Below are 240,282 nucleotides of genomic sequence, written 5' to 3'. Positions count from 1 at the left end.
GGCAGTGGCGGCCATCTTAACTGAATAGAGAAATTGCAGTTTTATGCAGACTGGTTGCTAAGGGCTGAATCTTATTAAATATGGAGTAAGTCAGTCTAATAGTAACTGATTCTGGAATATCATGTTATTAGTAACTACATATATGAAAATTGAAATTAGGGTCTAAATGTGACAGTTATCCTTTAAACATTGTGGCAACTAAGTTTTACGACGAGGACTGCATCTGCACCTGAAATGCATAAGCATACGTGTTCAAAGATTGAATAAAGACTTTACAGCGTTTTCCATTTATCGCCTTAATCCCGGGGAGCCAGCCCTGTTGTATCGTGCACTGCGTCCTATAGTAGTTTGGATGGGTGAGCTGATCCAACCACTTCTGTATTTTTCACAGTTTATTCAGACCTAGCATTTTCCTGTAGCTGACAAAACTGTAATCTAATTAAAGAAATTAGACCACAGACAGTGGATCGGAGAGGTCTTGAGGTTTGTCACCGCTGCAGGGGAAATGTATGGCCTGACTCGACTTCCACCAGCCAGAACTACTGACCGCTTCTATTTAAATACAGCTTGTAAGATAACTCTCCATTCATGAGAGGGTCTGGTTCTTAAAGGGGCACGAGTCCCACAGGAGACACATTCTATTGAACATTTATAACCTATCAATACGCTATAAATGTCCATAAGGGACAACCCCTTTAAGCTTGCCTGCCATTGAAATCTTTGAATGAAACATTCCTGCATATTATATGTTGGAAAGCCATTAAGTAAATCCCATTAAACTTTGCATCCAACACACTGGGCCTGCAGCCCCCTCTCTGGCTGGAGGTATCCTTCCACAGAGCACCTGTATAAGGAACGGTGTGCTGTACTATTCAGTATACGGAAGAATAAAAGCTCAAGCACAACATTAAAGTTACTTTATTTTAAAAAAACAAAAACACTATTCATATTAGCTCCCTACAGAAAAGGGAAATGTTGAAGCTCCGGCAACGTTACAGCAGAGGAAACCTTCTCCAGATTTATTCAATTCCCTCTTGTTTATCCTTAATGGCAACCTGAAGAAAGGAAGACATGGAAAAATGTAAGTAATAACAGATTATTATTTTTTATTAATAGTCAGTGTAAACCTGTATTCATAAAACCACATTACTACAGCAGTGAATTTCAACAAGTTGTAAAAAAAAAACACAAAAAACAAAAAAAATAAAACACATCTTTAGAACGCAACTGAATGAACAGAAGTTATTAAAGGGGTTATCCAAGACTATAAAATGCTCCCCCATATGCCGGGCCCATCACAACGAATATACTTACCCGGCTCCCCGAGCCGCTCCTTGTCCTCCTCGTGCGCGGATGAAAAGGCAAGTATATTCATTGTGAGGGGCCCGGCGTATGGGGGAGCATTTTATAGTCTTGGATAACCCCTCTAATACAAAATGACTTACATAGACATCTATTATATACAGGACCAAGCTCACATGTTTTATTGTAGTGAATCAAACTGGAAAAAAGGTAAATCCTGTTAGAAGCCCCAGCGATCCGATGTGTTGTGTGAGAATTACCAGCAGCAAGTGCACAATACCTCTGCAGGGGAATTCCGCATTACACAGTTTCCATTGAAATCAATGGTCTGTCTGTGTATTGCACAGACATATCACATCCCCCCAGAACAAGAGACATGCTTTGTAGCTGCTATGGGCAGGGGACCCACTCTGTTAACTTACAAATCCCCAGCAGGGTATTTACCTTTTATTAACCAGACACTCCTTTAAAGAGGACCTTTCATGTGTTTTTTTTTTTTTTAGTTTACTTGAGGTGTGCACTCTGCTGCTGCCATCATTGCTGTTTATTTCAAATACCTGTCACTTGCCCTGCTGTGCCCCCTGCAGCTTTAGCACCCAGTATGTTAATACTGAGCATCAGTACAGGGAGGAGACGCCAGGGCTTCTCCCTGGCTGTGCCGCGATCCAATTGCAGCGGAGAGAGTCACAGCCAGGGAGTAGGTGAGCTTTTTTCTACCTAGCTAGCTGTGACTGGATAACGGCACAGCCAGGGAGAAGGAGACGCCCGCTGAGAAACCCTGGCGTCTCCTACCGATGCTCAGTATTAGCATACTGGGTGCAAAAAGTGCATTGGGGCACAGAGGGGCAAGCAAAGGGTATTAATTTTTCTTTTTTTTAATGTTTGCTATGAGTATGACCACTTTTTAACACTTTTGGTAAAAAAAAAAAAAAAAAAAAAACACCTCCAGATGTTATCGGTACACACAAGTTATTTTAGTTTTTTAATTGGTTCATTTTTTTTGTTTATAGCATTTAAAATCTTTGGATGCCCTGACTATTTGCATTTATTTTTTTTATTATTTTTTTTTTAAGTCTATTGGAACAACAACATTTTATACAGTGCTAGCTACTGAGCATAAACGGGATGTAAAACTGGTAGGAAAGATGAACAAACATATAGCTAAATACTGACAACGATTACTGGAAAAAAAGACCATTCCTTTAGTCCAGTACTCACCCTAAATCTTTCTTCCAACAGGGATAGCTCACTGATCAAATCTGTGATGGCATTGGTAAATGCCTCCTGAGGACTGTATTCTGGTGTCGTCTGAACTCTTATAACAATTTTATGTTCCAGGGGATGTGGTACTTTGTATCCAGCAAAGAGCACCTGAGGGTCCTTCAACAGCTGCCTGCAAAAAAAGAATACAGCATACACTTATACATTATACAGTACACAAGCAGGGCAAGAACATTATGTAATAAAACCTCTCCGAGATGACCACCCTAAATATCTTCTAGGGAGTGGTCTTCTTGAAACAATCGGATCTAAAGGAAAGCTGATCTATATCTGGGTCATGGTGGTCTTTTAAAAAAAGAGGTGATCTTTTGGAGAGGTTTCACAGCATGTGACATTACCGCTTCCTCTAATACAGGTCACTACATATGATACAACTGATCAAATAGGAGCACTTAGCATATAACACCAAACAGTCTGAATGGTGTCCAGCAGTAACTGATAGTTAAAGGGAACCTGTCACCAGGATTTTTTGCATAGAGCTGAGGACATGGGCTGCTAGCACATCTGCAGTACCCAGTCCCCATAGCTCTGTGTGCTTTTATTGTGTTAAATGACCTGATATGAGTCCTGTATCCGGAGAGGAGTCAAGCGGAAAGGAGCCCAGCACCGCCCCGCGTCCTCCGAATCTCCTCCTTGCTGGCTGATGTCACAGAGCTGGAGCGCCGAAATCTCGCGATGCGCGAGCTAGCGCATGCGTAGTTCGTTCCCTGTGCTGATGCCAGTACAGGGAATGAACATGATGTCGACACTGCGCATGCGCTAGCTCGCGCATCGCGAGATTTCGGCGCTCCAGCTCTGTGACATCAGCCAGCAAGGAGGAGATTCGGAGGACGCGGGGCGGTGCTGGGCTCCTTTCCGCTTGACTCATCTCCGGTCATTTGCATATGGATCAAAACAGTTTTTTAAACACAATAAAAGCACACAGAGATATGGGACCTGGGTACTGCAGATGTGCTAGCGGCCATCTAGCAGCCCATGTCCCCAGCTCTATGCGCAAAATCCTGGTGACAGGATCCCTTTAAGAGCAGTGTGTCCTACTAGAAGCCGAGATCCTTGGCTTGTTCATAAGTACCTTTATTTCCGAGGGAATGGGAATCAACACAAGTAACAACTGCACACCATAAAAAGCACATGCCAGGGATCGGGTAGTCAAAAAATGATTGTCCTGGGTAGAAGTCAAGCATGTATTACAGGTATACATGATCCTGGGCAGCTGCAAGTCTTTACATGTAGCTGCTCCTGCTGCCATCAGAACACATCCAGGTAACGCAACCTACTAGACTCCAGAAGTGTTTAAAGCGAACCTTTCACCTCAATTTCACTTAATAAACTAGCAACAGTACCTTATAGATCATCTTCAGTGTGTTCGTATACATCCTTGTGCCGCTTTTATGCCTGAAAAAAAAGTCTTATAAAGTAATAATTTCCTGCTCCAACAGTCACGCTAGAAGTCAAGGAGGTAGCCCTTCCCTCACTTCAGGCTGTACCTCCCCTGCCCTAACCCCGCCTCTCTGTAGTGTAACTGACACCTGGCTCAGTCGCAGGGACTGCGCTTGTACAGGCTGCGCATGCGCCGCCCTCCTCATTCGCCGCGCGGACACAAGCGCGATCAATTACAGGATCGCGCTTGAGTCCGCGCAATAGAAGGGATCGTGCGGCGCATTCGCAGCCTGTACAAGCACGGTCCTGGCCACTGAGCCGGGTGTCCATTACAGTGCATAGAGGCAGGGTTAGGGCAGGGGAGGTACAGCCTGAAGTGAGGGAAGGGCTACCCCCTTGACTTCTAGCGTGACTGTTGGAGCAGGAAATGATTACTTTATAAGACTTTTTCAGGCATATACAGCGCATGAAAGCGGCACAAGGATGTATAAGAACACACTGAAGATGATCTATAAGGTACTGTTGCTAGTTTATTAAGTGAAATTGAGGTGAAAGGTTCGCTTTAAACAGATTTAGGTTGGCCGAGCACAGTTAAAAATGGATAAAACACGTAGATTTTGTCAAGATGGCCCAATGGCCTTGTGTGTACGCGACAGCTTGACAGGGAGAAGGATCCACGACTCAACCCTTGCTACCTTGGCCACTCACTGAAATCTTTCTTCAAAATGTACAGGTTTATCGGGTAAAGGAAGAGATTGCCACGTTCACACATAAATTAAGGAGAGAGCTAGAGAGCGAGCTAGAGATATCCGGCTAGGCTGTGCATCATGGATCTACACAAGCTTTCTATGACAATTTAGTGCCTCAGTTTTCGGGCCTGTAACTTGAAAAATTGCTGATAGTATTGATGGTGAAGTCAGACTCAGGACTTGTGCTTGCATCATCACTTGCGTATTATACAGCTGGTTCCCTGCTCTCACTGTCAGATTATGTTTTTTTTTTTAAAGCAGAGATTTGGGGGGGGGGGGGGGGGGGGGGAGAGATCAAAAAAATACATTACTTAGGCTCCTTTCACACTAGCGTTCGCTGGTCCGCTCGTGAGCTCCGTTTGAAGGAGCTCACGAGCGGACCCGAACGCCTCCGTCCAGCCCTGATGCAGTCTGAATGGAGCGGATCCGCTCAGACTGCATCAGTCTGGCGGCGTTCAGCCTCCGCTCCGCTCGCCTCCGCACGGACAGGCGGACAGCTGAACGCTGCTTGCAGCGTTCGGGTGTCCGCCTGGCCGTGCGGATCCGTCCAGACTTACAATGTAAGTCAATGGGGACGGATCCGTTTGAAGATGCCACAATATGGCTCAATCTTCAGGCGGATCCGTCCCCCATTGACTTTACATTGAAAGTCTGGACGGATCCGTACGAGGCTATTTTCACACTTAGCTGTTATATGCTAAAATAATGCAGACGGATCCGTTCTGAACGGAGCCTCCGTCTGCATTATTATGATCGGATCCGTTCAGAACGGATCCGATCGAACGCTAGTGTGAAAGTAGCCTTACTTTCCTTTTCACGAATCCTCCATGACAGCATACCCTGAGAGAGGACCCGCCTCCAACCAGGTAGGGACAGGAAGAAGAAATTTGACCCTCCCCCGGCTTCTCCTCAGTGTCTTTCTGAACCGACAGCCTAGAGTCTTTTTTTCCATACCAATACATACCTTCACCTAGGAAGTCCTAAACAGAAAACTAAGATCCTGCTCAATCTCGCAAAGGTTCAACGGTACTTTATTTGTGCAGTTAAAAGTTATACATCCAGTGCAACCAGTCTTAGTCTATGCGTTTCGGGCTTTCCGGTATATAAGCCCTTACTCATGACATGCTAAAGACATAACTAAACGCAGCATATAAAGTGGGTCAACACCTGTGCCCCTGGTTGGGCTGTCATGTGACCCAAATGAGATGCTGCCATTCACATGCATCAACTCTTCAATTTAAAAGTGATACAATCCATCTGCTAAAAATACATCAATGTTCGACACAAAAGAACATCTAGAGTGGGGAAATATACATCACTATCGCATCCCATTATTGCTGTAGTATCAAATCCAATCTTTTGAGTCCCTCAGGCTGACGGCTGTCCAACTGAAAAATCCAGAAGGATTCCCTGTTAAGAAGTTTCCTCTTGTAGTCACCTCCTCTGGTGCTTTAACCCTCTCAATGCCCTGCACTTGCATACTGGACGCGTCTCCACCATGGGTTACCGCAAATGGTAAGCCGGCCACAGACACACTATTTGGCACAAATCCAGAAAAACCATACCGCCTTTCACCCAATACCTCAATTACTGTTTGGAAACTATTTCCTTTAGTATCCACCATGAACCACGTCCAGTGTTTTTTCTGGATTTGCACCTAAGGGGGGACCCCGCCACCGCTGCTATATGTACATCTACCGTCAGAAAACCTTTAGCAGGTAACACCATATTACACGGATCCTCTTGTCACCCATCACATACCTTACATAATATGCCCAAGGGTGAGATGATCCGTGCCAGATGGAACTGCACAGATGTGGACTCTTGTATTAGAAGCAGGGGATAGTGCAAGCAGGTTGGTACAGAGGGCTTGTATAAAACTTTTAAATTGAAGAGTTGATGCATGTGAATGGCAGCATCTCATTTGGGTCACATGACAGCCCAACCAGGGGCACAGGTGTTGACCCACTTTATATGCTGCGTTTAGTTATGTCTTTAGCCTGTCATGAATAAGGGCTTATATACCGGAAAGCCCAAAACGCGTAGACTAAGACTGGTTGCACAGGATGTATAATTTTTAACCGCACAAATAAAGTACCGTTGAACCTTTGAGAGATTGAGCTGGATCTTCATTTTCTGTTTTGGACTTTAAGTTACCCGAATCCAAGTGCGGTTTATCTTCCTTGCTCATAGCAGAAAAGGACCAGATGACAGCCCTGTTATTTACTTGTTTCTCTATACCTTCACCTATACACAATCCTATACCAATATATAGAACTTTATTATTATTTTTTTAGGGGGGGGGGGGGCATGCAGTCATGGAGGATTCATGAAAAGGAAAATTACTAGTAAGTAACATTGTTTTTCCCTTTCATCATCCATAACGGCATACCATGAAATAACAGATTAATTCTTATTTAGGGAGGGACTATGGCTGCATCATCTTCCTACCAAAGGGAAGCTCCTGAATAGCCCTAGTATCTACCCTGCAATGTTTAGTAAACGTGTGAGGGCTTGACCACGTCACTGCCCTACAGATCTGCTCCAACGAAGCGCTTACTCTTTTGGTCCAGGATGTTGAGACAGATCTTGTAGAGTGGGCTATGAAAGACTTAGGTGGAGATACCCCTAAGGACCTATAGGATTCCAATATGGCCATATTTATCCTTCTGGACAAGGAATTCTTTGTGGCCTTATGACCTTTATGTGCCCCACTAATTCGTACAAACAAGTAATCAGTTTTTCTGAAAGGATTTGTGGTGATAGAACAAGATAGCCCTACGCACATCCAGTTTGTGAAACTTCTCTTCCCCTTCTGATTTTGGATCCGAACAAAAAGATGGAATAATTTTCTCCTGTCTGTGGAAATTAGATACGACTTTAGGAAGAAAGAATTATCTAATCTAAAAACAATCCTGTCTGGGAAAACTATGCAAAATGGTTCCACTATTTTTAGAACTTTGATCTCGCTTACGCTACGTGCCGATTAGGGCTGCACGATATATCGGAAAAATAATCGAATCGCGATAATCGCTAAATGCGATATGGCAATTTGGCCGACCCGAAAATGCTGCGATTATATATGAGGGGGGCCCCGCGCACATAACTGGCTTTGTGTGTAAAGTATTTTACTACTGTGTGAAACGAGCTCTCTCCTATTGATAAAATGGCCAGCCTCTGTACTCACTGTCACTATGAATGACAGCGCCTGCGCACTCCATTACCCACTAGGGCAGAGGCAGCAGAGCGTTTAATGTGCATGCACCGGCCCGTACATCCCGATATTTTGGCAGTTTACTTCCGCCGGCTAGATCGGGATGTACGGGCCGGCGCATGCGCATTAAACGCTCTGCTGCCTCTGCCCTAGTGGGTAATGGAGTGCGCAGGCGCAGGATTTGTCATTGACTGGAGGATGGTATCTGAAGAACCGAGGGCGGGCCAGAGGGGTGAAAGGGCAGGGGTTTGATTTGAACAGCGCCATGGAGCCTGGGCACCGGCCGCATAAACGCCGCCCCTGGGCACCTTCAGAACCTGATTAGCATATGGAATAAAAGTGTTTTTAAGAGAGAATAGGCGACGGACAGCAATATGAAAAGGTAAGATTATAATATGGGGAATGTAATGGATATCATCATGTTTGTGGTGTATAATGGTCATTTTAGGTGAAAGACTCTAATCTATCTGCCCCTTTCAAAACCCAGATAACCCATGAGTGGTCCGCAATTTTTTCATCAAACACCGAACTTAATGCTGATATATGTACTCTTAAGTTATTTGGACGCAACTCTCTCTCAAAACCTGTTTGTAAGAATCCCAAAATTGCCTGGATGGAAAATCTCTGAGAAGAGTTCCCCGATTGAGTACACCAACTACAAAACCTTCTCCAGATCTTAGAATAAATCTTGGAAGTAACTTCTTTCCTGCTAGCCGCCATGGTGTCAATTATGGCGTTCGATAAACCCTTTGACCTCAATGTTACCCTCTCAGGTTCCAAGCTGCTAGATCTAACCTTTCCACTTTGGGGTGATGGACCCTGCGACAACAGATTTTGTCTCCAGGGAAGAATCCAAGGCCTCTGAATTTATAGGAGCTTCAGAAGAGGGAACCACTTCTTTTTCAGCCACAAAGGGGCTATTAAAATCACATGGGCCTTGTCTAGGCTGATCTTTTATAGCACCCTGGGAACTAACTGAAGAGGAAGTATGCCAGCTGAAAGTCCCACTTTTGTGACAGCGCGTCTACTCCTATGTTTCCGTCGAAGGGGTTTAGGAAAAAGAATCTTTTTAGTTTTGCGTTTTCTGCTGAGGCAAACAAATCCACTAGGGGAGTACCCATAATTCTGTAAACTGGAGAAAAACTTCCTTTTCTAGGCTCCATTCCGTTGACCTCAGTTAATTTCTGCTTAAGAAGTCCGCCTTTTTATTTAGGGATCATTTTTGGTGTATCGCCGGTAGGGATCTTGAGTAAACTTTTGAATGTCTTTCCCTTCGTTGTAATGGGACAATGCCTTTATAACTGTCCAGACTGCAGACAATTGTAACATCCTGAAGTATGTCACTAAAACTACTGTCATCCAGCTACATGATGTTAAGTGTATATGTGTTATCATCCTGTGTAATCTTACATTGCATTTTCCATTATATGGATTTCCTATGACAGTTTTATGTAAATTGCTGTAATTCTTCATGTACACCAGTAGGTGGTGGCAATGTGTAGGCAGTCTATAGACAGTTTAGTATTTCTAGCCTGGAATAGTCCATTCCAGTCTAGGCTCCCCTGTATGAGCAGAAGTGGGACAGTCCCATGTCCTGTATCATGAGGAGGAGAAGGAAGTCTTGCGAGTGTACCAGCCACCCCCTGTCGGGGTAGGTTGTGTTGATAGGAGCTCCCAGAACCAGGGATCCCAACCCTGGATACAACCTCGGCTGAGGCCAGGATCCATCTTCCCAGCCTAAGTCCTCTACCTCAGCTGGTCGACCAGCGAAGCAGCCATCTCCAGCATTCAGGAAGAAGCATACCATGTGAGCCAAGCTGTGAGTACATTTCCCAAGTCCAGGATAAGCCAAATTCCTCCCCAGCTAGTCAGGCCCATACCAAGTAGAAGACAGAGCGGAAGATAAATACCTGCCAGACTCTTTAGGCATATGATCAGAAGCAGAATAGATATAAATTCCTGCCACATATTGCCAATACCTGCTGGGACCTAAGGACTAAAGCTGTAACTTGTACGGATTTAAAGCTGCCAATAAGTAAAGACGAGTTGGATTATATCTCCTGTCTGGATCTCAATTATTCCATCCAAACTCCTATTAACAACACTCAAATTTTATTGCAAGTGAGCCAGGATTCAGGAGTCCAGCCGTACCAAAGGTAGGACACATCGTTGACACTACACAGAGACATTATCCCCCTCTGGCATATGAGCTATACCATCTTAAAGGGCCCTGCTACAGTACCTGGGCAAGCTGCAATTGGCGTCACGAACTACTACATATATATTCTGACCCACTGCATAGCAACTCCACTGACCCAGTGTCCTGCTCATTGCACAATTCCCTCTGATTTAAAGAGAGACCTCTGACCCTCGGACTATTGTCCTTGGAAAGAGATGAGAGCAATGCGCTCCCCATCCCCAAAGGCTCAGTCTGTAGTAATAACCTGCAGATGTTTAGGATTCAAAGAAACCCCCCTTTGTAATTTTGAGACTTTTTTGCTTATCCCTATCACTTTCTGGGTTGGAAGAAAAAGTCTTCTGAATTAGTTCAGTCTAGACGGACCCCTAAAAATGTTAAACTCTAAGATGGAGAGGGGTTTGATTTTTTCCAGTTTATTATCCATCCTGTCTGATATAGTGTCTGACAGGTCATGGACAAATTGTTTTCTAAGATTCTTTTTGAGCTTCCTACGATTAACAGATCGTCCAAGTAGGGAATTAACACGTTCCTCCTTAAGTGAGAGACTACCTCTAGCATTACTTTGGTAAATACCCTCGGAGCGGAGGTGATCCCAAAGGGGAGTACTTGAAACTGGAAATGAAGTATTTCATTTCTCAGAAAGACTGCTATGGGGAGGAATTTCTGAGCTTTTTACATACCGGAATATGGCAATACGCATATTTTAAATCTATTGATGTCAAGAAATCTCCTTTTAATAGAGTTATGGTGGATCTTATAGTTTCCATTTAGAATTTGTCATATTTTATCAATCTGTTCAGGTTCTTCAAGTTTATTATCAGATGGTACCCCCCCCCCCCTCCCCCGTAGTAACCTAATTTAGGTTCCCTATGTTTTGACGCAGATGTACTAGGGGTAGGCATAGGATTTTCAAAGGGCTGCTTGCATCTCCCCTGATTACATCTCTTTATTCTTCTCCAATAGAAGGAACCAGATCCTTTTCCATTTTTGCAGTTTTTTAGTATATGAATCAGGTAATTTTACTGAACATAACACATTTCTTAGCTTTTGGACGAGGTTTATCTCTCTGAGCCCCATCCTCATCACTCTACATGCATACAGGAAGACAGAGGTACAAGGGGGTTAGCATAAGTAAAATTATACAGCATTTCCCCAAGAGACTTTCAGTAACTTACAATAGTCGGCCCCTGGGAGGTCTCCATTTGGACTGTACCGGGCTCATACATGTTTGGCCACTTTACTTCTGACCCCTTTAAATACTCTTACCTGCAGACCTCAGATCAGCGGACGACATCCGCCTTGATCCTGCGCGCAAATTTTAGTTACTCCCCTTAGCGTGCGTTCCAAAGACCGGAAGTACCTCCTGGAACGCACCCGACTTCCAGTGACGTCATCGCAAGCGCCGAAAGGTATAGGGCTGCGATGAGGAGCTTAAACACGACCGGGGGAACTCCCGAGTGTCCGGTCTGCACATGGACCTTCACGCCCGACGCACAGAGAGGGAGGTAAGGAGCAGGGATCCCAACACCTACCAGCACCTCAAATACCCAACTAGGGCACTGGTGCTGCCCGCTTCCCTCATGTGGAAAGGCATTACATCTTCTTATCCCAGCTCTGCCTGCCTTACACAGAAGCGGCCTCACAGCAAGTGCCATGAGGATAATCCATCTCCACCTGGAGGGACAGGAAGACACTGAGGAGGAGCTGGAGGAGGGTCAAATTTATACTTCCTGTCCCTACCTGGTTGGAGGCGGGTCATCTCTCATGGTATGCCGTCATGGAGGATGAAAGGGAAAATAAATAAAATGCCTGAAGTACCAAAATAGGCTGAGTCCTTAAAGGGGTTATACGATATCTAAAATACACCCCCCCCCCCACCCCCAATGCCCGGGCCCCTTGTATGGATTATACTTACCTGCTCCCCGGCACCCGCTGCATCTACCCGTCGTTCAGATCAAAACATCCGGCGCTGGTGGTATCAGCCAATAGCAGGCCACGACAGGGACAAGGGTTCAAAAGGGGGCTATATTTTAGATATCAGACAACCCTTTTAAAGGGGTTGTCCAGCCTTGTATTGCTGATAGCCAGGGTTCAGACACCCTGCACCCTCACGATCAGCTGTTCTGTTGTCGGAAGTCAGAGCCACAACATTGTAGTGGACAGCGCCCATAACTGCTGCGCTACCCTCATTCACTTCAATTTGCTTAAACGTGCATAGAACCTCCACCATGGTTCACTGTTGCCTGCAGACACTCATCATTGTACCGCTCCGTTGCAAATTGCCTTCTGTTACAGCCAAATATTGAGAATTTTGACACATCAGTCCAGAGCACCTGCTGCCATTTCTCTACACACCAGGCCCTACGTTTTTGTGCATGCTTCAGTCATTTAGCCGTGTTTCCACATCTAAGGTGTTGCTTTTTGAACTCCACTTCTGGCCAGACATCTGAGCAATAGATGGGTGGACCTAGGACCCACTGGTTTCGACCAGTTGAGTTGATGACACTACTGAACCTCTTCAGATAAAGGGAAGTAATCATAATGTACTTATCTACTGCACAAGCTTTAGTCAGAATTAATGCTGAGAAATACAGGCAGATACTTATCAACCATGCAATACCATCAGGAGGAGTCTGACTGACCCCAACAACCCCAAACAAGGAGTCTTAGAAAGGATGATATGGCCCACAGAGCCCTGATCTGAACATCATTGAGCCCTGTCTGGGATCATATGAAGAGACTGAAGGATTTGAGCAAGTCTACATACTCAGAAGATCTGTGGATGGTTCTCTAAGATGTTTGGAACAACCTCCCTGCCGAGTTTCTTCAAAAACTGTGTGCAAGTATACCTCGAAGAACTGATGAGGTTTTGAAGGCAAAGGGTGGTCACACCAAATATTGATCTGCTTTAGATTTCTCGTTTCTTCATTCACTTTACATTTTGTTAATTGACATGAATAAACTATTGAAACTTCTATTTTTTTTTAAAGCATTCTTAAGGTGGGTTCTCACAGATTTTCAGCCAAAGCCAGAACTGGATCTACTCTAGAACTTTTGCACAGTACCATACTTCGGCAAAGTCTCCTGACATGTACCTCCAACTCTGAATAGACCTTGGGCTGTCCCATGACAAACACTTATCCCCTAACGGTATCCCTGCCTCCAAAGTTCACAAGAACAGAGGCCTTGTGTTCCCCTATTTGAATGGAGTGTCGATCAAGCACATACACTGTTGATCCATTCAGCCCTCTCCTGCTGTCCCATAGACTTAAATAAACCGCCAGCATAAATGTACGATCACCACTCCATTTAAACAGGAGAACATGGGGCTTCTGTTGTCATGATAAGCAGGGATCCCAAGTGATCAGACACCAGCAGGTTAGACACTTGGATAAGTGTGTTTGTCATGGGACAACCCCTTGTACAAGCAACCTTCCTCATGTAGCAGAATGAAGCAACACTTACGATTTAATGATATTTCCAATTGTGTGGTCCTCCTTATTGATAGTGAACAGACAGGCATTTGGCACCTTCGTATCCTTAGTAATTGTTATCCTGCAGAGGAGGGAATAGAATATATATCATGACAATAGTCAGTTTGTATTATAGCCAATAAAAGACACCTGAGAAAAGTATCCACTGTGTTACAGAAGGACTTTTATTAGCCCAAAATAGGAAATAATTATTGTGTACTGAGGTGAAAGCCAAGATAAAAAGGTCTTATAACAGGTTACGTGGTCCTCTGGCCCCAGATAGCTTATAACTTCATGAGGAGGAGATTCATAAATTAAAAGGGGTTGTCCATGTTTTGCTTTTTTTCACCCCAGCCTGGAATACCTGTGGAGAATCCATACACCCTGTTCCCCGCAGCTCCATGGCTCTCTTCAATGGTCTTCTGGTTCCTGTCTGTCAAGTTCTACATGGACGGGGTCACATGGGCCACTGCAGCCAATGACTGGCCTCAGTGGTGACATGTCCCCAAGTAACATGACATAGCAGTGATTTGCTTGGGGTTACATCACCACTGCAGCCAATGAATGGTCTCAGTGGTGATGTGACCCAAGCACTTCACTGCTGGGTCATGTGTCGCTTGGGGACATGTCGCCACTGAGGCCAGTCATTGCCCGCAGTGCCAGATGTGACCCTGTCCGTGTGGAAGTTGAACAAACAGAGACTGAAAAACCATTGAAGACAGCTAGGAAGAAAGCAAGTATGGATTTCTCCAGACAGAAATAAATTCCTAGAAACCTTTAAAGATGTGCAATTTACGACTTCCAACTAAAACTTATGCCTCATTCACATATCAGTGTTTGGTCAGCGATTTTCATCAGTAAGGGTCCATTCAAACGTCCGTAACTTGGGTCCGCATTCGTTCCGCAATTTGCGGACCCATTTACTTTCAATGGGGCTGGAACGGATGCGAATCAGCATTTCTGGTATCCGCACCCGTTTTTTCAGGAACCACAATTCCGTTCCTGAAAAAAAAAAAAAAATAGAACATGTCCTATTCTTGTCCGCAATTGCAGACCATAAAATGCATTTTCTATTATAGTGTCTGATGTGCGGTCCGCAAATAGCGGATCACACATTGCAGGTGTCCGTGTTTTGCGGATCCGCAAAACACATGTGGACGTGTGAACAGACCATAATTGTGAGCCAAAACCAGGATTGGATCCTCCACAGACATAAGATCTGCACCTGGTTTTGGGTCAAAATCACTGACGTGCGAATGAGGCTTTATAATTAGTGGAAATATTAAAGTTTATGTCCATTTGCCATGACCAGAACAGTGTCAGGATTTGACCGAGTCTGTCATTAGTATCAACTCTAGGCAATAGGAGGGTTGTCTAGAAAGGAGTCCAGTGGAGAAAACTCTTAGATGTGATAATTATTGAGCCTGGAAATATTATATATATATATATATATATATATTTTTAGTAAAGGCAAATTTGGAGGGAGCACCTATGTAGATATGAAATAGCCGGGTGCACACTCTGGGGGCTGAAGCTTACCCAAATATAATGTGCAAAAAAAGAGCAGCACTCCAACGCAGGATAAAATAAAAATCCAAGAAAATGTATTCACCCATGGTGTGGCGACGTTTCGCCTCTACAACTGAGCCTCTCTCAAGCCTTGAGAGAGGCTCAATTGTAGAGGCGAAACATCGCCACACCATGGGTGAATACATTTTCTTGGATTTTTATTTTATCCTGCGTTGGAGTGCTGCTCTTTTTTTGATATATAGATATGTTATGTATTTATAAAGTCAAGGTACTTTTCATGTGGACTGTACCCGTTTGTTAATTGTAAGGGCAGTTGTGACTCCAGAGGGGAGATTTATCAAAACTGGTGTAACGTAGAACTGGCTTAGTTACCCATAGCAACCAATCAGATTCCACCTTTCATTTTTCACAGCTCCTTTTTTCACAGATCCGTGTCGGATCCGTCCTGGTGAACAGCCTGTCAGATCCGTCCTGCCACAAGTGTGAAAGTAGCCTTCTCCAGCATTGAGTTCCGTCACAGGGGCTCATTACTGGAAAAAAAACTGATCAGTTTTATCCTAATGCATTCTGAATGGAGAGCATTTCATTCAGGATGCATCAGTTGGGTCTGTCCTACGTTTTTTGGCTGGAAAAAATGCAGCATGCTGCAGTTTTCTCTCCGGCCAAAAATCCTGAACATGTATTAGTGCCGGGTCCAGCATTAAGTGTTCCGGTGGCTTTTCAGTCTTTAAAAATGCAAAAAATAAAATAAAAAATGTAATTACGGATCCGTTTTTTCCAGGTGACAACCAGAGAGACGGATCCGGTATTGCAATGCATTTGTCAGACGGATCCGCATCCGGATCCGTTTGACAAATGCCATCAGTTTGTGTCAGGATTGCCGGAATCCTCTGTCGCAAGTGTGAAAGTAGCCTTCGTTTTCCTTTACACCAGTTTGGCAGATTCTACAACTTGAGCTATAAAATCATGGACATGCATCCTGGTCCTAGGAAAGTAAGCCAATATGTGGCTAATGATGGGCGGCTAGTCACGTCTCTATACTGAAGCGCCTGCAGAAAACAAACAGAACACCCGGCGAGGCAGGCGCAGAATGGCACAGCTCCGTTTGGTCTCCGGTAACTCACTTTTTTTCGCCTTCAAACAGTAAGAAGGACTCAAAGGCCGGCGGCGCGTTCATCCTGGTGCCGAGCGACTACTCCCCTCCGGGCAGCAGCGTCCACAACACAGGAACCGCTGGTGCAGGACTGCAGACAGTGCAGAGACTCCTGGCGTGCGTGTCTACGGCGCCGTGACGTCATTTCCTGCCCAGCAAGAGGGGGATGCAGCCATTTTTATGAAGCCCATCCACAATGTAAAGACTTATCCAAAATGGCCGAATTCCAGAGACTGATGTAATACGACGTTCTGGAGTTTCTTTGCCAAATTAAAAAGAAACGCTTGTTTCTCGTTCTGGTCTGAAAGCAAATCAACATAGATGTCATTATTATATAGTAATAAGAAATAAATCCGTACTACATAAAGATATACACATGAACCCGCGGCGTAAGCTGTAGAATCCGAACAAGCGCAGTTTGCCTGACTCAAAGATGGCCTCCAAAGTGCTTCCGCCTTCCTGCCCGGGCGGTCACGTGAGCAGAGGCTGCAGCGCTCTGTTGTGTTGCCCTTGGTCTGATTGGCTGCTGGCTCTCTGGGTTCGGAGTGAGAGCGCTGCGCAAGGGACTTGTCTGGTGTCGATAGCGCGGCACTTCCAAGACTGCGTCACACCATGTCGTGCCAGGTGGAGGCGGCAAGTGACGGAGCGGAGGGTTCGGGACGGCTGGACGGCTCCGAGCAGGTACGGTCCAGGTGGGGAGGACCCGGTGTTCCTGCTCTGCACACGAGGGCGCTCAGCGTACACACACCTGTCACGTCTTCCCTCCATATACTTCTCCGGGTGTGCTGGGACAGGCATGGCTTCCATCTACTTTCCTGCAGGGCAGGGACCCACAGCCTCTGCTAACAGTACCCTTTCCCCCCTCCATAGAGTGATGGTTTATGGGTGATGCAACCAGTGAGTGTGAGTGCTGAGCCCTGGTACTGGAACCCTCAGTCCAGATCCTTTTGAGAAGGAACATGGTGGGAAGTCTGAACTTATGTTTGATGTCCCATGGTGGTAATGGGTGGACTGTCCCCCAGCTAGGTGGGCCTGCACGGGGCTGGTCATATGGGATTTTATATTGTATGTGTAGGATCTTGTAATCAAAGGGGTACAAGTCCGACGTACAGAGCCTAGGACACGGAGGGGACTCCGCTTGGTAGTGACAGCTGGTCAAAAAATAAAAGCAACCCTACAGAGCTAGTCGCCACAGGGCCCCCTTCACAGACGAGCGTTGGAAAGGGGTTGTCCACTTTTTACTATTGATGAACTATCCTCAGGTTAGGTCATGATTATCAGATTGGTGAGGGTTGTACTCCCTGCACCCCCTCCCATCATCTGTTTAAAGAGAAGACACCGCTCGTACAAGCACAGCCTTCTCTGCTCTGGTGTCATTACAAGTATGGCGGCCCCATTTACGTCTATAGGACGGCTCTTTCCTGTTCAAGTGAATACTACAGAGCCGTCCCATAGACGTGAATGAGGGCACCATACTTGTAATTACACTGCTCGCCACGCCAGTTGCTGTGGCAGGCAGATAAGGCCACGTTCACACTTGTGCTTTCCACTATTTGAGATCAGTCATAGGATCTCAATTAGTGTTGAGCGAACTTGTTTTTTTCAGTTCTGCGTCCAAAGTTCGGGTTATCGAAGAATCCCGTTATGGATTCCACTACCACGGGCCATAACGGAATTTGGAATCCTTAACAGGATTCTTTGATAACCCGAACTTTGGACGCAGAACTTAAAACACAAGTTTGCTCAACAACAGGGGAAAAATCTTCCAATATGTTCCAATTCATTGTCAATGGGGACAAACTAAACGAAACGGAGTGCACCAGAGACAGAATAACATTGCAAGCAGCGGTTTTCTGTCCATGATGTGGTGCGGCCACAGACAGATCCGTCCTGACACACAATGTAAGTCAATGGGGACGGATCCGTTTTCTCTGACACCAGAAAACGGATCCGTCCCCTTTGACTTTCAGTGGAGTTCATGACTGATCCGTCTTGGCTATGTTAAAGATAATACAACCGGATCTGTTCAGAACGGATACAGACGGTTGTATTATCAGTAACGGAAGCGTTTTTAACTAGTGTGAAAGTTGCCTAAAGTGTGCAGAAAAAGCAGCACTCGTACAAGCAGTGTCTTCTCTTCAACCAGCTTATCGATGGGGGTGCCAGGGGTCGCCCCCCCACCGATTTGACGATAAATCATCAGTAGTAAAAAGCGGACAACCCCTTTAAGGTCCAAAATTCCAGAACACTTGCCGGCATTATTTTACATTGAAATGTAATCCGGTGTTTCAATGCATTTGTTAGACAGATCTGGATCCATCTACAATTTCTATCCGTTTGCGCACGGATTTCCGGATCCAGTAGGCAGTTCCAAGTGTGAAAGTACCCTAAGAGCAGTCTGAGCCCGAGGAGCCGTCCATGGGATTTTTTTTTTCTGATTAATCCCACCAGCCACAGATCAGACAGGATGACCAGTAAGAATGGGCTGTCCTGTGACCTAGGCTTGTTCCTTTTTGAGGGTGCCTTCAGACATGGTGGAAAAATGTGCCAGAAAATCCGCCACATACACTTCCCATGTTCTCCTATGGGGTTGAAAAGTGTAAATCCCTACCCTGTGTTTTGCTGTGGAATCAACATTCTGCAGCATAATTGATGACGTGAATAAGGTCCAGCATGTCAAGAAGGATCCAAATAAAATCAACCAAGCCATGATGTATAGTCTTTAATATGAAATGCGTAAGACTGCTCTGTAAGGGCTCTTTCACACCTGCGTTCTTTTCTTCCGGCATAGAGTTCCGTCGTCGGGGCTCTATGAAGGAAGAATCCTGATCAGGATTATCCTAATGCATTCTGAATGGAGTGAAATCCGTTCAGGATGTCTTCAGTTCCAGAACAGAACGTTTTTTGGCCGGAGAAAATACCGCAGCATGCTGCGCTTTTTGCTCCGGCCAAAAAAGACTGAAGACTTGCCGCAAGGCAGGATCCGGAATGAATGCCCATTGAAAGGCATTGATCCGGATCCGGCCTTAAGCTAAACGTCGTTTCGGCGCATTGCCTGGTATGACGTTTAGCTTTTTTAGAGTGGTTACCATGGCTGCCGGGACGCTAAAGTCCTGGCAGCCATGGTAAAGTGGAGCGGGGGAGCATGCGCATGGGGCGCTCTGACGTCACTCTGGAGCGCCCCGGGAGCCGCACGGATGGTAAGTATACCGCTCCCCCGCTCCTACTATGGCAACCAGGACTTTAATAGCGTCCTGGGTGCCATAGTAACACTGAAAGCATTTTGAAGACGGGTCAGTCTTCAAATGCTTTCAGTACACTTGCGTTTTTCCGGATCTGGCGTGTAATTCCGGCAAGTGGAGTACACGCTGGATCCGGACAACGCAAGTGTGAAAGAGGCCTAACTCAAGCTGGAGTTTGATATTTTAATTGGGTCCATCTTGACGTGCAGGACCTCATTCACATTGGTCTTCAGTCACTTTTCTCCAGGCCTTTTGTGCACCGCGAGGATCTGTTTCCATGTGAAGGTGAGCTGGGACTTGTACGAAACTGAGCCAAATGGATCCGTTCTTACACACAATGTAAGTCAGTGGGGACGGATCCGTTTTCTATGACACAAGTCTTGGCAATGTTAAAGGGGTTCTGCACTTTCATTTAACTGATGATGTATCCTCTGGATAGATCATCAGCTTCTGATCGGCGGGGGTCCAACACCCGGGACCCCCGACGATCAGCTGTTTGAGAAGGCCTTCTCGCTGTTTACCGCCGGCCCAGTGATGTCACGACTTGTATCAACTGGCCTGGGCGGGGCTAAGGTCCATTCAAGTGAACAGAGCTTAGTGCCGCCCACGCTAGTTGATACTAGTCGTGACGTCAGTGGGCCGGCAGTAAACAGTGAGAAGGCCGCGGTGCCGCTAGAGCGCCGCTGCCTTCTCGAACAGCTGGTCGGCGGGGGTCCCAGGTGTCGGACCCCCGCCGATCAGAAGCTGATGATCTATCCAGAGGATATATCATCAGTTAAATGAAAGTGCAGAACCCCTTTAACATTGCCAAGACTTGTGTCATAGAAAACGGATCCGTCCCCACTGACTTACATTGTGTGTAAGAACGGATCCATTTGGCTCCAGAGGATAGATAATCAGTTAAATGAAAGTGCAGAACCCCTTTAAAGTTAATACAAACGGATCCGTTCTGAACGGATGCAGATGGTTGTATTATCTGAACGGATCAGTCTGTGCAGATCCATGACGGATCCGCACAAAACTCAAGTGTTGAAGTAGCCTAATAACCAGTGCCCACTTTACAAAACTGGAGTGTGAGTGGTGTAAAATTGCAAAAAGTTGATAAAATTTTGCGCCAATGACACCAAAAAGTAGCAAAAGTACACAATTGCGACTTTTTGAAGACAGAAGTGTCATCAGAGTCCAGTCTGCCGAGGTCCAGCAGCTGTGGCCACCCGTTGTCTCCTGTTGAGTCCGCTTTCCTTTCTCCGTAGGTTACATGTTCATCCCGGTGTTCTTAATGGCTAGACATGCGGCCTCCCGGGAAAACTTCCACGTGAATTTAGCGGTAGTGCGGTAGAAGCTGTATGGGGCCTTCCGCGGCCATGTGTATTGCTGGGAAGTGCTAGTTGTAGTTTCTCCTGACGAATCCTAGAAAGGCTATACAAGGTGTTATAATCGTAATGCTATTTGCCTTTATTACTTCCTTCATGGGTTTTATTCCGCCCATTGCTGTCTTTTCCTTTATACCCCACCGTCTGCTATCTAATGTGCTGCTTGTTTTCTCTGCTCTTTATGGGAACAGTGGATGACCTATCTAAAGTCCTCCGCTAGTTGGATTCCCTTAGATAATCCTAATTTGCTGCACCATCTGGCTCTCGCAGATTACGTGGTATTACTGCCCGCCCCGATCTGTTGGGACTTGAAGGACAAAATTCTTCTGCTTTATAACACAAATGTCAATGTCTCTGTATATCCACGCTGGATACAGCTGAGGCTTTATATCCATGCCTATATTAAAGGGGTTGGCCCGTCTGGGACATTGGCATATCGCTTCCCATTCCTTGCTATGGGGGTACGGAAAATAGTCGAGTGAGTGAACGCAGAGCGCACCACGCAAGGGGGCGGCCACCTCTCCGTTCTCTGATATGGGGCTGCCGGAAATAGCGGTTTTCTGGACTCTCCTACCGTGAGCCAAGGGGGGCTGCTCTCTGTTCACTTTGGGGGTCCCGTTTTGGAAACAGGAGTGGGACCCACACCTATCTGAAACTGGTTGCATATTTTAGAGATAAGTCCCAGATGGGAATACCCATTTACCCTGGTTTCACACCTAGGCGTTTCTCAAACGCACGTTTTTGTCGTGCGTTTTTATGCGCGTTTTTTTTAATAGTGAACGCGCGTTTGGGTGATTGACAGAAGTGTTGTCCAAAGAGTCTATGGCCCAAACGCGCGTCAAACGCGCCAAAAAAAGCTCCTGTACTTGTTTGAGCGTCGGGCGTTTTACAGCGCGATCGTACGCGCTGTAAAACGCCCAGGTGAGAACCATTCCCATAGGGAATCATTGGTTTCTCTGTGTTGAGCGTTTTACAGCGCGTAGGAACGCGCTGTAAGACGCTCAGGTCTGAACTTAGGGTTAAAGAGGCATGGTAACATTATGACAGGGGCAAAGGTTACTGCAATTTATATTGACCTCTGTTAACAGAGAGGTTTGTTCAATGTGTTTTTTTTTTTTTTTTTTTTTAAATAACCTTGTAAAGAGACGTTAAGCAAACTCTTCTCTGTCCTGTCTAGAGCCTGGCATATACGTACCCAGGAGGCTGGCAATATGGAAAGCGCCATACTCGCAGCATGCCGTGCTTTAAAGGGTTTCTGTCATCAGAACAATGGTTATGTAGCTGACATGAGCGATGCGCTAATGTCAGCAGAACACAACTGTATGACTTATATCTGCCTGCTGCCGCTGATTGCGCTAAATGATGACTTTTATAATAGGCTAATGAGCCTCTAGGTGCTAGTGGGGCGCTGCTGCAGCACCTAGAGGCCCCGTCCTCTCACCACTGACCCAAATGCATTCTAGACTTTTATGTGACCTCTGTCAGCAAAAGCTACCATAAAATCGCTCACCCGCCATATACTGGTGTGTACTAGGGTTGTTGCGATAGAAACATTTTGATTCTATTTCGATACCATAAAAAAGTATTACGATATTCAATGCCACACGAAAAGAAATTTAACAAAAAAAAAGCTGCGTGCATTCCGCATTTAAAAAAATGGTGAATCGCGCAGTTTTAATTACTTTATTTTTATTTTCGGTTCCGACGTTCGCCACATAGGAGATTTTTTTTTTTTTTGTAAATATTTTAATAGTTTGGACTTTTTTGATATGGCGATAGTGATTTATGTTTATTTATTGGTTTATTTGTTTTATATGTAAAATATGTAAACTATTAGCCTATTAGGCAAGAACCTGGGATCTTTTCATCCCTTGTCCTATTCACCCTTAGGCTACTTTCACACTAGCGTTCGGGCGGATCCGTTCTGAACGGATCCGCTCATAATAATGCAGACGGAGGCTCCGTTCAGTACGGATCCGTCTGCATTATTTTTAGCATAGAACAGCAAGTGTGAAAATAGCCTAGTACGGATCCGTCCAGACTTTCAATGTAAAGTCAATGGGGGACGGATCCGCTTGAAGATTGAGCCACATTGTGGCATCTTCAAACGGATCCGTCCCCATTGACTTACATTGAAAGTCTGGACGGATCCGCACGGCCAGGCGGACACCCGAACGCTGCAAGCAGCGTTCAGCTGTCCGCCTGTCCGTGCGGAGGCGAGCGGAGCGGAGGCTGAACGCCGCCAGACTGATGCAGTCTGAGCGGATCCGCCTCCATTCAGACTGCATCAGGGCTGGACGGCTGCGTTCGGGTCCGCTCGTGAGCTCCTTCAAACGGAGCTCACGAGCGGACCAGCGAACGCTAGTGTGAAAGCAGCCTAATAGAGCTCTATTAGAGTAAACAGGATCTCACACTGTCCCTGCTGCCCTGTGCATAGTACACACAGCAGCAGGAAGATGACCATGGCAGCCAGGGCTTCAGTAGCGTCCTGGCTGCCATGGTAACTGACCGGAGCCCCAGGATTACACTGCTGGGGCTCCAATCTGAAGCTGACACTGCCACCAATGTGGAGGGAACCCTTTAGGCACTGCCACCAATGATTTTAATACTGGGGGGTTGAGGAGGGGGCGCACTCTGGTGGATACCGCCTTCCTGCACCTATCTTATTTGTATGCATTTTTTATTTTTTTTTAAAGGATATAATAAATATTTTAATAGTTTATATGCAGTCTGGTAATATTTTATCGGATTGTAATTGATAGATTACCATAGGCATAGCGTTTACATTTACTATGAGTGTGTATCCATGGCACCTCATGGGCTACTAATGTTTATATTGCATACTTAAGACACGGAGCCTTCACTTCTTTCTGCTGCAGAGAGGCTCTTAGACTTTCTATTCAGCCTGTCTCCAGCATTAGGGCTCATGCACATGACCATATGTATTTTGTGGTCCGCAAAACACGGATCCGCAAAAAATATGGATGATGTCCATGTACATTCTTTATTTTGTATAACAGAACAGCTGGCCCCTGCTAGAACGGTCTTATAATTTTCCGTAATGTAGACAGCAATAGGACATGTTCTATTTCTTTTTGCGGAATGGGCATACAGAAATGGAATGCACGGGAGTAACGTATTTTTATTTATTTTATTTTTTTATATATTTTTTTTATTTGCGGACCCATTGAAATGAATGGTTCCGTATACGGTCCGCAAAAAAATAAAATAAACAGTACAGACACTGAAAGAAAATACGTTCGTTTGCATGAGCCCTTAAGGAGAGACCACACTTTTTCCTTGAAGTAAATTTGTTTTTGTTTTCTTTTTTTTGTACATTTAATATAAAATCACCAATACAGCCCAGTCTATGAAAAGCTATATGTACAAAATGCAGCATGGGTGACGTATCATCGGACACCAAGCTCATCCACTCAGTCCCCGGTTCTTTTACGTAGTCACATAACTGTTATGTAAGTTCCTGAAAACCCTTTAATACTTCTAAATGCCACTCCTCAGAGTAAAGGCAGCATTACAGCAGTGAAAGAAGTACTTTGCATCATCAAAACGGCTGAAAACACAAAATATAACAGTGGTATTAACAGTGGTATGGTTCAGGTATGCTACCACGTCGCTGGTGATTGGAAAACAGGTTCTTTATACCCATGTTGTGAGCAAGGCGGTTGAAATAGGGTGCCCATAGACACCCACACCAGAAGAGCTGGTGCTCAGAAGTCATCATATATCCACTGGATAAAACCGTGGAAGTAATTTAGTGTAGAGGGAGGATTACCTAACCGGTTTACAGGCTTATTCTGTCCTTAGTTTCCACCCATTTAGTATCGGGCAGGATTGTAATAATTGTGTTAGTCTACTTTCACACTGGCGTTTTGGCTTTCAGTTTGAGAACCGTTCGGGGCTATCAGGAGCGGTCCAAAACGGATCAGTTTTGTCTTAATGCATTCTAAATGGAAAAGGATCCGCTCTGAATGCATCAGTTTGCCTCCATTCCGCTTTGGAGGCGGACACCAAAATGCTGCTTGTAGCAAAACTCAGCCAAACGGATCCGTCCTGACACAGAATGTAAGTCAATGGGGACGGATCCGTTTTCCCTGACGCAATCTGGCACAATAGAAAATGGATCCGTCCTCCATTGACTTTCAATGGTGTTCAAGACGGATCCGTTTTGGCTATGTTAAAGATAATCCAAACGGATCCGTTCTGAACGGGTGTAGACATTTGTATTATCTGAACTGATCAGTCTGTGCAGCTCCATGACGGGTCCGCACCAAACGCGAGTGTGAAAATAGCCTTCATTATATACCATTGACACTTGTATTTCTTCATACACATTATTGTAAAGGCAAGGTTAGCTTTGTAGTTGAGAAAATAAAAGTATGGGTATTCACACACATACAGGACTGCTATACATATAAATGGCAGTGCAATTTTATCCGGCCCATAGAGATCTACATACATACCTTCCAGATGTTGTTTGTAGTGCACCCAATATTAAGTTGGTCCTCAGTATGATGGAAGCCTAGGATCCCACCAGTCACTAGGACCCTTAGTAGAGCAGACCCCGCAAGTCCTGATGGGGTAAAAATAGTCCGCTCGGCCCACTTTGTGTACAGGAATGTTCTAGTGGGGTACCTGTAACAAAAGCTCATAGCTGCTACCTGAGCTAAAGATGTGCCTGCACTAGTTTCCACAGTATGCTGCTCTACGCGTTTCAGCATGCATGCCATATATAGTCAGTTAGCAGTTAGGAGGTTTTGTTACTAGTACAGCTGTGATCCACATGCAGTGCTAGCCTGAAAAATGGATTTCTACAGCAGCACCTACCAGTGACGCAACACAGAGCCATTGATGTGTTTGGTACGCAACATGGACCAAAGCAATGCATGTCTGTTGTTTCATCACTGTCCCACTGTGGGAAAGCAAACATGTGCGAATAAACACATTCAAATCAATGGATTGGTGTGCTGGCGAGGAGAACACGTACAGCACTCCCCCATGATTCACTGACCTGTATATGAGGCCTAAGAAGCTTATAGTCTTCATGTAACACCATGCTATGTAGTCCCTGATTTTTATCTGTGTATCTTGGATCAAACGGCGGATGAATATTCATTAAGGGTACCTCCTTTTTTAGAATACATAAATTAGCAGCTGATTGACTTGTTGTGCACTTCTGTGCCCCAAATCAAAGGGTCATAGACAAAAAAAATTAAAGCCCTTCAGTCTCCAGCACCGCCAAAGGCAGACCGTGCTGCGTCTTATAGAAAGTGCAAGCATATGGCAGTGCTCTCGAAGCCACATACAAGTCCAGCCACTTGTCCTTAATTATATTACCACCCACATGTCCCAGTGCATCACGCAGGTTTATGGGGTTCTTAGTGGGAGGAAGCTGGAGATATAGATGAACTGAAGCCAAAAACATGTAGAGCCTTGTTCATACATCTTCCCATGCCAAGTTTTGTCCAGAAGGAGTACATCTTAAATTTATTATCTTAAAGGGTTTCTGTCACCTGATTTAACCCTATTAACTTAGCTGACATTAGCGATGTGCTAATGTCAGCTACACCTAACTAGCCTATTCCTACTTTTATATATGCCCCTGTTACGCCAGAAATCTAACTTGTATAATATGCTAATTAGCCTTTAGGAGCAGGGGGGGGGGCGTTGTTCCTGCTCATAGAGGCTCCGTTCTCCCACCTTTGTCGCCTCCCTCCAAGTCCTGATAGACAGGGCCAAGCAGCTCTTGCTTCTGTCTGCCAGCCCTGTGCTCTGGTGAAATCTCGCGCTGTTCAGTATTCGGCGCAGGCGCGGTGAGGAAGCTGGCAGCCTGAGAGCGTCTTTCCTTCACTGCGCCGAATACTGAACGGCGCGAGATTTCACCAGAGCACAGGGCTGGCAGACAGATGCGAGCGCTGCCTGGCCCTGTCTATCAGGACTTGGAGGGAGGCGACAAAGGTGGGAGAACAGAGCCTCTAGGAGCAGGAACTCCTAAAGGCTAATAAGCATATTATACAAGTTAGATTTCTGGCGTAACGGGGGCATAGATAAAAGTAGGAATAGGCTAGTTAGGCGATGTGCTAATGTCAGCTAGCTTAATAGGGTTATATCTCGTGACAAATCCCTTTTTAAAGGGGTTATCCAAGACTATTATATGCCCGGGCCCCTCATGATTAATATACTTACCTGGCTCCCCGTACCGCAGCTTCTCCCCATTCCCAGATGAAAACATTCGGGGAAGGGGGAGGGAAGCAGCCAATGGCAGGCTTGGACGAGCCTCCCTAGCATCTCGGGTGACGCTAGGGAGGCTCGTCCCCGTCTGCCATTGACTGCTCCCCTTCCTCTTCCCCGACATCGGATGTTTTCATCCGCGCATGGGGAGAAGCTGCAGTGGCAGTGCAAGGACCAGGAGTGACGAGGGGAGGCAGGTAAGTAGAATCAATGTAGTAGAATCATTTTATAGTCTTGGATAACCCATTTAAGAAAATAAAATGACTAAAAATACTTAAATATTACTAATACATTCCCAAATACATTTAATTACTTATAATAGCTTGTTTTGTCTAGAGCAGGCATGCTCAACCTGCGGCCCTCCAGCTATTGCAAAACTACAACTCCCAGCTTGCCTGAACAGCCTATAGCTATCCGCCTACAGCAGGGCATTGTGAGAGTTATAGTTTTTTGCAACATCTGGGGGACTGCAGGTTGAGCATGTCTGGTCTAAAGAGCAATCATTAGGAGAAATAAAATGGCCGCCGTCCTATTAGTACATACAAAACCTGTCCTAATCTCACAGGAGGACAAGTTACTTCACAACTCTGAGCCGAGGAGCTCCCTCAGCCTCCTTCCAGGAGAAGCTCTTTAAATACATTGTATAAAACCCAACCAAGGGTGGTAGATTTATTTTACTTGATAGCGCCAACATATTCCACAGTGCTTTACAGATTACACATTTTTATTACTTGCTGTCCCCAGTGGAGGTGGCAGGAAACGCACAAGTAGCGTAAACACATCAGCACAGTTTGGATGCATAGTCAACGTGATTTACATTGAAGAATATCAGCAGATGTTCAGAATATGCTACCCAGGGTAGCGTAAAACCCACCATTATCTGACCTGTGACCACCTCGTCCATACAAGCGTGTAGCACTCAGAATTTGGCTTTGTTCCAGCAGTATATGCAGCGTTAAATGGAAATGACTTGGAAAATAAACCCTGGTTTAAAGATGTTTGAGGTCAGATCTGGTAATTGCACTGTGCAGTGTGTGTGACTCAGTCCTGTGTTATTCCCTGCTCGTCATACGCGTGTGTCCTAATGAAATGTGAAAGCCCCAGCAGCGAATGTATGACAGTGCAGCTTTCTTATCCCTGTCTTCATCGCTGGAGATCACTAGCGCTGAACTCATACCTGCCTGTCAAATTTAGCGGACGGCCTAGCATGCCCTTTTCTGGTGGCATCATGGAGCAACTACTTGTCTCTGAGAATAATTTTACCAGGAGCAATGCCGCATATGGCTTATTTTTAACCTGTGTCTGGGCTCCTCAGGGGTATTTGCACAGTATATTTAAATAGTTAAAGAGGTATTCCAGTAATTAGATGTTATCCCATATCCTATCCCTATTGCTGAGACCCTCCCCTACTGGTAGTAGTAAACAGGTGAATAGTGTATGGAGGAGCAGAACATAGAGTATGCACAGTATTACGACCTACCCTATTTCTGTCAGTGTATGAACAGTTCTGTTTTTTGTTTTTACACTAAACTTTATGAACAACAGGACAGCATCACCTAAAGACGGGCAGGCATTTAGCAACATCACCTGCAGACAGGCAACCATGGTAGTTATTGTACAAAATCATGATCTCACCACTATATAATTATTTCATGTATGTGTCCTGTGTGCTGACCCAAGCACATGTATGTCATGTAACACCTACTGACTATCCTAAATTACACCGGTAGATCTCAGGCCAACATGTAAACGGGATGCAAATGTATGCACACGTACACAAACATGCTGCCTGCCGGATATGTATTACATCTAGGAAATCTGTCTGTACACATATAGGGGGAGAATAATTATTGTTTCATGTGGAATCCGAGTAGTTACTAAAACAGACATGTCAAATGTGGTGACAAGCCCTGTTTAAAAGAGAGAATGCCAATGTCTTCTAGACGCTACAGTTTATATCCATTTTGCACAGAGTGTTCCTTTTTTAAAGGATTTTTTTCCCATTCCAACAACTATAGGGCATAGATGTCTGGTTGTCTGAGGTCCGACTTGTGGGCATGTTCTCCCGTTTGAATGGAGATGCAGACACGTATGCACACTCCTGCTCCATTCAACTGTATGGGTCCATTGTAGATAGCTAAGCTCTTGTACTCTGCCATCTCCAGCAGTCCCATGGAGCGTTGGACATGTGTGTCCTGCTGCCTCATTCAAGTGGGGAAACACTGCTCCTGTTCTTTCCTGACCAGCAGCGGCCCCCAAGGTCAGGCCGCTGACAATCGGACGCTTATCCTGTGGATAGGGTATAGGTGGTTGTAATAGGACAACCCCTTTAACTATAAAGCGGGCTATATACATAATCAATTAGCGGAGTCTGTCGATGTTAGGACTATCTATTTGTTTTAGGATTATGTTTGCCACCTGCTGAGTGATAGATGGTATTTAATAAAAAAAAATAAAAAAAAGTTGGACATGTTGGATAGTACATCATTCCTGCAGTACATTAGTCAAAATAAATTAGTTTAAATAAACACTTATGGCAATTATGTCACGTGTGACCCGATTAAAATCCTGAGCAGATTTAGCCATTGACACATTTTACATTTGTGCAAAAATTCCGGCAAATGCTGTCTTTCCAGATTAATGTATCGTCTCCAAAAGGCTGGAGTCCATATTCAGGAGACCATGTCGTCTTGAGATCGTCTCCACTACTTAATAAAGTAGAAGAGACCCATAAGCTGAAGTGACTCTTTACATATCCACTGCTTTCTCTACTTGGGCTCTTGACACTGTTTTTTGAAGGACGTTTCGGTTGTAATTCTGCATCGTGTAAACTGAGCATGTGGTTAACATTATTTCTTTGGACTTAGGACTCGCACGCCCCTCCCAGTACAGAGATTTGGCCGTGGGCTGCTGTCTTTCACTCTGTTGTTGGGGGCCGTTGTTTTTGCTTGTAGCTTGTTTATTGCACATTAATTCTGTGCCTGAATCTTTGTTAGAATATTTTTTACATTAATACATTTAATAATAAGTAAAAAACAAAATCCCATCAGTCGTCCTTATCAGAATATTGGGGGCTTGTAAACTTAGGTCTATGTAAAAAAAATAATAATAATCTGTTATGCCGGGGTGCAGGGATGGCACTGGATCTGGGTAATAAAAGTCCCATCTGGCTCCTGTGCCTCTCTGGAGTATCACAGCACCCTCATATTGGCATTGGAGGTGTGTGTGGGATGGGGGGGGGGGGGGGGGGGGAGGGGGGAGAGATACAGGTAGAGCTGTAGTCTGTATTTAGTGTACTTACTGCTGCCCAGATATTTTGTATTACCTGAGAACATGGCATCTGTGTTTATATGTAGCTACCCTGTGTATATGTTTTATAGTATTGCTGGTATCCAATTGTGGGACTTTTCAATCATAACAGTACCTTACCTGACCTTCACTTCAGAAGATTTAAAAAAAAATTTACACGTTCAGTTTTTCTATGTGCGCCTGTATGTCTCACGATGCAGTCATATCATCTACAGGTGTTCTAACATCAGCCCCACTGAAAGTTAGTACTTCGTATATATCGATGACATGAAGTCCTGAGCACGATGTCAGTTTTTGATGTGGTCTAAATGTCAAACTACAGTAAATGACTTTTGCAGGAGTTCAATATTGATGACCTGTCAGGATAGGGCATCAATATCTGATTGTTGGGGGGTCTGATTCCCAGCACTCCTGCTGACCATCTGTTTGAAGAACCCATGGTGCTCCGTTGACCACCGCTGCTTCTTCCTAGACCAGTGACGTCACGTTCATTGGTAACATGGCTTAGTGAGTGAGTGGGCCTGGGCCACTACAATGTTACGCCCCTGTGTCTGGTAAGCTGTGAGAAGGCTAGCCTCTTAAAACAGCTGCTTGGCATGGGTGCCGGGTGTCAGACCACCACCGATCCGATATTGATAACCTATCCTGAAGATGGGTTATCAATATCAAACTCGAGGAAAATCTCTGTGATGTCCCCTTTATTTATTCTGTATGAAGCCCTGTTGTCTTTGTTTTGTGTCCTCTCTTAGATTTTGATGAGAGAAAGTGAACTAAAGCCGGCTGAGAGTAACGCTGAACCATTGGTAAGCCCCAGGCAGTCTTTATCTGTGAAGAATGGCAAAGGACTGTCCAGTTCCCGGTGTCTAGAGAGAGTACAAACCACCAACATTGAACACAACATGATGTCAGACTTCTTGGTGAAAGCATCTCGAGAGAAACCCCCAGGAAGAGAAGACACCAGACTGGGGCCTCCCGATGGCCAGCAAGACCCGGGAAGTGAGAACAATAAAGAGAAAACGCTAGGTAAGTTGTATAGCAGAGTAACCTAAATCTGCAACCAAGTCCACTCCCCAACATGTGATAGGGGCTGAGAACCTCATTCACATGCACCAGAGGAAAGGCTCTGGAATGGAGCATGTGCTGCGGACTTTAAAATCCTGAATATTTGCCGATTTTTTTTTAACTCCACACTTCAACTTCAAGGTCTGAAAACCCACATTTTACATTTGTATTTAGATCAGGAATTTACCACTGTGTTTTATATTCAAAATGTGAGTTTAGCCTTAACGGTGGCCCCTTTGGGCAACCCTTTTTCTGTAGAGTCCCCTGATCACTGGGCCCCCTGCAATCCTCTGTAATAAATGACATTGATTGATTCACAGCGCCACCACAGGGGAATTAAACCATTACATACTGCCTGCTGATAACAGTCCCATAAAATTTTACTTGATGTCCCTTGTATGTACGGAAATGCCCTCTCCAATAAAACATGACTTCATTTTTATTAAACTAGAGCACTGATTGATCGCTCCCTGTAAAGAATAATCCATATCTGCAGAGTGAAATTGGGAATTCTTCATATTACAAGTTCGATTTTTCTGGTTTTATAGTGTTGCTACACCTCTCATGCTGGTAAACATATATTTGTACCGTGTTGGCCAGTAAATAGAAGATAAAAAATGAGATTCCACACTGGTTGATGCTTCTAATGGCTAACTGAAAAGATGAGGACACAGTTGCAGGCTTTCGAGGCTACTTGGGCCTCATCCTCAGCATCTTTTAGCGGGCACAACTGGACAGCGACATTTTCTTTGTGTATACAACAGTTTTTTCTCCACTCACATTGATCTACATCACTTGTCTCATTTACCTCATTATTCCTATGTACTTTGTTTTATAAATATGTGAATCTTCAGCTATTGTCTTAAGAGGCCTAAGTAGTCTCAAAAGTATGCAATTGTCATCATCTCTTCAGTTAGCCATTAAAAGGTATCAACCACAGTCTAATTTTTTTTATTATCTTATATTATGCTGTGTAATTTTTTGGACTGTTAACCACAAGCAACCCTCTTTCCATAGGATTTTTGTGGAGATATCTTTTATATTATTATTTATATTGCTTAGATGCATTTGTCTTGTTTTTTGTGTGCTGGCACCTATGTTGGTATACGTTCAGAGGTACCATCTAGGGCTGAAACGATTATTCGAATAACTCGATTAAATCAAGTCAAAAAATTCATCGATGCAGTTTCCCTGCATCGAGGAATCGTTCAGATCACGTGATCACGGAGCGGGAGTGAAATTAAGCGTCTCACTCACCGCTTCCGTGTCCTCCGGAGCCAGAGAGGCAGGACTGAGCGGCCGGCACAGCGGAGGAAGGAGGAGGAGGGAGTCTCTCCCTCCCCACTGTGCGCGGCTGCCGCTGAAGACCAAGTAGGAGGGGAGGGGAGGGACTGTGGCCACTGCGCCACCAATGAATGTGCCGGCCATATCCCACAGGGTCCCCCTCCTCCCCCCCATCATTGGTGGCAGTGTCAGTTCCGATCGGAGCCCCAGCAGTGTAATGCTGGGGCTCCGATCGGTTACCATGGGAGCCAGGACGCTGCTTAAGTCCTGGCTGCCATGGTATGTTAGTAGTGAGCAGAGAGCAGCGCATTATACTCACGTGCGCTGTGGCCGGCGGTCGCTCCTTCTTCTGTCTGTGCGGCGGATTGCTAATGCTTACAGCATTAGCAATGCGCCGCACAGACCTATGAGGCGTCCTGGCTCCCATGGTAACCGATCGGAGCCCCAGCATTACACTGCTGGGGCTCCGATCGGAACTGACACTGCCACCAATGATGGGGGGAGGAGGGGGACCCTGTGGCCACTGCCACCAATGATTAATACTGGGGAGGGAGGGAGGGAGGGGGGGGGGGTTGCGTTACCAGAGGGGGCATATCAGAGGCTGGGGGAGGCAGATCAGAGGCTGGGGGAGGCAGATCAGAGGCTGGGGGGAGGGAGGGGAGGCAGATCAGAGGCTGGGGGAGGCAGATCAGAGGCTGGGGGGAGGGAGGGGAGGCAGATCAGAGGCTGGGGGGAGGCAGATCAGAGGCTGGGGGAGGCAGATCAGAGGCTGGGGGGAGGGGGGGGAGGCAGATCAGAAGCTGGGGGGGGCCAGATCAGAGGCTGGGGGGGGGGCCAGATCAGAGGCTGGGGGGGGGGCCAGATCAGAGGCTGGGGGGGGGGGGCCAGATCAGAGGCTGGGGGGGGGGGGGGGGCCAGATCAGAGGCTGGGGGGGGGGGGGGGCCAGATCAGAGGCTGGGGGGGGGGGGCCAGATCAGAGGCTGGGGGGGGGGGGCCAGATCAGAGGCTGGGGGGGGGGGGGCCAGATCAGAGGCTGGGGGGGGGGGGGCCAGATCAGAGGCGGGGGGGGGGGGGCCAGATCAGAGGGGGGGGGAGCCAGATCAGAGGCTGGGGGGGGGGGGAGCCAGATCAGAGGCTGGGGGGGGGGGAGCCAGATCAGAGGCTGGGGGGGGGGGGGGAGCCAGATCAGAGGCGGGGGCAAGCAGATCAGAGGCGGGGGCAAGCAGATCAGAGGCGGGGGCAAGCAGATCAGAGGCTGGGGGGAGGCAGATGGAGAGAGAGTGGTTAATGGAGGCTGCAAGCACCACCTTGGCATGTATAAAGTTATTGGTTTAGAGAGGGGTTAATGAAGGCACCTCCAAGGTGCTTTCATTAACCTCTTCAGACCAATAACTTTATACATGCCTAATGCCAACGTGCTTCCATTAACCCCTCCAAACCCAATGGGCATGTATAAAGTTATTGGTTTGGAGGGGTTAATGGAAGCACCTTGGCATTAGGCATGTATAAAGTTATTAACCCCTTCAAACCAATAACTTTATACATACCTAATTACGTACGTTATTTTAAGTAGCTTTTTCTTATTAGATTACTCGATGAATCGAGAAATATAATCGATAGAATACTCGATTACAAAAATATTCGTTTACTGCAGCCCTAGTACCATCTTTACTTACATTTTCTTGTTTGGTCTGGTTAAAATAAATGGCTACTAATTCTCTTCTTCCCGTCCTCGGTTTTATTAGACATCTCGGCTATCGGACCTTCTGTGTGTCTAGGCCTTTTACTAGAAGTGTGATCAATGCTGGAAAAATGTAGTAATCAAGCTGTTGGTTTCTCAGAGACTGATTCCTATTTGCTTGGCCTGCAGGTAAAGAAGTGCTACTTTTGATGCAGGCTTTGAACACTCTGAGGTCTCCAGAAGAAAAACTGGCAGCACTCTGCAAGAAATATGCTGATCTTGTATGTACTGTGTAGAATGAGTTAACAGGCTTATGTTCCATATTGACTTTTATCCAATGTCTGGTTGACCACAGTAAGACGGAAGTATGTGAACTCGCCTTTTAAGATTTCCCCCTATTAATAATTCTATACTGATCTGCTCCCCTATGCTCTATTCTAGCTACATGGCTCCTGGGCTGTCCTAACTGGACTTTCAGTCCCTGATTGTCAACTTCCCACATATGAGGTCATGTGCGCAGCTGCAGCCAATGACTGGCCTCAGCAGTAATGTATCTGCAAGTAGCATGATGCTGCTGGTTCATGTGCTGCTTGATAACACCACCACTGAAGCCAGTCACTGGTTGCAGATTCTATCACAGACGGGGACTGGACGTCCAGTGAAGACAGCCCAGAAGTCACTGTGCCAGAATGGAGCAGTGGCGAGAATGGATTATAGATTTCTTCACATGTACCGCTGGGCGTATGGGGATTAAAAATAAATAAATACCTGGACAACCCCTTTATGTTTTTGCCTATTTTAGCCACACAGATGCCTACAACCGACAAACATCAGCAGTAAAGTGGGTTGTACCATTTGGCTTATTGACTGTTAAATTGGTTTTATTATAAGATGCACCTTTACAGTAAATCACATTGTCCTATTAAAGCTGCTCTATATTAACTATATTGGGTTCCCACTGAAATGATGAACCCCATCAAACATCTCTGAGATTTCCTTTAATTACTGACTATAATCCAGGCCTTATTTCCCTAATGATGTGGAACTGAATATACTTTTTCATTCATTTCATTATGTACTGTTATAGCAGCATGTATGTAACAGAAGCATCTCTGTAAAAAGCCCCTAACCTTCTTTTCTTCTGATTTCAGCTGGAAGAAAGCCGGAATTTCCAGAAACAGATGAAGATTTTGCAGAAGAAACAGTCACAAGTGCTAAAGGAGAAGGTTCACCTTCAGGGCGAGCACAGCAAAGCCATTCTGGCACGTAGCAAGCTTGAGTCCCTGTGCCGGGAGCTCCAGAGACACAACAAGACATTAAAGGTTAGATCCATGCTAGATCAAAAGATGCTACGCCTCACACGGTCTTGGAAGTAATATCCACTTTCAGAGTTGGTTATTAAATGGGTTGTTCCACGAAAAATATTTTGCAGTTTTCAGTCCAATATCCATATCTGAATCCGTAGCAATTGCATGTAATCAAGAATGTAGTGTAGCCACTGAGTTATTGTATAGCGCCACCTGCTGTTCTTTTGCTTATTTTTCCGTCCACCTCACTGAGGTGGTTGCACATGCTCAGTTACATCCATAACCTGCCAACATCTGCAGCAGACAGGGCACTCCCCCAGAGCTGTCGGCTTGAAATGAATCCAGCAGAGCAGTAAGCAATGAATTTGGTAGATCTCTGGACCCATGTGAGGTACAGGGCTGATTCTAGCTTTGTTAGAAAGAGAGTGTCATGTACTATATGTTTTTTTATTTTTACATTTATCTTGGGATAACACCTTTAAGATATGACCCAGTAACTTTTCCTGCTGTCAGTCAATCCTTGGATTAGAACATGTGGCCTTCCTCATCTTAAATGTTTCCAGAGTTTGATTTGTGTATTGGACGTGCATGTCCATGAATGTAAAATGTTTCTGAAACGCAGGAAGACAATCTGCATCAAGCACGTGCGTATGAGGAAGAGCGCAAAGAAGCCACTGCCCATTTCCAGCTGACCCTGAATGAAATCCAAGCACAGATGGAACAACATGATGTCTACCATGCCAAGCTCCGCCAGGAGAATGTAGACCTGGGAAATAAGTTAAAGAAACTTATTGAACAGTATGCTCTACGTGAAGAGGTACTATTTATTCACATTTAAGCACAAAGCCATATATGTGAAATATTTTTGCGTGCAGTATTGGATGTATTCACAAGCGGCAGATTTGTTGCAGAAATTTCTGTGACTGAAAATCCGTTCCTGGTTGGCAGTAAGCACATGGATTTCGACAAGCCCTATGCAGATGAATGGGATAATCTATGCAGCAAATCTGTGTGAAGATCTCCTTATAGTAATTTGTGCTGTTGTGCACGTTTTCTCTTTTTGTCTTGACATTGATTTCAGATGTAGTATAATGATCAGTGGGTCACCCCTTTCTGTTTTTAGGATTTAAAATATAAAAAAAATCTGTAATCATCCTGCACCTTTATGGATTCTGATCCAGGTAATTTTTCAATTTTCGATGGATTATAGGCTATAGTAGGAAGTAAGTTACCCACCTGATCCCCTTTGGGGCGCTCATCTATGAGGAGCACAAAAGATGTTCTCTGGATTTTTGTTTACCAGTGATGGCCTAGGGACTATCCAGACACCCACAGGCCTAAGGTTGTTTGTGCATTCTGTTTAAATTGCCAAGATGCTCTTGAATCTATACACAGCTTAAAGGGGGTTCTCCAATTTAGAAAACCTATTTGTATATTCACTATTGGGGAATTCTGAGTTAATGTGGGGGTTTGGTCATCCGTTCTGAATTTCCATCTCTTGGTCAGAGTTTAAAGAAGTTGTAATTGGTCTCTTGCATTTTACGATCTCTCCAGTCCTTATTGACGCAGAGAACCCTTTGGGTACTGTGTAATGCTGCTTTCCCCTGTGGTGGCTCTGCAGGGAGATTTATCATACTTTCTGTATAGGAAAACTGTCTTAGTTGCCCATAGCAACTCAGATTCCACCTTTCATTTTTCAGAGCTCCTTTGGAAAATGAAAGGTGTTGCTGTGGGCAACTAAGCAAGTTCTACTTTACACCAGTTTTGATAAATTTCCCCCTTTACTGCCAGGTTTCCACACAGATTGCAGCTGATCTCAGGGGTCAGAATCACAGAAATATATAGTGACAAATATGGGGGAACTGCTCAGACCGCAGCAAACAACCATCCCCAGCAAAAAATGTGTACAATGGAGGATGCCGGCGCGGTCCACATGCACCACAAAGGCATCCTACACAAAACGGAGCATTGTGCGGATGAAAATATAATGATATAAATCGCAGAAAAAAATGCACCAAACGGATATGCCACTGACTATACTAGCTAGTCATACAAGCAGATATTAAAAGCTGAGACTTTTGCCAATATATTCCTGTCAGGAACACATCGGAGCGCCTCATGATCTCAGGGGTCCCAGCAGGAGAGCACTTTGTGCTTGAACAAATGGGGATTGTCCAAAAGAGAGAATCCCTTTAAGCTAGGCATGTATGAGAAAACTGTAGGCTGATCCATGTTATATACCAAAAAAGTACATTTCCATTGTTTTAATGGAAGTAAATCTACTAGTTTTTATCTTCTGCAGCACATTGATAAAGTATTCAAACATAAGGAGCTACAGCAGCAACTAATCGATGCAAAACTTCAGCAGACAACTCAGCTTATGAAAGAAGCGGAGGAACGGCACCAGCATGAAAGAGAATTTGTAAGTGCAAGCAGAGCAAATACCAGTGCAATTCAGGTAGAGTAGCTGTGCAAGCCTTGTGTGTTGTACTGGTGATCTGTGGCCTGAGAGTTTATAGGGGAGCTGGGGGAGTAAAGCCTGTATTAAGCCTCATGCAGACATCCGTGAGATACCGGACTGGCATTGCAGGAGCGCACGGCGTCATAGCAACCAATGACTCCGTGCGCTCCTGCAATGCCTTTCCGGTATCTCATGGACTGTGTTCACGGGCGTCTGCATGAGGCTTTACACCTGCAGGTTTTTCGGCAGATAATCTCTAATAAGCGTTCATCGAGAAATCCAAATCTTTTGACATGTTAAAATAATTATCGTTTGCAGGCGGCAGATCGTGGTGTCTAATATCGATTGCCTCCGGCAAACCACTCTATAGCATGGGGACGAGCAATTTCATAGTGATCACTCCTCCCTGTGCTGTGGAGGAGAATGCTGCATGTAATAGCAGTGGTCTCCTGCGCTAGTGAGCATGCGATTGCTGGGAGGGAATGTTTCCTTCCCAACAATTGTCTGCCACATCAGGCTGTCTAATACAGCCTTAAAGGGGGTGGCCACTTTCTGGTTACTGTTGACCAATGTGTTTGTGAGATGATTATACATCACTTACTAATATAGTCTTTGTTGAAATTCTGCACCATTTTCTATATTTTATAAGGTATTCCCTATTGTTTGCCATACCTTTTGTGCTGTGTTACAGGTCTGTGCTCCTCTATGATCTACTGTGAGTTCCTCTAAAATACAAGGTGTTTTAGTATTATTGCTGTGTTTCAGTAGTAGGCAGACTTATTCAGCTTATTAGTTTTCCTCTCAAAGTAAATACCCCAAATGATTTTTAGGAAAGGGGGACGTGGTGTCCCCCTTTCCTAAAAACCATTTGGGGTATTTACTTTGAGTGGAAAACTAATATTCTTAGGAGAATTGGGCATAATAAAAAAAATATATTCAATATTTTACTTTTTAGTTGCTGAATGAAGCCACAGAAACCAGGCAAAAATTTGAGGAGCTGAAGCAGCAAGAGAGTCAGTTAAAGCAGCAGGTAATGACTATGACCTGTTCTCCTTCTTACATGTGTTTTACACTTTTATACACATTTCTCTACTTACAGCACATACAATATGCCACACACCTTGTGTGGGGATTCTTTTTTTTTTTTTCTTTCTTTTTTTTTACAAAAAAAAAAAATCAGCATAGAGATCTTTTTCTAAAAGAGGTCCTGTCATCTCTTTTGACAGTTCTTTTTTATTAAAACTTGCATTCCCCATGTAATAATTCTTGCACATCTTTTCATATAACTGTATGTTGTGCCGTTCCTATATTGTCCCTGCCGGATTTTTATCAATAAAGGTACAGCTGGGTGTTACCAGTTGGGGAGAGGGGGTGTCCCTGCACAGTCTGACACTGGCAGCACTGATTGGAGAGGGTCAGACTGTGTAGGGACACACCCCCAACTGTTTACACCCACCTTTATTCATAAACATCACAAAGAGTCTAGATGCTCCAGAATTGGCATTTCATCCAGACTAACATCCAGACTAAAATGATTTACTACATGTCAAGAGTTGCTACAGATCCTCTTTTTAAAGGGACGGAACACCTAGAAAGAAAGCAGGAATCTTCATGAGGATCTTCTGCAACAAGACAGTCTTTCATTTTCAGATGGCAGATGAGTGGGCGTGTTATCCTACAAATTATCTGGAATAATGAAACACTATTATTTTCACTATATGCATGCAAAAAAGCAATCCAGCACCTTAATTTCCCAGAGTGCGTTGCAGTCAGCTCTTTAACTCCTTAACCCCTCCTCCCCTGTATAGAATATAGTCCTGCACACACAGCACCAGCGGTTCCACCCATAAAAAACACTGTATGCATGGAATTATATACAACAAAAAAGTGTGAAACAACTGAAAATATGTCATATTCTAGGTTCTTCAAAGTAGCCACCTTTTGCTTTAATTACTGCTTTGCACACTCTTGGCATTCTCTAGATGAGCTTCAAGAGGTAGTCACCTGAAATGGTCTTCCAACAGTCTTAAAGGAGTTCCCAGAGATGCTTAGCACTTGTTGGCCCTTTTGCCTTCACTCTGCGGTCCAGCTCACCCCAAACCATCTCGATTGGATTCAGGCCCGGTGACTGTGTAGGCCAGGTCATCTGGCGCAGCACCCCATCACTCTCCTTCATGGTTAAATAGCTCTTACACAGCCTGGAGGTGTGTTTGGGGTCATTGTCCTGTTGAAAAATAAATGATGGTCCAACTAAACGCAAACCGGATGGAATAGCATGCCGCTGCAAATGCTGTGGTAGCCATGCTGGTTCAGTATGCCTTCAATTTTGAATAAATCCCCAACAGTGTCACCTGCAAAGCACCCCCACACCATCACACCTCCTCCTCCATGCTTCACGGTGGGAACCAGGCATGTAGAGTCCATCTGTTCCCCTTTTCTGCGTCGCACAAAGACACGATGGTTGGAACCAAAGATCTCAAATTTGGACTCATCAGACCAAAGCACAGATTTCCACTGGTCTAATGTCCATTCCTTGTGTTCTTTAGCCCAAACTCTTCTGCTTGTTGCCTGTCCTTAGCAGTGGTTTCCTAGCAGATATTCTACCATGAAGGCCTGATTCACACAGTCTCCTCTTAACAGTTGTTCTAGAGATGTCTCTGCTGCTAGAACTCTGTGTGGCATTGACCTGGTCTCTAATCTGAGCTGCTGTATACCTGCTATTTCTGAGGCTGGTGACTCGGATGAACTTATCCTCCGCAGCAGAGGTGACTCTTGGTCTTCCTTTCCTAGGGCGGTCCGCATGTGAGCCAGTTTTTGTGACTGCACTTGGGAACACTTTCAAAGTTTTCCCAATTTTTCAGACTGACTGACCTTCATTTCTTAAAGTAATGATGGCCACTCGTTTTTCTTTACTTAGCTGCTTTTTTTCTTGCTATAATACAAATTCTAACAGTCTATTCAGTAGGACTATCAGCTGTGTATCCACCTGACTTCTCCACAACGCAACTGATGGTCCCAACCCCATTTATAGGGCAAGAAATCCCACTTATTAAACCTGATGGCACACCTGTGAAGTGAAAACCATTTCAGGTGACTACCTCTTGAAGCTCATCAAGAGAATGCCAAGAGTGTGCAAAGCAGTAATCAAAGCAAAAGGTGGCTACTTTTGAAGAACCTAGAATATGACATAATTTCAGTTGTTTCACACTTTTTTGTTGTATATAATTCCACATGTGTTAATTCATAGTTTTGATGCCTTCAGTGTGAATCTACAATTTTCATAGTCATAAAAATAAAGAAAACTCTTTGAATGAGAAGGTGTCCAAACTTTTTTGGTCTGTACTGTATATATATTTTTTTTATATTTATTATATGCTGGTGAGAACACGGTATCATCTCCAAGGAACTAAGTTCAGTTCTAGGCCGGTATGGTTGATAATGTCTGTGTGTGTGTGTCTATCTATCTAGATAAAAGATGAAATATGGTATAAACCAGATTTGGATTTAGTATGATATCTGTCGGCTGAGAGAAATCAGGTATCAAATTGCTTTAAATATAATTGGAGGTATTGTCATAATAAGGTATTGTAGTGGATATATAATTAATTTTCTCCCTGGATTGGAGCAAGGTTTAGAATGATACTGCAGTTACACCCCAGCCTTATTCCAAAACAGATACTATACACAAAGTATGGTTAATTGAATATACAGTGGAAATAAAAAGTCTACACACCTCTGTTAAAATGTCAGGTTTCTGTGATGTAAAAAAATGAGACAAAGATAAATCATTTCAGAACTTTTTCCACATTTTTAATGTGACCTATAAACTGTACCACTCAATTGAAAAACAAACTGAAATCTTTTAGGTAGAGGAAGAAAAAATATAAAAATAAAATATGATTGCAGAAGTGTGCACACCTTTAAACTAATGCTTTGTTGAAGCACCTTTTTGATTTTATTACAGCACTCAGTCTTTTTGGGTATGGTCTATCAGCATGGCACATTTTGACTTGGCAACATTTGCCCCCACTCTTCTTGGCAAAAACACTCCAAATCTGTCAGATTGCGAGGGCATCTCCTGTGCACAGCCCTCTTCAGATCACTCCACAGATTTTCAATGATCTACTAGTTGAGGAAATGGCTAAAATGACATTGAAGGGGGAAGTTATCATTATGGGAGACTTAAATCTTCCTGATGTAAACTGGAAAACCAAAATAGCTAGTTCAGCCAGGAGTACAGATATTCTAAATTCCCTACTGGGATTATCTCTACAGCAAGTAGTGGAGGAGCCAACCCGGAAGGAGGCCATTTTAGATTTAGTATTCACAAATGGGGGGGGGGGGGCAAAAATGAGGATGACAGGCAAATTTATAAGATTAGGCAGAGAGGCCAAACAAGTTATGAGAGCTTCTAAAGCACAGGTAGAAGAGAAATTAGCTCAGTCAGGGAAAAAAGGCGATAAGACATTTTTCAGATACATAAATGAAAAAAGGAAACTAAAACCAAGGAATTACCAAATTAAAAACAAGATGGAAAGGTATATGGAAGAGGATAAAGAACTAGCTGACTGCCTCAATTAATACTTCTGTTCAGTTTTTATGAAGGAAAGGGACCTCAGGAAGGAAGACTAATGAATCTTTTGATGCATGTGTCTTTACAGAGGAAGAGGTTCTAAGTCAGCTGTCTAAAATTAATACAAATAAGTCACAGGGGCCTGATGAGATACACCCAAAGCTATTAAAAGAGCTTAGCGGTGAACTAGCACAACCATTAACAGATTTATTTAACCAAATAATGGTAACAGGAGTTGTCCCAGAAGATTGGAAATTAGCAAATATTGTGCCCATTCACAAGAAAGGTAGCAGGGAGGAATGGGGCAACTAAAGGCCAGTAAGCCTGATATCAATAGTGGGGAAATTAATGGAAACCATACTTAACGAGAGGATTGTGGAACATCTAAAATCCCATGGATTGAAAGATGAAAAACAGCATGTCAAACTAATCTTAGATTTTTTTTTGATTGGGTGACTAAAATAATAGATGGCGGAGGTGCAGTAGACATCGCTTATCTGGACTTTAGTAAGGCTTTTGATACTGTCCCACATAGAAGGCTTATCAATAAATTAGTCTTTGGGCTTGGACTACCATATTGTTGAATGGATTAGGCAGTGGCTAAGGGACAGGCAACAGAGGGTTGTAGTCAATGGAGTATATTCAGACCATGGTCTTGTTACCAGTGGGGTACCTCAGGAATCTGTTCTGGGACCCATATTGTTTAATATCTTTATCAGCAAAATCGCAGAAGGCCTCGATGGTAAGGTGTCTTTTTGCTGATGACACAAAGATTTGTAACAGGATTGATGTTCCTGGAGGGATACACCAATGTAAAAGGATTTAGGAAAACTAGAGGAATGGTCAAAAATCTGGCAACTAAAATGTAATGTTAAGTGCAAGATAATGCGCCTAGGGCGTAAAAACCCAAGAGCAGAATATAAAATCAGTGATACAGTTCTAACCTCAGTATCTGAGGAAAGGGATTTAGAGGTCATTATTTCAGAAGACTTAAAGGTAGGCCGATAATGTCATAGAGCAGCAGGAAATGCTAGCAGAATGCTTGGGTGTATAGGGAGAGGCATTACCAGTAGAAAGAGGGAGCTGCTCATGCCGCTCTACAGAGCACTAGTGAGACCTTATTTGGAGTATTGTGCGCAGTACTGGAGACCATATCTCCAGAAGGATATTAATACTTTGGAGAGAGTTCAGAGAAGAGCTACTAAACTAGTGCATGGATTGCAGGATAAAACTTACCAGGAAAGATTAAAGGACCTTAACATGTATAACTTGGAAGAAAGACTAGACAGAGGGGTTATGATAGAAACTTTTAAATACATAAAGGGAATCAACAAGGTAAAAGAGGAGAGAATATTTAAAAGAAAAACTGCTACAAGAGGACATAGTTTTAAATTAGAGGGGCAAAGGTTTAAAAGTAATACCAGGAAGTATTACTTTACTGCATGGAATAGCCTTCCTGCAGAAGTGGTAGTTGCAAATGCAGTGGAGTTTAAGCATGCATGGGATAGGCATAAGGCCATCCTCTAAGATAGGGCCAGGGTCTATTCATAGTATTCAGTATATTGGGCAGACTAGATGGGCCAAATGGTTCCTATGCGCCGACACATTCTATGTTTCTATTCAGGTCTGGGCTATGGATGGGCCAGTCCAAAACTTTAATCTTCTTCTGGTGGAGCCATTCCTTTGTTGATTTGGATGTATGCTTTGGGTCGTTGTCATGCTGAAAGATGAAGTTCCTCTTCATGTTCAGCTTTCTAGCAGAAGCTTGAAGGTTTTGTGCCAATATTGACTGGTATTTGGAACTGTTCATAATTCCCTCTAACTTAACTAAGGCCCCAGTTCCAGATGAAGAAAAACAGTCCCAAGTCATGATGCTGCCACCACCATGCTTCACTGTGGGTATGGTGTTCTTTTGGTGATGCGCAGTGGTGTTTTTGCGCCAAACATATCTTTTGGAATTATAGCCAAAAAGTTCAACCTTGTGTGTTTTTTTTTTTTATCAGACCATATGCTTTTGGGAGACTTCAGATGTGTTTTGGCTTGGATGTTTTTCTTCGTAAGAAAAGGCTTTCGTCTCGCCACTCTACCCCATAGCCCAGACATATGAAAAATACGGAAGCTTGTTGTCGCATGTACCACACAGCCAGTACTTGCCAGATATTCCTACATCTTCTTTAATGTTGCTGTTGGCCTCTTGGTAGCCTCCCAGACCAGTTTTCTTCTAGTCTTTTAATCAATTTTGGAGGGACGTCCAGTTCTTGGTAATGTCACTGTTGTGCCATATTTTCTCCACTTGATGATGACTGTCTTCACAATGTTCCATGGTATATCGAATGCCTTGGAAATTCTTTTGTACCCTTCTCCTGATTGATACCTTTTAACAATGGGATCCCTCTGATGCTTTGGAAGCTCTCTGTGGACCATTGCTTTTGCTGTGGGATGAGACTAAGAGAATTTCAGGAAAGACCAACTAGAGCAGCTGAACTTTATTTGGAGTTAATCAGAGGCAGTTTAAATGATGGCAGGTGTATGCTGACTCTTAGTTAACGTGATTTTGAATAAGATTGCTTAATTTTGAACACAGCTACATCCCCAGTTATAAGAGGGTGTGCACACTTATGCATACACATTATTATCATTATTATTTATTTTATTTTTATTTTTTCCTCCACCTAAATGATTTCAGTTTGTTTTTCAATTCAGTGGTACAGTTTATAGGTCACATTAAAGGTGGAAAAAGTTCTGAAATGATTTATCTTTGTCTAATTTTTTTTTTTTTTACAGCACAGAAACCTGACATTTTAACAGGGGGGTGTAGAATTTTTATATCCACTGTATATATAGATATATATTCTATTAAATCTCCTACAAACTATAGGCAAATTAATACTATACCAGTGTATCGGCTAGTAGAAATCAGTTTCAAGGTTCAGGACTAAAATTCCACAAGTCCTATCTTCTATCACGGTGTGGTTTCAAGATGGCTGCCACCAATAGCTGAATAGGTAGTCAATCGGATGGCTGGCTGGATGATCCACTCAGGTAAGGGGATCAGATGGAGATCAGGAAGATTATTCTTAGAGAACTTCCCCCTCAAAGAGCTGATGCCCCTTCTGTCAGTTCACCTAACCTTTTTATCTCATTCAAAAATGGGATTGGTCTAGTTTTATCATTAACTATTGATAGCATCTTATCACTAAAAGGACCTCCCCCAGTGATTTCGCAATCTGTCTTAATTTTACTTATTTTTTTATTTTTTTATTTTTTATTATAAACTTTGATTTTTTTTATTGTCATACAAAAAATACATACCAATATTCCATTTACAGTACTATAAAATCCAAAAGTCCGTCAGTTCTAGTTTTTTTAACCATGGTTAAATATAATTTCATGCAGGTACCCATAATTATATACATATTAACTAAATCAAATAGAGATCTCACTACCTGGGAAGAAAGCAGGGCCCACCCGGCATCAAGAGCTTTAACAACGCAGATAGAGAAAGACATCTTATTTAATATTATTATCTCTGTACGGGGAGGGAACAGAGGCCCGCGGCCCGCCAAGCAGCGAACACACACCTCATACGGCCTCCCTCAAACATAAGTAAGCACCACCGACAGGATCAACACTCGTGTGGCGAATCATCTGGTGCTCACATACACCGTGCGGGGCAGGCTCACAGCGATCTTTGATCGCACACTTCCGTAGAACCGAAGGAAAACCGAGGGGGGTCCAGCAGTCTTCCATCGCAGTGGTATAAAGCCCACTCCCGGGTTTTACTGCCTCATCCCCGTATAGTTAAGTTAAATGTTGATGCCCTGTTTAAGCATAACTCGCATGGGTTTACCACGATGTCTCGTGGAAAGAGGACTCGAGTCAAATGTCGCTCAGCAATCTCCGGCAATTAAGGAGAAAAACAGAGCCAACCAGCACTGTCTCATTAAGAGAACAGAGCCCAACACCGACTCCAGTTCATTAAGAAAAGACAGATGGTAGAACCCAAACCACACCTGTGTCAGATCACTGCCCGTAGTTGGAACTCATGTCCAACAGGAAAAGCCGCATCCCGGGTCGCACCCGATGCCCGGACCCCCCAAGATCCCGAGCCCTGAACCCTCACCCAAGTATTACTCAATATTTTAGATAGGTCAAAAATTAACCGATATCTGATGCCGGTGAGTCCTGCCAACCCCCAACATTTCTAGAGATACTCCAACGCTCCATTATGACTTCACGTTCTGCACTAATACATTACGTACAAAAGAAGCCGGGCTAATTGGATCTTCACCAAAGGCCCCCCACCATCCCCCCTCCCCCCCCCACCTTGAAGACCAAAAAAAAAAAAAAAACCCTAATTAGTTAATCGTGTCCCAATCTTTCCACAATTTATTCCACTTTAAGTAGGATCCCCGTTGTTTGTACAAGATCTTCTCGTAGCATTTCACCTTCTCAACCAAACCCAGCCAATTATTACAGTCTGGAGCGGAGGAGCAAAACCATGCTCTAGAGATGAGAAGCCTAGCCAGAAACATCACCTTAATCAACAATCGACCGTTTGTAGGTTGGTAATTGACCTCCGATAAGTCTCCCAGGACCCATATCCTGGGAGTAAAAGGAACCACAATGTTGAGTTTACGAGCCAGATTGGTTTGAACCGATCTCCAGTACCTGCTCACCATTGGGCAGTCCCAGAACAGATGTAAATGATCTGCCTCGGATTCGCCACAGCGTGGGCAGTCAGAGGAGGTTCTAAGTCCTCTCCTATATAACCATATAGGTGTCACACATATATTTTGTGCAAAATATTAAATTGTACAACAGTGTGGTTAAAATTATGCGAAACCAATTTTAAACTTTCCCCTATATTCTCCCAGTTTGGAGAGCCCGTCTCTGAAAGCGAAGATGACCAGGCTCTCTGTCCTGGTGAAAAAACATCCGAAAAAAACTTTTTCATTAAGTGTCTATAGCAGTGAGATACTTTAATTCTCGTGACAATTTTCTTGCAAATTAAATCATGTAAGAATTCAGGAGTATCTATAGTAAGAAGATAGCGATTCGCAGTGCTAGAAAGTGCTGACCTTAGTTGAAAATATGCATACCAAGCCACCTCACCTAAATTTGCCCCTTGCTTTAATTCCGCAAGGGGCAAAATGTGTCCACCAATGACCACTTGATGCAGGTACTGAACATTCTTGGTCCTCCAATACTGGCTGCAACTCAGGTCGTTTAAGTTCAAAAGCTTTGGATTATGCTATAGTGGAGTGCAAATAAGTGATGCCCCAGCTCCACACCAGTTCCTTATATTTCGCCAAGACTTTGTAGCCATTCTGCAGAAAAGTGTATACCCATTTAGTGCATTTGATAAATAGTCAGACTCAAGTACTGTAAAAAAAATCTGCAAAGCCTGAATCCTTCACCACCTTACTGCAGAACTGCAGAGTTGAGAGGCCACAAAATAGCCCCTAAAATAGGGGAGGTTAAGACCTCCCCGATTATAGGGCATAGAAAAATAGAGTACCTTCAATCTCACACGCTTCCTCCCCCATATTAGATCATTAAGCATCCGCTCTATCAATCTGAAGTACTTATCTACAATCCATACAGGCGAGTTGCGCAAGATATAAAGAACCTGGGGCAGCACTACCATTTTTATTAATGAGATTCTGTCCGCTCTCGCTGACAGGATTTTTTGCCATATCTTAATTTTAGCCCTCAGCTTTATCAACAGAGGAAGCAGATTGAGTTGTAGATATTCCTGTGGTTTGGCAGAAACTGTTATCCCCAGGTACTTTATTGAATCTGAGATCGTTAGCTGGTTACACCGTTCGCCCCGCAGTTCGTCTATAGGGAGAAGGACGGTCTTCTCCCAGTTGATCTCCAGACCGGAAGGACCGGAAAAGAGACCAACCAGGTCCATTATACGAGGAAGAGTAGTGTCTGTTTGATGCATAAAAATCAAAATGTCGTCTGCATAAAGTGATACTCGATCATAATTCCCCATTGTGCCAAAACCAGCCACCCCCGGATCCTGCCTAATACTAGCTGCTAAGGGTTCAATGTAAATATTGAATAGCAGGGGGGAGAGAGGACAGCCCTGACGGGTACCTCTTCCTAATATAAAGCTCTCTGTTGTCATATCATTAATCCTTATCCTAGCAACTGGGGAGTTATATAGGAGCTGTACCATCGCCAAGAATCTTGGGCCAAAGCCCATTTTTTTCATCACCTCCCAGAGAAAGGTCCACTCCACCCTGTCGAAGGCTTTAGTAGCATCCAACGACAGGATGGAGCGGGCACCGCTCCCCGGGGACTGAATATTCATAAATAGCCTATGTAGGTTATGGTGGGTGCCCCTTCTTGGCATAAAACCATTTTGATCTGAGTGAATAATAGTGGATATAACCCGCGAGAGCCTCCTAGCCAAAATTTTTGATAATAACTTAACATCAGTATTTAATAAAGAGATTGGTCTATAGGAGCTCAGTTCTGCCGGGTCTTTATCCTTTTTCGGAATTAAAACAATAAGAGCCTCCATCATGGAGCATGGTAAACCCCCTCCCTGTATTGCTTGGGAAAACACCTCAAGTAGCTGGGGGAGGAGCGTCTCACCATACTTACGATAAACTTCATATGGAAGGCCATCCAGTCCTGGCGATGAGCTCCCCGAGAGACCCCAGAGCCTCCTTCAGCTCAGAGAGAGACAACTCCTCTTCCAAAAATTCTATTTGAGCTTCATTCAAAGTAGAAAGTGGAATCCTTTCCAAGAACCGCATCGCCAGTTCGGATGTCATACCGAGAGGGGGTCTGTATATCTGAGCAAAATATTGTAGAAAGGTATCCCTGATCCCCTCTGGATTTGTTATAGTTTCCCCCTCTAAGTTACGGATTGAAGTGATAGATTGATTTTTCCTATCTTGTTGTGTGATTATTCTTGCTAAGAGCTTACCAGGGCGTCCGGACTCTGAAAAATATTTAAGCCCCTTAAAGAATACTCTGATTTGCTTTCTCTGCTAGATACTTCTCCAAGCAGCAGCTAGCCTTCTGCATCTCTTCCCTGTTGTGTTCCGTGGGTTGGCTGGTAAAACGTTCAGTTGTAGATACAGCGATCTTAACCAGTTCCTCCTCTCTTCCCCTAAATGTTCTCCTTGCTGCAGCAATCTCACTCACAAAGACCCCTCTTATATATGCTTTCAGGGCATCCCATACTATGTTAATTTTACTCTTAACACGAGATGGCACTAAGGCTCCATGTAAAAAAATCTCGCCAATTATAGCTATTTTCTGTATATTTCCCTATTAATTTAAAGAAGGGATAAACTTTAACTAAGATTCCAGACAGAACTTTGAAGAGATCTGAAAGAGACAATGAAGTTTTATCTTTTGTCAAACATCTATTCTCTTTCAAAATCTCTGACTAAACCTAATTAATTCCATACACACACTACGACACTCTTGGTCATTGTTTGGTAAAAATACAAGGTTTGTTTATAATCACCTGTATCCACAATTCTCCTTCAAGAAATCTTCTTGAAGAAAGAGATCATTAGCTTACACTATTCTATGACATAGTACTTTTAAACTACCTAGGAACTTCCACCTCAATTGTAACATTAAATGAATGGAAATTCGGGAAGGAATTTTTATTCCCCTAAAGTGAGGAAAATTGGCTTCTACCTCACAGTTTTTTTTGCCTTCCTCTGGATCAACTTGCAGGATGACAGGCCGAACTGGATGGACAGATGTATTTTCTCGCCCATTTTCCTTGGGGGACACAGACCTTGGGTATAGCTCAGCTCCCTAGGAGGCGTGACACTAAGTAAAACTGTTAAGCCCCTCCTCCATCAGCTATACCCTCAGCCTGGAGATGGAGGCTACCAGTTTTAGCTTAGTGTCCAAGGAGGCAAGACACTCCCTGCTACTGCAGGGCTGTTTTCTCCTTGTTATTTTTACTTTTTCTTCTAATTTTGTTATTTTATTTTTTCCTAGGGATACCAGAGACGCATTAGACCTCTCTGCTCTCCCGGGGTTGAGCTGCGCCAGTGCCAACTTATCTGCACTGCTGCCTCCCCCACAGAAGCAATAGGAGGATCTGGGCAGCAATGGCTCCCCTACATCCCGCCAGCTAGGGGGTCGCCCGCACGCCAAGCCCCTCTTCCAGCTTCCTGCCACTGCGGTGCCAGTGGCTGAAGGGGCGACCCTGCTGGAAAGGACTGAGGGTGAAGACGTCGGACGGTGAGATGGCTATTCCAGCCCATACCCCGTCCCTATCTGCAGCATCTACCCCTCTGGGTAAGGGGGGCACCCGTGGTCGCTCATTCTGAGCGCTCATCTGCAGGACAATGCAGCACAGCAGCATCCTCAGCACCCCCACGCCGCTATCTTTCTCCCCCCCCCCCTCCCCCTCATTCGGGGCTGACTCCATTTTTCTCTTCTCTCTCTCCCCCTTCCCGCCGAGAACGGGGGGCGGGGCTTAGCGGTCCCGGCAGGGGGCGGGGCTTACGCGCGCGTCATTTTGGGGGCGGAGCTACGTTCTCCTTCACAGGAGACATTTCAAGCGCTGGAGGGGGCAGAGCTTGTTCCCCGTGCTTTCTGCTGAGGTTTCCCGCGCTTCCTCACTCCTGACAGGAAGCTGGGACACGGTGGGGGACTCTAACCTCCTGTGTACATCGCTCGGCTTCTGTGGGCGCTCTCTGCTGCTCTCTGCTGCTCACTGCTGTTCACTGCTTCTCTGCTGCTGCTGATCTGGGCCATCTCCTGACGTTCTTCTGAGGCACTGGTAGGACAGTTAACCCTCTCCTAACCCTCCTGGTCATAGCTGCTATAACCCTTTGTGGTCTCTATATTAGAGTACAACCACACTTCAGCATGTCAGATCCCACAGGTGCCCCCAAACCCTGGTACCATGCCTGTACCGCCTGTAAGGAACTTTTTCCGCGTGGGCAATCTGAGCCGCATTGCCTTGCATGTCAGGCCCCGGTGCAGGGCCCGCTTCCCGCTGCGCCCCCCGGTGCCTCTGAACCCCCTGACTGGGCTAGGTCTCTGTCTCAGGCGGTGGAAAGCCTTACACACGTAGTGGGCCGTCTCGTGGATAGACCGCCTCTCCCGCAGGCTGCCACAATCCCTGTCGCACCCGCTGGGACTACCGTTTCTGCCGCCCCCACTGGTTCCCTGCCTCCCAGCGAATCTTCCAGGGCCCGGCATACTCAGAAACGTTCAAGGGTTGAGCGCACATCTTCTCCAGATGCTTCGCTCTCTCCGCCATGCGTGCGAGCTCAGTCAAGTCTATCCTCTCAAAGGGATACGCTTTCTGAGGGAGAACTGGCGGATTCGGACGTGGACATGGACTCAGAGCTTCCGTCCAAATTGGCGTCCGCGGTGGGGCATCTTGTCACTAGCATCCGTGATACCTTTCAGCTACACGATGACCCCCCCAGCTCTGAACAGGCCGGCGTGTCCTTTCTCCGCCCCAAACAGGCCTCCAAGGTTTTTCCCATACACGCTGATTTTTCTTCTGTGGTATCCAAGGCTTGGACTCGGCCTAACGTCCGCTTTATTACACCCAGAAAGCTGGACATTTGTTATCCCTTTCCAGCGGATTCTGTGACCACGTGGACATCCCCGCCTAAGGTTGATCCTCCCGTGGCTCGCCTGTCCAAAAGCACTACTATTCCTGTACAGGACGGATCTTCCCTCCAGTCTGTTGAGGACCGTCGTACGGAATCCCTCTCCAAGGCCATATTTACTGCCTCTGGTTCGGCCCTTAGACCGGTCTTTGCCTCCGCCTGGGTTGGCAAAGCGGTCTCTGAATGGGGTTTGCAACTGGAACGGGAGTTAGGGTCGGACGTCCCTGTTCAGGACCTCCGTTCCTTAGCCCAACTAATTGTTCAGGCCGGAAAATTCGTCTGAGGCCTCCCTTGATGCGGGTGCCCTCATTGCCCGTTCCTCTGCCCTGGCAGTTTCTGTCAGGAGGGAACTCTGGCTGAAGGTTTGGGCGGCGGACGCCGCTTCCAAACGCTCTTTGGCCGGCCTACCATTCACGGGTTCCCGCCTGTTCGGAACCCGTCTGGACGAACTTATATCAGAGGCCACGGGTGGGAAGAGTACTCACCTCCCCCAGTCCAGGCCAATGGGCGCCCCCCGTGGTCGCGCTGGTTCGTCCCATTTTCGGTCCTTTCGCCACCCCACCGGGTCTAGACCCGCGGCCAGTTCTTCTTCCTCTGGCCCAGCCCAGGATAGACGCAAGAAGCCGTTTTTTCGGACGTAACCTACCTGGCGCAAGTCCCAGCCTGCACGGGCTCCCACAGGCCAGCAGCCCTCTGCCTGAAGGTGCGCCCCCACCCACCCGGGTGGGGGGCCGCCTTCTCCTATTCAGGAACGTATGGCGGGCCCACATCTCAGACGCATGGGCGCTCGAGATTGTATCTTGCGGATACAAAATCGAATTTGCGTCCATTCCGCCAGACCGTTTCTTCCGATCCCGTCCTCCGCGAGATCCCGTACGAGTGGCCGCCTTCTTCGCGGCCATTCACTCTCTAATGGACAAGGGTGTCGTCGCCCCCGTGCCTCCGACGGAAAGGTTCAGGGGGTTCTACTCGAACCTCTTTGTGGTTCCCAAGAAGGAAGGCTCAGTGCGTCCGATCTTGGACCTAAAACGCCTGAACCGTTTTCTCCGACTGCAGAGATTCCGGATGGAGTCTCTCAGGTCCGCAGTGGCCTCCCTGGAAAGAGGGGATTTCATGGCCTCAATCGACATTCAGGATGCATACCTCCACGTTCCGGTTGCTCCATGTCATCACCGCTTCCTGCGCTTCGCGGTGGGGGACGATCACTTCCAATTCGTCGCCCTTCCCTTTGGTCTGGCGACGGCTCCTCGAGTGTTCACCAAGGTCCTGGCCCCTGTCTTGGCCCTTCTACGTTCAAGAAGTGTTTTTCTTCTCCCATACTTGGACGACATCCTGGTCAAGGCACCCTCCTTCTCTCAGACATCCCGCAGTGTGGAACTCACTCTGGAGACCCTGACGCGGTTCGGTTGGATTATCAACCACCCCAAATCTTCCCTTACCCCCTCCAGACGGCTGATCTTCCTGGGGATGCTCCTGGATACAGAGTTGGCGGAGGTCCGCCTTCCGTCGGACAAGCGTCTGGCCCTTCGCGGGTCGGTTCGCAGTCTCCTCCGCCATCACCGCCCTTCCCTCAGATCCAGCATGCGGTTGTTGGGAAAGATGGTTGCCTGTTTCGAAGCGGTGCCGTTCGCACAATTCCGATCCCGCACCTTTCAGAGGGCAATTCTGTCGGCCTGGGACAAATCACCGAGGAGTCTGGACAGGACCTTTCTTCTGCCTCCCCTGGCTCGGGCTTCCCTCGGCTGGTGGTTGCATATCCCTCTAAGGGGGAAGTCCTTCCTTCCACTGAACTGGCTGGTGATTACCACAGATGCCAGCTTACGGGGGTGGGGGGGGTTTTCCCTCCCCGGTCCGTCCAGGGCGTTTGGTCTCTATCGGAGTCCAGACTTCCAATCAATATTCTGGAACTGAGGGCGATTCTTCTGTCCCTCAGACACTGGACCCATCTGCTGAGGGGCCACCCTGTTCGGATCCAATCGGACAATGCCACGGCTGTGGCATACATAAACCATCAGGGAGGCACTCGCAGCGATGCAAGAGGTGACCCTCATTCTCCTCTGGGCGGAGACGCACGTGCCGGCCTTCTCTGCGATTTACATCCCGGGGGTGGACAACTGGGCGGCGGATTTCCTCAGCCGGTCCACCATCGACCCGGGAGAATGGTCCCTGCACCCAGAGGTGTTCGAAGCCCTTTGTCTTCGCTGGGGTCGCCCCGACGTGGACCTCATGGCCTCCAAATTCAACCACAAGGTCCCCCTATACCTGGCCAGGGCACGGGACCCGAAGGCATACGGCGCCGACGCGCTCGTCCTTCCGTGGCGCGAATTCTCCCTTCTGTACGTCTTTCCTCCTTTTCCCCTCCTGCCACGGGTTCTTCGGAGGATCGCGGCAGAGGGCGTCCCCGCGATTCTAATCGCCCCGGATTGGCCCCGCCGGTCTTGGTACGCCGACCTAATGTTGCTGTTGGCAGACGCACCGTGGCCACTGCCCTCCAGGGAAGACCTTCTCTCTCAGGGACCGATCTTCCACGAGCATTTAGGCTCGCTACGTTTGACGGCGTGGCTATTGAGACCGCCGTCTTAACGCGACGGGGTTTCTCCGCGGACGTAGTCCGCACCATGATCCGGGCTCGTAAGCCCGTATCCTCTAGGATCTACTATCGGGTTTGGAGGTCCTATCTGGGGTTCTGTGAGTCCCGGAGCATCCCACCTCTCCGTTTTTCTCTTCCCACAATCCTGTCCTTCCTCCAGTCGGGTCTGGACCTGGGGCTGTGCCTCAGTTCTCTGAAGGGTCAGATTTCGGCGCTGTCTATTCTTCTCCAGCGTCCCCTGGCCCCTCTAGGGCCAATTAAGACCTTTTTACAAGGGGTGGCTCACTCTGTTCCGCCGTACCGCCCTCCAGTTCCTTCCTGGGACCTGAATGTGGTGCTCTCGTCGCTCCAATCAGCCCCCTTCGAGCCTTTACGGGAGGTCTCCCTTCGCCTTCTGTCCTGCAAGGTCATCTTTCTTGTGGCCGTCACGTCTCTCCGACGGGTGTCGGAGTTAGCGGCTCTTTCTTGCTCCGAACCTTTCCTGATCTTCCACCAGGATAAGGTTGTGCTTCGGCCTGTCCCGACTTTCCTGCCAAAGGTGGTCTCCGCCTTTCACATCAATGAGGACATCGTCCTTCCGTCGCTCTGTCCCTCTCCTTCCCACCCCAGAGAACGGGAACTGCACCGTCTGGATGTGGTCAGGGCGTTGAGGATTTACTTGGAGGTCACCGGGTCCTTTCGGCGCACGGACTCCCTGTTTGTGGTTCCGGAGGGTTCGCGCAAAGGGTTGGCGGTCTCCAAGGTGGCTATTGCCCGTTTCATTAAACTGGCGGTGTCTGAGGCTTATCGAGCCAAGGGCAGGCCTCCGCCTTTTGGCGTCACTGCTCATTCCACCAGAGCAGTCGGAGCTTCCTGGGCGCAGAGGCATCGGGCCTCGGCTGAACAGTTGTGCAAAGCAGCCACTTGGTCCTCTCTGCACACTTTCACAAAGTTCTATAGGGTGCATACGCATGCATCAGCGGATGCTGCGTTGGGCCGCCTGGTTTTGCAGGCAGCGGTTTCCTGATGCTCTGGTGGTGTTCCGCCTTGGGTTTGTGGTCCCTCCCTTCTTGGACTGCTCTTGAACGTCCCAAGGTCTGTGTCCCCCAAGGAAAATGGGCGAGAAAAGGAGATTTTTGTATAACTTACCAGTTAAATCTCTTTCTCGCTCTTCCTTGGGGGACACAGCACCCACCCTTCTGTGTTTGGTTACAGGGTTATGGTCTGGCGCCCCGTTGGGTTGCTGGCTGGTTGTTTCCGTTATTGGTTGTTATCCTTTCACTACTTGGACACGCAACTGGTAGCCTCCATCTCCAGGCTGAGGGTATAGCTGATGGAGGAGGGGCTTAACAGTTTTACTTAGTGTCACGCCTCCTAGGGAGCTGAGCTATACCCAAGGTCTGTGTCCCCCAAGGAAGAGCGAGAAAGAGATTTAACTGGTAAGTTATACAAAAATCTCCTTTTTTCGGCCTTATGTACTATGTTACTACTATGTTACTATCTGTAATTGAGAAATAGAGGTGGTGTAGAAAGGAAAAAGGAGAGAACCCTTTGAAAAGGAAAACACGTAATAGGCGCCAAATCCCTTGGTCACTGGACGTGATGAGGAGTTGAGTTTGTTCTTAATTGAAATAAGTCTAAAAAGACCTTCACCTGGGTCTATTAAAAGAGCCAAGAGTTTAGGGGTAGCAACACAACCTTGTATTGGTGATGTCGAAAGATGATGATATAAAATAAGAATAATAATAAAATGAAATGCACTCACTTCACGGGGGGGGGGGGCAGTCGCCAGGATCAGTTCAAAAACACCTGGGACTACTTTTACCCCCCCGGCCAGGATCACATGCAAAATTATAAATAATTGAACACCGCCTACACAAGTGGCTTCTGGTCAATCATTTTAATAATGTGTCAACGCGTTTCGAGGGTCTAAAGCCCTCTTCTTCAGGAGAAAATAAAAGAAAATAAGAATTTGATTAAATTACAACAAGAAAATAAATAGATAGATGCAGAAAAACAAAAAACATATGTCTATATAGTAGTCCCAGGTGTTTTTGAACTGATCCTGGCGACTGCCCCTTCTAAGCCCCCCCTGTGAAGTGAGTGCTTTTGATTTTCTTATTTTATATCATCATCTTTCGACATCACCAATACAAGGTTGTGTTGCTACCCCTAAACTCTTGGCTCTTTTAATAGACCCAGGTGAAGGTCTTTTTAGACTTATTTCAATTAAGAACAAACTCAACTCCTCATCACGTCCAGTGACCAAGGGATTTGGTGCCTATTACGTGTTTTCCTTTTCTTTTTAACGGGTGTGAAGGGTTCTCTCCTTTTTCCTTTCTACACCACCTCTATTTCTCCACAGTGGACAAGGGCATCCTTGACCCACCGAAACACTTGTGCGGCCTACCCTATCCTATAGTTGGAGACGAGCATAACTCCTATATACACCACTTGTCAGAAATCTCCTCTCCACCCCTTGGCGCCTCTGCTAACCTCTACCTCAGGTACTTTTTTCGTGTTACCTGGTCCGCCCTTAAGACCAGAGAACTCTAACTGTACCTTAATCCTCTCTTTTTTTATTCCCCTATTTACTATCTGTAATTACCATATGATATAGAAACCAAAATTCCCTTTACGTGATTATTCAAATAAACTTTACAATATGTGGTAAAATTATATTCTTTTTACTCACTGGGAATAAATCAAAACTCAGCATATTCCCTTATCTTTTATTGAATCTGTCTAAATCTTCTTACAAGACTAGACTGTGTAACCACTTCTGTACAGATCGTTAATCTGAAGTTAGGGATTCTAAGTCCAAAGGATACTAGACTCCCCTTGCCCTTTCAAATAGGACAAGGAAAGAATTATATTTAAAAGTTGATGAGGTAAAGGGCAAATAAGCAACTAAGCTTGTCTGGGCTACCAGTCAATGCAGGTGGTGGACCAAAATTTCAGCTACAAGAGAAGCGGTACTGGGCACCAGAGAGAATTTAATGAAGCCTAAAGAGGACCTGTCACCGCTCCTGACATGCCTGTTTTAATAGCTTCATGCATTCCCCATGTAATAACAATTCTGGAACATCTATTCCTATGATTCTGTTGTCATTCCTTTATTATTTCTACTAGAGGTTATGAATGAATTGCTAGCAGTCTGCAGTAAGGGTACAGAGGGGAGGTAATTACCACCCCTCTGTACCCTTACTGTAGACTGCTAGCAATTAATTCATAACTTCTAATAGAAATAATAAAGGAACGGCACAACATACAGACCTAAGAATTGAATAGTTATTACATGGGGAATGCATGGAGCTATTAAAACAGGCATGTCAGGAGAGGTGACATGTCCTCTTTAAATTCAAACACTAGGCTTATTCAAGCTCTCTAAGAAAGAGATAAAGATCTGTTTGAATTTTTTTCTTTCCCAAAAATGTTTCAGGTATTCCAGTTTTAATGTAGAAAAAAGGGTGTTGGACAGAGAAAAAAGGGTGTTGAACAATTTTTCTGATATAAATATATTTTACATTTTGCTTGCATACCTTTTGTTATATCCATACACTAGCGTCTCCCTAAAGAAAAAAAATGGTGCAGCCCATTTTAGCCCTGTAAAATGCATCCACAGAAGAGGTGGGCAAAGCTAAACATGGTCTGTCATGTGACCTGGCTTTCAATTAACTGCCCAGGTGCCTAACAGGTTAATTGTAGTGTATTGAGGAGCAGAACATACAGTATTACTACCTGCAGCAGCATATAATCATGTCTGTCTTTTTTTTTTCTTTTTTTCTTAACTCTAAAATTTACTAACAGCATGACATCACCTAGAGACAGGCAGCCATGTAAATACACACAGTAATGTAGTTACAGTAAGCACTAAAATAAAATCATGATTCCACCACTGGTCCTATTTTCTCTCTGAATGTGTGCTGATTCAGCACATGTATGTCATGTAACACTGCTGCTTACTGAATGTCAGACAGATGCCATGTTTCAGTTAGGCCATTCTACTGCATAGACCTTTAATTCAATGAAGAACGGATGTAGACTATTGGTAATGCGGCCGGACTAATGTGGTAACCATATTCATCCGTTACCCCATGAGATCATCTTGATCATCTATTCCGGGGCACGCAAGTACCATTGACAGATTAATATGGTGCAATATCATTTATTCACCACATTTTTCTGAATCTTATTTACCAATACTGTTGTGGAGGGCATGTCTTGGTCCATATGTCGGACTGGATATATGGTTTATTGTTAGAATTGTTTGCTGAAAATGACAAATTTATCATTGTCATCAGTGAGATAATTGATTTTTATATGATGCCTATTGGGACCCTGGATTAGGTGTCCCCTGAAGATCCCAAATTATTGTGGGCGAAACGCGTTAGAATTTAGGGGCCTAAAGCGTGGTGTTGCAACTGTAATGGCCTAGGTACCTATATCCTTGTATTTAAACTGGCGAACAGTGTACTTGGCATCCACTGGATGATAGCTATATTTTCTATTGTATACTTGAGAATGATACTATGTACTCAGCATTTACTTGATATCTATAATAACCGTGTGTATGGAGCGTCCTTATTTTTGTATCTATAAGGACGACATTGTGTACTCAGCATCTATTTAATATCTACTATAACAACTATGTGTACTGAGCACTTATTTTTTTTGTACTTAGAATAGGCCACAATATATTAATATTGGGCATACCATATGGTTTTGCGTGTGTCACCTGTTTTTAGGTCCATATCAGGGCATATAGGAGGTTCCTGAATACGGGATCGCCCCTATCAGGGCGGCCATTCCGTTCTTTAGGCAGGGACTACTAAGAAAAGGGTGAGCATTAGGGACAGCTCCCATATCGAATGCCATAACCTTACCTAAAGAACAGTCTCCTCCAGTATCTCGGAGGACTCGGGACCACCTGATCCTATCTTCCCTCTGACCGGCAATTGTCTTAGCTGTGAATTCATTCTACTGCATAAAAAGATCAACTGCCAGATATGAAAAGGGTATACAGGTCCTTCAAAAAAAAATTAACATATTGTGATTAAAGTTCATTATTTTCTGTAATGTACTGATAAACATTAGACTTTCATATATTTTAGAGTCATTACACACAACACAAGCCTTTTATTGTTTTAATATTGATTATTTTGGCATACAGCTCATGAAAACCCCAAATTCCTATCTAAAAAAATTAGCATATCATGAAAAGGTTCTCTAAACGAGCTATTAACCTAATCATCTGAATCAACTAATTAACTCTAAACACCTGCAAAAGATTCCTGAGGCTTTTAAAAACTCCCAGCCTGGTTCATTACTCAAAACCGCAATCATGGGTAAGACTGCCGACCTGACTGCTGTCCAGAAGGCCATCATTGACACCCTCAAGCAAGAGGGTAAGACACAAAGAAATTTCTGAACGAATAGGCTGTTCTCAGAGTGCTGTATCAAGGCACCTCAGTGGGAAGTCTGTGGGAAGGAAAGTGTGGCAGAAAACGCTGCACAACGAGAAGAGGTGACCGGACCCTGAGGAAGATTGTGGAGAAGGACCGATTCCAGACCTTGGGGGACCTGCGGAAGCAGTGGACTGAGTCTGGAGTAGAAACATCCAGAGCCACCGTGTACAGGTGTGTGCAGGAAATGGGCTACAGGTGCCGCATTCCCCAGGTCAAGCCACCTTTGAACCAGAAACAGCAGCAGAAGCGCCTGACCTGGGCTACAGAGAAGCAGCACTGGACTGTTGCATGTCATTCGGAAATCAAGGTGCCAGAGTCTTTAGGAAGACTGGGGAGAGGGAAATGCCAAAATGCCTGAAGTCCAGTGTCAAGTACCCACAGTCAGTGATGGTCTGGGGTGCCATGTCAGCTGCTGGTGTTGGTCCACTGTGTTTTATCAAGGGCAGGGTCAATGCAGCTAGCTATCAGGAGATTTTGGAGCACTTCATGCTTCCATCTGCTGAAAAGCTTTATGGAGATGAAGATTTCATTTTTCAGCACGACCTGGCACCTGCTCACAGTGCCAAAACCACTGGTAAATGGTTTACTGACCATGGTATTACTGTGCTCAATTGGCCTGCCAACTCTCCTGACCTGAACCCCATAGAGAATCTGTGGGATATTGGGAAGAGAAAGTTGAGAGACGCAAGACCCAACACTCTGGATGAGCTTAAGGCCGCTATCGAAGCATCCTGGGCCTCCATAACACCTCAGCAGTGCCAGAGGCTGATTGCCTCCATGCCACGCCGCATTGAAGCAGTCATTTCTGCAAAAGGATTCCCGACCAAGTATTGAGTGCATAACTGAACATAATTATTTGAAGGTTGACTTTTTTTGTATTAAAAACACTTTTATTTTATTGGTCGGATGAAATATGCTAATTTTTTTAGATTTGGGGTTTTCATGAGCTGTATGCCAAAATCATCAATATTAAAACAATAAAAGGCTTGAACTACTTCAGTTGTGTGTAATGAATCTAAAATATATGAAAGTCTAATGTTTATCAGTACATTACAGAAAATAATGAACTTGATCACAATATGCAAATTTTTTTTAGAAGGACCTGTATATGCAGAACTGTAAATACATGTATGTTAAAAAAAAAATTGTATGATTGTTATATCTTACATTTTAACTAAACTAAGCCTGGTTATACACAACATAAACCATTTTACGGGAACTCCAAAAAACAAATAGATACGACTAGCGACTCAGCTTTTTCTGCAAACTTTTGTTTCAGCTGTCTCTTTACATGGACAAGTTTGAGGAATTTCAGACCACAATGGCGAAGAGTAATGAACTTTTCACAACGTTTCGTCAAGAGATGGAAAAGGTTTGTTTAGTTTCTTATCTTTCCGTATATTAAGATTTGGTGTTATTACCTGATAAGTTTCGTAAGTAAATTGTGTAACACTAACACCATGTTGGGGTTTAGGTTTCTGTTCAGCAGGTGACCTGATTTTCTGCCACCATTCACCTTCTGATGCAGTATGAACATACAATACAGCATCCATCAGGGCAACCTGACGATAGAGTGAAATGTTGGACTCCAGGGAAATAATGTTTTCTGTTGTGCTTAAACTACTTACGATGACCATAAAAGTGAGATTTTAGTTTTGGTTGGCATTAAAGGGGTTTTCTGGGCTTTTTATCTAGATGGTTGTTCAGTGGTGCCAGCGCTGCAGTAACCGATTCTGTCCACTGCACACTGTGTGGAGCTTTGTAGTTTGGCTGCTGAAGTTATTCCCAAACAGCTGATCGGTGGGTTGATCTGCTCAGCCGATCTGATATTGATGGCCTATCCGATGGATCGGCGATCAAGCTAACAATCCCAGAAACCCCCTGTAGCTATTTAAGTTTAAGACGCATGTTTCATGTAGTTCTCCTTCCTTAGATGACCAAAAAAATAAAAAAGCTGGAAAAAGAAACAGTTGTCTGGCGTACCAAGTGGGAGAACAACAATAAAGCTTTACTACAGATGGCTGAAGAGGTGAGTTGAGTCTTTACAAATGTCTTGTTAGTGATTAATTTCTGTTGCTTTCTTATTGTCTCCATGTTTCTGGTCTTGTTCACATTCCACATCTCTGATGTGCAGCTTTTCATCAGCATATTCATGTGATATTAGATTTTCAGCATTTAAAAGACCTTCCATCAGATGTATATGTTGGCAGCATCACCAATGTATACCTCTGCTCCACTGTATCAGTGCTCCAGACAAAAAAAAATACCTAGTAGACATTGGCTCCTGAACTGAAAAATTTAGGAGCCAAATTCAATTTTTAGTCGCCAAATCGAAACCGAATCTTGATTCTCTTTCTTCACCATAAAAAAGTATTGCGATACTCTAATACCGTGCAAAAAAAAAGGAGATATTTTTTAATAATTTAATAGTTTGGACTTTTCGGATGCAGCGCTATGTAATATGTTTATTTATTTATTGTTTATATATTTTATATGTAAAATTGGGAAAGGGGGGATTTAAACTTAATATTTTAGGGTACTTTCACACTAGCGTTTTTAATTTCCGGCATAGAGTTCTGTCCTAGGGTCTCTATACCAGAAAAGAACTGATCAGGTATATCCCCATGCATTCTGAATGGAGAGCAATCCGTTCAGGATGCATCAGGATATCTTCAGTTCAGTTATTTTGACTGATCAGGCAAAAGATAAAACCGCAGCATGCTACGGTTTTATCTCCGGCGAAAAAAAAACTAAGACTTTCCTGAATGCCGTATCCGGCATTTTTCCACATAGAAATGTATTAGTGCCAGATCCGGCATTCAAAATACCGAAATGCAGGATCCGTCCAGACCGGTAACAATGTGTAAAAAGATAAAAGACTTATCAGTCTGTCCGCATGACAAGCAGAGAGATGGATTCGTTCTTGCAATGCATTTGTGAGACGGATCCGCATCCGGATGCGTCTCACAAATGCTTTCAGTCACATCCAGATCGGCGGATCCGGCAGGCAGTTCCGACGACTGAACTGCTTGCCGGATCACACTGCCGCAAGTGTGAAAGTAGCCTTAGTGGTTTTTTTTTTACACTTACTATTAGCCCCCTTAGGGGTTGGAACCCTTGTCCTATTCACCCTTAGGCCCCTTTCACATGGGCGAGATTTCTGCGCGGGTGCAATGCGTGAGGTGAATGCATTGCACCCGCACGGAATCCGGACCCATTCCCTTCTATGGGGCTGTGCACATGAGCAGTGATTTTCACGCATCACTTGTGCGTTGCGTGAAAATCGCAGCATGCTCTATGTTGTGCGTTTTTCACGCAACGCAGGCCCCATAGAAGTTAATCAGGCTCTGTGAGAATCGCAGGCATCCGCAAGCAAGTGCGACTGCGGTGTGATTTTCATGCATGGTTGCTAGGATGAAAGTCTATTCACTGTATTATTTTTCCTTATAACAACATGGTTATAAGGGAAAATAATAGCATTCTTAATACAGAATGCTTAGTAGAAGGTCAATATAATAAACATTATATACACCCCAGTATAATAAACATTGGTGGCACAGTGTGCCCCCGCAACACCCCGGTATAATAAACATTGGTGGCACAGTGTAAACATTGGTGGCACAGTGCCAATGAGGGTTAAAAAAAATATGAACTCACCACCTCCAATTGATCGTTTAGCAGCCGGTCTCCTGTTCTTTCTTCAGGACCTGTCACTCTGCTTATCACATGGTACATCACATGATCCATCGCCATGGTAATGGACCATGTGATGAGCTCAGTGACGTCACCACAGGTCCTCAAGAAAGAACAGGAGACCGGCAGCCACGCGATCAATTGGAGGAGGTGAGTTAATGTTTTTTTCAATTTTTTTAACCCTCATTGGCACTGCGCCACCAATGTTGATTATACTGGGTTGTTTGGGGAAGGGGGGGGGGCGCACTGCACCACCAATGAAGATAACTGACCTGTTAATACAAATACAGGAGGCGGGTGTCGGAATCAAATAGCCGGCACCCAACCTCTGACGGAGCTGCGATCAGCGGCAGTTAACCCCTCAGGTGCCGCACCTGAGGGGTTAACTGCAGCGGATCGCAGCTCCCTGTCATAGAGGTCGGGTGCCGGCTATTTGATTCCGGCACCCGCCTCCTGTATTTGTATTAACAGGTCAGTTATCTTCATCGGTGGCGCAGTGGCCACAGCCCCTCCCCTCCTCCTCCCTCTCTCTTCTTATTGGCGGCGGCAGCGGCAGCACAGGGGTGCGCTGCTAAGAAGAACATTGGCGACAGGGCAGAGAACTATCGGCTCCTGTGCCCCGCCGCTGTATTCAGAGCTGCGGCGGCGGGTCTAGTCGCAAATGGCGACAAGACTAAAAAGTATTGTCACCATTTGTAAATTTTATGTAGCATTGGCGACCATTTTGGTCGCTATCTGGAGCCCTATGTATGCTTCTCTATAGGCATGCAAAGACCTACAACAAAACACTGAGACTCAATAGCTATAATTAAGATACAATTTTATTAGAGAATATTAAAAAAAGATGACAAACCTAAAAATACTGAGTGCGGTACACCACTGTGAGATGTATATCATGGGTATGACCAAATAGAGGAGTAAGAGGAGGGAACACTACAAGTAACCTACTAAATGGGCATCTGTACATGTTAAAGTGCAAAGTGCCATACTAGTAATGTGCAAATAAAGCCCTATTTAAAAGTCAGAGGCAGTATCCCTGTCCTACCAATAAATAGAGTAATACATAATAAATGAAGGTGTTCCTCCGAAACGTGCGTCGGGGTGTGCGGTCTTTCTGAGGAGATGCCATCTGTGTAAGGGTATGTTACAACCTGAATATATTATGTGTTACTCTGTATTTATTGGTAGGGTAGGGATACTGCCTCTGACTTGTAAATAGGGCATTTATTTTTATTTTTTGCACATTACTAGTCTGGCACTTTGCACTTTTAACATGTATGGGTGCCCATTCAGTAGGTTACTTGTAGTGTTCCCTCATCTTACTCTTCTTTTTGGTCATACCCATGATATACATCTCCCGTTGGTGTACCGCACTCAGTATTTTTATGTTTGTCATCCTTTTTGTATATTTTTTTTTTTAATATACTTTAATAAAACTGTATCTTAATAATAGGTATTGAGTCTGTGTTTTGTTGTAGGTCTTTTTATGTTGCTGAGCTAGCCTTTTTTCACTTCTATGTGGTGGTGGTGTAACCTATCTTTGGTTTAAATGCTATAGGCATGCATCAGCATATGTTCCCCATTGACTCTCCTGTAAAAAAAATATATATATTTCTGCACAAATTGGTCATAAAACGTGATCTGGTTGCATCTAAGTCACAACAATAGACAATCACAGTCTGCTTAAACTAATAACGCACAAAGAATTAAATGTTACCATGTTTTTATTGAACACACCATGTAAACATTCACAGTGCAGGTGGAAAAAGTATGTGAACCCTTGGATTTAATAACTGGTTCAACCTCCTTTGGCAGCAATAACTTCAACCAAACGTTTCCTGTAGTTGCAGATCAGATGTGCACAACGGTCAGTAGTAATTCTTGACCATTCCTCTTTATAAAACTGTTTCAGTTCAGCAATATTCTTGGGATGTCTGGTGTGAATCGCTTTCTTGAGGTCATGCCACAGCATCTCAATTGGGTTGAGGTCAGGACTCTAACTAGGTCACTCCAGAAGGCGTATTTCTTCTGTTTAAGCCATTCTGTTGTTGATTTACTTCTATGCTTTGGGTCGTTGTCCTGTTGCAACACCCATCTTCTGTTGAGCTTCAGCTGGTGGACAGATGGCCTTAAGTTCTCCTGCAATCTGTCCAGGCCCTGACGCAGCAAAGCAGCCCCAAACCATGATGCCCCCACCACCACACTTCACAGTTGGGATGAGGTTTTGATGTTAGTGTGCTGTGCCTCTTTTTCTCCACACATAGTGTTTGTGTGTTTCTTCCAAACAACTCAACTTTGGTTTCATCTGTCCACAGAATATTTTGCCAGTACTGCTGTGGAACATCCAGGTGCTCTTGTGCAAACTGTAAATGTGCAGCTATGTTATTTTTGGACAGCAGTGGCTTCCTCTGTGGTATCCTCCCATGACATCCATTATTGTTTAGTGTTTTACGTATCGTAGATTCGCTAACAGGGATGTTAGCATATGCCAGAGACTTTTGTAAGTCTTTAGCTGACACTCTCTAGGATTCTTCTTCACCTCATTGAGCAGTCTGCACTGTGCTCTTACAGTCATCTTTACAGGATGGCCACCCACTCCTAGGGAGAGTAGCAGCAGTGCTGAACTTTCTCCATTTATAGACAATTTGTCTTACCTTGGACTGATGAACAGCAAGGCTTTTGGAGATACTTTTAGAACCCTTTCCAGCTTTATGCAAGTCAACAATTCTTAATCGTAAGTCTTCTGAGAGCTCTTTTGTGCGAGGCATTATTCACATCAGGCAATGATGCTTGTGAAAAGCAAACCCAGAACGTGTGTGTGTGTGTGTGTGTGTTTGTTTTTATAGGGCAGGGCAGCTGTAACCAACACCTCCAATCTCATCTCATTGATTTGGACTCCAGTTGGCTGACACCTCACTCCAATTAGCTCTTGGAGATGTCATTAGTCTAGGGGTTCACATACTTTTTCCACCTGCACTGTGAATGTTTACATAGTGTGTTCAATAAAAATATAGTAGCATTTAATTATTTGTGTGTTAGTTTAAGCAGACTGTGATTGTCTATTGTTGTGACTTAGATGATTTTATGACCAATTTGTGCAGAAATTCATATCATTCCAAAGGGTTCACATACTTTTTCTTGCATTTGTATGATATACTTATTTCAAGCAGAGTCTATATAGAAACACATTGTCAACTACACTTCCTATATATTACAAAAGTGTACACTATGTACCTCTACTGGGTGTATCCGACAGACTTTAAAAGGACGCTCTTTTGGCCTCTGAGTGAATAATATTAATAATCTTTATATAGCACCACCATATTCCGCAGCGCTTTACAGTTCAGGGGTTCATGTACAAACCGTCATAAAAAATAACATAGCAACAGACAATTCAATAATTAAGAGGAATGAGGACCCTGCTCACAAGAGCTTACAATCTATGAGGAGATGGGGTGACAAAAAAGGTAAGTGTTTGTTTTGTACAATGGTCCAGCCATCTTGGGAGAATAGGGGAGTGAAAGGAGACGAGGTAGATCCATTTGACATATTTGCCAGGAGCTTTTAGTGACATGTCAATAGTTTTGACTGGTGAGGGCCGAGACCCCCACCAGTCACTGAAACAAAGGTGCAGATGCGCTCAGCTGAACACTGTGCTTGGCTTTCCTTTGAGTTGTGAGCATAGTGGCATGCAGTCTCTTCTCACTTTGCAGACCGCTAAGCCGGCCCTTTGAAGCAGGCAACAGCCAAAAAGGCACTGCACAAATTTTAGATTTGTCACTATGATGTCAGATGTTTCTGAAACTGGGGATGCATTTTGTGTATTATACAGGGTGATACAGTTGCAGTAGTTCAAACTTCATGTAACTTGTTTTTTCCTCAGAAAACTATTAGGGATAAGGAGCAGAAAGCACTGCAATTCAAGCTTGAGCGTCTGGAGAAGCTTTGTCGGGCCCTCCAGACTGAGCGCAATGAGCTAAACGAGAAAATTGAGGTTCTTCAAGATCAGGTTACGGTACTAGATGATGTCGGTAATGCAGCGAATGGAGACTCATTAGAGACAAACCCAGCAGAGGATTCCTCAGCAGAAATGAATGTAATCACAGAAAGTAAAGAATCTGGAATGCAGACCATTACTCAACCCCCATTGTCAGAGGAACAGATTCCTGTGCAAAAGACTCTTTCAACAGGACCACCTTCTGGCATCGACGCTGTTGACTAACACACAGGCATTTCACTGTTAAATGCAGATACACAAACATATGTATATATGGAAAATATACATATATATATTTTGTGTATAACGTTGTTGGTGGTAATTTGTTTTGTGGTGACAAATTTCTTACTTTTTTCTACCATATCTGTATTTTCTTAGGACTACTGGAGTACACACGGTACATAAAGCTTCCGAGCAATTTCACACAGTCTAATAGATTTTTTTGTTGCATTCAAGTTTGACATCTGTCTCCATTCCATTTCATGGTCTATTCTCTAAGTGGTTTGCATGTTCCAGGCTCTGGCAATACAGGGTTTGTCCGGTTTCAGGAGGAAATAAAGAACAGGTAAGTAGCTACCTGGCAGTTCTAATGCCGCTGCTCTGGTTCTCCTGGCAGAGCTCTGTTTCCTGGCTTTACTGGTGACAAGGCATTTGGACAAGATGTTACTGCTGCAGCTGGGTAATGTAGTCTGTCTGGAAGAACCGGAGTGGTGGAGTGGGGATCTGTCGGGTAAGTACTTGCCTGTTCTTTTTCAGGTACATCCTGGAGGTTGTCCTGAAACTGGACAGCCCGTTTAAGAGTAGCATGCTGGGTAGGTGACATAGAGTAATCCATTTTTATTCAGGATAGCAGTATTAGGTTAAATATCTTGCTTTTTCAATTTATATCATTGTATCAACATAACTTTTTAAATTTAAAAAGAAATTATGAATTTAGACCCATCTGCTGGCATCTCATGTCTTCATCTGTTGAATTATCATTTCAGTACTTGGATATATTCCTAAATACACAAGACATGTCCCGGGTCCACTTCATTAGTTTTTTTTTTTTTTTTTTTTTGCATGCCTCTGCCATTTATTTCACTTTAGATGGTTACGAGTGGTTACCCAAGAGATGGATCCATAAACTATCTGCTTACAGTTGTAATCAGGGCTGTATATGTACCCATCACATATGGATGCCTGCACAATGGTTTAAACACCATTGAAAGTCAATGGGGGGACGGATCCGTTTTCTATTGTGTCAGATAAAACGGATCCGTCGCCATTGACTTATGTTGGCGACGCTGCAGGCAGCGTTTTGGTGTCCGCCTCCAGAGTGGAATGGAGACTGAACAGAGGCAAACTGATGCATTCTGATCCTTTTCCATTCAGAATGCATTAGGGCAAAACTGATCAGTTTGGGACCGCTTCTGAGAGCCCTAAACAGATCTCACAGACAGCCAAAACGCCAGTGTGAAAGTAGCCTTATAGCAGTAAGCTCATGTTGCTGTTCTGATAGTTATGTATAGGTCTTTTCTCTGAACTCCTGACAGCAGCTAAACGCTCATTATAGCTAGATTCTTATCAAACTGATAAGAATATGACAATACTGAGTGTATATGAGCCATCAGGAATTCAGAGATAAGGGCTATACTGAGAAAAGAAACATGACTGCTCACTGTGAAACAAACGGATACGCTGCAGGCCAGGCTGAAATTTTATCCTGTAGGAGAAAACCTACTAAGAACTGTTAATAGAGACCAATTGAAAAAAAATGCTATCCTAAAACAAATTCTCCATAGCTTTTAAATACATATGGGGTCATTTATCAACTGGTGTAAAGTAGAACGGGTTTAGTTGCCCAAAGCAACCAATCATATTCCACCTTTAATTTTTGGTAGCGCCTTTGGAAAATGAAAGGTGGAATCTAATTGGTTGCTATGGGCAATTAAGCCAGTTCTACTTTACACCAGTTTGATAAATGTCCCCAATAGTTTGTGCAGGACTGCCACTAGGTGAAGAAAGCTGAAAGTAGAGTTGCATGGCTAGTATTGAGTTCAGTGGGCATCATAGAAAGCTAGTTACACTTTTATTACTTTTAAATATGCAAAAGGGTATAAAGAGCTTAATATTCCACTTGATGTTACCAGTCATTCATGTCCAATTTGCTATAATTCTCCTGCTTATGTTCGGTAACAGGGGTACAATTCAACTTTTTTTTTATTTGCTTAATATATTTTCTAGTGTATTTCAGAATATACAGCAAATAATTGAGTGAGCTGAGGAAAATACAGTGTGTTTTTTTTTTCCTGTCATTAGAAAATGAACTCCATGGCCAGTACTGAATTATGATGTTTGCAAAAGGAAAGACCCAAATCATGTGTCAATCCTGAGACTTGAGTAGAAGTGAATGGGGGAAATGTTTCCTTGTCCTGGTTGCCATTCACTTCATGCACTGAAACTAGTGAAATGCATGGCTGAATATATTCCTAGTAGCACAGCTGCTGCATAACCGTAGAGAAATGGAGCCCACCTTCATTATTCATCAGGTGTCCCCCACATTCTGAAAAATGGTTAATGTTGGTTTTCTGTTAATATGTCCCAAGCATGATGTCTGCAAATATTGCCCACATTTACTAATGTAACCACACCTACCCATTGTCGTAAACTGTACTTGGTTTATTTTGGCTTAGAGAAATCGTCTGCACCTAGCTTGCCGGAGGGGAAGGGAGTGCTTAAAGGGGTTGTTTTTATTGACTACCTATCCATAGAATCTATCATCAATATCAGAATGGTGGCGGTCTTACACCCGGCACCCCCGCTGATCAGCTGTTTTGAAGGTGTGGGCCGTTCCAGCGCGACACCCCCTTCATTGTTTACCTACTCAACAACGAACAGGTAAACAATGAAGAAGGGGCAGCGCTGGCATGGTGCTTGCCTTCTCTTTAAACAGCTGATCGGTGGGGGCGTCTGACCCCTGCTGATCTGATATTGATGACCTATCCTGAGGATAGGTCATCAGTAAAAATTAATTGGACAAACCCCTTTAAAGGGAATGGGTCAACCACCAAAATTGCATCATAAATGAAGTCAACCAATAGTTGGTATAAAGTTAGACAAAAGTGTCTAGTCAGATTTATCATCCACATCTGTAATTAATTTGGTTCATGTCTAGTACAGCCTGTCTAGGTTTACAGCATCTAGATTCTAGGGTAGGGATCAGCAACCTTTTGGTCCAGCTGCTGGTGAAACTAAGACTCCCAGCATGCACACCTCCTTGGCTGTTCTCAGAACTCCCAAAGGAGTGAATGGAGCTGGGAGTCGTAGTTTCACAACAGCTGGAGGGCCGGAGGTTGCTGATCCTTGTTCTAGGGCATTAGTAAATTAAGATATCTTGCTTTTTAACAATGTCCTGCAGTGTAAGGTACTATATGCAGGAGTTAAGTATTTGTGGTGAGAAATCTCTGCTACTGCCTTACTTATGGAAGGAAAGCAGGGTCCAGTGAATGACCACACTCGGAAAGGTAGGTTTATGTTATGTATAAATTTACGACTGCCATACTATCTACGCACTTGTCATATAAAACTGCTTTATACCGCAGAATAGGGTGAACATCTCGTTCTATTCGTGTTGAAAGGTCAGTAAATCTGGCCATAGACTTCAGAGAAACTGCCAACTACCATCACTACCTCCAAGGATTGCCATGTTGTTTCATGAAAGTGATTGCCCATAGACAAATAATCTGTTGCAATTTAGATCTTTCATGTTACATTTTGACAAGATCGTTGTAACGTGAGTCTTGCCCCAAACATTGCTCATGGGCTGAATCTTAGGCAATCTTCCTTGTGAAGGCACATGACATCTGTGGTTAATGTTAAAGCTTGTTAGATCTTGTGCTTGGGTCATAAACCATCCTCTGTACCAAGGTTTGTGGTGTATGAGAATACTGCCACACAATACTGTGTCTATGAGAGCATTAGTAGCATAATGAATTATTCAAAATCGTACAAAGAAGAATGTTCTTGAAAAACCTCAAAAGGAAAGGTATGTTTATTAGGATTAAAAAATGATTAAGACAAAATCCATAACCAGTAGTGAAATCTAAGTATTGTAAAGCAATATAGGAATCGCATAGGAATAACGTTTTGAACATTCAGTGTTGTCAGCTCTTATCCATACCTTCTACCAACTAAAAGTAATCCACATGTAAAGAGTATTAACCTCTAGTATTCAGAGCACTTGGACCCTTTCTAAGGGTACTTTCACACTTGCGTTTTTCTTTTCCGGCATAGCGTTCCGTCACAGGGGCTCTATAGCGGAAAAGAACTGAGCAGGCATATCCCCATGCGTTCTGAATGGAGAGTAATCCGCTCAGGATGTCTTCAGTTCAGTCGTTTTGACTGATCAGGCAAAAGAGAAAACCGTAGCATGCTACGGTTTTACCTCCGGCGAGAAAAACTGAAGACTTGCCTGAATGCCGGATCCGGCATTGTTTCCCTATAGGAATGTATAAGTGCCGGATCCGTCCTTCCGGTCTGCGCATGCCGGATCCGTTTTAACGGATGACACCGGAAAGACTGATCCAGCATTTCAATGCATTTTTTCGACTGATCAGGCTTTTTAAAGGGAAGCTGTCACCTGGATTTTGGGTATAGAGTTGAGGACATGGGTTGCTAGATGACCGCTAGCACATCCGCAATACCCAGTCCCTATAGCTCTGTGTGCTTTTATTGTGTAAAACAAATTAGTTGATACATATGCAAATTAACATAAGAGGCATATCTTACTTGTGTGACCAAAGAAGAGTCATATTTTCAAGCTCTGACTCATCTCAGGTTAATTTGCATATGTATCAAATCTGTTTTTATACACAATAAAAGCACACAGAGCTATGGGGACTGGGTATTGCGGATGTGCTAGCGGCCATCTAGCATCCCATATCCTCGGCTCTATACCCAAAATCCCGGTGACAGGTTCCCTTTAAGACTGATCAGGATCCTGACTAATGCCATCAGTTTGCATACGTTTTGCCTGATCCGGAACTGCTTGCCGGATCTCTGCCGCAAGTGTGAAAGTACCCTAAGCTAAAAGTTATCACATATCGAGTTGGTGTGATGCGTTTTTGTCCAAAATAGTTTTCCATGCAGATTTTTTAGCTAAAGCCAGGAATGGATATGGAACGAGACTATTCATCAGTCTTTACTATTTTTGTCCTTCCTTTCATAACAATTCCTGGCTATGACTCTAAAAAGTGCATCAAAATGCTTGTGTGACTTCAGCCAAAGTGTGTTTTGTTTTTTTCCCCCTGCTTGGCATGCTGGTATATATATATATATGTAAAAAAGTTTTTTGAATGAACTGGTTGTAAACCCCACTGCACAGGTGCTTTACAGAAAAACTACCTCCCGTCTGTGCAAGAAAGAACTATGAAAAGTCTGCTTTATTTTTACATAGGATGCTTTGTTTCCATGCAGCAATCGGGCATTGGGTTTTACTCTTTATTACTTTGTAGAATATTTTCTCAAATGTAAATCTGCCATTTTCATAAATATATAGCTTAAGTAAATCTGAATACTTCATAGAGCAGTCTGTCTCTTTATTCCACATCGTAGTACAAAGTCAATCATACCTACTCTACATGTTGTATCACAGAAATGGTTCAGTAGAGGGGTTATCCCATCAGGACATTTATGCGGTATCCACAGGATATGACAAATGTCCTATAGGTGCAGGTCCCACCTATTGGACCAGCTCCTATCTGTCCATTCGTGGATTGCTCTTCATTTATTGCAGCAAGCGACAGGGTGCCATTCTTGAGATAGGGCAGGCAACATAGGTAGGACCTGCCCTATCAGACATTTGTCACATCCTCAAAAGAAAAAGTTTATATACAGTAAGATTTGCCGCTTTCTAATATTTTGTCTGTAGCTGACAACCATGCTACTGGTTGATGAGGGCAAATGGTCCAAAATGAAAACTGACACTGAGTAAGGGTTCATTGGGCCTTTGCATAGATGGCTGCTGGGGAACTTGAGGAACATGCATCAAAGTTTCCCCTATGAGGTCATCACCCTTGGAATACTGCAAGTGCTACACCTGTTGTGTTCAGAAGTAGCGTTGATCCCATAGAAGTGAGTGGAATCGGCGCAGCAGTCGCTGGATTTTTTTGGGACTGCCGCAGTGATCCCATTCATTTCTATGGGATCACCACTACTCGCTGATCCTGGCCGTGACCAGTCTCACCGTGTAGTCCTAGCCTTACACAGTTAAAGAACTCCTGCAAAAATTTTGTATTCTCTGAGCTATAGAAAGGTACATGTAATTTTTTTTACCAGTGGCTGTATTTGTGAGTTATACCTCCCTTATGCTTCTCACTAGGGATGAGCGAATCGACTTCACAAGAAACATCCAAAGTCGATTCGCGTAAAACTTTGTTCCAATACTGTACAGAGCAGTAGTTCTGTACAGTATTAGAATGTATTGGCTGCGATGAGCCAACATTATTGCTTCATGAAGTCTTGTGAGAATTTGGGTAATTTTCATAAATTAACTTGTACTGTAAAAAAAACATTTCCCAAACTCTGGTTTGGTTCCAAGGTACCACTTGGAGTTCTACTTAGTCAGTGACATATACTGCCATGCATTACAGATAAGTCATCACAAGATATTGGGGGCAGATTAATCATTTTGTTTTGGCACTTCTGTAGTGTATAAAAAAAAATAATCAAACCTCTTTTCTACCAGTTTTCTGGTGTAAAACAACACTGAAATCTATGCCAGCCAGGGGTTGGCTTAGTTATCAGTATAGGTGCACAGACTGCCGGATGCTGCGCATATTTATGACGAGGCGTATGTTCCTGGTTTTCATAGACCGGTGTACGCAGCCGGTCTATAAGTTTGCCCTATGGTGTACACCATCTTAAGCATGGAAATGGATTTCAATGCCTGACATTACCTCCTTCTTCAAGGTAATAAGCCGTACCCGAGCAGCTAAGGGTGCTGCCACATGTCATGTCTGGGCTTTGGATGCAACAAAAAACGCATGTAGTTTTTGCAACAACATGCATGCATTTATGGTATTTTTTTTTTATTTTTATTTCACCACGTATGCTGATGCAAAAGACAGGTTTAGTTTTTTTTGCTGCACCAAAAATACAGTACAGTCATGACGTGTGGCAGCATGTAAAAAAAATTAGAGGTAAATTAACTGTAGCTACACCAGGATGTGGCATGCATACTTGGACACGTAGCATACCATGGGAAATGCTTCTGTGTGCTTAAAGGGACACTGACAGGCCCAATTAGCATATTGAGTTATATATATCACAGTACAGGTCATATAAAGTGTATTAGAATCATGTAAGTATCCCCCATGCCCACCTTATAAATACGGAAATATAAAGTTTTATAACTTGCCTGTCTCCTCACCAATCTGCCCAAGGGGTGGCGTTTCATCTGAAAATGCGCCCAGCCAGCCGCTCCTAACTGCTGTTCTGAAGCCCCTGCCCTGCTCATCAATATTCACGTGGCTGGGCGGCGGCTACAACTCTCCAGGTCTCGATCCTGCGCATGGGCAATCGAATCCTCCTGGCATCGTTCGTGTGTAATCTTCGGCGCCTGTGCCCCGCCGTGGTTAGATCGCGCCTGCGTACACACCCTGCCTGCGTCCCCGAGCCTCTGCCTCATGCGCCTGAAGCGCTGCTGCTATGAACAGATGTGGATGCTGCTGATCCAGTAGTAGGGGTCCTGGATATGAATCAAAAAAGTCCCCAACTAGCATAGAACAAGGTCTGTATGGTTGGTTAGCTTAATCAGGATGTGGTTGTACCGAGGGGTCATGGTAACCAGTCAGAGCTCTGTGGGGGCTCCAATCAGAAAGCAGAGGGAGCCACATCCCTCTTCCTTACCTTACTGATGCCATGATTGGTGTTGATTGTGGCCTCTGTGGGTTTAAATTACAAGGTTTGGCTCATACACTATTCTCCATCATTGCAGCTGGCACCAGGTATGGAGCAGGCCCACGCAATACAATTGTAGGCACATAATGCCATACATGCACAGTATTATGCCATAAGGGGTTAATGCCAAGACAACATTGGCAAAGTGACAGCAACATGTATGGTTATGAATAAAAGGATTGTAGCCAGTGGTAACAGCCTGTTTAAAAACACTGCATGGGATTTTATTTTATACTTTTTAAATTAAAACTATTATACACTTCTGTCTGATGGTGTGTATGTACACATGGTGGTACTGGACAAAGCAATGGCTTATTTTTACAATCAGTCCAAAGGTTTGGCATTTGCCCCAAAGAATGAAGTCAGTATTTATACACACGGTGGTATTTGAAAGCAATGTTTTTTTTGGGAGTAGCAACATGCTTGGTATTATTTTTAAAGAAACTACATTTAATCCTGGTTAGCAGCAGCAGCAGCAGCAACAAGGTATGGAATATGATGGACCAGGCCGATGTGCTGCTTCATAGGAGCAGTAATGCAGCAGTACAGTATGGAACCTGTTCCAGGTATTTGCCAGAGAACGTGCACACTGAACTAGGGGTGGGCGATATGGTGTAAAATCAATATTCCTATATAATTTTAAGCATATGTGATATATTGTTTTCTATATTGGGGGGGCTGTTTAGTTATTAACAATTAGCCTCCTTAAGGGCTAGAACCCTTGTCATATTCACCCTAATAGATCTCTACTAGGGTGAATAGGCCTTTACACTCTCCCTGCTGCCTTGTGCACACAGTGTACTAGGTGCTGAGCAAATATGCCAATTTTGCCTTTTAGAGCTTTGCTGTAAAAGGCAAATGTAGTTTTTACCTGTTTCCAAAAGCATGGCTATCCAATTTTGCTTGAAGCCAGCAATATGCAAGCAACTAAGCATGATGTTTGCCATATCTTTGGCCTGGCTGGGTAACCGCCTACACATGCGAGTCTCCAACAACCGCATGCCAGCAAGCAAGATGTGGAAGCTGTTCTTCCACCATCCTGTTTTCCTGCTGTTATCCCTACTCACAAATCAGATTTTTTTCTGACCCCCACCTTAGAGAGATGGCTCCGCCCCAGGACAGGAAACCTGCAGCATAAAAAGGTGGAGCCTCTCTCCCACATCAGTGAGTTTCCAGAGCGGACTCCCCCTTACATTAGTTTAAATCTGATACATATATACACTTTTTTGCGACACCCGTGAACACACGGCACCACACCAAAAGGGAGGGCATAAAGAGGTGCTGTTGTGGGGTCAGGAAAATCTGATTACCAGTAAGTGTAATCATCATTTTCCTCCTCCCCCACGACAGCACCTTGGAGAGAGATTTCAGAGATCATCCTCAGGGTGGGTGACTGTTCCCAAGACCTTTGTGCCAAAGAGTAGGTCAGAAATAGAATCAAGCTAAAGCCTATAGTGCTTATAGAAAGTGGACGGAGAAGACCAGGTAGCTGCCCGACAAATCTGTTCTATGGATACGCTGGCCCTTTCCGCGCAGAAAGTAGAGACTGCCCTAGTGGAGTGTGCCCTCACAGAAACAGGAGGAGAAACACCAGATACTGAATATGCCAAGGATATAGCTTCTCTGATCCAGCAGGCAATAGCTGCCTTAGAGGCCATATTACCTTTCCTAACCCCACCGAATAGTACAAATAAGGCAGAAGATTTTCTCCAATCTTTAGTTACGTCCAGATACTGCAAAATACACCTCTTGACATCAAGGGACTGCAGCTCCTTCTCTCTCATCTTTCGGTTCTGAAAAGAAAGCTGAAAGAACTACCTCCTGAGCTCTATTTGACCTAGAAGGGACTTTCGGCTTAAAACCGGGATTTGATCTCAGCACTACCCTATCCTCTCGGATAGACATAAAATGGGGGTTAATGGAGAGGGCTTGAATCTCACCAACCCTCCTGGCTGACATTAAGGTTACTAACAAAACCAGCTTAAGGGTAAGCAATTTAACTGAGCAAGAATCTAGTGGCTCAAAAGGATGTTTGGTTAAGGCATTCAATACTAAGTTAAAGAGGACCTTTCCCCTTTGAAAACATTGTGAACGAAGTATGCTGAGGTTTTTTTTCTCCCAGGCTGTGAGCTGTGCACTGCAATTGGCCAGCGCTGCAGCCTAGGAGAAGGAGACGCTCACAGGACAAGGCCAGACACCGCCTACTATAACTTAGAGGGTGAACATACCGGAGGGCATAACAGGAGAACGGAGCCGCGTCCGGGGATAATAGTAGGTGCAGTGAGATCCCCGGGCGCCGCTCTCCATGGCAGCATACTTCGTTCACAATGTTTTTCAAGGTGAAAGGTCCTCTTTAAGATCCCAGGGAGGAAATCTGGTGCCCTGCACCGGCCTCACCCTGTCAACTGCCTTAAAAAACCTAACCACCCATGGGTCCATGGCCAAACTCCTTCTCCCTAGGACTGACACCTGCACCTTCAGTGTACTCTTTGCTAACCCAAAGGACAAGCCTCTCTGGAGGAATTCTAACACCTGTACAACTGAAAATTCTAACGGCCAAGAAACTATCTATCTAAAGGATAGGAACTTTCTCCAGACTCGCACATACATAACGTTCGTCACCTCTTTCCTACTTTTCAGAGTGGAAACAACTTCCTTTGAAAATCCCTGACTGGCTAAAAATGACCTTTCAAATTCCACGCCGAAAGGTGTAGACTCTACCTCTGGGTGGAATACTGGACCCTGCGACAACAGGTTTGGGATCCCTGGCAGAATCCATGGGTCTGAAACAGACATGGCTCTCAAAAGGGAAAACCATGCCCTATTCGAATCACTCTCGCTTCCTCGTACCTGATCTTCCTTATCACTAGTGGAATTAACTGTAGAGGGGGAAAGGCATATCCTAGAGGGACGTACCATCTCTGGAGGAAGGCATCAACTCCAGATGGGTACTCTCTTGGACTGAGGGGAAAATAACTTTTCGACCTTCCTGTTTTCCCTTGTGGCGAACATGTCTACTGATGGAAGACCTCATAAATCCACGATCTGGAAAAAATACCTCTGGATTCAGAGACCATTTTCCCTGACGTAACCTGTGACGACTCAAGAAATCTGCTTGAGAATTCTTGACTCCTCTTATGTGTATTGCTGAAAGATGTAGAACTCTCCCTTCTATTTCTTCGAAAATCCATTCCGTCTCCCTCCGTAAGGAATCTGACCTGGTTCCCCCCTGATGATTGAGGTACAAGATGACCGCCCGATTGTCAGACATTACTCTCACATGCCTGTTCTGGATCATTGGTAGAGCTGCTCTCAAAGCTAATAAGACCGCCCGTAGCTCTTTCAGATTTGAAGAAAAATGTCTCCGACCCTGGGACCATTCTCCCTGAAAAATCTAATCCTGCACATGAGCCCTCCCCCATCCCCAGAGGCTGGCGTCTGTAGTTACTACTACTGGTCCTGGAAAGGACCAGAGAACTCCCCGAGTCAAATTCTTTGCTTCCTTCCACCAGTTCAGGGATGAAAGCGTTGGATCTGATAGCTTTATAAATCGACACCAGGGAAGTCCCTGCCCGTTCCGTGGTGGCCAGGATCTCTCCTTGTAGTTGCCGAGAGTGCCTCTGAGGCCACTGGACTGCTGGCATACAGGATGTCAGAACTCCCAAAATGGACATAGCTTTCCTTATGGACAAGGCCTCTCCTGACTGAACCCTCTGAACTGCCTCCTGAACCCCGGCAACTTTCTCCACTGTGAGGAAAGTTCTCTCCTGTCTGGAATCCGGTACCAGACCCAAGAAAACCTGACTTGTGGCTGCATCCTGGACTTCTGGAAGTTCAATACCCATCCTAAGGACTGCAGTACATCCATCACCCAATTCCGTGCCATGACACGTCTTCCGAGACTGGGCCAACACCAGAAAATCGTCCAGGTAAGGCATGAACGCGATATTCTCCTTTCTGATAAAGGAAGCCATCTCCGCCCCTGCCTTGTAAAAGATCCAAGGCGCCATTGAGAGGCTGAAGGGTAGTGCCTGGAACTGAAGGTGAAGAACACCGAAATCGGCTCTTAGCCACCCTGAGGAATCTCTGGTGGTCTGGATGTATCAGGATATGATGGTAGGCATCCTTGAGATAAAAGATAGATAGCTGACCTGATAGTCTTGATTTAGAATTTTCTGGCCCTCAGAAATTTGTTCAGGTGCTTTAGATTTATGATCATCCGGTATGACCCATCTGGTTTCTTCACTAGGAACAGAGTAGAATAGAAACCTCTCCCTAGCGCAAACTTTGTTAATTTTTTTTTTAGTTCTTGCATTAGTGTGAGAGAAGATCTCAAGATCACAAATCTTTCTGCGCGATATTTCATGAATTCCAACTTTAGCCCTTCCTGCAGAAGTCCCACCAGCCATTTTCCTGCAATCTTCTCCCAAGCAGGTAGGAAGAACTTTAATCTTCCCCCTACTGGGATCATGGCGTCATTGCTTTCCCCGTTTCTCTGCACAAGCAGAGGCTGATCTGAACAAAAAAAAAAAAAAAAAAAAAACACGTATTCCCAGATTTAAGCCTTGCTCCCTGCTCTCTGTCTCCCGTCTGCTTTTTACTCTGGAATCTGGACAGGTTCCGAAAAGGCTGTTTATATTGCTTAAACTGGGTAAAGGACTCCTGAGGGAAAAAAAAATTCTGTCTGCAGCCTTTTCAAGCAAAGAGTCTAGTTCTGACCCAAAAAGAAATTGGCCATCACAGGGAATGCCACATAGCCCCAGTTTTGAAGGCATATCTCCTCCTGTCCAATTTTTAAGCCACAAGGCCCGGCGTGCAGAATTAGAAAGGGATGCGGCTCTGGCCTCCAGCCTCACCACATCCACTGAGGCATGCGCAATAAAGTCTGCAGCCTTTTGGAAAGTAGGTATGGATGCTAACTGCTCCCTAGGACATCTGTCCATGATCTGCCCCTCCAGTCTATCCAGCCACAGAGACAAATGACCTTGCCGCTACACTAGGCCTGAATGCAGCCGCAGAAGACTCCCAAGTAATTTTTAAGTGAAGAATCTATTCTTTTGTCTAAAGGGTCTATAAAAAAAAAAAAAAAATATTCCTCAAAAGGCAAGGAGGATCTCTTAGAAATTTTTTAAATAGCTACATCTAGTCTCGGGGCTTTATCCCAGGATGTAATGCTTCTTCCGCAAAGGGGTACTTCCGTTTAAAGGTCTTTGAAATAAATGGCTTATTTGGCTTTTCCCACTCTTTTTCCATTACCACTAAAATAGACTTCTGAACTGGGAAACATCTACACTTCCTTTCCCCAAGACCCTCAAATACAGAATCCTCCACTGATCTATCCTCCCTGGTGTCCTCTAACACCAGGGTAGATCGAATAACTTTGTAACTTGTCCGTATCTTCTGCTGGGAATAGGAACTTCCTTTCTCTCGCTTCATCCTCTGAAGAGGAGGAATCATCAGAGTCCCCATCCAGAGAATGAGACTCGCTGTCTTCTGACTCCACATCAGACTGCTGCCTCACCGCTCTTCTCTTTCTACCAGCTTTCAGGAAAACTTTAACTTCAGACATAAGTCTTCAAATCCCTCAGAATACCCAGAGTCTCTTCCGCCAGTTTTTTCAATTCACTGCTGACAGAGCTTCTTAGCATACAAAGATGTCAGCAAACATTTGCAGATAGGGCATTCCTTATTCTTTTTCTTGGCCACCACTTTTTTAGGCACAGTCTAAGAAAAGGAAACATACCCATATCTAAGGAAACAGCCTTAACCCTTTAAGGACCAAACATTAGAACTCACAATACCGGTGGCAGGATCTCAATGTCTGCGCCTTCAGACCTCCTTTCCTCTTCATTATAGTAGGTAACCCTGCATACAACATTGCAAACAGTTACCATGTGCCACCAAAGTGCCTCTCTCACCTGAGAGATCCACTGTATCCTGCAGACGCACCATGCCACAGACACCACTGAGACAGAACTTCTGCTGTCTATCACCGGACTTCACTCCGACACCCTGAATGCAGCTGCAGAAGACTCACACGTCCGGATCGCTGCCATACCTGCTAGCTTTTAAAAGATGCAGAGAATGCCAAACTTCCAGTCATCTGAACGTATCGAGTCCCTGGATGACGCCATCACTGTGCGCCCGCGTCTGGGCTGCTCTGCGCTTCTGCTGGGGCCTTCTGGCCACACTCCACGGTGGTGCGGTCCTCCTCACCTGAGGGACCGACACCTTCTGCCTGCTGCGGACTCCTACCGTCGCCGCTCGCACCTATTCCTTCAACCCCACACCTATGGGAGAGGAATCGTAAGGCAGGTAAAAAAAAAAAAAAAAAGACTGCCATCAGTGACCCTCCAGTAACTACCAGGGCTTCTAGGTCAGGACAAACCAAACTGCAGGCTTCCTGCACCAGGACAGGAAACCTCACTGAGGTGGGAGAGTGGCTCCACCTTTTTATGCTGCAGGTTTCCTGTCCTGGGGGTGGAGACATCTCTCTAAGGTGCTGTCGTGGGGAGGGGAAAATATGCATTAAGGATAAGCGTGTGGTGTAAGAACCAGACCTGCACAAAGTTGGAGATAAGTGTTCAGCGAGGTGAGCGTTGCATGCTTCATCCAAAACTTTGGCTTAATACTGTGCAGAGATCTGTCTCCATACAATATTAGAATGTATGGGCTACAATGAGCTGAAGTTAATTACTCACAAAGTCACAAGTGACTTCGTTGAATAACTTCGGTAGTTTATTTTTAAGTGAAAAACTACTTTAACCTCTTAAGGACATAGGGTACATAGACATATGTACATGTACGCCCTGTGTGTTTTCGATCACTGCCGTGCGGCTGGCAGTTGTTGGAACCCGGTGTCTGCTCAAATCATTGAGACCTGCGGTTTGCTGCGATTTCTGCAGTTTCTGACCGCGGGGGATCAGAAACTTTAGTATTGCTAAGAAATATATGCATCCTCATTCTAAAAATGTTTCTACATTCGCTATTTAGTTTTGTGGAACACCTAAAGGGTTAACATAGTTTGTAAAGTAACTTTTGAATACCTTGAGGGGTGTAGTTTCTTAGATGGGGTCACTTTTTTGGAGTTTCTAGTCTAGGCTACATCAGGGGGGCTTCTAATGGGACATGGTGTAAAATAAAAAACTGTCCATCAAAATCTGCCTTCCAGAAACCGTATGGAGTTCCCTTCGTTCTATGCCCTGCCGTGCGGCTATATAGCCATTTACGACCACATATGGGGTGTTTCTGCAAACTACAGAATCAGGGCCATAAATATTGAGTTTTGTTTGGCTGTTAACCCTTGCTTTATTACCGGCAAAAGGGATTCAAATTGAAATTTTGCCCAAAAATGGGTGTTTTGGCACCGTTTGTTTTATATTTTTAACACCGTTCATTCGAGGCGTTTGGTCAAATGTTATTTTTATAGCGACGACTTTTACACACGCGACGATGCCCAATATGTATGGCTCTCAGACTTGAGACACTAAGCAGGCATCCTAACAAACTGCGGCCCTCCAGATGTTGTAAAACTACAATTCCCACCATGCCCTGCTGATGGCTGTAGGTTGTCTGGGCATGCTGGGAGTTATAGTTTTACAACATCTGGAGGGCCGCAGTTTGAGGATGGCTGCTCTAAAACTAATATTTTTTTGGGAAAAAAAAATTTGTTTCTGTGTCTCCAAAGTCTAAGAGCCATAGTGTTTTATGTTCTCTAGTGGACTGTTGGGGATTATAAAAATTTAGTACTCCATGGAAGTGTGATACTCCCTGAAGCAATCGATAACGCAGAGGCCCGGATGATCGGGGCACGTGTCACATTGAGTGGTGGTGTCCTTCCGTATCCCCCTCTTGTGACACACTCTGCATCTTTTTTGGGTTCGTCCCTTCTTTCCAGTATGGGGGACCACACCTGGAAAGTGTTGGCCAGGGACGATCCGGGCGCCTCCAGTTCCCGAGGTACTCCGGCCTGCTCTTTCCCGGTCCGAAAAGATCAGGTCTTTGAGGACTGCCTCATAGAATTGGAGGAATGTCCCTGTGCTGCCAGCGCTTCGGGATAGTACAAAAGAGTTGTACATGGCAACCTGCACCATGTAGACCACAACTTTTTTGTACCATGCCCGGGTTTTGCGCATGGCATTATATGGCGTGAGGACTTGATCAGAGAGATCAACTCCTCCCATATACCGATTGTAGTCGACGATACAATCGGGCTTGAGGACCGTTGCCGTGGTACCTCGCACAGAGACTGGGGTGGTGCTGTTACAGTGGATTGTGGACAGCATAAGGACATCCCTCTTGTCCTTATACCTGACCAGCAACAGGTTTCCACTGGTAAGTGCACGGGTCTCACCCCTGGGGATAGGTACCTGGAGGGAGTGGGCAGGAAGGCCGCGCTGATTTTTCCGCACGGTCCCACAAGCGAACGTGGATCTGGCGGCAAGGGACCTGAACAAGGGAATGCTGGTATAAAAGTTATCCACGTACAAGTGGTAACCCTTATCCAGCAGTGGGTGCATAAGGTCCCACACGAGTTTCCCGCTAACACCCAGAGTGGGGGGTTGAATACGGGAATCTCGCCCCTCGTACACACGAAATTTACCCTGAGGTACTCTCACAAATTTTGTATAGCTTCACGCCATACCTCGCCCGCTTTGTGGGAATGTATTGGCGGAAACTGAGTCTCCCCTTGAACGCAACGAGAGACTCATCAACCGCGACCTCCCTTCCAGGTACGTACGCCTGCTGAAATGTGGCCCCAAAGTGATCGATGACCGGCCGTATCTTATACAGCCGGTCATAGGCAGGATCACCTCGGGGTGGACATGCTGCATTATCTGAATAATTCAGACATTTCCGGATGGCCTCAAACCGGGAGCGTGTCATGGCCGTACTGTACAGTGGGGTCTGGTAGAGTATGTCCCCACTCCAGTAATGCCTGACACTGGGTTTTTGCACTAGACCCATATGCAGCACGAGGCCCCAAAATGGTAGGGGGGGGGGGGGGGGGGGCAGCAAGTGGCAGGAGGGGCTCTGGGGTCTGATAGATGGATCAAAAAAGCTGTGTGTAAAAGTTTTTTTTTTTTTCCCCCTAACTTTTCCCTTCTTTCCCTTCCTAATGGTGCCTCTCCCTCACTGACCCTAACCTACCTGGGTGGCGATGGGTGCAGGAGGGTGATGGATGCCGATTAGGGGGACACAGGAGCTGGTGCTGGACGATGCTGCACGGTCAGGGTGCTGGACAGGAAGAGGAGGGGAGAGAGGAGCGCAGGAAGTTTGAATCTCGCACCTCTCTCCCCTGCACCGCCTCCTCAAATCCTCGGACTGCGATTGGTGGTGTAAAATTACGCCACCGATCGCAGTCTTTTTCCGGTTCATCGGGTCACAGGACACCCGAATGGACCGGAAACGCAGAAAACTGCAGGTCTGAATGGACCTGCGGTTTTCTGCGATCGTCTATACGGGATGATTTCAGCCAGCATCCCGTTCCGATTAACCCCGCGGCGCCGGAATCGCGAATTAAAGCCATGATTAAGGATTCGGGAAACATGCCGTACCGATACGTCATGGGTCCCTAAGGGGTTAATGCTCGTGGAACACCGCAAGGGTTAAAGTTTGTAACATCAGTTTTTAATAATTTGAGGGGTGTAGTTTCTAAAATTGGGACATTTATGGGTGGTTTCCATTAGGTAAGCCTCACAAAATCACTTCATAACTGAATTGGCGTTTTACAAAAAATGGTTTTGAAAATTCTAGAAAATGTGAATTGCTTCTAAAATTCTAAGCCTTCTAACGTCCTAAGAAAATAAAATTACATTTACAAATTGATAGCAAGATAAAAGTAGATATAGGGTTAATGTTGATTGATAACTATTTTATGAGGCATTATCTGTCTTAAAAGTAGAGAAATTCAAATTTGAAAAATAGTGAATTTTTGCTATAATGGGCATCACAGAAAGTAATCTCCAAATAGGTTGAAAAGGTAAAAGCATCCCATAGTTATTACCACATACAGTGACATGTCAGATTTGCAAAAAAAATGGCCTGGGCAGGAAGGTGAAAACTGGCCTGGGTTAAAGCTGAACTCTCAGACACTATAGAACAGGAAGAAAAAATTTTTTTATTCCACCAACCATTTCACAAGCCTTGTGTCAAATACAAACATGTTCAGTACAATACAATATGTAGGGAAATTGTCAAAGTGTGTTTTCAATTGAAAAGATAACTTAGATCAGGCATGCTCAACCTGCGGCCCTCCAGATGTTGTAAAACTACAACTCCCAAGATGCCCTGCTGTAAGCTGATAGCTGTTTGGGCATGCTGGGAGTTGTAGTTTTGCAACAGCTGGAGGGCCGCAGGTTGAGCATGCCTGACTTAGATGAAAAGCAGCAACTTCACACTGTGGAAGTCTGCACTGGTAAATAAAAGAAAAAATATATATATGACAAAACATCTAAGATCCTTGTGCTTCCAATTCAGAAGGTTGTATGTCTGGCTCCTCATCATTATAAATATTCTCCGCCTGAAAAACAAAGCAAAGTAACTTGTAGGCAAAATTCACACGATAATTCCTGTCCTAACATTTGATATTCTGTAACAGATCTTAGAACTTCTACTGCTTTGAAATGTTCCTTATGTACAATTCCATATAAACTTACCATCTGCCAAATCTGCATAATGTTGTCTTCAGACACTGAACAGATAACCCAGGGCTCGTTTGGGTTCCAGCTGAAATCTGATATTTTTGCTGTGTGTCCTCCATGAATGAACTATTAAAAATAACAAAAACATTATAGCCCGTTGGTACAATTATACAATCAACCAAAGTATCAAAACTGAAACCTACCAGAAGTTCTGGGGGTCCATCCTCCGCATCTTCTGCAGATTGTTCCTCACCGATTTTACTAAAAATGAAAATCAAACAAACATACAAAAGATCACAGTTGTGTTAAGTATGATGAAAAAGAATTAAAAAAATTTAAATAAAACCGTATTGTCAATCTGTTGCGCTGGAAGTCACGCACAGACTCAAATTTATATTCATTGTATATCTTAAAAGATGTTGTCCCATGATATTTACTTCTACTCTTCAATAATAAAAGAAAACTATGGACTCAAACAGAAAATTTAGCTGCAATCCACATAGATTAATCTATGTAACATTTTGAAACTGGAAGATTGACTTCCCTCAGACTTGGGCTACATGCACACGACCGCTGTGTGTTTTGCGGTCTGCAAATTGTGGATCCACAAAATACAGATGGCATCCGTGTACATTCCACCATTTGCGGAACGGCGCGGACAGCCATTGATATAACTGCCTATTCTTGTCCACAAAACGGACAAGAATAGGACAGGTTATATTTTCTGGTGGACCACGGAACGGAGCAACGGATGCGGACAGCACACAGAGTGCTCTCCAAATCTTTTGCGGCCCCATAGAAGTGAATGGGTCCGCACCCGAACCGCAAAAACTGCGGCTCGGATGCGGACCAAAACAGTCTGTGCATGTAGCCTTAAATTGTGTACAGCAGACCAAAAACTGTTTGCAAAAAAGCTGTAATCGCTTATATGGAGAAGTAGCCAATACCCAACCCTGCATCCTGGGCAGTACCAGCAGGGAGGGGCCTTTGTCCCATATTCTGTCACATTTGAGTGAAGTAACATTTCTGCATGCAGTGCTATTTTTTAACACAGCAAAACAGTAGACAACTTAAGACCAGACAGACTACAGTCCGTGAAGTGTGGTGGACCCTTTCCCTAAATTTTGGAGTGCACAAAACACACATGGCCATTTAAATTCAACCCCCCCCCCCTTCTATCAGTACCTCAAATCCCAGACATTTAGTCTGCGATCAGTTCCACTTGAAGCTAGGATAGTTTCATTATGAGGTGACCAGTGAACCTAGTAAGGAGATAATATAAAATTATTATAAGCCATACACACAACTAACAAGTAGTCTGAGACTGTGTACCAATATGAACTTAAAAGTGATGGTGCTCTCACCTGAAATATCTCGTCTTTATGGGATTCAAACGAATGAAGTTTGAGTTTTAGGTTCCGGAGATCCCACAGGGCAACAGTCTAGAAAAGAAAACACATGCACATAATGCCCTAAAACACATTTGCAAATATTGGGGACAGATTTATGATTACACATTTGCCAGAATTCTGAAGTTACATGCCTTGCAACACATTAAATTGGGTTTTTTGTTATGTCCAACCATTTGCCAGTAGCAGGCTGCAACGGGAAAGAGCCTCCCTAGCATTTTAAACCCCAATGAACACTGCACTTTGTACAACTTCAGTGTGTACTCCCCAAATGAAATTCCATAACAAGTACTTAGTGTTAAGTACTTAGGCTGTTAAGTCATTACAGCCTACACACACTATTTTAAGTCTGTGTGTGCTATGGACCCCTCAAGGAACCACAGAACTAAGTAGCATGAAGTGCACACAGAAAAATGGACACTTCTCAGAACATGGACTAGGAGACCACCGGTTGCCAGGTCAGTGTCCCACACGAATGTCACTCAGTGTTAAAAACAGTCCATTTAACGCAGCCCGCGACATGGACTATCTTTAATACAGATGTATGAATATCATAAAGGGAAAAAGAAAATCTGTAGTAGGGGCCACGTTTTAATACACAGTCATAGTGTCCATATTTCATGCAAAATGCACCAAGACCTATGAGGTCTCTAACAGGTCTACAGCCAAGCAGGAAGGTGATTCTTCTAAACAGAATGATTTTAATTCTTGAAAAACATATTAAACAGACAACCGTAATGCAAACCTTATCAGCAGATCCAGTAGCTAGGATAAATTCACTATATGGATTGAAGGACAAGCAGTTGACTTCAGCAGTGTGTGCGTCCACTGAATGACTTGGTTTAGATGTTGTATTTGATCGTGTGTCCCATCTGGTGGAGAAAAAGCATTAATAAGTATTTTGGGCAATAAACATCCAACGGTTGAATTACTTCAGAAACTTGCAGTATAATATTGATTGCCTGGAGCTAAAAAAAAAAAAAAACACCAGTGCAGACCCAACAATTTCACCAGTTTCCACAGATTTGGGTAATGTAATTCCATGAGTATAGTATAAAAGTAAACCAAGAAAATAAAAAATAAAAGGAGAAAAAAAATTCCAATTACATCATAAGCTTTTGATCATCAGCAACTGAGCCAAACAAAGACTCGTGCAATAGATGCCATGCTACATCCTCCACCACTGCTGAGTGGCCTGTAAAGATTGCTTTAGCATCAATTACTTTCCCTTCTTTGGGTCCAGCACTTATGTCCCACAAGCAAACAGTCTGTAAAGGGAAAAAAAAGTTTTATATTTTAAAACAAGTCACCTCTTACAAAGTTATTGGAAATGTACATTAAGGCTACTTTCACACTTGCGGCAGAGTGATATGGCAAGCAACTGATGGCATTTGTAAGACTGATCAGGATCCTGATCAGTCAGAAAAATGCACTGAAATGCCGGATCAGTCTTTCTGGTGTCATCCGGAAAAACGAATCCAGCATTTATTTTTTTCACTTTTTTTGGTCTGCGCATATCCGGCATTTTGAATGCCGAATCCCGGCACTAATACAGTCCTATGGGAGAAAAATGCCGGCATTCAGGCAAGTCTTCCGTTTTTTTCCGCCAGATATAAAACCGTAGCATGCTGCCGTTTTCTATTTCGCCTGATCAGTCAAAATGACTGAACTGAAGACATCCTTATGCATCCTGAATGGATTACTCTCCATTCAGAATGCATGGGGATATACCTGATCATTTATTTTCTGGCATTGAGCCATTTCGACGGAACTCTGTGCCAGAAAAGAAAAACGCTAGTGTGAACATACCCAAAATCAAGTCTTTAAAACTACACATGAATTCTGCCTTACTCACATGATCATCAGACGCACTTAGCAAGTGTCCACTCAAATTAGAATTCCAGGACAGGCCATAGCCCTCTTTCTGATGACCTCTCAATCTAAGATCCGGATTACACTCTCCACTGGGGTCTAACAGACAAGACAATCATTTAGTCATTTTGTAGCTTTTGTATACAAAGCAACTTCACAAGGTCTCAATCTGAAGCGGCTTTGTATTCTATGACAGAAATGCTTACAAATCAATTTCCTAAGACAGATACAGGATGGGTGCCAACATCCGTGCCATATGTTGGCCACCCCTGTCCTATGGTCATCTACAAAATGGAAGTCAAGTCAATGGGACTGCAAAAAAATGCAGACACAACCAACTGCATCCATATTGAGGATCTGCTATTTGTGCACTGCAAAACGAATACGGTTGTCTGCATGAGATCTAAAGTGAATCATCCCATTTACTGCCACACCATCTCCTGTTTTACTGACAAAGCCTGGCACTATGACTAATAAAATTCCATAAAGTATGTAGCTGCCCAGCTCCTTCTGCTCTAATATACTGCCTGCAGACTGCATCTTCACCATGTTAATTATGCTGAGAAGCAGTTTTTAGATCAAAGCATAGCATGAGGAGGTGTGAACCAGGTTCATTCTTGTTTTTGGCCATTTCATAGCTCCTTTCCTTTTTTGTACTCTGGTATTAGTACTCCTCCTATTCGACCAAGTTGATTTTAATTAGCACGAGACTACATAAGAGTTCACAAATTCCTACCAGCTATCAGTAGGAGTTCCTGAGCGCATATGATAAGGTGAGCTTTGACGACTCTTTACATGGTGCAGTGCTGGGTTGGGTTGGTGGGGCCCAGTGCCAGGGTGGCATGGCCAAACACAGGGGTGCCATTTGGCTGCTGGGTCCTGCCGTCTGCTGGTGCAGTGCTACAGCATGGTTGGAAAATGCATCTTATAGTGCACTGCATATATAAAACACACACCATTCACTTTTCAAAAGCGCTGTGACTCCCATTCCATGTGTATTCATGTGCCCAGACTGCCACTGATGTTAGGTCAGAGAAAGCATGTGGGGATACCAGGTATGTGTAAAAAAACAAATTATGGCGGATATATCAAGACCAGCATGTGCAACACCAGTCCTGCACCGCCAGAGGAAGCATTTAACCCCTTCACTACCAAGCCACTTTTCACCTTAAATCGCAGGCTGATTTTTGCAAATCTGACATGTGTCACTTTAAGTGGTAACAACGTTAAAACACTTATCCAAGCAATTCTGAGATTGTACTTCATGACAGTGGTAAAGTGGAGTCAAAAAATTTCATTTTTAATTTGGAAAAAACTTGCACCTTTCCATTTCTCTACTTTTATAATAGATAGCAATAACTCCCAAAATAGTTACTACTTTACATTCCCCATAGGTCTACTTCATGTTTGGACTATTTTATTTTTTTATGCCATTTTATTTTTTGGGGACGTTAAAAGGCTTAGAAGCAAATCTTAAGCAAGATTTCCAAAACCCACTTTTTAAGACCAGTTCAGGTCTGAAGTCACTTTGTAAGACTTGCATAATAGAAACCACCCAAAAATTGACCCCATTTTTAGAAACTACACCCCTCAAGGTATTCAAAACTGATTTAAGGGTTAACAGCCAAACAAAACTAAAAAAAATGTTTGCCCTGATCCGTAGTTTACAGAAACACCCCATATGTGGTCGTAAACTGCTGTACGGGTATACGGCATTGCGCAGAAGAAAAGGAACGCCATATGGTTTTTCGAAGGCAGATTTTGCTGGACTAGTTTTGTGACACCATGTCCCATTTGAAGACCCCCTGATGCACCACTAGAGTAGAAACGCCACAAAAAAATAACCTCATTTTTGAACCTACGGGATTTTAGGGTACATGTGATTTTTGGTTGCTCTTGGTTGTGAGGCAAGGTAACAAAAATAGCTGTTTTGGCACAGTTTATTTTTTTGTTATTTACAGTGTTCATCTGACAGTTTAAATTATGTGCTAATTTTATAGAGCAGGTTGTTACAGACATGACAATACCAAATATGACAATTTCAGTACAAGATGACTGATTAGCACTATTTTGGGGTGCATATGACTTTTTGATCACTTGCCATTAAACTTTTTGTGATGCAAGGTAACAAAAATGACAGACACCATTTTTTTTTTTTTTTTTTTTTTTACGGGGTTCACTTGAGGGGTTAGGTCATGTGGAATTTTTATAGAGCAGGCTGTTACGGATGCGGTGATACTTAATATCTCATTTTTTCACATTTAAACAAGCATTTTTTAAACAAAAAAATAAATAAAAATGTTTTAGTGTCTCCATGGTTTGAGAGCCATAATGTTTATCTTTTGGGCGATGGTCTTAGGTAGGAGCTCATTTTTCACAGGATGAGGTGACTTACGCCTTTTTGATCACTTGGTGTTGCACTTTTAGTGATGTAAGGTGACCTTTTTAGCAGCTTTTATTTTTTTTAAAGGTGTTTACCTTGAGGGGTTAGGTCATGTAATATTTTTTATAGAGCCGGTCGATACAGACCCGGCAATACCCAATATGTCTAGGTTTCTTTTTTTCCCCTATTTTTCCCAATTTTATTTTTACTTTATATTTGGAAAAAGGACACTTTGTTTTACTTGAATTTTTTTGGGGGAAACTATTTAACTTTTTTCACTTTTTTTTGCCCCTCTGCAACTTCAACTTTTGGGGGTCTGATCCCCTTCACAATGCATGAACAATACTTCTGTATTGTCATGCATTGGCTGTAAGTGTATTACCACTGCAATACACTTACACCTTCCTGTGAGATCCAGGGAGCTGGATCTCACAGGCTCTCCCAGAAGACAGCCACGATGCGTAAGGAAGGAATCTGGCTGCCTTCTCTGCCATGGGGTCCCCGTCACAGCAGTGCGGGGAACCCCATGGGCAGTGGCTCACGTGAGGATATCGCACGTGCCGTGGTCAGCACTGACCGCAGCCGTGCAAGGGTTAATGTGCCGGCATCGGTGATTTCACCAATGCTGGCGCATACAGCAGGGGTCCAGCCATCAGTGACAGCCGGACCCCTGCCTCTGATTGGTCAGGCACTGGGATTTCTGTCCCCCATATCTGCACCGTACATGTACAGCGCTGGTATCCTAAGGCTTAATCTATGACTGGGCGCAGAAAATGCCAACGGCCCTGACCACTTGGAAAGGCCAATGTAAAAATAAATAAATAAAAATAAAGTGTATAGTAAATGGCAATTCCCCCTCATTTGTCCAACATAGAAACTAAACTATTACACCGACAGCACCTTTAATGAAAATGAATGAATGTTTCAGTGCAGGAACTAGCACCCAAGACGTACAGAGATCATTTTAAAAAGGAGATTTTTGTATAACTTACCAGTTAAATCTCTTTCTCGCTCTTCCTTGGGGGACACAGACCTTGGGTATAGCTCAGCTCCCTAGGAGGCGTGACACTAAGTAAAACTGTTAAGCCCCTCCTCCATCAGCTATACCCTCAGCCTGGAGATAGAGGCTACCAGTTGCGTGTCCAAGTAGTGAAAGGATAACAACCAATAACGGAAACAACCAGCCAGCAACCCAACGGGGCGCCAGACCATAACCCTGTAACCAAACACAGAAGGGTGGGTGCTGTGTCCCCCAAGGAAGAGCGAGAAAGAGATTTAACTGGTAAGTTATACAAAAATCTCCTTTTCTCGCCCATTTTCCTTGGGGGACACAGACCTTGGGACGTTCAAGAGCAGTCCAAGAAGGGAGGGACCACAAACCCAAGGCGGACCACCACCAGAGCATCAGGAAACCGCTGCCTGCAAAACCAGGCGGCCCAAAGCAGCATCCGCTGATGCATGCGTATGCACCCTATAGAACTTTGTGAAAGTGTGCAGAGAGGACCAAGTGGCTGCTTTGCACAACTGTTCAGCCGAGGCCCGATGCCTCTGCGCCCAGGAAGCTCCGACTGCTCTGGTGGAATGAGCAGTGACGCCGAAAGGCGGAGGTCTGCCCTTGGCTCGATAAGCCTCAGACACCGCCAGTTTAATGAAACGGGCAATAGCCACCTTGGAGACCGCCAACCCTCTGCGCGAACCCTCCGGAACCACAAACAGGGAGTCCGTGCGCCGAAAGGACCCGGTGACCTCCAAGTAAATCCTCAACGCCCTGACCACATCCAGACGGTGCAGTTCCCGTTCTCTGGGGTGGGAAGGAGAGGGACAGAGCGACGGAAGGACGATGTCCTCATTGATGTGAAAGGCGGAGACCACCTTTGGCAGGAAAGTCGGGACAGGCCGAAGCACAACCTTATCCTGGTGGAAGATCAGGAAAGGTTCGGAGCAAGAAAGAGCCGCTAACTCCGACACCCGTCGGAGAGACGTGACGGCCACAAGAAAGATGACCTTGCAGGACAGAAGGCGAAGGGAGACCTCCCGTAAAGGCTCGAAGGGGGCTGATTGGAGCGCCGAGAGCACCACATTCAGGTCCCAGGAAGGAACTGGAGGGCGGTACGGCGGAACAGAGTGAGCCACCCCTTGTAAGAAGGTCTTAATTGGCCCTAGAGGGGCCAGGGGACGCTGGAGAAGAATAGACAGCGCCGAAATCTGACCCTTCAGAGAACTGAGGCACAGCCCCAGGTCCAGACCCGACTGGAGGAAGGACAGGATTGTGGGAAGAGAAAACCGGAGAGGTGGGATGCTCCGGGACTCACAGAACCCCAGATAGGACCTCCAAACCCGATAGTAGATCCTAGAGGATACGGGCTTACGAGCCCGGATCATGGTGCGGACTACGTCCGCGGAGAAACCCCGTCGCGTTAAGACGGCGGTCTCAATAGCCACGCCGTCAAACGTAGCGAGCCTAAATGCTCGTGGAAGATCGGTCCCTGAGAGAGAAGGTCTTCCCTGGAGGGCAGTGGCCACGGTGCGTCTGCCAACAGCAACATTAGGTCGGCGTACCAAGACCGGCGGGGCCAATCCGGGGCGATTAGAATCGCGGGGACGCCCTCTGCCGCGATCCTCCGAAGAACCCGTGGCAGGAGGGGAAAAGGAGGAAAGACGTACAGAAGGGAGAATTCGCGCCACGGAAGGACGAGCGCGTCGGCGCCGTATGCCTTCGGGTCCCGTGCCCTGGACCAGGTATAGGGGGACCTTGTGGTTGAATTTGGAGGCCATGAGGTCCACGTCGGGGCGACCCCAGCGAAGACAAAGGGCTTCGAACACCTCTGGGTGCAGGGACCATTCTCCCGGGTCGATGGTGGACCGGCTGAGGAAATCCGCCGCCCAGTTGTCCACCCCCGGGATGTAAATCGCAGATAAGGCCGGCACGTGCGTCTCCGCCCAGAGGAGAATGAGGGTCACCTCTTGCATCGCTGCAGCGCTGCGAGTGCCTCCCTGATGGTTTATGTATGCCACAGCCGTGGCATTGTCCGATTGGATCCGAACAGGGTGGCCCCTCAGCAGATGGGTCCAGTGTCTGAGGGACAGAAGAATCGCCCTCAGTTCCAGAATATTGATTGGAAGTCTGGACTCCGATAGAGACCAAACGCCCTGGACGGACCGGGGAGGGAAAACCCCCCCCCCACCCCCGTAAGCTGGCATCTGTGGTAATCACCAGCCAGTTCAGTGGAAGGAAGGACTTCCCCCTTAGAGGGATATGCAACCACCAGCCGAGGGAAGCCCGAGCCAGGGGAGGCAGAAGAAAGGTCCTGTCCAGACTCCTCGGTGATTTGTCCCAGGCCGACAGAATTGCCCTCTGAAAGGTGCGGGATCGGAATTGTGCGAACGGCACCGCTTCGAAACAGGCAACCATCTTTCCTAACAACCGCATGCTGGATCTGAGGGAAGGGCGGTGATGACGGAGGAGACTGCGAACCGACCCGCGAAGGGCCAGACGCTTGTCCGACGGAAGGCGGACCTCCGCCAACTCTGTATCCAGGAGCATCCCCAGGAAGATCAGCCGTCTGGAGGGGGTAAGGGAAGATTTGGGGTGGTTGATAATCCAACCGAACCGCGTCAGGGTCTCCAGAGTGAGTTCCACACTGCGGGATGTCTGAGAGAAGGAGGGTGCCTTGACCAGGATGTCGTCCAAGTATGGGAGAAGAAAAACACTTCTTGAACGTAGAAGGGCCAAGACAGGGGCCAGGACCTTGGTGAACACTCGAGGAGCCGTCGCCAGACCAAAGGGAAGGGCGACGAATTGGAAGTGATCGTCCCCCACCGCGAAGCGCAGGAAGCGGTGATGACATGGAGCAACCGGAACGTGGAGGTATGCATCCTGAATGTCGATTGAGGCCATGAAATCCCCTCTTTCCAGGGAGGCCACTGCGGACCTGAGAGACTCCATCCGGAATCTCTGCAGTCGGAGAAAACGGTTCAGGCGTTTTAGGTCCAAGATCGGACGCACTGAGCCTTCCTTCTTGGGAACCACAAAGAGGTTCGAGTAGAACCCCCTGAACCTTTCCGTCGGAGGCACGGGGGCGACGACACCCTTGTCCATTAGAGAGTGAATGGCCGCGAAGAAGGCGGCCACTCGTACGGGATCTCGCGGAGGACGGGATCGGAAGAAACGGTCCTGGCGGAATGGACGCAAATTCGATTTTGTATCCGCAAGATACAATCTCGAGCGCCCATGCGTCTGAGATGTGGGCCCGCCATACGTTCCTGAATAGGAGAAGGCGGCCCCCCACCCGGGTGGGTGGGGGCGCACCTTCAGGCAGAGGGCTGCTGGCCTGTGGGAGCCCGTGCAGGCTGGGACTTGCGCCAGGTAGGTTGCGTCCGAAAAAACGGCTTCTTGCGTCTATCCTGGGCTGGGCCAGAGGAAGAAGAACTGGCCGCGGGTCTAGACCCGGTGGGCTTGCGAAAGGACCGAAAACGGGACGAACCAGCGCGACCACGGGGGGCGCCCATTGGCCTGGACTGGGGGAGGTGAGTACTCTTCCCACCCGTGGCCTCTGATATAAGTTCGTCCAGACGGGTTCCGAACAGGCGGGAACCCGTGAATGGTAGGCCGGCCAAAGAGCGTTTGGAAGCGGCGTCCGCCGCCCAAACCTTCAGCCAGAGTTCCCTCCTGACAGAAACTGCCAGGGCAGAGGAACGGGCAATGAGGGCACCCGCATCAAGGGAGGCCTCACAGACGAATTTTCCGGCCTGAACAATTAGTTGGGCTAAGGAACGGAGGTCCTGAACAGGGACGTCCGACCCTAACTCCCGTTCCAGTTGCAAACCCCATTCAGAGACCGCTTTGCCAACCCAGGCGGAGGCAAAGACCGGTCTAAGGGCCGAACCAGAGGCAGTAAATATGGCCTTGGAGAGGGATTCCGTACGACGGTCCTCAACAGACTGGAGGGAAGATCCGTCCTGTACAGGAATAGTAGTGCTTTTGGACAGGCGAGCCACGGGAGGATCAACCTTAGGCGGGGATGTCCACGTGGTCACAGAATCCGCTGGAAAGGGATAACAAATGTCCAGCTTTTTGGGTGTAATAAAGCGGACGTTAGGCCGAGTCCAAGCCTTGGATACCACAGAAGAAAAATCAGCGTGTATGGGAAAAACCTTGGAGGCCTGTTTGGGGCGGAGAAAGGACACGCCGGCCTGTTCAGAGCTGGGGGGGTCATCGTGTAGCTGAAAGGTATCACGGATGCTAGTGACAAGATGCCCCACCGCGGACGCCAATTTGGACGGAAGCTCTGAGTCCATGTCCACGTCCGAATCCGCCAGTTCTCCCTCAGAAAGCGTATCCCTTGAGAGGATAGACTTGACTGAGCTCGCACGCATGGCGGAGAGAGCGAAGCATCTGGAGAAGATGTGCGCTCAACCCTTGAACGTTTCTGAGTATGCCGGGCCCTGGAAGATTCGCTGGGAGGCAGGGAACCAGTGGGGGCGGCAGAAACGGTAGTCCCAGCGGGTGCGACAGGGATTGTGGCAGCCTGCGGGAGAGGCGGTCTATCCACGAGACGGCCCACTACGTGTGTAAGGCTTTCCACCGCCTGAGACAGAGACCTAGCCCAGTCAGGGGGTTCAGAGGCACCGGGGGGCGCAGCGGGAAGCGGGCCCTGCACCGGGGCCTGACATGCAAGGCAATGCGGCTCAGATTGCCCACGCGGAAAAAGTTCCTTACAGGCGGTACAGGCATGGTACCAGGGTTTGGGGGCACCTGTGGGATCTGACATGCTGAAGTGTGGTTGTACTCTAATATAGAGACCACAAAGGGTTATAGCAGCTATGACCAGGAGGGTTAGGAGAGGGTTAACTGTCCTACCAGTGCCTCAGAAGAACGTCAGGAGATGGCCCAGATCAGCAGCAGCAGAGAAGCAGTGAACAGCAGTGAGCAGCAGAGAGCAGCAGAGAGAGCGCCCACAGAAGCCGAGCGATGTACACAGGAGGTTAGAGTCCCCCACCGTGTCCCAGCTTCCTGTCAGGAGTGAGGAAGCGCGGGAAACCTCAGCAGAAAGCGCGGGGAACAAGCTCCGCCCCCTCCAGCGCTTGAAATGTCTCCTGTGAAGGAGAACGTAGCTCCGCCCCCAAAATGACGCGCCGTAAGCCCCGCCCCCTGCCGGGACCGCTAAGCCCCGCCCCCCGTTCTCGGCGGGAAGGGGGAGAGAGAGAAGAGAAAAATGGAGTCAGCCCCGAATGAGGGGGAGGGGGGGAGAAAGATAGCAGCGTGGGGGGGGAACGGCGTGGGGGTGCTGAGGATGCTGCTGTGCTGCATTGTCCTGCAGATGAGCGCTCAGAATGAGCGACCACGGGTGCCCCCCTTACCCAGAGGGGTAGATGCTGCAGATAGGGACGGGGTATGGGCTGGAATAGCCATCTCACCGTCCGACGTCTTCACCCTCAGTCCTTTCCAGCAGGGTCGCCCCTTCAGCCACTGGCACCGCAGTGGCAGGAAGCTGGAAGAGGGGCTTGGCGTGCGGGCGACCCCCTAGCTGGCGGGATGTAGGGGAGCCATTGCTGCCCAGATCCTCCTATTGCTTCTGTGGGGGAGGCAGCAGTGCAGATAAGTTGGCACTGGCGCAGCTCAACCCCGGGAGAGCAGAGAGGTCTAATGAGTCTCTGGTATCCCTAGGAAAAAATAAAATAACAAAATTAGAAGAAAAAGTAAAAATAACAAGGAGAAAACAGCCCTGCAGTAGCAGGGAGTGTCTTGCCTCCTTGGACACTAAGCTAAAAACTGGTAGCCTCTATCTCCAGGCTGAGGGTATAGCTGATGGAGGAGGGGCTTAACAGTTTTACTTAGTGTCACGCCTCCTAGGGAGCTGAGCTATACCCAAGGTCTGTGTCCCCCAAGGAAAATGGGCGAGAAACAGGTTTTTAGCGTTCCAGTTGAAAAAAATCCTGTGTCTGAAGGTGACAAATCTGCCAGTGCGAAGTCACCACCAGCAGTCACATGGCTGTCATACCATGATGAGGGTTGTTCACATTCATAATTAAACTTACCAGGCTTAGATGGGTGCTTCGTATAATCAAACACCAACACGTCAGATGATGGAGTTTTGGTAGCAATAATGCACGGATTCTGAGGCATATACCGGGCCCGATTCACTTCACCTTCATGGTTAATTTTAATTTCTGTTTCAATTTTGCCACTTACAGAACCAAATCCACCAAATTCTGAAACATAATTAGGAAATAGAAACACTTATTTTAAATTAAGATCAGAACTGAAAACAGGAAAAAAAAAATGCACTCTAGTCAAATACTAGACTGGTCCTTAACCACTTCAACCCCGCTAGCTGAAACCCCCTTCATGACCAGAGCACTTTTTACACTTCTGCACTACACTCCTTTCACCGTTTATCGCTCGGTCATGCAACTCACCACCCAAATGAATTTTACCTCCTTTTCTTCTCACTAATAGAGCTTTCATTTGGTGGTATTTCATTGCTGCTGACATTTTTACTTTTTTGTTATTAATCGAAATGTAACGATTTTTTTGCAAAAAAAATGACATTTTTCACTTTCAGCTGTAAAATTTTGCAAAAAAACGACATCCATATATAAATTTTTCGCTAAATTTATTGTTCTACATGTCTTTGATTTAAAAAAAAAATGTTTGGGCAAAAAAAAAAAATGGTTTGGGTAAAAGTTATAGCGTTTACAAACTATGGTACAAAAATGTGAATTTCCGCTTTTTGAAGCAGCTCTGACTTTCTGAGCACCTGTCATGATTCCTGAGGTTCTACAATGCCCAAACAGTAGAAAAACCCCACAAATGACCCCATTTCGGAAAGTAGACACCCTAAGGTATTCGCTGATGGGCATAGTGAGTTCATAGAACTTTTTATTTTTTGTCACAAGTTAGCGGAAAATGATGATTTTTTTTTAAATTTTTTTTCTTACAAAGTCTCATATTCCACTAACTTGCGACAAAAAATAAATTCTAGGAACTTGCCATGCCCCTCACGGAATACCTTGGGGTGTCTTTCCAAAATGGGGTCACTTGTGGGGTAGTTATACTGCCCTGGCATTCTAGGGGCCCAAATGTGTGAGAAGTACTTTGCAATCAAAATGTGTAAAAATTGGCCTGCGAAATCCGAAAGATGCACTTTGGAATATGTGCCCCTTTGCCCACCTAGGCTGCAAAAAAGTGTCACACATCTGGCATCGCCGTACTCAGGAGAAGTTGGGGAATGTGTTTTGGGGTGTCATTTTACATATAACCATGTTGGGTGAGAAATATCTTGGCAAAAGACAACTTTTCCCATTTTTTTTATACAAAGTTGGCATTTGACCAAAATATTTCTCTCACCCAGCATGGGTATATGTAAAATGACACCCCAAAACACATTGCCCAACTTCTCCTGAGTACGGCGATACCAGATGTGTGACACTTTATTGCAGCCTAGTTGTGCAAAGGGGCCCAAATTCCTTTTAGGAGGGCATTTTTAGACATTTGGATCCCAGACTTCTCACGCTTTAGGGCCCCTAAAAAGCCAGGGCAGTATAAATGCCCCACATGTGACCCCATTTTGGAAAGAAGACACCCCAAAGTATTCAATGAGGGGCATGGCGAGTTCATAGATTTTTTTATTTTTTTTTGGGCACAAGTTAGCGGAAATTGATTTTTATTTTATTTTTTCTCACAAAGTCTCCCTTTCCGCTAACTTGGGACAAAAATGTAAATCTTTCATGGACTCAATATGCCCCTCACGGAATACCTTGGGGTGTCTTCTTTCCGAAATGGGGTCACATGTGGGGTATTTATACTGCCCTGGCATTTTAGGGGCCCTAAAGCGTGAGAAGAAGTCTGGAATATAAATGTCTAAAAAATGTTACGCCATTGGATTCCGTGAGGGGTATGGTGAGTTCATGTGAGATTTTATTTTTTGACACAAGTTAGTGGAATGAGACTTTGCAAGGGAAAAAAAAAAAAAAAAAAAACACAATTTCCGCTAACTTGGGCCAGAAAAAAGGCTCCCTGTAAGGCTCCATTCAGACGTCCGTATGATTTTTTACGGATCCACTGATACATGGATTGGATCCGCAAAACGCATACAGACGTCTGAATGGAGCCTTACAGGGGGGTGATCAGGAAGTCTATATGCGTGATCACCCCCATGTCATTGATCACCCCCCTGTAAGGCTCCATTCAGACGTCTGTATGCGTTTTGCGGATCCAATCCATGTATCAGTGGATCCATAAAAATCATACGGACGTCTGAATGGAGCCTTACAGGGGGGTGATCAGGCAATCTATATGGGTGATCACCTCCCTGTCATTGATCACCCCCCTGTAAGGCTCCATTCAGACGTCTGTATGCGTTTTGCGGATCCGATCCATGTATCAGTGGATCCATAAAAATCATACGGACGTCTGAATGGAGCCTTACAGGGGGGTGATCAATGACAGGGGGGTGATTAGGGAGTCTATATGGGGTGATCAGTGGTTCATAAAGGGTTAATAAGTGACGGGGGGGGGGGGGGTGTAGTGTAGTGTTTGGTGCGACCACCAGAGGACCAGGTAGCAGGTATATTAGACGCTGTTATCAAAACAGCGCCTAATATACCTGTTAGGGGTTAAAAAAATAAAATAAATCACATCTCCAGCCTGCCAGCGAGCGATCGCCGCTGGCAGGCTGGAGATCCACTCGCCTACCTTCCGTTCCTGTGAGCGCGCGGTCACAGGAAATCTTGGCTATCGCGAGATGACGCGCCGATGCGTCCAGGAGGAGTAAATCAACCACCTCCCGGACACATCGGTGCGTTAGGCGGTCGGGAGGTGGTTAAAAGGGTACCTAAACTTTGGAATTAACTTTATGAAAACATATTGCATATGTCCTAAAATGATTTTATTATTTTTTTACATTTTCGATGCAAACTAGGCACTTATGGGGTCATTTAAGAGACTGGTGTAAAGTAGAACTGGCATAGTTGCCCACAGCAACCAGATTACACCTTTCATGTTCCAAAGGTGCAGTCAAAAATGAAAGGTGGAATCTGATTGGTTACTATGGGCAACTAAGCCACTTCTACTCTACACCAGTTTGATAAATGACCCCATTAAAGTTCAGGTGCCCATCACACTTTGCTGGGTACAGGAGTATAGATTCCACTGCGTGGCCCAGTGAGCGATGTACAGGCAGGAGAACTTCTTGCCTCTCCTGCCTGTCTGCGGAGCTAAAGCCTGGTATAGATGGGCTATGCCAGGCTTTAGAGGAGTGGGCACATGCAGGAGCAGCAATGTGCTATGCAGAGCTTCTGCCAGCAGGCTTCAGCAGAGCAGATAAGTAGGAGCGGATGAGTAGGAGCAGTGACGTGTGCTCCAGTCTGTACATCGTTCACTGGGCTCCACAGCAGATTGTAAAGTTTAGGTACATTTTAAAGTGATTAATATAGTGATCAGGAACTCCTGATAAATTTGGCAAATCAATTTACATGGTATCTCACCTCCTTTCTCACTGTCATAGTGAGACGCATCAAACTGTGCATCATCATTTGGAATCTGGACTCTGGCCACCACTAGGTGATTCTGCTCATCTGAAGTATGAGTGCCAAGCACCAACCAATGCAAGGCATAATCTTTACCTTCTGGTCTAAGGAGGAGACATTAACAAGCATATTAAGATGAGTAACCAATATACATTGCTATACCTCTTCCTTATAAATTGTGGATAATTAGAAAATAACAGATTTTTTAAATGAAAAATTTGGATTACACTTCCCAGTATTTGGTTTTCTTTGAGCCTATGACAGGGCCCCTGGAGAGACCGCCTCCACCTCCTCAGGACAGGAAACAGACCCGCCTTTTAAAAGAGGAACCACCCCCCTCTATCCCCAGTCCTTTCTCAACTAAGGAACATAACATCTTAACCCTTTCTACCCCGGGCCAGTTTTCACCTTCCTGCCCAGGCCATGTGTCGCAATTCTAACATGTGTCACTTTATATGGTAATAGCTTTGCAACGCTTATTTATCCAAGCCATTCTGAGATTGTTTTCTCATGACACATCGTACTTAATGACAGTGGTAAATGTGAGTCCATATATTTCACCTTTATTTATAAAATAATCCAAAATTTACCAACATTTGGAAAAAAAGAGCAATTTTCAAAGTTTCAATTTCTCTGCTTTTAAAACAGAAAGTTATGCCTCATAAAATGTATTCATTTAACATTCCCCATATGTCTACTTTAAGTTGGCATCATTTTGTAAATGTCAATTTTTTTTAGGACGTTAGAAGGCTTAGAATTTTAGAAGCAATTCTTAAAATTTAGGAAAATTTCCAAAACCCACTTTTTAAGGACCAGTTTAGTTCTGAAGTCACTGTGGGGCTTACATAGTGGAAACCCCCCATAAATGACCCCATTGAAGAAACTACACCCCTTCACTTTTTTGGCAGATTTTCCATTTTAAGCCATTTTTTCCTTTAACACAGAGGGTTAACAGCCAAACAAAACTCAATATTACCCTGATTCTGCAGTTTACAGAAACACCCCACATGTGGTCGTAAACTGATGTAAGGGCACATGGCAGGGCGCAGAAGAAACGGAGCGCCATATGGGTTTTTGGAAGGCAGATTTTGCTGGACTAGTTTTTAGATGCCATGTCCCATTTGAAGCCTTTGATGCACCCTTACAGTAGAAACTCCCAAAAAGTCACCCCATTTTGGAAACTAGGGTATAAGGTGCGAGTTTTACTGGTACTATTTTGGGGTACATATGATTTTAAATTGCTCTATATTACATTTTGTGAGGCAAGGTAACCAAAAAATGTCTGGCACATTTTATTTTTTACAATATTCATCTGACCGGGTAGTCCTGTGCTATTTTTATAGAGCAGGTTGTTACGGACACAATGAGATCAAATATGTCTACTTTACCGTTTCAGTTTTACATAATGAAGCATTTTTTCAAAAAAAATGTTCTTGCGTCTCCATTTTCTGAACGCTGCTTTTTTTTATTTTTCTGCCATAGTCTTATGCAGGGGCTTTTTTTTTGCAAGAAGAATTGACGTTTTTATTAGTAACATTTTAAGGTACATATGATTTTTTGATTATTACACTTTATGGGCCAAGGTGAACAAAAAATTGGTAATTTTGGCACAGTTGATTTCTTTTTACAGCGTTCACCTGAGGGGTTAAGGTCATGTGACATTTTTATAGAGCAGATTGTTCTGGACATGGCAATACCCAATATGCATACTTTGTTTTACACAACAGCATAAAAAATAAGTAATAATAATAAATAAGATTTAGTGTCTCCATAGTCTGAGAGCTATTTTTTGACCAATTAGGTAGGGGCTCATTTTTTGTGGGATGAGGCGACTGATTGGTACCATTTTGGGGGTGCATACGCCTTTTTGATCGCTTGGTGTTGCAATTTTCATGATGCAAGGGGACAAAAAAAAAATAGTTTTTTTTGGCACTCATTTTTACGGTGTTCATCTGAGGGGTTAGGTCATGTGATATTTTTGTAGAGCAGGTTGTTACGGACGATTTTCTTATTTAGGGATGATGTGACTTTTTATGAAATCTGGGGAAAGGGGCGTTTTTCTTTACTTGAAACAAATTTATTTTTGAAAAACACTTTTTAAACTTTATTTCTGTCCCACTCTGGGACTTCAACTTTTGGGGGTCTGATCCACTCTGCAATGCATCTGTATTGTGTAATGCATTGCCTGTTAGTGTATTACGCAGAGTAATACACTAACAGGTTGCCTAGGAGACCAGGCCTGAGGCTGGAACTCCTGGGCACCCGTAGAAGGCAGATCCCGACGGCATACCTCACCTGCAGCAAACCCCTTGTATGTCACGGTCAGAGCTGACCGCGGCATAAAAGAGGTTATTCCACCAGCATCGGCTTTTACAGCCAGACCCCTGCAGCGATCGGGCACGCACCGCTCTGGTGCCCTATCGATCACCATGACGTACTATTACGTCAAGATGTGGGAAGTCACTGACTTCATGTCGTAATAGTACATCAGGAAGGCAGTGCTCCAGACCAAAAAAAAAAAATGACCAGGAGCCATTGGCTCCTAAACTAAAAAATTTAGGAGCCAAATTTAAAATGCATATAATATATAAAAAAAAAAAAAAAAAAAAAAAAAAAAAAAAAAAAGGACTTTGAGAAGACGAGACGCAGGTCACAGTAGTGAGCCAGCACTACATATAGAAGGAAAACCACATAGCTCTCACATCCAGGGACATCTTCTAGGGGACAAGGTGACTAAAAATGGCGAATTGCGTGGTTTAGAGTTTTTTTTGTTTTTTTTCTGTTACAGCCTTCACCGAGCGGAAATATTTTTTATATTTTAATAGCTCACATGTTTTGGGACGTGGCGATATGTAATATGTTTATTCGTTATTGTTTGTAAATTTTATATGTAAAACTGGGAAGGGGGCCATTTAAACTTTTAGTATTTTATTTTATTTTTTTTAACTTTGTATTTAATAACCATTTCTACCCTTAGGGACTAGAACCTGGATCTTTTCGTCCCTTATGCTATTCACCCTGATAGAGATCAGGGCGAATAGGATCTCACACATCTCCCTGTGCTTTGTGCACACAGCAGCAAGGAGGTTACCATGGCAGCCAGGGATTCAGTAGTGTCCTGGCTGCCATGGTAACAATCTGAGCCCCAGCAGTGTAATCTGCCACTGCCACCAATGGAGAGGATGGGACCCTGTGGCCACCATAATACAATGGGGGGGGCGGAGGCACGGGACTTGTGGCCAGTGATAATGGGGGGTGATGAGGCTTTGGGAGGGCGCACTGCATCAGCAATTAATGTAATTAAAGAGGACCTTTCATGGGTCCAAAGAATATGAACTTAGTAGCAGGCTGCATAGAGCGGCGCCCAGGGATCTAAGTGCACTTACTATTATTCCTGGGCGCCGCTCCGTTCGTCCGCTGTGGCCCCCGGTATTTTCAACATTCAGAGCAAGGAGGAGGAGACGCCAGTGTCTGTCCTTCCTCCTGACAGAAGCGCTGTCCAATCACAGCGCAGAGCTCAGAGCGAGGGAGGTTTTTTCCTCCCTCGCTCTGAGCTCTGCGCTGTGATTGGTCAGCGCTGCTGTCAGGGAGAAGGAGAGACACTGGCGTCTCCTCCTCCTTGCTCTGAATGTTGAAAATACCGGGGGCCGCAGCAGGACGAACGGAGCGGCACCCAGGACTAATAGTAAGTGCACTTAGATCCCTGGGCGCCGCTCTATGCAGCCTACTAAGTTCATATTCTTTGGACCCATGAAAGGTCCTCTTTAACTCCTTTATACAATTGTCTGCAGTGGTATCACAGACCCGGCACCCGGCCTCAATAACATGGCATGCGATCTGTGGCACCTGAGGGGTTAATTGCCACGGATCACATGCCCTGTTATTGAGGCCGGGTGCCGGGTCTGTGATACCGCTGCCTATACTTATGTTTTACATTCATTGGTGGCGCAGTGGCGACAGCTCCTCCCCACTATGTCCCCATTGGTGGTAGTGGCGGCCGCATCACAGTGGAGAGGGAGGGACTCCTTCCTTCTCCACTGACTGTGCTACTGAAGAGAACTTGGGCTGCGCAGGATTGCGGCGGTACAGTCGCAAATGGCGACAAGACTAAAAAGTCTTGTCGCCATCTGCAAATTTTAAGGCGCATTGGCGACTGTTTTGGTCGCCAATCAGGAAAAACGGTGCCATCCACAGATCTCCCCTCCCCCCCCAAACAGTGCCATCCACAGATCTCCCCTCCCCCCCCCCAAACAGTGCCATCCACAGATCTCCCCCTCCCCCCCCCAAACAGTGCCATCCACAGATCTCCCCCTCCCCCCCCCAAACAGTGCCATCCACAGATCTCCCCCTCCCCCCCCAAACAGTGCCATCCACAGATCTCCCCCTCCCCCCCCCCCAAACAGTGCCATCCACAGATCTCCCCTCCCCCCCCCCAAACAGTGCCATCCACAGATCTCCCCCTCCCCCCCCCCAAACAGTGCCATCCACAGATCTCCCCCTCCCCCCCCCCCAAACAGTGCCATCCACAGATCTCCCCCTCCCCCCCCCAAACAGTGCCATCCACAGATCTCCCCCTCCCCCCCCCAAACAGTGCCATCCACAGATCTCCCCCTCCCCCCCCCCCAAACAGTGCCATCCACAGATCTCCCCCTCCCCCCCCCAAACAGTGCCATCCACAGATCTCCCCCTCCCCCCCCCCAAACAGTGCCATCCACAGATCTCCCCCTCCCCCCCCCCAAACAGTGCCATCCACAGATCTCCCCCTCCCCCCCCCCAAACAGTGCCATCCACAGATCTCCCCCTCCCCCCCCCCAAACAGTGCCATCCACAGATCTCCCCCTCCCCCCCCCAAACAGTGCCATCCACAGATCTCCCCTCCCCCCCCCCCAAACAGTGCCATCCACAGATCTCCCCCTCCCCCCCCCCCCAAACAGTGCCATCCACAGATCTCCCCCTCCCCCCCCCCCAAACAGTGCCATCCACAGATCTCCCCCTCCCCCCCCCAAACAGTGCCATCCACAGATCTCCCCCTCCCCCCCCCAAACAGTGCCATCCACAGATCTCCCCCTCCCCCCCCAAACAGTGCCATCCACAGATCTCCCCCTCCCCCCCAAACAGTGCCATCCACAGATCTCCCCCTCCCCCCCAAACAGTGCCATCCACAGATCTCCCCCCCCCAAACAGTGCCATCCACAGATCTCCCCCCCCCAAACAGTGCCATCCACAGATCTCTTTCCCCCCCCCCCAAACAGTGCCATCCACAGATCTCTTTTCCCCCCCCCCCCAAACAGTGCCATCCACAGATCTCTCCCCCCCCCCAAACAGTGCCATCCACAGATCTCTCCCCCCCCCAAACAGTGCCATCCACAGATCTCTCCCCCCCCCCAAACAGTGCCATCCACAGATCTCTCTTCCCCCCCCCCCCCCCAACGGTGCCATCCACAGATCTCTCTTCCCCCCCCCCCCCCCAAACGGTGCCATCCACAGACTCCCCCCCCCCCCAAACGGTGCCATCCACAGATCTCCCCCCCCCCCCCCCAAACGGTGCCATCCACAGATCTCTCTTCCCCCCTCCCCCCAAACGGTGCCATCTACCAACAGAAGAGGCAGCAAAAGCGGGTTTAAAAGCAGCCGCAGAGGCTTACCAATTCCTTCTTTTAAATAAACCTCTGCTCTTGTCCATTGGGTCCTTAAGCGAACCAATACCTTCAAAAGGAAGTTCTGCTTTTTTTGGACATTTTGGCTACCGGAGCATCAAGCTTTGGGGCCCTATCCCAAGAAGCAGAGGTTTCTTCATCAAAATGTTATTTCCGCTTCACAGAAGAAATGAAAAACTTCCTATCAGGTTTCTTCCACTCCGCTTGAATATTTTTTAATGCACGCCAAACACCTTTCTTCTTTTAAGACCTAGACCGTAAAACAGAGTCCTGGACTGACTGCGGTGGCTTCTGATCATCCAACCCCACGGTAGCTCTAACAGCCTTGACTAGGGAGTTAGTGTTCTCAACATGAAACAGCGGTTTCCCTGCAGATTCATTAGATGACACCCATTCTCCTTCCTCTTCCAATCCAGAAAGTAAATCACTGTCACTGGAGGGGGGGGGGGGGGGGGGGGGGATTAGATGGTCGCAAAAGTACTGGGGCGGCTTCTAATTAAACCGCTAACAGATTCTCTGACTTCCTCAAGGATTATCTGTTTAATGCTGGCCATCGAGACAGCGCTCCCTCCTCCATTAACTTGGTTATACACACTTTGCATATGTTTTTTTCCCCAGGCAGAGTAGCTTTTTCCACACAGCAAATCACCTTTCTTTTGATCTGGAGATCTTGAAAGACTCCTTAGATACCCTAGCACAACAAATTACTCCCATGAGCATATACTGTAAAACTGTCAGGGTACAATCCCTCTTACACCACCTTGGTACGGGCATATCATTGGTGGTTTCAGCGTGCCGAGCCTGCTCCATGCTCACCAAGCAAAACCAGCCAGAATGGAGGAATTGCCAGCTTCTTCCACTCAGAATAGCAGCGAACTAACTGGGCTTTTCTCCTCTGCACGCATGCCGGCTCCCCCCTTCTGGTCTGCAGCGTTGGCTTACTCCCACCGCCACAACCCGGAAGTAAAGCTTCCAGAATGCGGGCCGGCAGAAGCCCAGGGAGGCTGAAACCCCTGGAAAGGGAGTGGGGTAGGAGAGAGAAGGGAGGCCAGTCTTCTGCAACAGCTCCTAAAGGAGTCATGCCACGCAGGATAACCCTCCTCACACTATACATAGCCGCAGCTCCATCTTCACTTTATCCAGCGGATCCAACTCCCACCTGTCCCTTAGGACAAGAAATAGAACTGGGGATAGAGGGAATAGTCCATCTTTTAAAAGGCGGTTCTGGTTCCCGTTTCATGTCCTGAGGAGGTGGTCTCTCCAGGGTTGCGGTCATGGGCAAAGGGGAAATATATGATCCCTGTCCAAAGAAGTTAACCGAATCCAGATGGACCATAAAAACGTTTACCATGATAAAAGGAGGAGAATGGAACAGATGCTACATACGCATGTGGTTCACTCCATCATATTGCTAAGACTATGTATTAACAGATGTGCACACAGCTCAGTTCCGATAGACTTAGACCTCATGCACACGACCGTTGTGTTCCGTTCCGCAAAATGGGGTTATGTTCCATGATCCGTTTCCATGTGTCTTCCTTTATGTTTGGAGGATCACCAGACATGAAGTAAAAATAAAAAAAGTCTAAGTCAAGTTTGCCATGCAAATGATCGGGGGGAAAAAACTGATGCGGATGACATTGTGTGCCTCCACGTTTTTTTTCACGGACCTATTGACTTGAATGGGTCCGCGAACAGTTTTCCATGAAAAAAAAAAAAAAAAGGTTATTTTTATTTATTTTTACGGACTGGAACCACAGATCACTGACGCGGATGACAAACTGTGCATTAGCCGAGTTTTCAACGGACCCATTGAAAGTCAATGGGCCCGCAGAAAATCAGGAAAAACGGAATGGACACGGAATGAAAACTGTCGTGTGCATGAGGCCTTATCCTGTTGGGCAATGTCCCCCAACTTGGCTCGCCAGCTGTTGCAAAACTTCGAATCCTATCATGAGCATGGTGGGAGTTGTAGTTTTACAACTGCTAAATTCCAATAGTTTGGAGATCAATGCAGCGGGGGAACACAGGATCACAAACCAAGCTAATCTGAGACACAAACCAAGCTAATATTTTATATGTATCCTATAGCTATACATATGTTGAGGGTGGGAAGACACCAACAAACTAGCCAAAAGTCACTGTACACTCCCCTATTGAGTCTCAAGTATTAGGAGGGATTCCCATATCACACACACAATTATGACATATCCATAGGGTATTCCATACATATCTGATAAATCCAGGTCCCACCTTTGGCCCAGAGGTGGTTGGTTCCACAAAACATGCGAGAGGGCTGTGCTACACTTTCTGTAGCACCCATTAACGTGTCACCGCACAGCCTGCTCATCTGTTTCTGAAGTCCCAACCATCTCTACCCACTGTTTCCCGGTGGGTCAAGGGCTAGGGAAGGCACAAGTGGGGATTGAAATACCCCTTCAATTGTACAATGCTATGCAATCATAAAGCAATTACGCACCACTTAAAAGGTTTTTCCAGGACTTAAATATGGGTGACTGAGCCTTAGGACAATACCAATATCAGAGTGGTAGAGGTGCAATTTATGGTATTTATTTTATGCACTTATATAGCGCTGATATATTCCACAGCGCTTTACAGACATTAGCATCAAGCCCCATAGGGCTCACAATCTAAGTCCTTAATCCGTGTCTTTGCATGGTTTTCCTCCAGGTACTCCTGTTTCACCCCACACTCCAAACATAAGGAGAACAAACTACATGCAGATGTTGTCCTTGGTCAGATTCGAACCTAGGACTCCAGCGCTGCAGGCACCATGAGCCACTATGCTGCCCATGACCAGCTGATAGGAACGGGTTGAATGGGACTAAGCTAGTCACCCCCATGAACACCCTCATCTTAGAAATGTGAAGAATCAGTCACATTGTGCTCAAACCTAAATTCACAGCAAGCATTATATATCTATATAACTACACCTATCCCACAATACAGTCACACAATGATTTTTACCTGGTAACATCAGGAAGCCACTGCACAGTCAGACTTGGCCACTCCAGGGCATGTGTCATTACCAGGTCATAGAGGAATGGAGTATTTTTCTTCCAGATTTTGTACTCCTCATTGATAACACGCTCTTCCACAGTATCTTCAAACACTACAGAGATCAGATTAAACAATTAAACAAGACCTGAAAACCTAAATTCTGTGGAACAAGCCATGAATATGACCCCAAGGCCCAATATTTGTTATTTGTTTTTTTTCCCCCGCTTGAAAAAGGAACAAATGACCACCTTGACTTCAGTGAACACCAAAGCCAGGAATGATGAACTGATTTCTAAATATTAAGTTTTTCCTTGCTACATTCATTTTTATTTATTTTTTAAATGATGTTGGCGTAGTTTTATTCCAGCTGCCTCTCGGCATATTTGCCGTGCTGACACCGGAACTCCGGTCCACCCCCATTATAGTCAATGGGGCCAGAGCGGACCTCCGGCGGCAAGCGTGCACTAGCGGCAGCAAGAATCCGGCAGGCTGTTCACCCGCTCGGAGAAGGCTGCCACTAGTGTGAAAGTAGCCTCATCAGCCCATATTGCCAATGTAAGAAGCTTGTGCTAATCTTCCCTCTTAAAGGGGATTTCCAATCACAGCCTCAAAAGGTGATATACAAGACAGTACCTAGAGGGGAGGATTTACCTGCACTCCCCCCTGCTGCTTCTTAGCTCAGCTCCATTAGGGGTGTAGTTAGTGCCTACAGGTAGTGTCCTCATTGGTCCAGGCTGCAGCTCTGCCTCTTTCAGTTGGTCACTAAATATAAAACTATCACAAGCTCACGTCAATTCAGTGCATGAGCAGATTTCATTTACAGCAAAGGTAGAATGATTATAAAGGCCCTTTTACGTGGACTGACTGAGAAGGCAGTTATCAGGAATGAACAGTTTGCCCCCAGTAATTGTTAAGCATTTTATCTTTTTTTGTACTTTTGCACAGGGGAAAAAAAAAAAAGTTTAAAATCATTTCTTACATTTGAACACTTTACATTTTTCCATTGATAAAGTTAAGTGCAAGTTTAAGCTTTCATTGGGGCCATTTTGTGGTACATACAACTTTATCACTTTCTGAGGTTAAAAAAAAAACTGCAATTTTGTCTTTTACAATATTCAGTGTATAGGATAAAAAGGTTATTATAGTATGAAGTTATGACAGATACCAATTTTGTAAGGAGTTAAGGAATTGTAAAAAAAAAATTATATATATATATATATATATATATATATATATATATATATATATATATATATATATATATATATATATATATATATATATAGATAATAAAGGGGAAGAACTATCCCCACCATGTCCCACTAGGAGACTTCAACATAAAATAATACACTGTAATAGTACACTGTCACTGTACAGCCCTGCCAAAGGCATTGGTACATGTCAACCCCTTGGTAATCCATAATTGCATTTTGCAAATGATGAGAGGAAGCCCCCTTCTGCTAACCACTTAGATTCTGTGATCAATACTAACTGCAGCATCTAAGGGATTAATGTCCAATCACAGCAGTGAGACCTGAATGCCAGCTGCATAATATAACAGTCACTAGCAAATGATTGTGTGGGCAGCTGCTTAACCGCACTATAGTAATAGCTGAGCACTAACTGCTTACTTGTACAGATATACTGTTACAGCACTGAGTGGGAACAGGTTCATTAGTAATACAGTAGTCAGATGTTAAAGGGTTCTTCCGAGACTTAAAGCGTAACTGTCATTCTCTTATTTTTGCAATGTGTAGGGGCAGGGATATTAACCATTTTAGTAATATACTTTAATTACTGAAATTGTAGATTTCTATTAGAAAATATCTTTAAAGTGGCCTATTTTGAGCCTTAGCAACGCTCATCTGTCTTCTGTTTACATAACAGTCAGTGTTAGCAAGTCTCCACTTATGTAAACAGAAGACAGGAGCATTGCTAAGGCTCAAAATAGGTCACTTTAGAGCCCTTTTTTTTAAGAAATGTACAATTTCAGTAATTAAAGTATATTACAAAAATGGTTTGTATCACTGCCCCTACACATTACAAAGAAAAAAAGAACGACAGTTACACTTTAAGCCTCATTCACACATCAGCGATTTTTATCAGTGACTTAAGCCAAAACCAGGATTGGAGCCTCCACATGCATAAGGGAAAGAGCTGCAACTGTTCTGTGTTTACAATCGCACCTGGTTTTGGCTCAAAATCACTGACCGAACACCGACGTGTGACTGAGGCATTATACACCGATTACCTATCCTCAGATCACCAGTATCCATCAGGGAGAATAACAACCCTGCACTAGGACAGTGAGTGGAATCAATCCCTGGTGGTCTGCTACAGTGGCATGATTAAAAGGGTTTTTACAATATAATAAGTAACCGTGTAATGCTAGTATACGCCATCAGTTACCAAGTGGCCTAAAGTTAGGGCGAAACGCTTTAACGTTCTATGCATGAGCATAGCCTGCTGCTCATGAACACAGAGGATTCAGAGTGCATAGCGGACTTTAGTGCTTGGTTGTGCTAAACCGGATCCACACATATTGCCAACTAAATGATATCACTACTTTATGAAGCGGGTAACATTCTCTCACCAGTCTTTACCCCTGTGCACTGGAGTAAAATGCGCCTATATTATTAAGTCCATGCGCCAGAACCTCAAATCAACACCAGCTAGAGGCAGGTGTAACAAGCAATAACTTATGCCAGTTTCTAGTGCAAATTACAGTAAATCCGGCGTGCCGTGATAAGCCATGCCCTCCCACTAAGAACCCCTTCTTATTACTTTAGAAAATTGGCAAGAAGTTCAAAGTTAAAAAATTATGGTGCAAATTTGACACGTGCCATAATTTGTGGCTATTTTACTCCACAATAGAGGCCTAAACTCAATGAACTCCCCTCATAGTGCCATGTTTAGCATCAGACCCATCTTAAAGGTGAACTTACACTTTGAACCTTCAGGAAAAGTCACCTCTATTACCAGAATAGTTCCTTCACCAGTTGGAGCACTTTAGGCATCAGACTAGGTCACCAGTATTCTTTAGGCAAGCTCAGACACGCAGATTCTTATTACCCCTCCAGCGTACACTGTGTACGGGGCAGATTCCACATGTGGCCTTACCCTTTAGATGAGGAGCTGTCCCATTCACAAAGTGACATAAGGTCCGACAGCTCCAACCTCAATCCTCCCCTCCACTATTAGACGGTCTCTACAGACTGTACTGATGCCATACCCTAGTGAAACCTAAGATACCCGTTCCCACTTTAGAGGCTCCCCCGATCCAGGACTATGGTGCCTAAACCGTGGAGAATTGCCAGTATGCATATACCACATGGAATCATCCATAGTAATAAAAGCCCTGTGTGAGTGCTCAGGGCTGGTCTGTGTTTGTGACTATTATTGAAGTGCGCATGCGCAGCAGCCAATCAACACAGCGCACCACAAACAGCCCGCACTGCCCACACTAAAAGGCAGGGAAAATGGCAAAAGGCAGGAACCAAGCTACACAGTGGCGTACTAAAGGGGGAGGGGGGGGGGGTCACTCACCACTCAGCTCCCCATGATCCTCCCTTCCTTGGCGCTCTGAATGACGAAGCAGGAAGACTTCTCCCCGCTCCACCATTCAGCCTGCAGGAACGGATCGCGCTGCCAGCAAGTGTGTGGGCTGAGCCTGCAGCCGTGAAATCTGCACAAGCTCAGCACGTGGCTTTTTTGGTTTCTTTATTTCGCGTGGTATCAAATGGTATCAAGTATCACAATACTTTATGGTATCGAAATCGAATCAAATTTGGTATCGCAACAGCTCTAACGCTCCATAGAGTTGGGCTTTATGGCAGAGTGGCCAGAAGAAAGCAATTACTTTCAGCTAAAAACAAAAAGGCACGCTGTGAGTTTGCAAAAAGGCATGTGGGAGACTCCCAAAATGTATGAAGGAAGGTGCTCTGGTCTGATGAGACTAAAATTTTACTTTTTGGCCAAAGAAAACGCTATGTCTGGAGCAAACCCAACACATCACCCAAAGAACACCATCCCTACAGTGAAACTTGGTGGCAGCATCATGCTGTGGGGATGGGACTGGGAAACTGGTCAGAGTTGAGGCAAAGATGGATGGTGCTAAATACAGGGATATTCTTGAGCAAAACCTGTACCATTGTGTGTGATTTGCTAAAGCAGCACTTAAATGGTTTATGGCAGGGCTGTGGAGTCGGAGTCAATTTTGGGTACCTGGAGTCGGAGTCTGCAAAAAATGAACCGACTCCTACTAAATTTAAATTGGAATAAAAAATTTAAAAAGCAAGTTTAAATGTCCGAATTCATAAACAGTTATAATTAATGACTTCTCTACTGTAAGAATAAAGGCCAATGCATGCAGTGCCTAACGTAACCGCAAAACAAACGCGTTCAGTGATGTGAAGAAGATTAATATAAACCATTTCTAGGTTTTACAGATTTTGTTTTTGGTTCATATAGATAAGCTTTGTTTTTGTTCTAAAACAACCAAATAATGTGGTTTGTATTTTTTAACTTGTAAAGTTCCTGATGTTTATGCCTGCTGCTACTATCCAGCCACTTGATTAAAAAAAATGAATAAAACTGTTGTTTTCATTGTGTTTGTCTTTTGCTTAAACTGTTCAATACAGTAGACTGTTGGCTTCCCAGCCAGTAGTCATTTGGTAATGACATGTATGTTGCCTTTCTTTCCTTCAAGGAATGTATAAAATACATTCGCATATTAAATACAGAGGAGTCGGGGAGTCGGAAGTACAAAAAACTGAGGAGTCGGAGCATTTATCTACCAACTCCACAGCCCTGGTTTATGGGGAAACATGTAAATGTGTTGGAATGGCCTAGTCAAAGCCCAGATCTCAATCCAATAGAAAATCTGTGGTCAGACTTAAAGGTTGCTGTTCACAAGTGTAAACCATTCAACTAAGGCTACTTTCACACTAGCGTTTGATCGGATCCGTTCTGAACGGATCCGATCATATTAATGCAGACGGAGGCTCCGTTCAGTACGGATCCGTCTGCATTAATAACTTAGAAAAAATTCTAAGTGTGAAAGCAGCCTGAGCGGATCCGTTCAGACTTTCAATGTAAAGTCAATGGGGGACGGATCCGCTTGAAGATTGAGCCATATGGTGACATCTTCAAGCGGATCCGTTCCCATTGACTTAGGCCTCTTTCACACTACCGTTTTTTTTTTCCGTTTTGCGGTCCGTTTTTTGCGTTCCGTATACGGTCCGTATACGGAACCATTCATTTCAATGGTTCCGCAAAAAAACGGAATGTGTTCCGTATGCATTCCGTTTCCGTATTTCCGTTCCGTTGAAAAGATAGAACATGTCCTATATTTGGCCGCAAATCACAGTCCGTGGCTCCATTCAAGTCAATGGGTCCGCAAAAAAAACGGAACACATACGGAAATGCATCCGTATGTCTTCCGTATCCGTTCCATTTTTTGCGGAACCATCAATTGAAAATGTTATGCCCAGCCCAATTTTTTCTATGTAATTACTGTATACTGTATATGCCATACGGAAAAACGGAACGAAACAACGGAACGGAAACGGAACCACAACGGAAGCAAAAAACGGAACAACGGATCCGTGAAAAACGGAACGCAAAACACTGAATTCAACATACTGTAGTGTGAAAGAGGCCTTACATTGTAAGTCTGAACGGATCCGCTCGCCTCCGCACGGCCAGGGGGACAGCTGAACGCTGCAAGCAGCGTTCAGCTGTCCGCCTGTCCGTGCGGAGGCTGAACGCCGCCAGACTGATGCAGTCTGAGCGGATCCGCTCCATTCAGACTGCATCAGGGCTGGACGGAGGCGTTCGGGTCCGCTCGTGAGCTCCTTCAAACGGAGCTCACGAGCGGACCGACGAGCGCAAGTGTGAAAGGAGCCTTACAGGAGCTGAAGCAGTTTTGCAAGGAGGAATGGGCAACAATCCCAGCGGTAAGATGTGGCAACTGCTCATAGAGACTTATCCAAAGCGACTTAGAGCTGTGATTGCTACAAAATGTGGCTCTACAAAGTATTGACTTTAGCAGGGTGAATAATTATGCACATAGATTTTTTATTTTATCCTATTTGTTGTTTACAATAAATAAACAACATCTCCAACGTTGTGAGCATGTTCTGTAAATTAAATGATGCAAATCCTCAAACAATCCATGTTAATTCCAGGAGTGAGGCACCAAAATACAAAAAGTCGGGGGGGGGGGGGGGGGGATTGGTTGTTTTAGTAGTTTTTAATTATACATTTTTACAGCGTTCACCTGAGGGGTTTGGTCACATTACATTTTTAGTAGTAGATAGTTACGGATGTGGCAATACCTAATATGTACACTTTATTTAAGTTTTACACAATAGCATTTTTTAAACAAAAAATTATGTTTTAGTGTCTCCATAGTCTGAGAGCCATAGTTTTTATTTCTTGACTGGTAGTCTCATTTTTTGCGGGATGAGATGACAGCTTGTTGCACTATAAATGATGTTAGGTGACAAAAATGGGCTTTTTTGGCACTATTATGTTTTTACAGTGTTCACCTGAGGAGTTAGGTCATGGGATATTTTTATAGAGCAGGTTGTTACGGACACAGCGATGGCTAACATATCTACTTTTTTTTATTTCACTTTAACACAATAGCATTTTTGAAGCAAAAAATAAAAAATAAATCATATTTTAGTGTCTCCATTGTCTGAGTCAGTTATTTATTTTCTGGGGCAATTGTCTTAGGTAGGATCTAATTTTTTGCAGGATTAGGTGACAGTTTTATTGGTACCATTTTAGGGGGCATACGCCTTTTTTATTGCCTGGTGTTGCACTTTTTGCAATGCAAGGGGACAAAAATGGCTTTTTATTTTTAAACAGTTTTTATTTATTTTTACAATGTTTATCAGATGGGGTGGATCATGTGATATATTCATAGAGCCTGTCGTTACAGACGCTGCGATACCTAAGGGTACTTTCACAGGGGCTCTATACCGGAAGAGAACTGATCAGGCATATCCCCATGCATTCAGAATGTAGAGTAAGGCTACTTTTACACTTGCGTTCAGAGCGGATCCGTCTGAGACGGATCCGCTCATATAATGCAGACGGTGGCTCCGTTCAGAACGGATCCGTCTGCATTATATTGTTAAAAAATTTCTAAGTGTGAAAGTAGCCTCAGACGGATCCGTCCAGACTTTCAATGTAAAGTCAATGGGGGACGGATCCGTTTGAAGATTGAGCCATAGTGTGTCATCTTCAAACGGATCCGTCCCCATTGACTTACATTGTAAGTCTGGATGGATCCGCACGGCCAGGCGAACACCCGAACGCTGCAAGCAGCGTTCAGGTGTCCGCCTGCTGAGCGGAGCGGAGGCTGAACGCTGCCAGACTGATGCATTCTGAGCAGATCCGCGTCCACTCAGAATGCATTAGTGCTGGACGGATGCGTTCGGGGCCGCTTGTGAGCCCCTTCAAACGGAGCTCACAAGCGGACACCCGAACAATAGTGTGAAAGTAGCCTAATCCGTTTGCATCAGGATGTCTTCAGTTCAGTCGTTTTGACTGATCAGGCAAAAGATAAAACCGTAGCATGCTACAGTTTTATCTCCGGCGAAAAATACCAAAGACATGCCTGAATGCTGCATTTTTTCCCATAGGAATGTATTAGTGCCGGAATGCCGGATCCGTTCTGCGCATGCGCAGACCGTTAAAATGGAAAAAAAAAAATTATATATATATATATATATATATATATATATATATATATATATATATATATATATATATATATATATATATACATATATATATACACACACACACACACACACGACAGATCCGTCCTTGCAATGCATTTGTGAGATCCGCATCCGGATCCGTCTCACAAATGCTTTCAGTCAGCGGCAGATCGACGGATGCGGCGGGCAGTTCCGACTAAGTCATGTCATGTCGGGAAGGTGTTAAACAGGTCGTGCGGAGCTCATGCACTATATTCCACAGCAGTATTAGGAGGAGCTGGTAAAATATCCAGTTGACTAACTTTCCCTGAAATGTTCTTAATTGCTTTAGAATACACTTATTGTAGTCCCTGGGTTTATCAAATGTAACCATAAAGTTTCCCAGTTACAGTTGACTGAAACAATCCCATATAGGATACACGGTTTTACAGCCTGCATTTGATATACTTTGTAGATGATACAAAGGCTGTGCACTATGTTCACTGCTGTACTCAATGATTTGGACTTCACTTGTCTTGCAGAGCGTTTGTTACCTCGTTTGTATGCGCACTAGTGCCGGCACTGTTTTCTGACGCATGCCGGGTAACGACTTTACTGCACTGACTTTGATTCTCAGTTGGGATCAATTGTGACATTTGTTTCTTGTTAGAAAAATTTGCGCTCCATGTGTACTGCTGTGCAAATGTTCAAACGAGTTTCAAAACCTCCCAGGTTTCTTCAGTGGTTAGGAATATGGTAAGAGTGAGGGACAGAAAAATATTTTTCTTACAGGGACCAAGTAGCTTTCAAAATCTGGGCTGGACTATAATACCCAACTGGTATTAATTAAAACCTGGACCGGACTATACTTATCTCCTTATATACACCATGTTCAGACAATGTGATTATATAGTCAAACTATAACCAACCATGTTAGTTTTCCCATAGGGTCTACAGTTCTTTTACATGCGTGCAGCACTGTACACTGCCGCTGGACATGCGTGCAGCACTGTACACTGCCGCTGGACATGCGTGCAGCACTGTACACTGCCGCTGGACATGCGTGCAGCACTGTACACTGCCGCTGGACATGCGTGCAGCACTGTACACTGCCGCTGGACATGCGTGCAGCACTGTACACTGCCGCTGGACATGCGTGCAGCACTGTACACTGCCGCTGGACATGCGTGCAGCACTGTACACTGCCGCTGGACATGTTAATGCCCATGTTTGGTTCTAGACTTTTTATCTTATTTAAGAGGTGTTATTTTTGTCGCTGAAAATAAGGCTTTATAAGGTTATAAAAAAATAAAAATAAAAAAAAACTCCTAACTTTTTTTTAGCTGGCTCCTAGATTCTAAGGAAATTTGTCAAGCCCTGCTTTAACGCGCTGCTTTCTAAATAATGTCTAGATTTTCTTTTCCGGTGCCGAGTTCCGTCCTAGGGGCTCAATACCGGAAAAGAACTGATCAGTTTTACCCTAATGCATTCTGGATGGAGAGCAATCTGTTCAGGATGCATCAGTTCAGCCCCTCTTACGTTTTTTTGGCCAAAAATCGTGAACACTCGCCGGACAAAACGCTAAATAAATGCAAAATAAAAAAAGCGGATCCGTTTTCCGGACGACATCGGAGAGACGGATCCGGTATTGCAATGCATTTGTCAGACAGATCGGCATCCATCTGACAAATGCCAGTTTGTGTCCGGATTGCTGGAATCCTCTGCCGCAAGTGTGAAAGTAGCCTTATTGTTTTTTTCTTACATTTGATATACTTAACTGATATCAAGAAATATATAAAGATGCATAAAAATGGCCAGCAAAATATAAATAAAAATTATAAAAACTACTGGGGATCAGGGAAGTCTCTTCGATGAGCTGAAACTTTATCGTTACGTTAAGTTTATTCTAAAGCAATTAAGAACATTTCAGCGAAAAAGTTCATAACCGGATATTTTACCAGCTCCTCCTAACACCGCTGATTAAAGAGGGAGCGGGACTATACACTTATGTTTATTGTGTTTTTATATAGATTATGATGTTTGGTATACAATTTTAGTAGGTAATAAATATGGATGCAAGATTGACCAATAGCTGACCATTTATTACTGAGAGGTGGTATAGCGGGTCGTGACATTACTGAGAGGTGGTATAGCGGGCCGTGCCATATACATATTACTGAGAGGTGGTATAGCGGGCCGTGCCATATATTACTGAGAGGTGGTATAGCGGGCCGTGCCATATATTACTGAGAGATGGTATAGCGGGCCGTGCCATATATTACTGAGAGATGGTATAGCGGGCCGTGCCATATATTACTGAGAGATGGTATAGCGGGCCGTGCCATATATTACTGAGAGATGGTATAGCGGGCCGTGCCATATATTACTGAGAGATGGTATAGCCGGCCGTGCCATATATTACTGAGAGATGGTATAGCCGGCCGTGCCATATATTACTGAGAGATGGTATAGCCGGCCGTGCCATATATTACTGAGAGATGGTATAGCCGGCCGTGCCATATATTACTGAGAGATGGTATAGCCGGCCGTGCCATATATTACTGAGAGATGGTATAGCCGGCCGTGCCATATATTACTGAGAGATGGTATAGCCGGCCGTGCCATATATTACTGAGAGATGGTATAGCCGGCCGTGCCATATTGTTGTGCCTACAAAAGTGACATCATACATGGCTGCAGCGGTATACAGTATATCACTTCTGCAGCCGAGGGTGGAGTGGCAGTGCTGGACCAGTGGGAGCCCAGGAAGATATTACAGCTCCAAGACCCCCAATGCCTGGTCTCCCAGACACTTGTAATAATCAGTGATTTTCCCTGTATTACATGGTGGATTTAGTTAGCAGATTCCCACCCGCCAACTGAGGGTTTCCAGTCCTCGTCTATAAGGGACACGACCCCTCCGGGTGCAGAGCCGTGGCAGGTGTCTCCACGTGGATTAGCTGTACAGTATGGGGGTAAAGCAGCAGACAAGTCACAGCAGAAATCCTTACTGTTCTGATTGCGCTAATAGCCTTACCACAATGTCATCAGAAACAACCAAGAAAGCCAGTCCCTAAACTGTGAGGACATGACCGACAAAGCTGCAATACCGGACACAACCCATGGGCAGGTGTGGCGCTGTTCCAGGAGGAAAGCAGCCACGTTTCTCTCCCTTGCACCACATATTTAAGGTGTATACATGGATCACTGTATGGGGCCCCTGAGTCAGGATGGGCAGTGCTTTACTGTAGCACGGCAGGGGCCACTGCCCACAGATCAGACCCTGCTCACTATGCCCTCATGCACACCATCATAACGTGCGGTACACACGGGTGAGGAGGAGCTCAGTGACACGCAGTACACAACAATGGGCGATGCTGCGGAGAAATAAATGGCGCCGGAGAACACAAAGGCAGATAGAATAACGATGGACCGGAACCGCGCGAGCAGGAACCCAGTCACACGGCGGGTCTATGGCGTTATCCGGGCGAGGGAAGCACAAGGAACTATAAAAGGTGTCAGCACCCGGCCAGGCCCCGCTTACTTTCTTTATTCGCCATCTTTCCGCCGCCTCTTCCAGACGGCCAAGAGCAGCAGAATCAGGGACCGCTCAGCGCCTCCCTACAGGTCACCGGAGACGTTTCCCGCGCGAAAAAGAGAAAGCCTGAGGTGACGCAGCCAAAGGGGCCCCGCCAAAGTTACACAGCTACTTGTATCAGCAGCACGCAGCCTCTAGCCCCGCCCCCGGCACGCAGCGGCGTACGCCGCCATGCTGGAGAAGCCGACCAATCAGCAAAGAGAAGGCCGCGGCGTCTGCGCTAGTGAGGCCCTGGGAGGCCATTTTTAAAACTGGCAAGAAAAGAAGTGGAACCATAAAATACAAAGAGGACGGGACTGTCCTGGAGTACATTACTGTGCACGTGCATGCCACGCGGTACAACTTCTTTACTAGTAAAGGCACATGTACTGGATGCACTGGCATGCTTTCTATTGTCTGTGAAACTTGGGAGACACTTGGGTGTTTTACAAAGGCATGTTGTGAAGAAGGGCAGAAAAATGCCACTACATAGGATGTGTTCCCCAGATGTGGTGATCTGCAGGGCTGCCAAGCAGAATTTTTCTTTATTCTGGACAACTTATCCCCAAATCACGGACAGCCAACATTTTTTACAGACAAATTGGAAAACCATACTGAATGATAAAGATTATAAGTAATCCATGTCTATAGCTCAATATACTGATCAGAACTCATGACCAGCACTGACTGCGAGCTGCAAGATGATGGTAATCACCACCAAAATAATCTAGTCAGGTACCACCAGCCTCAAAAAAATCATGTTTTCCTGGACTCAGGAAAAAAGTCACTTATTGTTACGGACTGTCCAGAAATTTCTGGACGCTTGGCAACCCTGGTGATCTGTGAGATCTGTTCTGGCAAGAAGCACATTAGTTTTTACATGGACGCCGACTGGCGGATAGAAGAGTGTAGCGTTTTTTATCTGGATCACGGCACACAACATTTGCGTTCCACTCTGGCATAAAACAATTGGTCAGATGTAACTGATTTATGTGAATGCACTTTTCATTTCTGGTGCCAAAGTACCAGATCGCAAGTCACTGATGCCCCCAATAACAGTTTCTCAGTCATAAATGCTCCCATAAAGTATGCAAACCACCGTTCCCTTCATGACAGTACGCCAGCCACAGATCCCTTCATGACAGTACGCCAGCCGCAGATCCCTTCATGACAGTACGCCAGCCGCAGATCCCTTCATGACAGTACGCCAGCCGCAGATCCCTTCATGACAGTACGCCCACCACAGATCTCTTCACGACAGTACGCCAGCCGCAGATCCCTTCATGACAGTACGCCAGCCTCAGATCCCTTCATGACAGTACGCCAGCCGCAGATCTCTTCATGACAGTACGCCAGCCGCAGATCCCTTCATGATAGTACGCCACCCGCAGATCCCTTCATGACAGTACGCCCACCACAGATCTCTTCATGACAGTACGCCAGCCGCAGATCCCTTCATGACAGTACGCCAGCCTCAGATCTCTTCATGACAGTACGCCAGCCGCAGATCCCTTCATGACAGTACGCCAGCCGCAGATCCCTTCATGACAGTATGCCAGCCGCAGATCCCTTCATGACAGTACGCATGGGCGTAGGGATCACCATAGCAGCCATAGCAATGGCTATGGGGCCCTACGCCATTGGGGGCCCGGGCCGCCGGCTGAGGATTATATATATTTTTTAATTCATGTGGCGTAGCTACAAGGGTCGCAGGCCCCTCCAGGACAGATAGAGAAAGCGCTATCTGCAACGGCCTGCAGGCTGTGGGCGATAGGGCGCAGACGGAGGCAGAGAGGCATACCTGCAATGAGGAGATGGAGTGGTCCCGCTCCCAGTCTGGGCGGCAGTCAAACTGGCCGGAAGTGGAGGATGCAGAGCTTTCCACGAAGCTGCGTGCTGCTGGGCCTGGCAGCGCTGCTGGAGTGTGGGCGCGCGGACGTTCGAGTGGCTGCGAGGTGAGGGCTGGCTGACTCTGGGACTGGTAAAACTTACTCTGGAGTCCTGGACCATTATATCTGGAGAGGAGGGGGGAGCAGCACCTTGGAGGTCTGGATCAGTACATTTAAGGAGAAGTGGGGAGCAGGACCCTGGAGGTCTGGACCAGTACATTTAAGGAGAAGGGGGGAGCAGGACCCTGGAGGTCTGGTCTGGACCATTATATAGGGGAGAACAGGACACTGGAGGTCTGGACCATTATATTTAAGAAGGGGGGAGCAGGATCCTGGAGGTCTGGACCATTATATAGGGGGGAACAGGACACTGGAGGTCTGGACCATTATATATTGGGAGTAAGGGGAAGCAGGATCCTGGAGGTCTGGACCATTATATATGGGGAGTAGGGGGAAGCAGGATCCTGGAGGTCTGGACCATAATATATGGGGAGTAGGGAGAAGCATGAACCTGGAGGTCTGGACCATTATATAGGCAGGAGGGGGGAGCAGGACACTTGATGTCTGGACCATTATATCTGGGGACTGGCGGTGGGAGATTTAGGGTGGGGGTGGGAGGTCTAGGAGGGGTGTGGGGATGTTGGGGTGGGAGGTCCTGGAAGGGTGTTTGGGTGGGAGCTCTGGAAGGGGTGGGGGTCTGAGAGGTATGTTGGGGGGGGGGCCATAAAAAAATGTTGCTATGGGGCCCAGTCATTTCTAGCTACGCCCCTGACAGTACTATCTCTTTATGATAGTACGCCAGCCGCAGATCCCCTCATGACAGTATGGCATCTACAGATGCCCCCATAACAGTGTGTCATCCACAGAATCCCATATGTCAGCCACTGATGCCCCCATAACAATGTGCAAGTCACAGATCCCCTTCATGACAGCTACAGATGCTGCAGTAGCAGCATACTGCAAGCGCAGGTGTCCCCATAAATCTATGGCAGTCACAGTTTTCCCCGTAACAATATGCTTTCCAAGAATGCCCCAATGATTGTACCTTTGTGCCTGGCATAGATGCAGACAGAGATTCAAAAATAAAAAAGTAAAAAGCTTTGGAGGGAATTTGGGCTGTAAGGGTCTACAAAATGTGTTATTTTACCCAGTCAGTGCACACATGAATTTAGATCTGATGTCTTTTTACTAGTCCCGTATATAAAATGCAAGAATAGGCACGTTCTTTGGTGCATTTTTGTGAAATTATTTTCTGCCATTTTTTGCACACAGTGGTTCAGATTTACTAATGTGTGTGCCCAAACCCCTGATGAAGCCAGATTAGCTGGTGAAACATGTTGGGGGGCAGTCTTAGGTTTTAGTTTGCTGACCTCTTATGTTTATGTGCCTTCAAGTGTTTGATTAATACACAGATATGTGCTATGCTATAATTTATTAGTGTCTGCCAGTGCGCACTTCAATCAGAGTGGTGGTGCGGGGAAGTGCACTCCCAGCCACCAAAGCAATTCAATAACATAGTGATCTGGCACTAATAATGAGCATCAGCTAGTTTTAACCCATAATATAATAGTTTATAGAGTTGCTGACTTCATTTTAAAGGGATTCTGTCACCTACTTTTAGCATTTTAAGTTGGCACCATCGCTATGTTGACTAAAGTACCTTATTTCCAGGACCCTTCTTTTTACTTATTTTCGTTTGGTAGTTTTGTTATAAAAGCGATTTTTATGTTATGCTAATTAGGATCCAAGGTGCCCAGAGGGGCGTTTTTTTCACTCTCCGGTGCCCAGTAACGCCCCCCTGCAGTGGCCAAGACAGCCTTCTGATCATCAAAACACCTCCCACAGCCCGGCAAACGGTTCCGCCCCCTCCGCATGTCATAATCTACCTTATAGATAGGCCAGAAAACTTGCGCAGGCGCAGTACCGCCTGCGGCCTGCGCGATCATCAACATCCTGAGGGCAACAGCGCTCAGGTCACATCACTGGGCTCGGCGCATGCCCAGTGAGACTTTTGAGGCTGTTGCCCTCAGGATGTTGATGATCGCGCAAGTAAAAAGAAGAGTCCTGGAAATAAGGTACTTTAGTCAACATAGCGATGGTGCCAGCTTAAAATGCTAAAAGGTGACAGAATCCCTTTAAGCAAATCATTAAAAGTTACATTTTATTATCTGGGATAAGAAAGGAAATTAGCCTGTAGCTATGTGATTGTGTGCCCATAGCTCTGTCACAAGTAGTGTTTCTGCACTTTTTGCTGACTTGTTGGAAATGGGCAGGGCTTAGGATGGGGTCACACTAGCGTTAGGGATTCCGTTATGGCTTTCCGTTGTAACAGGGTTATAATGGAACATAACGGAATCCATATGACGGAAGGGCGGATCAGTTTTGCTGCCCATAGATTTGCATTATGATGGAATGCAAAACGGATGCCTTTAAAAGGCATTCCGTGTGCTCTCCGTCCTAAAAGAAGTCTATGGGAATCAAAACGGATCCGTCTGGTTCCCGTTATGCAAGACGGAAAACAAATTCCTGTCGACAGGACTTTGTTTTCCGTCTTGCATAACAGGACCCAGACGGATCCATTATGTTTTCCCATAGACTTCTATTCGGACGGAGCAAAATGGAATGCCTCTTAAAGGCTTCCGTTTTGCCTTCCATCCTATGGATTCCGTTATGTTCCGTTATAACCCTGTTATAAAGGAAAGCCATAACGGAATCCCTAACGCTAGTGTGAACCCATCCTTAGCTGAAAGGGGCAGAACTATGTGACATAAAGGGACAGAACTTAAGGAGCACTGTTTCTCGCCAATACTGTGCCACAATTCTGGTGAAAATCCTGTCTCAAAGGCCAATAGTAGGTCTAGACAGCCTGTCTAAGCTTACGCCATCTTTAGGAATAGTAAATCTGGCCACTGTTTGTAACGGTACCTTTATATGAGGCAATTATCATGTAAATTATTTTTAAACCGAGCCAAACTGCAAGATTATCAAGCAGTGTATGAGCAATTAACGATAGGGCGACAACCAACAATCAGTAGATTTCTCGTTAGTTGGAGGTGAATTTCATACATTTAAAGGGAACCTGTCATGTGGATATTTGATTATAATCTAACTAATTATTTACATTCATTAACTACTAAAAAGTACCTTAGGCTACTTTCACACTTGCGGCAGTGTGATCCGGCGGGCAGTTCCGTCGTCGGAACTGGCCGCCGGATCCGCCGATCTGCTGCTGCCTGAAAGCATTTGTGAGACGGATCCGGATGCGGATCCGTCTCACAAATGCATTGCAAGGACGGATCCGTCTCTCCGCTTGTCATGCGGACCGACGGATCCGTCTTGTACATTTTTCGCATTTTTACCGATCTGCGCATGCGCATGCCGGAACGACGGATCCGGCATTCCGGTATTCTGAATGCCGGATCCGGCGCTAATACATTCCTATGGGAAAAAATGCCGGATCCGGCGTTCAGGCATGTCTTCAGTTTTTTTCGCCAGAGAAAAAACCGTAGCATGCTACGGTTTTCTCTTTTGCCTGATCAGTCAAAACGACTGAACTGAAGACATCCTGATGCAAACTGAACGGATTACTCTCCATTCAGAATGCATGGGGATATGCCTGCTCAGTTCTTTTCCGGTATAGAGCCCCTGTGACGGAACTCTATGCCGGAAAAGAAAAACGCAAGTGTGAAAGTACCCTAACTCTCCATTCAGAATGCATGGGGATAAAACTGATCAGTTCTTTTCCGGTATAGAGCCCCTGTGACGGAACTCTATGCCGGAAAAGAAAAACGCTAGTGTGAAAGTACCCTTAGATGTATTCACTTACTGGTGTGACAGATGGTTACCTCATAATATACACACAAAGATGCCGCATGCTAATGAGCTGATTCAAGTCCAGTGTGATGTCATGGAGTCCAGCGTATATTTAATTCAGAGCTATAGCCACTCCCCTGCCCACCTGCTGCTGGTTCATATGGAAAATAACTGTCATTCAGCAGCAGGTGGGCGGGGAGAGTCAGGAGCTCATGAATATTCAGGACTCATCATTATCAGCTGGAGCTTTTCAATACAAGATGTTGGCAGATTGATGGGGTCAATTAAAGAAAGTGACCCAGCATTTTCATAAGAGAATGAGCTGGTGACATAAAACTGGTGACAGGTTCCCTTTAAACAGGAATTGTTCACTGCACGCACAATTACAATTACATTTCTATGAATGCTACTGTCTGCTTTGCAAATGATGGAATATGCAATTGAAATTATGTTTTGGTACCTGGTGTGATTGAGTGATGAACGAGTCTTTTCTAAGTGTAGTGAACGTTTCAATAATGACCCTTTAGACGCGACGTCTAAAGGGTCATTATTGAAACGTTCACTACACTTAGAAAAGACTCGTTCATCGCTCAATCACACCAGGTACCATAACCACTAGCATTTCCTTCATGCCGTTTTTTCCCGCTATAGAAAAGATGATGTGACAACATCTGAAAAATGCTAAGCGCTCCAGCCTGCTGTATTTTTGAGAAGAAGCCAGAAAGATAAAAAAAAAGCCACTCAGTAACACAAATGCCAGGAGCAAAAAAAGCGCTTGTGTCCTCTAGCGAAAAGCTTTGGGCCTTGGTCACCTGGTGATGGATGCCCAGCCATCAGCCTTTGGTATCTTTAGGATAGGAGGTTTACACATGACATATTAGCTGCGGGTTTTCTGCACCAGCAAAAAACACACTGAATGGTGCATTTTTTTTGCTGATAATTTTGTTGCAAATTAGACAGAAATTTTTAATCCCTTCTCTTTAAACAGTTCATTGGCAGGGGTGCCAGGAGTCCAACCCCCTATGACCTGTCCTTAAAGGGCTTCTGTCACCCCACTAAAGTGTTGTTTTTTTTTTGGGCTAGTGAAATTAGTTATATTGCGATATATGACAATATAATTGTGTTACTTACTTTGATCCAGCAGTTTCTGCAAAAAACAAAGTTTTATAATATGTAAATTCGGTCTCTACCAGCAAGTAGGGCGGCTACTTGCTGCTAGCTGCTGCAGAAATCCGCCCCCTCGTCTTGTTGATTGACAGGGCCAGCCGGGATCTCCTCCTCCGGCCAGCCCTGTCGTCATTTCAAAAATCGCGCGCCTCTGTTGATTCGGCGCAGGCGCTCTGAGATGAGGAGGCTCGTCTCCACAGCACTCCCTCAGTGCGCCTGCGCCGATGACGTCTTCTATTTCGGTGATGTTAGAGACCGAATTTACATATTATAAAACTTCGTTTTTTGCAGAAACTGCTGGATCAAAGTAAGTAACACAATTATATTGTCATATATCGCAATATAACTAATTTCACTAGCCCAAAAAAAAAAAAATCACTTTAGTGGAGTGACAGAAGCCCTTTAAGGTCTTCAGTATTACGACACTGCACAGCACCTTTTAGGCTATGTTTTTAATGTGAAAATTAATGCAGCAACGCTTTATTTCTAAATACTGTATGTGTCCTGCATTTTTGCTATCGTGGTTATTTTTATTATGTGTGTGTAAAAAGAAGTCAGAAAGACAAAAAAAAAAAAATCTAATTAAGAAAAACAGCACTAGCAAAAAAGCGCTGGTGTGTCCTGCCTTTCATACTTCCCATAGACCCTAATGGGCTAATAACTGGAGATGATGGGGGGCATTTATCAAACTGGTGTAAAGAAGAACTGACTTAATAGCCCTTAGCCACCACTCACATTGCACCTTTCATTTTCCAAAGGAGCTGTCAAAAATGAAAGATGGAATCATGGACAGCACAGGGACTCAGTTGTTAGCACTGCAGCGCTGGGGTCCTGGGTTTGAATCTGACCAAGGACAAGATCTGCACGGAGTTGTATGTTCTCCCTGTGTTTGCGTGGAGGTTCTCCGGTTTCCTCCCACAGTCCAAAGACATACTGATAGAGAACACAGATTGTGAGCCCCATGGGGGACAGCATGATACTAATGTCTGTAAAGCGCTGCGGAATATAGTAGCGCTATTTAAGTGCGTGAAATAAGTAAAAAATAAATCTGATTGGTTTCTATGGGCTACTAAGCCAGTTCTACTGTGCACCAGTTTCATAAATCTCCCCTTGTGTTTTTACCATAAAAAATGCAGCAAAAAGTACAGGTGCAAAAAAATTGGAAAAACAACAACAGTGCAGAAAAATGATACTAAAAACCTTTGTGTGAAAAGACCCTTAGGCCTCTTTCACACGGGCGTCGCGGGAAAATGTGGGGGTGCGTTGCGGGAACACGCAAGATTTTTCCGCGCGAGTGCAAAACATTGTAATGCGTTTTGCACTCACGTGAGAAAAATCGTGCATGTTTGGTACCTGAACCCAAACTTCTTCACAGAAGTTCGAGCTTGGGAACGGTGTTCTGTAGATTCTATTATTTTCCCTTATAACATGGTTACAGAATGCAGAATGCATAGTAGAATAGCACTGGAGGGGTTAAAATAAATGAATAAATAATTTAACTCACCTTAGTCCACTTGATCGCGAAGCCGGCATCTCCTTCTGTCTTCATCTTAGCTGTGTGGAGGAACAGGACCTGTGGTGACGTCACTCCGGTCATCACATGATCCATCACCATGGTAAAAGATCATGTGATGGATCATGTGATGACCGGAGTGACGTCACCACAGGTCCTGTTCCTCCACACAGCTAAGATGAAGACAGAAGGTGATGCCGGCTGCGCGAACACATGGATTAAGGTGAGTTAAATTGTTATTATTATTTTTTTAACCCCTCCAGCGCTATTTTACTATGCATTCTGTATTCAGAATGCTATTATTTTCCCTTATAACCATGTTATAAGGGAAAATAATAATGATCGGGTCTCCATCCCGATCGTCTCCTAGCAACCGTGCGTGAAAATCGCACTGCATCCGCACTTCCTTGCGGATGCTTGCGATTTTCACGCAACCCCATTAATTTCTATAGGGCCTGCGTTACGTGAAAAACGCACAAAATAGAGCATGCTGCGATTTTCACGCAACGCATAAGTGATGCGTGAAAATCACTGCTCATGTGAACAGCCCCATAGAAATAAATGGGTCGGGATTTAGTTCGGGTGCAATGCGTTCAACTCACGCATCGCATCCACGCGGAATACTCACCCGTGTGAAAGGGGCCTTAGAGAGTCTTTGAATCTCACAACCTGATTTCATGTTAGAATTGTGCCTGAAGCCGTCCTTGCATTAGTACTTGACCATAAAGACACATAAACCCTTTTCTTTTTACCAAAGACAGATGTCTGTAGAATTCTCTATAATATGTTGGATTTTACAGTCGTTGTCAGGGATAGGCGTCGTCATCTTCGGACAGTCATTTATGACACACATCAGACTCCATTGGCAGCAATTGCTGTGATCTCATTAACTTTAACCACTTCTGTCACAGATCACGGTGGAGATTGGTGCACATTACTGGCAATTTTTCAATGTGATGTATGAAGTTGCCGTTCAAAATTACAACCGTCTCAAACCTACCATTATCCGTAAGTCATTTACCATATAGACATCTAAAATCCAAACTCAGTAATAGACCTACTTCCCAACAAAGAACCATGGTGGAATTTTTTTCTAGTAGACATGTATATTGAAAAAAGTGAAAGGTTTTTGGGTATAAATCTAATTTATTGGCTTAAACTTTTGATTGGAACAACATATGAAATAGAGTATATAAATGTAAAAAGGTGCAATAAGCAGAGTCATTATTTGGAAGCCTGCATTAAAGGGTGTCTGTCTGAGTTTAAGAGGTGCTCCATCTTCCTCTCTTACTTGTCAGGGATTATGATCCGGAATACAGTTTAATATGATCTTCACATGAATCTCTGTAGGAATGAAGTTCATTAGGAGACATGAAGTATAGAGAGGATAGTGGAGGTGTAGATAATGAGCAGCAGCACTTGTATGCAATCTCCATTACCACAGTCTGTCCTGTCCGTCCTCTCCGTACTTCGTGTCTCCTCATGAACTCCATTCATACAGAGATTCAGCTGAAGATCTTATCACCTGTATTCAGGATCATAATCCCTGACAAGCAGGAGAGGAGGATGATGAGGATGCTCTTTACCTCAGTGTTGTGAAGTAACTTGTCCTCCTGTGTGATTAGGACAGGTTTTGTGTGTACTTATAGGATAGCGGACATTTTTTTCTCTCCTAATGATTGCTCCCTAGACAAAATGAATAATTATAGCTAATGAAATGTATTTGGGAATATATTTATACTAAAGTAATATTTAAGTATTTTAATTTTCTTAATTCCCGGAGAACCCCTTTAGTAGGAGAACCCCTATACTTGTGCAATTCATAGAGCATACTACAGCACTTGGCTTCTGCTGGCGCTGTTCAGTACTGATAGAAAAAAACTGGGTCAGTGCAAGTAAGTCATCGGGTGTTTTCATCAGGGTCTTGCCACCAATTTATAAAACTAGTCATAGATTCCCTTTGTGATTCCATTGTAACAGAAAGGAAAGGAAAGGTCACCTATCTGTAGACCCCTCAAAAGTTGATCCCAAAAATTGATGAGGTTAAAAAAAAACAGAAAGAACAAAAGGAAACAATTGAAGAGAACCCCACCCCCTTTTTTTTACCATGCAAGACTGTCTGGAAATGCTGTAGAACCTAGAAGTCTTGTGCAGAAAACAGAAGTCCAGTTCCTCCTGGCCAACACATTTCAGGGGGTCCGGAATGCCTGGTCTAATTTCAGACAGAAGATTTCTGATGCAGCAAGCTGCCACAAAGCCACTAGCAGGGTAGCCTTCAACTTGGCATGCATATTCATTTGCCAACTATCCTACTGGCATTCCAATATTTTCCCCCATTGGAAGGTGGTCCTTAAAGGTGCATACATTGCAGGATATGTTTGTGATTATCTTTTTCAGTTGGATCATTAACTTTTAACTGTTGTGTCTATGGTCAGCTCCAGCTGCATTTAAAGGGGTATTCCGGTTACCATAAATATAACTTATGTTTTAGGCCCCATGCACATGCACACGGCCGTTGTTCACGGCCGTGTGCGGGCCGTGGAACCGCGGCCTGGATCCCTCCTGAGAGCAGGAGCGCACGGCGTCACTTGTTGCTATGACGCCGTGCGCTCCCTGCTGCCGCCGCAATGCCACGTACTGTACTGTGCCGGCAGCAGGGAGCGCACGGCGTCATAGCAACCAGTGACGCCGTGCGCTCCTGCTCTCAGGAGGGATCCAGGCCGCGGTTCCACGGCCCGCACACGGCCGTGAACAACGGCCGTGTGCATGGGGCCTTAGACTAATTCATCATCTATATTTACCTAATATAATGTAAATTTCACATATTTACTGTTCCGTAGTTATAAGTAGTTTTCTTCCTCTGCTACCCACTGTGTCTCCTCATAAATTACCATGGCATCTGTGTGGTCGAGCATGCTCAGTGTGTTGCTATCAGTTCTTTAGCCAAATGTCTTGTGAAACAAAGGGCATGTTAGTGTGCTGGTGATTACTGAGTAGAGGGGGCGTGACCGGACTGTATATCAGGCAGCCAATCAGTAAACAGCAGCAAGAAAGCTAGGGATTGTGGGGATTGTAGTTTTGTGAGGGAAGATCAGGCGCCATGATACTACCAGTGCGTTGCAGGCTCACACAGGAGCTAGACAAATAGATTGCAAGGTAAATTGAAGCTCTGGTTATATGTATAGGCAGTTTTTCAAAAATTAAGTTTCTTTACCGGATTACACCTTTAAACACTGGCAAAAGCTACATAATAAAATATCCTTTTTTTATTTTTGACCCATCAGATTGCAATTTGTGATAAGAAAGGTTTAAAGGGGGTTTGTGGGATTTATATAGTGATGGCCTATCCTCAGGATAGATCATCAATATCAGATTGGCGGGGGTCCGACTCTTGGCACCTCCACCAATCAGTTGTTCTGCAGTAGCTCTTATGTCGGAAATAGGCACTGGAACTACTCATCGAAGTGAAAGGGGGCATAACTGTAGTAGCCAGCTCTGCCCACTACACAATGGACAGAACTCTGTAGTTCCACTGCCTATATCTGGTGCCAGAGCTACTCCTAAACAGCTGATTGACAGGGGTGTCGAACCCCCGCCGATCTGATATTGATGGCCTATGCTGAGGATAGGTCATCAACCTAAAAATCCCAGAAAACTCCCTTTAAGGAGAAGGATGAAAAAATGTTTTTAAAAATGTTTTCACTTTTAAGATGTTAAAATGATATGGTCATATTCGTTACGATATGGTTTGTATGAGGAATGAGTAATGTATTCAAAGGCGGCCATGCTCTTTTCTTTGTACAGGGTCTGCTTCCAGCATATGTCCTTGCTGCAAACAAGAGAAACACAAGTTAAAAAGGTTAAAAGTGGCCAAGAGACCAGATCCTTGCTACCTAGTACTTTGTGGACACCACTGGCACATAACAGTTTTACTGCATCCCATGAGACATAACTTTTTTATTCATCAACGTAGTAGTATGAGGGCTTGCTTGTTTCACAATACCTTGTATATTTAAAGGGGTTCTGCACTTTCAATTAACTGATGATCTATCCTCTGGACAGATCATCAGCTTCTGATCGGCGGGGGTCCGACGCCCGGGACCCCCGCCGATCAGCTGTTTGAGAAGGCAGCGGCGCTCCTGCAGCGCCGCGGCCTTCTCACTGTTTACCGCCGGGCCGCCCGCCCACTGACGTCACGACTTGTATCAACTAGAGTGGGCGCGGCTAAGCTCTGTTCACTTGAATGGAGCTTAGCCGCGCCCACTGTAGTTGATACAAGTCGTGACGTCAGTGGGCGGGCGGCCTGGCGGTAAACAGTGAGAAGGCCGTGGCGCTGCTGCCTTCTCAAACAGCTGATCGGCGGGGGTCCCAGGTGTCGGACCCCCGCCGATCAGAAGCTGATGATCTATCCAGAGGATAGATCATCAGTTAATTGAAAGTGCAGAACCCCTTTAATGCCCCCAGTTTGTGGTGCAAATAATGCACTAGAAAAGTAGGATTTTTTTGGTAGCAGGAGGGAATAGAATGAAAGCTATTCTACGACTGTTTTACTTCACTTGTAGGGTACGACCACACGGTCAGGTTTCTGCATGCAGTTTCGGAAACCAATACCAGGAAAGGATCATAAAAGGAGAGAAAATATAAAAAAGACAGAAACAACTCTTTTTTTATTATTCACTCCTGGTTTTGGCTTCCAAAACTGCGTAAGAAACCTGACCGTGTGGTCGTACCCTTACAGCGTTTAATAAATAATATGATAACTTTATCCTGTGTAGCTTTATGAAAATGGCGTTATCAAATTTATACAGATCATTCTGTGTTTCACTACATTTGCAGAATAACAAGTTAGGCTACTTTCACACTGGCGTTTTGGCTTTCCGTTTGTGAGATCTGTTCAGGGCTCTCACAAGCGGTCTAAAACGGATCACTTTTGCCCTAATGCATTCTGAATGGAAAAGGATCCGCTCAGAATGCATCAGTTTGCCTCCGTTCAGTCACCATTCCGCTCTGGAGGCGGACACCGAAACGCTGCCTGCAGCATTTTGCTGTCCACTTGACGAAACTGAGCCAAACATTGTGTGCAGGACGGATCCGTTTTCTATGACATAATCTTGCACAATAGAAAACGGATCCGCCCCCCATTGACTTTCAATGGAGTTCATGACGGATCCGTCTTGGTCATGTTACAGATAATACAAACGGATCCGTTCATGACAGATGCATGCAGTTGTATTACTGTAACGGATCCGTTTTTGCAGATCCATGACGGATCCACCCAAAACGTGAGTGTGAATGTAGCTTTAGGCTGTGTTCACATCTGTTTTTTGTTTCATATTTAAAGGGGTTTTCTGAGATTTTCTGATGTCCTTTCCTCAGGATGAAAAAGCGTAATATATATTAAGCCGCTTTCAAACAGTCAGTGTTTGTTCAGTGTTCAGTGGAAATCACTGACCAATCACTTGACTACGAGAAAGAGGGCTAAAGGTCCCTTCAGATGGGACAATTTCACAGGCGATTTACAGGAAGGAATGTGGCAATCGCCTGCTTGTCAGTGAAGGAGATCGCTGTATGGGGAGGAGCGATCACTAATGCCATTGCTTATCGCCATACAGAATCATTATTCGCCGGCAGCAGTTTAAGTCAGCTGTCCCCAACCACCGGGCCATGGACCAGTACCGGGTCTTGGATAGTGATGAGTGAAGAAAACATCAGATGTTACATCCAAAGTCGCTTCGTTCATAACTTTGGATCAATACTGTGCAGAGATCCATCTCCGTACAGTATTAGAATGTATGGGCTCCGATGAGCCGAAGTTAGTTATTCGCGAAGTCGCACATGACTTTGTTGAATAACTTCCCTAATTGATTTTTAAAGTGGAAAACCACTTTAAAACTTGAAATTGAACTTGACTTAGGTTCCGACTAGTACCTTGGAACTGAAGCTGAGTTTGGTTTCAAGTTTTAAAGTAGTTTTCCACTTTAAAAAATAAATTACCAAAGATATTCAACTAAACCACGCGCGACTTCGCTAATAACTAACTTCGGCTCATTGGAGCCCATACATTCTAATACTGTATGGAGACGGATCTCTGTAGAGTATTATTCCGAAGTTATGAATGAAGCGACTTCGGATGTAACATCCGAAGCTCGCTTCACTTATCGCTAGCCATGGACCATGTGGTACTGGTCCATGGGGAGCGGTAGGGACAGGAACTATTGGTTCCTGTGCACCGCCGTTTAGCTCCATAGGCTGAAGGCCACTAGGCCTGTGGTCTATAAGGCAGTGTTAACGTGCAGGAGGTCACAATGACATCACAGGCAGCTTGACAATGTCATCATGCCACCAGAGATCGGGAGCAGAGGGCCTGTGCAATGTGCCAGTGTAATGCAGGCAGCCAGGGAGGAAGTAGCAGAAGGCTGGAAGAACAACGTGACAGCAGGAGCGAGGGGAGTATTTTGTTCTTTTTATTTTTTTATTTGGTGAATGGACTCTACTAGGGGCACTTTGTCAAAAGAGGCACAACTGAGGGGGGGCACTATATTAAAAGAGACCACTACTAGGGGGAAGGGCAAAATATTAAAAGAGGCTACTACTGGGGGGGGGGGGGCAGTATATTTAAGGGGCACTATAAGTAAAAAGGCCACTACTGGGGGCAGTTTATGTAAAAAGGCCACACCTGGGGGGCAATTTCTGTAAAGTGGCCACACCTGGGGGGCAATTTCTGTAAAGTGGCCACACCTGGGGGGCAATTTCTGTAAAGTGGCCACACCTGGGGGGCAGTTTATGTAAAGAGGCCACACCTGGGGGGTGGTTTATATAAAGAGGACACACCTTGGGGGCATTATATGTAAAGAGCCCATACCTGGGGGGCATTATATGTAGAGAGGCCACACCTGAGGGAGCATTTTATGTAAAGAGGCAACTACTGGGGGCATTGTATGTAAAGATGGAACTACTGGGGGGAGTTATATGTACGTAGTGCACTACTGGGGGGAGTTATATGTACGTAGTGCACTACTGGGGGGAGTTATATGTACGTAGTGCACTACTGGGGGGAGTTATATGTGCGTAGTGCACTACTGGGGGGAGTTATATGTACGTAGTGCACTACTGGGGGAAGTTATATGTATGTAGTGCACTACTGGGGGGAGTTATATGTACATAGGGCACTACTGGGGGGAGTTATATGTACGTAGTGCACTACTGGGGGAGTTATATGTACGTAGTGCACTACTGGGGGGAGTTATATGTACGTAGTGCACTACTGGGGGGAGTTATATGTACATAGGGCACTACTGGGGGGAGTTATATGTACGTAGTGCACTACTAGGGGGAGTTATATGTACGTAGTGCACTACTGGGGGGAGTTATATGTACGTAGTGCACTACTGGGGGGAGTTATATGTACGTAGTGCACTACTGGGGGGAGTTATATGTACGTAGTGCACTACTGGGAGGAATTATATGTACATAGTGCACTACTGGGGGGAGTTATATGTATGTAGTGCACTACTGGGGGGAGTTATATGTGCGTAGTGCACTACTGGGGGGAGTTATATGTACATAGGGCACTACTGGGGGGAGTTATATGTACGTAGTGCACTACTGGGGGAGTTATATGTACGTAGTGCACTACTGGGGGGAGTTATATGTACGTAGTGCACTACTGGGAGGAATTATATGTACATAGTGCACTACTGGGGGGAGTTATATGTACGTAGTGCACTACTGGGGGGGAGTTATATGTACATAGGGCACTACTGGGGGAGTTATATGTACGTAGTGCACTACTGGGGGGATTTGTATGTACGTAGTGCACTACTGGGGGGAGTTATATGTACGTAGTGCACTACTGGGGGGAGTTATATGTACGTAGTGCACTACTGGGGGGAGTTATATGTACGTAGTGCACTACTGGGGGGGAGTTATATGTACATAGTGCACTACTGGGGGGAGTTATATGTACGTAGTGCACTACTGGGGGAGTTATATGTACGTAGTGCACTACTGGGGGGAGTTATATGTACATAGTGCACTACTGGGGGGGAGTTATATGTACGTAGTGCACTACTGGGGGGATTTGTATGTACGTAGTGCACTACTGGGGGGAGTTATATGTACGTAGTGCACTACTGGGGGGAGTTATATGTACGTAGTGCACTACTGGGGGGAGTTATATGTACGTAGTGCACTAATGGGGGGGAGTTATATGTACTTAGTGCACTACTGGGGGGAGTTATATGTACGTAGTGCACTACTGGGGGAGTTATATGTACATAGGGCACTACTGGGGGGAGTTATATGTACGTAGTGCACTACTGGGGGAGTTATATGTACGTAGTGCACTACTGGGGGGAGTTATATGTACATAGGGCACTACTGGGAGGAGTTATATGTACGTAGTGCACTACTGGGGGGAGTTATATGTACGTAGTGCACTACTGGGGGAAGTTATATGTACGTAGTGCACTACTGGGGGGAGTTATATGTACATAGTGCACTACTGGGGGGGAGTTATATGTACGTAGTGCACTACTGGGGGGAGTTATATGTACGTAGTGCACTACTGGGGGGAGTTATATGTACGTAGTGCACTACTGGGGGGAGTTATATGTACGTAGTGCACTACTGGGGGAGTTATATGTACGTAGTGCACTACTGGGGGGAGTTATATGTACGTAGTGCACTACTGGGGGGAGTTATATGTGCGTAGTGCACTACTGGGGGGAGTTATATGTACGTAGTGCACTACTGGGGGGAGTTATATGTATGTAGTGCACTACTGGGGGGAGTTATATGTACATAGGGCACTACTGGGGGGAGTTATATGTACGTAGTGCACTACTGGGGGGAGTTATATGTACGTAGTGCACTACTGGGGGGAGTTATATGTACGTAGTGCACTACTGGGGGGGAGTTATATGTACATAGGGCACTACTGGGGGAGTCATATGTACGTAGTGCACTACTGGGGGGAGTTATATGTACGTAGTGCACTACTGGGGGGAGTTATATGTACGTAGTGCACTACTGGGGGGAGTTATATGTACGTAGTGCACTACTGGGGGGAGTTATATGTACGTAGTGCACTACTGGGGGGGAGTTATATGTACATAGTGCACTACTGGGGGGAGTTATATGTACGTAGTGCACTACTGGGGGAGTTATATGTGCATAGTGCACTACTGGGGGGAGTTATATGTACATAGGGCACTACTGGGGGGAGTTATATGTACGTAGTGCACTACTGGGGGGAGTTATATGTACGTAGTGCACTACTGGGGGGAGTTATATGTACGTAGTGCACTACTGGGGGGAGTTATATGTACGTAGTGCACTACTGGGGGGGAGTTATATGTACATAGTGCACTACTGGGGGGAGTTATATGTACGTAGTGCACTACTGGGGGAGTTATATGTGCATAGTGCACTACTGGGGGGAGTTATATGTACATAGGGCACTACTGGGGGGAGTTATATGTACGTAGTGCACTACTGGGGGAGTTATATGTACGTAGTGCACTACTGGGGGGAGTTATATGTACATAGGGCACTACTGGGAGGAGTTATATGTACGTAGTGCACTACTGGGGGGAGTTATATGTACGTAGTGCACTACTGGGGGAAGTTATATGTACGTAGTGCACTACTGGGGGGAGTTATATGTACATAGTGCACTACTGGGGGGGAGTTATATGTACGTAGTGCACTACTGGGGGGAGTTATATGTACGTAGTGCACTACTGGGGGGAGTTATATGTACGTAGTGCACTACTGGGGGGAGTTATATGTACGTAGTGCACTACTGGGGGGAGTTATATGTACGTAGTGCACTACTGGGGGGAGTTATATGTGCGTAGTGCACTACTGGGGGGAGTTATATGTACATAGGGCACTACTGGGGGGAGTTATATGTACGTAGTGCACTACTGGGGGAGTTATATGTACGTAGTGCACTACTGGGGGGAGTTATATGTACATAGGGCACTACTGGGAGGAGTTATATGTACGTAGTGCACTACTGGGGGAGTTATATGTACGTAGTGCACTACTGGGGGAAGTTATATGTACGTAGTGCACTACTGGGGGGAGTTATATGTACATAGTGCACTACTGGGGGGAGTTATATGTACGTAGTGCACTACTGGGGGGAGTTATATGTACGTAGTGCACTACTGGGGGGAGTTATATGTACATAGTGCACTACTGGGGGAGTTATATGTACGTAGTGCACTACTGGGGGGAGTTATATGTACATAGGGCACTACTGGGGGGAGTTATATGTACGTAGTGCACTACTGGGGGGAGTTATATGTACATAGGGCACTACTGGGGGGAGTTATATGTACGTAGTGCACTACTGGGGGAGTTATATGTACGTAGTGCACTACTGGGGGGAGTTATATGTACGTAGTGCACTACTGGGAGGAATTATATGTACATAGTGCACTACTGGGGGGAGTTATATGTACGTAGTGCACTACTGGGGGGGAGTTATATGTACATAGGGCACTACTGGGGGAGTTATATGTACGTAGTGCACTACTGGGGGGATTTGTATGTACGTAGTGCACTACTGGGGGAGTTATATGTACGTAGTGCACTACTGGGGGGAGTTATATGTACGTAGTGCACTACTGGGGGGAGTTATATGTACGTAGTGCACTACTGGGGGGGAGTTATATGTACATAGTGCACTACTGGGGGGAGTTATATGTACGTAGTGCACTACTGGGGGAGTTATATGTACATAGGGCACTACTGGGGGGAGTTATATGTACGTAGTGCACTACTGGGGGAGTTATATGTACGTAGTGCACTACTGGGGGGAGTTATATGTATATAGGGCACTACTGGGAGGAGTTATATGTACGTAGTGCACTACTGGGGGGAGTTATATGTACGTAGTGCACTACTGGGGGAAGTTATATGTACGTAGTGCACTACTGGGGGGAGTTATATGTACATAGTGCACTACTGGGGGGGAGTTATATGTACGTAGTGCACTACTGGGGGGAGTTATATGTACGTAGTGCACTACTGGGGGGAGTTATATGTACGTAGTGCACTACTGGGGGGAGTTATATGTACGTAGTGCACTACTGGGGGGAGTTATATGTACGTAGTGCACTACTGGGGGGAGTTATATGTACGTAGTGCACTACTGGGGGGAGTTATATGTACATAGGGCACTACTGGGAGGAGTTATATGTACGTAGTGCACTACTGGGGGAGTTATATGTACGTAGTGCACTACTGGGGGAAGTTATATGTACGTAGTGCACTACTGGGGGGAGTTATATGTACATAGTGCACTACTGGGGGGGAGTTATATGTACGTAGTGCACTACTGGGGGGAGTTATATGTACGTAGTGCACTACTGGGGGGAGTTATATGTACGTAGTGCACTACTGGGGGGAGTTATATGTACGTAGTGCACTACTGGGGGGAGTTATATGTACGTAGTGCACTACTGGGGGGAGTTATATGTACGTAGTGCACTACTGGGGGGAGTTATATGTGCGTAGTGCACTACTGGGGGGAGTTATATGTACGTAGTGCACTACTGGGGGGGAGTTATATGTATGTAGTGCACTACTGGGGGGAGTTATATGTACATAGGGCACTACTGGGGGGAGTTATATGTACGTAGTGCACTACTGGGGGAGATATATGTATGTAGTGCACTACTGGGGGGAGTTATATGTACATAGGGCACTACTGGGGGGAGTTATATGTACGTAGTGCACTACTAGGGGGAGTTATATGTACGTAGTGCACTACTGGGGGGAGTTATATGTACGTAGTGCACTACTGGGGGAGTTATATGTACATAGGCACTACTGGGGGAGTTATATGTACGTAGTGCACTACTGGGGGAGTTATATGTACGTAGTGCACTACTGGGGGAGTTATATGTACATAGGGCACTACTGGGGGGAGTTATATGTACGTAGTGCACTACTAGGGGGGAGTTATATGTACGTAGTGCACTACTGGGGGGAGTTATATGTACGTAGTGCACTACTGGGGGGAGTTATATGTACGTAGTGCACTACTGGGGGGGAGTTATATGTACATAGGGCACTACTGGGGGAGTCATATGTACGTAGTGCACTACTGGGGGGAGTTATATGTACGTAGTGCACTACTGGGGGGAGTTATATGTACGTAGTGCACTACTGGGGGGAGTTATATGTACGTAGTGCACTACTGGGGGGAGTTATATGTACGTAGTGCACTACTGGGGGGGAGTTATATGTACGTAGTGCACTACTGGGGGGAGTTATATGTACATAGGGCACTACTGGGGGGAGTTATATGTACGTAGTGCCATACTGGGGGAGTTATATGTACGTAGTGCACTACGGGGGGGAGTTATATGTACATAGGGCACTACTGGGAGGAGTTATATGTACGTAGTGCACTACTGTGGGGAGTTATATGTACGTAGTGCACTACTGGGGGAAGTTATATGTACGTAGTGCACTACTGGGGGGAGTTATATGTACTAGTGCAATACTGGGGGGGAGTTATATGTACGTAGTGCACTACTGGGGGGAGTTATATGTACGTAGTGCACTACTGGGGGGAGTTATATGTACGTAGTGCACTACTGGGGGGAGTTATATGTACGTAGTGCACTACTGGGGGGAGTTATATGTACGTAGTGCACTACTGGGGGGAGTTATATGTGCGTAGTGCACTACTGGGGGGAGTTATATGTACATAGGGCACTACTGGGGGGAGTTATATGTACGTAGTGCACTTCGGGGGAGTTATATGTACGTAGTGCACTACTGGGGGGAGTTATATGTACGTAGTGCACTACTGGGGGAGTTATATGTACGTAGTGCACTACTGGGGGGAGTTATATGTACATAGGGCACTACTGGGAGGAGTTATATGTACGTAGTGCACTACTGGGGGAGTTATATGTACGTAGTGCACTACTGGGGGGAGTTATATGTACATAGTGCACTACTGGGGGAGTTATATGTACGTAGTGCACTACTGGGGGGAGTTATATGTACATAGGGCACTACTGGGGGGAGTTATATGTACGTAGTGCACTACTGGGGGGAGTTATATGTACATAGGGCACTACTGGGGGAGTTATATGTACGTAGTGCACTACTGGGGGGAGTTATATGTACGTAGTGCACTACTGGGGGGAGTTATATGTACGTAGTGCACTACTGGGGGGAGTTATATGTACATCGGGCACTACTGGGGGGGTTCATTATATCTACTGGGGCCAAAACAAGGATGATTATCAAGTAGAGGCAAAAAAGTAGGCATTAATACTAAATAGGTGTGTTCAATTATGCAGAAAGAAGTTGTGGTCAGGAGACGTCATCATGGTGATCTGTGCAGGACTAATGAAAAAGAGTGACTCCAGCCAGAAGACACCACCTGTGAGTCAATAAGTGGGGGCCTAAGCGGGATTATTAATGTCTGGGTCATGATGTAGCGGTATTATTTGGCCTCTGTCAAGTGTTACTATTGGCAATGTTGGCCACGTATTCTGTAATATAGTGTTTTATTATCTACGTGATTAACCTCTGCACCCCCCGACAAAACATCCCCACACCAGTCCGTGGAAAAAATGTTTTGTATGAAACTGGTCCCTGGTGCGAAAAAGGTTTGGGACCACTGGTTTAAGTGACTGCATGAAAGATGCGATTACCCAATGAACAAGCGTTTCACTCATTCATTGGGAATTCGGCAGAACTGTTTCACCATCAGATAATTGCTAAGGAGCGTTCCCATGAAATTATATGGTGATTCTCTGCCAGTGTAAAGGGCCCTTTACTCTTGCATTCTTTATTTCAAAATGAATATACAGTATTAAACATGGGACAAAAAAACGTGAACACAGCCTAATTCAGTCATAGTTTTATTGGGATTTTTATGCCATGAGATAAGCGTTTTTTGGCCAATTAAGTTTTTGTTCATGAGGTTCTGTTTTTGTGTTACTGTATTCTCTTAAAAAATCCAGCATGCTGTAGCTCTTGGCGTTTTTTCAGGTGTTTTGCCAACTTCTTCTCTACAGGGATAAATATGCCATGAAGAAAACACAACCAATAAAGGGGTCCTCTCACTTCAGTAAGTGGCATTTATCATGTAGAGAAAGTTAATACAAGGCACTTACTAATGTATTGTGATTATTCATTTTGCTTCTTGTTTCCATGGTTCCACTTCTTGTTTCCATGGTTACGACCACCCTGCAATCCAGAAGCTGTGGCTGTACTTGTACACTACAGGAAAAAAAAACGCTGGCCTCTCTGGTGGCCGGGACCATAGGAGTGCACTTAGGGTGGTGCTTTTTTCTATAGTGTGCAAGCACGGGCACCGCTGATGGATTGCAAGTTGGTCGTAACCATTGATACAAGAAGTATGGATAATAGGCAATATTGATAATAACAATATATTAGTAAGTGCCTTGTATTTTCTTTCTCTACATGATAAATGTCATTTGTTGAAGTGAGAGGACCTCTTTAAAGGACACTGTTCACAAAAAGTGCCTCAGAAAAGGTTCCAAAAACTGCACGTGGCAAAAAAAAAACACTTATTCTGGCATTTTTTTTTACTGCTAAAAAACACCAGTGTCAAATTCACATGTGTAAGGACCCCAAAACTGATAGGTGACCTATTTGCCCCGAGCTTGTGCCATCCAGTGATGTATGTAAACAATGCTTGGGGTTAATAAGCTTTTGCCAACTACATATATATATATATATATATATATATATATTTATATGGCGGATGTCACCCTGGGGATAACCATAATGGCATAAACTTTTACAAAGTCTTACCTTCCAACAACTAGGGCAATAATGAGTAAAACCAGCAAAATAGCTAGTAGGATGCAGAGTATGGTAGTTAGGACAATCATTCCCCCACTTCGACCTGAAGGCCAAACAGCGCTCTCTAGAACTGATTTATCTATTGAGAAAAAATGTATGATATTAGAAGTAGCATGTTTTGGGTAAATATACAGTCTTGTACAACAATGTATTTCAGGGGAGGCTAATTGCTTTATGTGAACAAAGGCACACTCGCAACATTTTTTGAAAAGAATAGAACAGCTAGGGGCAGTATTTTTTTCTTTAAAAACAAATGGGATTAATATGTCACAGTTTTCTTCACACCAGTGTCCTCCAGACAGTGATGTTCCACTATAGCCAGGTACTGTGGACGACACACTGCTGTAAACAGGGAACAGATGACATCAGCAGGGCGAAAAGAGGTGATAGTAGATCTATGTGCATTAGGCTCCTAAGCTTTTCTAATGATGGCTCGAGAATATTATCATTTAACGTTATGACTATACTTTATGAATTTAATAAGAAAAGGCTCTGCTCCTGCCAAATCTACGTTATGTTTCACTGCTTGAGCCACTAGGTGGCAGCAGCTCTACCTGAATGCATGTAATCAGGAAAGCATGCACAGGCTTTTAATTCACAGGCGTATTGGGTCCTTTATGGTTGTTTTCAAGTTTTTTGTCTAGTTTCGGCTGTTTTGGGCTGTCTTTATTATTTAGTTGGTACTGTTGTGTTTGCGCCTTTTGTGTCTGTTTTTCCAGGCGCAACTGTTTTTGGTTTTCAACTGATTTTGTGGACATAGTTTATTTGGCGTTCATGAGTTAGTGCAATTGATGTATTTGTGCCTTTTTTTTGTCTGTTTTAGTGGCAAATTTAGAGTGGTGCCTCTTTAAGTATCGCTTGACTTCTTTTGTTGTTGAAAAAGTCGCAATTTCGCCATAAGATGAGACTTTCTATCTAATATGCAAGTTTTCTTCAGCACATTTCTTTATACGTAAAAGAAACCAAATTAGACATAAACCACTAGACACACCTTAAAACTGACGAATAAAAACACACCACGACTAATTCATCATCACTGTCCTGCACCTCATCATAAATATTTGGCAAGAGACACATAGGTGAATCAAGTACGCCAGCAATAAAAATCATCGAAAATACTGATGCACAGACTTTCTTGTTGGCTGAGCATTTTACAGTGTGTCTAAGGGCTTGTTTACATCCGAGTTAGAGGCTCAGTTCAGAGCCTCCGTCACAGATTCCACCAAAAAGACCGGACACAAAAATGATGTCCCAGATCTGGCACTTCCATTATTTTCACTGTTCTGCTCCTCTAACATAGGAGAACTATGAAATTATACAGCAGTGATGTGAACTGACCCTAACAGCCCCAAAACCTACCAAATCTTCCATATTTTCTTTCTATGACAGTTTGATAACGGGGTTCCATTCATTTTTAATATGTGGCTTTAAGTGGCTCAAAAAAGCCATACTTAGGGCTGTACTACACCAATAAATTATCTGACCATTTTCTGTCCAATCAGATCAATAGTTGGTGTGTATAACAAAAGATCTGTGTGTTTGTAAACGGCCATCTGACCAATGATTGGTCAGAAAATCTGTCAGATAATCTGTTGGTGTAATACAACCCTTACCCTCAGGCAGGACTTTTTTTGTCTGCTAAAAAATCAGGATCCCGAACGGACTTCATTGTAGTCAATTTAAAACTAAAGGCCATACTTAGCCCCCACTGATCCTTCACCACTGCTGTTCCGACGCTGCTCTAGTTTTTGCAGATTTCTCAAAAAACTGCACACGACTGTGCCGTTTTTTGCGGTCCGCAAACCGCGGATCCGCAAAAAACGGAATCCGCCCGTGTTGCATTCCGCAGTTTGCGGAACGGAACGGGCACCGGCAATGTAAATGCCTATTCTTGTCCGCAAAGCGCAGACAAGAATAGGACATGTTATATTTTTTTAACGGGGCCGCGGAACGGAGCCACGGATGCGGACAGCACACGGAGTGCTGTCCGCATCTTTTGCGGCCCCATTGAAGTGAATGGGTCCGCATCCGAGCCGCCAAAACGGCGGCTAGGATGCCGACCCAAACAACGGTCATGTGCATGAGGCCTAATCCTGACTCGACATGCCAGGAATGTCAAAATATGTCTGCTCAGTCAATCACCGCTATGGCCATTAATTGGCTAGGAAGGCATTTTCATCATGTCGAGCCTGGACCGGTACGTGGAGAGCAGCCAGGATTAAAGCAGCATGTGAACGACAGTGGAGGTGGGATCAGTCAGGGGGGCTATGGCTGCTTTTTTTTTATCTTTTGAATCATATATAGAAAGTAAAACCTGGGCTTCTGGGTGCACAGACTTTTACTAACTGAACAGAGATGTTTCGATAAGGGTATATTCACACTGAATTGGTTGCAAACCTTGCTCTCCAGAGTAAAGCTAAGAAGCTAAGGCAGATTGAGTACTCTGTCAACCGACAGCTATCTTTTCCGACCACCAAACATACATGATTGAATTTCAATGAAGAAAGGAGAGTGAGCCATTGACACATACTCAATCCCCAGCTTATCTACCTGTGTGGCCAATGGATCAGATATAGTGTCCAATATGCAGATCTTTCTTGCTGTCATACATAGTAGATCATTGGCAATTTTGTAATTGGTGAATTTGGCCAACTCTAATGTGTATGGCCAGCTTAAAGGGAATGTATCATCTATATCGTTCATTAATTAAAGTGATTGCCTGGTGTCAAGAGGAAACTGGACAACTCAGGGGATCAACCTGTAAAAAAGAATGGATGATTACTTTCTGACAGATCCTCCATTGCAGCAACAGTTCTCCGGGCAGAGCTCTGTTTTTCTGGCTGCAACGGTGACGTCACGTTAAGAACAGATGACCGCTGGGGCTAATCATTGGTCTTAGCTGTGCGCTGAAGAGAACTGTGATTGGCTGCAACAGAACTAGAGCGGCGGTGTGGGATCTGTCAGGTTAGGGTAATCATTTATTCTTTATTACAGGGCAATCTCCTGAGTTGTATGGATTTATCTTGACAACAGACAAGCCCTTTAAACCAGATACTGATAAATATTATTTTTTTCCCATTTGATTTTATTCTCTGATTGTGGATTTGTATGTTTTAGTACATGATTATGAGCAGTCATCTTTTTTAACTGCTGTTAACAGCATTCAGAGATATGCTTTACAGCAGCTACATGAACCATAGGAACCTGTAGTCTGGAAATGACTCATCGCCTTCTATAGGAGAGTGCTCTTGGCATGCTCTGTGACCATCACCTGTGTTATCTGCCTCCACCTTTATAATGGAGTTGTTACCTTTTATTGAAATCCTGCCTTTGATGATAATGAGAGAAAATCAGTCAAATAGGTAATACCAACTCACCTACTGTTCAGTGATCCTGTCTTCCAGTGCATAGATCCCACTCTGAACAGATATCTAGTTTATCCAGCTCATGGGATAAAAATATACTCCAAACATTAAAAAAGCAGCATTAAAAACCACTTGAACATTCTAAAGAAAAGTGTAACTTCATATGTGTTTTAGAAGCTACAGACGTGGATTATCCTTTTTTTTCCCCCCAAGAGCTGGATGAACATATTTATCTTCTATGATAATGAGATGACTGCTGAGAAGTTTTACATGCTAGGGCAGAGCTAAACCCCTCCCATTAGTGCTGGTGACGGCGGGTGAGGCCAGTATGTCACTGGATCTCCAGAAAAAGTCCTTGCTCTGCACAATTCAGCGCAGGAAAAGGGAGAGCATCGGAGCATGAACTGCTCTGATGCTCATGTCAGAGGGGCTGAGTGGGGGAAGATGGGGATATGTCCAGGTTCAGCTCTAAACCCGGACAACCTCTTTAAAGGGGTTTGGCCCTCTTTAGGTATTAAATAAACACCAATCGTAGATAACTCACAAAGTGAGTATGCGTACTAGGCCTATATACCAAGTATCGACACTAAAAGGTGAAAATAGGCAAAGCACAACTAACAATATATATAAACTTTATTATGTTTCCCGAAAAGGGGAAAATCCAATAAAATACAATAACAGACAATACAATACAATGGTGGATGACACACAGGGTGGAAGGATCACAAATGGACAAAATACAGCATAAGGCCTCATGCACACGACCGTTGTGTGCATCCGTGGCCGTTGTGCCGTTTTCCGTTTTTTTTCGCGGACCCATTGACTTTCAATGGGTCAGTGGAAAAATCGGAAAATGCACCGTTTTGCAGCCGAGGCCGTGATCCGTGTATCCTGTCCGTCAAAAAAATATGACCTGTCCTATTTTTTTGACGGACACCGGTTCACGGACCCATTCAAGTCAATGGGTCCGTGAAAGAACACGGATGCACACAAGATTGGCATCCGTGTCCGTGATCCGTGGCCGAAGATCCGTCTGCATAAAAGCTTTTTCTGATCTAAGTTTTCACTTTGTGAAAACTCATTTCCGACAGTATATTCTAACACAGAAGCGTTCCCATGGTGATGGGGACGCTTCTAGTTAGAATACACTGCAAACTTTGTACAAGACTGCCCCCTGCTGCCTGGCAGCACCCGATCTCTTACAGGGGGATATGATAGCACAATTAACCCCTTCAGGTGCGGCACCTAAAGGGGTTAATTGTACTATCATATTCCCCTGTAAGAGATCAGGGCTGCCAGGCAGCAGGGGGCAGACCCCCCCCTCCCCAGTTTGAATATCGTTGGTGGCACAGTGTGCGCCCACCATCGCCCCCCCTCCCTCCCTCTATTGTAATAAATCGTTGGTGGCACAGTGTGCCCCCACCATCGCCCCTCCTCCCTCCCTCTATTGTAATAAATCGTTGGTGGCACAGTGTGCCAACCACCATCGGCCCCCCCTCCCTCTATAGCAGTAACAACATTGGTGGCAGTGTGCGGCCTCCCATTCCCCCCCATCATTGGTGGCAGCGGAGTTCCGATCGGAGTCCCAGTTTAATCGCTGGGGCTCCGATCGGTAACCATGGCAACCAGGAAGCTACTGCAGCCCTGGTTGCCATGGTTACTTAGCAATAGTACAACAGTATAAGATTCATACTTTTTTTTTTTTTTTTTTTTTTTTTTATCTTCCCCATCCCACCCCCCAAACCCCCCACCTTGCAGGAAAAAAAAAAAAAAAAAAAAAAAAAAAGGGGAAAAAAATAATGATTCCTAATTAATTATCCGTGTCCCAATCTTCCCACAGCTGACTCCACTTTGCGCAGGATCCTCTTTGTTTGTACAGAATCCTCTCATAGTTTCTCACTTTCTCAACCAAACCCAGCCAATTACTGCAGTCTGGAGTAGAAGAGCAAAACCATGATCTGGAAATGAGAAGCCTAGCCAAAAACATCACCTTGATCAACAAACAGCGTTTTATAGGCTGGTAATCAACCTCCGATAGGTCTCCCAGGACCCATATCCTGGGAGACAGAGGAACCACAATACCGAGTTTACGAGCCAGATTGGATTGGACCAGTCTCCAATAGCTGCTCACCATTGGGCAGTCCCAAAACAGATGTAAGTGATCTGCCTCGGAGTCACCACAGCGTGGGCAGTCAGAGGAGGCTCTGAGTCCCCTCCTATATAACCATACAGGTGTCACATAAATTTTATGCATAATATTAAATTGTACAACCGTGTGATTAAAATTATGTGAAACCAACTTTAAACTTTCCCCTATATTCTCCCAATTTGGAGGGCCCACCTCTGAAAGTAAAGAAGACCAGGATTTCTGTCCTGGAGAGAGAACATCCAAAAAAAATTTCTTCATTAAGTGACTATAACAATGTGATATTTTAATTCTCGTGACAATTTTCTTGCAAATTAAATCGTGTAAAAATTCAGGAGTATCTATAATAAAAACGTGGCTATTCGTAGTGCTAGAAAGTGCTAACCTCAATTGAAAGTATGCATACCAAGCCCCCTCACCTAAATTTGCCCTTTGCTTTAGTTCCTTAAGGGGCAGGATTTGTCCACCACTAACCACTTGGTGTAAATACTGGACATTTTTGGTCCTCCAGTACTGGCTACAGCTCAAATCTCTCAGGTTCATAAGCTTTGAATTATGCCACAATGGGGTGCAAACGAGTGATGCCTTGACTCCGCACCAACTCCTTATGGCCGCCCAAGTCTTTGTAGCCATTCTGCAGAAAAGTGTATAACCACCCAGTGTATTTAATAAGTAGTCAGATTCCAATACGGTAAAAAAATCCGAAAAACCTGAATCCTTCACCACTCTGCTGCAGAAATGGCTATTTTCCCAATCATTAAAAAGGCAGAGTTGGGAGGCCACAAAGTAGCCCTTAAAATAGGGGAGGTTAAGACCTCCCCGATTATAGGGCATAGAAAAATAAAGTGCCTTCAGTCTCACGCGCTTCCTCCCCCATAATAAGTCGTTAAGCATCCGCTCTATCAATCTAAAGTATTTATCTGCAATCCAAACAGGCGAGTTACGCAGGACGTAAAGAACCTGGGGAAGCACTACCATTTTTATTAAGGAAATTCTGTCCGCTCTTGCAAGCAGAATTTTTTGCCATATCTTAATTTTAGCCCTCAGTTTTATCAGCAAGGGGATCAGATTGAGTTGTAAATATTCCTGTGGTTTAGCAGAAACTGTTATCCCCAGGTACTTTATTGAGTCCGAGATCGTTAACTGGTTATCCCATTCGCCCCGCAACTCGTCTATAGGGAGAAGAACGGTCTTGTCCCAGTTGATCTCCAGACCAGATGGATCGGAAAAGAGACCAACCAGGTCCATTATACGAGGGAGAGTGGTATCTGTTTGGTGAATAAAGACCAGGATATCGTCTGCATAAAGGGATACACGATCGTGCTTCCCCATTATACCAAAGCCGGCCACCTTCGGATCCTGCCTTATACTAGCCGCTAGGGGTTCAATGTAAATGTTAAATAAAAGGGGGGAGAGGGGACAGCCTTGACGGGTACCTCTTTCTAGAGCGAAGCTCTCTGTCGTCATATCATTGATCCTAATCCTAGCCACTGGAGAGTTATATAATAGCTGAACCATCGCCATAAATCTTGGGCCAAAGCCCATTTTTTTCATCACCTCCCAGAGGAAAGTCCACTCCACCCTGTCGAAGGCTTTAGTAGCGTCCAACGACAGGATGGAGCGAGTACCACACTCCGGGGACTGAATATTCATAAATAGCCTATGGAGATTATGCTGGGTGCCTCTTTTTGGCATAAAGCCATTTTGATCTGGATGAATGATAGTAGATATTACCCGCGAAAGCCTCCTTGCCAAAACTTTTGATAGTAACTTAACATCAGTATTTAATAAGGAGATTGGCCTGTAGGAGCTCAATTCTGCCGGGTCTTTATCCTTTTTTGGAATTAAAACAATGAGAGCCTCCATCATAGAGCATGGTAGTCCCCCTCCCTTTAATGCTTGAGTAAAAACCTCTAGCATCTGAGGGAGAGTCACTTCACTGTACTTACGATAAACCTCATATGGAAGGCCATCCAGTCCTGGCGATGAGTTCCCCGAGATAGACCCCAGGGCCTCCTGCAGCTCCGAGAGAGACAACTCCTCTTCCAGACATTCTATTTGAGCTTTATTTAAAGTAGAGAGAGGAATTTTCTCCAAGAACCGCATCGCCAGTTCGGATGACAAACCAGGAGAGGATCTATATATCTGAGTAAAGTATTGTAAAAAAGTATCTCTCACTCCTTCTAAATCTGTTATAATTACCCCCTCTGTGTTACGAATCAAAGTAATGGATTGTTTTTTCTTATCTTGTTGTGTAATGATTCTGGCTAAAAGCTTACCAGGGCGTCCAGACTCTGAAAAATATTTAATCCCCTTAAAAAATACTCTATGGTTTGCTTTCTCAGTTACATATTTCTCCAGAGAACCGCTGGCCTTCTGAAACTCTTCCCTGTTGTACTCAGTGGGTTGACTGATAAATCGCTCAGTTGTAAGTGCGACAGTCTTGACCAGTTCCTCCTCTTTTTTCCTAAATGTTCTCTTTACTGCCGAGATCTCACTTATAAAAACCCCCCTCAGGTATGCTTTCAAGGAGTCCCACACTATATTAATGTTAGCAGAGGGTAGATTCACCTCCAAAAAAGAGGATATCAGTATCCTGATGGACTGTGGATTGTCCAGAATAGTGAGCCAGTATGGATTCAACTTGAATCCCAACCCCCCACCATCCTTATTCTCCCCAGTGCGAACCTCAATTAGTACGGGTGAATGGTCCGAGACTGTTCTTACTCCATATCTTATCTTCCAAATGTTGCTCAGATTGCTCTCATTAGTGAATGCTAGATCAATCCTGGACATTGCTCTGCCACTCCTACTAACACAGGAGTATACTCTCTTTCCTCCGCCCAGATGTTCCCATATATCCACCACTCCTACCTCCAAGCAGAACTGGGGCAGCGGCGAATTACAAAGGTTCCTTCCCCGTGCTACATCTGATCTAAATCTGTCTTTTTTGGGGTCCATAACCGCATTAAAATCCCCCATCAGGATTAACCGACATTCTGGTCTCTGTTCAAAAAAAAGCGTTAACTGGATCAGTGGGTACATTGAAAATGGCGGGGGTATATAAAAAAAAGCGAGAATGTAACTGTAGCCATACAGCTTACCATGCAAAAAAATAAATCTGCCCTGCTCATCTATATGGGATTTTATAAGGATGAAGTCTACAGAGTTATGAATCAGAACTGAGACACCCCTAGAAGAGCCGCTAAAAGTGGAATGATAGGATTGAGCGTTCCATCCCGTTGTCAAGCGGGACAAGGTTTCCTTAGTGAGGTGAGTTTCTACTATGCAGATAATTGCTGGGAGATATCTTTTTAATGCATCCATAATAGCTTGCCTTTTTACCCTTTCCCCGAGCCCTCTGACATTCCAGGATACAATTCTAGTGGACATCAATCATAAAAAAGGAAAAAAAAAAAAAAAAGAAAAAAAAAAAACCCGTTCCTGCAAGGTGGGTTCCCTCCCGCCCCTATCCTCCCACCCCCCCTCTCTATTGGTCCGCCCGATCTCGTCGGCGAACCTCTAACTTCCGGCCGTTCTCCCCATCCTGGCCCCGCCTCCCATCCATCCCTTCAATTATAGTAATAGACAGATTTAAATATCCCTTTGCTCCATCCAATCTGAAGCTTGTTGTGGTGTCTCAAAAAAAAAAGAAGTCCCACTATGGATCACTCTTAGTTTCGCTGGATACTGTAAAGAATATTTAATCTCCTTAGCCGCCAAGCATTTCTTTATCTCCATAAACTTTCTTCTTTTTTCCTGAGTCTGCCGCGCAAAATCAGGAAAGAAGAGCAATTTAGTACCCTGATGTTCAATGGGTGTACATTCTCTTGCTCTTCTCAGTATCATATCTCTGTCTGCGGACAGTAATAGCTTCATTAAAATTGCACGCGGCGGCCGCCCTGGGGTGGGTTTCCCTCCTGGGATTCGATGGGCTCTTTCTATTTGAAACATGGAGGAAAAATTATCGCTGCCAAGGTTGTGCATGACCACCTCTTTGAGTTGTGCCTCTAAGAGTCGGCCTTCAACTCCTTCTGGGAAACCAATTATGCGTACGTTGTTTCGCCTAGACCTATTTTCCAGGTCCTCTAACTTATTTTGTAGAGCTAGATTTTCTGTAGTAAGAAGGAGAAGTTTAGATTTTATCATGTCCATGTCGGTTTGCAGAAGGTCGACTGTTTTTTCCACATTGAGGACTCGGTCACGGATTTTTAACAAATCTTCTCTTATTAGAGAAATATCACTCTGTACCGACCCCAATTGAGTGGACATCCCTTGCACTAGAATGCCGTTATTTTCCACAGCGCCAAGGATTCTATCCAGAACAGATGGATCGCATTCAGTTTGCATTTGTGCAGAGAGACCTTCCTCTCCTGCCTCCGGATCCACCACCCCTGATCCATCCTCAGAGGGGTCAGCAATTTGGGGAGTTTTAGCAAATTTCCTCAAATTAGCAGAGGGTTTAATTTTAGCTGGATTATTTTCGTTTAAGAAAGGTGATTTCAGGAACTTATCGATTTTGTTCTCTGGAGTCTTAACCCCCAGTTTAGTTACAGTGGAGTCAACAGACCGTCGCTTAGGGGCCATTCTTTTCTCTTCTTCCTGTTCCTCTATTTTGCCCTTTATATCACCGTTTGCTTCTTTTTTTTTTTTTTTCCCCCTTTCTGTTCTTCCTCCTTTTAGCCCCACCCTCTCTTGTTTTCTTCTCCCTTTTTTTTTTCTCTCCTTTCCTTCCCCTTTTCCTTTTTCCCTTTCTCTTTTTTTTTTTTTCTCCTTCTCTCTTTCTTTCCCCCCTCTTCCCTTCCTTCTTCCTCTTTCCCCTTCGCCAGACGCCAAAAAAAAAAAAAAAATTACATAAGAAAACAGAAGTGTATCTCCTCAGTGAGCAGTGCAGCAGTACAAAGCAGCAGGGAAGCCGGCAGTCCAGCACAAAAAAAAAGAGAACAAAACATATGGAGAAGAAAGAGGCAGTCAATAAGCTAATCTCACGTGTCCAGAAGAAACTCAATCCTGGTGCGCACTACAGCCGTGTCAAAAATTAAAGTTGTACAAGAAGGGAGCGTCCTCCCTAATCCCCAGGGCAGCAAACAGTCCAGACGTCAGGCCGTCGCACACCGATGAAGGGAGGGCTGCAGGGAGATCCACGCGGCGACCGAGTCCAGGGGAGGGAAGGAGAGCAAAGCAGGCAGCGGAGAGAGAGGTTAGGAGGACCCCCAAGCAGGATCAGAGGCAGAGACGCGGCACCCGACAACCGCGGCCGCAAGAACAGCCGAAAGCCGTCCAGCATCCAGCAACGTGGGACAGAGCAGGAGACCCAGCAGGCAGGCCAGCGCAGCGCCGCGGCTCAAGGCATCAGCTGTTCGGCGTCAGCGCAGCGCAGCTGTTCGGATGGAGCCGGGAGCTCGGACGGAGGAGGCCAGCGAGAGGGGAGAACGAGACGTGGCGTGTTCACGTCATCACGCCGCTCCACCTAACCTGTACCATGGAGAGTCTTGGCAAACAAGTGATCCCGGTATAAGATTCATACTTACCTGCTTGCTGCTGCGATGTCTGTGACCGGCCGGGAGCTCCTCCTACTGGTAAGTGACAGTTCTTTAGCAATGCGCCGCACAGACCCTTCACTTACCAGTAGGAGGAGCTCCCGGCCGTTCACAGACATCGCAGCAGCAAGCAGGTAAGTATGAATCTTCTACTGTTGTACTATTGCTAAGTAACCATGGCAACCAGGACTGCAGTAGCGTCCTGGTTGCCATGGTTACCGATCGGACCCCCAGCGATTAAACTGGGACTCCGATCGGAACTCCGCTGCCACCAATGATGGGGGGGGGGGAATGGGAGGCCGCACACTGCCACCAATGTTGTTACTGCTATAGAGGGAGGCGATGGTGGTTGGCACACTGTGCCACCAACGATTTAATACAATAGAGGGAGGGAGGGGGGGCGATGGTGGGCGCACACTGTGCCACCAACGATTTCTAACATTAGAGGGAGGGGGGGCGATGGTGGGCGCACACTGTGCCACCAACGATATTCAAACTGGGGAGGGGGGGGTCTGCCCCCTGCTGCCTGGCAGCCCTGATCTCTTACAGGGGAATATGATAGTACAATTAACCCCTTTAGGTGCCGCACCTGAAGGGGTTAATTGTGCTATCATATCCCCCTGTAAGAGATCGGGTGCTGCCAGGCAGCAGGGGGCAGTCTTGTACAAAGTTTGTAGTGTATTCTAACCTGAAGCGTCCCCATCACCATGGGAACGCCTCTGTGTTAGAATATACTGTCGGATCTGAGGTTCACGAAGTAGCTCATATCCGACAGTATATTCTAACATAGAGGCGTTCCCATGGTGATGGGGACGCTTCAAGTTAAAATATACCATCGGATTGGAGAAAACTCCAATCCGATGGTATAAAAGAACTCCAGACTTTACATTGAAAGTCAATGGGGACGGATCCGTTTGAAATGGCACCATATTGTGTCAACATCAAACGGATCCGTCCCCATTGACTTGCATTGTAATTCAGGACGGATCCGTTTGGCTCCGCATGGCCAGGCGGACACCAAAACGACTTTTTTTTCATGTCCGTGGATCCTCCAAAAATCAAGGAAGACCCACGGACGAAAAAACGGTCACGGATCACGGACCCATGGACCCCGTTTTTGCGGACCGTGAAAAAAAACTGTCGTGTGCAGGAGGCCTTAGGCTACATTCACACGTCAGTATTTTTCTATATCCCGAATTTCGGTCTGTTTTTTGCGGATCCGTTGTTCCTGAAAATGTTTCCGTATGTCATCCGTATGTCATCCGTTTTTTGCGGATCCGCAAAAAACGGAAACATGTATAAATTTCACAAAGCAAATAAAGTTGTTTGGATTTCTTTGAAAAAAAAAAAAAAGTGAATAAGTGATTTCTGTGGGCAGGATTTAATTTCCAGGAACGGATTCCGCATAAAACGGATGACATACGTAATGACATACGAATGTCATCCGTTTTTTGTGGAACCATTGACTTTGTATTGTACCAGGATCCGATTTTTGCGGAAAAGAATAGGACAAGTTTTATATTTAATCGGACATGCGGAACGGAACAACGGAAAAAGACAGCACACATTGTGTTGTCCGATTTTTTTCAGGACCCATTGAAAATGAATGGGTCCAGAACTGGTCCTTATCTGTTCCGCAAAAAACGGAACAGATCAGGAAAGAAACAACGGACGTGTGAATGGACCCTTAAAGGAACATTAGACAAGGCCAAAGAGGTAATAAAAGAATACCCTAGTGGGGGACATCTATAGATGACCTTGCCAACTGTAAACAAGATATTGGAGCCAGATTCAGTACATACATTTAAAGCGCAAAGTGCATGAAATACAATGTACATGGACAATAAATTGCAATATAATAAATAAGAAATGCAATCAATAAATACCAGAGTAGCGATTTAATAAGCCCCAACGCATGTTTCGCGTAAGCTTTCTGAGGAAACTTAAGCGAAATGTACGTTGGGGCTTATTGGATCACTACTCTGGTATTTATTGATGGCATTTCTTATTTATTATATTGCAATTTATTGTCCATGTACATTGTATTTCATGCACTTTGCACTTTAAATGTATGTACTGAATCTGGCTCCAATATCTTGTTTACAGTTGGCGAGGTCATCTATAGATGTCCCCCACTGGAGTATTCTTTTATTACCTCTTTGGCCTTGTCTAATGTTCCTTTAATGCTGTATTTTAGCCATTTGTGATCCTTCCACCCTGTGTGTCATCCACCATTGTATTGTATTGTCTGTTATTGTATTTTATTGTATTTTCCCCTTTTCGGGAACCATAATAAAGTTTATATATATTGTTAGTCGTGCTTTGCCTGTTTTCTCCTTTTGGTGTCGGTGCCTCTTTAGGTATTGATAACTTATCCTCTGGTGAAATCATCAATATCAGATCGGTGGGGTCTGACACCCAGCACCCCCACCAATCAGTTGTTTTTCGTCAGCTGCCAGCACCAGAAACAAAAGAGTTAATGGAGCTGGAAGCAGAAGGTTCAGTCCATTGTGTGGTGGCCATGCCAGTGTACTGCATCTGAGTTCCTATTTAAAATGATTGGTGAAGCCCAATTCATCCTGCTTGCTACTAGGATACATATTGCCTCTCAGTGGCGTTCCTCAAATTTGAGCTACCAAACGGTGATTGATAGGGTTAACAGGATCTACCAATACGAACGGATGTCAGCTATCCGCTCTGATACATTTCCCTTGTTTGAGAATGTCTGGGAACCTTGGTCATCTTCTCCTCACTCTGCCAACCTTTCGCTCTATTCTGAACTTTGATAGGTTACAGTATATTTCATATGCAATTAAGGGATGGAGGTAAATATGGGCCTTCTTTTTGTTGATCGCCATCCAAGACTTAACTCACGCAATTTTGAACTGCATGACTGCTGCCCCTGACCTCTTGACATTTTCTTTATTTTTGATTAATTTTTTCTATGTCTCTTTGTTTTTTGTATTATTTGTTTATGCCTACTTGACTGGACGCTACGTCCTTTATTTTATGCACAATGTACTGTGTACCTTATTATTGTGAAAAACTTTAATAAACATCATTGAAACATAAACTGATTGGTGAGCCTGCCGGGTATTGGATCCCTACTGATCTGATGACCTAGCTGGATGATGGGACACCAGGATCTAAAGAGTGAAAAACTCCTTTAATAGATTGCAAATTTGTTGTTTAAAGTAGATAACATCTTTAAGCCAGTTTTCATTCACCAGAATATTTTAGAATCAAATTAGTATGCAGTTAGTAATAGGGAGAGAGTTAAAATGAAGACGCTATGAATAGTTGTACCTTGTACTAGGGGGATGTCATCTGACCACTGTGTTTTGTGAACTACAGCAGAGCCTCTTACCACCACAAATCTCACTCTGAAATGCAGAAAGACATTCGTAGTTATTTTATGGAATGTGAAGCACTCCGGTAAGTTTCAGCAAACAAGAACAAAAGGGGACATTTATGAAGACCAGTGTATTGTACGCCAGTCTTGATTCCCCATGTGGCATAAATAGGTTGTTAAATGTCCCCCAAAATGTGTGAAGCTAAGGGGAGTGAAGGTTTTTTACACCACCGTTGGTGACTTATCTCCACAAAAAATGAATTGTAAACAATAATGATTATTTGGTAAGCACAGTGGCATTGCGTGGGTTGCCAGCAGGCTCGGACAGGCCCACAGGGGTACAGGTGAATGCCCCGGTGGGCCCCTGAGCAAGGTGGGCCCCTAGTCTACCACCCCTGCACAAGTAGCACATAACACAGTAGACTTATTGTACTACCTATAGATAAGCAGTGTAGATTATTTAAGGGGCCCCATAATCAATCATATTGTAGTGTCTTGCTGCTGTCTGCTGCTGTGTGGGCAGGAAACATTTGAATATATCCATATGGAGGGCCCCCAAAATAAATTTTGCTGGTGGACTCTAAGCAGCCCAGTCCAACAAGTCATGTACTAGCAGGTCCCGTAGGTTTTTGGGGCGAAGTGTGCAGGCAATTCATATGGATATATAGGATATATAGTGCATAAGATCCTTTGTTTAACGTTTGATCCTGTGTTTAAGGATTCATCATTTCCCCTCTCTTACAGATTTAAATTGTGGGACCCTAGTATCACCGTGCCATCCACATATCCCCTCCATAACCGTGCCATCCACAGATCCCCTCCATAACCGTGCCATGTGGATAACACTCCATAAGTGTCATCCACAGAACCCTCCATAAGTGCCATCCACAGAACCCCTCCATAACAGCGCCATCCACAGAACCCTCCATAAGTGCCATCCACAGATCCCCTCCATAACAGCGCCATCCACAGAACCCTCCATAAGTGCCATCCACAGATCCCCCATAATAGTGCCATCCATAGATCCCCCATTCACAATTTGTTTTAATATGGCCTTTGAACATAATTTTTCAAGTAAAATCATATAAACCCCTTTTTTTGTCATTTTGGTGTTTGTTCCCGATTAATCGATGAAATTATCGACAACTAATCGATCATTCAAATAATTGTTAGCTGCAGCCCTACATTGAATAATCATTTACCTTGGTGATTCTGGTATGTATTTCTACATAGATTTAATAATCATTCAATAATAATCATCTAATAATCATCTAATTTATCTAGTGCTACTCAATATGCCTGTCTTTCTATTAGTTCTCCCCACATCTGGTGCTGCATCTTTGGTAATCGCTCCTTTCTCCCCCTCGCCCAGTAACCCTGGCGGTAGTTACTGTATTCCTGTTGAGGAGCGCTTCAAACCTGGTTCCTACCAGAGCGAGGCTTGACACGCTCTGTAAGCTGTTGCGCACGCGCAACACCCTCTCCTTGGTTAGCGTGTCCTATTAAAGGGCGTGTTGCCCGCTCCACGTGGCGCATTACCTCATCTTTTTTACAGCGTATATCTCCTGGAAACTTTACCTATCGCGGCATCAGGTAATCCAATATTCCATCATGTTCTATTTTTATCCTATAGTCTGCATCTACTTATGTTCTTGTTAGATTTTGATGAATTAAAGGAGTTGTCTCACTTCAGTAGGTGGCATTTATCACGTAGAGAAAGGTAATACAAGCCACTTACTAATGTATTGTGATTTTCCATATTGCTTCCTTTGCTGGCTGGATTTATTTTTCTATCACATTATACACTGCTTATTTCGGGCATCCCAGGGCAGGGCACATGAACATCATTGTGCCCTCCCGCGCCACGTCATCACATCATCTCGCGAGACCCGGCGCAAGAGGTCACGGTGATGTCATTGTGATTTCCTTCGCTGTTCTGTTGCCTCATAGACTTCAGACCTAGAGGCCAATGAGACAGAAAGGAGGGTGACACTTATTGAACTGCCTGGTGCCCCCTGCAATTTGGCGCCCGGGGGAACCACGTCCCTCCCCACCACGCTAAGCCACTGGGTCAGCGTGAGCCTTTTTCATAAATAGTCATTGGGTTGGTGGTTATAATTCACGACCCTGAGCCCTGGAGACCTGGGAGGGCTGTCATTTTGTTTAAAGTGACAGTTCTAGGAAATTATCCTAAGGCTGCTTCTGTGAGAAATATATAAATCACTGCGAAAGGTGCACCACAATGATATGCAACTGACAACACTGGCTAATTCCTCAAGCTTAGGAGCCCTTTTGCACCACCGTCAAGGTATCTCAGCGTGGCATGGGTCCTACCACTAGACTACCTACGGTGTGTGAACACGGTCTGAGAGGTGCTGAGATCCAACTCACAGCCAAGCTCCCACATACCTCCATAGTGAGAGCACTCATGTAGTGGGAGAGATGATAATGCTGTAAGCCCCACCTATAACAGGCCATGTGACACGGGCTACCAGGTGCACTAGAATGCTACCAGCAGTACGCAATGGTACATTCCATACATGGGAGGAAATGCTCAAAAACTGCAAACACTGTGGCGTGTTTATAACCGGGGAGCAATTCCTGATGCAGGTGGTCATGAACACATCATTGTCCCCTCCTGCATCACATCATCTCGCGAGACCCGGCGCAAGAGGTCACGGTTATGTAATTGTGATTTCCTACACTGTTCTGTTGCCTCATAGACTTCAGACCTAGAGGCCAATGAGACAGAAAGGAGGGTGACACCTCTCAGACCATGTTCACACACCATAGGTAGTCTAGTGGTAGGACCCATGCCACACTGAGATACCTTGACGGTGGTGCAACAGGGCTCCGTTGTGTTCCTGACTGGAATACATTGGCTAAAGTCTCCGTTTTTAACATCACCCTGAGGGATTACCCAGTATCGTCAGATGCATATCATTGTGGTGCACCTTTCACAGTTATTTATGTATTTATATATTTGCATCCACACACTATTCCATCTTGTGTAGGATGCCTTTGTGGTGCATGTGGTCCACTGCCGACATCCTCCATTGTATGCATTTTTGCTGGGGATTGCCGCTAGCAACGGATCACATGCGGAGGAATTGCTCCCCCGGTTATAAACACGCCACACTGTTTGGGGTTTTTGAGCATTTTCTCCCATTTAGGCCACTTTATTTCAGTTATTTTGCTTCTGTGAGAAGCCACAATCATGGAATGTCAGCAAGGTTCTGTGACTGCGCATTACACATTCACTTAAAATTTTTGTGGGTAAAACAAGATACTGATAAATGATCAATGAATATCAAATAGGGGTTACTGGGGCAACCTTTTATGCAGATTATGAATGTAAATGATCAGATGTTCTAAACTTGATCTATGTTTTGGTGAACTTTACAGTGTACAAGGACAGTAGGCTGTGCCATGTGGAGATCAGACGCTAAAAGGTCCCTTTACACAGGACGAAACAGCAGGCGATTGTGGGGAAGAAAGCATTCCTTCCCGGCAAACAACTGCTCATTAGTGGAGGAGGCGACTGCTATTACATGCAGCGATCTCCTCCACAGTATGGGGAGGAGCGATTGTTAATGCCGTTGCTCGTCCCCATACAGAATGATTGTTTGCCGGCAGCAGAGAATGTTTACACAGCATGGTCTGCTGCCGGACAAAAGACGTTTTTTGTGTCCACACAAATGATCTATTACCTGATGAACCAGCATACATTTATATAGGCAGATAATCACTAAGAAGCATTCCTATGAACAGGGCCCTTAAGAGAGGCTTCTGTACTATTGAAGGGTTAAAAACAAACAATAGATGTGCAATATTCTTACCTGTAGGAGTCATTATTACTTAATTTACCATTGCAGAACTCTGCAGTTTCTGTGCATGATTCACAACCAATATGGATCACGTTTTTAGTTGAGTTATTTGTTTGACAAGTATATTGTCCAGCAGAGACAAGAAGAGTATGATAATAATTATTATTGTTATTTATGAAATTTAAATACTTAATTGGTTCACCAAGGCTTGAATCGTCAATGTCAGAATATGCTGTAATAAAACATATGTAGAAGTGAAAACCAGTTAGATTTTTGATCACTGCAAAGACAATAGGAACATTCATTGAAACCAGTGCAAATGCTTGTGCAAGAAAAATAGAAGACTTGTCCATAACAACCAATCAGATTCCAGCTCATAATAATAGCTTTTTATATTTACACAGATTCAGTCAAATTCATTTAATCTGGCACATAAAATCCTAAACGAAAATAGTAGATAAAGAAAGCACAAAGAAAACATATAAAGCAAAACTGCAGCAAGGTCCAATTTTGTGATAAAATAATATCCCTCTTATATTAATCCAGTTTCCAACTGGGACATATACCGTCACCTAGACATCTATCCACAATGTACCAGTGGAGAATAAGTGCACATAGAGAAATTCCAAATGGGGTAGAATTGGAAAAAAACGCAATTCTGCCACAGTTTTATGGGCGGGAGTTATTGCGTTCCTTATGCAGTAAAATGAAACAGTTACCTTCATTTTCCAGGTCTGGATGATTACAGCATTACCACGCTTACATAGTTTTTCTTGCGTTTTAATACTGATTAGTTAAAGGATAACTGTCGTTTATTTATTTTTTGGGGAGTATTGGATTGTGGTGATTAATATCTCCTTGGTGGCCCTATTTCAACTTTTCACTGTGTATTCAATTACCCCTTAATTCCACAGTTTAGTTCCCTCTACTGCCTACTTTTACCTGTGCTTAAAATAGTGTTGCTAGGCATGGTCCATTTATGTGTTGAAGGACGGAGGACGCAGAAGCACGCATCGTGCAAGGTCAGATTACTGACAGCCAGGGACTGTAGGTAAATGATTAAAGCCAGGTCCTCCCCAGCAGCTGATAACAGTGCCTGGGCTGTGTGCACTTCTCCCTGTCCCTGCGCTTGGCAGACGCTCCCTCACTCAGCAGAGCTGGAGGATGCAGAGTTGGAGCAGCGCAGACCAGGGAAGGGAGATCTGCCGTCTGCTCAGTGTATAGATGAAAGCAACCTGTGGTAAGAGGACCCCTTTGTGCTGCAGGAGATTAACCCTTTAGGGGAGGGCTCTGGTTACTGACACTTTTGGGGGGCTATTGTTACTGGCTAGTGAGGGCAGGCGGGATTAGGCTCAGGGTGAGGGCAGTGGCGGCCATCTTAACTGAATAGTGAAATTGCAGTTTTATGCAGACTGGTTGCTAAGGGCTGAATCTTATTAAATATGGGGTAAGTCAGTCTAATAGTAACCGATTCTGGAATATCATGTTATTAGTAGCTACATATATGAAAATTGAAATTAGGGTCTAAGTGTGACAGTTATCCTTTAACTTAGGCTACTTTCACATCTGCGCTTTGTATTCCAGTTTTGAGATCAAGGCAGAAGATCTCAAAACTGGAGCAAAACTCTTCAGTTTGATTTAATACATCAGGATGCATATGTTCCCTTCGTATGCGGTTGTATTAAATCAAAACTGAGCAAACCGGATCTGGCACTAAAAACAATGCAAGTCAATGGGTTACGGATCCGTTTTTTTTTTTTCGGAAACAAAACTGGATCTGGCACTAAAAACAATTTAAGTCAATGGTGCCAGATCCTTTTTTTCCACAAACCAGACACAAAACCGCAGCTTGCATCGGTTTTGTGTCCAGTCACAAAACAGAACAAAGTGGAACGGAACCCTGATGCATCCTGATCTGTTTTGTCCCCATTAACAATTTTTTCCGACTTGGGGAGTAAACTGAAGCGTTTTGCTCCAGTTTTAAGATCCTCTGCTGGATCTCAAAGCCGGGATACACAGCGTAGATGTGAAAGTAGCCTAAAAGTAAGACGGGACTTGTAGGATGAGACTATACAGGGTTTGTTACTGTGGAGATATACAGTACAGACCAAAAGTTTGGACACACCTTCTCATTCAAAGAGTTTTCTTTATTTTCATGACTATGAAAATTGTAGATTCACACTGAAGGGATCAAAACTATGAATTAACACATGTGGAATTATATACATAACAAAAAAGTGTGAAACAACTGAAAATATTCTAGGTTCTTCAAAGTAGCCACCTTTTGCTTTGATTACTGCTTTGCACACTCTTGGCATTCTCTTGATGAGCTTCAAGAGGTAGTCACCTGAAATGGTCTTCCAACAGTCTTGAAGGAGTTCCCAGAGATGCTTAGCACTTGTTGGCCCTTTTGCCTTCACTCTGCGGTTCAGCTCACCCCAAACCATCTCAATTGGGTTCAGGTCATCTGGCGCAGCACCCCATCACTCTCCTTTCATGGTCAAATAGCCCTTACACAGCCTGGAGGTGTGTTTGGGGTCATTGTCCTGTTGAAAAATAAATGATGGTCCAACTAAACGCATGCCGCTGCAAGATGCTGTGGTAGCCATGCTGGTTCAGTATGCCTTCAATTTTGAATAAATCCCCAACAGTGTCACCAGCAAAGCACCCCCACACCATCACACCTCCTCCTCCATGCTTCACGGTGGGAACCAGGCATGCAGAGTCCATCCGTTCACCTTTTCTGCGTCGCACAAAGACACGGTGGTTGGAACCAAAGATCTCAAATTTGGACTCATCAGACCAAAGCACAGATTTCCACTGGTCTAATGTCCATTCCTTGTGTTCTTTAGCCCAAACAAGTCTCTTCTGCTTGTTGCCTGTCCTTAGCAGTGGTTTCCTAGCAGATATTCTACCATGAAGGCCTGATTCACACAGTCTCCTCTTAACAGTTGTTCTAGAGATGTGTCTGCTGCTAGAACTCTGTGTGGCATTGACCTGGTCTCGAATCTGAGCTGCTGTTAACCTGCGATTTCTGAGGCTGGTGACTCGGATGAACTTATCCTCCGCAGCAGAGGTGACTCTTGGTCTTCCTTTCCTGGGGCGGTCCGCATGTGAGCCAGTTTCTTTGTAGCGCTTGATGGTTTTTGTGACTGCACTTGGGGACACTTTCAAAGTGACCTTCATTTCTTAAAGTAATGATGGCCACTAGTTTTTCTTTACTTAGCTGCTTTTTTCTTGCCATAATACAAATTCTAATAGTCTATTCAGTAGGACTATCAGCTGTGTATCCACCTGACTTCTCCACAACGCAACTGATGGTCCCAACCCCATTTATAAGGCAAGAGATCCCACTTATTAAACCTGACAGGGCACACCTGTGAAGTGAAAACTATTTCAGGTGACTACCTCTTGAAGCTCATCAAGAGAATGCCAAGAGTGTGCAAAGCAGTAATCAAAGCAAAAGGTGGCTACTTTGAAAAACCTAAAATATGACATATTTTCAGTTGTTTGACACTTTTTTGTTATGTATATAATTCCACATGTGTTAATTCATAGTTTTGATGCCTTCAGTGTGAATCTACAATTTTCATGTTAGACTATGCTAGACAATGCAGACTATTTGCAGAATTTCCTCATTTTAAATGTTAGATCTATTGGAGCAATACTTTTTCTACCAGTTTCAAATTTTTTCCACCCAAAGAAAAAGCATTACAGCAAGGCAATTGCAAATCTGGCTGCTGCTCTTAGAATTAATTGGTTTGCAGCTGTTATTTGGAGGCTGTACCTTCCAGTTGTGAAGACCTATGGACCCACATCACTGTAACAATAAGACAACGCTGCCAGTTGAAATCACAAAGGAAACAACATCACTGAAGATCTTTGAATGCACAGGCATACAGTGGATAGTCTCTTGCATCTTGATATTTTTGCCTTGTTTGCCTAACTAGATCTACCTTTGGACTTCCTATTTAAGCCTGGTCTTGCCTCTTTCTCCTTACCAGATTACTGTATCGTATCCGGCCTCTAGGTGTAGCTAATGCTCCTGAGCTTTCTACATACTGTTGTGCTTATTTGTTACCAAACTTAGACTGTTACTTAAAGGGGTTCTGCACTTTCAATTAACTGATGATCTATCCTCTGGATAGATCATCATCTTCTGATCGGCGGGGTCCGACACCCGGGACCCCCGCCGATCAGCTGTTTGAAAAGACAGCGGCGCTCCAGCAGCGCCGCGGCCTTCTCACTGTTTACCGCCGGGCCGCCCGCCCACTGACGTCACGACTTGTATCAACTAGAGTGGGCGCGGCTAAGCTCTGTTCACTTGAATGGAGCTTAGCCGCGCCCACTCTAGTTGATACAAGTCGTGACGTCAGTGGGCGGGCGGCCCGGCGGTAAACAGTGAGAAGGCCGCGGTGCTGCTGGAGCGCCGCTGTCTTCTCAAACAGCTGATCGGCGGGGGTCCCGGGTGTCGGACCCCCGCCGATCAGAAGCTGATGATCTATCCAGAGGATAGATCATCAGTTAATTGAAAGTGCAGAACCCCTTTAACTATGCCTCTGCATCAACCCGTCGTGCGGATCAAAACATCCAGATGACTACAGTAAGTCACCAGCCATCTGTTACTGAACTTGAACTGTTATTTGACTATGACTATGAAGTAAGTCATAGTCAAATAACAGTTCAAGTTCAGTAACAGATGGCTGGTGACTTACTGTAGTCATCTGGACGGTTTGATCCGCACGACGGGGTGCCAGGGAGCGGGGTAAGTATAACCTGTATGAGGGGCCCGGGCATTTTGGTGGGCATTATAGGGGTCTGATAACCCCTTTAAAGGAATATCTAGATGAGACTTAAAAGGCTTCATTTGACAATCTACATTTTCAGACAGGTCATCTTTGTTCTTTGTGGAGAAGAAAGATTACACTTTACGCCCCTGCATTCACTATAGGGAATTTAATAATTCCGTAGTAAAGACACAAAAAAAACCAATATCCTCTACTTTTAATTTCCAAACTACTTGAAAGACTTTGTAAAGCTAAAGTATTTACTAAGCTTAATCATATACCATTGTCCGAATCCATCCAGAGCATAGTGACAGTGTATTACCCTTCCCCAGAAAGGGTCTCTTTCTTTTTTTGCTTTGAGGCAGGACACGGTATGGACACTTTGAGTATCCTGTAATGTCTTTTGGACTTTGTAATGCCCCAGCCACTTTCCATCACTTTTCAATAATGATTTCAGGGACTTACTGGATCAATTTGTTATTGGCTACTCGAATGTTATTTTTATAATTTCAGAAAACCTGGAGCAGCATCGCGAAGACATCTGCACTGTTCCTAAATAACTTTGAGAACACTGCTAATATGTTAAGCTTGAGAAATGTGAATTCAAGTAGTCAACCATTCAATTTCTTGGGTACATCATTTCACCAGAATATCTGAGTATGGATCCTAGTAAAATCAAGGCTATTGTTGACTGGCCAGTTGCGAAAAGAAAATGAAGAAAGGCCAGAGATTAATTGTATTTGTTAACTATAGAAAATGTGTCTGAAAATTGTCCAAGGTCATTGCACCAATTACACATCTCACAAATAAAACAGTGCACTTTGCTTGGACACAAGAGTCTCAGGATGGTTTCACAAAATTAAAGATTCTCTTTATATCAGCACCCATATTAATTCATCCAAACACATAGTTGCCAATTACAAAGGTAATGCATCTGAAAGTGTGTAGGTGCTCTCCTAGCTCACCAGTCTGGAGACAAGATGTTGTTGCATCCTTGGGCTTATTTTTGGGTCAATAAAATGTCCTCATCTAAAAGAAACTATGATATTGGAAATGCTAGCAATTAAATGTGCTGAAAGTTCCCAGGCAGCAGGGAAATACATGAAAGCTCTAACTGAAGGTGGATTTACATGTGCAGAGGAGAAGCAGATTATCGGGAAGGAAGCGTTCCCTCCCAACAACTGGCTGCTGGTTCACTGGGGGTGAAGTGCCCTGATTTAGATACAGCAATCACCTCCACAGTATGGGAACGAGTGATAGCTATTGCAATCGCTCGTCCTCATACAGCTGCATTGTTTCTGGGCAGCAGAGCACTCTTTAGACAGCATGATCTGCTGCCCAGAAACTATAATTTACTTGTCCTCACAAACAACTGTTTCACCCGATGAATGACCATTTCCCTCGGGTGATCAGCTACACCTTTAGACTGGCAGATTATCCAGAGCGAGCATTCAAGAGGAACCCGATAATCTGCCCTAATATCAGGCCATGTAAATCCACCATTTGCATGGCTAAAGGAACTTTGATGAGGTCACCAGTGGCAGGAGTTAGACCAGTAAGAAGACTACACAGTGGATACTGTATTGTAATGTATACTGTAACTTGTGATGTTTATTCTGGCGTCGATCATCCTATCGTGCCCACGCCATTGCTGTTTGTTTCAATTGTCAAAAGCTGACACACTAAGATTAATATAAGCTAACTGTGAACTATTAGCTCTCTGTTTTAAAGTTAGTTACTTTGACCCCTCCACTTTATTAAACTATCAAGGCAGGTTTCAACATTTATTTTCAAATTTTCTATTGTCTGCTCTTGGTGGGAGTCTTATGGTACAGTACATTGGTTCATTTAAATATATGTGTAATAGAAAATATTGTACATACATTTATTCCGTGCAACTACCACCCACACATTAGTTGTATTTTCAAGAAAAATGCAGCCTGGCCACTCCAGCACAAATGTTTTATCCGTTGCATTGTAAAGCATGCCTGTTGCTAATTTTGGCTTGTAATTCTTTACATCTGGAAGAGATGAAATAAAATGCGCTTAATCATTCAGTACCATCATTGTAATGCAATTAACTGGTATTAAGAATTTGGCAATTACCATCAGGACAAATGCGTTTTGAGCTCCAATGGGGGAAGTTTATCATAGACCTGCATTTTACATGATATTCTTGTTATGATCAGGCATCTAAACAGAAATCCACGGTAGACGTAGATGCTTCATTTACATCAGAAAACGGTCGTAATTGAAGATAACTGTGCCCGCTGGCCTCACCCTTTTACCTCCCTTCCACGTCCCTTCTCGGGAAAGTGGCCAGGTGCCCAAATATAAATGCAATGGCATTTAAAAAGTCTCAAACACCAGGTTTGTGACTATTTTACACCAGAAAACTAGCATGGGGGGGGGGGGGGGGAATGATAAATCCCGAACCCCCCCCCCCCCCCATATATGTGTTTTGTAAAGAGAAAGTCTCATACGCTATATCAGGGATGGCCAACCTGTGTCTCTCCAGCTGTTGTAAAACTACAACTCCCACCATGCCCTGCTGTAGGCTGATAACTGTAGGCAGTCTGGGCATGCTGGGAGTCGTAGTTTTGCAACAGCTGGAGAGCCTCAGGTTAGCCAACCCTGCGCTATATTGCATATGTGGACTTAATAATGGTTGGCAGCAATAGGGAGAAGTCTGCATTTTGTTGCCTGCTTGTGCTTCAGGTTGTAATCACAGCAACATAAAGTGCGTGTAGTTTATTTTATTATTTTCATTTTTTAATCAATTATAAATGAGTAGCTATGGAAAGAATCAAATTTTCTTTTTTTCATTGAAATGTGCATTTATTTTATTTTTTATTGATTGTTGAAGATCCAGTGAGTCTGTACAACACTCTGCAATAGTCAGCTATTGCAGACTATTGCACTGTAAGTTTTACAATGACATTTTCGGTAAATGGCAAGCCTGGAGGCCTTTGTAAGGCCTCCGACTGCCATGGCTACCATTGGGACGGTGCCATTGCAGCTTGGCTATCCAATAGGGAAGAGAGAGATCTCCTTCCATTAACGCTTTACATCAGCGGTTGCTAGTGTCCGTGGCATGTAAGGGGTTAAACAGCCAAGATCAATGCCAGCACTGATCTCAGTTGTTGTCAGCTTCCATCGCTATACGGGGGGGGGGGGGTCATTTGGCGGACTGCAGGGGACAAAATGGGGGCATCAGGGGAACAATGGGGGCATCGGGGGAACAATGGAGGCTTTAGGGCATACCTGCTTACAGGTCTAATCTCCATAGTCACGAACTGTGTAGATCAGAACCTGAAACCAGCCCTATTCCTGTAACTAGGCTCTGATTGGTTAGTCTGTACAGACTAACCAATAAGAGTGACCACTGACAAGGGACCACTCTGCATGTAGGTAGGGAAAGCGGGCTAGCTTCAGGGCTCACTGTCCTTGTCTGTCCCTACCTACAGTTGTAACAGGGACCTTTTTAAATTTGGCATAATTATGAAAGCGGATATCAAAAATGTGTTTCATTCTCAAGTAGTTGTCCATAAAAGAATATTGTTGATAGTTAAATCAAGCCCATATTGTGTACTTAAAGGGGTTCTCCAGGAATAATCCAGGAATAAATGAAAATTCTTAAATATTATTTTATAATAAATATATTCAGAAATACCTTTCTTAGAATGGCTTGTTTTGTCTAGGGAGCAATCATTAGGAGAAATAAAATGGCCGCCGTCCTATCAGTACACACAAAACCTGTCCTAATCACACAGGAGGACAAGTCAATTCACCACAATTAGCCATAGTGCTGCCTCATCCTCCTCTCTGCTCTGTTTGTCATAATTCTGAATACAAGTGAATCTCTGTGGGAATGGAGATGATGAGGAGACATGAGGAGGGTGAGGTGTGGCTAATGAGCAGAAGCACTTGTATGCAATCTCCATTACCACAGCAACACATTACCGCAGTCTGTTCTGTCCGTCCTCTCTGTACTTCATGTCTCCGCATGAACTAAATTTTCCAGACATTCAGCTAAAGTTTTTATCTTCTGTATTCAGGATCATAATCCTTGACAAGTAGAGAGGAGGATAAGGCAACTCTTTACCTCAGTGTTGTAAAGTAACTTGTCCTCATGTGTGATTAGGACAGGCTTTGTGGGAACTAATAGGACAGCGGCCATTTTGTTTCCCCTGAAGATTGCTACCCAGACAAAACGAGCCATTATAAATAATGAAAAGTATTTGAGAATATATTTATAATAAAGCAATATTTAAGTGAGGCACGAAGTAAAAAAGACAATCAATAAATCCTCCTCACCTCAGTCACCTGACTCCTCCCAAGATCTGCGCTCCCTATCAGCAGCAGCAGGATACTATGACACATCGCGCTGTTGTGTAAGAGGAGCAGAGGCTGATTCCCAGCCTGCCCCACTCCTCCTCCTACACAGATCAGCAGGACCATGTGTGAGGACATTGTGCTGCTGCTGCTGCGGTGGAGTGCTGGTGGCTAAATGGTGGAGCGGGGAGCAAATAGTTCCCTGCTTCAGTGGTGTGCCTATGATGTTTGGCACCTGGGGTGGGTCCTTTCTCTGGCACCCCCAATACATAAAAAAATAAATAAATTGTACCCCCCCCCCCCCACAGTAGTATTGTCCTCTTTGTACAACCTTCACAGTAGTTTTGTACAGATGTGTGCCCCCTCACAGTAGTTATGCCCTCTCTGTGCCCCTTTCACAGTTGTAATGCCCTATCTGTGCCCTTTTCACAGTAATAATCCCCATTGTGCCTCCTTCACATTAATAATCCCAATTGTGCCCCCTTCGGCTACTTTCACACTTGCGTTCAGGGCGGATCCGTCTGGTGTCTGCACAGACGGATCCGCACCTATAATGCAAACGCTTAGATCCGTTCAGAACGGATCCGTTTGCATTTTTTGTTCATGATAGTGCAAACGGATCAGTTTTGACTTTACATTGAAAGTCAATGGGGGACGGATCTGTTTGAAAATTGAGCCATACTGTGTCAACTTCAAACGGATCCGTCCCAATTGACTTACATTGTAAGTCTGGACGGATCCGTTTGCCTCCGCACGGCCAGGCGGACACCCGAATGCTGCAAGCAGCGTTCGGGTGTCCGCCTGCTGAGCGGAGCGGAGGACAAACGGAGCCATACTGATGCATTCTGAGCGGATCCGTATCCACTCAGAATGCATTAGGGCTGGACGGATCCGTTCGGGGCCGCTTGTGAGAGCCTTCAAATGGAACTCACAAGCGGAGACCCGAACGCAAGTGTGAAAGTAGCCTTCATAGTAATAATCCCCATTATGCCCCCTTATAGTAATAATCCCCATTGTGCCCTTTGTGCCCCCTTCATTATAGTAAGCTCCCTGGCTCTGCGCCCCCTCCATAGTAGAAATCCTCATTGTGCCCCTTCACATTAGTAATGCCCTCTGTGCCCCCTCCAGAGTAGTAATGCCCTCTGTGCCCCCTCCATAGTAATAAAGACCTCTGTGCCCCCTCCATAGTAGAAATGCCCTCTGTGCCCCCTCCATAGAAATAAATTCCTCTGTGCCCCCTACATAGTAATAAAGACCTCTGTGCTGCCTCCATAGCTCCATAGTAATATAGTCCTCTGTGCCCCCTCCATAGTAATAAAGTCCTCTGGGCTCCCTCCATAGTAATAAAGTCCTCTGTGCCTCCTCCAGAGTAGTAATGCCCTCTGTGCCCCCTCCATAGTAATAAAGACCTCTGTGCTCTCTCCATAGTAATACAGTTCTTTGTGCCCTCTCCATAGTAATCAAGTCCTCTGTGCCCCCTCCATAGTAATCAAGTTCTCTGTGCCCCCTCCAGAGTAGTAATGCCCTCTGTGCCCCCTCCATAGTAATAAAGTCCTCTGTACCCCCTCCATCCCTCCATAGTAATAAAGTCCTCTGTGCCCCCTCCATAGTAATAAAGTCCTCTGTGCCTCCTCCATAGTAATAAAGTCCTCTGTGCCCCCTCCATAGTAATAAAGTCCTCTGTGCCTCCTCCATAGTAATAAAGTCCTCTGTGCCCCCTCCATAGTAATAAAGTCCTCTGTGCCTCCTCCATAGTAATAAAGTCATCTGTGCCCCCTCTGTATTAAAAACAAAAAAACATAGTAACTACTCACCTTGTCCCGTTCCTGAAGCTCACAGTCCTCTCTTTCCTGCAGCCACAGATCGCTCTGCAGCACAGTGTGGGCGGAGCTTATGCAGATTTCTGGGCTGCAGGCTCTGCCCACACAGGCTGGCAGCGCGATCCGTGCCTGCAGGCTGAAAGGTGGAGCGGGGAGAAGTCTTCCTTCTTCACCATTCTGTGCGCCACCGGCCTGAAGGAGGGGAGGAGCGTGGGGAGCTGAGCGGTGAATGACAGGACCGCAGACATCCCAACCTGCAAAAATTCATTTCAGGGAGGTGCACTTCTCATTTCCGGGAGGTTTTCTTTTTTTTTTCTTTCACAAACTTTTTATTACATTTTCCAAACATATGCAGTATCTGCACACTTTGCTCTATGGTGTGGAGGACTGGGCTCATTACCCTGCCCCAAATTATCATATTTATGTATATGATTAACGGGATCCTGTCACCACCTATAAGCCCTGTGAGCTAAACATATGCTCATGTTCAGGGTAGCATTCTGATTTCTAAGGTGGCCTTATAAAAGCTATTTGTGGCTTTATTCTGCGGAAAAACTGGTTTTACTAACCTGTCAATCATTGAAATAAGGTGCCCAAGCAGGGGAGGTCTGTGGATGCATGGTGCCCAGCCGCACGCATCGCCGTTCGTGCCCAGCGCCGCTTTCTACCCCTCAGTGCCGCCTCTCCCTCCCTCCCCATCCTCCCGCTTTGAGATCCTGCGCGTGCGCACAGGCTCAGCCTGATGCGTCGTTGCGGACTGCTGGCATCGGCTTCTTCTTGCACTGTGCGCACGCGCCAGGAAGATGACACTGCTACAGGTTGCCGGAAAGGTTTACTGCGAGTAAACCTTTCCGGGATATATTGTTTCACATGCGGGCGTCAGGGGGGCCGCTATCTAATAGCGGGAGACTCCCTGAACGTCTGGGAAACTTGAGATCCCTGGGACCGCAGCTCCCTGCGCTTCAGCAATGAGCGCTTCCATCTGTATTGATGGAAATACTCATTGCTTCTGCCCTCTGGCAACTGTGCTGTGGGCCCCCGCAGGAGCTGTGGGCCCCGGCACTTTCCCGGGTATTCTGGGTGCCGACGCCAGCCTTTGAGACAACCCCTTACAGGTGAAAAAGTCTGGTTGGTGAGACAAATTGTTTCCCTCATCCCTATTTGGGTACCTCACTTTTTGGTAGATCGGGGTTTAGGTACCATACAGCGTTGTATATAGGAGTACAAGCTACACCACGGTAAAGCCTGGCATAGATGGGCTATTTCAGGCTTTAGTAGAGTGGGCACAAGTAGGAATGCAATGTCTTATGTTAGCTCCTGCCCTGTGCTCACTCCGCTCTGCCAATAGCTAATTATTTTTTTCTTTGCATTGTCATATCCTGACCCCCATAACTTTTTTTTATATTTATATCTACGGAGTTGTGTGAGGGTTCATTTTTTTCAGGATGATTTATAGTTTTTATTGATACCATTTTGAAGTATGTATAATTTTTTAAAGAGATAAAGTTATTAATAAGTTAATAATAGTTTTTGCATGATACGGTTGTAAAAAAATATATTTCATGATTTTCAGTTATATGTAGTGGCATTAATATTTTATAGGGGAAGCATAAGGGAGTTCTTCCACCAAAAGCACTAATTGACATTATCATTATATCAATACACTGTGAAATAAATAAAAAACCATTGAAAACATAACTGATGAAGGAGGGAGGTCTGAACCTGGGTGCTAACCATGATTTCATATTTACACAATTACACAAACAGTACAATACAAAGCCTGGAATGACCAGGATCAATGGAAACCAGTGGGAAAGTAAGGTAAACCCCAGGAGATCACATAGTTACCAACCAGTTAGACATAATGGCAGAGACCTCCACCTCAGACCCCAATGTGTGCTCGCCCCATGGTTTCTTCCGGGGCTGCTGCTAGTATGACTAACACTAGTGGGTAGCTCTTTATTCTCCTGACTCGTACGTGTCTCACTTTTCCACTGTGGTGTATTGATGTTGGCCATTCCATTTTTATCATTGTATTATACTGTTTAGGCAATTGTACTTATGAATTAGTACCAGGTTTAGTTCTCTATCAGTTATATTTTTTATGCTTTTTACCTTGTAGCAATGGTGGTTCAACGGCTAAGAACCTCAACAAAGCTAAATCTGAGGGGTTGAAGCTTTTTGTTGAGATAAGCTTGTGAAATAAATAGTATCTGTACACCATTTTCTACAAATGTACATTATTTCTGCACAAAGTTCTTAATGACTTTTGAGCCATTATAGTAAGAACAGAACAACAGACAGACTGTTGTAAAGCAACCTATGCCTGATAACAAACATACAGGGAAGATGTAAGGAATTCCAAAAATGAATTTATATTGGAGTAGTTATTGTGAATGCAGGACACCTCTATAATAGTGATGTTCCCCAAAAGTTAACCCTAAAGTCTTACCTTGAGTTACAGCCATAGACACAACCAGAAGCAGGCCCAGTTTAACATGTTGATACATTGCTCCACTTCTTCAGGTTTTCATCTGAAGTTCTGATGTTCTGATTTTCTACGAATGCGTGAAAGCAAATCGTTCTTGCCAGAAATACGGCAAGTCCCCTAAGAACTGTGACATTTCGAACCAGCCCTGGTTCTCCCCTAAGGCAAACAACATTGATTTATGAAATAACATTCTTTAGATTTTGTATTGAGCTGCTTATCACCTAAGAGACAAACGTGTTAAACCTGTTTATATGCAAATAGAACCAGAGTGTTAACTTCTCCCTGTACAAAATATTATTTAGCGATAGTCACAAATTAATAGACAAAGTCACATTTTACGCAGGTTTAGATTCCTAAAATGCCTGCTTTCATAAGGAAGTACAGTTCATAATGAGATAGTGACTAAATATTGGGGCAGGCTTTAGCATTCATCACATTTTTTTAAGGTCTTCCCCCATTATATTGGCACCTATTTAAATGTATAATTTCACTAGCAGGAGCCAATGCTGGAACAGGGCAGCTTTAGAGGAATTAAATCTTTATCCCAAAGGGCTTCCAAAAACAGATGAGAAGAGAGAACAAAGAAAAACTCATCTGAATGAAAAGAGTTATCTTTTCTCTTGTTCCCTCTTTGGAGACGCATTCCCAGATCTGCCTACTGCTGCCTAGCCAGATCAGCCAGCAATCTACTGTGCATGGGGGCCTCTCAATTGTTTTCCAGTGGCAGATGTTGGGAGACTTATGGGCTTTTGTAGTTCAAAATGCCTAATTCTTTTGTTCTTTTGTGGAGAAAAATTGTGGCCAGAAGAGTATGGCAGTAGCTTTCTTCCCAATTGGAATACATGCACTCTTGGGCAGTGATGTCGGTGTGTGATGGGGTGGTTGGGAGAGACAGTAGTTGTTGGCTGACAGCTATCTTATGTGTATGACTAGCCTGTGACTCTAGAATATTGGTTAAATAACATAAACCGTTTAGACTATTTGAGTTTAAATAGACCCCATTCTTTCAACAAATTTGTCATAAATCAATAGTAGAAGCGATTATAACAAACTTTTTATGTGGAAATAATGGAAAGATTCAGACTCCAGCACTCACTTTTTTGAAGTGTCAAGTTCTCCGTCTTTATTTAGCAATTGTGCACAGACAATACAAGGCTCAATTCTCTCTGGTGTAGGCTGTTGAAGAACCTTTCGAAACGCGTCAACAGCCTACACCAGAGAGAATTGAGCCTTGTATTGTCTGTGCACAATTGCTAAATAAAGACGGAGAACTTGACACTTCAAAAAAGTGAGTGCTGGAGTCTGAATCTTTCCATTATTTCCGTGTACCTGGAAAGGAGGTTGAAAAACCAAGGCACTGAGCACGCGGATGCATACTACTGCAGAAATAATGAGCTGGTATCTCTACTTCACAAACTTTTTATGTATCTGTTTTACAGTAAACAAAAATGTCTCTTTCTCCATTAACCTCTTAAGGACATAGGGCGTACAGGTACGCCCTTGTGCCCTGGTACTTAAGGACACAGGGCGTACATGTACGCCCTGTGTATTTCTGATCACTGCCGTGCGGCTGGCAGTGATCGGAACCCGGTGCCTGCTCAAATCATTGAGCAGGCACCTAGGCTAAATGCGCCGGGGGGTCCCGTGACCCCCCCATGTCGGCGATCACGGCAAACCGCAGGTCAATTCAGACCTGCGGTTTGCTGCGATTTCTGCAGTTTCTGATCCCCGCGGTCCCTGACCGCGGGGATCAGAAACTTTAGCATTCCTAAAATGCATCTGTATCCCCCCCTCCTGCACCCCTTAGTGATTTTTGCCGGGTGGGAGGTGCAGGGGGAGGGTTGCGGGCGGTGCGGGCGGTGCGGGAGGCGGGCGGTGCGGCAGGCGGGATCGCGATCCCCCGCCCGCCTCCCATTGCGTAATCGTTGGTGTCTAGTGGGTATACCAGGGTGCCAGCACATTGCTGGCACCCTGGTATAAACGGCTGACATCGGTGATGCGATGTCAGCCGTTTAACCCTTTCCATACAGCGGTCCGTACGGACCGCTGTATGGAAAAGGTTAACAGCGCAGGGAGCTCCCTCCCTCTCCCATCGGGGGGCTGCTGTGCCTTTGCAGCCCCTCCGAATGGAGAGGGAGAGAGCTCCCAGGCAGCCCCCCAAGCCCCGTCCTTACCCTTCCCCGTCTGCGCAGTTCTGACCATAACTGAGCAGACGGGGAAGGTTCCCATGGCAACAGGACGCCTTCTCAGGCGTCCTGCTGTCCATGGTGCTGAACAGATCTGTGCTGAAAGGCATAGATCTGTTCAGACAAAGTGTAAAATACAGTACAGTACTATATATTGTACTGTACTGTATTATACTGTCAAGGAACCATGAACCAGACGTACAACAAGAGATAAGTGGAAAATAAGAAGGTTTTATTGAAGAGCAAGCCGTAAGCAAAGTCCGAAGGGATGGCTAAACCGAAGTAGGGTCTTGCGGAGACAGAGGTCAGGAACCAGAAGGGTAGTCAGACGAAGCCAGGAACAGGAACCAACGGGGTAGTCAGACGAAGCCGGAATCAGGAACCAACGGGGTAGTCAGACGAAGCCGGAATCAGGAACCAACGGGGTAGTCAGACGAGGCCAGGATCAGGAACCAGAAGCAGCAGCAGTCTTGGAAGCATGTGAACACAGGAGGACCAAGCAAGGAACTGAAGCCACAGACCTCCTATATATATGAGCTAGGCATCCAGCTCCTCCCAGTGGGAAGGAGGAGCCGCAGGGTGGGAGGCTACAAGAAAACCCAGAAACCAAGATGGCCGCCAGCACATGTCAAACGAAGGGAACAGCAAGGAGGTAAGACCATGACAGTACCTCCCCCTCAAGGGCCCCTCCTCCGCGGAGTAAGGAACGGTTTCTGAGGGAAGCGTGCGTGGAAGGCTCGGAGCAAGACAGGAGCATGGACATCTGCGGAGGGAACCCAGGAACGCTCCTCTGGACCATAACCACGCCAATGGACCAAAAACTGCACCCGGCCGCGGACCAGGCGTGAGTCCAGGATATTGCTCACCTCATACTCCTCACGATTGCCCACTTGGACCGGACGAGGCCGAGGAATCGAGGAAGTGAAACGATTACACACCAGTGGCTTCAACAGGGAGACATGAAACACGTTGGAGATCCGCATGCCAGGAGGAAGCGCAAGGGCATAGGCTACCGGGTTTACCCTGCGAAGCACTCGGAAGGGACCAACAAAGCGAGGCGCCAGCTTGGGAGTGGGCACTCGAAGGTTGAGGTTGCGGGTGGACAACCATACGCGGTCTCCGACCTGGTAGGAAGGAGCGGGCGCTCGTCTGCGATCAGCCTGGAGTTTCTGGCGCTGCGCAGAGACCTCAAGGGACCTCTGGATCTGTACCCAAGAAGCACGTAGGACGGAAAGGTGATCCTCCACAGCCGGAATATCCTGGGGAGAGAATACCTCCGGTAACACGGCAGGTTGGAACCCATAATTGGCCATGAAGGGAGACGTCCCAGAGGAAGAGTTCACCGCCGTGTTCCTGGCAAACTCAGCCCAAGGCAGGAGGTCAACCCAATTGTCTTGGTGATCGGAGACATAGCAACGAAGGAATTGCTCCAAGGCCTGATTGGATCGTTCTGCGGCCCCATTGGACTGAGGGTGGTAGGCCGAGGAGAAAGAGAGATGAATCCCCAACTGGGAGCAAAAGGCGCGCCAGAACCTGGACACAAACTGACTCCCCCGATCCGACACAATCTCCTTGGGCAAACCGTGCAACCGGAAGACCTCCCTGGCAAAAATCGAGGCCAACTCTTGTGCAGAGGGTAACTTCTTGAGAGGAACACAGTGGCACATTTTGGAAAACCGATCCACAATCATGAGAATGACCGTATGGCCTCGGGATGCAGGGAGGTCCACAATGAAATCCATCCCCAGGTGTGACCATGGACGCTCCCCGGTGGCTATGGGTTGCAAAAGGCCCAACGGAAGGTGCCGAGGGGACTTACTCTGGGCACAAACGGAGCATGCCGCTACATATGCGGCGATGTCGGAACGTAGAGAAGGCCACCAGAACAGACGTGAAACCGCCCAGGACAGCTGATTCTTTCCAGGGTGCCCCGCGGCCTTGGAGTTATGGTAGGTTCGCAACAACCGAGTGCGCAACTCCTCAGGCACAAAACATCTGCCGTTGGGTCTCCCAGAGGGAGCACCAGATTGAGCCGCCAAAATCTGCTCACCCAGAGGAGAAGTCAGGCTGGTGCGAATAGCGGCCAGGATCTGATTCGGGGGTATGACCGTAGTCGGAATCGACTCCTCCCCGGACAGCTCGGAGTACTGCCGTGATAAGGCATCCGCTCTGATGTTCTTGGAGCCGGGTAGGTAGGAGACCACGTAATTAAAACGTGACAAGAACAGAGCCCATCTGGCCTGACGTGGTGTCAATCTCTTGGCCTCAGAGAGGTAGGTCAGATTCTTGTGGTCCGTCAGGATGAGAACCGGAACCACCGAGCCCTCGAGCAAGTGCCTCCATTCTTTAAGGGCCTGCACGATGGCCAATAACTCCCTGTCACCAATCTGATAGTTGCACTCCGCGGAAGACAGTTTCCGGGAGTAAAACCCACAAGGAAGCAGAGGACCCTCTGGTGTTCTACGCTGAGACAGGAGGGCGCCTACTCCCGTCTCAGACGCGTCCACCTCGAGGACAAAAGGCAACCCAGGGTTGGGATGCGACAGAATCGGAGCCGACACAAAGGCGGACTTTAGAGCCTCAAAAGCTCGGATGGCCTCGAGCGGCCAGACCTGAGGATTACTGCCCCTCCTGGTCAGATCCGTGAGAGGCTTGGCTAGCATGGAAAAGTCCCTGATGAACTTCCGATAATAATTGGCGAAGCCCAAAAAGCGCTGCAGGGCACGAAGCCCACTGGGCTGGGGCCACTGTAAGACAGCCGAAACCTTCTCAGGATCCATGGAGAACCCCTCAGCGGAAATGATGTAACCTAAGAAGGTTACCTGGGATCGGTGAAATTCGCATTTCTCAAGCTTACCGAACAGCTTGTTCTCTCGTAAGCGTTGCAACACTCGTCTGACATCCAGAATGTGGGCCTCCATGGATGCAGAATATACCAAGATGTCATCCAAATAGACCACCACACACTGCTGCAACAGGTCACGGAAAACATCGTTGATGAATTCCTGGAAGACTGCGGGCGCATTGCACAACCCAAAGGGCATAACCAAGGATTCATAATGACCGGTCCTGGTGTTAAACGCGGTCTTCCACTCATCGCCCGCCTTGATCCTTACCAGGTTATATGCCGCCCTCAGGTCGAGTTTGGTAAAGACCGTGGCCCCTTTGAGGCGATCGAACAGCTCGGAAATCAAGGGTATCGGGTAAGCGTTCTTGATCGTGATGCGATTGAGACCCCTGTAATCGATGCAAGGCCTCAACTCGCCGCCCTTCTTTTTCACAAAGAAAAATCCAGCCCCTGCCGGGGACGAGGATTTGCGAATGTGTCCGCGTGAAAGCGCCTCCCTCACGTACTCCTCCATGGCCTCATTCTCCGCTACCGACAGTGGATAGACTTTGCCACGAGGAGGAACGGCACCGGATTGTAACTCTATGGCACAATCGTATGGGCGGTGCGGAGGTAGGGCAACCGCGCGCACCTTATCGAATACATCCCGGTACTCTTCGTATTCAGGAGGCAACAGAGAGTCCGAGGAAGTACACAGCAACTTGACAGGCCCATGGATGCAACTAGCCCCACACTGCGGTGACCACGAGAGGATCTCGACCGATCTCCAATCGAAAGTCGGATTATGCTTCTGGAGCCAGGGGTACCCCAAGACCACCGAGTAGTGTGGAGACGAAATAACCTGGAGACAGACCGACTCTCTGTGAACGGCACCAATGGCTATCCCCACTGGAAGGGTCTCATGAGTCACGTGTGGCGGCAGAAGGGGTCTGCCGTCTATCGCCTCAAGAGCCAGTGGGGAACCTCGAGGCTGCAGAGGAATGGAATTGGCGGCAACGAACACTCTATCAATGAACAAACCACCAGCACCAGAGTCCACCAACGCCTGGGTCGTCACCGAGCCCCCGACCCAGGAGAGGACAACCGTGATCAGTGGTTTGTCAACACGGGAAACCGGGGACGAGGAGACTCCACCCAAGATCTGCCCCCGACAGGACCTCAGGTGCGAGCGTTCTCCCGGACGGTTCGGACATGCCAACCGAAAATGCCCACCGAGACCACAGTACATGCATCGGCCCTCGCGTCTCCGGAGTACCCTCTCCCCCTCAGACAGGCGAGCAAACCCCCGCTGCATGGGTTCACCCCCAGACAAGTCATCCCCAGGAGGCGTGGGAGGAGAGGGAGGCACGGGTGGGACAGCAAACGTAGGCGCCAATCTGTTAGGAGACCTCCGCAGGCTCTCCTTAAAGGAAGGTCTCTCCCTGAGTCTGGTGTCAATCAAAATCAGGAAAGAAATAAGAGACTCGAGCTCCACTGGTAGGTCCTTAGCTGCAACCTCATCCTTCAAGGCATCCGAGAGACCATGAGAGAAAGCAGCGACCAGAGCCTCATTATTCCAGCCCACCTCTGCTGCCAGGGTACGAAACTCAATGGCGTATTCAGCTACGGATCGTGAACCCTGTCTGATGGACATAAGGAGCTTCGCAGCAGAGGCAGCACGAGCCGGCACATCGAATACCTTCCGAAGAGAAGCAACAAAACCGGAAAACTCGGCAACCACCGGATTGTTGTTCTCCCATAAAGGGCTGGCCCAGGCTAAGGCCTTGTCCGAGAGCAGCGAGATCAAGAAGCCCACCCTTGATCTCTCAGTAGGAAAGGCATGTGGCAGCAACTCGAAGTAAATGCCCACCTGGTTAAGGAAACCTCGGCACTGAGTTGGCTCTCCCCCAAAGCGCTGTGGAAGGGGGGCAGAACCGGTCATACCCTGAAACCCCACAGGCGCAGCAACAGGAGTCAGGGTAGACTCTGGCGCAACAACCGGAGCGGCAGTAGGAGCGGGCCCAGGAGCGACAACCGACCCATCGGCAACGGAAGCTAAATGAGCCGTGCGTTCAAGCAGGGTTTGCAACGCCACAGCGAACCGACCCAACAGGTGATCCTGCTGATCAAGTCTGGCAACCAGCGTAGGTAGCGAGGGTGGCCCTGTACCGTCAGAATTCATGGCTTGGTCCTAATGTCAAGGAACCATGAACCAGACGTACAACAAGAGATAAGTGGAAAATAAGAAGGTTTTATTGAAGAGCAAGCCGTAAGCAAAGTCCGAAGGGATGGCTAAACCGAAGTAGGGTCTTGCGGAGACAGAGGTCAGGAACCAGAAGGGTAGTCAGACGAAGCCAGGAACAGGAACCAACGGGGTAGTCAGACGAAGCCGGAATCAGGAACCAACGGGGTAGTCAGACGAAGCCGGAATCAGGAACCAACGGGGTAGTCAGACGAGGCCAGGATCAGGAACCAGAAGCAGCAGCAGTCTTGGAAGCATGTGAACACAGGAGGACCAAGCAAGGAACTGAAGCCACAGACCTCCTATATATATGAGCTAGGCATCCAGCTCCTCCCAGTGGGAAGGAGGAGCCGCAGGGTGGGAGGCTACAAGAAAACCCAGAAACCAAGATGGCCGCCAGCACATGTCAAACGAAGGGAACAGCAAGGAGGTAAGACCATGACATATACAGACATCAGACCCACTGGATCTTCAAGAACCAAGTGGGTCTGGGTCAAAAAGAAAGTGAAAAAAAGTGAAAATAAAGTAAAAATCAAAAAACACATTTATCACTGATTAAAAATAAAAAAAATTAAATTCCCTACACATGTTTGGTATCGCCGCGTCCGTAACGACCTGATCTATAAAACGGTCATGTTACTTTACCCAAACGGTGAACGCCATAAAAATAAAAAATTAAAAACTATGATGAAATTGAAATTTTGCCCACCTTACTTCCCCAAAAAGTTAATAAAAGTGATCAAAAAAGTTGTATGTACTCCAAAATTGTAACAATCAAACCGTCATCTCATCCCGCAAAAATCATACCCTACCCAAGATAATCGCCCCAAAACTGAAAAAACTATGGCTCTTAGACTATGGAAACACTAAAACATGATTTTTTTTGTTTCAAAAATGAAATCATTGTGTAAAACTTACATAAATAAAAAAAAGTATACATATTGGGTATCAGCCGCGTCCGTATCGACCGGCTCTATAAAAATATCACATGACCTAACCCCTCAGGTGACCACCGTAAAAAAAAAAAAAAGAAACGGTGTAAAAAAAGCAATTTTTTGTCATCTTACTTCACAAAAAGTGTAACAGCAAGCGATCAAAAAGTCATATGCACCCCAAAATAGTGCCAATAAAACCGTAATCTCATCCCGCAAAAAATGAGACCCTACTTGAGATAATCGCCCAAAAACTAAAAAAAACTATGGCTCTTAGACTATGGAGACACTAAAACTTTTTTTTGTTTTAAAAATTCATTCATTGTGTAAAACTTACATAAATAAAAAAAATTGTATACATATTAGGTATCGCCGCGTCCGTGACAACCTGCTCTATAAAATTACCACATGATCTAACCTGTCAGATGAATGTTGTAAATAACAAAAAAAAATGGTGCCAAAAAAGCTATTTCTTGTTACCTTGCCGCACAAAAAGTGTAATATAGAGCAACCAAAAATCATATGTACCCTAAACTAGTACCAACAAAACTGCCACCTTATCCCGTAGTTTCTAAAATGGGGTCACTTTTTTGGAGTTTCTACTCTAGGGGTGCATCAGGGGGGCTTCAAATGGGACATGGTGTCAATAAAACCAGTCCAGCAAAATCTGCCTTCCAAAAACCGTATGGCATTCCTTTCCTTCTGCGCCCTGTCGTGTGCCCGTACAGCAGTTTACGACCACATATGGGGTGTTTCTGTAAACTACAGAATCAGGGCCATAAATAATGAGTTTTGTTTGGCTGTTAACCCTTGCTTTGTAACTGGAAAAAAAATATTAAAATGGAAAATCTGCCAAAAAAGTGAAATTTTGAAATTGTATCTCTATTTTCCATTAAATCTTGTGCAACACCTAAAGGGTTAACAAACTTTGTAAAATCAGTTTTGAATACCTTGAGGGGTTTAGTTTCTTAGATGGGGTCACTTTTATGGAGTTTCTACTCTAGGGGTGCATCAGGGGGGCTTCAAATGGGACATGGTGTCAATAAAACCAGTCCAGCAAAATCTGCCTTCCAAAAACCGTATGGCATTCCTTTCCTTCTGCGCCCTGTCGTGTGCCCGTACAGCAGTTTACGACCACATATGGGGTGTTTCTGTAAACTACAGAATCAGGGCCATAAATAATGAGTTTTGTTTGGCTGTTAACCCTTGCTTTGTAACTGGAAAAAAAATATTAAAATGGAAAATCTGACAAAAAAGTGAAATTTTGAAATTGTATCTCTATTTTCCATTAAATCTTGTGCAACACCTAAAGGGTTAACAAACTTTGTAAAATCAGTTTTGAATACCTTGAGGGGTGTAGTTTCTTAGATGGGGTCACTTTTATGGAGTTTCTACTCTAGGGGTGCATCAGGGGGGCTTCAAATGGGACATGGTGTCAAAAAAACTGTCCAGCAAAACCTGCCTTCCAAAAACCATACGGCGCACCTTTCACTCTACGCCCCGCTGTGTGGCCGTACAGTAGTTTACGGCCACATATGGGGTGTTTCTGTAAACGGCAGAGTCAGGGCAATAAAGATACAGTCTTGTTTGGCTGTTAACCCTTGCTTTGTTAGTGGAAAAAATGGGTTAAAATGGAAAATTAGGCAAAAAAATGAAATTCTCAAATTTAATCCCCATTTGCCAATAACTCTTGTGCAACACCTAAAGGGTTAATGAAGTTAGTAAAATCAGTTTTGAATACCTTGAGGGGTGTAGTTTCTTAGATGGGGTCACTTTTATGGAGTTTCTACTCTAGGGGTGCATCAGGGGGCTTCAAATGGGACATGGAGTCAAAAAAACAGTCCAGCAAAACCTGCCTTCCAAAAACCATATGGCGCACCTTTCACTCTACGCCCCGCTGTGTGGCCGTACAGTAGTTTACGGCCACATATGGGGTGTTTCTGTAAACGGCAGAGTCAGGGCAATAAAGATACAGTCTTGTTTGGCTGTTAACCCTTGCTTTGTTAGTGGAAAAAATGGGTTAAAATGGAAAATTAGCCAAAAAAATGAAATTCTCAAATTTCATCCCCATTTGCCAATAACTCTTGTGCAACACCTAAAGGGTTAACTAAGTTTGTAAAAATCAGTTTTGAATACCTTGAGGGGTGTAGTTTATAGAATGGGGTCATTTTTGGGTGGTTTCTATTATGTAAGCCTCGCAAAGTGACTTCAGAGCTGTAGTGGTCCCTAAAAATTGGGTTTTTGTAAATTTCTGAAAAATTTCAAGATTTGCTTCTAAACTTCTAAGCCTTGTAACATCCCCAAAAAATAAAATATCATTCCCAAAATAATTCAAACATGAAGTAGACATATGGGGAATGTAAAGGCATCACAATTTTTAGGGGTATTACTATGTATTACAGAAGTAGAGAAACTGAAACTTTGAAATTTGCAAATTTTTCCAAATTTTTGTTAAATTAGGTATTTTTTGGTGCAAAAAAATTTTTTTTTTTAACTTCATTTTACCAGTGTCATGAAGTACAATATGTGACGAAAAAACAATCTCAGAACGGCCTGGATAAGTCAAAGCGTTTTAAAGTTATCAGCACTTATAGTGACACTGGTCAGATTTGCAAAAAATGGCCTGGTCCTAAGGTGTAAAAAGGCTTGTGTCCTTAAGGGGTTAATGAGCCACTTTTTCTCTCGCTGCCTCCTGAGCTGATCATTCACACTTAATTCATAGCTATAGTCTATCTTGAGAGATGAGCTTTGGGTCATGTTAAATGCTGCCTATCAAAGTCTAAGGAGAGTAGGGGGGAGGAGTGAGCACTGGAGACACAGCTTCTACTGAAGTTCTATCTTACTCTAATGCTGGATTCACAGCAACACTGCTCATGACTACGGTACAATTTGTCCCATGCTACTGCTCCTTCTGAGGGTATACTACAGATAGATTGGGGATCAGGATCTCCCCTTCTCTCTGTGTGTATAGTGTATAAGAGATGGAACAGATCGTTTGCACTCCCTAACTCAGGAAAAACTGAAAATTAGAGATGGAGCTTGAGGGGAAACTTGTGATAAATGCAGACTACAAGTCATGTAATAATCATACAGTGTATAGTGTAATTCCTTATGTACACCCACAATAGCTTATTGTTAGTATATTTTAAGCCACCAATAATTTTTGAAATAACATTTGTAATACTTTTTCTGTTCCTTCTATTTTAGGTCCCCTGACAGCAGTGTGTGTACAGGGCTATACACACATTGTGTAAGATGACAAGGTTGATGATAATGTCTGTGCCTGCACATGGCTGGTTTGTTTTGCGTGAAGTCACAATTTTTGTATGTACAATGGAGTAATCACCAACTTTCGAGTATGAATGAGAATGTGAAATTAAATTCCTATTCCTAATTTTTAAGCAAATAATACATACACTATGTTCTAAAATCAGTGTCAAGCTGGGGTGGTTTGGGCCCAACAGAGGAATTGACTTGAATAGTTCACCCTTCATCTATTGTAGACTTATTTTTTCTTGTAGTATCATTAATTCAAAGCTCTCCTGTCTTGTGCTGCTAAAATATTTTATAACTCAGTAAACCCTATACAACTACAGAATGCCAGCAATATGTTATAGGCTGAATATAAACATCAGTCAACTGTTGCTCTGAGCTTTTCAGAGAGACTGAAGGCTAACAGTACTCGAGTTAGGTTCGAGTGTGGATCTGCTGTGCCTCTTGGAACAGATTTGGCTTAGGGCTACTCCTAAAGGCCCCCTCGCCCCTGTATTCATCCTTTAACAGGAATCTGGACTTCTCTACAGGGGAACCGCCAGCCTACTACCTCTTGGGATAGTCTGTGCTCAATTGACCGTTGACCCATGGATATCAAGAGACACCAGTGCAAAAAACTGCGGAATTAGTCAGGACTGTAGTCAGGAACAGGGGACACGAGGGCAGGCAGAGTTTATGCAATCCAATAAATCGTCTGAATTTAGAGCTGGAAGCTCAGGGCCAGAAAAGAGATCAAGTAGAGGTCAGGTTAGGCAGTGAAGGGTTTAATCCAGAAAACAGGAAGAAGTCAGTACTTGGGCAAACAAACATAGAACATGCCTTTGCAGGAAGCTAGCAGACTAAAACCTATTGCTCAGGCACTCCCCTATAGGGGAATGTGCCTAAAGTACACCTAGGTGGTCAGCCATAGGCTGATGGAAGATTAGGGTGCTTTTTAAGAGCTGGAGAGAGTGTGCACTGCAGAAAAGGAGGATGAGGAATGCTGGCAGCTCTGAGCAGCAGAAGCAATGGATCAAAAGTGTAGGTGAGCACAGCAGTGTCCATGACCAGGGAAAACAGAGCAGTGGTGGGCACATGCTGTTGTCATACCACCAGAACATACTTTTTCAATAAACATTTGTAGAGTGTCATCCATTGTATGTCCCAAATGTACATAAATATATAACAGACTTTGGTTTTCTATTGGACAACCACATAACATCATACTGCCATGTACTCCAACAGATGTTGGAGGTGACACATATATACTCATAAAGGCCTTGTGACTAGTTCACACAGCTCCTGATTTTTCTTCTAATATGTGGGGTAGGTGGGAGAAGGGGTTAAGATTCAGTGCAGCTAAATCAAAGACAGCCCAAAATATTTGCAGACATATTCCATACTCCCTTTTAGAAACCAAACCCCTACATCACAATCTCAAAATGCCCTCAAAATAATGCCATTAACTCAATTAGAACCCAAATTCAATATAGATGTCTAATAGTGAAGAAAAGAAGATGGCAGCAAAAATGGAAGAGTAGAAAAGGACAATGCCCCATAAATGTATTTTTCTGTCGGGTATTCATATGGCCCCATTGGTATCCAGCATATAAAAGGCCCAGAAATTCAATTTTTCTGTTAGTAGCCAAAACAGAAAAACTGTTTTGCTGAAGATGTCAACCAAGCGGAAATAACAGATATTTTCTGTAATTTGGGAGAGGCTAGTCATTCTGCAGGTGAAAAGATTTTAAAGCCCTGACACACCTGAAAAAAGAATGCAGTGTTGAAGGGTAATGTCTTGATGCAAAACACTATCTACAGTTGTGTTCAAAATATTAGCAGTGTGTTTGAAAAAGTGAATAAAGCTCAAAATCCTTCTAATAGCTTTTATTTCCATACACACAAATGCATTGGGAACACTACACATACTATTCCAAATCAAAATATGAAGAAACATATATTAAATTTGGGTTGGTTGTTCCACTAGAAAAATTGAAGAAAAGTGAATATTAGACAAAAAAAATCGCAGTAATTGTATTCTTTACAAACTCAAACATTCACTATATAAACTGAAAAATGTTTGAAGATTTTGCTTTCCTTTGAATCACTTAACTAATATTTAGTTGTATAACCACTGTTTCTGAGAACTGCTGTACATCTGTGTTGTATGGAGTCAACCAACTTCTGGCACCTGTGAGCAGGTATTCCAGCCCAGGATGATTGGACTACATTGTCACCCCACAAGTTCTCTATTGCATTAAGATCTGGAGATTGGGCTGACCACTCCATAACAGTCAATCTTGTTGGTCTGGGACCAAGATGTTGCACATTTACTGGTGTGTTTGGGGTCGTTGTTTTGTTGGAACACCCATTTCAAGGGCATTTCCTCTTCAGCATAAGGCAGCATGACCTCTTCAAGTATCCGGATGTATTCAAACTGTTCCATGATCCCTGGTATGCGATAAATAGGCCCAACACCTAAGGCTCCATTCACACGTCCGTAACGTGTTTTGCGGATCCACAAAACACGGACAGCGGCAATGTGCGTTCCGCATTTTGCGGACCGCACATTGTCGGTACTAATAGAATTTGCCTATTCTTGTCTGGACAATTGTGGACAAGAATAGGACATGTTCTATTTTTTCGGGAATGGAATTGTGGACCCGGAAGTGCGGGTCTGCAATTCCGTATTCGGGCAGCACATCGTGCTGCCCCATAGAATTGAATGGGTCCGCAATTCCGTTCCGCAAAATGTGGAATGAAATTGCGGACGTGTGAATGGAGCCTTAGTATGAGGAACATCCCCATATCATGATGCTTGCGCCACCATGCTTCACTGTCTTCACAGTGCACTGTGGCTTGAATTCAGTGTTTGGGGGTCGTCCGACAAACTGTCTCCGGCCACTAGATCCAAAAAGAACAATCTTACTTTCATCAGTCTACAAAATGTCTCTTTAGGCCAGTCAATGTGCTCTTTGGCAAATTGTAACCTCTTCAGCACATGTCTTTTTTTCAACAGTGGGACTTTGCGGGGGCTTCTTGCAGATAGCTTGGCTCGCAGGTAACTTTAGACCTTCTTTGATCTTCCTGGAGCTGATTGTTGGTCCTTGCCATTTGGGCTATTCTTCTATCCATTCGAATGGCAGTTTTTCCGCTTTCTTCCACGTCTTTCAGGTTTTGGTTGCGATTTTAAATCATTTGCGATAATTTTAGCTAAGCAGCCTATCATTTTCTACACTTCTTTATATGTTTTCTATTTCTCTACTACACCTGCTACTAAATTATTTGCAATATAGAAATATAATTTCTACCAAAAACAGTGATTGATCAGGTTAGTGATGTCTGACTGCTATTTTGAACGCAACTGTATATATATATATATATATATATATATCTATACAGAGGAAAAATGGCGGCACTGGCTATGAATGGAAAAAGTAGGGTGCACGTTCCTGGGGAATAGACTTCTCACCCCTCAATAGAATCCAGAAAAAGGACAGCACTCCAGTAAAATGAAATCGATGTTAACTTTATTCAACCATCCGGTGCAACGTTTCGGCTCTGAATGAGCCTTTTTCAAGCAGAGATACCATGTGAGTGAAAACAAACTTAGAAGCAAATCAATTAACAAAGACACACCCATCTCTGGGGGTGGTTACACAATTACAAACATGTGAGCAAATCCTGAAGACACATCCCACATCGAGTGTGTGAACAAAACAAATCAGTGTCATAATGGCATATAAAAAAAGTACAAAACACTGAGTGCTAAAGTGAAAAACATATATATCACAAAATTACACATTACAAGTGCATTTATAAATTGCATATCCCATGTGGATCCATGGACACACACATCGATCAGGTAAACATAACTAATCGATGCGTGTGTCCAGTACCGCATGCGTGTAGAAGACGGAGTAGAAGCAAGGAAATATGGACATATCCGACATCACCTGGAGACATATTCCATGTGGCTATACGGCATTGTGGTCATTCCAACACTCAGGCGCGGCGTAACCTTCATCCCGAACTAGAAACATCATCAAAGCTTGCCGACATCATTGCGTCATCAAGACGCCCTTGACTGGTCACGACGCATGCCCAGTATCAATCCATGTTATAAGGCGCCATCTTTAAAACTGGAGAAATAGCCTTGACCTGTGTAGCAGCATACTAAGGTATATTTAAGCATCAAACCTGTATGGAACCAGAGTGTGGCGGTCAAGACAGGTAGTGACAACAAGGAGAACCAATGTGTCAACAACCCATACCCAGGTATCAATCCTGTACACACACGGAAACCGCAGTGTGTAAACAGGTACATACCATGGGTGTCATACCGCAACTTTCACTCAAGAGGGCTCTCCTCTCCAGGTATACAGATGCCACAGGGGGTAAATCCAGCCGGCCAGAGGAAAGAATCTGGGCTGCATCACCGCAAATCAGTACAACAGAACATGTGTATATATACAAGTTACAGGAGGTTCGCCGGTCCTAGCGATATATATAAAAAAATATAATAAATAATATGCACATAGCCCATGGAAATAACGCTCCTATGTATGATGCTGTGTCCAATTCCTCCACTTGCTCCTGCCCAAAGAAGTGCTGAAGTGTAAAATGGTGATCTAGAAACAAAATGTCAAATCCAGCCTGCTGTACTTGTGGTCAAGGCTCCGGGGGGAGCGCTGGACGAAGGTAGAGAAACTGGACACAGTTGAACCTAACTTGGCTAGTGGTGTGCCTTTAGCCATGTACGTGGGTAAGCCAGAAAAGGGGGCAAAACATGAATTTAGGCAGTTTATTGATTGAGAAATTACAGAACCAAACTGGAAAAAGCTTTGGCGATCTCGACCCGTGGATGTGGGACGTAACGGGAAAAACATGAAGATTGCCACCGTCCCATCTTCCGTATGACGTAAGCGGGGACGCAGTGTTTGGAAGCTGCGGACGCGGCCCCAATTCGGAAAGAATGCCCGGATATGGAGGCAGCGTGAAACCCTAGACCCGAAGCTAGGGAGCGAATGTGTCTGATGAACTGCGCAGAAGTCAGTGAGAGCACGGGAAAAGGCAGTAAGGGGCTGTCGGGAGTTCTGTCACGGAGAGTGGAGAGCAGTTGGTTGAACACTGCAACTGGGCACCAAGGATTGGATGAATTGAAGTACTCGATCTGTACCGGTGGACCGACTTGGGAGGTTTTAGAGGAAGGTAGAAGGAAGATGAAGTGGTCTAGACTACGGTGGAGCTGACTAATTGCTGGCCCTAAGTTTTGGGCTGAGGTGCAGCAGAACTCCCCAGGCCTGAGGAACCCATAGAAGCTGAGGTAGAGGGCAGCTTTGAGGATCAAACTTTTGAATGGGCCAAAAGGACTACCATCTAGGGCGGCAGAAATGTTTTGAAATAAATCCCCTGTAACCGGTTGTCTGGTGGGAGTGGATGGAGAAGAGAGCTTCTGGATGCCTCTCAAGACTGCCTTAACCGCCTGGGAAGAAAAAAAGGAGGTATGACTGGGATGACTGATCATGTGGTGGTGCTGGATGCCCGCTAGGTAAAGTCTGATAGTGTTGTGGGATAACCGGAGCTCCTTGTGGCAGTACGCCAAAAAGGCCAGGACGAAGGAGACTTTGTCCCTGTCCCCTCTAGGATGAAGGCGTGAAAACCGTCTGAAGGTGTTCCACCCCGTTAGATAGTTCCGGGCAGAATTAGCCGAGAGCGACTTGCGGATGAGACTGTGGGCTGCAGAAATGTACTTATCTAGTCCATGATCAGGGCTTCGAACCCTGGAGGGTTGATTCCGACTCTCCGCGCTCCTGGCATGACCTGAAAAAATAAATTAAAGTTTAAGCGGGACAGGGCATCGGCTGCGGTGTTTTTCTTGCCCTCTATGTGCATGCAGATGACGTGGAAGTTGTATTGTAAAGATAGCCAGGTGAGCTTGCGCACTAGACGCATGACCTTGGGGAAGCTGGACCTACCCCTGGCGAGGATGTCGACAACAGCTTGGTTGTCTGTAATGAAGCATACTGGCCTGTTACTCCATGACTGCCCCCAGACAAGAGCGGCTGCTACGATGGGGTATACTTCGAGCAGGGGAGAGGACTTGGCGGCCTTCTGGTCTGAAGAGACCTGCGCGGGCCAAGGACCCGCAAACCATTGGTCCCCGCAGATGGCCCCGAAACCGAGGGAAGCGGCAGCATCAGAAAACACCAAGGGGGAGGCATCGTTCCACTGGGGAACAAAGAGGGAGATGCCGTTCCAGCTGGACAAAAAAACTGACCACATGGCCAGATCCGCCAACGCATCGCGTCCGAGGTGGATGAGGGCATGCTGATCTGAGGCTGTTGGGAGGAGTCTGAGTAGGCCGGAGTTGAACGATCTGCCCTGGGGCATGATCCTGGCGGCAAAGTTGAAAGACCCCAACAACGATTGGAGTTCCAACTTTGACACCGTGCGGGTACTCACGAGCCTGGCCACTGAGTCCTTTAGTCTAATTAATTTGTCCAGGGGAAGGCTGGCCTCCATTTTGACGGTGTTCAGGGTGATACCTAGAAAGGTGATTACCCTGGAGGGGCCCTCGACCTTTGCTGAAGCCACTGGGATGTTCAGGCGACTGAACAGGCTGAGGAGGCTGTCCAGCCTGTCCGGGGCGTGTTCGGCCTCCTCGATGAGCAAGAAGTCGTCCAAGTAATGGATCACCCTCGGACAATGGGCATGGTTGACCAGAATCCAGTGAAGTGGTTGGGCGAACTGGTCAAAGAGCCAGAACGTCAAGCGGGTGGCAAAATAATACTTTGCCCTCCATTTTATGCCGTAGAACTTCCACAGGTGAGGCAGAATTGGCAGCAACTTGAAGGCATCAGAAATGTCAGCCTTCAACAACCAAGCTCCTGGCCCGACCTGTAAGATGAGTTCTATGGCCTCGTCCAGAGAAGAATACTGCATGGAGAATTCGTCTGACGGGACCAGGGAATTTAGGCTGGGGGTGCTGGATGCATGAGGAGCAGACAGGTCGTAGATCAATCTTTTTTTATTTGAAGCTTTTTTGACAACTAAGCCTATGGGGCTGACCCGGTACACGAGGAAAGGAGATTCGGCAAATGGACCAATCATGAAGCCTTTCTGCAACTCAGCCTCCAACAATTTGTCCACCGCCACGGGGTCTGCCAGAGATGAGAGAAGGTTGGGGCATTCATGAGTGACCTGCGGAAGGGTGACTAACCCTGTATGGAAACCCTCCGAAAAACCTTGTTTGAGAAACAGGACGAAACTGGGGTCATGGTGCTGTTGGAGGAGGGAGAGTAACAGGTCAATGTTGACCCCGCCTAGTCAGGAGCGTATGGCCGTGCGTTGGGAACAGGAGGACTGAGGGTGGGCCCTAAAACAGATAGAGCAAATGTGCAAAGCTTTGCACTTATCATAACTGCAGAAGCCTAAATTGAAATTGTTACAAATTTGGTTCTTCCCTAAGAAGGTGATGGGACAACCGAGTTTGTCCGTGAAGGGGTTGGATTTCTGCGCACCGGTGTTGATCATTGGCCTGGCAGGGGGTGGGTTGGAGACATCGGCACCGATCGGAAGAATGGAGGACTGATTGGCAACCGGAACAAGCTGGGGCTTTCTGGCCGGCAAAATGCCTGCAAAAGCGCTCCATGTCCAAAACAGCCCAGTTGGTGACGTGCTGATATTGGAGGAACGCAGCTGCTGCTTTTGCGGAAAATGACCGGTGGTATTCGTAGAAGGCTGAGCCACCGTATTTGTACCCTAACTCGGTGGTCCTGTACAGGTATGTATCTAGCTCCTCCCTGCGGTGGGGATGCATGGAGCACACGATGTCACGGTACAGGCTGAAGGTCAGCATGAATTCGGGGATGGTAAGCTTCCTATTGAGGCGCACATCTTTAGACCTCAGCACCACTGATACATCACCGCAGGCAATTGTCCGGTTTTCAACTGTGTCGTGGGTGGAGATCAGGATGGCGGCTAAGTTGATGTCCTTTCCTGCCAGGATATCATGCCTGATATTTTCTGGCACGAAGAAAGCGGGGGCAATGTCGGGAGTGCCAAGACTTGTACCTGGGGTGTTGGCCCGGGAAGTGGAAGGAACGGCTTCGGGCTCTGGGAGAGGAGGAGACGTGGAACCCTTGTTCTCGATGGCCTGGAGTCTGGAATCGATGTCCGATATTGATGACGCTAAGTTGTTGATGGTTGCGTGGAGCTGGGTCAGGGATAGTTGAATGGTAGACATGGAGACCAGGTCTTCGGAATCTCTGGGTGGTTCTGGAGCCCTGGGCGATTCAGGAAAGAGCAGATGATATAACTCGGCCTTTCGTGCTGATGCAGAGTGGCGGATCCCTTTCTTTTTAAATTCAGTGATCAACCTGGGGATGGTCCAATGTCTGTAAGAAGCGTGGCTGGCTGCTTCGGAGATCGCTGACTCCGGGATAGACATTGGGTCCAGACAAACCCCCTGTCACAATCTGTCCACCCGCAAAAGATTAACTTAATACCCCGCCCCCAGGTCGCCCTAAGTCATGCCCCAATTTGGTTAGACCACGCCCCCTCTCACTCCTCAGCCGACGGGGATTGAAAAAATGAAGTTAAAAAAGCCGACAGGGATTGAAAAAATTAAATAAAAAATCAACTTCTAGGTCCCGCTAAGCCACACCTCGATCTGGTTAGGACACGCCCCCTCCCACTCCTCAGCCGACAGGGATTGAAAAAATGAAATCAACTTCTGTCAGCTGCAGTGGTGGGAGGGACGGTGACTTTCTCCCTGCAGCTCACACTCAGAGAGCACAGTGCTGCTGTATTAGAGTGAGCTGTTCAAAAGGACACCCCCCCGATCCGGTTAGGTCATGCTGCCTCCCACTCCTCTGCTAACAGGGATTGAAAAAATAAAGTTAAAAATCTACTTCTGTCAGATGCAGTGGTGGGAGGGAGGGTGACTTTCTCCCTGCAGCTCACGCTCAAACATCACAGTGCTGCTGTCTGAGAGTGAGCTGTTCAAAAGGACATCCCTTCACCGGACGGAGGACAGGCAGTCTGAAAGCCGGCCTAGAACTGGACCTCTGGCCACCCCAGGGGCAGGCTGCTGTGGAGGTCAAAGTTAAGGGGATGGTCTGCTGTGGAGGTCAGTGTTAAGGGGCAGATTGCTGCAAAGGCCACTGTTAAGGGGCGGGCCCCTGTGGAGGTCACTGTCAAGGGGGTGGTGTACTGTGAAACTCACTGTTAAAGGGGCAGGCTGCGGTGAAGGTCAAAGTGAAAAGGGTGGGCTGCTATGGAGGTCCCATTTTAAGGAAACGGGGCACTGTGGTGGGGGTCAGTGTTAAGGGGTAGGGGGGCTGTGGAGGTTACTGTTGAGGCGGTGGGGTACTGTAGATGTCACTGTTATGGGAGGATACTGTCGATATCTTTTAACGACACACACACAAACATTCAATGAAATAGATGAAATATATCCAAGCGAAGCCGGGTCCTTCAGCTAGTCTAATATATAAAGCTGAGTGTATGTATGTGTATGTATGTATGTCCGCTAAAGGAATCCTCACCGTCGCATTTACAATCACGAAATTTGGCACACTGGTACATCAGGTGTCCGGGAAGGTTTTAGACCGGGTCTCAGCTCTCTAACACCCTGAGATATTCCCCAAAATATGGCACCTCACATGACCTACAATAGCCAATAGAAGCCTGCAGGTATTTCTCTTTATATCCCAACTGCCATACACACGGTCACATGTCCCTTATCAGCCAATAGAAGTTTGCAGGTCCTTAGTCTCCACATACACACAGTTTTACACCATAACAACCCAGTCATTTTTCTTCACTACTGCAGGTCAGCTTTAAAGGGGCAGGGTGCTGTGGAGGTCACAGTTCAGGGGTAGGTAGGGTGGCCATTCAGGCCACTCTCAAAAGACGGACTTAAAAACCCCACCCCCAGGTTCCACTTAGCCACGCCCTGACCTGTTTAGGTCAATCCCCCTCCCACTCCGCAGCTGACGGGGATTGAAAAAATGAAGGTAAAAATCAACTTCTGTCAGCTGCAGGGGTGGGAGGGAGGGTGACTTTCTCCCTGCAGCTCACACTCAGACAGCACAGTGCTACTGTCTGAGAGTAAGCTGTTCAAAAGGACATCCCTGCATCCGTCCAGGCCCTGCGCCAGACGGAGGACAGGTAGTCTGAAAGCCGGAATGTCCGGCCTAAAACCAGACCTCTTGCTACCCTATGGGCAGGATGCTGTGGAGGTCACAGTTAAGGGGACGTTCCGCTATGGAGTTCAGTGTTAAAGGGTAGTGATGAGCGGCAGGGGCAATATTCGAATTTGCGATATTTCGCGAATATTTGGTCGAATATTTGCCATATATTTGTGATTTCGAGATTATTTTCTTGATCGTGAAAAATCGGCAATGTAATATTCGTGTAATGCGCTCGAAATACAGGCTTGGGTCACTATAGCTAAATTTTTTCAAGCTGCTAGAAGTTTCCTGAGACTGGAGAAAATGGTTGCAAGGCAGAACATTACAATAGCTTTATATGCAGATAGAGTGCTCCAATATATATGCGAAATCGGCACTAATGATGCGAATATTTTGGCGCAATACGTGCAACTTCACATTTTAACAAGTCTAACTACTTATTAGTTATTTGTGCACTAAGTATTGTTGTGAACTTGTGACATCACAGCACTATGTATGTATGGACAGCAGAACACTGTATGGTCAGCTACACTATATCTCTATCTAACCTACACTGACTATCTCCCACTAACTAACTATATTATATATATAAGCTAACTAACTAACTATCTAATGTAATGACAGGAAAGCAGAGAGCACAGCAATAACACTGCTGTCTCTCTCAGATCTGCAAAGTACTGCATACAAGGGCTGCTGGGGAGGTTCTTATATAGTAAGGGGTAGGCAACTTTTCTATTGGTTGCTAGGGATGTTGCTAAGCTCAGACAAAGACATTGCAGCCTTCGCATTGGCCCACAAGCAAGAAGGGAGGTTACGGATAAAAAAATTATAATCTAGAATATTCGAAATTACTAATATATATCAATAAATATTAGCGAATTCTTGAAGCGCCAATATTTGCGATTAATATTCGCTATTCGAATATTCGCGCCCAACACTATTAAGGGGCAGATTGCTGTAGAGTTAAGGGGGCGGGGTGTTGTAGAAATCACTGTTAAGGAAATTGGTTACTGTGGAGGTCACTAATAAAGGGGTGGCCGCTGTGGAGGTCTCTGTTAAGGGGGCAGGGAACAGTGGAGGTCACAGTTAAGGGGACGGTCCGCTATGGAAATCAGTGTTAAGGGGCGGAGTACTGTAAAGGTCACTATTAAGGGAGTGGGGTGTTGTGGAAGTCACATTTTAAGGGAATGGAGCTCTGTGGAGGTCACTGTTAAAGGGGCGGGGTACAGTGGAGGTCACTGTTAAGGGAGTGTCACGGCTGGGGATGTGGGAAACCCTCAGCCGTGCGGTACCCGTAGATGTTTGGTCGCTGCTTGGCCAGGACCACAGGATCAGGGAGCAGGTCACCTCCTAAAGCCTCCCTAATCTGACTCTAACTCCTAGCGGTATGAGCCGACCTTAAAGGTAGGAGGACTCATGCTCTGGAACCTCGGGTCCCTACTAACCCTCCGCAGGTCCCTAAGCTAGGAGCTGGGTAGACTACCTGTTCCTCCTGGACATGGAGGAACAGGAACCTAGAATGGCCAACTGTAAATAAGTGGAATCCAATACAACTTATGGCAGTGGCAGGTACGTGGAAACTACAACCTCACCTACCTTCCACACACACACAGCCTGGAACCCATGTAAAAAGTGCTGTTGTCCACAACAACAGAAATGACAGCACACACCATACATCACACGGGAAACCAGGAAACCATAAGTCCAATAAACAAGCAACCACATACACATAAACATCACATCAGACAAGGTAACATTTTATGACCAGAAGGGTGGCCCCCACTGGCAGATGGTAAAGTAACCAGGAGGATGTCTCCAGCAAGCATGGCTGAAGCACCCTCTCTGACTACTGCCTTCCACTGAGGCTATATAGGGCCAAGTAGCCACACCCACAGTCAGACACACCCAGTGCACACACACACTAGGAAGGAAGTTAACCCTTCACACACCAGGGAAGGGAAGACAGCAACTTAAAGGGGAATACACCCAACAACCCCCGTGCACACAAACACACGTTGCCAAGGGCAACCGCACGCATACCTGTTGTCCGCGGCAACCGCACTTGAGGCACACAACTAAGTGCCCTAAGTGCGGTTGACACAACACCAAACCGCGGGCAACTGCATGCGGCTCCCAAGGAGTCACGACCATGACCAAGGGTCGTGACAGGGAGTGGGTGTCACCGCCACTTCTGTGAGAAGGTCTGTTAGATGTTCTTCTCTACCTGCATGAAGTTCTTTGTTTTGGTTTCACTTTTTCATCTCCTTTCCTTCTCCCAGCTGTCACCTATTTACACTAATTGTCTCCCTTTATATTCCCTCCCATTCCCTGAATGTAATGGAGGCCAGTATGGCACCAGTTAATGTGTTATTTAGTGCTAGGTTCCCGTCTTACTGAGATCGCCTTGACGTTTGGCAGACGGGCCCAAATAATTTTGTACAAAATTATTTGCCAAGTATCTCCAATTTATTAGCGTAGCATTTGCACCAGAATACTTTCTATTATTTTGTCATTATTGTACTTTATTTGGTTTGCAGAGTGCTGTTGCATTGTATCTTTTTTTTTGAATCCCCGTCTTATTCCTGAACTCTTCAAATGTGAAATATCTCTTGTCATTCATACTTCAAAAGTCAGCTACAAACCGGATTCCCAAAAAGTTGGAACACTATACAAATTGTGAATAAATACTGAATGCAATGATGTGGAGGTGCCAACTTCTAATATTTTATTCAGAATAGAACATAAATCACGGAACAAAAGTTTGAACTGAGAAAATGTACCATTTTAAGGGAAAAATATGTTGAATCAGAATTTCATGGTGTCAACAAATCCCCCAAAAGTTGGGACAAGGCCATTTTCACCACTGTTTGGCATCTCCCCTACTTCTTACAACACTCAACAGACGTCTGGGGACCGAGGAGACCAGTTTCTCAAGTTTAGAAATAGGAATGCTCTCCCATTCTTGTCTAATACAGGCCTCTAACTGTTCAATCGTCTTGGGCCTTCTTTGTTGCACCTTCCTCTTTATGATGCGCCAAATGTTCTCTATAGGTGAAAGATCTGGACTGCAGACTGGCCATTTCAGTACCCGGATCCTTCTCCTACGCAGCCATGATGTTTTGATTGATGCAGAATGTGGTCTGGCATTATCTTGTTGAAAAATGCAGGGTCTTCGCTGAAAGAGATGATGTCTGGATGGGAGCATATGTTGTTCTAGAACCTGAATATATTTTTCTGCATTGATGGTGCCTTTCCAGACATGCAAGCTGCCCATGCCACACGCACTCATGCAACCCCATACCATCATAGATCCAGGCTTCTGAACTGAGCGTTGATAACAACTTGGGTTGTCCTTGTCCTCTTTGGTCCGGATGACATGGCATCCCAGATTTCCAAAAAAAACTTTGAAACGTGACTCGTCTGACCACAGAACAGTCTTCCATTTTGCCACACTCCATTTTATTTCACAAATTTTTTATTACAAAATTATAGCATACAACATCTTCCATAGTGTCATATTACCGTACAGTATAATTTGCTCATCACATTACAAGTATTCAGGATAGAAGACATCAGATGAAAAGTTTTCATGTATATCAAAGAAAGAAACAAGGCCGTGAAAGGACGACCAACAAACAAACAATGATAAACACTGCGCCAGATTTAAAATCAAGCAGTAGAATTGAGGTATGAATCCCCTACACTTGTAGATCTGGCAAAGATGGATAGTGTTTGGATATATAAGACGCCCATTTTCGCCCCCTGGCGCTGACACTTGATATACGGCACAACTGTTTTGCAATCAGTAGTTCCATGCCATAATTATAGTTGACTTTAGCAATTATTTCTGGTATGGTTGGGATGTCCCTACTCTTCCACCTTTTAGCTATTGCAACTCTCGTTACTGTTAGTATATGAAAAGCAATAGTGAGGTCCGCTAACTCTAAACATTCCAGCTCAAAGGAGAGCAATGCTAGTTCCGGGGACATGGGGAGCGCCTTCCCTATTACAGCACCTATAAGTGATAATATGTTGGACCAGAAACGGTTGACAGCAGGGCAGGTCCACCAGATATGCATTAAGTTGCCAACTGCTGATAGGCATCGCCAGCAAACATTTGAGGTGGTTGGGTATATAATGGATAGGCGATAAGGGGCATAATACCACCTATAAAGAAGTTTTCTTGAGGCCTCCAGGTGGTCGACACACTTCGAAGTTCTAGAGCTCAGGGAAAAAACAAAGGCCCAGTGTGCTGGCGCAAAAGTTTTATTTAAATCTTTCTCCCATTTAGTCTGGAACGTGAATTTTGATATAGTAACTGAGAGCTGCAACCCCTATAGGCCTCAGAAATACCTCCCTTCCGTATTCACTCAGTGAAAATGCCTGAGCTTGCGGATCTTGCTTAGAAATGGCTTCTTCTTTGCACTGTAGAGTTTCAGCTGGCAACGGCGGATGGCACGGTGGATTGTGTTCACTGACAATGGTTTCTGGAAGTATTCCTGAGCCCATTCTGTGATTTCCTTTACAGTAGCATTCCTGTTTGTGGTGCAGTGTCGTTTAAGGGCCCGGAGATCACGGGCATCCAGTATGGTTTTACGGCCTTGACCCTTACGCACAGAGATTATTCCAGATTCTCTGAATCTTCGGATGATGTTATGCACAGTTGATGATGATAGATGCAAAGTCTTTGCAATTTTTCGCTGGGTAACACCTTTCTGATATTGCTCCACTATCTTTCTGCGCAAAATTGTGGGAATTGGTGATCCTCTACCCATCTTGGCTTCTGAGAGACACTGCCACTCTGAGAAGCTCTTTTTATACCCAATCATGTTGCCAATTGACCTAATTAGTGTTAATTGGTCTTCCAGCTCTTCGTTATGCTCAAATTTACTTTTTCCAGCCTCTTATTGCTACTTGTCCCAACTTTTTTGGGATTTGTTGACACCGTGAAAATTTGAATCAACGTATTTTTCCTTTAAAATTATACATTTACTTGGATTAAACGTTTGATCTGTCATCTACGTTCTATTACAAATAAAATATTGACATTTGCCATCTCCACATCATTGCATTCTGTTTTTATTCACAATTTATTTAGTGTCCCAACTTTTTTGGAACCCGGTTTGTGCAATTTTTGGTCCTTTCCATTGTTTGGTGTTCCTGGTATCTGTCAGAGTCAGTGTCAGGGGGTCTAGATATGTAAAGCATTGCCAAGGCAGGCTATATTTTTTCCGTACCGCCTTCCATGTTGCGTATGTATCTCTAAACATGAGGCTGTGTTTGGCTGAGGTGGGTAGCTCTGAATACTTTATTTGTAGAAGAGTAGTCAGACTCCAAGGGGCAAACAGGCCGCACTCCAGTTTGTAATTGGAATGTTGGCTGAGGCCCCCCAGTCAATCAAAACAATTTCTCAACAGGCTGGCTAGGTGATATGTTCGTAGGTCAGAGAAGTTTATTCCTCCATTTTGTTTATTTAACTGAAGTGTAGTCAAAGATATTTTTGGCTTTTTGGTTGCTCATATATAAGACCTAAATGCTGTCTCTAGTTTTTTAATATCAGTATATTTTATCAATAATGGTATGGTTTGTATCATATAGAAGAGTTTTGGAACACACATCATTTTCAGCATATGGCATTTTTCTTTCAGTACAATAACAGTGAAGAAAAATAGTCAGCGGCACTCACCAGTGTACTGTATCAAGTCGATGCTTTATTCACCAAAAACATGGCATGGGGCAGACAGGTAACTACACACACCAAACAGCAGCGGCCGTTTTTCGCGCTACATGCGCTTCATCTGGCTATGTGTCAGCGCGTCCATTTGCGCTGCCCCTTTAAAGGTATAGGTGCTGCGCGTTGCCATGACAACGGGCAACAACAATGCGGCAATGAGACCAAAAGCAGAACATAATTATAATACAAAACAAAGCAGCAATCTCACATCTAATCAGAGGAATACACTTGAATCATTTCTGTCATTTAAGCCAAGTTTACCTAATGCCTGGGTACGCAGAATCCACTTTGCTTCTCTCTGCATGGGGGGGGGGGGGGGGGGGGGTGATGTCTGTCTCCTCCCTGTGGAGGGGCGGCCACGGTCTCCAAGCCTGTGAAGGAGATGCAGTCTAAGCTACCTGCATGAGCAGTCCTTTCATGATCTATGAACCAGGGGAAACCCTTTCTTGTCATTACAGAATTAAAATGTTCCCTCACTCGTTCAAACATACACCTGATTGTCTTCCCAACATAGAATCTGCCGCACTTGCAGAGCAACAAGTATGCCACATACGTGCTCCTGCAATTAATAAAACTACAGATTCTATGTTGGCTCCCTGCAAACTGGATACACTTTTTTGGGGAGTTATATTTACACAGTGAACAACTCCCACATTTAAAGTTCCCCTTTGGTAGCTTCTCTGATAGGCAATTATTACTTCTAACAGGGGCAAACCTGCTCCTTACAAGCTTATCCTTGATTGTATGGCTTTTCCTAAAGGATATAAGTGGTTTGTGTTCAGTGAGTTCATTCAGGGTCTCATCTCTCCTTAAAATGTCCCAATTTTTGAATATCACAGAACGGATACGTTCAGCCATAGGACTATATTTAAAGGAGAATGTGAACCTGGAACTCGCATGCCTGTCCTGTACGTGTTTGTTCCTGTCGTCACTCTTATGGACTAGAGCACTTTAAGAAAAAGTCTCTTCAACTTTCTTCATATCTTTATCTAGTGATTCCTCTGCATAACCTTTTTCCATTAGGCATTGTTTCAGTTCTAATGCTTGTTTATGGTGGCCCTCATCCTTACTATTTATTCTTCTTAGTCTGATGAATTGGCCGTATGGTACAGCTTTTTTTAACACTTGGATGGAAGCTGTCATGGTGGAGAAGGAATTATTGGCCATCGGCTTCCTAAAGCTCTCCGTGACCAATCCGTCGCTCTCAACCACGACAGCCACATCCAAAAACTCCAAACGTGTTCCCGCTAAATTTAGGGGGAATGTCATTCCCATGTCCTTTGTATTCAAGTATTCCACAAATCTTTTACATTCGACCTCTGTACCTTCCCACACTATAAACACATCATCCACAAACCGTAAAAACGTTTTTAGATGGGATAAAAAAGGATTTGAGATTGAAAAGACAAATCTGTCCTCCAATCTAGCTAGATACATGTTTGCGAAGGTACAGGAGCCGGGGGTCCCCATAGCCGTACCCAACTTTTGACTGAACCACTCATTTCCAAACCTAAACACGTTATTGGTGAAAATAAAATCCAGTGCTTCACCAATGAACTCACAAAATATAGTGCTCTTTCCTAAGTTAGTTACGATGTCAAGGACCGCCTCCACACCCGCACCACTGATCTTTCTATCAGTGACAGTATGAGTTTCATCCATCTGGAGATATCACTTAATATTGTTTTCATTAGGGGGGATTATAGTGTTTGGTGTTCTCACAGTCAATATACCCAGGTATTTTATAGAGTCCTTAGCCATGGCGACTGGAAGATTATTGATTTGTTTGAACTTTCTTTCTAAAGAGTGCGGGGTTAAGTCTAACAATTCATACTTATGTTGTTTACTCTAAAAACTCTATCAAGAATATCTCCTTCACCTACACACCATAGTTTGACATGAAAAACAGTATATCGTCTGCAAAGAGTGCTGTTTCACTTCCATATTTCCTATACAGATACCTGATATTGTCTTCCCTTTTTCTATTGCTTTTGACAGAGCTTCTACAGGTAAAGCCAAATTAAATAATAATGGGGATAGGGGATATCCCTGTCATGTTCCTTTTTGTAGAGGAAAAGGTTTAGATATAAATTCTGGTGTAGCTATCCTCGCTTGTGGGTTAGAGTATAACGTGGATAGGTAGTTCTGAAAGGGTCCTTGCAATCCCATATGGTCTAGTACATCCATCAACCATTCCCACCTTACATTATCAAATGCTTTTTCTGCAGCTATACTGAGTATGCCCGGTCTAGGGTGAGCTGACGGGTTTGCTTGTGTGGTTTGTAATACTGCTAATACTTTACGTATATTAGATACAGCAGCCCTACCTTGGACAAACCCCACTTGATGTGGAGATATTAGTCGGGGCAGCACCTTCGCCAGTCTGTCTGCTAATATTTTTGATATTATTTTAATATCCACATTAATCAAGGATATTGGTCTATACGATGTCGGTGACGTGAGGTCTTTCACCTGTTTAGGAAGTACTTTAATGTATGCCGTATTGGCAATTGTTGGTATCTTTTTGTTAGCCATATAACCATTATGTAGAGGTGTTAAGATGGGTCCTATTTTCTCCTTCAAGACCTTATAGAATTCTCTCGTGTATCCATCGGGACCCCTGGATATATTAATTTACCTCCCCCTGTGTTATAGGAGCATTTAACATATCCAGCTCCTCTGTAGTAATTTTTAAAGGGAAAGTGAAGTTAACCAGGATTTCGTGTCTCTATTGTTTTGTGATGTGTCAGAGTAAAGATGAGTATAGAACTCCTGGAAGATCCCACTGATATTATGTGGGTCATGGTGTATTACTCCCTTTGAGTCTTTTAACACTACTATTGAGGCGTTAGTAGTATGTCCTTTAGCTAGGCGTGCCAACAATTTCCCTGTCTTGTTCCCATATCAATAGTATTGTGCTTCCATATGTGAGCGACTCAGTTCTTCCCTTTTGTGCAGCAAATTTTCATATTGTTGTTTCACCTGTTCCCATGCCGTCTTGTTAAACTGGGTAGTATTTGAGCAATATTTTGTATAAGCCTTTTCTAGCAGTCTGCTATAATGTTGAAACGTCTGGTTTGTATTTTTTTTCAAAAATTTCATATGTGAGATTATTCTCCCTCTTCGAACTATTTTACCTGCATCCCAGAGGATTTGTGTGTCTGTCTTCTCCGAGTTATCCAGCAGGAACTCCTGCCACTATTGGTTCAGGTTTCACAGAACAACTCTTTTTTGGTAATTTTTTCAGGGAACCGCCAGTGCCCTTTAGTATGGTATCCACAAGGGTCGCTATAACTGGTGTGTGATCAGATATAACAATTTCTCCTATCTCTATGGATTGCATGCGCAAAGCATATAACCTGGACGCACATATGTAGTCTAGCCTAGACCATGACGTGTGGGAGTGCGAGTAATGTGTATACTTCCTACCTTCTGGGTTAAAGAGGCGTATCTTTAAGGTCTAGATTTTGGAGAAAAGGTGTTAACTGTTGGTCCATTCCTCTGGGCTTTGTCTCATTTGTCTTTCTTTTGCGTCAGCATACATTACTGTATTGAAATCCCCAGCCAGGAGTTTGAGCGGCGTGCTATCTGCTGAAACTATTCTGAAAAAAAACTTTATTGGGAGTATTGGGTCCATATATGTTATGTATGTTCATTATCTACATGGTTGATTTCAATTGGATATAGTGCCATCTCCCTTCTGAGTCTGCTACCTGGTGTATGCCTTCTAAAGGGAGATTGGTGCGTACCAGGGTAAGGACTCCTGCTTTAAGCCCTACTGCTTCTGATCCATAAATCTCTCCCACCCACAGTTTTCTCATTCTAAAGAAATCCTCCTCATGGAGGTGTGTCTCCCGTAACATGGCTATGTCCACCCTCAAGCATTGTAGATGTTGCAAGACCATTAGGCACTTATGGGGGGAGTGCAGCCCCTTTACACTCCAAGTTACAATTTTCATACTTTAAAACCTTTATAATGTGATTTACGTTCAAGTGGTACCATTTTGTCCTTTACTGTCATGCTGAGAATTTCAACCCCAAAAAACCCCATAAGAACATGTAACTTGAAACAAATGTTAACAAAAGAAAATAACCATAGGTTGCACCGCAACGAGAAGTTGGAGAAACTGATCTCGTACAGTGATAATTGCCTAGCAACTTCTCTTTTTTCCATTATAGAAAGTTCTAATAGAGTTATAATTAGGTATTCTTTCCCACCCACCGTCATTATAAGATAAATATGTTCTGTACCATTCGTGGCCCGATTGGTATGTATCCATAAGCAGTGGAAGAACTACCGTATTTTTCGCCGTATAAGACGCACCGGCGTATAAGACGCACCTAGGTTTTTGGGGAGGAAAATAAGAAAAAAAATATTTTGAACTAATTGTGGTCTGTGGGTGATGCACTGTTATGGGGATCTGTGGATGACGCACTGTTATGGGGGATCTGTGGGTGACACTTAAAGGGGATCCTCTCTGGATGGCGCTGTTATGAGGATCTGTGTATGACAGTTATGGGGGGGATCTGTGGATGACACATATACAGCATCTTATGCTATGTGTCATCCACAGATCCCCTCCATAAGTGTGGGGGTCGCATTTGCTTTTATAATGGGGGTGGGGGTCGCATCTGCATTTATAATGACAGCGGGGCCCGTGCAGTGACTGTATTCTACTACACGGGCCCCGCTCACTGTATAATCATATCCCTAATACTGTAGTTAATTGTTGTGTGCACTGCATGTAAAAGCATAATGAGCGATGATGAGCGCTATTACTTACAATTAGAAGCGCTCGCCGTTCGGAGCAGAGAGGAGGGAGGAGGCAGGAGGCAGGCCGGGAGGACGGGCGCTGGCAGTGTGAGTCATACGTCACGCGCCTGCGCCGCCTGCTTCATTCATGGAGCTTAGAAGTTTAGAAGCAAATCTTGAAATTTTTCAGAAATTTACAAAAACTCAATTTTTAGGGACCAGTTCAGGTCTCAAGTCACTTTGCGAGGCTTACATAATAGAAACCACCCAAAAATGACCCCATCTAAGAAACTACACCCCTCAAGGTATTCAAAACTGATTTTGAATACGTTGTTAACCCTTTAGGTGTTGCACAAGAGTTATTGGCAAATGGGGAGGAAATTTGAGAATTTAATTTTTTTGTCTAATTTTTCATTTTAACCCATTTTTTCCACTAACAAAGCAAGGGTTAACAGCCAAACAAGACGGTATCTTTATTGCCCTGACTCTGCCGTTTACAGAAACACCCAATATGTGGCCGTAAACTACTGTACGGCCACACAGCGGGGCGTAGAGTGAAAGGTGCGCTGTTTGGTTTTTGGAAGGCTGATTTTTATGGACTGGTTTATTTACACCATGTCCCATTTGAAGCCCCCTGATGCACCCCTAGAGGAGAAACTCCCTAAAAGTGACCCCATCTAAGAAACTACACCCCTCAAGGTATTCAAAACTGATTTTACATACGTCGTTAACCCTTTAGGTGTTGCACAAGAGTTATTGGCAAATGGCGATGAAATTTGAGAATTTCATTTTTTTGCCTAATTTTCCATTTTAACCCATTTTTTCCACTAACAAAGCAAGGGTTAACAGCCAAACAAGACTGTATCTTTATTGCCCTGACTCTGCTGTTTACAGAAACACCCCATATGTGGCCGTAAACTACTGTACGGCCACACAGCGGGGCGTAGAGGGAAAGGTGCGCCGTTTGTTTTTTGGAGGGCTGATTTTTATGGACCGGTTTTTTGACACCAAGTCCCATTTGAAGCCCCCCTGATGCACCCCCAGATTATAAACTCCATAAAAGTGACCCCATCTAAGAAACTACACCCCTCAAGGTATTCAAAACGGATTTTACAAACTTTGTTAACCCTTTAGGTGTTGCACAAGATTTAATGGAAAATAGAGATACAATTTCAAAATTTCACTTTTTTGGCAGATTTTCCATTTAAATTTTTTTTTTCCAGTTACAAAGCAAGGGTTAACAGCAAAACAAAACTCATTATTTATGGCCCTGATTCTGTAGTTTACAGAAACACCCCATATGTGGTCGTAAACCGCTGTACGGGCATACGGCAGGGCGCAGAAGGAAAGGAATGCCATACGGTTTTTGGAAGGCAGGTTTTGCTGGACTGTTTTTTTTTACACCATGTCCCATTTGAAGCCCCCCTGATGCACCCCTAGAGTAGAAACTCCAAAAAAGTGACCCCATTTTAGAAACTACGGGATAGGGTGGCAGTTTTGTTGGTACTAGTTTAGGGTACATATGATTTTTGGTTGCTCTATATTACACTTTTTGTGCGGCAAGGTAACAAGAAATAGCTTTTTTGGCAGCGTTTTTTATTTTTTTATTTACAACATTCATCTGACAGGTTAGATCATGTGGTAATTTTATAGAGCAGGTTGTCACGGACGCGGCGATACCTAATATGTATACAATTTTTTTTATTTATGTACGTTTTACACAATGATTTCATTTTTAAAACAAAAAAATGTTTTAGTGTCTCCATAGTCTAAGAGCCAGTCTATGATTTCAGTTTTTGGGTGATTATCTTAAGTAGGGTCTCATTTTTTGCGGGATGAGATGACGGTTTGATTGGCACTATTTTGGGGTGCATATGACTTTTTGATCGCTTGCTATTACACTTTTTGTGACGTAAGATGACAAAAAATGGCTTTTTTTACACCGTTTTTATTTTTATTTTTTTACGGTGGTCACCTGAGGGGTTAGGTCATGTGATATTTTTATAGAGCCGGTCGATACGGACGCGGCGATACCTAATATGTATACTTTTTTTTATTTATGTAAGTTTTACACAATGATTTCATTTTTGAAACAAAAAAAATGATGTTTTAGTGTTTCCATAGTCTAAGAGCCATAGTTTTTTCAGTTTTTGGGCGATTATCTTAAGTAGGGTCTCATTTTTTGCGGGATGAGATGACGGTTTGATTGTTACAATTTTGGCGTACATGCGACTTTTTTGATCACTTTTATTACCTTTTTTTGGGAAGTAAGGTGGACAAAATTTCAATTTCATCATAGTTTTTTATTTTTTATTTTTATGGCGTTCACCGTTCGGGTAAAGTAACATGACTGTTTTATAGATCAGGTCGTTACGGACGCGGCGATACCAAACATGTGTAGGGAATTTTATTTTTTTAATTTTTAATCAGTGATAAATGTGTTTTTTGATTTTTACCTTTTTTTCACTTTTTTTTTGACCCAGACCCACTTGGTTCTTGAAGATCCAGTGGGTCTGATGTCTGTATAATACAGTACAGTACAATATATATTGCACTGTACTATATTTTACTTACACTGAACAGATCTATGCTTTCAGCACAGATCTGTTCAGCACCATGGACAGCAGGACGCCTGAGAGGCGTCCTGTTGCCATGGGAACCTTCCCCGTCTGCTCAGTTATGGTCAGAACTGCGCAGACGGGGAAGGGTAAGGACGGGGCTCTGGGGGGGCTGTCTGGGGGCTCTCTCCCTCTCCATCGGGGGGCTGCAAAGGCACTGCAGCCCCCCGATCGGAGAGGGAGGGAGCTCCCTCTTACTGTTAACTTTTTCCATACAGCGGTCCGTACGGACCGCTGTATGGAAAGGGTTAAACGGCTGACATCGCATCACCGATGTCAGCCGTTTATACCAGGGTGCCAGCAATGTGCTGGCACCCTGGTATACCCACTGTACACCAACGATTACGCAATAGGAGGCGGGCGGGGGATCGCGATCCCGCCTGCCGCACCGCCCGCCTCCCGCACCGCCCCCACCGCCCGCAACACCCCCCCTGCACCTCCCACCGGGCTAAAATCATTCAGAGGTGCAGGGGGGGTGATAAATATATATTTTCGCCACACTAAAGTTTCTGATCGCCGCGGTCAGGGACCGCAGCGATCAGAAACTGCAGAAAGCGCAACAAACCGCAGGTCTGAATTGACCTGCGGTTTGTTGCGATCGCGGACATGGGGGGGTCACGGGACCCCCCCGCGCATTTAGCCGAGGTGCCTGCTCAATGATTTGAGCAGGCACCTTGTTCCGATCACAGCCGGCCGCACGGCAGTGATCGGAACAACACATGACGTACCGGTACGTCATGTGTCCTTAAGGACTCGGGAAACATGCCGTACCGATACGTCATGTGTCCTTAAGGGGTTAAGTTCTCCTGCAAAATGTCTTGATAAACTTGGGAATTTATTTTTCCTTCGATGATAGCAATCCATCCAGGCCCTGATGCAGCAAAGCAGCCCCAAACCATGATGCCCCCACCACCATACTTCAAAGTTGGGATGAGGTTTTGATTTTGGTGTGCTGTGCCTCTTTTTCTCCACACATAGTGTTGTGTGTTTCTTCCAAACAACTTAACTTTTGTTTCATCTGTCCACAGTATATTTTGCCAGTACTGCTGTGGAACATCCAGGTGCTCTTGTGCAAACTGTAAACGTGCAGCAATGTTTTTTTTGGACAGCAGTGGCGTCCTCTGTGGTATCCTCCCATGAAATCCATTCTTGTTTAGTGTTTTACATATCGTAGATTCGCTAACAGGGATGTTAGCATATGCCAGAGACTTTTGTAAGTCTTTAGCTGACACTCTAGGATTCTTCTTCACCTCATTGAGCAGTCTGCGCTGTGCTCTTTCAGTCATCTTTACAGGACGGCCACTCCTAGGGAGAGTAGCAGCAGTGCTGAACTTTCTCCATTTATAGACAATTTGTCTTGCTGTGGACTGATGAACAGCAAGGCTTTTGGAGATACTTTTATAACCCTTTCCAGCTTTATGAGAGTCAACAATTCTTAATCATAGGTCTTCTTTGTGCAAAGCATCATTCACATTAGGTAATGCTTCTTGTGAAAAGGAAACCCAGAACTAGTGTGTGTTTTTTATAGGGCAGGGCAGCTGTACCCAACACCTCCAATCTCATCTCATTGATTGGACTCCAGTTGGCTGACACCTCACTCCAATTAGCTCTTGGAGATGTCATTAGTCTGGGGGTTCACATACTTTTTCCACCTGCACTGTAAATGTTTACATGATGTGTTCAATATAAACATGGTAACATTTAATTCTTTGTGTATTATTAGTTTAAGCAGACTGTGATTGTCTATTGTTGTGAGTTAGATAAAGATCAGATCACATGTTATGACCAATTTGTGCAGAAATCCATATAATTCCAAAGGGTTCACATACTTTTTCTTGCAATTGTATGTAGCCAGTCAGATCCCAGGACCGTGGCAGTCTTCTGGCGTCGGTAGTTGTCCCCACTATTTGTTGCAGAAACTGTGTCTTGTTTGTCTTCATGAAGCCAAATTCTTAGTATGTCTACGCTGTTCCTTTAGTTGAGGAAACGCGTCCCCTGGTGCCGCTGGTGGCAGATTGTACTTCCTGCATGTCCGCTGAGAGAGTGGTGGGGATTTTGCGTCCTTTTCCTCCTTGTCTGCATCCATCATGGCGGCTGCCTCTCTTGGAGTCTGAAAAGTTGTGGTGGAGCCATCCTCGTGGAATTCTCTAAGGAGGGCAGGATACATCAAAGCAAACCGCATCCTCCTATTGTATAGCTCTGAGCACACTGTAGAGGAGGCCCTTCGGCGTTTTAACACCTCCGCCGAGAAATCAATAAAGATCAGGTAAGATCCTTACTGCCACCTCAAGCACCAGTCGGTGATAATAAATCTGGGGGCCATCTGTGTAGCCATCTTCTTTGGGCATTTGTTGTATGTTGTTGTTGCCCAAGTCAGTGGAATGCTCATGTTCCTCCATTATTGACGTCTCTTCCGATGGCATGACTACTTTGGGAGGGCATTTCTGCTTGGTTTTGCTCCCCATATTGATTAAAAAGCGTCCATAAACTGAAGGATCCACTCCTCTATTGTTCTGAATAATGTCAAGGGGTTTTATTCGATATGTGGGGGGAGCAGTGAGGTTTTCAGGCGGGTGGTTGCGGAGTGCTCACCTCCTGCTGCCTTCCATGATGGCGCCGGAACTGGAAGTTGTGCACCACTAATTATTTATTGCTATCCTCAGGACAGCGATACAGTTTGGTGCTGCAGCAGGGCAAGGGAGTGATGCCTCCCTGCCCCACATTTCCCTCTGATAGGCAATAGGCCTTGTAATCATCATCGCACTGCCTGAGCTGGGCAGTGTACAGCTACAAGGAGGTAAGTATTTGAGTTTATTGTTTTTTATTTGGCACCATGCAGTTGGGCCACCATTGGGGAGGTGGGAGCACTATGGGGGAATCTACTGGGGGCACTAAATAGGGGCATTTTGTAATGGCAGACATAAGAGGGCATGTTCTTGTTCTGGCACACGTTTTGTATGGGCACACATTTTAAGGGGGCATTTTTTTTAACTGGTATGCATTATAAGGGGGTATTTTTGTACGAGAAAACACTATGAAGGGTTATTTTTTGTACTGGTGCACATTGTAAGGGGTATTTTTAGCACTGGCACACATTATAAGGATGTATTTTTTGCACTGGTGCATATTATAAGGGGTATTTTTTTGTACTATGGTATATTATAAGGGGGCATTTTTTGTATTGGTGCACCTTTTAAGGGGATATTTTTGTACTGTCACATATTATAAGGGGGTACTTTTGTACTGGCACTCATTAGAGGGCATTCTTCTACTGGCACACATTATAAAGATAATTATTACTATTGGGGAACTATGGGGAACATAAGTACTAGTATGGGCACAATGGAGGCATTATTACTATTAAAAGGCACTGTTAACACTAAGGTCACTAATTATTTTTATTGGTGGGACCTCGGGGAGCACAATTATTTTTTGGGGACATTATGTTTACAACACACCTTTAAAATTTTTTCCTCAGGCAGCAGAAACGCTAGGTGTTCCTCTGCCCCTCGCCACAAAGCACTGAGGTAAGGGGGCCCAAGCTGAACTCTTGCACCGAGGTCCATGAGCCTTTAGTTATGCCCCTGTGGAAGGCGATGTGTGACGCAGATCGATTAAGGATACGCAAAAGACCTTTGCCGACAAGTACCCGGAAACAAAACCACCAGCTAAACTTTGTATTCAGAGTCTGGTTTGGAAATTACATCAAACTGGCTCTGTTGCAAACATCAAGAAATAATACAAGTTTACTGGCGCTCTTACTTAATAATGTTGAGTATGCTGCAAGGAAGGTCAGTGCTGCAATGACAAAGTGAAGATGTAAAAGAAGAATTCCTGACTGCTTCCACCAGACTGGAAGATCGGGACAACTATCAAGTATTTACCATTACACATCAGCATTGCGGACTCTCCTTTAGAAGTACAGGTAGGTATCACAGTGTCACATATAGATACTACTTATAATTGAGAGGACAGCAGGCGTTGTAGAACCCCACTTCTAGTCATTGGTACTTAGATGCACTCAGAGGGTAAGCACAGGAATTATTTTGGAAACATGAAGACATAAAGGCCTCCATCAATCAGGACGGCTTAAGTTGTGCATGAAATTTCAGCAGTGGATTGCAAGTAGCCCCCAAAAATCAACTCAAAGACTGTCACGAATGACGTATTAGTGAGTGCTGAACCTGAAACCGTACCGAATAAAGTGTGTTTAGGAACTGAAAGAGTCTGACAAAGCTAAATGTGTAAATTGCTGGACTTGGTTGCTGACTATGATTGCTGACAGACTTTTGGACCCATTGCTGACTTCATGACGGACGAAGCTTGGTTTCCGTTATCAAGTCACGTAAATTCCTGGAATACGAGTTACTGATCTGCTGAAAATCCCCATTTGACTACAAAACACCACTTCATGACCAGAAAATTGGCATTTGGTGCGCAGTGTCAGGAAAATGAATAGTGGGCACAATTTTCTTAAAATCAACTGTGAATACCGCAATTTTCAAAGCAGAAGAAAAAATGTCCTGCTTTTTCCAACAACATGGGGCAACATGCCACCCCTCACAGAACTTACTGGCATGGGTTCATAAACTGCTTACAGAGGAGCGAACTGTGAACACGGGGTTGTGGCCACCGCGTTCCCTAGACTTGTCCACATGCAATTTTTATCTGTGGGTAAATTTTAAACTGAAAGTGTCCGCTAACAGTCTACATCCCCTGGATGAACTCAAGGAAAGCATCACAAATACTATCCGTAGCATCACAAACAGTATCAGCCAACATAATCTGACCTGCCCAAAGAGGCATATAGGGGAACAGGGACCGCTTTCAGCATCTTTTGTAACTTGTGGGTAATTAAAAAAACACAATCCACTTGCTTGTTCATCTTGTCATACTATCGCTGGAGCTGGGATAGTTCTTTGTGAGCTACCCTGTATTAGACCTTGTGGGCAACAACTACAGTCATGTGAAAAAATTAGGACACCCTTTGAAAGCATGTGGTTTTTTGTAACATTTTTAATAAAAGGTTATTTCATCTCCGTTTCAACAATACAGAGAGATTAAAGTAATCCAACTAAACAGAGAAAACTGAAGAAAAGTCTTTTCAAGATCTTCTGTAAATGTCATTCTACAAAAATGCCTATTCTAACTGAGGAAAAAGATAGGACACCCTCACATGTATTCCCTCTTAAATTGGCTCAGATCTCACACAGGTATATCACACCAGGTGCACATAATTAGTAGATCGTTACTCTGCATGTTGAATGAGGCTTGCCCTATTTAAACCTCAGACATTTAGTTTGGTGTGCTCCTGACTGTTGAAGTGAGAGTGAGCACCATGGTGAGAGCAAAAGAGCTGTCAGAGGACTTCAGAAAAAAGATTGTAGCAGCCTATGAGTCTGGGAAGGGATTTAAAAAGATCTCAAAAGATTTTGAAATCAGCCATTCCACTGTCCGGAAGATAGTCTACAAGTGGAGGGCTTTCAAAACAACTGCCAACATGCCCAGGACTGGTCGCCCCAGCAAGTTCACCCCAAGAGCAGACCGCAAGATGCTAAAAGAAGTCTCCAAAAACCCTAAAGTGTCATCTCGAGAACTACAGCAGGCTCTGGCTACTGTTGATGTAGAAGTACATGCCTCTACAATCAGAAAGAGACTGTACAAGTTTAACTTGCATGGGAGGTGTGCAAGGGGGAAACCTTTGCTTTCCAAGAGAAACATCGAGGCCAGACTGACATTTGCCAGAGATAAAGTTGACAAAGACCAGGACTTCTGGAATAATGTTCTTTGGACAGATGAGTCCAAAATTGAATTATTTGGACACAACAGCAGAGGACATGTTTGGCGTAAACCAAACACAGCATTCCAAGAAAAGAACCTCATACCAACTGTGAAGCATGGAGGTGGAAGTGTCATGGTTTGGGGCTGCTTTGTTGCAGCAGGACCTGGTCAGCTCACCATCATAGAATCCACGATGAATTCTACTGTGTATCAGAAGGTGCTTGAAGAACATGTGAGACCATCAGTTAGAAAATTAAAGCTGAAGCGGAACTGGACCATGCAACATGACAATGACCCAAAACATACTAGTAAATCAACCAAAGATTGGCTGAAAAAGAAGAAATGGAGAGTCCTGGAATGGCCAAGTCAAAGTCCAGATTTGAATCCCATTGAGATGCTGTGGGGTGACTTGAAAAGGGCTGTACGTGCAAGAAACCCCTCAAACATCTCACAGCTGAAAAAGTTCTGCATTGAGGAGTGGGGTAAAATTTCCTCAGACCGATGTCGAAGACTGGTAGATGGCTACAAGAACCGTCTCACTGCAGTTATTTCAGCCAAAGGAGGTAACACTCGCTATTAGGGGCAAGGGTGTCCTATCTTTTTCCTCAGTTAGAATAGGCATTTTTGTAGAATGACATTTACAGAAGATCTTGAAAAGACTTTTCTTCAGTTTTCTTTGTTTAGTTGGATTACTTTAATCTCTCTGTATTGTTGAAACGGAGATGAAATAACCTTTTATTAAAAATGTTACAAAAAACCACATGCTTTCAAAGGGTGTCCTAATTTTTTCACATGACTGTACATTTCATTGTTTTCCATTTTAATTAAAGGTTGTACAAATTTTTGCAATATTTAAAAGCAGATTTTATTAGTAATACCAAAAACTGAATGGAAAGTATATTACAAGTAAATTTAATCTGGTAGAATAATGAAGTTTTTCTATAAAGGAGTACATACATAAGAAGGGGAGGTCTTTCAGTTGGGTATATAGGACCACCATTGCAATTATGGTCATGTTAGCAGCCTCGAGCAGCTGGACTCTAATTATTAGTTGACCAGTGGGGGAGCTGCCAAGAAAAGAGGGTTGTCCCCGTTTAATAACCATGTTAAGGTTATACGTAATCGTATCTCTCATCTAGTGCTAGACATTTATGCAGAAGAAGGACGCAGACATAGTAAACCCATATAGCAATGTTTATCCCGTTGCATGGAGCCGACTTACACAAAACGGAATATTAATTACACAGCAAGAAATGTATAAAATATTTATCATATAATGAAAAGTACATCATGTATAGTTAGCATGTGTTTGCCTCTACAAGCCATACAACATGATATCATACAGCAGTAGCATCACTCTTAAAGGGGATGTGTAATCAATCACCTATTGTTTAAATCAAGTTTTTATGTTAAACATATTTTTTGAGATTTTTTTTTATTTACACAATTTCATGTCTGTATATATACTTTATATGCATCCTTTTCTGTGCCGATCACTTTCAGCAGTTATCTCATTATCATCACAGGAAGGCTTGCAATGACAGTTATCACCCACATGTAGATAACACAGGATCCACCATTCACATTATGTGATGGTCACAGCTCATCTACTCTACTCCTCTGCACAGGAAACTCTCCCCTAGAGTCCCCTCCTGTCTATTCTGTCTATGGCCCATGGTGGCTGCTGTACAGCTTATCTCGGGATGGCTGCCCCCCATAATCTTCCATGGTAAATAGAATAATATTTTTATTTTATTTTTTAAACAGAAAATAAAAACAGATTAGAAAAAAATAATTTGTATCACTATCTGGTTTTAATTGGCAGAAAAACTGTATGTGACACATTCCCTTTAAAGCTACAACAGTATAAGAATCACATAATACCAATGCCTACCCTAACCTTAGGCAATGGACTCATGAGTAGAGAGAATCAAGGAAGTAAAAGCAAGTATCTGTTTTATTTTGCAACAAAGGGATTTTCCCACAAACAACACTTGATGTATAGTCTTGTGTACACGCAGTCTTACCCTTCGGGCCTCGATGCGCTTAGCTGACTAATTCAACAGGGAGGAAAAAAAGAAGGCAAGACATTTTGCCATGGGCCACAAAGGCCTAGAGAATAAGGCACGTATTCCAGAGACCAATTTCCTGGCACTTATCAAATCAAGAAAAAGGGGAGGAAGGTAGGGGGATCTCAAGGTTCAAAGGGTTCGGACGAGATATAGAGAATGTGAAGAAAACAATTTAATAAACGTGGGGAAAAAGTATCTTTAGAAAAAAAGAACATTACCAACCGTAAATTTATAGACTAAGATTTAAGAAAACCCCCAAAATTATATAAACCAAATAAGTGTTATATAGGAAGATCAAACGCCTGTTTGAAAAGTAAGGTTTTCAGTGCACCTCTTAATGAGAGAAGACTGGGAATCATTTTCAGGGCCAGAGGTAGGTGGTTCCAAAATCTGGCCCCTTGAGCCGAAAAGGATCTACCTCCACGTCTGATCTTGTTAACTTGCGGGATGTTAAAACTTACAGAGTTACTAGACCTCAATGTCCTCAACGGGGCGTACCTGGTGAATTTACGTTGCAGGTTCAAGGGACCCACACCATGGAATACCCTATGCATGAAGCATCCAATCTTGAACATCACCCGTTGTTGGACGGGGAGCCAGTGCAAGGCATTAAGAGAGGGAGTGATATGCTCTCGGGGTGCAACACCCGTTAGGAGCCTTGCTGTGACATTCTGCACAAGTTGAAGTCTATGCAAGTTCTTCTTAGGGAGTCCCATGTACAAGGCATTAGTCCAACCGACTCCATGTATTTTAAAATCCTCCCCAGAAGTTTCAGCTGGTAGTGGCAGATTTATCTGAGGGGCCAGGATTAATCTGGAGTCCAAGACCACTCCCAAGTCCCTGACCTGGGTGGCTGTCTCAGGGACAGGTCCAAAAGACAATGGCCATTGGAGTGCTGAGGGTGTAATTTTCTGGTCACTGAATATAATACATTCAGTTTTGGTGCCATTAAAGGGGTTGTCCAAGTTATATTTATTGATGACCTATCCTCAGGATAGGTCATCAATATCAGATCGGCGAGGGTCCGACACCCGGCACCCCCTCCGATCAGCTGTTTGAAGAGAAGGCGTGCACGGTGTCAGCGCTGCCTCCTCTTCACTGTTTACCTTCTAGCCATTGCATCTGCAGTGGTGAGCAGGTGTAGCCTTCCTATTGAAATTAATGGGATGGCTTGGGTGTAATTACACCTGCTCAGCACTGCAGATGCAACGGCTAGAAGGTAAACAGTGAAGAGGAGGCAGCGCTGACACCGTGCACGCCTTCTCTTCAAACAGCTGATCGGAGGTGGTGCCGGGTGTCGGACCCCACCGATCTGATATTGATGACCTATCCTGAGGATAGGTCATCAATAAATATAACTTGGACAACCCCTTTAAGCTTTCGATATTTGGCACTCATCCAGTGATTGATCTCCAAGAGACATCCGGCCAGATCGACTTGATTAACTGTTCCTTTTGCAAACCTAAAGTACAGTTGTGTATCATCCGCATAAACATGAAACTGAAGATTGTGGCTCCTGATGATGTCGGCTAATGGTCTTAGATAGATGTTGAACAAGACTGGGGATAGTGCCGAGCCTTGTGGTACTCCACAGGACAGTGAGAGATCGGTTGAGTGAAATACCCCCAGCTTCACTCGTTGTACCCTGTCCTGGAGAAATGAGACCATCCATGCCAAGGTCTTTACATCTAATCCGGCTACCACTTTCAACCGGTTCAATAACACTTGATGGTCAATAGTGTCAAAAGCGGATGATAGGTCCAGAAGGTCTAGGACCATGGAGTCGTTCTGGTCTAATGCCATCAGTAGATCATCCTGGACATTGACCAGAGCGGTCTCAGTACCCCTTCCGGGTCAGAATCCCAACTGGAAGTCGTCAAGAATGTGATTGGCATCCAGATATCCCTGCAGTTGTGCAACAACCTCCCTCTCGCCTATCTTTGCAACGAACGGCAGTCCCGAAATCAGTCTAAGGTTACTCAGATCGGTCACAAATAGCGCCGGTTTCTTAGGCAGAGGTGTTACCACTGCCTGCTTCAGAATAGCCAGCACCTGACCGCTGGAAAAGGAACTATTTATAATGTCTCGAATGTATGGTGCCATTGCAACCGCGGCGGACTTCACCACGGCTGCCGGGCATGGGTCTAGAGACGAGGAGGAGGATCTAAGAGCTCCAATGATTTCAATCGTTCTCTCCTCAGAGATGGGCTGAAATTCTGTGAAGGAATAGGGTAAGGTTGAAAATGAAGAAGAAAATGTCTCGTCCGTCCTATGAACCGTTGGGATATTGTCCCTAAGTTATCTACAGGATAGACAGTACCTGATCGGTGGGGATCCAACTGCTAGGACCCATGCTGATCATGCACACAGGGGTCCAATGTTCTCTGTTTGAATGGAGCGGCTTGGCTGTCTCCGATAGTCATCCAGAAATGCATAAGGTGGCAGTGGACATGTGTGACCACCATTCAAACAGTTAAAGGGAGTCTTTTACCTAAACTGACCGTTATAAAACACTAACCCCATGATCTGCATTATAGTCCCCATATCTGAATGCTACTTACCGTATAGCTGCCCGTCGCTTATTTTCTTCAAAAAACACTTTTATTCAATATGCAAATTAGTTCTGAAGGTGCCCAGGGGCGGTGTTAAAGCGGCCGGTGCCCAGACCCCTCGTTGCTTTTCATATGAAACACCTGAGGGCAGAGGCACAAGGCCGGCTAGATGTACGAGCCGGCACATGTGCATTAAACTCTCTTGTGCCTCTGCCCATAATGGGGAGTGAAGTGCGCAGACACAGCGAATCTTGTGAACGGCGCTGGTGCTGGATTTCTGAAGAACCTATGGCGGGCCAGAGGGATGAAAGGGGAGGGGTTTCATATGAATAGCGACAAGGGGCCTGGGCACAGGCCGCTTGAACGCTGCCCCTGGGCACATTTAGACCTAATTTGCATATTGAATAAAAGTGTTTTTTTTAAAGAAAATAAGCGACGGACACCTATATGGTAAGTAGCATTCCAATATGGGAACTATAATGCAGATCATGGGGTTAGCGTTCTATAATGGTCAGTTTAGGTGAAAGACTCCCTTTAAACATGGGACTGATGATTGATAAGGATTGCAGTGGTCGACCCCTGGCAATCAGACACTTATCCTCTATCTTTTAGATTAAAGATAAGTACTTTTCATAAGAGCAACCCCTTTAACTATCGCTTTTACATTTTATGTTTAAGCATATCTAAGGCTACTTTCACACTAGCGCTTGATCGGATCCGTTCTGAACGGATCCGATCATATTAATGCAGACGGAGGCTCCGTTCAGTACGGATCCGTCTGCATTAATAACTTAGAAAATTTTCTAAGTGCGCAAGATGCCTGAGCGGATCCGTTCAGACTTTCAATGTAAAGTCAATGGGGGACGGATCCGCTTGAAGATTGAGCCATATGGTGACCTCTTCAAGCGGATCCGTTCCCATTGACTTACATTGTAAGTCTGAACGGATCCGCTCGCCTCCGCACGGCCAGGCGGACAGCTGAACGCTGCAAGCAGCGTTCAGCTGTCCGCCTGGCCGTGCGGAGGCGAGCGGAGCGGAGGCTGAACGCCGCCAGACTGATGCAGTCTGAGCGGATCCGCTCCATTCAGACTGCATCAGGGCTGGACGGAGGCGTTCGGGTCCGCTCGTGAGCATCTTCAAACGGAGCTCACGAGCGGACTGACGAACGCTAGTGTGAAACTAGCCTAAAGTATATTCCAATGAGTATAAATGAGGAAGGATGAATTTATGTGAACACTTGTTTACATCGTGCTTTGGTTTTGATGAATCTTATTGCGTGAATGAGTGAAATATATATTGTGTTTTTTGTATGGAGCGATGAAGTCATTCATATCAACTTCTTCTTCCTCCAGTATTCCTTCAGCATCAAGAGTGCGGCACCAGCAAATGTCCTTGCTATGAACAAAGAAAAAAAAATATTCCAGACGTCAAATATCTTAACAGATTGAGAAGTGAGCAGAGAATACTTGTATGGGTAAATGTGTGAAAATACTGTAAAAGTCAATATAGGTACCCGTTTATAAAACTCAGTATGCTTCCCATAGCCAATTAAAACTTCTGAAATTGGCTGTTGCCATGGAGGCAGTGTGTGTTCCTTTCTTTAATTAAATTGCTAGCAGTCTGCAGTAAGGGTATGGAGGGGTGGTAACAGGTTGGGGGTGTGTACCTGCACAGTCTGACAATGGCAGCACTGATTGGATAGAGTCAGACTGTGCAGGTACACACCCCCAACTGGTTACCACCCCTCTGTACCTTTACTGCAGACTGCTAGCAATTCATTCATAACTTCTAGTAGAAATAATAAAGGAATGGTACAACATAGAGCCATAAGAATAGAAGCTCCAGAATTGTTATTACATGGGGAATGCATGTAGCTATTAAAACAGGCATGTCAGGAGTGGTGAAAGGTCCACTTCAAGGCTACTTTCACACTTGCGTTTTGTGCAGATCTGTCATGGACGGATCCGTTCATATAATGCAACCATCTGCATCCTTTCAGAACGGATCCGTTTGTATTATTTTTAACATTTCCAAGACGGGTCCGTCTTGTACAACATTAAAAATCAATGGAGGACGGATCCGTTTTCTATTGTGCCAGATTGTGTCAGTCAAAACAGTTTCTTATTTACATTTGGCCACTAGGACCATCAGTGTCCCTTGATTGACACGTGTTAATAATTCTAAAATATAGCATTTATTACTTGTCCTTAAAATAACTTAATTGGAACTCTATCTTAACACTATAGTTAAAATTGTCAGCATTGCCTGCCTGCCTCTTAATGGTTATGACAGTATAATCTGTAATTATTGAGTGTGTCCACTAGATGGCTCTATGCACCTGCAGCTGCTTGTTTCATACGTCCTTTATTATTCAGGCGTCTCTCTGCTTGTGTGCTGCACGCTGTTATTCCCACAAGCGTGTTAGCTACTGTGCCGCCTTTCTGGACTATGCTCTTATGCTTTGTATCTCTCTCAGATATGTGTGCAGGCCAGGCTACCGCTGGCTAAAACGCTATCATCACTAGGTGCCCCCGACATGTGGTCGGCTAAACATATCGGGGGGCAGCTAGTGATGTTAGCGTTTTAGCCAGCGGTAGCCTGGCCTGCACACATATCTGAGAGAGATACAAAGCATAGGAGCATAGTCCAGAAAGGCGGCACAGTAGCTAACAAGCAGAGAGACGCCTGAATAATAAAGGACGTATGAAACAAGCAGCTGCAGGTGCATAGAGCCATCTAGTGGACACACTCGATAATTACAGATTATACTGTCATAACCATTAAGAGGCAGGCAGGCAATGCTGACTATTTTAACTATAGTATTAAGATAGAGTTCCAATTAAGTTATTTTAAGGACAAGTAATAAATGCTATATTTTAGAATTATTAACACGTGTCAATCAAGGGACACTGATGGTCCTAGTGGCCAAATGTAAATAAGAAAATAATAAAGTCCCAACACGTGTTAGGGAGATATATGTAAATCAATTTAGTCAAAACAGTTTGGCTCAGTTTCATCAGACGCTGCAGGTAGCGTTTTGGTGTCCGTCTCTAAAGCGGAATGGTGACTGAACGGAGGCAAACTGATGCATTCTGAGCGGATCCTTTTCCATTCAGAATGCATTAGGGCAAAACTGATCCATTTTGGACCGCTTCTGAGAACCCTGAACGGATCTCACAAACGGAAAGCCAAAACGCGAGTGTGAAAGTAGACTAAACTAGAATCCCTTTGGCTACTCTTGGGGGATTTTAAGTGCTAGACATTACTTACCACTGGCTTTAGGCTCCCAAGCAGACTATTGTGTTTTAGGACAGCATGTGTCGTGGAATTTTTTCTTTATTTGGATATTTTTTGGGGGTGGCACTCTAAACACACAAGCGTTACTGCGGTGCTGCCCAGTTTTGTTTATTTCTATATACATAGGTAGTGATGTTATAGATATCAGATACGTAGGTACTGTAGATAACTCTTATGAGCGTCTCCTAACCTAAAGTACACTAAAGGTCCTTTTACACAGGGCAACAGACAGGCAGCTATCAGGAACGAATATTTGTTGCTTTCACATGCAGCAATTGTCCCCTCTGCTTGGGAACGAGTGATGGCCACTGTGATGGTTCATCTCTTCATCTTCCTCCAGATTTAGTATCTGTCGGCAGCAAATCCCTTGTTTTATGCTATTGGCAAACAATGATTTTATGTCCCCCATAAAAGATGCGATCACCTCGTGGACGAACATTTGCTTGTTCATTTGGTGACCGGCAGCACATTTATATTGGGCAATTATGAGGAACAATTATTTGTGCAAATCGTTGCTCCGATCCCTATAGTATGTTAAAAGACCTTGAGGCTGTTTTCGCACAAGTGCCAATGGAGCCACAACAGCCATGACCCATCTGATAACTGATAATGAGGTTTGTCAGGGTTTCAGAAATTTCTGATGCCAGAGTAAGGACCCTATTACACCTAAAGATTCTGCAGATGATTGTCTGGAGGGAAGAGTTCTTTCCCAGGAATCGCCTGCTCGCTAGCGGAGGAGACCACTGCTATTGCATGGAGCGATCTCCTCCTCAGTATGAGGATGAGCAATCGCTAATGCCATCGCCCGTCCCCATGCTGAACCATTGTTTGCCAGCAGCAGAGTGCTGATTACACGTCACGATCTGCCACCGGCAAATGATTATTTTTGAAAGACTCCAAATACCAGATGAACGATCATCAGGTCATCAGCGAAAGTATTACACTGTCAGATCATCACTAACAAGCATTTATGCTATTGCTTGTTAGCCATGACCATAATGATTATATGCAGGTGTAATAGGGCATTTAGACTACAGTGGGCATGGAGTGGCACAGGGCACTCTTAATGCTCACTACAAAGTCACCATAAACCTGAAGAAAAATAATTATATCTCCAATATTTACAATAAAAATAGTCCTTTGATTTCATGACAATTGATGTGGTCCTTTTGCGCCTGGCGGTTTACCATTCTCAACTCTACTTATCTCCTTGGAAGACTGGGCACCTGTCCTTGAAGCTCGTGTGACTGCGGTTGCATCCCATACAACTTTTGTGATTCTGATCCGCACACAGGATCGAGCACAACCTACACAGATGAGCCTAGACTGCCGTGTGCAGTCCATTTTTGGAGGACCCATAGAAATAATGAGTCAATGTGCAATCAATCCACAAAAAAATGCATCAAGGCCTTTAGTCAAGGGTGCACATCCCGTGTACAGTCAAATTAGCAGTTACAACTGAAGAAGCCTATATACTGTTCTTATACAAAGGCCCCCCATTTTTTAATGTCTGCTATAATGTCCTAGTAGGCCATATAGACAGAGGATGTCATTATCAGCAGCTAGTGGACTTTACTAAAATTATAATTATAGATAATAATGATATTAATATTAATGTCATTACCTGCCGGTGGCAAGTGCAGCTATTAGGAGAGCAAGCAAGAGAGCCAGGAGAACTGAGAGAATGACGATAATTATGATCATCCCTGCACTATGTCTTTCAATCCTTGTATCAATAGTATTGTAGTTTGTTCCTGTTAAAAAACAAAAAAACATGATTTCACATACATAGTATATACATTCGCAAGCAATGAATGAATAGCGAAAACTGAATCTAGAAAATAATAGCCAATATTTTACTATAGAATTTAAAATAGCACTTGGCGCACTGTTTTTTTTTAAATAGAAAAATAGCAAAATAGCATAAAAAACTGAAAAATGCCACCAAAAATATATTTTTATACTTTACATCATTACCCAGCAAGAATTGTGTAGCAGTGAAGTAGAATAAGACACCAGTTCTAAATGCGATACCTGTTAGTGGGCTGATTTTTTCAGACCAGCGGGTCTCTTGGATCAGAGTGGTATTGTTCAGCAAGACAAACTTAACGCTAGAAAATAAACCAGTTGGGATTAAATATTTTAAACTAGTAGAAAATAAGGGTGAAGAAGAATATATTCACAAATCACATTTCATTTCAAAGTATAAAAGTATTTTCCAGGTTATGTGACACTGATTTGAACTGTGCTATAGTTGAAGGGGTTTTCTGGGTTCAGAGCTGAACCTGGACATACCCCCATTTTCACCCAGGCAGCCCCTATGATATGAGCATCGGACCATTTCATGCGCGGTTCAGAGCAGGGCAAAGGCTTTTTTAGGAGATCCGGCGATTTATCGGGCTCTCCATGGGAAAGGTTAGGCGGAGGCTTCCACCTAGCAGTGAGCCCGGTGACATCACCGGCACTAATGGGTGGGCTTTAGATGTTGCTGGTGACAGATTTCCTTGAAAGTGGTATTCCCATCTCAGATATTGATAGCATAGCACTAGGATATGCCATCAATGTCAGCCTCTGGGGCCCACTCTTATTTCCAGATTGGCCTCCCCAAAAGTGACTTCTTCTATATTCACTGGTATAGGAATTCCGATAGTACATATGGCAGAGCTGAGAGCCATTGGCTCCCTGTCTCACCACTTACTCTAGTAAGCCACAGACTGTGGAACATTGCTGTTGTTGGGGCACAAACTGGGACATTATTGCTGTATGGTGGTTCAAAGAGAGACATTACTGCTGTGTGGGGGTTTTATCACTTCTATGTGGGGGCAAAAATTAAGGTACTGCTGTGTAGGGAGTGCAAAGGGGACACCATTGCTGTGTGGGCAGTGTGGCACTATTTCTGTTTAGTGAACACTATTACTGCATGGGACACAAAAGGGGTTACTTTTTCCTATGGGACAGCAAGGGAAGAATTATTACTGTCTGGGGCACTATAGATGGTAAGTGTATATAGAGGTGGGAAAAAGGACTGTCATAGCCAATTTGAAAAGGAAAGGGAAAATTTCCAACCAGAGAGGACAACCCATGTGAGTCACTGTAATCACCTGTCCTGTATTCAGCACAGCAACTTTGCAGAACTGATTTCTACCATGCTATGGTCACTATATAGTGGTAATATTGGTCTTTGTACTTTTGTTTTCTTCAGTAACAATATGATGGTGTTATTCAGTCTTAATATCTGGTCACTGTGTTGTGGTTTTGGCCCTTGTATAGGGGCATGATTGGTAATCATTGGTAATATTGGCCTTGGTAACCTTGGTTTTGTTTAGAACAGTAATGTAATAATATGTTACTTTTTGGGGTAGTTTACAATATATATATTTATATATATATATATATATATATATATATTTATATTTATAGAGCCTAACAATACCACAGTAGACCTTGCACATCTGAATAACAAGATGGAGGGAAGGGGGGTTTTTCAGGCTGCGGCTAGGTAAATTTTTTTCCCTTGGGCGCATAACACACTAGTTATACACCCTTGGACGAGACATCATCACTTCTGGACTGACAGGGGACTGGCAACAGTGGGGATGGGAGTCTCAGTGCTGGAATGGAGGTTCTTGCAAAAGGGTTTTTTCCTGGTGCTCACTCAGACCTCAGATCAGACCCCCAAGCTCCATTATAAAAAATAAAAAAATGCATACATTTACCTCTCCTGCTCCGGACATTGATGACAATCACTTCTCCCTGATCTTCTGCTAGCCTAGCACCGCACTGTGACTTGAAGTCGCACAGTAGAAAAACTCAAAGATTGGCAGCACTACTCATCCCACACACTTGGGTACAGACCAGTGAACAGGCTTGCAAGCCGGATGGTGCACGCAGATAGGGATCCTGGCTGGGGGTCCCAACTCTTCCAGAAATTTCAATAATCTGCAGCGCTCGCCGGTAGTTGGTGAAAAAACAGTGATTTATTCACTCAAGCAGCTAGAATACAGCGACGTTTCGACCTTAGTTGGTTTTTATCAAGCAATGAAGTCGCACAGTGTCAGGACATAGTGACACTTCATCCTGAGGGCTCATGCACACGACCATATGTATTTTGTGGTCCGCAAAAACGGAACCACAAAAAATACGGATGATGTCTGTGTGCATTCCGTATTTTGCAGAACGCAACAGCTGGCCCCTTATAGAACAGTACTACCCTTGTCCGTGATGCGGACAATAATAGGACATGTTCTATTTTTTTGCGGAACGGACATATAGAAACGGATTGCACACTTTGTGGACTCATTGAAATAAATGGTTCCATATACGGTCTGCAAAAAAAAAAAAGGGAACGGGCAGGGAATGAAAATACGTTTGTGTGCATGAGCCCTGACACTGAACACAGTCAGGACACGTGCAGTGAAACGCCCGGAAGAAGGCCAGGGACTGGTGATACAGCCATCGCAGCGCTTCCTTCATTGCTCTCCACGCCTTCTGCATGCTGATGACCGCTTCATAAGACGCACTGCCATTTTCCCCCCACTTTTGGTGAAAAAAAGTTTGTTTTATAGTACGAAAAATGTGGGTACATAAAAGATATAATAAAATACTTCAAAAATGATCTTACCGATAAGGTCCATTTTCTGTTAAAATGCCATTACAAAATGAAACATTTTGACAATCTAGTTGAGTTCCAACTGGAATCATGGCATTGGGTTTTGGAACAGTATCAAAGCATGGGTAGGCAGTAGCTGGCCTCTTGTAGATATGATAGTATTTGTTAGTTTGGAATAAATTGTAATTGGATGGATTACTAAGATTTGTTGGAGTCAAACTTGGCACAACTGTTGGAGGAAACAAACTGAAAATCAGTGAAAATAACAAAACCCTGCATTTATTGATCGTATTATGATCTGGTTGTGACAGGTTTCCATTTATTTATTTTTTATTCAATATACAACTGAAAGGGAAAGAAACGAAATTGAATTTCCCGTTTTCATTCTTCGCTAGGAACTTCACATAATGAAATATTTTTCAATTTCAAGCCAATGGTTGCCAACAAAGCATGTGTCTCTCTAAAGATACAATAACAAAATGTGTTAAATCACCAGTCCGCAAAAAATGCTGCAGGTCCGTAGAGTGTCGTGGGGTGGATTACACTTTCAGAGAATGTACATAAAAAGTCCGGACTGCCCGTCTCATGAATGTAAGGTATAAAACAGGTTTTTTCTTCCTCCCTTCAAAAAGTTACCGAGGTCTGCAGATCTCCTAGTGATGGATATCCTGCAACTTACAAAGAAAAACAATAGGGTAGATCCGTTTGTTTAATCTGCCCTGTGGTGCACAGATTGTACTTACACGGCACTCCTCCAATATCGAGCGTATCACAGGTTTTCTCTGCAATTTAGTTGGATCTCCGCATGGAAGGTGCACGTTCACACACTATTAGGCCTCATGCACACGACAGTTTTTTTTCACAGTCCGCAAAAACGGGGTTCGTGGGTCCGTGATCCGTGACCGTTTTTTCGTCCGTGGGTCTTCCTTGATTTTTGGAGGATCCACGGACATGAAAAAAAAGTCGTTTTGGTGTCCGCCTGGCCGTGCGGAGCCAAACGGATCCGTCCTGAATTACAATGCAAGTCAATGGGGACGGATCCGTTTGACGTTGACACAATATGGTGCAATTGCAAACGGATCCGTCCCCATTGACTTTCAATGTAAAGTCAGGAGTCCCTTTACTTTTACACTTGCGTTCATATAATGCAGACGGTGGCTCCGTTCAGAGCGGATCCGTCTGCATTATATTGTTAAAACATTTCTAAGTGTGAAAGTAGCCTCAGACGGATCCGTCCAGACTTTACATTGAAAGTCAATGGGGGACGGATATGAGCTACATCGTGAAACTCATTTCCGACAGTATATTCTAACACAGAGGCGTTCCCATGGTGATGGGGACGCTTCTAGTTAGAATATACTACAAACTGTGTACATGACAGCCCCCTGCTGCCTGGCAGCACCCGATCTCTTACAGGGGGCCGTGATCAGCACAATTAACTCCTCAGGTGCCGCACCTGAAGGGGTTAATTGTACTATCATATCCCCCTGTAAGAGATCAGGGCTGCCAGGCAGCAGGGGGCAGACCCCCCCCCCCAGTTTGAATATCATTGGTGGCCAGTGCGGCCCCCCCCTCCCTCCCTCTATTGTAATAAATCGTTGGTGGCACAGTGTGCGCCCACCATCGCCCCCCCCTCCCTCCCTCCCTTGTAATAAATCGTTGGTGGCACACTGTGCGCCCACCATCGCCCCCCCTCCCTCCCTCTATTGTAATAAATCGTTGGTGGCACAGTGTGCGCCCACCATCGGCCCCCCCTCCCTCTATAGCAGTAACAACATTGGTGGCAGTGTGCGGCCTCCCATCTCCCCCCCACCCGATCATTGGTGGCAGCGTAGTTCCGATCGGAGTCCCAGTTTAATCGCTGGGGCTCCGATCGGTAACCATGGCAACCAGGAAGCTACTGCAGCCCTGGTTGCCATGGTTACTTAGCAATAGTACAATAGTAGTGTGATGTCTGTGACCGGCCGGGAGCTCCTCCTACTGGTAAGTGACAGTTCTTTAGCAATGCGCCGCACAGACCTGTCACTTACCAGTAGGTGGAGCTCCCGGCCGGACACGAACATCGCAGCAGCAAGCAGGTAACTATGAATCTTCTACTAGTGTACTATTGCTAAGTAACCATGGCAACCAGGACTGCAGTAGTGTCCTGGTTGCCATGGTTACCGATCGGAGCCCTAGCGATTAAACTGGGACTCCGATCGGAACTACGCTGCCACCAATGATCGGGGGGGGGGGGGGAGATGGGAGGCCGCACACTGCCACCAATGTTGTTACTGCTATAGAGGGAGGGGGGGGGGGGGACGATGGTGGGCGCACACTGTGTGCATGAGGCCTTATACACAGTTCAACCGCGGACTTGGTTACAGCATACGCCTGGTGAGTCAACTGAGATTCCTAACTTCTTTAAATTCAGAAATCTCTGTGGATACAAGTTGCTCCCACCATAGTGAAGCTCCGGTAATATGTAAAAAGTTTATTAGTACATACTTACAAACATGCACTTAAAATCGCATACAAATCCCAGCGTCTTTTCTCCTTGCCCAAGGGCAAGTACATACTTACAAACATGCACTTAAAATCGCATAAAAATCCCTGCGTCTTTTCTCCTTGCCCAAGGGCAAGTACATACTTACAAACATGCACTTAAAATCGCATAAAAATCCCTGCGTCTTTTCTCCTTGCCCTTGGGCAAGGAGAAAAGACGCTGGGATTTTTATGCGATTTTAAGTGCATGTTTGTAAGTATGTACTAATAACCTTTCTAAACATATTACCGGAGCTTCACTATGGTGGGAGCAACTTGTATCCACAGAGATTTTTGAATTTAAAGAAGTTAGGAACCTCAGTTGACTCACCAGGCGTATGCTGTAACCAAGTCCGCGGTTGAACTGTGTATAATAGTGTGTGAACGTGCACCTTCCATGCGGAGATCCAACTAAATTGCAGAGAAAACCTGTGATACGCTCGATATTGGAGGAGTGCCGTGTAAGTACAATCTGTGCACCACAGGGCAGATTAAACAAACGGATCTACCCTATTGTTTTTCTTTGTAAGTTGCAGGATATCCATTACTAGGAGATCTGCAGACCTCGGTAACTTTTTGAAGGGAGGAAGAAAAAAACTGTTTTATACCTTACATTTATGAGACGCGCGGTCCGGACTTTTTATGTACATGTGTCTCTCTGGTGCATTTATTGTATTGAATAGCTCACTGGGGGAAATTCATCCAAACTGGCATTTTATACAAGATTGATCTACGGCAATTTGAGCTGGAATCAGATGCACTTAATTTATTAAGAAGTGCAGACATCGTCATACATTTGGTGTCTCTCTGGCCCTCGGTGCACCAGAAAGTCAAGATTTTAGCTATAATTTATGCCAGTTTGTCGCCGTAAATTATGGTATATTTGCCAAGCTGCTGAATGGGAAGAGTGACAAACACCTAAAAAAGTCACACATTTTTTTTACACAAATGGTGCTTGCGAAGGTTGGTGACTTCTTAATACCACTTTACTGGTACACAAGTGATAAATCCCCCCATGATTTTTCTAAGCTCCATACAGATGGAGGATAAACTTGGTACACAGCTAGACACTCTCTTTCCTGCTTAGCCCCTTTCCCACCAAATGATGCCCCCTCAGCGGATGAAGTTGCAGTGGATTTTTCTTTTTGTCTTCATAAGTATTTCTAAATTTTTATGTGACAAATAGAGCCAAAAATTTGGTGCAAATTATGGCAGAATTCAGACACAATCACAATAGTAAAAGTAGGTCATGGTGTACATAGTGGAAAGGTTTTCCATTGCAGAAAGAATTGTACAATTATATGTGGAAAATTATGCCTTGGAAAATTGTGAGTTGCAGATTGTTTGAAGTCATTTTCTGCAGTGGAACTGTTTGCAGTTGACTGTAACTTGACCATGATGACCACCGAATGCTCTAAGCAGCAGTGATCCTGTATACTATACTGCAGGCCTTTCTGGAAGGAAGCTAATTGTTCATATATACTGTATATCTATCTTTATATGGAAAAGAGTATAAGTAGATTAACATACCCTTATCCAGTGCAATAACCAACCACACATCAGTTGTGTTATACTGCTGAAAAATGCACTGTGGCTCGTCAAGTGCAAAACTGTTATTTGTCAGTTTCCCCAAAACTTGCTTGACTGTAACTTGAGGAATATAAAATCGAACCTCTGAAAGTGAACATAACAATCAATTAATAATATTTAATTCACAGAATTCATATGCAGGATAAGATTGGCCCACCTCTGGATCCTCTGGTGGGCCAGGAATGTGACATGTTAAAGGGGTTGGCTACCCTATGGTGGTTTTGGGAATCCCCCCTGGGCAGACTTGCAAAGAGAAACATACTTACCTTCTCCTTGCCACTGGTTCCCAGCTTCTTGACTTCCTGGCCTTCGCTGCCTTGATCTGTTCCCCTGCTGTCAACATCAGATTTGACACCGCTGCAGCCAATCACTGGCCGCAGCAGTGACCTGCTCCCCTTGCGTCACATGCTCAATTGACATGCAGCAAGGTGCAGGTCACCGCTGTAGCCAACAATCAATACAGTGGTGTCAACGTCGATGTTGACAGTCAAGGACCCGAGCAAGGCAGCCGAGGCTGTAGAGTGAAGGAGCCAGAAGGCAGAGGAAGGGAGCAGGTAAGTATGCTTTCTTTCCAGGTATGCCCAGGAGGGGGATTTGCCAAAAATGATTGACCTCTGTGGTGACAAGTTCCCAAGTAGCACGTCACTGCTGGGTAAAGGGCTGCATGGGTACACATCACCACTGAAGCCATCTGGAAGTTTACAGGACAGAGACCAGAAGCCTAGTGAAGAAAACCAGCCTAGTGAAGAAAGCCACACCTGCATTCCATTGAATTGTTAAAGGGGTTGTCCGGGTTCAGAGCTGAACCCGGACATACCTCCATTTTCACCCAAGCAGCTCCCCTGACTTGAGCATCAGAGCAGTTCATGCTCCGATGCTCTCATTTGCCTTGCGCTAAATCGCGCAGGGCAAAGGCATTTTCAGGAGTTCTCCATGGCTAGGGCAGTGCTAAAGCCCGCCCATCAGAGCTGGTGATGTCACCGAACACACTGCCGGGCAGGAGCCTCCGCCCCGCAGTGTGTTGCTGTAAATAAAAGAGCCCTTGCCCTGGGCATCCTGGGTGAAAATGGAGGTATTTCCTGGTTCAGCTCTGAACCCGGACAACCCCTTTAAAGATCTGTTGCTGTCTCAGCTTTGATATCTGCATATATTGCATTATAAAACACAGTAAGCATTTTATGGGGGAGTTTTGGTGCAGCAGTTGAGCATTTCTTAGCAGATTTGATGTTTTTTTATGGTATTGTAAAAAGGTACCAGGAATAATTGTGGATGGAAGGTATGTGTCACCATGTTCCTGGCCTCGGTGAAGTAAGAGCCGGTATTTTATGTGTCAGCAGCAGCTATTGCTAATTGACACCGTGAGATTTAGCATGGCTGTCATAGCTGATCCGGAATGGCTCTTACTGGGAGTAGTCAAAGTGCTGGGTGGGTGACAACTCCCCATGTTCCAGGCCGGGTTTTGCCAGGCATAAAAACCAGCCAGCACTGCCAGGTGTGGTGGATTTACCTCCCTCTGACAGTGGAACTCAGGAGTCTGTGTGCTGTGAACTGAGGGCTGTGCTGGGATTTGACATTTGAGCTGGGCTGGAGGACTCAGGCCCCTCTAAAGGCAAACAGGCTGCCAATGGACTTGGTGAGGCTCAACGGCTAAGAGGGTGTGAAATAACACCCAGGAGAAAAGGTGACTATGATTGTTTATAGACTTTCTTGTGTGTGAACAATCACCAAGCCACCTGCGTTTTGTGATACACCTTATCTGCATTTTGTTATACACCAATGTGAGAATAAACACTGCTGTTTGATTCAAGAACTGTGTACTTTGCCTCTATACTGCATCCTCTAGTCCTAACTACCATTTATTACAATTAGCACTCCGGAATTCTGACTTTATAAAGTTACAAAAAAAAAGTCACATTCACTCCAGATTGGGGGGGGGGGGGGATGTGGCAGAAAAACTGGAGGAATATTCAGTGACAAAAGTGTCAAAAATGCTTTACATTTAACAAATGTCTGACATTTAATAAATTTGGTGGAAAGTACGCGATTACAGACTCAAGCAAAGAATGACTTCTTACCCTCATGATAATTTCCCCCCTTGGCGCTTTTCACAAGTAAAACAAAGATGCCATAAATAAAATATGTGTGTGAGAAGCCATATGGTAAGATAACCAAGTCCAATGGGGACACATTTTTTGACCATCATTATGTAATCTATACAGGGGCGTACATAGAAATCATTGGGCCCCATAGCAAGAATCTGAATTGGGCCCCCTAATTCCACCCACTACCCATCCCTGGCCCATCCCACCACCTGCCCTTTTTTGTTGTTGTTTTTTTCTGTTAAGGCGCTCACCGTACAGGTTCTTTTTTTTAATAGTGCAGACATTTTCGGCCGCGGCAATAGATAATATGATTTTTTTTTATTGTTTATATATTTTTATATGTAAAATTGGGGTGATTTAAATGTTTAATATATCAGTGTTTGTTTTGTTTGTTTTTTTCACTTTTTTTTTTTAACTATGAATCTATAATTTTTTTTTACTATTAATTGATCGTGGGACCTGAGGAGTTAAATTACTAGGGGGTGGTGCACTGTCCTGAGTCCTCTGAATAATAATGAGCCTTAGGCCTCTTGCACACTGCCGTGTTTCACGGCCGTATGCGGGCCGTGGAACCGCGGCCTGGATCCCTCCTGAGAGCAGGAGCGCACGGCGTCACTGGTTGCTATGACGCCGTGCGCTCCCTGCTGCCGCCGCCGCAATACAGTAATACACTGGTATGATCTATACCAGTGTATTACTGTACTGTGCCGGCAGCAGGGAGCGCACGGCGTCATAGCAACCAGTGACGCCGTGCGCTCCTGCTCTCAGGAGGGATCCAGGCCGCGGTTCCACGGCCCGCATACGGCCGTGAAACACGGCAGTGTGCAAGAGGCCTTATAGAATAGTGTTCCCCAACCCTGCAGAAACTCTGCTTTCTGCTGCCCTCTTCCCCCCACTAACCATCCCCCCATGACACAGTACTCCAAATTAGCAATTAAACTGCAGAGTTCATTGGGGGGGGGGGGGGGGGGCTGGGGCACACTGTCCTCCTAAATCCTCTATATAATAACCCTTTTAGAACAGTGCCCCCCCAAACCTGCAGGAACTCTTCTTGCTGCTGCTGCTGCCCTTTTCCCACAATACCCATCCCTCACCACACCCTGTGAACTTTTTTAAACGTAGAGTCTGTCACTCACTGCTGTGAGTGTACAACTTACTTTGTCCTTGGTGGCAGATTTGCAGTGGCACGCAACAGGCAAGGGGCATGCCAGCGATGCTGGGGGCTGGTTGTAGTTGGGATGGGACTTGGGTCTCAGTGGCAGTATGAGGCAGGTAGTGGCAGCGGCAGCGCGTGACGTGAGAGCGGTAAGCACAAGCCTGCCGTCCTGCCCATCCAGCCGCCTGCACAGTTCTGCTCTGATCTGCTGCTGTCTTCTGAGCCTGCGACTCGCACACTGGCCAATCAGCAGCAGGAGCTTTGCACCGCTAAATGCTGATTGGCCAGTGCAGTGCGAGTGCCCAGAGCAGAATGAGCGGCATTGCGGTATGTCACTGGCTGGGTCGAGGGAGGGGGGAGGGGGCTGAGCAGAGGGGAAGCAGGGCCCGCCCAAGCTTTAGATAGGGATCGGGACGGAAGACTGGCAATGATTAATACAAAACTACAGACATGGGGCGGAGCCTTTCATGCACTCCGGGCCCCCCCTTGCCACGGGCCCCATAGCAGCTGCGTGCGCTGCCTATATTGGCGGTACGCCACTGAATCTATAGCAGTGGCGTACCGCCAATATAGGCAGCGCACGCAGCTGCTATGGGGCCCGTGGCAAGGGGGGGCCCGGAGTGCATGAAAGGCTCCGCCCCATGTCTGTAGTTTTGTATTAATCATTGCCAGTCTTCCGTCCCGATCCCTATCTAAAGCTTGGGCGGGCCCTGCTTCCCCTCTGCTCAGCCCCCTCCCCCCTCCCTCGACCCAGCCAGTGACATACCGCAATGCCGCTCATTCTGCTCTGGGCACTCGCACTGCACTGGCCAATCAGCATTTAGCGGTGCAAAGCTCCTGCTGCTGATTGGCCAGGTGCGAGTCGCAGGCTCAGAAGACAGCAGCAGATCAGAGCAGAACTGTGCAGGCGGCTGGATGGGCAGGACGGCAGGCTTGTGCTTACCGCTCTCACGTCACGCGCTGCCGCTGCCACTACCTGCCTCATACTGCCACTGAGACCAAGTCCCATCCCAACTACAACCAGCCCCCAGCATCGCTGGCATGCCCCTTGCCTGTTGCGTGCCACTGCAAATCTGCCACCAAGGACAAAGTAAGTTGTACACTACAGCAGTGAGTGACAGACTCTACGTTTAAAAAAGTTTCACAGGGGTGGGTGAGGGATGGGTATTGTGGGGAAAAGGGCAGCAGCAGCAGCAAGAATGAGTTCCTGCAGGTTTGGGGGGGCACTGTTCTAAAAGGGTGATTATATAGAGGATTTAGGAGGACAGTGTGCCCCAGCCCCCCCCCCCCCAATGACCTCTGCAGTTTAATTGCTAATTTGGAGTACTGTGTCATGGGGGGATGGTTAGTGGGGGGAAGAGGGCAGCAGAAAGCAGAGTTTCTGCAGGGTTGGGGAAGCACTATCTATAAGGCCTCTTGCACACTGCCGTGTTTCACGGCCGTATGCGGCCGTGGAACCGCGGCCTGGGATCCTCCTCCTGAGAGCAGGAGCGCACGGCGTCACGTGTGCTATGACGCCGTGCGCTCCCTGCTGCCGGCACAGTACAGTAATACACTGGTATAGATCATACCAGTGTATTACTGTATTGCGGCGGCGGCAGCAGGGAGCGCACGGCGTCATAGCAACCAGTGACGCCGTGCGCTCCTGCTCTCAGGAGGGATCCAGGCCGCGGTTCCACGGCCCGCATACGGCCGTGAAACACGGCAGTGTGCAAGAGGCCTAAGGCTCATTATTATTCAGAGGACTCAGGACAGTGCACCACCCCCTAGTAATTTAACTCCTCAGGTCCCACGATCAATTAATAGTAAAAAAAAATTATAGATTCATAGTTAAAAAAAAAAGTGAAAAAAACAAACAAAACAAACACTGATATATTAAACATTTAAATCACCCCAATTTTACATAAAAATATATAAACATAAAAAAAAATCATATTATCTATTGCCGCGGCCGAAAATGTCTGCACTATTAAAAAAAAGAACCTGTACGGTGAGCGCCTTAACAGAAAAAAACAA

General features: G+C 45.0%; 5 protein-coding genes across 5 annotated transcripts in view; 1 reads left to right on the top strand and 4 right to left on the bottom strand.

The window, feature by feature from the left end:
- Positions 1-902: 902 nt before the first annotated feature.
- POLR2J (RNA polymerase II subunit J) lies at positions 903-16,643 on the bottom strand. Its single transcript, XM_044286122.1, has 4 exons — positions 16,254-16,643; positions 13,592-13,681; positions 2,521-2,695; positions 903-1,055 (listed from the first exon to the last, which is right to left on the bottom strand). The coding sequence occupies exons 1-4, from the start codon at positions 16,304-16,306 to the stop codon at positions 1,020-1,022; spliced, it is 354 nt and encodes a 117-aa protein (XP_044142057.1). The 5' UTR covers positions 16,307-16,643; the 3' UTR covers positions 903-1,019.
- A 143-nt stretch (positions 16,644-16,786) lies between these two features.
- TXLNG (taxilin gamma) lies at positions 16,787-69,490 on the top strand. The gene is made up of 10 exons (XM_044286121.1): positions 16,787-16,963; positions 31,205-31,478; positions 34,673-34,764; positions 35,635-35,805; positions 36,413-36,607; positions 38,093-38,212; positions 39,207-39,281; positions 61,767-61,859; positions 62,421-62,516; positions 68,064-69,490. Exons 1-10 carry the CDS (start codon positions 16,895-16,897, stop codon positions 68,400-68,402), a joined length of 1,524 nt encoding a protein of 507 aa, XP_044142056.1. The 5' UTR covers positions 16,787-16,894; the 3' UTR covers positions 68,403-69,490.
- Positions 69,491-86,218: 16,728 nt separating this feature from the next.
- On the bottom strand, positions 86,219-123,097 carry RBBP7 (RB binding protein 7, chromatin remodeling factor). The gene is made up of 12 exons (XM_044284961.1): positions 122,893-123,097; positions 111,601-111,745; positions 102,914-103,059; positions 99,464-99,637; positions 90,026-90,141; positions 89,278-89,438; positions 88,916-89,042; positions 88,126-88,203; positions 87,947-88,023; positions 86,965-87,022; positions 86,777-86,887; positions 86,219-86,640 (listed from the first exon to the last, which is right to left on the bottom strand). The coding sequence occupies exons 1-12, from the start codon at positions 122,906-122,908 to the stop codon at positions 86,572-86,574; spliced, it is 1,278 nt and encodes a 425-aa protein (XP_044140896.1). The 5' UTR covers positions 122,909-123,097; the 3' UTR covers positions 86,219-86,571.
- Positions 123,098-134,404: 11,307 nt separating this feature from the next.
- On the bottom strand, positions 134,405-177,990 carry LOC122933004 (uroplakin-3b-like). Its single transcript, XM_044287728.1, has 6 exons — positions 177,803-177,990; positions 171,079-171,216; positions 164,421-164,640; positions 160,536-160,612; positions 146,128-146,257; positions 134,405-135,136 (listed from the first exon to the last, which is right to left on the bottom strand). Exons 1-6 carry the CDS (start codon positions 177,858-177,860, stop codon positions 135,013-135,015), a joined length of 747 nt encoding a protein of 248 aa, XP_044143663.1. The 5' UTR covers positions 177,861-177,990; the 3' UTR covers positions 134,405-135,012.
- A 46,181-nt stretch (positions 177,991-224,171) lies between these two features.
- The window catches only part of LOC122931538 (uroplakin-3b-like), a 35,200-nt gene continuing 19,089 nt past the window's right edge, over positions 224,172-240,282 (bottom strand). The window contains exons 2-6 of the mRNA XM_044285606.1: positions 234,949-235,092; positions 230,908-231,124; positions 228,321-228,397; positions 227,911-228,040; positions 224,172-224,384 (exon numbers count right to left, since the gene is read on the bottom strand). Coding sequence (XP_044141541.1) covers positions 224,231-224,384; positions 227,911-228,040; positions 228,321-228,397; positions 230,908-231,124; positions 234,949-235,092 — 722 coding nt within the window. The 3' untranslated portion in view covers positions 224,172-224,230. The remainder of the gene's footprint in view (positions 224,385-227,910; positions 228,041-228,320; positions 228,398-230,907; positions 231,125-234,948; positions 235,093-240,282) is intronic.

Source organism: Bufo gargarizans, chromosome 3, assembly GCF_014858855.1.
Source record: "Bufo gargarizans isolate SCDJY-AF-19 chromosome 3, ASM1485885v1, whole genome shotgun sequence".
In the NCBI taxonomy this organism is placed as follows: Eukaryota; Metazoa; Chordata; class Amphibia; order Anura; family Bufonidae; genus Bufo; species Bufo gargarizans.
This window is presented reverse-complemented; position numbering and strand designations above follow the sequence as displayed.

Bases quoted from the DNA above. Each gene is read 5' to 3' on its own strand.
- POLR2J (XM_044286122.1), bottom strand. From the start codon at position 16,306: ATGAACGCGCCGCCGGCCTTTGAGTCCTTCTTACTGTTTGAAGGCGAA. The intron at 13,682-16,253 runs GTGAGTTACCGG...CCTCCTCTGCAG, and splicing joins CTGTTTGAAGGCGAAAAAAA to GATAACAATTACTAAGGATA. The intron at 2,696-13,591 runs GTAAGTGTTGCT...CTTTTTTTGCAG, and splicing joins ATTGGAAATATCATTAAATC to GCAGCTGTTGAAGGACCCTC.
- TXLNG (XM_044286121.1), top strand. From the start codon at position 16,895: ATGTCGTGCCAGGTGGAGGCGGCAAGTGACGGAGCGGAGGGTTCGGGA. The intron at 35,806-36,412 runs GTTAGATCCATG...TCTGAAACGCAG, and splicing joins GACACAACAAGACATTAAAG to GAAGACAATCTGCATCAAGC. The intron at 61,860-62,420 runs GTTTGTTTAGTT...CTCCTTCCTTAG, and splicing joins TTCGTCAAGAGATGGAAAAG to ATGACCAAAAAAATAAAAAA.
- RBBP7 (XM_044284961.1), bottom strand. The intron at 90,142-99,463 runs GTAAGTTTAATT...CTTGTCTGTTAG, and splicing joins GAAGCACCCATCTAAGCCTG to ACCCCAGTGGAGAGTGTAAT. The intron at 87,023-87,946 runs GTACTGATAGAA...TTTCATTTTTAG, and splicing joins CTAAATGTCTGGGATTTGAG to TAAAATCGGTGAGGAACAAT.
- LOC122933004 (XM_044287728.1), bottom strand. From the start codon at position 177,860: ATGTATCAACATGTTAAACTGGGCCTGCTTCTGGTTGTGTCTATGGCT. The intron at 160,613-164,420 runs GTAAGAATATTG...TCTGCATTTCAG, and splicing joins AGTAATAATGACTCCTACAG to AGTGAGATTTGTGGTGGTAA. The intron at 135,137-146,127 runs GTAAGACTTTGT...TCTTGTTTGCAG, and splicing joins ATTGCCCTAGTTGTTGGAAG to CAAGGACATATGCTGGAAGC.